Here is a 288,358-nt window from a genome sequence, read left to right as displayed (position 1 = left end):
CCATCATATCCCCCCAATCCCTGAATCCCTGGCTCAGCCCCCTGCCCAGGCCTGATGCCTCGGCCAGAGGAGTTGACCCTCATCACCCTCCGATAGCCGATCACCGGATCAGCCCCTTGACCAGGTCTGAGGCCTCTGGCAGAGGTGTCAGGCCTGGGCAGGGGACCCCCAGCTCCCCGTGGTTGCAGGCTCCGCCCCTGCCCAGGCCTAACACCTCTGGCTGAGGCGTCCAGCCCAGGCAGCGGGGACCCGCAGCTGCAGCAGCCCCGCAATCGTGGGCTTCGCTTTAGGCCCAGGCAAGGGACCCCTAGCTCCCGGGACTGCCAGCTTCGACAGTGCCCAGCTCCCATCGCTGGCTCCACCCCTACTTCCTGCTATCACTGGCCAGGGCGGCAAAGGCGCCTGATTCTCCGATCATGGCTGGGGGGCAGGGCAAAGGCGGCCCCAGGGCCGCCTTTGCCCTGCCCCCCAGCTCTTAGCTCCCCCCTGGGTTTCTGATCACTGTCAGTGGCAGGGGGCTTCTTCCTGCTTTCCCTTTCGCCTCCCTGCATTGTGCCTACGTATGCAAATTAACCGCCATCTTGTTGGCAGTTAACTGCCAATCTTAGTTGGCAGTTAATTTGCATATAGCCCTGATTAGCCAATGAAAAGGGTATCGTCGTACGCCAATTACCATTTTTCTCTTTTATTAGATAGGATGTTAACATAAGAAACATTCGAACCTGTAAAGAATTTTTGTGAGTTTATTTGAGCCACACTGTTGACAATTGCCAGGAAGGAGAATCTCAACGTATTGAGATTATGCTCCTAAGAATGGCAGTTTCCAACTTTGTTTTATAAATTACCATCAAAGAAGGAGACTTAAGTGAATTACATGAAATCCAGTGGTGATAGATTAGGGAGGTAGGAGAAAGCAAAGAGGGGAAACCTCTGGGATTAGATAAAAAGTAAAATGATAGCCGATACCGGTTTGGCTCAGTGGATAGAGCGTCGGCCTGTGGACTGAAGGGTCCCAGGTTCGATTCCGGTCAAGGGCATGTACCTGGGTTGCGGGCATATCCCCAGTAGGAGATGTGCAGGAGGCAGCTGATCGATGTTTCTCTCTCATCGATGCTTCTGGCTCTCTATCTCTCTCCCTTCCTCTCTGTAAAAAATCAATAAAATATATTAAAAAAAAAAAAGTAAAATGATAGACACATGCTTCTTTTACATAGGTGGGTACAGGACAGTTAACAGTCAACAATTAACACAGTAACAGTAACAATGAGGGAATTTGTGGGCTCCACCCTGGTGCATTCGTTGTGCCCTGGGGTGTCCAGAAAAAGGGAAGTTACAGGTTACCCTGACATTCAAAATGCATGTTATCATGGATGCAAAAAGACAGTAGGCTCAGTTAAGATCGAAGTTGATCTTTGTCAGGGAAGATACCAGCCTAGTACATGACTACCCACTATAAACTGCTTTTTAATTTAAAAAGTATTAATTTCAGACCATCCTCTGTGGTTATTTTAGGTCTCTGAGTTTGTAAGGCCGCCACACAGGCCTTTCCTGAGCTAGTCAGGTTAGCATGTGGCCCTTTTTCATCCACAGACATGTTAGGCAACTTACTCAAAATGAACGACTAGCTTATTGGCCAAAATAAAGACAGCCCATGGGTTCTCTGGTTTCTGCTTCTTAATTTTACTAACTGCTACACGTGCCCTTTGAGTCCAATTAGAATTGTGTTTTACTCTGGCAATTGTCAAGAATGGCAAAGCGCAAGTTAGTTACTATTACTTTTTAGTAAGTAATACAAAAACTCTCTGCTATTGGGTTTCATGCCCTGACTTGACAGGTGATGTTGTATTTAAAACACACATACATATTTCAGCAAATCAACATCCATGCCTGTGAAAGTGAGGGCTTGTCTCCACTTGTGTTCGACATAGATTTGTTGGCATCTGGGGGAGGGAGCAATAAATTGATACGTATTTCCCATCACCCTTATTTCAGTGCGCCCTTGTAGAACCTGTGGAAGACCAGCTTCAGGCCACCGCCCGTGGCTGTGGCTGCCCACTCAGCAGTTCATGGGGTGGGAACTGCAGACAGCCTCCGGTAGCAGCCTGAATCCCCAAGCCTCAGTGGGGAACTGCTGAACAAGTAGCTTGGATGTGCCAACCTTCAGAAGGTCTGCAACCCCAAGTTCAGCTGCACTGGACTCAGGAGCTGGCATCCCATTTACCCTGAAGCCTTGGCCACTGCCTTGTCAGCAGCAACTTGATCTTCCTTTTACCTCTCATCTGTCTCTCTGCAGAAGGATTCAGGTACCAATTCCCATGGGCACTGGTGTGAGATATGCTCTGCTTTTGCAGGACTGCCCGCCCCAGGATTCCCCCACATCAGACCCACCGGTGGCCCCCTACTGTACAAGGTGGCAGTGTCCACATAGCCCAAGAGTACCTGTGCCAAAGAGCCACTGGTCCACGTAAATTGCCCCTGTGAGAGGTTGGTGGCCTGCCCTGGGATGGCAATCCCTCAGAATTGGGCTCTCAGCAAGCTGCTTGGGGCTTCCAGGCATCAATTGTTCAGCCATGGGAAAGCCTCCTGTGGCAACAGCAAACCTGGCCACAGCCCATTGACGAGTGTTCCTGGGGGATGAGGTGTGACATCATCTGGGTTTTCAGTGGCAACAAAGCCCCAAACTGCCATTGGAAGCAGAAGCATCACTTAGGTTCTCTGGAGATGTATGAGCTTTCCTTTTATAGATACACTATTGCTTCTAAAAGTCAAGCCTGGCACCACCTACGTGAGTTCTACAGCAAAACATTGGAGAGGATCTCCCTCCTTCACCCACAGGACACAAGGGCTCTCTGGACGTTGTGGAGGTTTCCTTAAGTTCATTCAGGAATAAGGGCCACACCATCTGAACCCTCCTGGGAAGCATGGAAAGGCTTCAGTTTGTTTTTACTCACTTTAATTCTCCCAGCAGGGTTGAGAGAAACCTGAGGCTCTCACTGAGGTAGAGGACCAGACAAATCAATTTGAGGGGGACCATGTGCCCTCAGCCTCAGGGATAGAAATTGTTTGGTTATATGTAGAGGCTCGAAGGACCCCACCCCCATTCATGAGATCCTTGCCTATCAGGGTGTAAGTTATCTTAAACCCAGCAGCGGGATCATTTTTGAATAGATTAAAATCCTATCTGTCCCTGGAGATTTCTGGATCAGAATGCAGGAGGGGGAGTGTTGCCCTCCTTTGATTTCCCTTCGTAGTTAAGAGTCAGATCATCAGCTTGCCTGGGAAATCAAGGATTTGGCTCGCTTCTCTCTCCTCTCCTACCATGTGCTGGGCGCAGGGGCAAGTGATGAAAGAGGAATGGGGCGGACTGCAGCTCCATCAGTCACAGATGTTGGCTCACTACTGCTCGGCCTTCTCTCTCCCTCGCCACCCTCTCCTCCTGCCAAAGTGAGCGTGTTGCATCAGGAGGGCATGAAGCTGTGCGTGACCCTTCCTTGGGCTGGACACTGTCACTGGCCAGATAAACTAACAGGCTGGGAAACCCAGCTGGGGCTGGTTGTACTTTGCCCACGTCTGTTACAGCATATGGTGCATTCACTTGGAGTGACTGACGGAGCTATTTAACTCTGCAGTTTGTTTGTCTGACGCCCCCACCCAAATACCACGCATGTGCTAATGCAAGAAGGCACTGGTGAGCAGTCTCAGCTTGGTTTCAACGCGTGGATTTCATTAGAGGAACACGTTCACGTTGGATTTGAACTCCACAGTTCCCAAGATGGCCGAGGCAAATAGAAGCATTTGGAGATGTGCCCCTGGATAGGCCCGATCATTTTATACAGAGAGAGCTTGAGGCAGAAAGATTAAGGGGCTCCCTTGTCCGCCCTCCCGCCAAGGACTTACACAGCCAGCTGGTATAAGGATTATAGCTAGAACCCGCTGCCCCCAACTTCCAGCCCAGCGCTCTTTTAAGCCCACATGTTCACATGTTCAGTTTCACTTCATCTTCACAATCTGGCCCCTCAGAACTTTTCCTAGAATTGAACTTCTGAGCTTAAAATGGTTTCATGCCCACTTTTGGGCAGGGAGAGACCAGAGGCCTCAAAGTGGTGTGATCAAGTTTGCCAATATTTACACCCTAGGATAATCTGCATAAATTTCATAAATAATGCAAATTCCTACCAAGTGAGTTAACCATGAGCTCCATGGTCTTTTGAGAAACCCATGTTATGCAATCACCCTGGCAAAGTTACCAACGCAAGGGAGTACCGGAGGTAACCACTGATTGCAGCCACTGCCATCGACCATTTTAAGTGTGACTATTTTTAAAATACTGTATGCCTCATTAAGCTGTGCTCTGAAAAGGAGAAATTTGCTTTAACGGCATTGTTTTTGAATTGCTGAGAGAAGAATCTATCAACCACAAGGTGCCCTGCTGCTGAACTCAGCCAAAAAGCTGTTAATAACTCCAGCAGATGTTTCAGCTTTTTAGGCCAATAGACTCCCTCTCTCCCCGCCCTCCCCTTTCCCGAATCCGATGCCAATATGACTGAACAGTTTCTGTGGTTGCCACCGCAGCGGCCGGCTGTGAGGGCCAGTGGTGCAAGTGCTGCTGAGGAATGATTCTCTCAACCACCAGTGGCCACAGAGCCTCAGCCCTTTCAGGTCAGAGCATTATTGCTTTTCCCGTTAGAAATTTAAATCTTCAGAGGAGGGAGGAAGGTAAGGGCACAGAATCAGGGTTTCTCTTTTGTTGTCTGCCTTCGTCAGCAGTCATTCAGTTTCGCTTGCTGTGGTTTCTCCCAACACTAAAAGTCCATTTCTTGGACTAATCAGAGTGTTGGGCTTGCTAGCTAGAGGGTCATTAATATGGTCAGTCCTCCGTGTCCTCAATAGGTCCTGTGACTAAGTGAAGCTACGTATAACAAAACAATTGCACCGTAGGCTACTTGATATAAAGAAGAGTTAAGTTCCTACAGCATTTCATCAGTATTATAACAAAGCAACATAGAATGAAACGTTATTTGAGGGGCTGCTTTACACTAGTATCCCCATTGGTGGAGGGAGAGAATGTTGGGTTAGCAGCTTTTTACAAAGGGGCCTCAGAGATGCAAGTTTTTGTGGTTGTTTGCCTGCTACCATGAGGCTCAGAAGGCCCTGACCTGAGCAGTTGTGCAATATTAGAAGAGTGTATTATAAATACAGGTACATCCCTGTGAGACAGGTAGAATATGAGGGCATACAGGGCCACCGCAAGGATTTGTCAACATCTCTGGACTGGGATAAACCTGACATCTTAGCCAGAAATAAAATCCATGTTCCAAGGTTTTCCAAATGAGATGAAATTAGAAAAAGAAAAAAGAGAAAAAGGGTGATCCTCTCTCCCTCCCCCCACACTCCCATCCCCACCTCCTACTCACTCATTTTGGAGAGAATGCTTTAAGATACCCCAGTGACAGCAGGGTGACCAAGAAAACACAGGTGCACCACGTTTATGGAATATCACATTGGCTAGGAACACATCTGAACTGCGCATTTATACAGATCATCGCACAGAGACTTGCCATTTCCAAAGGCAGAAAAAATTGAGAGGCAGAATTAAGTTCATAAATATTTTGTTTCCTTATTTTAATGCAACACAAAGGCAGAATATCCAAGACTCTGTGGGCCTCTATTGTCAGCTTCAACATTTGCCAACCATAGTAATCCAACCCCCAAATCTCTGCTTCATGCCATATTGGCCATAAAAAGTAAGCACCTTTTCACCACCATACTACTTACATCCTCTCAGCACTGTGTGTTGGAAGGAAAACTTGTGATGGAAGTCTTTTTTCTTCCCAACCAGATAAAGCATTAGATTCCATTGTGACTTGGTCCACATCCTCTCCAGTGCACATGCAGAGTACTCATTAATGCTAATGGAATTTGCACATATGTATTGAAGGGAAAATATAGCTGCCTGTGCCTGTATATTCTTTATTTTTCTCATCATACTGAGCACAGCACTATACACTTGGGAGCTCAATGGCATCTATATCTTCCCATTTTGAGACATAAGTTACTCAAATTAAAAATTATTCCATTCATTCTCAAATATGGTGTTCCCACCAGCAAATGGGGTGGGCATTTCTGCCTAGATTACTATGATTTCGAGAAGCCAATACCAGATGATGACTCTTTAGTAAAATAAACAACCAACGTTATAACAATAAAGCAGGCTAAAAAAAAAAAGTACCACAAAACTCCCTACTGAATCAGTAGAGAATATACTCTATTATTAAAAATTCCATATTAAATTAACCATAGGAGTGAAAACACAAGATGAAGAACAGGGAATTGAAAAAACAGTAATCATTGCTGAGGTTCCAGGCCTGCCAGCAGTGCATATTGATAACAGGCAATAATAAAGTATGTGGAGATGTCCGAGGCCCATGTAAATCCAGAGCATACCCTTCATTTAGGTCTTGAGCTTTGCCTGGAATCTCATCCTGCACGTGATGATTACCAAGCGATTTTGTTCTTATTTCCAGTCCGAGTAAAATAGACAATAAAGAAAAGATGCTTCTATACTATTTCTATGATGGATGTTCATGACCAAAATAACTTCACCATCTGATGTATTTCACAGTTTTAAGTTAAAACAGACCTAGTATAATATGCTTGTACATCTGGCTCAGGTGCTTCATTTGCCATATGTTTGTGAAATAATCCAAGGAGATGTTACAATTGTACGTTCCCCTGGGGACCTGAATATAATGTGCCTACAAAGAGTTACCTAATTATTCATTCCTGCCAGCAACATCCTCACCTAATAATAAGGGGATGCTTAGAATGAGACAATAGTGCTTTCAATCTTGAGGGATGTCACTGCCACTTATTGTTTCAAAAACAGAAAGTCTTTTGCATTTTTTTGAATAAGAAAAAGATCCTGTGCCTCTTAAAGCAAATAAAATACTCTGCAGGGGGTATATTTGGTATTCTTATGGGGGCAAATTCTGCAGTGTTATTGGAGACCGGCTCCCTTGAGACTCATTGGATGAAAACCCACGGAGCCAGAGCCGAGCCGCAAAGGAAATGAGTGACCCAAAAGTTGATAGTCCCTAAGAATTGGCTGCTCCAGTAATATTTCACATTTATGAAGAACTTTATAATTGCAAATCACTTTCATGTACATAGAATTCTATAACAACTTTGTGAAGCAGATAAAAAAAGGGCATACCTTTATTTAGCCTTGTCAATTGTCTTGCTGATTCTTTATAGCGCTAATTAGCCAGAAGTGTGAGCATCTTTTAAAAAATTCTTTCAATTCTTTTAGTCTTGACCAATGAGCACCACTTGCCTGCCATAAAGCACAGTCCTTACTTTGCACCATTGACAAGGTTTTTTTCCTCTTTTCCTGCTACTTGCAGACTTTTATCCCATGATTCATTCATATTCTCTCTCTCTCTCTCTCTCTCTCTCTCTCTCTCTCTCTCTCTCTCTGATCCTCTCTTAATTCAAAATGAATAATTTTACTTTCTTTCAAGGGTAAAAAAAGGAGGATAAATTAGTTTAATGGTTAAAATATAGGCAGAACATGAACATACAAATATAAATAAAGCTCTAGGCCAGGTCAAAGTCAAATGGATAAATAATGCTCTAGGTCCAGCTTTATCAACCATTAAGTCAATTTAAAAGAATGTGGGAAAGATAAAGACATCATCCAGTAAACCTCTAATAAGAGTATTAATGGTAACAAATGATATGAGGGTTGTACCTCCATAGGACTAGGCAAAAAGACCCTAAGCAGCCAGATTAGGAAAGGTTCTTTTTGCCTGGAATACGAATTTTAGAGTCTAATCTACAAAGGATGAGAGAGAGAAGGATGGGAGATTTGCCTCAGGTTACCTCGCTTGTAAATGAGTGTCAGTGCCCCGCACCTGCCTCCAAGATGCTGGTTCAAAACAACAGGCAACTGGAAATCATCCCTTAGTTCTGCTTTTCTAGTAAATCTTAACAGTTTTGACTGCTCATTATATGATATTTTCTGTACATTTGTTCCCCATGAGAGGAAGACAGAGTTATTATGAGAAAGTAATTGAATATTAGTCTCTTGTTGGGATGAGAGAAATTAAAGAGAATAGTCATAGAAAAGTGTGACAAATCACATTGGAAAATAAAACTCCACGGAGTGTTCCCTGTCCCTTCACACTGAGACCAGGTGGAGATGGCTGTACTAGTTTAAAGGGGCCTGTGTGTCCTTGGCGTTGGTATATGATGGGTCTCAAATGGATGTCTGAAAATTCCATGGGAGTTAAAGGATCTAGTGTCAGGAATACTGAAACCCATCTCCTTGAAGGAGTCTATCTCAGAAAGTATAAGCACAGACCTCACCTAATCCCTTTCCCAACATCTACTTCAGTACATTCATTGGAATAATTAGACTCTAGTGGCCAAGAGCATCAAGCACAATCACAACCATGATCTAGAGTTCTTAAAAATGAATACATGTACCCATAGTGGCTGGGAAAACACATTCATATTATAGTACAAATTGTGGTCAGGATACATCCCTGTCTATCTCAAGAGTTATATGTATAATCAAATGAACAGTCCTGATTTTAATTTTGGCAGGGCAAGCTTTGAAATTCCCTAAGGAAAATTTTTCACACTCATTGCAATTATATACTTTAAGAAATACATACATTTTCTCCATGCACTGAATGTTTATTGAGTGCCTACCAGTATACTACATGCTACAGATACAAAGTTGAGAAAATGAGGTCTTGCTCTCAAGTCATTTAAACAAGTAGAAAGTCAGAATTGTAAAGAAGCAAAGACTGTGAGATTTACTACATTGAATGATCCACAACGTTAAGTGGCAGGTTAAGAGAACACATTTCAGTCTGTCCTGGAAAACTTCCCTGAGGAATAAGAAACATGAATAGGTGTTTTCCAGGCAGACAATGATTTTAAATTTTGTATGCTGTGAGTCATGAGATGCCAATGACCAACTGTGAGCAAGGGCATGACATAATCAGTTTGTTTGTATTTGAACTCTGGGGTTACTATGAAAGGGGATATGGAAATAGGAATTGAAGTCTGGGCAAATGTCGAGGATTGTATTGCAGTAGTTAAGGGAGTTGATGGACCTAATCAACTGGAACTGTATGTAGCCCGATTAGATATAAGAGATATGCAAGGAGAAGGATATATTGGATGTGTTGTTTAGAATGTGAGAAAGGAGTCAAAGGCTCCCAGACTGTTGGCTTGGGAAACTGGACGAAGGGTCTAAACACTCACTCATATAAAGAACATAGGAGGGAGAGCAGTAGCTGGGATGGGCACAAAAGCAGAGATACTGTGTTCAGCCTGGACGTGTTGAGTTTGCAATGCTGGTGGGGTATGCAGATGAAAATACTCAGAAAACAGTTGGAGATATGGGACTAGAGCTCAGGGTATGCATCTGGATGTAAAGCATTGGTAGGAACAAGATCCCCCCAAAGTAAATCAAGTGGAAAAAGAAGATACTAACATTGGAGGGAAGGGCCAAGAAACGGAAACCAATCAAGGCACCAGAAGATGAGCAACTGAGGCAGAGATAAACCAGGAGAGAGAGAGAGAAATGTCATGGAAGGCAAAGCCAAAACTCCAAGAATAGGTGAACAGTCAGCAGGACAAGTCAGGTAACACAAATGCTGTTGATTTGGGTTATTGTAGTGGTTCTCAACCTTCTGGCCCTTTAAATACAGTTCCTCATGTTGTGACCCAACCATAAAATTATTTTCGTTGCTACTTCATAACTGTAATGTTGCTACTGTTATGAATCGTAATGTAAATATTTGATATGCAGGATGGTCTTAGGCGACCCCTGTGAAAGGGTCGTTCGACCGCCAAAGGGGTCGCAACCCACAGGTTGAGAACCGCTGGGTTAGTGGATAAAGCAGGGCAGTCTCAGTGCAGTGAGACGGGTAGAGCCAGGGTGTGTGGACTAAAAAGCGAACAAGTGCTGTGGAGTCACAGAGGGTAAAATCTAGGTTGCACTTTGTAAAAGAAGAGCTCCAATGAAAAAAGCATGAGAATGTTTAAAAAAATATATTCATTAAATATGTGTTTTTTGTTGTTCATTTGTTTTTTAAATAAAAGGGATAAACTTATTTTATACTGAGGGGAATAACCAATAGAGCATTAAAGGTAAAAAAGGACATTATTCATAAAGTAAATTTCCTAAGGAGTCATGGTGGAATAATGTCCATTGTATCAGTGGCTGGAGTTGCCTTTGATAGGAAAATTGTCTTGCTAAAATGAGAATAAGGAAAGAATGGGTGAGGATGCAGGCAGGGGCTCATGAGATCATGGGTGGGAAAATGAAGGAATCCATTCTTGATTACGCTAATCCTTAACTTAGAAACAAGGTCACCCCCAAAAGAGAAGATTGACAGCTTTGAAGAGTGGTAAGGGCTTGGAATAGCAGTGAAGGGAAAGGGAGAAGCTCTTGTAATAGGACTTCTGAGTAGCCGTGAAGGCACAACTGAAATTAGTTTCACTCCAGATTTATAATCTCCATTCTATATGGTTGTGATTTTTCTTTTCCTCCAGCAGAGCAGTGCTCAAGGAATGTTTACTGCTAAGGAGGCCCTATGGAGGATTGCTTGAAGGACATGAAGTCCATCCATCTCTCCAGGTGGTTTAGATTCTATCTCAAAATCAAGGCAAACCATATCACCTCTGCTTTTGTGCCTATTCCCAGTTACTGCTCTCCCTCCTATGTTCTTTGTTCTTGAACCATATTGTTTGGGCTTCTTTTACTTTCACTCGCTTTGATTGAATTGCATGTTTGCATTGGGCCTCATCTTGTGTGGAGGGACCCAGTGGAAACAGCCATGGGCCTGTCAGCATTGTTAGCATCGCGGGGGATGTTAAGAAAGGCACTAGCCTCTGAACCATTCATGTTCCACTTAGGAGCCATTTCTCTTAGACCCAAATGCCAGGAAACAATTGGTTGTTCATGAGTAATGACAATGTGTTTATGTGTTCACCTGGAATAAAGCCAAAGATGGCCAGGCGGCGTGTCATCTTGAAATTAGAATGCTGAGGTTCAAATCCAGCAGCCGTCACCTATTATATGATCGACCTTAAGACTCTTAACTTCTCTGCGCCTCAGTGTTTTCATCTATAAAATAATGAAAATAACTGTACTTACTTCATAAGGCTGCAGTGATAATTAAGTGAGACACATAATGTAAAACTGTTTAGCACTGTGTCTGACAAATCACGAGTTCTCAATAAATATTAGCCATTATTGTTATTATGATTATCTTACAGCTGCTCTCTTTGGTTTTGTTTGTGTGTTTTGCCGTCATCCTCAGTGTAGCAAACATTTGTATGTAATTTGCTTCTGGTTTTCACTTGTTATTGTTTGCTTTTACTCTTTCCCCAAACTTCACTTCTTCGTTATCTGGTAGTTATCTGGTATTTACCTGGCATCATTTTGGAATGAGGCAGCATATATGGAAGGAAGTCTTCTACCAATCAGTGACTATGAAAACTATCCTGTCTATTTTTGTCCCTGTTTTAGAAAAAGTTTCAAAGATGATAAAAAGGACTTGGAACTTTCTTCTCCCACATTTGTATCCAGAAATGCCAAGTTTCCTTGAAGTCTATTTCACCTGATACTTATGTTTCTTAGAACCATTCTTGATCAGCCCCTACTTTGCCCTAACTCAGCCTTTGTTCCAGTATTTCTCACTGTAAATAGACAACATATTACTTCAGTTGCGGAAAGAGCTGGATGATTGTAGCTTGTGGTAGGATGAGGACTGAATTTGGGAGTCAAAGGGCCTGGGTTTGGATGCCAGCTCTGCCACTTACTAGTTCCTTGATGTTGGGACTCTGACCTAGGTTCTTTCATCTGCTAAGTAGGGTTAACAATATGGACCTCAGAGTGTGGTTTTGAGACAAAAATAAGGTGCTCAGCAAAAATTGGTCAAATCTGCATCTAGTACAAAAGATGGTATTCAAATAGCCATTGAAACTTGTACTTGAAAAAATTGGGCCAAATATATCCGTCTTTTTAAATATATTTGAAAACAACCTAAATGTATTTTTTTATTGAACTTATTTATTTGAAGTAACATTTACTAGCCATTTAGGAATATTTAGTCAAAAGAATAGTCTTTCTTTATGACTATTCAAGAAATTTTCATCTTGATATCAGAATATTGATCTGGCCTGTAATGTCATCAGAGAAACATGAAAATTATCCCAGGTCATAAGCTTTACTTTCAACTAAAGAAACAATCTGTGAACCCTGAGGTACAAATAAGTCTGCTTTATCTCCTGGCTTTGTTTTTGTTTTATTTTTCTTATTGCGTTTGTTGCTGCCTAGACCAGTAAGTATGTGCAGATGAAAGGCAGCTTTTGTTTTGTTTTAACTCATGGTATGTGAGTGTGGGGTGGTTTATCTCAGGTGTTAATAACAAAAGGATAGCAAATGGGTTTAGGCCAGTTCTTCAAGGAAACAAGAGGACTTGTTTCCCTGCCCCCTCCTCCTCTTTCAGGCCCAAAGTTGAAACCAGAGGACCTGTGTTGGTGGGCCACTCCCACCACCACAGAACATCCCCGAGCAATGCATGTCGGCCAGCACAAAGAGAGCCCAAGTACAATGGTGGGTCTTCAAAGGGGCTCATTTGTTATATTGCTCAGTGCCCCACAGAGTTGCTCCAAGCTCATAACCACCACTGATTTCAAAGAGGGCTCTGAACTGGCATACGCTCCACAAGGCACGGCACAGGATGAGAAACAGGCTGAGTAGCTTGAAGCTACGTTCAGACATTTTTTTAATGTTCATAAGTGTCTTTGGCACCATCACGTTCACATAGAAACCCACCTACCTCCCACGGCAAAGTGTGAAATGAAGCAGTCGGCAAGCCTAGGTAGGGGATGGTCTAGAAATTGGGCTAAATCTTAAAACTGCATGAAGACTGAAAATAGGCTTCAGCACTTACTAAACCACTTCTAAGGGCAGGTCACCTCACCATGACACTGCTCTGTGAGATACTGTCTGTGCCACCACCTTTAAAGGGAATGACAGTAAAATGCGGTCATCTCAGTGGCTTCCAAATGAGCCTGGGGTTAAATGAAGGGACTCTAGCTCCAAGGCATCTCAAGGTAGATGGTCTGCAGGGAAGGAGAGAGCACTGTCTTAGCTGGTGCTTGACTGAGACTCAACTGGCACATTCCTGGGAAATCTCAAGATAGGGACTGCTGTTTCCTACCACACTTCTCTACCTCTGGAGATGCTGTAGGTCCCTCTGTGGTCCAGGAGGTTTGTGGAAAACAGATTAGAATCTATCAAAGACTTTCTCCCTGACCACCTGTAAAAAGATTAGCCATCTTCCCCAAGTCAGTTCCTATGGCTCCCTTGTCACCAAAACAAGGAGAAAGGGATCCCTTAGGGACTCAGAAATCACTTTAAATACCAGAAAGCTTTTGGTTAGATAATTCTCTAGGGTGCCCCCTGGACAACTTTGAGCACCTTGCTTTAGGAAGAATGAAAAAAAAAAGTGTCCTGTTCAAATTCACTGTTGAATAAACATTCGTGAAATCTTGGGCAAAGCATTATATTGGGCATCATCTTTAGTAGGAAACAGAAAGTTATTTATTTGGGAAAAAGGGAATTAAATAATGAGACATTAGATGTGCTTTCCAGAAATACAGAGGTACCCTCTGCAAGTTTGAAACTACACAGTTTATTGTTTAATGTTCTTTGAGAAAATACTGCTAAGAATTTATCTGCTATAAGTTCTCACTATTAATTTATTCCTTCAACCAGTGCTTGCTGAGCACCTGCTGTGTGCAGATGCAGTGGACAAAGCAGGCAAAAGTCCCTGCCCTCTGGGAGTTTTTGTCCAAATGGCGAAGACATAAGATAACAAGCAGTAAGAAAGCTTTTGAATGTCTGAGATGATGATAAGTGCTATGGAGAAAATGAGCAGGGATGAGGGCCAGGATTGACAGGGTGGGATGGGTGTGCAATTTGAGGTGGAGTGGTGGTGTGCAGTGTCCTTTGAGTAAACAATTTGGGGAGGAGCTTTACCTCTAGACACTTGCTTTTTTATTGTTGCTGTTGTTGTTAGTGTGAATATTACTAGAAAGTTACTCAGAATTACCTAGAAGTCTTTCTGAAACTTAAATGATAAAGCCAGCTTGCCAAAGCTGCCCTGCTCTCGGGTCCAGTTTGGCTGTGTTGTGGCATGACTGAGGTAAGTAAGCTCCATGGAAACGGCATTGCATTTGGTATTGTGTTCTGTACACAATGAGTGCTCAATAAATGCTGTTCACTTCTACATAAGATCCATGGTCTTCCATCAGATCTTTTTTTTTTTCCTCAAAAAGAACTTGTCCATGGTTTTGTCTTTCTTCCAGGGGCCTATGAGTAGATATAGACATATGAGGCATCACAAGTAGTTTCTGGAAATTTATCAAGCTACATCTCCTGATGGTAGCATCCCTAAATTTCCCAATCATCATTGTAAACACCTTTGACTAATCTGGCTCCACCTACTGTGAAGCTTGTAATCCTTAAGCACTCGATGCAAAACGCCAATGGGCTGCCTCCCTTCCATCCACTACATCTCCTTTCTCTAAGAGACGGCCACCTCTTACCCCTAAAACTCAATGTATTTCTATACTTTCTCTCTTCCTTCTTTTTTAAATCTCTCCTTTTCTTCCTTATCAGTGTTGTGCCAGGCATTTTGCATTCCCATAGGCCCTATCTTAACTACACTAAAAAATGAATTCCTCATATAGGCACTGTTAGATGCCCTGAAAAGAACAGTGTAGGATGGGAAGACATGAAAATCAGTAGTAGTATTTATTAGAGAAAATCTCTCAGTAGAATATATGAATGCTGCTGCTGCTAATGGCATGACCTTCTACCCGTCCAAGAGTTTACAAGTCCTTTTACCTATATAGTATCTCATACAATCCTATACATTTTTACTTCTCAAAGTGTGGTCTATGATTAGCAGCACTGGCATCTCCTGGAAGTGGCTAGGAATGCTCAGGCTCCTCTCCTCCTGAGCCAGGCTCTGCATTTTAACAAGACCAGGTGCTTTGTACACACATTGGAATTGGAGAAGCTCTACTCTAAATAGTCCTGTGAGTAAATCAGAAATCCCCTAGCCCCGTGGTCGGCAAACCGCGGCTCGCGAGCCACATGCGGCTCTTTGGCCCCTTGAGGGTGGCTCTTCCACAAAATACCACGTGCGGGTGCGCACATACAGCGCGAGTGAAACTTTGTGGCCCATGCGCAGAAGTGGGTATTTTGTGGAAGAGCCACACTCAAGGGGCCAAAGAGCTCCATGTGGCTCGCGAGCAGCGGTTTGCCGACCACTGCCCTGGCCTATTTCACATATTAAAAAATCAAACAAAACTGAGGTTCACAGACGTTTACTTAGTTAATAGGTAACAAGACTTAGAGTCAAAAATCAATATTCTTTCCACTACACCGCCCCCCCTCTTTGGATGCTCTTGGAAGAAACTGTTGCATGCTTCTTTTGGGGTCTAACATTACCAAGCCCAGTATTTTAGTGGAGATCTGAACAGTAATTACAGCCTCATATTGTCCCCTGGTGGTAGGCAGGCAAATGCTAATCTCCAGCTTAATTATATATTCCTTATGTAGGATGATCTTGCTGCTGCTTGTCTAAAAAGTCCAAGGTTAATTACATGAAAGAAGTTTCATACTTAGAAATTTCTCTAATTCCTCCAATTCCTTATCAAGGAAGGAGATGTTTCTGGCTAACAGCTTTTGAAGTTTCAATTGCACATGTTCTTTCCTAAGCAGGCTCTGACGTGTTTCATCTGGTCCTCTTGAAGGGAAAGCGAAAGGCAGCTAACACATGGCAAGTACCTCTTTGTGCACCAAGCTCAGTGCTCTGCACGCGTCATCTCGTGATTCTCAGAGAGACCTAAGGATTGGTTGTTACCCTATCTTACAGATGTGGAAGCTGAAATTCAAAGGTGACACACATGGCAATGTTGGAAATCAAGTCAGATTCTGTCCCACCCCGCTGGTTTCTTCACAGAAGTAAGTCTTGCTTGCATTAGCATGAAAGGTGACAAAAGGTAAGGACAGGACTACCATTACCTTCTGTCTTCTGCCACCACTGATGATGCAGCAGGTACTACCCATCATATTTTCCAAAAGAAAAAAGTGGTTATCAAACTTTTCCTGGTTTGAAGGGCGAAATGAAGTAACTGGAGTAAAATCAAAACAGAGAGGAGACAGCTGGAGGGCTATAAGCTAAATATGCAGAACCTCCCAAAGGGACCAAAATAAATCTGCCCAGGAGTATTACTGGGCAATAGACTCTGAAACACTCACATCAACACCATTCAGATTGGCTAAAATCCAGTCACATGATCTAAGCAAGACTCTCAAAAATGTGTTGAATTACAGAGAAGCAGAGGAATCTCACCGTATTCTTTAAAAATGGAGAAGGATGAATAGATTTCTCAAGCTGGTCGAGCTGAGAAAGTCATCTCCTGGGCTCTCTACTATGCAAGTTCTCAAAACTGCAGCTTTCTCAGCTCACACACATGGACTGGAATGTCCTCCAAAGTTACTCTTGGGAAATGCAGGGGCAGGCCCTGTGGAAGTCTCTCTTAAAGAATTAAATAGAATATTATAACTCCTCAGATTTTAATATATGCTACAACTGTTGTGCTGGCTTGGCGTTTAAGGATGCAAACTTTCCCATCTCTGCTAGGAACATGACACTATAAAAGGGACTACTGTAATTAGGAATGAAACTGTGCAGTCCTCATTAACCAGAAAAGCACTTTCTAAACCCAGGGAGGCTCTACTGTTATTCTAAGAAATGCCAGGAAAATGGTGTCGCAAGAGCCCAATAAAGATTTTGGGTCAACTTGTGCTCACTGGGAGGGACTGGGGTTGATGTGAAATGACTTCAAAAGGCCAAGAACAACAAATACTTCCAGCAGGAGAGATCTAAGCAGGGAAAAGGCTCCAGAACCCTACTCAGCTCAATGTTGTTTCGAGTTTCATTATTATTTAAGTCTTGATTACCCAGATTCATTCGGCCTTGATGCCTGGTGAGAGAGCCTGCCCTTATTAGCCACGGACATTATGGTCGCTGGTTGGGGCTCTTGCTCTCCTGGTCTCCTGTGACCAGATGAATGCTTTCTGAATGGAGGCTGGGAGTGATAAGTCCCTGGTGGCTCAAAATAGCTGAGCATGTTTATTAAAAAACAGGCACAAGCTCGTCTCAAAGATGATTGCAGGCTTTACTCTGGTTCTTTAATCTCCACATCCATTTCTGTCCGGCCAGAAGCATCTACACTGGGGCCTCACTGTGGCACCAGTCACAGCAAGAGGGGAGTGCACTGTGAGCCTGTGCTTTTTTCTACCTGGCTGAGGCGGCTTGGTCCCTCAAATCACAGACAGAACATGTTACAAGGGGCTCAATCATGAGGAGGAAGACAAGAGCCTTCTGAAGGAATTATGTTTATTTATGTTTCTGCATAGATACTTGTGATGCATCTGTTTCCTGGAAAAGCCCCATCATTAGATAGATTGCAAAGAGCAGAATATCTAGCTCTTGTTCTCTCTTTTAGCTAAAGTTCTTACCACCCATGTTCCAAAACCCAATTAAGTTATGGCTCATTTAGAACAAAAGGACAATGGACCAGATCTGGGCTCCACTCTCTGCTTGGTCACTAACCAGTTCCGTGGTCTAGGCAAATTAGCTCTCCACTGGGACTCCATTGCTTTGTCTTGTAATCATCACAGCTGTATTTATTAAACACTTTCTGTGAGGTAGGGGTTATGCCAGGTACTTTAACCAGGTACCTCATTGAAACCTCACAAAATTCCCCAGGTAGGTTCTGTTATACCTCCATTTTACAGATGAGGAAACTGAGGTACAGAAAAGGCTAACACAAAGGGCCACCAGCACCATTTGGGTGTGAAAGAGCCAGGATTTGACCAAGTTCTCTGAGCCTGTGCTCTAAACCCCAAGGCTACATGTTTCCCCAGTGGCCCCACTCCCCCAGCCCAAGGCTTTCTTGCTCCTGAAATTCCTAGTTGTACTTGGAGATGATTTAACTTAACTCACGGAGAATATCCATGCTGCCATGTGTCCTTCAATTTTTTAATTTTTTCATGTTTTTTATTTTTCAATATTATTTCCTTGACCAAGTAAGATGTCTGAATGAATCTGTGAAAAGACCACTTCCTCTAGGATTATGATTTCTGCCCTTTTCACATTCCTTCCTTTATAAATGGAGATAATAGTGCCTGGCTTATAGCATTGTTGTGAGGCACCAAGCAAAATGGCTGTAAGGTGAAAAGCACGGTATGAACAGAATTTATTTACTATTATTTTAAAATATCAGCTCTTTCAGGGAAGATTTTTATATGATGTATTCTTTATAGCATATAACACCGTGCCCTCAATGTTGTGGGATGCTAAAGTAGATGTGTTGATCTTTACTTTGATGGCCATTTTCAACTTTAAAAAATAATTATTTTTATATTGAGGTATAAGTAACATTATGTTAGTTTCAAGTGTATCACATAATGATTCAATATGTGTATACACTTCAAAATGTTCCTCACAGTAAGTCTAGTTACCATGCATACAATACATAGTTACAAATGTGTTTTTCTTGTGATGAGAAGTTTTAAAATCTATTCTCTTAGCAACTTTCAAATATACAATTCAGCATTATTAACTATAGTCACATGCTGTACATCACATCCCCACTGCATTTATTTTCTAACTGGAAGTTTGTATCTTTTGATCCCTTTTACACATTTTACCCCTCCCCCACACTCCCTTAACTGTGGCAACCACCAGTTTGTTCTCTGTATCTATGAGCATGGCTTGTTTGTTTTAAATTCCACATTTAAGTGAAATTGTAGGGTATTTGTTTTTATCTGACTTATTTCACTTAGAATAATTTCCTCAAGGAGATCCATCCATGTTGTCCCAAGTAGCAAAATTCCTTTATTTTTTTCTTTTGGTAATCCTCACCCAACGCTCTATCCACTAAGCCAAACCGGCTGGGCCCTTTTATATATAAATAGTATATATAAAAGTATTCTATTATATATAAATACATATATATATATATATATATATATATATATATATATATATATATATCTGAATAGTATTCTATTACACACACACACACACACACACACACACACTGATATATACTGCATCTTCTTTATTCATCTGTTGATTGGCACTTAAGTTGTTTTCATATCTTTTTATTGTAAATAATCATGTAATGAACATGGAAGTACATATATATTTTTGAATTATTGTTTTTGGTTGTCTTCGGATAAATACCCAGAAGTGGAATTGCTGGATCATATAGTAGCTGTATTTTTAACATTTTGAGGAACTTCAATAATTGTTTTCCACAGTGACTGCACCAATTTATATTCCCACCAGCAATGAATGAAGGTTCCCTTTTCTCCACATCTTTGCAGTACTTGTTATTTCTTGTCTTTTTTGATGACAGCCATCCTAACAGGTGTGAGGTGATATCTCATTGTGGTTTGTATTTCCCTGATCAGTGATACTGAGCATCTTTTATGTGTCTGTTGGCTATCTGTATGTCTTCTTTTGAAAAATGTCTATTCAGGTTCTCTGCTCATTTTTCAATCAATTTTTATTTTAACTTTTTGCTCTTGAGTTGAATGAGTTCTCTATATACTTTAGATATTAGCCCTTTATCAGATATATAATTTCAAATGTTTTCTCCTGTTTAATAGTTTGCCTTTGAGTTTTGTTTATTATTTCCTTTGCTGTACAGAAGCTTTTCCATTTGATGTAGTTCTACTCGTTTATTTTTTGTTTTGTTGCCTTTGTTTTTGGAGTCAGAGCCAAAATTCATTGCCAAGACCTACAACAAGGAGCTTACTGCCTCCTTTCTTTTCTAGAAAGTGTATGGTTTCAGGTCTTACATTCAAGTCTTAAACCATTTCAGTTAACTTTTGTGGGCTGTGTAAGATAGTAGTCTAGTTTCATACTTTCACATGTGACTAGCCAGTTTTCCCAGAACCATTTATTGAAGAGTCTGTCTTTACCCCATTATATATTTTTACCTTCTTTGTCATAGATTAATTGACCATATAAAGTATGGGTTTATTTCTGTGCTCTCTGTTCCGTTACATTGATCTATGTGTCTGTTTTTATGCCAATATCATACTATTTTGATCACTATAGATTTGTAGTATAGTATTAGGTCAGGGAGTATGATGCCTTCAACTTTTTTTTTCAAGATTGCTTTGTCAATTTAGGGTCATTTGTGATTCCATACAAATTTTAGGATTGTTCTATTTTTATGAAAAATGGCTTTGAATATTGTAAAGATTGCATTGAATCTGTAGATTGCTTTGGGTAGTGTAAGCATTTTAACATTATTAATTCTTCTAATTCATAAGCATAAAATATCTTTCCATTTATATCTTCATCAATTTTTTCATCGATGTCTTATAGTTTTCAATATATAGGGCTTTCATCTTTTTGGTTAAATTTATTTTTAGGTCTTTTATTCTCTTTGATGCAGTTGTAAATGGGATTGTTATCTTAATTTCTCTTTATGATAGTTCATTGTTGGTATGTAAAAATGCACCAGGTTTTTGTATATTGATTCTGTATCCTCGAGTTTTACTGAATTTGTTTATTTCTAACAGTTCCTGGTGAAGTCTTTAGAGTTTTCTATATATAACATCATTTTATCAGAAAATATGGACAATTTTACTTGTTTTTTTTCCAATCTGGATGCTTTCTATTTTTCTTTTCTTGCCACATTGCTCTGGTTATACCTTCCAATGCTGTGTTGAATAACAGTGGTGGGTATAGGCATCCTTGTCTTGTTCCTGAGCTTAGAGAAAACACTTTCACATTTTAACTGTTGAATCTGATGTTAGCTATGAGTTTTAAAAAGAATTCTTAAGTGCATTTTTATTTACCTTTGCACTGCAAATTGATATAGCAGAAAGAATATTTTAATGATGATGATAAATCAAAGAGAACTAACATTTTGGGGAACCTAAATTTGTCTTATGTGTTATGAATTTCTACCCGGTCGCTATGAGAAAGATGTAAGAAAACTGAGATACAGAGACATTAGGTCACTTCCATAAGACACATAGATTTTTCACTGAGACCTAGGATTGAAGCAGAGGTTTAACTGTCTCCAAAGACCAGGATTTTCATCATGTTGTACTGAAGATAAATTTTCTCTAGGACTTTTGGGCTTAAAAGTCTGTATGCATATTGTCTGTGCACCATTTGTTATAGTAAAATATCTAACTTAATTGTCAACATTTTCATAATCAATATTATGGTGATAGACCATATAACATAAAGCAAAGAATCTTAAAAGTACACATTGGAAAAGACCCTTAAATCAGCAAGTTCAACAACCAACCCATTGCTTTTCCAGCTTCTGCTTGGACACTCCTACAATGTGGAACTCACTGTCTCCAGTGGCAAACAATTTCATCTTTGAACACTTAGAAACTATTATTACTAGATCTCCCTCAGGCATCTCAAACTGAAGATGCTCAAAACTTAATTCATAAAGTAGTTTCATAATTTTGTTTATAGTTAATTGGAGATCTGGGCTTACCAGAGGAGAGTGAATACTAAGAAAAGAAACATTATCCCATCAATAATTAACTACAGATTATATTTTAAGCATTCATTCACTTTTTCATTACTAAGGCCAAGGAAAAAGGCCAGTAAAAATTGTTACCCTATCTCCTAGGGATTTCCCAAGATCATCTTGTCAGAGTTTAGTGGAACACTGTGTTAAAGGACAATTATATTAGCAGTCAAGGATCCCAGCAAGAAGCTGGTGGTACATTCAAATGGAACTTGAACTTCTGGTTAAGATTGTAACTTAGGTAAATGTAGTACTTGAACCCGTTTACAACTACATAAAAATTACAACTAACTTCAGAATAATGATCATTTAGAACCACCTGAAATCTAGCTGAATGGAAGTCCTACAACTAGGGATTTAAAGAAGCCTTATGGAGACTGGCAGGAGGGGTGGGGAGACATGGAATGGGCTGGTCCCACACTCATGTATGGTGAATCAAAATTGTGAGGGATATCTCAGCTGCAAAGGTCCCTCCTGAAGAGCAAGGGGGTTCCAGCTCCACCCAGCCCAGGATTACAGAACCAGGAAGATAAATCCTTTATAACTTCTGGCTATAAAAACCAGTGGGGATTGTGGCTGAGTGACACAGAGGCTGTGGGAGTCCCAGGCAGCTCCTCTTAAAGGGCCCGTGCTTGGGCTTACTCAGGCTCACTCCCTCTGAGCTCCAGTGCACTGGAGCAGCAGCTTGAAAGGAACCAGGAGCATACAGGGAGCAACTGAATTGTCTGGCATTAGAGTGAGAGCTGAGGGTGGGTGTCAGCTGTCAGCTTTCTGACAGACAAAAGTGCTGGTAGAGGCTATTGTTTCTTTTCTGAGACACCCCCACCACAGAACCAGCAGGCAGGCACCATATCTAAGTCTCCATTAACCTGGTTCACATTGTTTGCCCCACCCTGGTGATTCCCTGAGATCTTGCCCTACCCAAGCCATTTCCAGTGGCTTTTCTATAAAAATACCCCGAATAGCTGCAGCGATCATGAGAAAGAACAAAGTAGGTGGGATCTCAATACCAGATATCAAGCTGTATTACAAAGCCACTGTTCTCAAAACTGCCTGGTACTGGCACAAGAACAGACATATAGATCAATGGAATAGAATAGAGAGCCCAGAAATCGACCCAACCAATATGCTCAACTTCCATTTTCTCAAAATAGGAACCATTTTCTCAAAATAAGAACCATTCAAGTGGGCACTTACATGGATTGTAGCCTCAATGTTTGGCTGTTTCCTGCGTTCCTCCAACAGCGAAAGGAGGCTCTTCATCAGTTGAAGATTTCCTCCGTTGAAGCTGACTTTAGGCAGAGCATTCGGGAGAGAAATAACAAATGAATAGCAACAGGAGGAAAGGAACAATGGGGAAAATGACTAAGAAGGAAATAAAATTTGCAAAAGTAAAATTAAAAACCATCCTATGCGTGGGAGAAGCAAATGAGGGATTCAGAAGTTGTAATCGAGAGAGTAACAAGACAGCTGAGCAAAAAATAAGACATCCTAGAGAAAAATGCTGGGGTTTGGGAGTCGCAGCTGATGAACAGAGCTGTTGGCTGGTCATCTTTTGGTTTATAGTTTGAAGCCCATCTGTTTTGTATATGTAGCAAATATTTATTGCCCGAGTGTTAGTTCTAATGAAATACCCAGCAGATTTTATAAATGAAAGTCATGGAAATACCCACAGAAGTCAAAAAGCAGAAAGTCATACTGTTCAGAGTCATGTATTTTGGGGTTTTTTAAAATATAAATTCTTATTTATTTTTGTGTGAGGAAGAACACCAGGGAATAACATTATTTTGATGGAATACAATTCACATTCCTCCCCATTAACAGGCAGTAAGTTATTGCATCCAAATAAACTTTCATATCCACTTACTTAAGTACTTAGCCTTTCTTAAGATGAGTTTTCAGGGAAAATTTTTCAGTTGGGTTTATACTTACTTTTTATAACCTCTTTTCTTTACTGGTATATGGCTTTTAATCAGTCTTCTGATTCTTAGAATGCTCCTAAAAAAGGTGAATTAAGGAAAAGGAAAGGAAATTTTTTAAAAAGTTGATGAGGCTGCTTGGCGATAGTGAACATAAAACATGTCTTTAGGCAGAGGTTGCAATGAATTAAAATCAAGGCAACTGCTTTTTTTCAATAGTACTTGCTATTGCTATCCTCCATTTTAGAAGACAAACTAAAATGGTATAAAAAAATAGCTAATATTGATCAAACTAAGTATATGATATTCCAGGGCCAGTTCTAAGTGTTTTGCATGTGTTAACTTATTTAATCTTCACAACAACCCTACAAGTAAGGTACCCTGTCAGAATCCATTATCAAATTGGCTTGCATTTTGTGAGCCTGTTGGTAGCTTGAAATCAGCCATTGTGGGAGTATTTACACCATAGATACTGACATATGATACAAATCAGGGCTTTGAAAAGGAGAGCCAGTTGTTAAATATTTTCTAGAATATCACTGCTACTGTCCTTCTTTCACAGGTTCGGGAAACTGGAACACAGAAAAGTTAGGTAAATTTTTCATGATCACATAGCCAGTAGTTGGTAGGGTTAAAACTGTATGCTAGGCAGCACCACTTGAGAGCCCAAGCTTTTAACCATCATACCATACTCTTTATGATATGACTGAAGTACATTGACTTGACTTACAAAGCCTAAGGTTCTCATTTAGACTGTTCTATTACCCACTGTTTGAGTTATGAGTCTCAAGACATTTTATAATAGAGACTAGAGGCTCAGTGCATGAAAATCCGTGCACTGGGAGAGTGGGGTCCCTCAGCCTGGCCTGAGCCCTCTCACAGTCCAGGAGTCCTCAGGGGATGGCCTACTGTCCTAAGCTGCAGTCCGGCCTCCCTCAGCAGGAGGTGACCGGACGGGTGATCAGGGGACAGGGCTGCCCCCATCATTCTGCCGCTGCCACCACTGGGCCAATCAGGGGACAGCGCCGCTGACATCACCCCGCCACAGCCGCCGCAGGGGCTCCTCTGCGGAAGGCGACCAGACAGGTGATCAGGGGATGGTGCCAGCTCCCCCCCATCGCACCTCCACTGCCGCTGGTCACTGCCCCCACCCTCCCATCGCCATTCCCTCCCTCTGCCCACTGGCATGTGTCTTGGCTGGCCTGGTGCTGCCTGCTCGCCAGCCCCGCCAACTGGTCGTTCTGCCATTCAGTCGATTTGCATATTCCGCTTTTATTATATAGGATGTTTCACATTTTTAAAAAAATATATTTTATTGATTTTTTACAGAGAGGAAGGGAGAGGGATAGAGAGTTAGAAACATTGATGAGAGAGAAACATTGATCAGCTGCCTCCTGCACACTCCCTACTGGGGATGTGCCCGCAACCAAGGTACATGCCCTTGACTGGAATCGAACCCTTCAGACCGCAGGCTGATGCTCTATCCACTGAGCCAAACCAGTTAGGGTGGATGTTTCACATTTATCTTGCTATATCATAAAACAGATTAGGTGAAAATACAAAATAATCCTTGATCATTTCCTTCCTTACTTCCTTTTTTCCAAACTTTGATTATGTCTTTGCTATTGGAATAGACTGTATGTAAATCTCTTAGGACTTTTGGCAGCATTTAAGGAGGACTAGAGTGAATTTCCTCCCTAGTGCTCCCATATTACTTTCCTCATTATTGCAGAAAGCAGAACAGCTGTGCTGACAGTGGGCATCGTAATCATCTTTAATAAATATTTATTGAGCATGTTCTTTGTGCTGAGCCACGAGGACACAGAGAGGTACAAGATATGGGCTTAGAACTTGGCCAACAAGTGGTTCAGGCAACAAGTAGAAAATGTTCAACAGAGAAAAGAGCGTAACCATGATGAGTGGGGCAGCTAGGGGAGCTTCTCTGGGGAAGGAAATAGCTCCTGAGCCAAAACGTCAAAGGGACAACAGTGCGGTGATTGTGATGATGGGTGGATGTGGTAGAGGGCACAGGGATAAAAGATGATGGAATAAAATTAAACTGAATTTTAAAAATAGAAATTGTTGAATGGGAAAAAATGAAAAAGAAAAAGGTTCAAAGGGAAAGTGAGCATTATAGGTAGACAGAATGGCTTGAAGGAAGGTGCTGGGGCTAGTATCACTTTGTGTATGGAATCACAAGTCATACAGCTTGGCTGAAGAAGAGGCATGGGGCTGGAAAGGATAGGCTACTGTTTGAGTGGGGTATTTGACCTTAACTAAGGTGCCTGGACTTCATTTTTTGAACAATAACGAACCACACAAGGTTCTTCAGCACATGAAAGATGCGTAAAGCCATGCTGTGAATAAGATTAAAGTTAGCCAGGTATGTAGAACGAACTGGAAGAGAGAGTTACTAGAAACAGAGATAATAGTAAAACAATAATCTATTATGAAAGCTTTTGCAACATGGAAAATCATTATGGAATAATTAGAATTGAAAACAAGATACAATTAGAATTGCAAGCTGTTATTACAATGGCACAAAACATATGCAATGGGAAAGACTAAGAAGAACTACAACTAAATCATTAGTTTTGGGTTAGGCTGGTAGAGTTATGGATAGTTGTGTGGTTTTTTTTATTCCCGTCTCCCCATTCCCTTTGGCAACCATCAGCTCTATAATTATGGGTCCGTTTCTGTTCTGTCTTGCTTATTCATTTGCTTTGGTGCGTGTTTTTTAGAGTCCACATATGAGTGAAATCATATGGCGTTTGTCTTTCTCTGTCTGACTTATTTCACTCAGCATAACACCCTCTAGGTCTATCCATTATGTCACAAATGGCAAGATGTCATTCTTTTTTATTGCTGAGTAATACTCCATTACAATGGAATATATGATTTTTTTAAAATATATTTTATTGATTTTTTACAGAGAGGAAGGGAAAGAGATAGAGAGTTAGAAACATCGATGAGAGACAAACATCGATCAGCCGCCTCCTGCACATCTCCTACTGGGGATGTGCCCGCAACCCAGGTACATGCCCTTGACCGGAATCGAACCTAGGACCTTTCAGTCCGCAGGCCGATGCTCTATCCACTGAGCCAAACCGGTTTCGGCTGATTTTTCACTAATTTTATATACAATAACATATTATGCTTTAGGCATAGTAAGACAAAAGGAAAACCATTCAAATGTGGATGGCTTTGGGGCAGCTGGAGTTACAAGATTAAATTTTGGGAAAGTAGTGAAGATTTAACACCCTGTTTTGTAAGCCATGAAAGAGACTGAGAATTCTGATAGAAAATTCAAAGTAAGAAGGGCTGAGCAAGAAGACTTGAGCCTTGAGGATCTGCCCAAGAAGGTGCAGAAGAGGAGGAGGAAGTGAAGGCCATAGAAGGGATTGAGCATCATTTGCCTGAGAAGAAGGAGGAGACAAGGAGAGCAGTGCAAGTTAAAACTTTATAAAGTAGTTGACTTCTGAGAGTTAGATCAAAAAAATGAAGACTGAGAAAAGCCAATGTTTGCAATTTCTTGGACTGATTGAGCTGAAAACAATAACAATAGCTTCATTTTGTTGAGTATTTCCTCTGTATTGGCACCATGATACATGTATTATATCTTTGTCTTTTATAATTCTCATAGCAGTGCCTCGTGTTAGGTGCCATTATTATATTATCCCATTTTATAAATGAGGAAACTGAGACAGAGCATTTAAGACGGAAGAAATCAGAAATTATTTGGCACAAATTGCCCCATTTTATCAGTGAAGTTTAAAGGATTCATAAGATAAGGCCACATGACTTGTCCAAGGCAGAACCCATCTGAAGAAGAGGAGCTCACATTGGAGGGAGGTTATACACTTAAATTTTCCTTTGATGATGGCCAACCCACCTCCAGTGTTACTGAGCCCTGCAGGGTATTTCCTCATATTTACTTTCTATGTTTCCCAATACTATATAAATCGTCTAAATGTACAAATTTTTATGGTAATGCCACTCAGTTTTACTTGAATGCTCCAAGAGCTTTCCTATTTCATTATTAGCAGCATTTGTATAAGATATCATATATTTGACAATGCTGTTTAAGTCTGCTATGCATCTATCACTACAGGGGGAATTTTTTCCTGGATCGGGGCAGGGTGGATGTTATTCAGGAGAAATTGAAAGTTGTGATCATTTAGTAGAACACTGATTAAAAGTGTAATTATATATATATATATTAGTGACCCGGTGCGTGGATTCATGCACATTGAAAGGAAATTAATTAGAAGGTGGCTGGCGGGGCAGGACTGGGTGAGATGGGCTGGACATGCCCTGGAGCCAACCTCCCGTGGTCCCTCCCCGGCCAGTCGCACCTGGGGTGGTGCCATGGCTCGAAGGGCGTCTTCAGAGTGAGCAGGGTCCCTCTGGCAGGTGGGGTCCCTCGGCCTGGCCTATGGGGATCAGGCCAAAACCAGCTCTCCGACATCCCCTGAGGGGTCCCGGAGTGTGAGAGGGCACTCTGCAAAGTTGCTGTCATACAGGGTGTGGAACGCAAATGCAAGTGTGCAGTAAACCAGATTCTGGGCCCACAGTGCCTCAGCAACAATGTAACCCACAGCCAAAGGTGGAATCGCACGGCCCTACAAGGAATTGGGCTCCCTCCTCTCTGGTTTTGGGGTGCGTCACCCAAGAACCACTGCTGTCAAGTCACTGCAGCTTGGCAGCTCCTGCATTGAGTGTCTGCCCCCTGGTGGTCAGTGCACGTCATAGCTACCAGTCGGATGGTTGGACACTTAGCATATTAGCCTTTTATATATATAGATTGTTCAATGCTACAAAAAAAGGTGTTTAGGTTATAAATGGCCTAACTGATCTTTGCTTTCAATGTTTATGTTAATAAAATATTAGAAGGAGATAGTATCTAAACACTTTTACCCAGTTTTCAAAAATACCTTGAATACATTAATTAACATAGTACTATATCCTTGTAAATGGCTAGTGACCAACAAATCCATCATTAGTCTACTAAAACCTTGGGCCCTGGAAGTATTACTAGCAAAATTTCATAGTCTAAACAACCACCAAGGTGGGAAATTTTTATAGATTTGCTGTCAGCATAATATGGGACCTGATATGCAAAAATATGATCATGAACTAAAATTTTCTTATTACTAATTTGAATTAGGGCAGTATGTCTATTTTACTAGATTTCTAAAAGTCTAAAACTATTGCATATGCAATTTTATATGTATTTATATATTATTAATATATTATTATATCCATTATTAAAAAGATGGTCCAAGTATGGAACCCAATGGAAATTTTTATTTTACTAAAATTTATATAATCTATAAACTCCTGAAAGTGCATCTCCTATTGGCCCAAAGAGTGTTTTTCAACTCATGGTGAATTATGAGTCATGAGGCGGGGAGTACAACATAAAAAGAGAAATAGAACAGAAGGCATTGCTCTTAGTAAGAGTAAGTACTGTTTTAGGAAACTTTGTTTTAGTTACTGTGTTTGTTGTCCCTCAGATCCTCTCCTCCCTCTTCTGCTCAACCCTAAGTGGGAATGACCTTTGTGGGCTGTAATTCCCAGGCTCTTGTGTCAGCTGCAGTCAGCCCCTGGGAGGCACTGGCCAGAGGCAAGACCACTGAAGGACAGGAGGGAGGGAGAAGACAGGGTATTTCCCCCTTCTCTTTCTGCTTCTAGCTTCATCTCTAACAACAGCTGTATCTCCACCTTGGCTCTAACGCTGAGGACCATCATGGTTTCAGATTCATTAGGAGAGCCTGGCCTCTGGGCTCTGCTAATCCCTGCCTCATCCCTTGGTTCCTCCAGTTTAGGGGTAATAGTGACTTCTTACTGTTGTTACTCCCAGCTCCATATTCTCAGCTCTTCTATCACCTATATAACCAATTCCCTAAATTAAATTCCTTCTGTTTTCCTGGTTGGACCCTGACTGATACAGTTCACTGTGTACCTAAGTGTGTGTATATTGGGTCATAATAAAGAATACATTTCGTTCTGAGAGTATTTGTTTGAATAGTTTGAAAGCCAAAGTCTATGAAAATAAATTTGATAGCATGTAATGAATCGTGCTGGTCCCATTTCTTGGGCATTGATGGCTATTACTGAGCTAAAGAACATGAGCTTGGAGACTTTTTATTTTTTGTTAAGGGAAACAGAGTTGTGTAGTAGAGTAGAGGGTGTGCTGACTGGGAGTGAGGAGACCAGGATTCTAACCTTGGTGGGTGGCCACAGGCAGTCATTCAACCATGTGTTCAAGCCAATTACATTTAGTTATGTGCATGGAGACAGAGGTTATGAGATTGGTGTGCATTTTTAAAGCAGTGACTTATAAAAGTTATAGTGTTACCATTCCAAGGAAGATATATAGTCCGTGACAGCTCAAACCAGTATTATTAGCATTTGAAGCCTGTTTAAAAGAATAGTCACTAATCTAGATTATTATATTTTGCTTTCACTATTTTTTTAAAACATATATTTATTGATTTCAGAGAGGAAGGGAGAGGGAGAGAGAGATAGAAACATCAATGGTGAGGGAAAATCATTGATCAGCTGCCTCCTGCACAACCCACACTGAGAATTGAGTCCACAACCGGGGCATAGGCCCTGTCCGGGAATCAAACTGTGACCTCTTGGTTCATAGGTTGATGCTCAACCACTGAGCCATTGTGGCCCAACTTGTTTTCACTATTTAATTATGTTCTTCACTTGATAAATAGTCATTTATTATGTTAGCATTAGAAATAATAGCTCACCATTCTGGTCTTAAGTTCTTAGGAAAACAGTAAACATTGATATAGGCCATAGGACCTGCAGAATATCAAGTAATGGTGGTTGCAGTCATTAAAGTCAGTAAATAAAATCACACCATAAAACTGAGGTGTCTTATAAAGACAAATGCCCCTGATAGGTGGGCATATTTTTAAAGTAGTTCAACAAAATATAGCTAACGTGTGAAATGTCAAGCTCTTTAAGATTCAGACATTACCCCCAACTCTAAGTCCTAAGTATTAAACAAACAAAAAATGTTATATGTTATGATCTTCTTTTCCCTTGTCAGCAAATCCCTAAATGCCCCTCCCTCCATATTTAAAGAAAGTCTGTTACCAAAAGGCACCAAATAGTCTTCATAAAAGTAAAATTCCAACAGAATCACAATGTCTCTGTTAAGATAAACAATTTAATATGCACAATTCCAGGCTTTTCCTTTATGCCCAGCACTCAATGAAGTCAGTGACTGTTCAGCTGAGTTTATCTGAAAGGGAGAGAAAAGCTTCCTGCCCAGCACTAAACCTTGCCCCATGCAGAATGCAGACGTTTGCAATCCTTTCCCAAATTTCTTGTTCTTGTTGTACCTATCCATCACTTTCTGTGATGAAAGCTAAACCGAAGCCATATTGTTGTGGAATGTATTGTATCTCTACCTGTGGAGACACTGACTATCCTTCCTCCACCAAAAGCAGATGATTTCTCTCAATTTCCTTAAAGGGTCATCTAATGTAATTGTAGTGATTGTTTCTGGTTTTACATGTTTCTGACTTATTGTCTACTCTTTTCTTGAATTTGCATAAAACTATAAGCATGTGAAAATGACTGAAATAAGACAATAGCAGATTGCACTTTTTTGTACTCAACCTGAAGTAAGAATCTGGTGAGAGATGACATGCAAGTAGAACTAGAAATGGTCTCCCACAAATAAAAGACTGAAATGGTAACTGAAAAGATAAGTCCAGTAACAGCTGAAGGTGGTCTAAAGTAAAAGGCTGCAAGAAAACCCGATAAAACAGCGTGAGAGAGAGATACAGTGTATTCTGCTGCTATGGCATTTGATGGTGGGCCTTGGAAATGACATGGTGTCACATGGGGACAGAAGCATATCATCATTCAGAGAAACAGTACAACGGCCTGCCAAACAAAAGTTAAAATATGTGAGCAATTTCTGACGAAAAAAGTTTAGACACTAAATTCAAGTTCTTATTCCTAAAGTACCACTGCCCCAAAATGTGTCAAAGCCTCAAAGACATGTTAATGACAACATTTATAAAATTCTTTCTTGTCTAGACAACATACATATAATAGATTACTATTGATAAAATCCTTCAGAAGGAAATTATCCTCAGAAAGGCTATCTCCAGAGACAAATGCAGCCTTCCTTTGGACAGTTAGAATGCACTTAAACTATCTAGACATTTATTGAGTCCTGTGGGGTTTTGTTTTGTTTTTTAACGGTATACATGTTTGGACATATAAAATGTACAGCTTGTTTTATAAAGGTCACAAAAAGATTAATTTCTTATCAGAAAAATACCTTGCATCATTAATGCTCTAACACCTCTATATCAGTAATTCTTACCCTGTTGGAAAAAGATCCCTTGAAAATCTGATGAGATGTATGGACTGCCTGTGCAGCAAGTGCAAATTAACATGATCACAGAATTTCTAACAGTGTTAAGGGATTCTCAAATGCTCCAAAGATCACTTATATTCCACCCTCACCTGCCCCATAATGGGTGGAAAACCCATTGTATTGATGACAAGTTATTGGGCAATTTTTAAATGAGCAACAGAGATCACTCTGAGTCTGGAGTTTTAAATTAAAAATGCTGTTTTCACCATTTAGTCACCTCCAAGTTGCTTGATGACATTCCCTTTTCAGTTTAAAGGGGGAAAAATAGACCATGATTTATCAGTATTAATAGTAATATAAAACATACACAATTCCTAGCCAGTGTGGCTCCGTTGGTTGAGTGTAGTCCTGTGCAGTGAAAGGTCGCTGGTTCAGGGCACATGCCCAGGTTGCAGGTTTGCTCTCTGGTTGGGGTGTGGGCAGGAGGCAATGGATCAATGTTTTCACTCATGCATTGATGTTTCTCTCTCTGTCTCCCTCTCCCTTCCTCTCTCTCTAAAATCAATAAAAATGTATTTTTTTTAAAAACCACACAACGTAGCCCTAGTCAGTTTGGCTCAGTGGATAGAGCATTGGCCTGAGGACTGAAAGGTTCCGGATTCGATTCTGGTCAAAGGCACATGCCTGGGTTGCTGGCTCAATCCCCAGTGGAGGGTTTGTAGGAGGCAGCCGATCAATGATTCTCTCTCGTCATTGATGTTTCTATCTCTCTATTCCTCTCTGAAATCAATTAAAAAATAAAAACCACACAACATAGAAGTTAAAAAAGAATGAGATAAAATGATAGAAAAATCATTCATTTTCTAGGCATTTTATTTTTTAAATTTTGTTGGACTTATTGGGGTGACTTCTATACTAATAAAAGGGTAATATGCTAATTAGACTGGACATCTTCCGGATGTCCTTCCGGACAAAGCCATGGTGGCAGGGGCTGAGGCAGAGGCAGTTAGGGGCAATCAAGTCAGCAGGGGAGCAGTTAGGGGGTGATCAGGCCAGCGGGGGAGCAGTTAGGGGCATCAGACTGGCATGCAGAGTGGTTAGGGGTGATCAGGCAGGCAGGCAAGTGAGTGGTTAGGAGCCAGCGGTCCCGGATTGCGAGGGGGATGTCCGACTGCCGGTTTAGGCCCGATCCTGCCCTCAGACATCATCAGAGGGGTCCCGGATTGGAGAGGGTGCAGGCTGGGCTGAGGGACTCTCCCCACTTCTCCCCCCACCCCACCCCCCATTCAAGAATTTCATGCACTGGGCCTCTAGTTAGTTAATAAAATGATAAAACTTTTTTTTTTAAGTTTTGCCCTGGTAGGTTTGGCTCAGTGATTAGAGCATTGGCACGTAGACTGAAAGGTTGAGGGTTTGATTCCTGGTCAAGGACACATACTTCAGTTGCAGGCTCGATCCCCAGCACCAGTCAGGGCACATGCAGGAGGCAACTAATTGATATAACTCTCTCACATTGATCTCTCTCTGTCTCTCCCCCTCCCTTCTACTATCTCTTAAAAAAATTAAAGGAAAAATATTCTTAGGTGAGGATTAACAAAAAATAATAATATATGTTTTAAGTGTACAATTCTACAATATATCACCTGTATATTGTGTGTCTACCACCCAAAGGCAAGTCTTCTATCATCATTTATCCCCCCTTTACTCTCTTCTACCTCCCCCAATCCCCTTTCCCTCTTGTAATCACCATACTATTGTCAGTGTCTATGAGGGTTGTTTTTTTTTTGCCTTAATCCCTTATCTATTTCACCAAGCTCCCAAACCCCACACCTCTGAGAGCTATCAGTTTGTTTTCTCTATAAGTCTGTTTCTATTTCTTTTTTTATTTTGTTCATTAGATTCCATATCTAAGTTAAATCTTATGGTATTTGTCTTACTCTGACTGGCTGATTTCACTTAGCATAATACTCTCCAGGTTCAGCAAGGCTGTCGCAAAGGGTAAGATTTCACCCTTTTTTATGGCTGAGTAGTATTCCATTCTATAAACGTAAAACAACTTTTTTTATCTACTCATCTACTGATGAGGACTGGGGTTGCTTCCAAATCTTGGCTATTGTAATTAATGTTGCAATGAACATAGGGGTGCATATGTTCTTTCAAATTAGTATTTCAGGTTTCTTCAGTTTATTCCTATAGTGAAATCGCTGGGTGATAAGGCAGTTCCATTTTTAATTTTTTGAGGAAACTATATTGTTTTCCACAGTGGCTGCACCAATATACATTCCCATCAACAGTGTATGAAGGTTCCCTTTTCTCCACATCCTTGCCAACACTTGTTGTTTGTTGATTTATTGATGATAGCCATTCTGACAGGTGTGAGATGGTATCTCATTGTTATTTTAATTTGCATTATTCTGATTAGTGACATTGAGCATCTTTCATATGTCTATTGGCCATCTGTATGTTCTCTTTGGAGGAGTATTTATTTAGCCCATTTTTAAATTGGATTGGTTGGGTTTTCTTGGTGTTGAGTTGCAGAAGTTCTTTTTTTAAAAAAATATATATTTTTATTGATTTCAGAAAGGAAGGGAGAGGGACAGAGAGATAGAAACATCAATGATAAGAGAGAATCATTGATTAGCTGCCTCCTGCATGCCCCCCACTGGGAATCAAGCCTGCAACCCAGGCATGTGCCCTGACGGAATCAAACCTTAACCCCCTGGTTCATAAGTAATGCTCAACCACAGAGCCATGCTGGCTGGGTGAGTTATGTAAGTTCTTTATAAAATTTGGAAATTAACTCCTTATCATAGGTATCATTGGCAAATATGTTCTCCCATTCAGTGGGTTGTCTTTTCATTTTGTTGATAGTTTCCTTTGTTCTGCAAAACTTTTTAGTTTGAAATAGCCCTATTTGTTTATTTTTTCTGTATTCCCCTTACCCAGGGAGGTGGGTATATCAGAAAAAAAAATGTATTACTACAGGAAATGTTCGGGATTTTATTGTCTATGTTTTCCTCTAGGGTTTTATGGTTTAGAGTCTTACATTTAAGTCTTTAATCCATATTAAGTTTATTCTTGTGTATGATATAAGAAGAGGGTTTGGTTTCTTTCTTTCTTTTTTTTTTTTTTTTGACATATCCGTCTAATTTACCCAACACCATTTATTGAACAGACTCTTAACCCAGTCTGTTCTTGCCTCTTTTGTCAAATATTAAATCATCATAGGGGCATGGGTTTATTTCTGGGCCCTCTATTCTGTTCCATTGATATATGTCTGTTTTTATGCCAGTACCATGCTTTGATTACAATGGCGTTGTAGTATAGTTTGATAGCAGGTAGTGTGATTCCTCCAACTTGTTGTTTTTTGGTTTTTGTTCTCAAGATTACTGTGGTTATTTGTGGTTCTTTGTGGTTCCATAGAAATTTTTGGAATATCCTTGATCTTTCTTGGATCACTCACTCTAGGAGAATCTAGCTGCTAGTTTGTGTATGAGAACGCTCAAACAGCCTCATAGTGAGATCCATGAGTCAATGAACTGAATTCTTTAAATAACCTTAAAAGATTGTTAACCCTAGTCGTGCCTTCCATTGACTATATCTCTGGTTGACATCTTGAGTACAATTTCTTTAAATACTATGAGTCAGAACCACCCAGATAAACTTTTTCTAAATTTTTGACCTCTAGAAATTATATTTGTTCTTATTCTGTAAAATATGCCATTGGTATCTTGTCAGGAATAGCATTGAATCTATAGATTGCTATGGGTAGTATGAACATTTTAACGATGTTAATTATTCTTATCCATGAACATGGTATAAGCCTCCACTTATTTGTATCTTCTTCAGTTTCTTTCTCCAGTGTCTTATGATTTTCTGAGTACAGGTCTTTTACAACCTTGGTTAAATTTATTCCTAAGTACTTTACTACTTTTTCTATGCAGTTGTGAATGGCATAATCTTTGTAGTTTTCCTTCCTGATAGTTTGTTATTGGAATATAAAATATGCAACTGATTTCTGGATATTTTGGATCCTGCTAGTTTACTAAATTCAGTTATCAGTACTTGTAGGTTTTTAATAGAATTTTAGAATTCTTTGCATAGGGTATCAAGTCTTTTTCACATATGCATGTCTGCCTGTTAAAAACACAGGTATTGGGTCTAACAGGTGGGATCCTGGACTCAGTTGATCCACATGTCTCACGTGAGAGAACCCTTGAGACCTTTATCTGTGGGCACATACAGACCACTACACACACTTTAGCAGCTGCTCAGCTTCCCTTGTCCATGTGGACCAGGATTGGTGGATCCCATCCCTCTCCATGTACATTAGTATTGATTCCAATTCTGGGCAGTTCTATCAGTGCTCTCATGGGTAGTCTCAAAAATACATCCATGAACAATTGTGCAAGAATTTCTATGGGACACACACCAAGGAGGTCACCAGTTCCATTACTGGTCAGGGTAAATCCCTGGGTTGTGGGCTTGATCACCAGCAGGGGCATGCAGGATACTGCCTATTGATGTCGGTATTTCTCTTTCATCGCTGTTTCTATGTCTCTAACCCTCTCCCTTTCTCTCTCTCTCAAAATCAATAAAAACTTTTAAAAAGAATTTCTGTGGGGTAACCCCTAGGGGGAGCACTGCCAGGTGCAGGTGAGCCCCTGTGGAGCTTTGGCAGGTGCTGCTCACTGTTCTCCCAAAGGGTGGCCTTTCCACCTCCTCCCCCGGGGACCTGCTGGGGCCTCTGCTTCCCCACTTTGTCCCCAGGCTGGTCACCACCAGCCCAGAAGCCTGCCAGTCTGATGGTCACAGTGCTCTCCCCTCAGTGCCCGCAGTGGGTGTGTCCCCATCGGGGAGGTGGGGCATCTCTGACAGGTAGAGGTGTGTGCCCTGTGCCTTTGGAAGTGCATGTGTTCGGCCTTTGTCCCTTTTGAAAACACCCACTTTTGAGAGTTTGCTGCACCACAGGGAGGTCCAATCTTCTCTGGCCTTGGGTTGTGAGGAATGATTTCCAGGTTGTGGTTTCTCTTTCCAAATTTCTGCATTTTCCCTGTTGTTTGTGGGGCACAGGAAGAACCAGCCTTTGCCTGCCTGGCTTCTGGCCCTGGGGTCACACTGAGCACAGAGCCTCTAACCTGAGATTATGCGCCCACTTACTAAAAGGGCTTCTTCTTCTTTTTTTCCATCTGATCTCTAATCCATGTGGGATTTCCCTTTCAAATAACAAAAATGCTATTCAGATAAACACAAACAAAAATAAGTGAGCAGACACAAAAAGGCACCTATTGTAAGAGTCCATGTGTAGGGAACGTCAGAACAGGTAACAGAGCAGAGACAGAAAGCAGACCAGGGGTCTCCAGGGGCAGGAGGAGTGGGGAGTGAGAACTGTTGGTGCAGGGTTTCTTTTGGGGGATGGAACATCCTCCAACTAGACGGTGGTGATGCTTGCCCAGCATCGTGACTGTACTTCAGGCTCAGGAATGGCACCATTTAAATACAAACAATAATTTTATTTATTTATGAAATTGAATCACCCCAGGGAGAAACAATGCATAAAAGAAGAAAGAAGAATAGAGAGAGAAAAAAAGACCCCAAAATTCCCCAAATAATAAAAACTAAAAGATAAACAATTGAATAACCCCATGAAGAAAAATAAAACATAAAAAGGAAGCAAAATAGAAGGAAAAGATCAATGAGAGGGGGTAGCACAAGTTTTTCTGAGGGGACACGGCGAGCAGTCTCAGCCAGCGGCTCTGGGGCTGGCCCTGCTAGGTTTTCAGGAGGCAGCTCCTCCCCTGAGGCAGGACCCAGGGAGGGCCCCTCATCCAGGGGTGATTGGGCCTCAGTCATGTCTGCAGGTGCCTCCCAGGCCGGCCCTGGCTCCACAGCTGCCACCAGAGAGGCTGCTGGAGGTGGCAGGACCTCTGGAGGTGCCCACGCCTCCAGCTCTTCATCCGACTCCTCATTGGACTCCTCATCCGACTCCTCATCCGACTCCTCATCCGACTCCTCATCCGACTCCTCTGTGTAGACTTCAGGAGCCGCCTCTGCCTCCGGTGCCGGTGCTGGGGTTGTGAGAGGAGAAAACATCACCCACATGCCTGCTTTTCTATGTGCCCTTCCTCCCCCCAAGGACATAACAGAAGCCACAGCCCAGGACCCACCACAAGAGGTGCATCCCAGCTGCAGTCCAGAGGGTGGGTGGTCTGGGGCCAGGCTTTGCCCCTGGCCAGCCTCTGGGGGTGCTCCCTGTGTGCCTGGCACTGAGCCCTCCCCATAAGCTCAGATGCACCACCTCCCCAGCCCACTCCCACCTCCCCCTCCTTCTTACCCTCCTGGGGCTCTGCCCCCTGGGGCTGCAGGTCCTCTGGCCCAGTGTGATTCACATGGGCCTGGTGCTCCAGGTAGGCATCACACATTGGGAACCTCTTGCGGAACCTGGGCGACTGCAGGAATGAGTTGCAAAGTGCGATCCGCCTTTGCTGATTGAGCAGCTTCCAGGACGGAGGTCTGCAGAACCTGATGGCCTTCTGAGGAGGACTCCATCTCCGGGCACTAAAGGGCCCTGGTTCCCCAGAACCACAGCTGGCCGTATGCACTGCGGGCCTGCTCTGGCCTTTAGTATGGCCCAGGTGCCCCTCAGTGGTGAAGGCAGGGCCGGGGTCTTCATCGACCAGCTGCTGTTCCTCTATGACCCGAGTTGAGCTCTGCAATGACAGTGACAGGCAACCGGTCCAGAGGCCTCAAGCCCTGCTGGGGCCCTAGTCGCTGCTGCTTCTGCCCACTGGACCTTCTGCTCCCAGATCAGGCCCAGCCCTGTGTCTGCACAGACCTCCACCCAGGGGAATAGAGTCACCTCCAGGGCTCAGGATAGACCTGGGGCAGAGGGCGCCACCACACTCCACACCCACCCAGCCAGCCTTGACCCGGGGTGTGAACATGACTGGTCCACCAGGCTTCTGACCCCTCCTCAGCCTGTTCCTGCTCAAGGCAGGCTTTTTCTATGTGAACCCCCCTTACACACACACACACACACACACACACACACACACACACGGAGGGGACATCGGGCTGCTCAGGTGGGGTCAGAGTGGTGGCCCGGCCCGCACACAGTCACCCTGGGCTCCCTGTGTTACCTCTGGCTCCAACCGTGTCGAGGGCGACAGGGGTCTGCGCAGAGTCCTGAACCAGCGGCGGCTGCTGAGGAACCTACTCTCATCGTTGCCTCTCTTGTGGCCTCGGCCTGGGGACACGGGGAGACAACAGGAAAACATGGTGTCCTCTCCGGTGTCTCTGTCCGAGTGAGCCGGGAAGGGGCAGTTATAGAATGGGGCTGCGTGGTTACCAGGTTCTGTTGGGCTCCATCGTCAGGAAGTGAGGTCACGGCTCATGTCTGAGGAGATGCTCGGGGTGGGGGACCCAGGGGTGACCTCACTTCCTGACGACGGAGCCCAACAGAACCTGGTAACCAGGCAGCCCCATTCTATAACTGCCCCTTCCCGGCTCACTCGGACAGAGACACCGGAGAGGACACCATGTTTTCCTGTTGTCTCCCCGTGTCCCCAGGCCGAGGCCACAAGAGAGGCAACGATGAGAGTAGGTTCCTCAGCAGCCGCCGCTGGTTCAGGACTCTGCGCAGACCCCTGTCGCCCTCGACACGGTTGGAGCCAGAGGTAACACAGGGAGCCCAGGGTGACTGTGTGCGGGCCGGGCCACCACTCTGACCCCACCTGAGCAGCCCGATGTCCCCTCCGTGTGTGTGTGTGTGTGTGTGTGTGTGTGTGTGTGTGTGTGTGTGTAAGGGGGGTTCACATAGAAAGGGCCTGCCCTGAGCAGGAACAGGCTGAGGAGGGGTCAGAAGCCTGGTGGACCAGTCATGTTCACACCCCGGGTCAAGGCTGGCTGGGTGGGTGTGGAGTGTGGGTGGTGCCCTCTGCCCGAGGTCTATCCCGAGCCCTGGAGGTGACTCTATTCCCCTGGGTGGAGGTCTGTGCAGACACAGGGCTGGGCCTGATCCGGGAGCAGAAGGTCCAGTGGGCAGAAGCAGCAGCGACTAGGGCCCCAGCAGGGCTTGAGGCCTCTGGACCGGTTGCCTGTCACTGTCATTGCAGAGCTCAACTCGGGTCATAGAGGAACAGCAGCTGGTCGATGAAGACCCCGGCCCTGCCTTCACCATTGAGGGGCACCTGGGCCATACTAAAGGCCAGAGCAGGCCCGCAGTGCATACGGCCAGCTGTGGTTCTGGAGAACCAGGGCCCTTTAGTGCCCGGAGATGGAGTCCTCCTCAGAAGGCCATCAGGTTCTGCAGACCTCCGTCCTGGAAGCTGCTCAATCAGCAAAGGCGGATCGCACTTTGCAACTCATTCCTGCAGTCGCCCAGGTTCCGCAAGAGGTTCCCAATGTGTGATGCCTACCTGGAGCACCAGGCCCATGTGAATCACACTGGGCCAGAGGACCTGCAGCCCCAGGGGGCAGAGCCCCAGGAGGGTGAGAAGGAGGGGGAGGTGGGAGTGGGCTGGGGAGGTGGTGCATCTGAGCTTATGGGGAGGGCTCAGTGCCAGGCACACAGGGAGCACCCCCAGAGGCTGGCCAGGGGCAAAGCCTGGCCCCAGACCACCCACCCTCTGGACTGCAGCTGGGATGCACCTCTTGTGGTGGGTCCTGGGCTGTGGCTTCTGTTATGTCCTTGGGGGGAGGAAGGGCACATAGAAAAGCAGGCATGTGGGTGATGTTTTCTCCTCTCACAACCCCAGCACCGGCACCGGAGGCAGAGGCGGCTCCTGAAGTCTACACAGAGGAGTCGGATGAGGAGTCGGATGAGGAGTCGGATGAGGAGTCGGATGAGGAGTCCAATGAGGAGTCGGATGAAGAGCTGGAGGCGTGGGCACCTCCAGAGGTCCTGCCACCTCCAGCAGCCTCTCTGGTGGCAGCTGTGGAGCCAGGGCCGGCCTGGGAGGCACCTGCAGACATGACTGAGGCCCAATCACCCCTGGATGAGGGGCCCTCCCTGGGTCCTGCCTCAGGGGAGGAGCTGCCTCCTGAAAACCTAGCAGGGCCAGCCCCAGAGCCCCTGGCTGAGACTGCTCGCCGTGTCCCCTCAGAAAAACTTGTGCTACCCCCTCTCATTGACCTTTTCCTTCTATTTTGCTTCCTTTTTATGTTTTATTTTTCTTCATGGGGTTATTCAATTGTTTATCTTTTAGTTTTTATTATTTGGGGAATTTTGGGGTCTTTTTTTCTCTCTCTATTCTTCTTTCTTCTTTTATGCATTGTTTCTCCCTGGGGTGATTCAATTTCATAAATAAATAAAATTATTGTTTGTATTTAAATGGTGCCATTCCTAAGCCTGAAGTACAGTCACGATGCTGGGCAAGCATCACCACCGTCTAGTTGGAGGATGTTCCATCCCCCAAAAGAAACCCTGCACCAACAGTTCTCACTCCCCACTCCTCCTGCCCCTGGAGACCCCTGGTCTGCTTTCTGTCTCTGCTCTGTTACCTGTTCTGACGTTCCCTACACATGGACTCTTACAATAGGTGCCTTTTTGTGTCTGCTCACTTATTTTTGTTTGTGTTTATCTGAATAGCATTTTTGTTATTTGAAAGGGAAATCCCACATGGATTAGAGATCAGATGGAAAAAAAGAAGAAGAAGCCCTTTTAGTAAGTGGGCGCATAATCTCAGGTTAGAGGCTCTGTGCTCAGTGTGACCCCAGGGCCAGAAGCCAGGCAGGCAAAGGCTGGTTCTTCCTGTGCCCCACAAACAACAGGGAAAATGCAGAAATTTGGAAAGAGAAACCACAACCTGGAAATCATTCCTCACAACCCAAGGCCAGAGAAGATTGGACCTCCCTGTGGTGCAGCAAACTCTCAAAAGTGGGTGTTTTCAAAAGGGACAAAGGCCAAACACATGCACTTCCAAAGGCACAGTGCACACACCTCTACCTGTCAGAGATGCCCCACCTCCCCGATGGGGACACACCCACTGCGGGCACTGAGGGGAGAGCACTGTGACCATCAGACTGGCAGGCTTCTGGGCTGGTGACGACCAGCCTGGGGACAAAGGGAGGCAGCAGAGGCCCCAGCAGGTCCCCTGGGGAGGAGGGGGAAAGGCCACCCTCTGGGAGAACAGTGAGCAGCACCTGCCAAAGCTCCACAGGGGCTCACCTGCGCCGGCAGTGCCCCACCCCCCCCAGGGGTTACCCCACACAAATTCTCGCACAATTGTTTAGAGGCGTATTTTTGAGACTGTCCGACAGAGCACTGATGAAATAGCCTGGAATTTGAGAGACCACTAATATCTGTGGAGAGGGCATGGGATCCACCAATCCTGGTGCACCTGGAGGGGGAAAGCTGAGCAGGTGCTCAAGTGGGTGCAGGGGTCTCTATGTGCCCAGAGATAAAGACCCCAGGGGTCCTCTCATGTGAGACATGTGGACCCACTGTCTGCATCCAGGACCCTACCGGTTGGACCACACACATGTTATTTCAACCGGCAGACACTCATCTGTGACAGACAAACAGAATGAGAAACGCAGAACCTGAGAGATACCCACCAAGCCACTCCTGATGGTCACCTGTGGGGTGGGACTTGCAAATCTCTCATCTTCTCTTTGAGGCAATGTTCAATTTTTTTAATAATGCATGTTTGACATAGTTCTAAAAATATTAAAGTCATATGTTCAGTGTTATCCATTGATTACTCATTTAAATACATTATTTAGTTTTATTTTTAAAGGATTTCTGACAAAAACAAAAGGTTTTTTATAGCACAACTTGAGGCCCGTTACACAAAATTTGTGCACTGAGGGACGGGGGAAGAGGGGGATCCCTTAGCCTGGACTGCACCTTCTCACAGTCCGGAACCCCTCAGGGGATGTCCACCTGCCAGCAGGCAGACATCCTTCTCGAAGTCCAGGACCCCTCGCTCCTTATAGCCTGCCTGCTCACTGCTCCTTATCGCTCAGCTCTTGCCACCGCCGCTGCGCTCGCCAGCTATGAGTCCGGCTTCTGGCTGAGCGTTGCTCCCCCTGTGGGAGCACTGACCACCAGGGGGCAGCTCCTGCATTGAGCATCTGCCACCTGGTGGTCAGTGCACATCATAGCGACTGGTTGTTCTCGTCATTCTGCCATAACCATAGTGTAGGCTTTTATTATATAGATAATGAATTCTGAAGTGATTCAGAATCAAGTAAAGAACAAAGTTCTTCCAGGGAGGAGAACCCTAATGGGGGTGCTCACATTTCCAGTTCTTCCCCTAAGTGTGCACAGTGTCCAAATGTGCACATGTGTGTACCTGTGTTCCCATGCTCATGCATACATGTGTGAGTGCCTGTGTGTGTTCACATGTGCGTGTGTGTGTACTTATAGGTGTTGGTCTGGGAGGATTCTGATCATGTGCCCTTCGGGAACCTCATTTCCCTAGGGGTGGACACTGCCAGTCAGTCCTCTTCCTCCTGGCATTTTCTGTGTCCCCACATCAGAATTTCCAAAGACCCTGCTGCGGACCATGAGCCGTTTCTGATTTTTCACTCCCATCATTTGCTGAAGGGAACACCTGCATCCATAAATCTTTATTTATTTACAGCAGGTCTCTAGAAGTGGAGATTCACGATTTTAAGGTGTTGGAGGAAATTCCCCACTACCTAGGTCAACTTACCACTTTTAAAAATGTTTTTATTGGTTTTGAGAGAGAGAGAGAGAAAGAGAGAGAAACATTGATGTGAGAGTGAAGCATCAACCGATTGATCTCCTGCATTCCCCCTACCAGAGTTTTAGCCTGTAACCTGGGCATGCGCCCTGACCATGCAACCATCGAACCAGCAACTGTTCAGTGCATGGGACAATGCCCAACCAACTGAGCCACCTTGTCCACTTTGAACCTTGTTTGGGAAAGCATGGATGCTGAGACCTAGTGCTGAGACCTTAGGGAGGGAGAAAAGAGGGGGAGGGGCTGGGAGTGGAGAAGAGGGCACCTGAGAGTGACATGCCCAGTGGGAAGGTCCCATCCATCCTGCCTCTGCCCCACCCTAAGTCCCAACCCTCCTCTCCCCTACCTAGCCCCTAGCCCACACCAGCCCCATCCTGATCCGTAACTCAACTGAGCTGAGCAGTTGTCTAGGACACTGGAGGGTGGGACCTGCACATTCTGGCCTGCTCCCTCTCCCTCCATGAGTGGAGCCCCTTCTTCTCTGCCAGGAAAGCAGGTCTAGGGAGGCTCAGCCAGTCACAGAGACCACCGTGAACGTGCTCTATCCAGGGGGAGTTCTCAGTTGCCATAGCAGGACCCACTTCAGCTTGTGTGAGCAGAAGAAACCTACAAGGAACCTCACAAAAGGTGCCAGTGGTCAGAGCATCAGGCTTGGGGCTTTGGGGCAGGTCACAGCACCCAAACCACAGAGGTCCTCCAGCGGTGACCTCTGCCCCAGTCCTGTGCCAGCCCAGCCCACACACCCAGCACATCCAGCTTCTGTGAGCTGGGCTCTGCTCAGTGGCAATCAGGGAGAGAGCCGTCATCTCATTCAAAGTCAGGTCAGAGTCTCCTTGGTCTGAGGCTGCCCGGTGAGGCCACAGTCTGCAACATTTCTTCGCTCCCCAGAAATGGGACGACCTTCCCATCCGAAACAGAGGAAGTAGGCTCAAGCTGGGGACTCACCAGGCTGCTCCTGGAAGTAGAGAGAGAAGCCCCTGATTGTAGGGGGAACAGGAGAGAGCAGAGAGGAGGACATTTTTGTGAATGTAAGTCTTCTAACCAGTTTTAACATAAGCCACAGTCTAGGAGAAAGTGTTTTCAAAATACAGATCTGAAAAAGAACTGGTACCCAAATATATATTTACAAAACAAACCTCTTAATCCTCAACAATAAGGAAACAAATAACCCAATTTAGAAATGGGTGTAAGGTCTGAACAGGCACCTCACCACAGAAGATACACAGATGGAGGGGATGCAAGATGGCAGGGGAGTAGGTGGAGGGTACACTCACTTCCTCCCAGGACCAAACACAAAGGACAACTAAATTATAGAACAATCTACCCAAATAACCAATTGAGGGCTCGCTGAAAAGTCTTACAACTCAGTATTACAGACGAAGTCATATCCAGAGTGATAGGAAGCATGGAGACATATAAAGAGTGGGCCACGTGTGGCATTACAGAATCCGTAGGAATATCTCAGGTGCAACAGTTCCCCCTGAAGAGCAAGGAGTCTCAACCACACTGGGATCCCTCGCCTGGAGCACCAGACCCAGAAAGAGGTTCCCACAGAACATCCACTGAAATTCAGTGGGAATTTCATCCGCCAAGTAAGAGATGGAGATTGGGGGTGGGTCTGGTAGAAAATCAGGTGCCCACTTAAAGGGCCAGTGCACAAATCTCATTTGCTGGTGCTCTTCCAGGGCTCTGGCAGAGACATGAAAGCTCAGAGCAGACTAGAGTGATGCAGGGAGAGGGGCTGGAGGGACAGCTGCTAAAGTCCCTGCGCTGAATCCATCTCCTGCACCACCCACAGACACCATCTTTCCTGGGGCAAGAATTCCCCTCCATATGGCATCAGCCTGGGGGAATGCACCAGCCCTATCCTACCAACTCCCTGTGGCCCTGCCAAACCTGTACCCTCTGGAAGACTAGGCTGGCTGTGGCCAGCCTGGGCCTCTAGTGGAGACTTTCTTGGAAGGCTCTAGAGGAGACCTGGGCAGACTCGGTGGGTAGCAGACACAGACAGAGAGAAACTGAGTTTTGTGGCTGTCTCTGGAGTGAGGGCCATTCTTCCCTTGCACATCTGGCACCTTTATTTCTGTGCAGAGCCCTCCCTCCACATGGCCAAATCTTAATCTGTCCTAGTCTGATGAACTCCGCTGGCCTCACTCTGACGACTCTGAGACCCCGTCCCAATAAAAAGATTCACAGGTGCAGAAGGTTGCGGCTGGCTGTGGTGTACCCTGAGCCTGTTGTTGAGGGCCTCAGACCAAGCACTGCTGCCCAGTGTGACTCTGGGAACACCACTGGTGAATACTACTGGCCCCTGCCATGTGACTCACTGAGAACCCATCCACACAACTCACACACTGCCAGAGGCTCTTCCATGACTGAGCCTCACAGGCAGGTGGCAGTGAGGCTGATCTCCTGGTGCCTTGAGCCTTTTTCTGACCTGACCCTGGGCTCGGTACAGATGGAAGCTGGCCCTGATATGTAGTCTGGCCCCTTCCTTGTGCACCCAGGCCTAGCAGAGGCAGCCACAAACTGTGGATCCCTTTTTACCTTCAAACAGGTAGCCCAGGGCCAGACACAGGCAGAATCTGACATTGACCTGCACCGGAGTCCCAAAAGGCCCCAGAACCAGCACACCTGGTGGTGGGCTTCAGGCGACAACAGAGCATGACTCAATTAGTTTCACAAGTGGCACATCCACAGGGACATCTTGGCAGGCACCAGATCCTGCTGAGGCAAATTCTGCTTTTGTGGTGAGCCCCGACACGGCAAGTCATACGTTATATTTGGAGTCAGTCCTCATATCAGCCAGCCCAAGGGTCAATTCCACCATGGTGGGGCCAACAGCAATCAAGACTCAACTGCAACAGAAGGGCTAACATAACCCATACGGAGGAAATTCCCGAAACATCTAGCTCAGGTGATCAAGGAGACTGCACCACAAAGCCCCACAGGAAACTACTACATAAGCCCACCCTACCAAGACTGGGGACATAGCAAATCTACCTAACACACAAAAACAAATACAGAGAGGCAGCCAAAATGAAAAGACAAAGAAAAATGCCCTAAATGAAAGAACAGGATAAAGCCTCAGAAAAAAAGAACTAAATGAAGTAGAAGCATGAAATCTACCAAATAGAGTTTTAAAAAATGATTGTGAGGATGCTCAAGGAAGACTGGATAAACTCATTGAGAACTTAGACAAGGAGGCAGTAAGCATAAAAAAGGACAGAAGAACCACCAACAAAAATAACCAGTCTGAAATGAAGAATACACTAGAAGAAATCACAGCAGGCTTGATGAAGCAATTTAAAGGACAAGTTAACAAAGAACACTCAAGCAGAACAACACAAGAAAGAATTTAAAACAATGAGGGAAGTCTAAGAGACCTCTGCTATAACATCAATCATAATATTCTAGGGATACCAGAGGGAGAAGAAAGAGCAAGGGATCAAGAATCTATTTGAAGAAATAATGGGGGAAACTTTCCTATCCTGATGAAGGAAAAAGACACACAAGTCCAGGAAGCACAGAGAGTCCTAATCAAGTTGAAAGCAAAAAGGCCCACACTAAGACACAGTTTAATTAGAATCGCAAAGTTAAAGACAAAAAGAGAAACATAAGAGCAGCAAGAGAAAGACACCTAGTTACCTACACAGGAGCTCCCATAATACTGTCAGCTGATTTCTCAACAGAAACATTTCAGGCCAGAAGGGATCAGAATGAAATATTCAAAGTGATGAAAAGCAAGAACTGACAACCAAGACTACTCTACCCAGCACGGCTATCGTTTAAAATGGAAAGTGAGCCTGGCTGGCATGGCTCAGTGATTGAGCATCAGCCTATGAACCAGGAGATCATGGGTTCAATTCCCAGTCAGGGCACATGCCCGGGTTGTGGGTTCAGTCCCCAGTAGGGGGTGTGCAGGAGGCAGCCAATCAATGATTCTGTTTCATCATTGATGTTTCTATCTCTCCCTCTCCCTTCCCTTCCTCTCTGAAATCAATAAAAATATATTTAAAAATAAAATAAAGAAAAAATAGTTCATTACCAGCCAACCAGTATTACAAGTAATAGAAAAGTGATTTCTTTAAAAAGAAGAAAGAAATAAAAAAACACAGAGGAACATAGTTTTAAAGAATAAAATTGCAATACATATGTAACTATTAATAATTACTTTAAATGTAAAGGATTAAACACTCCAATTAAAAGACCCTATGGTAGCTGAATGGATAAGAAAATAAGACCCATATAAATGCTGTCTAAAAGAGACCCACCTCAGAACAAAATACAAAGACTGAAAGTAAAGGAATGAAAAAAAAATTTCATGGAAATGGAAAAAAAGCTGGGATAGCAATACTTGTAACAGGCAAAAAGACTTTAAAACAAAGGCTATAGTAAGAGATGAAAAAGAATATTTAAAAATTTTTATTTATTGATTTTAGAGAGAAAGGAAGGGGGGGAGAGAGAGAGAAACATCGATTTGTTGTTCCACTTATTTATGCATTCATTGGTTGATTTTTCTATGTTCCCTTCCTGGGATTGAACCCACAACCTTCACATATTGGGATGACGCTCTAACCAACTGAGCTACCCCGTCATGGCCTTTCACTAAATTAAATGTCAGCTGATTCACTTTTTCAAAGTTTAGCATCCATTACTGCAGATAAAAAAAACCTCATTCCTTATGGCCTTACCTGCTCCTGTTTGAAGCTGGACAACATTTCAGTCAGCATCAACAGTTTGCCTGGTGGGACTAGAAGCTGCCTAACTCTGTGTATGGTCATTTTCTTTATGAAGGTGTTATAACTACATATCAGTTTTCAACCCCCAAATCTACATTATATAGAACGTCAACCATCGCAGGCTTACATAACCAGTGAATGTGGCCATACAAACATGAAAAGGTGACTTCTATCCCTTGGTAGCTAAACTAGATAGAGAAAAAGCAAGTTCAGAGAACACATTATGACTCATCAAAGTCCTAAAGGCAAAGCTTCATGTGAGTATAACATCCTGTGCAGCCTCCCAGAGTCCTTTTAGCCTCCAACTATATTTGCTTTCATGTGATTTTCTGCAAAACAACAGAACCCCATCATTTTTCTCCTTAACATCAATTCTTAAATTTTGCTTTACCTCAGATGGGAAGCTCATGCTATATGTTCTACAATCTTCTTTTTGTACCGAGTGAATGGTGCTGCCTTTTCATTTCTCCTGAGCGTAAGTCTTATTTTATAAAATTCATACTTGCTGCATTGCAAGCTACAAACAAGAAAATTCTTCAGAGGAAAGACCTGAAGGGAAAAGGTGGTGCTTTCTTAGACCATTGTGAAGGGAGTACGGGATGGAATATCTATACTTAATCTCTGCTCCCAATGACAGGTTTTATTTTTCAGTTACCACAGTTGTGCATACAATACATGGATACCCATCTCTCCAGGTATTGCATCAACATTTTATATGAGCTGACGAATATATATATATGTAACAAAGAATATATATGTAGCCATTTCCCTCCGACAAAATGCCAGAAAAAATGGCTGATCTCTTCCTCTGGTATCTTACTAAGATTGTTCTCCTTTTGAAATTAGGCATGGCAAGTGGAGGTAGAGTCTTAAAGGGATAAAGGACCCTTATTCTCAAGGAAATATGGTAAAGTCATCAATTTCTGAAAAATGGCATGTGAGGTTGGCATGTCAGGGAAACAAATTAGTCCCTCCCCAAATTAGTCCTTCCCCCAAATTAAAACCTAATATTACCTAATGTAATAAATATTGCCACTAGGTTAAAGCCCTTTTATAGACAACGAGGCTATCTGGCTATATTACTGGTTGCAATTTATTGGGCAGTTAGAAGTTATACTTTAACTACATTGCTAATTTTGTTTAAGATTCCTGGCTGTATTTTTTTTTTCCAGTTAGCAGTTAGCAGTTACACTGGCATATCCTCAGGCAGAGAAAGTTCTTACAAAAGATTCTTCAGGGCACACTACATTCTATTTCTCTTAGATGTGTTATCTTTTATTGTCTTGAGATTCACGTTGGGATAGAGAGAAAATTATGAAGATAAAATTGACAAGCAAATAGCAAGGCCTTAGAAAAGGACAGGGTGGGCGATCGTGGACACCCCTGAAAATGGTCCCTTGCAGACTCTACTTGGGCCAGCAGTGGACCAGCAAGGTAAACAGTTCTTGCCACTTTATGACCACATGCAGCATTCGGTGTTCTTTCCATTGCCTGGCGTCTTCAAGGGATGCAGCGCGTAGTTTTAAGCATCCTAGAACTGCATTTCAGACCAGATTGCTCAAATAGAGTCAATTTGCAACAGTGAAGTGGCCTTAAAATAGGATTTTACTCGAGGGAGAAAAATCCTCAACCAAGTAGTCACAGTGCACTTTGAATGACTAATTTAAGCCATTACATTACAAAATAAAGAATAAATCATACTTTCATAACACTGTTGTATAGGAGCAGTTTTAATTTTAAGAGTCAAGCACCTACATCAATCTGAGTCTAAAATAATAGGCCCGTGATTTAAAACCTAACATTCTTTCACATTTCATAAAACTAAAAATAAAATTGTCTCAGCAAACACTGACCCATTCCTCCCGCCAAAGTACTGTATTGCTGGTAAAACTGGAACAAGAGGTCTCAAAACCGCAAAGTGCCAGCAGTTTACTGTTTGTAGCTGTAATTGGCCTTAAACGTGGGGTGGGAGAGAAGATTCTGTGGTCTGTAGAGAAAAAGAGATCTATTCCCTCCTTAAATCAAAAGCAGATTCCATGCTTCAACTCCCCCCTAACCCGCCCGCCCCGCCCCCAAAGGGGTTGTTCCTCCAAATTTGTGTATCTGTTTTACCGAAGATGACAGACAGGTGAGGGAACGTCCCAGTGCCGTGTCTGGTCCACAAAGTGACAGAAGGGTTGGGGCGGGTTTATTTATTTTTAAGGCGTTCGGCCCCTCAGCTGTTTTTCCCCCATTGGCATTTGGAAGCTTGAAGTCCTTTAGAAAAGAGGCAGGTTTGGCAGGAATGTTCTTTGTGCCTGCCTCCCTCTCTGCAGAAGAGAAAGGGGGCAGATTTATAATTACAGCCTGGGGGCGGGGGTGGGAAGGGGGGGACGGACGTTGGCGGGAGAGAGAGCGATAAAAAGTTTCAGCCCGCAAGACAATGCCTGGTTTTTTTGTGTGCGTTTTTTCATGGTCAACACTGTACCACAGCCAGCTTTGGTGCCACTCGGAGCCCTTCCCCTGTCCCCTCCCTTTCCCTCTGCAGGCTGGCTCTGGCAGGCGGAGGCACAGTTAAATTCCAGCACCTTCTCCGCAGAACCCCAAACTACTACACGCTATTACTACGGCCGCCTCCCACCGCTCCCCCAGCCCCCCGGGGTGCCCGGCAGCGCCCTTGGACGAGGACTGCGCAGAGGGAGGGCGGCCGCCCAACTCCATCGAGGCTTGGGCTTTCCGCGTCCTGCGCAGTTTCTCTGCTCCAGGCACAAACGCGGCGGAGAGCCGGCGCCTCGCAGACACTCGGATCCACGCATACAGTAGAGCTGTCTCCGTCCACATTCTTGCACACCGCCCCCTCCTCCCCCCGAGCTCCCGGAGTCGCTGAGCGGGGTCGAGTGACAGGAGCTTCCCGCCAACCCGCGCCGGGGCGGGCAGGGAGGAGCGGCGCGCGGGGCCAACTGCGGCGCGTCTTCCGGCGCCCAAGGAGGTGGCGAGGGGCGGAGCCCGAGTTTAGGAAGAGGAGGGGATGGCTGTCATCAATGAAGTCATATTCATAATCTAGTCCTCTCTTCCTCCGTTTCTGTACTCTGGGTGACTCAGAGAGGGAAGCGCTTCAGCCAGCACACTCCTCGCGAGCAAGGTAAATATAACTTACAACTCCCTTCTCCTCTCTCCCCTCCCCGCGGCCTCCCGGCTGCAGCCGCCTCACAACCCCTCGGGCACCGCGCCGCCCGCGCCGGGGATTATTCATTATTATCCTAATTATTATTTATTGTGCATGCGACGAGATCAAAACAAACAGGCGGGCCAACCGCCACAACAACAACAAAAAAAGCCCGCCTCCTCCCCCCGGGCCTCAGGTGGAATGCTCTAACGACAGAACCCGGGCGACGGTGGAAGAAACGGGAAAGTTTCAACCGAACCTCGCTGTTCTAATAATAACAGTAATAATTACTACTTCAAGGAGGGGGAATCCCAACAAACCACAGCCTTGACCCTGGCTAGGCAGGCAGCGATGCGCTGCCAACTCAAGGTTGCAATGCACCCACTTGGCAAGGTGGCAACACCCCTTCCCCGTTCCCTTAAAAGCCTGGCGGGTAAGCGGGAGGGGGCTGGAAGACTGGGGAGGAGAATGGAAATGCGGCCGCTCAGTCCTCCCCGGAAGAGTTGGAAGTGCAGCGGGAGAGGAAGGCAAGGAGCCTGGACTGGCGGCGAGGCGCCAACGATCGCGGCTGCCGCTCGCTTCCCGGAGGCGAGTTTAAAAGGCTGCAGAGAGCCGAGCGAGCGGCCGGAGAAGCCTGGGCCGGCGCGCCGAGGCGGCGGCTGCCACCGCCGCGGGGCCGGTGCGTGCCGGGTCGGAGGTGTCACCTCCACTTTGCGCGTTCCCTCGGGCGCGCGGGGGTGGGAATGCTGACCGGTAGTCAGGCCTTTAGGGAGAAGGGCTGCCACGGCGCTGTGCCCGAGGCTCTGCGGGCGTTCCTGCTCCTGATACCTGGCGACGGCTCGGGCGTTGAAGTTCGGGGTGTCTGGCCCGGGTCGCACAGCTGGGAGGGAGGGAGGAGGCACCGAAGGAGGTCAGAGGTGCCCGCGGGGCTCACTTACCCTGCCCTCTCCCTCCCCGGGTTTGTCTTCTTTTGCTTTGAGTCTTCCTGCAGCTTGAGCCGCTGGAATCGCGGGCGTAGGTCGCCCGCAACTGTCCGGGTGCTAGGGGCGCTCTGGGGCCTGGGAGAGAGACTGTGGCTTCGGGCGGGGAGGCCATGATCCGGATAATCCTCTTCTGCCTTACTGTCACAAACAGGACCCGCGCACACCCGGGCGGCGGTGGTGGCGTTCGCTGGAGAAGGGGAAGGGCTTCAGCGGGGAGAAGGAGGTGGGGTGGAGGGAGTGGGGGGGGCGTGAGGACCGGAGGCGGGGAGACCCAGTGGGAGCTTAATCCCAACGATAACACGCACCCATCTTTCTGGGTCTCTGCTTTCGAGTTGCTCTATTCCCATCCCAACCCGGTTAACCCCTTCTGCTTTCCCCCTCCGTCTTCCCTCCTCCCACTTGCGTTGGAAAACACGGCCATGCCTCCTGCAAAGGTGTCGCGATGCACTTCCCCAAATAACCGGTCCGGCGCGCCAGCCCCTCGCCGCCCTCCGGCTGCGGGACGCACTCCGAGTCCAGTGCTTCGGGTGCCCCGCACCGGGCCTTGCAGTCTGGGCTCAGTTGCACCGCGCGGGCCGGACGCAGTAGTGCGGGCTCCGGGAGACACCCGCGCCCTGATGTGGGCACTCGGGCCGGTTTCCGGTACACGCGGGGAAATCGCCTCCTGCCAGTGCTGCGCGCTCGCCCCCGCCGCCCGGGCTGCATTATTATTTTTATCCGGGTTGCAGTTTGCGGCTGATTTTGGTGAGCGCTGGGCTGGCCGGACTGCTGCGGGGTGGGGGTGGAGGGAAGTTGGACGCGGATCAGGCAGGAAAAAAAGTTTGTCAGGGCAGCTAAGTAGGGTGGGGTGGGGGGTGGAGGCGGGTGGCGAGCTCCGGTGGCTCGCGTCTCCGAACCCTCGGAGCCGACGCGAGTGTGTTCGCGCGTGAATGTGAGTGTGTTGTGCGCGCCGGGGCCAGTGCGTCGGGAGCAGCGGCGCGGGCAGATGCCCCTGCTGGCGCCCTCCCCCAGAGCCCGGGGAGGACAGGCCAGGTTGGTGGCGGGGGCAGGTCGGGGTGGCGTGTGCGTGTGGCTGTGAGGGTGAGTGTGCGCGCGCGAGCGGCAGAGAATCAGGAAGTCACAGCAGCGAAGCGCACACAGACATGTTTGATCGCCGTGACATGACGCGCGCGAGCGAGGAAGCGGCGGCCGGGGCTGGGCCGCGGGCTACGGCGCGGGCCTAGGGCTCCGGCGGACACCGGCTCCCGGCCGCCGACCGCGCCGCCACCGCAGGCTCGGCGAGCCCCGCTCCTCTTTTTGTTCCGCGGACCCCAGGTAAGCAGCCTGCGTCGCCGCCACCCGCCGGGTGCGGATCTTTCCAGTACTTTCCCTGCCCGCTCCCTCTGGTCTCCCCGCTCGCTTTTCCTGCAAAGTCAGGCAGGCGGGGGAAATGGGCTCCTTGCCCTTCGATCGATTGCGTGGAAACTTTCCAGCGGGAGGCATCCTGAGGGGGAGGAGAAGGCCTTCCTGGTTGTTGTCGCTTGTCAGTTCTTTCTCCTGCGGGTCCCGAGCGTGGAGTCGCTGCTCCCTGTGTGTTGCACATTCAAACTTCGGGCCTAAACGTGCCTCCAACTCTGGCAGGATTTACTCCAGCAATAAAATAAATATTCAGAGTTGTCCACTTGATCTTGCCAGGCGTTTGGCTTTTTAAAAAGAAGGAGACAGGCTCGGGGGTCGAGGGAAGTGGGAGTGTTGTGCAGAAGCCATCCCTTCTTTAGTGCCTGCACCGGTGGTTATGTAATTTTAGTAGCACATGGGTGCAGAACCCATTTGGGCTTCTCCCCTCCTTTGTTTATATAACTTTTGGGAGAGTTTTGCAAGGTTGTCGCCTGTTTTCCTCCCTGCCTGACCTGAAGGAGGTTGGTGCTTTTGAAAAATCAAAGCGACCCTGGTTCGTGTCATCGTTGTCATTATGTGCAGGCTGTCTTCCCAAGTATGTGTAATGGTAGAGCATAAGGAAGACATTAAGGATACACGTTTGTCTACTGTATCGAGTGGTTACTTTTCACGTCTGTGCGTTACCAATAGCAGGGTTAAATTTTAAACTTCCATTTCAAAGGACTTACTTATTTACATCTGGTTATGCCATGCTTGTAGGAACAGAATGCTTGTATGAGCAGAAAGATTGTTGCTTGCATGTGGAGAAAATTCCTGCCCAACCAGTACAACTCAGAAACCACTGAGAGTTGTACTAAAATAAAAACCATGCCCAGTGTTGAATGTGTGTGTATTTCCTTTCAGAGGCACATTCAGATGTTTTGGGTAATACTTTCCACCATTTATTTGGGGGACCACTACCCAAGGCTTGTTTGCCCACACTAGACTTGGTAGGCTGCCAGCCCACTGCTAGCAAGTGGTAAAGTGTTAAGAGGTGTGTCAGGTTTGAAGGCAAGGTGGTGCATTGTTATGCAAATTGAGACACACTTTTAGGAATTTAATTGCCCTTTTATTCTAGGTTTTTTCTCCCCCCCCCCTTTTTTTTTTTAAAGCTTGCTGACAACTCAAACCTTAGCTGCTGGAAAGAAGGGATTTGGAGATACTTATTAGGTGCAAATGATATTTATTGTCATGGACTAAAGAAAAAACACACCGCTAGACTGAGGTCCAGCTCTCTTGTTGGAAGGTATTAAAGAGAGACTCTGTATTGGTCAAGAATATTGTAGAATAAATTAGGAGTTTGGGGTATCAGGACCCTTGAAGAACTGGCAGAGGCGAGGGAGTGCTTCCTTCAATGCAGCCTTTCTCTTATGTGTTACATCAGTTACATCCCAGCTTCTGGGCTGGCTGCACTGTGGTGTTTCACAGAAAATATTCACTGCAAGAGTGTGTTCAAAGCAGCCTTAGATCTTTTCTTTTGTTCAATTTTAAAGTGGTTTTTGAGCATTTCTGGTCAGGTTTCTTGAAAAGTGCTTTGACCAACACAGGAGGCTTGGAATTTGACACACACACACACACACACAAAGTACCTCTGCTTGTATTATATTGTTAATACTTGAATTCTGTTTAAAATATTTCTGACAGTATAACTAGAAGGTGAGACTTTGGCAAATAATTATTTAAAACTTCTTTCCTTTAATTAAGTTTAAAGTAAGTCATTTTACTGACCAGTCTGAAAGCATATCCCATTCTTTTCTAGGAGATAATTGGGATGCCTCTTATATTACTGTAATATTTTGACATTTCATTTTTAAAGGCTTATTATGTATTCAAGCAAGAACATAAAAGAGAAAACTTTGATACATTATAAAAGTGGTGCATGCCCTTTTTCCCCTTTAGAAGCCTTCCTTTGTAAACAGGGCATTTATTTGTCAAACTCTCTTAGGTCAGCAGCTTTTTGATACTCCAGAGAAATAATAAATCGCTATTTATGACATCTTGACATGCTGCCATGAGAACAACTGAATTACCACAAACATAAGGCTAAGGGGTGTTTGCCAGTACTAGCTTATTGAAGGTGTGTTGGTAGGACCTGATTTAACCACCAGAAATTTTGATTCTCACTGTTTCTGGTCAAGATCATTTTCATCAGTTGCTTACCATGAGTGGACTTTGAAAGCTCTCAATAAGTGAGTCACATTTCTCCAGTACTTCTGGTGAAGAAATGAGAAAATTTCTGAAATGTAAAAGCCATATTTGGAACCTACTTCTGAATTTTTTCTTGTCACTTTTTTTTTATGTAAAAGAATTATCTTCTAATTTACTCCAATTCCTTAAGTGTGTTCTGTAGATTGTTTTTGACCAATTGCAGATGTTGAATTTCTGTCATCTTTGCAAGAGTTTGTATTATGGAAACTTAATCTCTAGCCAGTTAGTAAAGTCACAGATCATTTCATAAGTAATTGGGAATAGAAAATACAGAAATATGGTGGTAAGTTATTTGGTAGAGTCTTTTAAAAAGGTCTGTGTTTTCTACCAAAGAAATTTGACTATATTTATAGGAAACATAGGAGTCTAAAACTTAGTTCTGCAGAGCCATTGTGTAAGATAACATATTTATTTTCCTAAAATATCTATTCCAAGTTAAATGGGATCTTGCAGTATGGGTTTGGAAAACTTTACAACTTTATTACTATTTCTTATGACTTTATTTTTTCTCTAAATAATATAGCACTTTTCCTTGTAGATATTAAGTATTCAGGATATATTAAAAGAGAACCTTTAAGTAAGACCAGTCTTAAAGATACAGTCAAAGGTACTTGAATAATTATAACTTAGCAAAACATAAAAGAGCTGACAAAATTCAGGAGCTAAATAGTTGGGTCTTTTGAATGTTGCATATAAACAATATTTAATTTTAATTATGAGTTCATTACTCATTAATTCACTCATTTGGGATGATGTTTTAGATATGGAAGACAGGGTTTTTAAAATGTTGGCAGAAGTAGTCCCCTTCCAAACTTCTGGCTTTATAGTACATTACTTTATAACTGAAGCCTACCATGAATTATGATGTCTTATTATAGATATGAGACTTTCAGAACATTTAGACAGTTATAATCAGGCTATATGCCTCTGTGATTTAAAATCTTTTAAACAGTATCCTATTGTAGTTTTAGGTATGTAAGCATCTCAAGCCTTAGTCTTTAACAGTATATCACCTATCTCTATTCAAGCACTAATGTTTCAGAAACTTTTCAGAAACTGAACTAATTTAAATTTGGGCTGGCCTCTTTTGTAAGTTGATGAATGAAATCCACAGAAGTTGAAATAAATTTAAAAATTAAAAACCATTAAATATAATTATAGCCCACCCCTCTCCTTTTTAAAAATAAATGGTTTTATTTACTGATGAGAGAGGAAGGGAAGGAGAGAGAGAGAGGGAGAGACAGATAGACAGACAGACAGACATTGATTAGTTGTTTCACTTACTTACGATTCATTGGTTGCTTCTTGTATGTGCCCTGACCGGGGATGGAACCCACATCCTTGGCGTATCAGGACAATGATCTAACCAACTGAGCTACCTGACTAGGGCTCCTTTTTTGTTTGCTTGTTTTGTTTTTGTTTTGTTTTTTTTTAAGCAGAATTCAGAATTCTCTAATCAAAAAGAGTCAGGATATGTTGGTTTATATAAGTCATCAAACTTGGAAATGGAATGCTCATGAGGATAGCAGCCCTCTCCCATCTCCCCACTGTGCTTTTGAACCAGGCACTTGAATATTTGCAACATTTTTGTAGCTTGCGGTTGTGCTGTATTCCTATATGTCCTAAAATGTTATTAAGCAAAATTCATAATTCTGTAAAAAATAAATGACCTATAGTTGAGAATTGATGTGTTTTAAAGAATGTACCGGAACATGTAAACACGAATAACAAATAGTAAACTGCAAGGGCCATGTGATACAGGGAGAGATCAGGGTGAGTTCTCTTGGGCCCATGGGATAGATCAGGTCTTCTCGATGGGGTAGGGTTGCTGCTGGAGTCGGGCAGAGGTGGGGGTGATGGACTGTGATCACCTGAGATCAGAAGACAGTCTTGATAGCACAGAGGCTGAGCCTAAAGAATCTGTGAAAAGACCAGTGTACCATTTTTGACCTGGTTGCCCAGGACAAGAGGGTCCAAGGTGAGGAGAGTTTTCAAAGGATGAAGTTGGAGATGGTAGGAAGACCTGACTTCCAGGCTCATGTATGACTATTTTACCCAATGCCTCTTGGAGGCTTGTCTCTCAGAAGTTTTGAGCAAGGCTATTCATGAACAAGAAATATTTTAGATGAATCTGACAGGATGTCGATTCAAGGCCAGGATGGGAATTGAGGCCTTTAGAAGGATCCTTGGGATAATGTGCATTTTTACCTGATAGCTCAGGAGGTGTCATCATGTGTAATATTTCATTTGATTCATATCAAATGTGAGGCTGTAGCTGCTATTATTATGCTCATTTGCAGATGAGGTCAAATGAACTACATGGTGATTTTCTTAATGGCATACAAATGTCATAAGTGACCATTATTCATTTTAGTTGCAAAGAACTTGAAGGGTTCCTTCTTGAAATTTTGTCCCTACTACAAAAGTTGTGGCATATCAAAGCTCGTCTGTCGCATAACAGAATGTGATATTGGAGTTGTGGTGCTACAGTGTGCCATGTCAACCAGAAGAGTTTTAAAGTATGTATTTCAGACTCTTGTATGTGTTTAATGTATAAATATTATCTCAGCAGACAGAGAAGGAAGTGGCTATCACTGATGCTTATCAGCATCCCAAATGAGCTTGCCTTGCCAGGGGCCTAACGGGATGTAGGAAGGACCGTCACATGGACACACACACACACACACACACACACACACACACACGGCACAGTACACTGCAGGTGTTGTGCTTTCAGACTAGCTGTCATTGGCTTGTTTGTCAGATGAGTTTTAGACATGACAGTTACCCATGGTGACCTTTATAACCACCCATGGAAGTTGATTCCTAGCTTAGAGGGATGCTCTGCTGAGCTGCTCTTTTGTTGAGGGGTTTTCTAGTACTTCGGGATTTCTCGCGAACACTCTTTTTAAAGGATTTTTCCTTTGTGGAAGCTTTGGCTGTCCTCACGAGGAGGTCATCGAATTGCCTCACAGGTAGCCGGTGTCTCCAGGGTGCGGGTGTGAAGAGCCAGGTTCCGTGAGGCTGTGCCTGGGAAGCCTGGGGCACTCGGTGGCCGCGGCAGAGTGTGCCGTCCTCCGCCTTGCACGGAGCTGCCCCAGAGCCTTTGCCAGGTCTCACTCTGAAGGATGGCCCCAAGGCAGTTTGTCCTTGACGCCACGATGACGAGTTCACAGAAGCCCAACAAACTTCCAACCCAACCACTTCTTTGAAACGTATTCCACTTTGCATGGGACACTGATAGGAATAAGCACAAGGATAAATGTTTTCCGTGCCTTGCTAGAGTTTTGGTCCAGCAGTGTGTAATATCAACTTGAAGCCCAGTATGGTTTTTATCCGTGGCACAAACCACCACATGTTCCCTGTTTAAAGTTGCACGACTGAGTCCAAGAAGCACAGGGCTTTGGTAATACTTACCACCTCCAGTGGTCAGCAAACTATGGCTCGCGAGCCACATGCGGTTCTTTGGCCCCTTGAGTGTGGGCACGAAGTTTCAATCGCACTGTACGTGTGCGCCCGCACGTGGTATTTTGTGAAAGAGCCACACTCAAGGGGCCAAAGAGCCACATGTGGCTCGCGAGCCACCGTTTGCCGACCACGGACCTAGCCCAACAACCTGGGCCTCTAAAAGAGAAACTTCTGGTAGTTTTTCTTTATCTTCATCGCTGCTCTCCTGACCCAGCTCCGCTCCCCCATTAAGCTTAGCGGTGCAGTGTCCCAGTTCTAGAGCCGTGGCTACTTCTTGTGAGGAATTATCAGTTCATTTCTAGAGAAAGCTACACAGAAGCAAGTGGCCCTTCAGGTCCGGAGAGACACTCTGAGTCAGCAAACAGACATGAAAAGAACTCTTTTCTTTTAACTTATCTTTACTATCTCCTGAGCCTTACTGTCCTACAGAGCAGCCAGGAAACTTTTCAAAGACTGAGTTATTCTTAGGGAGGTGAACTGGGCCTAGTTTTCAGTCCTAGTGTTCCACCTTTAGCCTGCACCCCAGTCTTTCTGTAGACCCCCGCAGCGATACATGTCTGCTGGAGATCTAAGATTTCCCGTCTTTATTATGACCTTCAGTGGAGAGAGTTCTGTAGGATGTGTTGCCTAGTCATGATGGTGGCATTTCCTCAAGCTCTTTCTGCGACTAGGAAACAGAGGGTCTAGGAAACGTTTGTATGTTTACTTTTTATGTCAAGGCCTAGCTGACGTGCCACCTTCTCCGTGCAGCCTTCCCTAACGCCCTTTCCAAGCTGCAAGTCACCTTTCCTGCCCGGGGCTGTGTCGGACACTTGAGCTATGCCCCTTCTTGTCTTGCAGGAGGTTCCATTTCTTTTCCTCCCCCTCCCCCCCCCCCCCCCTGCTATTTGTGGATTTGTGCTCTTTCCCTATCAGGCTGGCAGACCCTGGGAGTAAGTAAGCCCTCTGGTGGTTTTTGTACATGGCCTTGTGCCCAGTGGAGAGTCAGTACAGTTGGGAATAGAGGAGTCAATTTGGGCCCCCAGGATGTTTGATTCAATATCACCGACCTCTTTAGTTCATGACATTGTCTCCACCTCCTATTCTCTCTAGGGCTCCTCTTTACTTCTCTGCCCTGTCATAAATTAATATGTTATCACAGCCATGCTCAACTGGTGTGGCTCAGTGATTGAGCGTCCACCTATGAACCAGGAGGTCACGGTTGGATTCCCGGTCAGGACACATGTCTCGGTTGCAGGCTCGATCCCCAGTAGGGGGCGTGCAGGAGGCAGCCGATCAGTGATTCTCTCATCATTGATGATGCAAAATCTCTCTCCTGTTTTTCCATCTTTGTTTCTCCGTCCTGTGCTTTCCACTCCTATCATTGCTGCATGCTCTCCACACCAGGAGGGGTGGCCTGGCCTGATGGGTGTAGTGGCTCAGCATTGGCTGGGAGACGAGAGGTAAGAGGTTCTGCTTACAGATGTGACTTTGGTCAAACTAGGTGGTCCCTTCCTGCCTTCATCATTTCAGTAGGGATGTGACAAAAATGCCTCCTCGATTTAAGTCACTAAAGTTATTATGAAGCATAAATGGGTGTGTTTAACTATTACTACAAGAGTGGAGGTCTTTGGTATTTCTGTGGATTGCAGTAAGACAGTAAGGTATGTGCTTTCTCATGGTCGGACTGGTGACCCTTAAGATCCCATGAAGTTGAGCTCTTTTAATATGCAGATGGGTGCGCTGTGGCTTTCAGCGAGGGGAGAGGAAGGAGACTGGGCTGAGGAAGATGTCTGGTGGTTGGAGCTGTGGGAAGCTCCAAACCTTTATTTTTAAAAACACACACTCACCAGTTGTAAAGGCAGGAACATCAGGAGGAGAAAAGACATGGTGTACTGCTGGAAAATTCTTGGCCAAGAATGCAGCGGCCTGGCTCTCAGGGAGTGCTGGTCTGAGGCAGCCTACGGGGAGGTTGGAGGACTAGCATTGCCTGTATGGGGAGGTCACTGTGCCTTGCCTCGCCTCCATGCACCCCTCCCCCCCCCCCACACACACACATTTCTTCATTATATTAGCCACATAATTGTGGAACTGGTTGTTCTTTTCTGTGACAATGTAAAACGCCCTCCCCCAACACAAAATAAAAATAAGTTTTGGGTGTTATCTCGTGGACAGATCAACCACTACCCTATCAAGGTTATCTGAGCGCTCTCCTCTCCCTCGCAGCCCCGTCTGCGGCATTTCATTCGCCCTTTGAAGAAGAAAGGAAGGGAGGGGGGTTGGATTCCTAGGGATACCTGCAGGGTTGAAGAGGGAGAAGCCCAGTTGGCCAATACTGGGCTTTAAACCTTAATCATAGTAACTTAGTAACAGCAGGCACGGCTGCCAAAGACTGGTACCTGTTGTCGTTTATTACCACCCCCCCCCCTTGCTTTACACTGTGGGGAGGTTTCATCAGGCACCTGAGCTGTGCTGTCAAGTTGCCACCAGAAATGAAGAGGCCAGGACTGTGCCGCCTCTCTGAGAGGTGCTCCTCTTCAGCACACCTTTGGTGTCCGCAAGACGCTTGACTTGGGACAGCCCAGATCTGGCCACAGAGCCTCCTCACGTGCAGGGAGGTTGCTAGATGCTCCCCGTTGTCGGATAGACAGACAGAGGGAGCCTTGAGATACTCCTATCCCAAGCCCAGAGGAGGCCTCGAGACCCTGAGGGAAAGGCACTTGGCTCAGGGCCCTAGAATTAGCCATGACTCTGAGAGGAAAGACTCAGATCTCTGGACTCCCAGCCAGAAGCCAGAGAGTAAGTACCACATTCAAGGTGTGTGACAGTCCAGATTCCTGCCAATCATGAGCCCTGTGGCACAGGGGGCGTTCTACTAGACTGTGCTATTTCTCTGAGCTACTTTCTCGTTTGTGAGTCATGCTACGTAATGGGCACATTCATTACGTGTATGCATCTGGAGGTTCTCTTAGGAAAAAGTTAACTGCATGGTATTAATATTCCACTTATATGTCCATACTTTTCCCTTTTCCTTCTCAAGTGTTTTTCACTTTAAGTTTTTAGTAGTTTCCTTTAACAAAAAATAAAAATGAGGAGCATAGTTATGGGGCTGTGTATAGGTAATCACAGCATTCTATGAGATTCCCAGATGAAGGCGATCATATTTGTAGAAAGGAGTATTATAGGTAATGTATATTAAAACATGAAAAGTAGGACTACCAGGCAAAGTACTTGTATTATCATTGTTCAGGTTTGTGATATATTATTGTCGTAGCTATTGAAGCCTATTTCAAGGTAAATTATAACTGGAAGTAAGCAATTTCCTCTTATTCACAAAAAAAATAAAGGGGTGTGTTAGTTTGCTGACATACATAAAAGAACATAACTTGTAGTGCCCCTGAATTGACGTCGGCTTCCTAAATTTAAAATGTTGACTGAACGTGTGTGTGTGTGTGTGTGTGTGTGTGTGTGTGTATGTGTGTGAAGGGGTGGGCTGCCAAAAAAATGTTACTTCCGTCTGCTTTGTTAATGACAAAGAATAAATAATAACATTTGGCTCTCTAGAGAATTCAAGGCTGTAATTCACCCACGGGGCTTCCCTGTTGTTTTAGAAACTGCTTGAACTACATTTTTGGTCCCATCTTCTATCAGCAAAAGAGTTTGAGTGATCCCTGCTTATATTCACTCCAAAGCAGCCTATCATCGCTTTCCGTTTTAGGCCTAACTCATCAGAATGCTCAAAATTCTTTTTTAAAATTTTTTTACTAAAGTATAGTTGGCATATACAATTATATTAGTTTCTGGTGTGCAACATGATGATTTGGTATTTATATGCCTTGCAATGTGATCACCACAATAAGTCTATTAACAGTCATTATGCAATGCTATTATGATACTAGAGGCCCAGTGCACGAAATTCATGCACTAGGAGTGTCCCTCAGCCCAGCCTGTGCCCTCTTGCAATCCGGAAGCCCTCGGGGAATGTCTGACTGCTGACATTCCAGCAGTCGGATGGACATCCTTAGGGCGGTCGTGGAGGCAGGAGAGGCTCCTGCCACTGCTGCTGCGCTCGCCAGCCCGGAGCCTGGCTTCTGGTTGAGTGGCGCTCCCCTTGTGGGAGCACACTCACCACCCGGGTGCAGCTCCTGTGTTGAGCATCTGCCCCTGGCGGTCAGTGCGCGTCATAGCGACCGGTGGTTCTGCTGTTCAGTCAATTTGCATATTAGCCTTTTTTTATATATTCCCTGTGTTGTACACTATATCCCTGTGGCTTTTTTATCTAATAACTGGAAGTTTGTACTCTTATTCCCCTTCACATTTTTCACTTATTCCCCACCCCTTCCACTCTGGCAACCATCAGTTTGTTCTATCTGTGAGTCTGTTGCTCTTTTGTTTTGTTTATGTGTTTTTGTTTTGTTTTTTTTAGATTCTACGTAGAAGTGAAATCATATGGTACAGTAGGTCCTCGGGTTACATTGGAGATCCGTTCCTATAGCACAACGTGACGCGGTTTTCGCCATAAGTCTGAACCCACCCACATAAGCACCTACGTCACTCACATGGAGCACATCCACAGCAGTAATGAAGTGAAACAGTAAAAAAAATTTAAAAGAAAGAACAATTCCTGACCTTTACTTGTGGTAAATAAATAATAAAAAACATAAAGTACATATGTACATACGTTGAAGTTATGGAACTTTTTTTTTTAATAAATAAATGGGAAATGGCGACGTAACCGCGGAACGACGTACATGGAGTCCGACGTAACCCGAGGACTGCTGTATTTGTCTATGTCTGACTTCTGCCCTGAGTTCTTGCCTACGCTTTTAAGGTTTCTTTTTTTCAATTACAGATTACATTCAATATTATTTTCTGTTAGTTTCAGGTGCATAGTATAATGATTGGGCAGTCATACTTTACAAACTGAGCCCTGTGAACACACCTCAGACACTGATTGCTCTATAATTTTTATACATAAAATAATTGACTCTGTTAATCGTTTGCCCTTGAAATTGTCGTTTCAGTTCATTCAGATTTTTTTTGAGCACTTACTACATGCTGGTCAGAGGTGCTGGGGATACAGGAATGAAAAAGAGCCAAACCTGTCTTCATGGCCTTCACAGTCTAGAGATTCTGCGAGAGGTGATAGTAGGTAGCTAAGAATGGAACTAATGTGGGGTGTTTTTTTAAACCTCTATTTTCACTGTGGAGAGGGTCTTGTTATAGGTGACTGGGCCCTTGTGGTCTAATTCTATCCCTGCCACTGAGCAGTGGGTAAATAAATCTCTTATGGTGTCTCATTCTCTATTTTGTGAGGGTAACAGCAGAAAGTTTTTGTGTGTACAGGTGTGTGCCCCCAGATAACATACTGTGTAATAATTACTATCACTAGTGGCATTCAGCTATCTTTCTGGGATCATTGATCTCCATCAGGATTTGGAAAAACACTTATTTACTTGTTTTTGGCTCATGTCCAAGATGTAGTTGTACCCACCCCATGAGGGAGCTCCTCGGTGGGGATGCCAAAAAGTTTCAGAGCGTGGGCGATGAAATATGACTTTGCTGAAATAGACCCAGAATTGACTTACCTCATCTGTGGTGGGCCCCGATCCAGGCGTCATGGATGACTTCTCTTGGAATATTGGACCACAGAGAGGCCTAGGACGGATTCTCGACTGTCCAAGTTGTCTTCCATTGGCTGGCAGGAGGACCATGTCTTAAACTGATCCTTCTGATCACCTCTGGTTTTGTGGCGGTGGTGGGGAAGATAATGCTAAAAAGAGTGGTCACAGGAGAAGAAAACATTAATTTGAAAAAATATAGGCACCTTTATGTTCCTTGCAGTATTATTTACAATAGCTAAAACATGGAAATAGCCTAAGTGCCCATTGGTAGATGAATGGATAAAGGAAATGGAAATTACTCAGCCTTTAAAAGGAAGGAACTCTTGAGGGCAGTATTATGCTAAGTGAAACAAGTCAGACGGAGAAGACAAATACCGTATGATTTCACTTATATGTGGAATCTTAAAAAAAAGCAATGAACAAACAAAATCATAGAAAGAACAGATGGGAAAGGTGTTGAGAGGAGTGCGAAATGGGTAAAGGGGGTCAATTGTATGGTGATGGATGGTAACTAGATTTACAACGGTGAATACCATGCAGTGTATCCAAACATCTATAATGTTGAACACCTGAAATATATATAATCTGAATACCAGTTTTATAATAATAATAATAATAATAATAATGATAGATGGCTGCTTAATAATAATAGATGGCTGCTTATTGTGCCAGGCAAAGAACTGTGTTTTTACATGTATTGTTGCATTTCACTCTCAGCTAATAATTATATCACATGGACCCATATTTGTCTGACTCCCATAACCTCTGCTGTTCCTATGATTGGGGATTCTCTTTCATTCTCAATTTATGGAATTGTACTTTTTCGCTATCTGGGATTTTAACTACCTAGGATTTTCTATGAAGTTTTGAATGTCCACTTACTTATGAAAATGGATGTTGGTTGGATATGTTTTAAGGGGTTTATGTTTTAATGGCTTTGGGAGGTTAATGACTTGCTAGGTGCCCCAGCCAGTAAGTAATGGAGAGCATCTGTTGGCTTCAGTAATAAATTTCAAACTTGTTCAGAATTCTGCTTATGTGCTAAATTTGAGTTTCTCCAGTGAGTACTTTTTGTATCTTAGATGATTTATATCTTTCTGGGGAATCATTTAGAGTATTTTTTTCTTTTAAACAAGTGGTCTTCATAAAGACTAGGGCAGATGGATATATATCACATTCAAACATCTGGAGCAGGCAGGGCAGTTCTGTTTGATGTTTGTTATAAAAATGGCACCGTCAAATACTAACAACTGTTTTATTCTGATCTTAGCATCATGTTGAAAACATTCCTTTTTTTCCCCTTCTTTTCAACTCAGTATCATTGTACTGACTGGCAGAGACAGGAGAAGTAGATGTCCACACCCACTGACCCTGGTGCGATGCCCCACCCAGGGCCTTCGCCAGGGCCCGGACCCTCTCCTGGACCGATTCTCGGACCTAGTCCGGGACCTGGACCATCTCCAGGTTCCGTCCACAGTATGATGGGGCCAAGTCCTGGACCTCCAAGTGTCTCACACCCTATGCCGACGATGGCGTCTGCCGACTTCCCGCAGGAAGGCATGCATCAGATGCACAAGGTAAGAGGTGGTTCTCCTGTTCAGGCTCATCTTCGGCGTCGTGGACGGCTAATGTCCCTGATAACCACTGCCCCTCTGTTTCTGCTACTTTTACCAGAGAAGCTAGGTCTTTGTCTTACCCTGAATATTATTAAAAACATACCTTCTGAGGCTTGTTTATTGTGACAGATGTTGCATTAGTTAGGAAGATTAGATCGTGGCTTTTTAAAAAGAGAAGATAGACTATGCAGTTCTGATAGTTAAATTCTCTGATGTATGGGTTGCAGCTATTTTGGCTTGGTGAATAAGTGTATAAATGAATAAGTCTGACTATATGTGTTCAGTAACTTACATCATCCACAAATGAACATACTGAGAATTATTGTTTCTTTAAAATGTTGGTGTTTATTTTAAAAATTAGATCTCAAAGAGTAAAAGGAACATGAGTCCCTTCCTAAAGATTTTAGGTAGTTTCTAGGGAGGCCCTCGCAGGCACTTGGCTGTCTCTCTCAGTGGCTTCATTCTGGGAGAGGGGCCTGATTTAGCAGAGCTCGGGGCCAGCCGCCTGTTTCTGGACTGTTATAATGATCCTCTGTTTGTGAGACTTGGATTGTTGCTGTGGGGATGGTCATACTGGGACAGTTTTGGCATTAGGCCTTCACAGGACATGCAAAGAAGAGAGAACAGCCGTTGGAGCAAGTAAACAAGAGCCTCTGAGACAATTTGCCTTGAAAGTCAGCAAAAGTCAAGGAAACTCTGTGAGGCCACTGCCTATTACCTGAAGGTCGTGCCTGATGAGACAGTAGAGGTTTTACGTCCCCTGTGGATGACATTACGGGGATAGGGTGGTGGGATGCCTCTTAATGCTAAATAGACAAAACATGGGAGATACTGGTTTAAAACGGAAAGATTTCTGCAAAAAAGAGCAAGTCTTTCTTCTAATTGTGTGGGACCGTAGGTCAAGTTTAAGCTAAGGCATTGGAGACCAAAAGAAAAGACCCACTTCTTTACAAATTTTGTAATTTGATGATTTTCAAATCAGAAAAGTAACATAGTGCTTATTTTGAAAAATGAAACCATACTGAGATAAAGGAAATGGTTAATCCTGGCTCTACCCCAGTTGACAGCTTTTCACACCTTACTTTTCTCCATGCTCAGTAAAAATCATACACAGGTGTGATTTTTTAAAATAATTTTTCTTTCACCATAATAGAATCATATTCCTACTTAATTACTCTGCAACTGTCTTCTTTGCATTTAAAAATATATTGTGAATATCCCTATAATGTTCCCAAGTTCTCTCTCCTTTTATTTTTAGAAAAAGAAAAACAAACACATTTTTAGCTTGTCAGGTAGCTGATGAAATGAAACTTTTTTTATATCATATTTTTAGCAGACATATTGAACATATAGACAGACTGAAGTCATTAAATTGTCTTCTGCTCATATTAAATTAATTTGGGAGTTGTATTATAGGTCTGATCTGTCACTTGTAAAACCTTAGTCCAGATGGGTTAAATAATTTCAGAATGGGTTAAGGATGTCTCACCTCCAAAATGAAAGATAAAATGTGAAGGACATATTTAGCTAATCTCTATGATTATTTAAGCATTTAAAAGTTAGCTGGCCCTAGCCGGTTTGGCTCAGTGGATAGAGCATAGGCCTGCAAACTGAAAGGTCCCAGGTTCGATTCCAGTCAAGGGCACATGCCAGGGTTGTAGGCTCGATCCCCAGTGGGGGACTTGCAGGAGGCAGCTGTTCCATGAGTCTCTCTCATCATGGATGTTTCTCTCTCTCTCTCCCTCTTCCTACCTCTCTGCAATCAATAAAAATATATTTTAAAAAACGTTAGCTGTATAAATAAGTGTTGGGTCAGTGTTACATTTTTGCACTGGGTTGTTTTTATTAATAATTATCTCTTCCGACCCCTTCTGTTCACATGTCCTCATATTCTCTACCCTCATCTCAACTCTGTTTTGTTTGGTTTTGCTCTCATTCTGCAAGGTGTGCATTTTTTTTGGCCAATCTGGTTCTCCTGAACCCCCAGCCCCTCAGATAATTCCCTGGGTGAGGACGGGTTTAGTGCCTAAGTTCACACCTGCTGACCAGATGCCTTCGCTTTCTTACTCTTTTTATGGACAGCTGTCTTCCTTGTCTTTCTCCCCCTTCTCCCTCTGAGCGTCAGCTTTTTGCTTTGCAGCATTACTGGAAATAAATAAACAAGTGGCCTAAATGCATCTGCTGTGTTGCTTTGATTTCCTCCCTATTATTACTATTTAACACACTCAGAGACACTCTTTATACCAAACCCTTCCCATTTTTCTTCTGAACATCCTCTTTATGGTACATTTTTCCTCTTTTCAAGTGCATGCTTTTGACTCTGCAGAAATTAACTTTCCTTTCTCCAAAACTGCAAGCATTCATGCTTTCTTGCTTGAAGTTATTTGGTTTCTATAAACTCCTGGAAATATTCCTTTCAGGCTGTTTTTGAAAATTGCTGTTGCAGTTTGCAGAGGAATCGACTTTGCCTTTCCCAAACACATGCTCCGGTGCCCAATTCTGGATTGGATTAACGTCCGCTCAATAGCTATTTATTGTGTGTCTGTTATGTACTAGGCCTCAAGTCCTGTTCCCAGACCCTGTGTTCTTAATTTTCCCCCAAACTGTGCCTTTAACCTTTTTCAGTCTTGCCCCCCTCTGTGGCACAGCTTCATCTGTTTCACTGCCCTTCCCTTTCAGTGGTCACCCCATTCTCTGCTCTACCCGGTCTGTTCTCTTTTCCCAACTGCCATGGAACTTTCTGGTTTCAACTTTTCAACTTTCCGTAGTCCCTTCCGCTCTGATGACAAAAAATTACCCAACAAATCGATCATCACAGACATTTAAAATAGTCTTCCTTCAGACTTGAGACTAACTTCAACACAGGGCAGGTTTCAGGACTTACTTAAGAAGGTATGGAAGAACAGCTTTTATTTGTATGCCTTGTGAGCAGAATTTTATTTTTACTTCCAGGTTTTGACATTATAGGAAAAATTCAACTGTTTATACTCTTAACTTTGGACTTAACAGGTAGTTTTGATGATCCTATTGATGTAGTCTTTTTAATTTTTTTTTGTCCCCACCTCTAAAATATATGTAATATATTATAATAATACAGTGGGGCCTTGACTTACGAGTTTAATTCATTCCATGATGGAGCTTGTAACTCAAATTACTCGTATGTCAAATCCATTTTCACCATTACCATGACACGTGATGCTGGGCTGATGTTGTGGCGTTCACTGTGACGTTCGCTGTGCCAGCTAGCGGTGGGGTATCTGAAGCTGGTTCGTAACCCGAATTTTAGCTCGCAACTCAAAGCAAAAAATCGGCCGAGAGACGGCTCGTATCTCGAAAAACTCGTTAGTCGGGACACTCGTAAGTCAAGGCCCCACTGTATGTGTAATGTAGGTGTAAAAATATATGACTGTTGTATGGGTGATAGGTGACTGTGCCACTGTTTTGAGGACTTTAGAGAGGGGACTTACAACTCCAGATAGAGCTGCTCTATATGAAGGCGGTATCTAACAGCGGTGCTTCGCCTGTTTCAGCCCATGGATGGCATGCACGACAAGGGCATTGTAGAAGACATCCACTGCGGGTCCATGAAGGGCACCGGCATGCGACCACCTCACCCCGGGATGGGCCCGCCCCAGAGTCCGATGGATCAACACAGCCAAGGTCTGTAACGCTACATGCCTGATTTTGGCTTCAGACCGTAGTCGTTTGTCTTTCATATTGGTTATTTTAACTGTGACTTCCAAAGAACATGTCAGAGGAAGAGTGAATCCAGCAGGTTTCTTTTCTCTATAGAAATCACCCTCAGTCCCTACCAACACAATTTGATTATTCATGTGGTCACTTTTACTCACAAAATCCTAGTAATTTTACCAGCTTCCACTAGCTAGCAGAGGGCCCTGTGTACTTCATTCGGAATCTTTATCATGATCTAGTGAGGTGAATTATATCACCCCGGTTTTATAGATGGGATAAAAGAGAATTTACTTTGTTTTCCCAATTTCCACCACCTGTAAGTGACAGGGCTGGGGGGAGGATCCTGGCCTGCCCCCCAACAACATGTGAAGGCACAATGCGCCACCTGAGCCCCTCACACTGCACGTTCATACGTACATTGTCGGAAAGGTGCCCTTTTGGCAGTGGAATTACCTGTCATTGCTGGTGGGTAGTTGTGTTAGTCTCCTAGGCCACAAACTGGGTGGCTTCAAACAATGGAAAATCATTCTTTCGCAGGAGACTAGAAGTCTGAAATCAAGGTACCAGCAGGGCCGTGCACTCTGAGGACTGTAGGAAGAATTTGTTGCCTCTCCTAGCTTCTGTAGATTGTCAACATCCTTGGAATTCTTTGGCTTGCTGATCTATCCCTCCTATCTCTGTCTTGGTCTCCACATGACATTTTTCCTGTGTGTCTGTGTCTGTTTCCAGATTTCCCTCCTCTCATAAAGATACCGGTCATCAGATTAGGACCTACTCTAATTCACTATGACCTCATCCTTTTAAAAAATATATATATTTTTATTGATTTCAGAGAGGAAGGGAGAGGGAGAAAGAGATAGAAGCATCAATGATGAGAGAGAATCCTCAATCAGCTGCCTCCCACAGAGCCCCTTACTGGGTATTAGAGCCCACAACCCAGGCATGTGCCCTAACTGGGAATCGAACTCTTACCTCCTGACTCATAGATCAATGCTCAACCACTGAGCCATGCTGGCTGGGCAACCTCATCTTAATTACATCTGCAAGGATCCTATTCCAAAATAAGGTTACATTCACAGGAACTAGGGGTTAGGGTTTCAAACTTATTTTTGTAGAGGGCACGATTCAACCCACAATAATGGCCAAATCAATATATGGAATATTTCTCTTCTTCTTGGTGCCTTTTTCCCTCACTGTTGGAGGCATGTAAAGATACCTCAAAGTCTTTTGAATACAGTGTAACTTGTTTTCAGAATCATGGTATGGTCATTAAACATGCAAGGGGCATGGGTTATTCTAGCACTAATTAACCCCAGTATGTTGATATTCTAATTCAAAGTTTATGGTTTATGCATTCTTTTGTATACTCCTATGTAATTTAATATATACTAGTATGAGCTTTTTTCTCCATCCATGATTAGGCCTCCAACCACCTGAGAGAAGGTTTTCGAGTGTAAAGATTTAGAAAAATGTAGTTAGTTTTATCCTATCTCATAAAGAGGGAATATGCTAATTGACCCTCATACCATCGCAAAGATGGCAGCACCCACAGCCAATAAGGAGGGAATATGCTAATTGACTGTCTCACCCTCAAAAGATGGTGGCGCCCACAGCCAATAAGGAGGGAATATGCTAATTGACTGCCCCGCCCTCAAAGATGGAAAGTCATGGTGACATAGGAGTGTGTCTTCATTAATATGCAAACAGGGTTGTGAATATCCCAGACTCTGATCTTAATTTTGATGACAGGTAGGTATAGTTGTTGCAGATGACTCACAAAATCTTGACCATGTCAGAAAAGCATCCTGAAAATGTCTTGGGACGTTTTACAGTCCAGGAAGAAAAAAATTGACCCATTTAGTGTTAAGAATGAATTAAAATTCTAAGGAGCTAGGTGTGTTCACAGAGCTAATGTAGCTCTAATTTTTAATACTTGGGAAGTGCAGATGAGCTGTATTCAGTGATTGGCAAAACCATGTGCTTGCTCTATCTGTTCTGGCTTTGTAGTGCCTCTAACTGTGGGCCATGGGAAAACTCCAAAATGCATGAATTTTAATGGAGTATTTTTACTTTTATGTATCTTCAAATTTCTCTCATTGCTTGGCTCCTTTCATCAACTTAAGAATGATGATTTTTTCTGGACTCTCCAACACTTGGCACTAATGTGTATGTAGCACATAACTGGATACATACTTAGTAAATTTTGTTCAGTTAGGTAGAGAAGTGAACTTATGCACTCAGAAATCAACAATTTTAAATAAATCTTCATTTTTATATTATTTCAGTAAATTATAATTACTTTGAAATGCAGGGGCCTGCATTAAGTGGAGTCAAAATTAGCATGTAATATTTTTCTCTAAAGTAGTAAAAGTGCGTTGTAGGCTGGGGAATGAATTATTTAACCATGTATTTTTGACAAAGTAGTATTGGTATAATGCAGTCTTATTTAGTATAATGATTTTAAAAGACTTTAGACTCTATAATAACATGTATCTTTAAAAACCCTAGTGTAGAGAGCCATTTATAAACACACAGGTACAGAGAGATGGGGTATTGATCAGAAACCTGCCAGCTTTAACTACCTAGCAACCTATTAAGTTATTTTAAGTGATTGGTTGAGAAGCAAAATCATTTCTTTCAATAAATACTGAATTGTGTACCTTATGGTACCAATGATAACATTGTTTACTTTTAGTTCTTGGGTAAAAAAAAAAGTCTTCAAAGGCAAGTATATAATATTTCGTGTTTGCATGTGTGAGTGTGAGTGTGTGTGTGTGTGTGTGTGTGTAGAGAGAAAATTCATATAAAATTGGCACTTGTAAGTTCAAGATTATTAAAAGGAGAAAGATGATTGTGTCGCTCTGAGGCAAGGTGAAACTAGGGAGATAATGGCCTTTGAGGACAAGGAAAAGAAAACTGCCACATTTTGACTGCTTTTGAATGAGCATATCAAACTAGATTTCAAAAAGAGCAGATTCTGTATCAACATTGTCATCCTCAGACAAATACTCACACTTGGGCAATTTCCTCACTCTGTTTCTTAAACTAAAGATAATTGCCAAAATACTTTGTTTCATTGTTTAGATTCTGTTTTACCTAAAGTTTATTGAATGCTAGTCATTTAGAACAAAAAATTCTCTTTATCTGAATCACTGTCACATCCTATATAATAAAAGCCTAATATGCTAAGTGTCCAGTCATCTGGTCCTTAGTTCAACCAATCAAAGCATAACATGCTAATGATATGCTAAGGCTGCTCAACCGTTCGCTATGATGTGCACTGACCACTAGGGGGCAGACAGTTGACCAGCCGACCAGTCACTATGACATGCATTGACCACCAGGGGGCAGATGCTCCGACTGGTAGGTTAGCTTGCTGCTGGTGTCCGGCCAATCGGGACTGAGCAAGCAAGACGGGCTGGACATGCCCTGGAGCCCTCCCGCAGTCTCTCCCAGGCTGGCCAACCTCCTGTGTCCCTCCCTGGCCCTGATCATGCATTGGTGGGGTCCCTTGGCCTGGCCTGTGCCCTCTCGCAATCCGGGACCCCTCAGGGATGTTGGAGAACCGGTTTTGTCCCTATCCCGCAGGGACCCCACCAGGCCGAGGGACCCCACTGGTGCACGAATTTGTGCACCAGGCCTCTAGTCTTTAATATCATTCTGTGATAGAATGATTCTATTGACATCCCCTATAAATTCTAGGAAGCGATTTTCCCACCTTCAGTTTCTTCTTATTAAATTTGAGGTAAAATTTTGTTTATTGATTAATTATGGAAAGTGATTTTTATTCTACTTTCAGTTTCTTTTTTAACCAGTTTAAAGTAAAATTAATTATTGTGCATAATGTAACTGTCTCACATTCATAACTTTGCTCACAGTTCACAGTTTACACAAGATGTGATAAACAATTTTATATAGTTAAGACTGGATTGTTCATTATGTTTTGGTTCATTATGTTAGGCATCCTCTGATTTATCATAAGTAAGCTGTAATTGATAACCTTAGGAAATAGGAGAGACCAGAGGCAGGAGACATATGACCCATTTTAACACCTTCTACTATGAGTGTCATTAGCTTTGGTAGGAAGTTTTTCTCCCTGTGATAGGTGCAGGATTGGCCAAAAGGTGCCTGGAAGGTGCTTTTATAATGAACAAAAGCTTTGCACCAGCATTACAATTAGAGAGCTAAGCCTCATTAAAAAAGGAAGAATGTTGTTAATGATGAAGATAGGTGTATGTTATTGGAATTAAATTTCTGTTGGCTTTGCAGGCTGCTTTCAGGGGCATTTTCTTGGCTAATTTATATGACCGGCTAGAGCCCTGATGGCTGTGTGGTTTTGTGCTCCCCATGGAGGAGGGATTTGGGGACGAGGGTAGTTCTTCATTTCTCTTCAGGACAGGATTTCTCTGAAAGTTCTACTGGTCACCAATTGATCCAACAAACCCTACTCTCGTCTTAGGGGATCAAGCTAAATGTGTTTCCCTTTCCCACTGTCAATCTGAGGTGAAAGTAACTGTGTCTTTTCCTCTCTGTAGTCTGGTGAAGGGCGATGTGCGTCCCCAGCCTGTGGCAGCCACAGTCTCAGGTCGCGATGGTCCCACATAGGTGCACAAAGCTGTTTCAGCTCAAACTCAGCAAAGGTTCAAACACACAGCACTTGTCCAATAAACCCTAGGTGCTGACCTTTATTATAATTATGACACAAGTCCATTTATTAAAGAGCAGAGACCTTCCATCTGATCTTTTGTATTGTGTCTGAGGACACCTTTGACTTCATTAATTAGCACTTGGTTTGAAGTCAGGGCAACCTCTCAGATTGCAGCCGGCTGCTTTGTGCTCTCCTTCATCTTGGGTCTCCCTCCAGCAACAGTCATAGGTTTTGCTAGGAATTCGGTGGCTGAGCTCTACCGTTCAACTCCTGAAACAAGTTCCTTGCAATTTTTGTTCATTTTGCCTTTTCTTCCTCAAGAAAAGTATTCTTAAACTTCCCATTTAGATCTTTTACAACCCAAACTGTTTACTCTCATTTTTATGTATTGTGGTCTTTAGAAGATTTTGAAACTTTTAAGTCTTTAAAAAACAAAGTTAATAATATTTTTATCCAACAGTTAATATTAGACCCTAGAAAGAACCCAGTGACATGAGCACTGACAGGGGATCCTTAGAGTGTAAACACCCAGCTCCGTACTCTCCCCGGGGTCACGTGGAGGCAGGTTACTCACTTTATATACCAGAGCCTGCATGAGATTAATCTTCAGGCACCGGCCGCAGCAGCTGGCTCAACAGCACAGCCCTTACTGGCTGCCTTCCCTTCCTTAGCTCACCTTTCCATCCCCTGCCAGTGCCCTTGCTCCTTCCAGGGGCATCACCTGCACTCCATCCTTCCGTCAGGCTGTTTCCAGGGAGAACTCAACGAAGACAACATGTACGGTGCCGTGTACACTCCTACAGCAGTGCCAACCCTCGATGATTGCAAACTATTCCTCATGTGCATACTAAGCCACGAAATGTTTGCCTCCGTAAGAGACGCTTCATTTCACATGGTGATATAGCAGACACCTGCGGGTTTTGTTTCGAGGTTGGAGCTCCTTTTAATGTGTGAGACTTACCCCCAGGTGCCTTCCTGTAGGTGGACAGCAGCCACTAGCAGTTTACCTTGGAGGACACATGGTGGCTATTGGTCACTTGAAACGTGGCTGGTCTGAATCGAGATGGTGAACAAAAGGATGCAGATGTCTCTTTACCAATTGTTACATTTTGAAATGATAATATCTTGGGTACATTGACTTAAATGAAATGTATTATTAACATTAGTTTTATCTGCTTCTTTTACTTTTTAATGTAACTACTAGAAAAATTTAAATTATATATGTGATATATATAAATTTTGTTATATAATAATGTGATGATTACATTATGTACATTTTAAATTTCTATCAGACAGTGCTGTTGTAGAAAATTACCAAAATATTCAGGAATGCCTCTCTTCCAGGGTCATCAGGGGCAGCTTGTGATTTCCTTTTGTGTTTTCTTCTAGGTTATATGTCACCACACCCATCTCCCCTGGGAGCTGCAGAGCATATCTCCAGCCCTATGTCGTCAGGAGGCGGCCCTACCCCACCCCAGATGCCACCGAACCAGCCAGGGCCCCTCATCCCTGGCGATCCGCAGGCGATGAACCAGCCCAACAGAGGTCCCTCGCCTTTCAGTCCTGTCCAGCTGCATCAGCTGCGGGCTCAGATTTTAGCTTACAAAATGCTGGCCCGGGGCCAGCACCTCCCCGAAACGCTGCAGCTCGCAGTCCAGGGGAAAAGGACGTTGCCTGGCATGCAGCAGCAGCAGCAGCCACCGCCGCCGCAGCAGCCGCCGCCCCAGCCGCAGCAGCCGCAGCAGCAGGCCCTTGTTAACTTCAACAGACCATCTGGTAGGTTAATATGCAACCACATGAATCATGTGATGGTCCAACTCGGAGGAGAAAGACTGCTGATGGCGCAGAAGCACTGGGTTGGTAGAAGCCCAGGGCTGTCTCAGCCTTTCGCTGTACCTGGCCGGCCGGTTCCCTTGCCTTGCTTTACTTAGTTGGCCCAGATTCCTGGTCTTTTCTGCTGTTTGAGCTTCTCAACCGTTGGGGACTCTGGTGCAAGCTGTAGACCTGGGCAAAAGGCACTGTCTCCTGTGATTTTGCATTCTCTTTCAAGAGGTGCAAGGTTTGCGGGAGCCCGTCCACCAGCCCCAGGGAAAGAAGTCTGCACCCAGTGTGTTCCATCGTATGCCCTTTGATTGATCTCTCCCTCTCCCTTTTCGTTGTGGAAAGCATTTGGGGAGGTTTCCAAGAAACATACCTGCAGTGAAATAATTGTCAAATAGAAAGTCAGAAACAAAGGGAAATGCAAGTCCAGGTCAAGCATGTAGGGGGCCACAGGAGTTCTCATGGTTGTGCATCTGAGCATCCAAGATGACGGGTGTCCAGGCCGGAAAGGAGACAGGGTCAGGCACCTAATTCTCACCATTCGAAGGAAGTTGCTCACCAGTTCACAGAGGACGCAGGCCCATTTGTAGCTTGAGAGTAAAAAGTGGATTTCCTACGTGGAATTTATTATTATTATTATTTTAATACTCACCGGAGGATATATTTTTTATTGATTTTAGAGAGGGAAATAGAGAGAGAGACATTGATATGAGAAACTTTGATCAGTTGCCTCCCATATGTGCCTAGACCAAGAATTGAACCTGAAACCTTGGTATATGCCATGACTGGGAATCGAACCCACAACCTTTTGGTATACGAACAATGCTCCAATCAACTGGGCCACCTGAACCAGGGCTGGAATTGTTGTTTTAAATTATGTTGTTATTGTAAGTGGTACTGCATGACGGAGGTATCGATAACATTTGTTCATCATAAATGGAATAACAGAATCCACATGGCCTAGTGTTCTTACGTATCCTGGGATCAAAGTCGAGGCTATGACATATGTCACGTGTTGAGATGAGATAGTCCTTGTATGGCCTTCTGGTGGTCTGACTTCATGCCACTGGTAGAATTCAGAGCTACAGGGGGCTATAGGGTGCCCTTCCATGAATGTTGTTTTCTCTGGGAAGGTTAAAGGATGAAGTTCCTTTGGATCTTGAACATAACAAATACTTCCTGTCCTAATAAACAGGATCCTGTGTGTTTTCTGGATCATTTCCAGAAGAGAGGGCTTCATTTTTTTAACCCAGCTCGATGCCTACATCTTTCCTCACCAGGCCCCTGTCATCTGGGGGAATTCGCTTTATTTATTTTTAAAAATATATTTTATTGATTTTTTACAGAGAGGAAGGGAGAGGGATAGAGAGTTAGAAACATCGATGAGAGAGAAACATCAATCAGCTGCTTCCTACACACCCCCTACTGGGGATGTGCCCACAACCAAGTTACATGCCCTTGACCAGAATCGAACCTGGGACCCTTCAGTCCACAGGCCAACGCTCTATCCTCTGAGCCAAACCGGCCAGGGCAGGAATTCGCTTTATTACTCACTGCTCATGTCTTTTGGATTTCCAGGAGTCAGGCTTCCCTAGAAATGGAAATATTTGGGCAGATAGTGTTTTATGCCAGAGTGGATGCAGGAGGAAAGCAGATACCTCCTCAAATAGAGCAGACCCATTCCTGCCCCGGGAAGGGCGTCGCCTCTAACAGCATTGCTGAACTTTTCCCCCAAATCTCAGGTTTCACAGGGAGATGATAACCTTCCCTGACAAAGACATTTTTTCAATTGGCATCTAGGAAAAGTCAAAATAAGGTGACAAGTTTTTTTTTTAAGCTAATATCACCTTTTATTAGTTGTTACTGTTTATCTTCCTCTCCCTCTTTTTAAAAAATATTTTGTTGATTTCAGAGAGGAAGGGAGAGGGAGAGAAATAGAAATATCGATGAGAGAGACATATCCATCGGCTCTCTCCTGCATGCCCCCACTGGGGATTGAGCCTGCAACCTGGGCATTGAACCCGGGGCCTCTTGGTCCATTGGGCCACACCCGCCTGCCCCCCCCCTAAAATAAAGTAAACTGCTTATAAATACCTCTACAAATATTTCAGAAAAAGTAAGTTTAAGTATGTCCACTTATCTGCAGGTAGCTGTGATTTCATTTTCCTTTTGTCCCACTTTCTGGAGCTATTCATGTCTGAAGAGAATCTTTTTGGCTGGGGTGGTCTGCCTCAAACCTGCTCCAAGGTTATAAATCACCAAAATGGACATCATCATAGCTACCACCAGAGAATTACAGTTTGACTGGAGGAATTGCTCACCGAGCAAATAACTCTTCAGTCCTGTTATGGGCTCCCCTCAAATCTAACCCATCATTTTCTTTTCATTCTGATTCGTTTTTCCTTTTAGATACTAAAGCAAAATTAAAAATGGGAACTGAAAAGATTTGGGTTGGTGGTGGAGGGGTGCAGGCAGGACTTTATGGTAGAAAGTCAAAGTTTTATTGCTCAGTTTTTTCAGTCCCCTTCCACTTTTTAGTCATCTAAAGTTTCTTGGTATGTTCAACGTAAGTATGCTTTATTACATTTCTTTTTTCTTTTAATATATTTTTATTGATTTTAGAGAGGAAGGGAGAGAAAAGAGAGAGAGAAACATCAATGATGAGAGAGAATCATTGATTGGCTGCCTCCTGCACGCCCCCTGCTGGGGATGGAGTCCGCAACCAGGGCATGTGACCTGAGGGGAATTGAACTGTGACTTCTTGGTTCATAGGTCAACCCTCAAACACTCAGCCATGCCGGACAGGCCTTTTTTTTTTTAACCGGTGGAAACCGTTTCAATCCTTCTTTAATGCACAGAATTATTTGCCTAAATACCTTTGTGAGCCAGAAGGCAAATTCGGAACTCCGAATGCATAGACATTCTGTACTTGTGAGACTGAGGTGTTTGAATGAGTTTGTTTCCCTGTTTCTTAACCTCAGGCATGGGTGCCTCCAGTAAAGACCCCCCTTCCCCTTAGCTGCACTGGGATGCCCCTCAGGAGAGTCAGAGCATCCCTCTCTACCTTGACTTCTAAGGTGAGGACCGAAGGGAAAGCAGATGCATTTTGTGCCTCTGACAATTAAGCCTAAACTGTTTACGTTGTAGAGGAGTCAGAGATAAGCTAAAGAATGTAATTTGTCTTCCACTTGCAGATACCAGGGAGAGGTCTTATCAGTTAGCAGACCACCAGTGTCTGCCGTGGAGATGATTTCCAGCCTGGCAGCTCCACTCTCAGCCGCCTGAGGGACGGGCAGAAAACCTAGGGACAGGTGGTGCCATTCTGGGCATGTCTGCTTGTGGCCAGCTGCCTCTGCAAATACAAGTTTTTCTAGAATCGGTTGGAGGGAATGGAAAACAGATCCATGCAGTAAATAAACGTGTGTGTTTAGTTAGGAAGGGAGTTTGCCTGTAAGTGAGTCTGATTGCAGGTTCCGGAAGCGCAGGGCAAGCCGGCTTCTCAGCGTATTTGTGCTGAGTTGTATTAAACTCTAGGAACATTCTGAAGTTCGCTGTAGAGAAAGGGGCATTTCCAAGTTGCCAGCTAAGACCATACCCAATTTCCCCAAGTCCTTTCTTTTCCATGCAGTCTGTGCAGAGCTGCGTAGTTAAATGAGACTTCTCTATCTCTGTGTCCTTGGTGGCAGCAAAAATGACAAAAGCTGAGGATGGAGCAGCGCTGCATTGTCTCATTGAATCCTCACTGCCACCCTCTGAGGTTGGCACTGTTATTACCGCCATTCTGCAGATGGGAAACTGAGGCACAGGGGTTAGGGCAGTTGCTCAGGCTCACGCAGCCAGCTGGCAGTAGAGCTGAGGGGACACTTACCGTTCTTTTGGTCCAGGGCGCTTTGCGTGTCCCTGTTTAATTCACAGTAATTTGTAGTACTTTTTCAGTTGGAGATTTGGCTTTGTACACCCATGTTTGGGTCTCTGTCTCTGCTTCTCAATTTTAAAGTCCAATCAACCAGATAAGAATGCCTTTATATTTATCGGCCAAAGGCCAGTCCTGCATGTATCAGCTTTAGTTGGGAGTCAGAAGCTAAAAGTGACTAGATTCGGGACCAGGGATATCACACATGCTCTGGGTGCCTTTGGAGGGGGGGCGGGAAGGTTGGAGGGAAGAGGAATGTGGTTTTTAAAAATAGTGACTTGAATATATACATCAAGGAGTCATCATAGGCTTTTGCATAGGTATTTGCAGACTATGATGCTAAAGAAAAAATGCCCAGAATAATTGAAACTTGTAACAGTATTACACTTTTATGGCTTTTTGTTGATGAATTATTTAAACTTTGGAAAGAGGAAAAAAAAATTCGAGAACTGGATTTAAGGTAATTATTATGATATTATCTTCTCAGTAAGACCCACATGTTCTTTTTATTAAAGGTGGTGGGGGTTTTCATTATTTAGTATGCTACACCAAGCCTTCAGATATATTCAATTCTGCCAGTTTCCTGAGCTTATTAAGGAGATTCGTAGAATTACAGAAGATTAAAGTAAGTGTTAGAAATCTCCAGCTCCTCTCTTCTGGCTGGATCACCTAAAGCACCCCAAGTGAAAAATCTACCCTGTTGTTAAAGACCTCTAAGGAAAACGGTATCCTGAAATGTCTTTCTGTAACTCATGCCAATGCTTCACAACCCTGAGGTTTAATGCTTAGAAGTTGGTTTCTTATATATGGATGAAAGAAACTCTAAGTACAGTATAAAATATTATGAAAAGGTATGCACTATGCAAAAGACCTCTCATTCAGAAAACAAAACACACACACACACACACACACACACACACACACACACACACCAGAAAGTACTTAGTTGAAAAGGATCTCTTTATTATGATAGTACACCTAAAATGCCTACAATAAAAATAAATATTTTTCCCTCAAGAATTCTTCATCAACACCAGAACCAGGGCTACCAATTACCTCAAGAAGTCTTATCAAGCTCTGTATCTTTGGAAAGTTTTACCTAACTTTAGAAGAAGGGGGAAAAAGAAACAGTAGGAACACCGCAAACACATGCACACACACACACACACATACACATACTGCAGTTTCCTAAGCAGTTTGTTCTAATTCTTCACATTCCTCCTGTCAGAGTGTTTGCTTATGGCTACCTGTGCATTGTCATGTAAGCCCATTTCTAAAAGGTATGTGCTGGAAATTGAATAAAAGTGTTTAATTTTTCATAATGTATGTCTTTGTATGGTTAATTATTAAGTCATTCTGAAGTGCATAGACTATTATTTTTGTCACCATTGATTGAATCATCTTAATTTTTCTTGGAAAAGATAAAGACAGTTCTTGAAAGAATGCCCGAGAGGTTTTAACTTCTGCTTACTGAGATTTTCTTTTCTCTAATTTACTAAGTCATCTGGTGGCACCTCTAATCATATTTATAATCTTGAAGTAAGTCAAAATCCACTTAGGAGGAGAGATGGAATCTTCCTATGTTAGGCCCACACTTACCATCCCAGCCTCTTCAGTACAATGTGGACAGTTGCTTTAAATTGGCGTATTAAGTACAGTTCAGTAAGCTTGACAGATGCATATCCCTTTGTTCTGATAACATGCAAAGAATGCTCTCTTTAATCTTCATATTTGCTAGTTTTTATTACGTGGAACGAGCAGATTGTTTTTCCTCTGCACTGAATGTTTTTAGAAATATCTCTAATATGTAGTAAGAAATTGCAGGTCTGAAGTGCACTGATTTAATCTGAACTATACTTGAGAGGTCATGAAGGGGAAATGCCTGCCCTCTTGAGTTCACACCAGAGGACCGCAGGCTCCTGGCTGCGTGTGTGAGGCCTGGCTCTAACAGCAGGCCCGTCCAGCGGGGACTGAGTGTGATTTTAGGACCACACCCACACTGCCTCTGACTTAGGTTATGTTATCAACTTACTTTGTAATAACCTAACTGACTTAGGTTATTCCCTTACTTTTCTGAACTCTGAATGCACCTATAGTTCTTGTTAAAAATCCACTTTGGATGTAGACCTACACCAAAGCCTGGCAGCCCATCCTTTAGTCAGTTTACCATGTAGGAGTCGCCTGGGGGCCATTCCCACGAATGCCCCTTAGTGATGCCTTTCCCTTCGCCCCAGGTTCTTATTTCTCTGGCCCGCCTTTCCTCTCCACACCTCATTTTTTATTTTTCTTCCCTCCTTTTTTCTTATCCTTCGATAGTTACTGGTCACCATCCCTGGGCCCCAGCGGGACAGCGGGCAGGCCTGGTATGGCCGCAGGTCAATGACCCGCCCAAGCTGCTCATGTCGCTCTTGTCCCACAGGCCCCGGGCCGGATTTGAGCGGCCCGAGCACCCCGCAGAAGCTGCCAGTGCCCGCGCCCAGCGGCCGGCCCTCGCCCGCGCCCCCCGCAGCAGCGCAGCCGCCCACGGCCGCAGTGCCCGGGCCCTCGGTACCGCAGCCCGCGCCCGGGCAGCCCTCGCCCATGCTGCAGATGCAGCAGAAGCAGAGCCGGATCAGCCCCATTCAGAAGCCGCAAGGCCTGGACCCCGTGGAGATTCTGCAGGAGCGGGAATATAGGTAATGCACCCCATCCCGGGGGTTCTTGCAAGTCTCACCGAGCCTGGGGGTGGGTGCAGTCTCCCGGGGCTTTCGTTGCTCCTCTCTGTGGTTGAGGGAAAGGCCCAAGGATGATTGCAGAGGCCAAAACTCGTGCTATGGGAATGATTTCAGCAAAGTGGGGTGGGGAGGTGGTTGTGGTGGGGGCTCTCTGATGGCTCTGGGTTGGCAGCTCTGTGATTTTCACTCATTTAATCAGGACACCTTTATCCATCCCTGTGATGGGTCAGGCACTGTGTTAGGCGCTGGAGATGTGACCATAAGTGGTTGTCTCACACAGATTATGGGGTGCCTGATCTAGTTTGCCAGCTTATCCTTGATTGGTGACTGCAAGTTGGTCAGATGTTGAGTGTTTTGTGTTGGCCTGACCTTCATGATACTAAAGTACACTTTGGTAGGTATACTATATTTTTTGTTTAAATTCATGCATTATTTAGGTGTATGCCTTTTTAGTATATGTGCCGCTGAAGCGAGCACTTGGTCTATGCCTTGGTCCAACGTTAGGAGTAAGCCCGATGTAAGTGTCTTCATATGGGGTCCTTTAAACTCTTCCTCCAGAAACATAATTCTCACCTGATTTGGCACATTTACCTAAATCAGGAGTTGGCAAACCTTCTCGGGAAAGGTCCAGGTAGTAAATATTTTACGCTTTGCAGGGCCATATGATCTCTTTGACAACTACTCATCTCTGCCTTTGAGTGAGAAAGCAGCCCATATGATAATGGGCTGACTGTGTTCCAAAAACACTTTATTTACAAAAAGAGGCTATGGGCAGGATTGGCCCACAGGCCATTGTTAGCCGACCCCTCATGTACATGGTGAATGTTAACCAAAAGGGAGACCAATAAGTACTGAGTCAAATGAAAGCAAAGCTCAGATCATGGTTCCTGGAGTGAGACAGAAATCATGTCCGTCACTTTCTAGCTGTGTTGCCTTGGTCTAGTTCCATCTCTTTTCTGCCACTTAATTTCCTCATTTGTTAAAAGAGGATCTTCGAGTATTTCTTGTGGGAGGAGATAAAATGACACAAAGACGTTTAATACATAATAGCTATTAGTATTATTTCCCCAAAATGATTTAATTGAACAGAAAATTAGAGTTTAAAAATTACAGAGAATGTTAGTAACAATGTAATAGACTCCCTTTTCAAACATTACCTTAAACTTTATTGAAAAACGCATGACTTATTCATTACTAGATTAAAATACTAAGCTATCAGCTTTGAGAGTTATCCTGAAAGAAACCACAGTAACTTGCCGTTAAATGTGTGCAGTTTTGTTTTTTTGTTGTTGTTTTTTATGAAGACTGTAACTGTAGTCTCATTACTATTGCTAATCCTCAATTAAGAGCTTTTATGTTGCTGTTTCCAGCATTTCATGTATCCCTGGGGAGCTAGATGCTCATCATCTGTAGCTATTTCAGTGTTCATAGGCTGGTTTTGTTGGGTGAATAATTGCTGTGTATTATAAAGTCAAATATTAGCAAATGTTTCTTGGACAGAAAAACTATATTTATATACAATCTTTTATGTTGCTATAAAAAATCAAAAGCAATTTTTAAAAGACAGTAAATGGGATAGAGAGTATCATTTACTCTAAAATTCTGACTTCCTAAGAGTGAACATTTTTTTCCCTACCCTGAAGGCACAAACCTACCAGTACCTTTGTTAAGTCATGTGAATTACCTTCATAACATCAGAGATACTCTCTGTATCTAGAATTGCATCTGTATTTTTTTTTCTTTACTCAACCTGTGTTGTGTTGTGTTGTGTGTGTGTGTGTGTTACTGGCTTCTAATTTTTCTTTCATTTTCACCAGGATTTTAATTACAGACCTTTCTTGTACTGAGCTCATTTTTGCACCTTTTTTGGAAGTGATCTTAATAGGTATCCAGCGTTAAGAGTTCTATTTAGCCTATTTCAATATTAGAGAAGCTTTTGTCCTTCACTCCTATAGTTATAAAAAAATAATGTATCTGTCAGTATCTCTTAAACTGTATGCCTTGGAGAGTGTGGTGGAATGGCTGTTTTTCATAGTATTATGACTTGACAAATGTCTCCTTGTTTGTAAGGCTGCATGGCTTTTGAAATGATTGATCTGGCAGGCCTGGGTCCAAACAGCGGGAGGGGCCTTTGGACTGCGTTTCCCCATGGCCATCCTGAGGGGCACAGGTTTGCACCTGCCGCATCGCAGGGGCATGTTCTAGCTTCTTTATAGAACAACAGCTGGTTTCTGCCGATACGAAGATAAATTGTTCACTGCCAAGATTAGTAAAATTTTTCTCTTAAAAAGGGTAGATTAAGACCCTTGGGCCCTTGTAAAGACAGCTTGGAGGCTTTCCACTTGCCCCTCTTGGAGAGAATGGCCTGCTTAGCCTGTAGCATTGGGAACTGGAAGAGCCCAGTGTACCTGTACCTTCTGATCAAGGATTTGAGCAAGGTCTTAAAAAAATCCATTGGAGCCCTAGGCGGTTTCTCAGTGGTTAGAGCATCGGTTCTCAGACTGAGGGGTCCTGGGTTCGATTCCAGTCAAGGGCACATACCTCGGTTGCAGGATCTCGGTTGTAGGACCTCGGTTGCAGGCTCGATCCCTGACCCTGGTCAGGGCCGTGGGAGGCAACCAATCAGTATGTCTCTCTCACATCAATGTTTCTCTCTCTCTCTCTCTCTCTCTCCCTCCCTCCCTTCCACTCTCTCTAAAAATCAGTGGGGGAAAAAATCCTCGGGTGAGGATTAACAAACAAAAAATCTCTTTTACAATTTTATAAACTTTAGTTTGAGCAGAGTCATCTGTCAAAAATTCTTTAACAGATGTTCATTCCTTTGACCGTTATGATATCACTTATCTTGTCTATGAAAATTGAAAGGAAATTGTCAGAATCTTAAATTTTTTTTTAACGTTAAGTCCCTTGGCTGCTTTTCCTTGTTCATCATGCGAGGATTTTGACAAATTGGCCGTCTTTATTTAGTAATAGCATAAATAAGTGTATGCATATGAATAGTTTGCCTCAGATCTGTACAAAGCCTCCAGTTAAAACAGTTTGCCCATTTGAATTGGAGCCTTTCTCTTTGAAAGGAACGTTATTGCTTTTCTCCGTAGTAAGTGTCAGAGAGATGTCCCAGTGCTTTTCGTCTGGGTGTCTTGTCTTTTTGGCACACTTCCTTTGCCCCACCAATATACCTAACTTCAGTTCCTCCGCTGAGAGTTAGATGTTTGGGCAAAAGGGCTCCAGGCATTGTCACATTAGCATGTAAACTAATTCCACAAATGTTTGCATGGGAGATGGATTTCAGATTCGAAGGAAGAGCATTTCTGTGTTCTGTCAGCCCTCTGCTTATCAAGGCAGAATTTTGCTTCTGGAAGCAAATATAGCCAGTGTTTTTTGGGGGTGCTTTTTTTTCTTTTTGTCCTCCCTGGTATCCATTACAACCCTGAAAATTCCTTCTCAAAAATTAACCAAGGGCCACTTTATCAGCAGAGTTACAAAAAGTCGGTCTCCCTCCCTCGCTCTCTTTTTAAAAGTGTCACTCAGCTCCTTGCAGGAACAAAATGTACCAGTGTCATTTTCTGTTCAAATAACTCTCCTGCAGGAATCATAAACTTCTCCTCTGGACCTGAACAAAATATCTGTTGCCTTTAATGGAACTCTTTTTCTTGCCAGAACAGTCACCCTTCCTGATTTACTGTTCAATCTGTATGAAAAACTTGAGTGACCTAATTCTGCTTCAATTTTCTGAGCTCGTGAGGACACTAAATGAGCCCCCTGCAGTCAGGCAGTATTACAGCTGTTGTTGTTTCGACAAGTTGAGAATCCTGAATCTCTTTATTGGGCAACCTGCTGAATCCCATTGATAGGAAGATGAAATTGTCTGGAGAGAAGCATTATTTAAAATGAAGATTTCCATTAACAACCACCACCACCAAAAGACAACATTTTCTGTGTTATAGAAACCCCTCCTGTACCTTGGCCCCCACCCCCACCCCCCACCCCCCACGTGCTGAATTGAATGCATATAATGTCACCCTCCCCTTCCCCTATACTTCGCACGTTTGTACTTTGTACTTCTTGCCTCCCTTTCATAAAAAAGAGATTCTTCTGTGCTGGGGAATCTGAGATTCACTGACAAGTGACTAGGTCCTTTGGAAAGAAGCAGTCATTTCAGGAAGAAGTGTCATTCTCCCCCGCCGCCGCCGCCCAGCCCCCGCCCCCCCCCCCCCACCACCACCCCAGCTCCTCACCCACTGCAGTGCCCCAGTCCCCCAAGGCCGTATCCACCCCCAGTCCCCACCTCCCTTCTTCCCCCCTCCACTCCCCAGCTCCCACCCGCCCAGATCAGTGTGATTTAATCTCTACACTGTCCGTCCAGCTGTCCTAAGATTATTTATTTCGTTCTTCAGAAGATTAAGGGAAACACAGCTATTCCTTTAATTTAGCACCTGACCCACTTTGTCAAAGAGAGTAAACCAGACAACAAGGAATGGTTTGGGTTCTGGGCTTTTCAAATGCAAAAGGTCTGAAATGACTCTAGAGTCTAGAGTCTAGAACCAAGGAAGGAGAATACCCCATCGTTGGTCCTCATCTCACCCCTTTATATTTAATTTTCCTTTTACTATGGCCTTATTACAAAAGGGAAATTGTTTCAGTTTAGTTACTTCCTTTAAATTATATATTTGAAAAAATCCACAAAAGGTTTTTCTCTTAATATCTTAATTGTTAAGATGCATCATCTGTTGCAGTATTTGGAGATTTGGGGCTATGTGGCTATTTAGGAAATTGATCTGGATACAATAAAGTAGGAATCTGTTATATTATTTTCAGTTAAATCAATGAAAAACAATGCATTTCCTTTATTATCATTAAAATTTTGAAAAAGAGGACATTTTACTTCTCTACCAAGGCAAATAACAAAGTTGTTTTTTTAAACAATCATTTTGATATTTGGACCATATGAAATCCCAAGATATTTTGCACATCTAAGTCACAGATTTTACGTCTTCATATATATATATATATATATATATATATATATATATATATATATACACACATATATACACACACACACACACACACATCATCGTAAAGGTTGATGAAACCATAATACTAATTTTTAACAGAATCTTAAATAATCAACGTTTATAGTTGAGATCCAGGAAAGTTCTCAGCTAGAAAGTCTATTTTAATTACCCTGTGGTGGTTCAGTGTCAGGCAAAGGAGTTTCCATCTAGAGACCTCCTTTATTAGCTCTGAAGTCAACGTGTTTCTTTACATCGCCAGGCTTCTGTTTTCCCATCAGTAACAGCACCATTATACCTTGTGTGTGTGTGTGTATGTGTGTGTGTGTGTGTGTGTGTGTGTGTGTGTGTGTGTGTGTGTGTGAGAGAGAGAGAGAGAGAGAGAGAGAGAGAGAGAGAGAATGAATTAAATTGTGCATCAAATGTGCTTAACGTAGTGCAGTTCATGTTAACTTAGTTTAGCTTACTGCCTTTTTTATTACTATTCTTTCTTTTGAAGTCTCTTCCAAGACAGTTTTGCCCCAAATTTTGGGGAAGACAGTTCTCAAAATAGATTTAAATGGCATATAATTATTTGCAAAAAAAAGAATCCAGGTGAACTCTAGAACCAGGCGTTTCTGTGAGTAACAGTCCTGGTATCCCAAATGAATGAAGAAAGGGGGATGTCTCCTATTTTCCCTCATGAGGAAATTACCTGCAGTTATATTTTTGATAGTGTCTAAAGTGAGAATCCCCAGCAGTCCTTTTCTAGAAACTCCCAGCTTTTAAATACTGTTTACTTTGCTGGTTGCTGCTGCCCCAAACCTGATTTTTACAAACGCCTAAGTTGCCTTTTCTTTCCCCCAGCAAGCATTGCTCAGAGAGGAAGTGGCTGTGGCTGGCAGGGCTCTCTCTGAATGTTTTGGGTTGGCCGATTTCTGTGGCCTCAGCATCTACAAGGGCTCTTGTTCACTCAGCTTTAAAGGCCGTCGTCATCAGCATCTTGGCAAGCCGGGCAGATGGCCCCGTTGCCGTAGGACAGAACCAGAAGTTGGAAAGGAGGCTTTCTGCCCGCCTGCCAGCGGCTGCCTGGGCTTTTTGGAGCAAGTCAGAGTTTCCTGCCTCTCATTTTCTCTCTCTGTTCAGAGCGAGCAGTGGCACTTGATGTTCCTCCTACATGTGTCATGAGCCTTTTTTCCTGGGTGTTAGAGAAAGGTTATGTCCAAGACCAGAGCGTTAAGCAACATATAGCACCTGTCTGCATTAATGCAAGGGTGGCTTTTCTCTGTTTAACATCAGAAAATCTGGTTGGGTGTCAGAAATCAGCCATGAGTATCTGGGATAGGTTTTGCCATGAACTTGAACCTAGTGTTACTGTTTGTCATTTAAGACTGAACTGTAATGTATATTTCCATCTCTCCCGCCCCTGTTTTACTATCTCCCTTAGGCTCCAGGCTCGCATAGCTCACAGGATACAAGAACTGGAAAACCTGCCTGGCTCTTTGCCACCGGATTTACGAACCAAAGCAACCGTGGAACTGAAAGCACTTCGGTTACTCAATTTCCAACGTCAGGTATTACCTTTTCCCCAGCAAATCTGAGGCGGAGGAAATGAATGTAATTGTTGGAGATTGGCGTGTTTCCTTAAGTCTCTTCAATATTGTTATAAAGATGGAAACTTAGTAACATCGTGTATCTCTCAGACCAGCAGCAGAGAGTTAAAAGCACTGAAGACGAACTGCTTATTATTCTGTTTTTCTTGCCTGTGTATCAGATACATTTTTTCCCACCTGCAGGATGGTTTACAAAGTCAGAGTTATGGCAGTTTGTTACCGTGGACGAAACCTTGAGAACAAATGAGATAGCTCGTGTTTGCCTTTATGACTCCCAAGAAAAACAATCACGTGGTAGATGAGAGCTTCTTTGTAAGCACAAATGTATAATCCTAGCACGGCCGGGAACATATTTAACAAAGACATTAGCCACTCTGCTAAATTAATAGTCCAGCATTTATAGAAATACATAAACCTGTGTCTTGTAACTTGATTATTCACCACAACACAAGTTTGGTGCATTTGATCCTGTCAGACCTATGCACTGAGTAACCAATGAGTTATTATCTGTTGTTCCTGCTATGGTTCATAGTAGTCACTGATTAATAAACACTGGCATAATGATCTGCTTTAGAATTGCTAAATCAGTAGGACACCAGTGGAATGACGTAGAGCTGATTTTCACTTGGTGAGTTTTGTCTTAAGGACCCTGTCTGCAGGTCTCCTGGTCTGCAGGCTGCCTCATTTAGCCAGACGGGAAAAGGGGCACTTTGCCATCAGTCAGATGCGTTTGCTTGGTTAAGGTCCTAGGGCAGTGATGGCGAACCTATGACACGCGTGTTAGAGGTGACACGCAAACTCATTTTTTTGGTCGATTTTTCTTTGTTAAATGGCATTTAAATATATAAAATAAATATCAAAAATATAAGTCTTTGTTTTACTATGGTTGCAAATATCAAAAAATTTCTATGGCACCAGAGTTAAGTTAGGGTTTTTCAAAATGCTGACACGCCGAGCTCAAAAGGTTCACCATCACTGTCCTAGGGCATACAAAATGAGTTACTAATGAATGAAAGTGAATTGCATGACTTGGTCTATTGGAGGATGTGATTAAAATCACAAGGCCACCTCACTTGCTATTGTCATATGACCTTGGGAGTACATTTGCCTTATCTATAATAATAAAAGGGTAATATGCTAATAGACTGGACATCTTCCAGACATCATTCCAGACATCCTTCCTGACAAAGCTGGGGCTGGAGGGAAGCCAGCCCCGGTCCCTGGTGCCTACGGGTGGCCCCGAGGGAAGCCAGTCAGGGTCCCGGATGCCAGAGGGAAGCCAGTGCCGGCAGCTGGGGGAAGGAAGGCCTATTCTTGCATGAAAATTCGTGCATTGGGCCTCTAGCTGGTTATAATATCACTAAGGGGCATCAGTGTGGCTGGGTGCTGCTTGGTCATAGGTTTGTGAGAGCAGATTAGAACTTAAAAAAAAAATTAGAAATTAAAAAAAAAGCAAAGAAAGAAAACATCTCTGAGTTCCATTTTCTTCCTTCTTATAGGTGACTTCATAAAATGCATTGATAAAGTGTTTGATAAGATTTTGTTTAAAAAATATTACCGAAGTATATTTTTAGGAATAACATTATATTCAAATTAGCTTCACTATGCTAGACTCTTATTAGTCTCTGATTTTTGCTTGATTTTATTGAAAAATTCTATTATCTAAGAAGTTTCCCAATGAAATGAGCTGTAATTCATGCTGATTTCAGATTCAATTGAATTATTATTTTGATGTATACTTTCAATTTTCCACCCTCTATCACATAACATACAAAATGGGTAAGTTATTATACTTATGATCACCTAAAAAAAGTTCATGATATAGTTTAAACTTTGAATATCTTTCAAAGAATATCATTGTTAGAATTGGGGAGAAGCCCAAACTTGTATCTCTTGTCTTTTACATGAGACTATGAATTAACACTGTTTGAGTATTTGCTGCCATTGTCCATGAACAGGAAGTAATCCTTCTGTTCATTTTGCAGAGCATCATTAAAGTTAATCTTTTTAAAAACGAGGAGCCCGTTAGTATGGCATTTAAGACAAAGTAAAAAAAAAAAAATCTTATTAACTAATTAGTATCATTGGAATAATTAAATAGGATGAATAACTTTATTTAAAATATCTACTTTATTTTTTTTAATGTAATGCTACAATTGCTTTTTTTCTTGATTTGTAAAGAAAAGCTATACCATCTTAAAAAGCCATGCCACATAAATTTGGCATGATTTAGTCCCTTTATTTACTAAAAAGGCCAACTGTGAGTGAGAAACCTGTAGAATCCCCCTTCTGCCCCACTCAGGGGAAACGAGAGAAGGAGAGGGTCAGGGGTCTGGCCACTGCTCGGGGAGCCTCTCTAACTGCTTTCCTCCCGCAGCTGAGGCAGGAGGTGGTGGCCTGCATGCGGCGGGACACGACCCTGGAGACGGCTCTCAACTCCAAAGCGTACAAGCGGAGCAAGCGCCAGACCCTGCGGGAAGCCCGCATGACGGAGAAGCTGGAGAAGCAGCAGAAGATCGAGCAGGAGAGGAAGCGCCGGCAGAAGCACCAGGTACCACGGCCTGGCTTTGCCTGTCCTCGTGTTTACAGACACGTCCAACTCCTTAACTGGCTGGAGCAGAAGGGCTGGAAATGTGTGCGGTGGGCGGAGGGGGCATCACAGAGCAGAAGAGTCCCTTGGAACTTTTTTTTTTTTTTTTTTTTTTAATTTTTTAGAGTCCCTTGGAACTTACATAGTCTCCATTGTGTAGTCGCGGACACTTAGGCCAGATGACTTGGGCTTTCTTTGTTCCAATCAGGTGTCACCTTCCTATTCCCCTGGAAAGCTGCGGTCTGGGTGGGATTCCCACAGCAAAATCCTGGGGAACTTGGAAAGAAGAAAGCAAAGAGTTATTTTTAATAACACAGACAAATATGGTGTCCAGGGCTCTGTGACGGGCCTAGTTGGAGGTTTTATGGGGCCAGATATTTAGGAACATTCCTTTCTAGGGGGTTGGAAATATTTTGATGTAGGATTTGATTTCCTAAGCCTATCTATAATTTATTTGTCTTTTTGTGCTCAGTTTAGTGCCTATCCTAGTTTCGTTTTTAAAAAAATGTCAGAATTAGTGTACATAAGGGTACACAACCCCTCCCCCATTATTTAAAAAATATGTACCAATTACTTATGGAGTTTTAGCTTCCTATAAAATCTTGAGTCACAATTCTAAGATAGTTAAATTTTTTTATTCCTTTTTTTAGAGAGAGAGAGAAACATTGTTTTGTTCCACTTATTTATGCATTCGTTGGTTGCTTCTTGCATGTACCCTGACCGGGGATCAAACCTGCAACCTTTGGAGTATCAGGCCTAGCTGCTCGGCTGGGACTCTTAAGAGATTCAGAGCAGAGGAAACATTACTTTTATAACATAATTCTCACTGGATATGCCCATGTCCCTCAGGTTTATTTGAGAACGAGTGGCTTTTAATTTTATCATTTTCATTTTTCAGGTTCCTCTCCTTTTTCTTTTTATCCTCTCCATTTTTTATCTTTCCATTTTCATGCGGTCACACCCTCAAAGCTTCAGAGACCACTCTTCCGCAGGCTGGCACGAAAATAAACCTTGAGAGGTCATCTCTCCCACCAGCCCGGTAGCCGGCGCTCAGCTATGGAGACACACACTAGGGCACCTATCCCAGAATAGTCCCAGGTTTCTGGTCTTTGTTGTTGTGAAATGCACGTGAAATGCACACTGAGTGTTTTTCCTGGACTAGGCTGAAACCTCCAGGGCCTTGGGAAATGGATTTTCAGTATTCTTTTCTACTCCCCTTGGGATCCTTCAGGAATACCTGAACAGCATTTTGCAACATGCGAAAGATTTCAAGGAGTACCATCGTTCTGTGGCCGGGAAGATCCAGAAGCTTTCCAAAGCGGTGGCAACGTGGCACGCCAACACCGAGAGGGAGCAGAAGAAAGAGACGGAGCGGATCGAGAAGGAGAGGATGCGCAGACTGATGGTGAGGAGCCCGGGAAATGCCCCGCTCGCATCCTGCACTGGGAGTGTTAAATATGCCCTAGTAGAAGGAGAAAGGAGAAGCTGCTTACCACATGTATGACCATGTCCCCTTAACTTCATGCGGATGGAGCTCAAACAGCCTCTTTCCTGGACAATGCACGTCACACATCTTGGGTTACAGCTGGTCCGTATAGTTTTCCCATGTCCTAAGATGGCATTGCTGCTCAGATTTAGCTTCTCACATAAAGGAAGGTACTGTATCTCTTGGGAGTTTTGATAACCAGATCTGGAAGGCTGGAAATGGCAGCTCTTTTTAAAATACTGCCTCTTTGAGACTAATGGCACACGTTGTTTTGAATGAATAGCTCATTACGTTGTGTCTTGGAACCTGATGTCTTTTTTTTATGGCAGAAATTTTTCTCTTAACAATGCAAAAAGTGATTGTTACATTAATTTTGAAGTGTTGCTTTTTGTTTATAGCAGCGGGAGGGTATTGTCAGAGGTTAGTCAGGGGTTATTATTTTTGCCCTGTTATTTTTCAGTGAATGTATATCACAGAAGAGATTGATTGATTTCATTGGTCGGCATTTTTTTTTTTTTTTTTTTGTAATTGGACCTCATAGAACACTGTGGGTTTTACACAAGTGTGTGTGATCTGGAGTGCTAGGAGACCTGCAGGTTCTGTCTGGGACATAGCTCCCGAGTCCTGCATGAAGAGAAAGTCATGAGCCTCACCCCATAATGATGTCCTGGGGGAATTCCAAGTGACAGTGTCTTTCTTCCTTGCTGAGATTAAGGTTTGCATTTTGTTTTCATTGATTTTTGGGGTCCCAGAGAGTAAACACCATATTTTAAAATAGGTCCTACTAAATCTTACCATCTTCTCCCGCCTTCCTCTCCTTTTGGGGGAAGAAGAAGACTGCCCAAGAAATGTCTAATTAGCTCGGGAGACTGATTCAGAGGAGTCTGAGCAGTCGGCAGTCAGATTTGTCTGATTCAACCGAAGTGAAGCTGTATTAGCACTTCAGTAACAGATTGGTTTGACACTAATGATTAGGCATTTGCAAATCATTAATTTTTGCAATTAAATGATGGAATATACAGATAACAGAGAAACTGAAGTTTTCTATCACTCTTTCTTCAAGTGAGATCAACCATAACGAAAAGCAATTAGAGTTCTAATAGCATTTGAGGTTCGTGCTCATCCACGGGGCCGACAGCAGCTAGACTGAGGGGTGAGCCTGCTGTCACACGGGCACAGGCTGGAGCGCCAGCCCTGAGGAAGGCGCTGGGCCCTTCTGTAACGCAGCCGCCTCCTGAGGCGTTTGCGGCCTCTTCTCTCTATCCTACGTGACAAGAGGGAAATATTTTTGAGGTGTCCTTTTATTGGGACATAAACAAAAGATTTCTCCTGAAATGGCACAGAGTATATCAGAGCTTTTACCCCATTTAACCTCATAATGTGGCTGAATGGGAGGTGGAGGTGGGAATTACTGCATCTGTGTTATTGTTGGGTTGTATCAGACGTCAGGTAGTAGCTGACTTGTCCCCAGTCACATAGGCCCAAAGGACAGTGCCAGTTATGACAAAAATCCCCCAAATTTGACCTCTCCTATCAACCGCAATGTGTGTAATGCTTTTACGTATAAGAAGTTATTTGTTCAGTGCCCATTTGATTATTTTCCCTTTAGAAATACTTATTCTCTCCACTTTTGATCGTATTTGAAAATTTCCTACATACAAAGTTAAGAATAAACTTCAGATGGTGAATTGTCTGATTTTAACATTTTTGTGCTGTTAAAGAAACACAGAAGAACAAAGAGCCGACGCAGCGTGCTCCATCACACCACATAAATACTGCGGCCATGTGTCCTGACTTTGCCGCGAACCCCGGTGTCCCAGGATGTAGGCATCGCTCTCCCCTGTGTGTGCCCGGTTCCCTGTGTGTGGGAACCCCTGCAGCCTGGAGCACTCTGCTGCACTCACCACTGGAGTTCAGACTGTCAGGGGGAGGGGAAAAAGCATCTGCAAACTGTCATTAGGCTCTGATCTGGCTTCCTTCCTTAACAGGCTGAAGATGAAGAGGGCTACAGAAAACTGATTGATCAAAAGAAAGACAGGCGTTTAGCTTACCTTTTACAGCAGACCGATGAGTATGTGGCCAACCTCACCAACCTGGTTTGGGAGCACAAGCAAGCCCAGGCGGCCAAGGAGAAGAAGAAGAGGAGGAGGAGGAAGAAGGTGAGTACCTAGTGGAGGGACCAGTTTCAGGCGTGTATTGCTCTTTAATATATACACTTACCACACTAAGAAGAGGTTTAGATTACTGGGTTGCAGAAATTGCTCCTATAAATGGGTATGGTGTGAAAGAGTTGATCAGGCATACTAGACATTGGAGATGAGGGTGTAATGGGTAAGAGGTATTAAACTGTAACAGTGTGGTTCATATGCCCATTGTTTCACACAGTATTTAAAAACTAAATACACATGGTCAGTAAGAAGAGAGAAAACACAGGCACAATGAACACAGGCACATTTTCTTAAATGTGATGTCGTGTGGCAGTGTGCTCAGCTAAGAAACTAAAGTGAAAAGTTAGGAGAAATTGCAGTGTACAGATTGAAAGAAACCATAAAAAGACATAAGAGATAGCTTTGGGATACTTTTGGAACAAATTTCAGCCTGTTTATTTGGACAGCCAGCAATGCCAGAATTGTTCATTTAGATCAGCAGCCCTGTGTCCCACTCAGGGAAGTGTGCAGGTCAGGGTTTCAGGTGATGTTGGAAAACAAGACTCTTAGGTAAAATATGTCCTAACGGTCATGAGAAGTGAAAGGTAAGATATATAATTTCTGCTCTACAGATACTACATCCCAACTCAAGGGCAACCTGCTAGTGTAGGCCTGTGAATATAGCTCTTCTCTGAGGCTTAAATAGTCTGCAAACAGCTCTTGGTTGATGTTTTGTTTCCATGGTAAATTCTAATTGGCCCGGATACAAACAGGATGTCTTCCTCAGAATTGGGAAGATTGAGGAGGGGTAGCATTTAATTATTTATTCTCTGCACTGAATAATTGAGCAAAATATTTTTCCAAAAATAATTAATTTCATGGCTCCTGAATTCTCATACCTGTTTCATAATGAAGGAGGGGCATGCATGATTGAGAAGGTGTCTGCTTGCTCCTGATCCCTGTAGTAGAAGAGAGCTTCTCTTCTGGTGAGGATGCACGAGGGGTGTCTCAGGGCTTGGGTTTAGATGTTTCCGTGGTGAGGAATACCTCATTTTCTTGTCAAGGTAGCATTATAGACTTTGCAAAATTGCAGCTCCAAATATTTAACTTAAAAAGACACTTTCAGAGTTAGTGAAGAGCACACAGGCAAACAGATACAATTCTGTAACACTAGGACCCCAGTGCACAAAATCGTGCACCTTGAAAGGAACTGTGGGCTGCGGTGGGCACAGGGGTGAGTCTCAGCCCATCCTCCGTGCCCCTGCCCGGCCCCTCCTTCTGTGGTCCCCGGTTCCCTGTCTGCCGGCAGCCCCACTCCCTCTGCTGCCGCTCCCATGAACTGACAGCGCCAGCCCCGCTCGCACCCGCTGACGGGCGCGGAGCAATTAGGGCTGGCGCCAGCAGCAGGTGCCAGTGGGCCAGCGCTGTCAGCAGGTGCGAGCGGCGGCTGCTGCCCCAGTTGCCCCTCAGGAGCAGGGGGAGGTGAAGAAGCCTTCAGGGGTGATCGGGGCTGGCAGCAGGTGCAAGCGGGGCCAGTGCCAGCAGTGGGTGTGAACGATGGCTCCAGCGCCGGAAGCAGGTGCGAGAAGCGGCTGTCAGCCCGATCGCCCCTCAGGAGCAGGGGGAGGTGGAGAAGCCCTGAGGGGCGATTGGGACCAGCCGCCACTGGCACCCGCTGATGGTGCTGGGTGATCAGGCGGCAGCAGGTTGTGAGCAGGGCCGGTGCTGGTAGCAGGTGCGAGTCCCAGGTGCGACTGCTGGACAAAGAATTTTCAGTAACTACCAGATGCTCACCTGCCTTGGTCTGGTGCCCCTGCTCACCTGCTCCACCATCCCACCAGGGCCAACGCCCTCCATGTTCCACATTCTGCTGCCTGCTGCCGATGCCCGCCATGTTCCGCACACACTTGCCCCCTGCTGGTCAGTGCACGTCATAGCAACCAGTTGTTCGGTTGTTCCACCGTTTGATCTATTTGCATATTAGCCTTTATTAGCCTCTTATTGTATAGGATTCCATAAGTGGACCCCATGAAATGGCAGCTGTAGTTTTTCTGAATTTAGTCATGGATTTTGCAGAGATTATCACAGAAAGGTCACTGTTAGCGTTTTTAATATTAATGTTTGTATTCTACATTTCTTTGTGATTAAAAGCTAATGGCCCAATTCTGGCTTAAAATTAATAGATTCCTGCCATAGTGGTAGATCATTATATCATCGTAGAAAGATACATAGTTGAGTGATAATGATTATGGCTTTATTTTTGTGTTAATCTGTACAGAGCATGAACCTGTCATATTTTTCATTTCACAACTCTGATGATCTCTAGGTTGGCTCTCTACCTCCAAACTCTTGCCTTCCAGTTTGCTAGTAGCACTTATTCTATTTCCTGCATTTGCTCAATGACTGTTACCTGAACACTTACCATGGTGGAGATGCAGTGTGTTGGATGCTGGGAGAAGGAGAATGTAATGGTGAAGATAGCACTCTTGCCCTCTCAATTTAATCAGAGAGAGAGAAAGAGACAGACAGACAGACATTAATCAAATATGCATCTAAATATATAATTATAATCTGAGGTGAATGAGGTGAAGGAATAATGCCAGTCAACAATTTCCTGATTTCCTGGCAAATGAGTAATAATAGCCAAGCACTGCAGCCTGCCTTGTGCTATCTCGGGCACCTCCCATTGATGATCTCACATGGTTGAAGATGCAGACTTACCCTTGATGAACAGCCCTTACCTCTTCCCTGCTGTGCTATCAGGATGCCTTGCATTTGGGCCCTCTCTGCTCTCAGCAGGACTAAGGATCACCTTCCTGGGCCATCTTGCTGGCAGAAATGGGATAAAGCTGTGTCTTTCACGGGGCTTTGAGACTGAGTTCAGAGTAAGTTACCCAATTCCAGATGCACCTACCTCTCCTAGTGCAGAGAAAGCGCGTGCTTTCAGAAGCTGGTAGTTGGACACTTGGTATGATCTGTGGTTCTTTCCTCCACTAGAGTGAAGGATTGAGAGTTACTTGCTGCAGTTTCTCTGGCTGGAAGGAAACTTCATTTGGAAGCTTAAAAATTCTGTGCTGTCCCTTTTGGCATTTTCCCATAGGACTGACATGCTGAACCTTACTGCATTTTTTTAATTAGGAAAGGCATCAATAAATCTTTGCTTTGAGAAAACCCTTTCTGACCCAGTGAACTAATAGCATCGAGCTGGTAGCAGCATTTGTAAGAACTTCAAAAGCTGTGCTATTAAAGTTGAGTATGATTGACCTTGTAATGTAATTGGAAAAGGGTTACTTTTTGCTTTGTGTTAAACTCAGTGTATAATTTTTTAAAATAGCCCCCATGTAACAGAAAAAACCTTTGTTTTTCCCCATTAGGAGTATATTGTGTTTACTTGTTGTTAGTGAATAATAGAGTGGGGTTCCTTTAACATGTCATGACCTTGTTTAATTTCCTCTTCTCACTGTTAGAGCCATTTCTATGAAGTACGTATTTATAAATTATTCTGAAACTTCTCCTTCTCAACCTGGTCTTCCATTAATACCCTTGAAATGGAAGAAAAAGAAGTAAACTGTATATATCTGCTTAAGAGTTAGAGGAGGAATAATTGTTAAAGCATTGAAATACCTCTGCAGGGGGGCAGGATGAAGGCACTGTTACGTGCACTTAGCGGGACCTTGAGGCTTCTGACCTTTGCCATGCCCGTTCTCTAACATCTACTGAGTGACTGACAACAGGATAAAAGGGGGAGGGGCTAGATGAAGCCACAGGGGTTTATACAAACATAGGATTGAACAGGCTAACTTAGAAAATTGGACCGCTCTCCAAATCATGTTAGCACACAATCTTTTAAATCCATAACTGCATAAGAAAACATATCAGACCAATTTGTTCTTATTCCTTACTGGGTATTTCATTAAAAGATCTGTTATGTAGTACTTCAGTCTCTCGATCTATCAGAAGGTGATTGATTGGTTAGGATTGAATGGGAAAGTTTCTCTAAAGAATTTTCTGTGTTTCCTGGCACATTGTAAGTACCCAGTAAATCTTAGCTATTTTATCAAGCCATTTTGTGGTGTAAATGTAGGATCATGGTTACTGAAATGTAGTTGTAGGGTTTTGAAAAGAAAATCTTTTCCCCCTTTACTGTATATTCTCTGTGATGTTGAGTAAATAGCCACCATTTTTTTTTCTGGTCGAGGATCAAATATTGCCTTTTAGGGTAATGACAGATTCTTACACTAGTGAGGCCTACAGTGAGAAAGGGGATTTATTAATTTGGGTGGATCCTGCTTATCCTTCCCCAGCTCCTGCAAAGAGAATTGTAATTATGTGGCCTCTGATTTAGAGTAGTTTTTGGTGACAATAAGGCATTTCTTGCAAGGTTTTAGGATGTATTTTTCCTTAAGCTGTGGTTAGGAGCCCATGCCACCTGTGACCTGAACCTCCTGCTTAAAAGTCTAGGCATTCTTTAGAGTTCAGCTTCCCGAGCTGTGGACTTCAGGCTAGAAATAAATATTTAATTCTGTCTTTCAAATCTTTCAATGGGTCCTGCAAGCGTGGCTCAGTGGTTGAGTGTCAACCTGTGAACCAGGAGGTTGCAATTCGATTTCCGGTCAGGGCACATGCCCGGGTTGCGGGCTTGATTCCGGGTGAGCGTGCAGGAGGCAGCCGATCAATGATTCTCTCTCATCATTGATGTTTCTATCTCTCTCCCATTCCCTTCCTCTCTGAAATCAATAAAAATATTTTTAAAAAATCTTTCAATGGGGTGTATACTAGCAGAACTATGTCTTTGTTACTTATTTGTGACATTTCTTGAAGCCCACAACACTAACAGGAACACCTCAGAGAATCCATGGGGGACAGAACTCTGGGCCAGATCTTTCTCGTTGTGCGTGGTGTTTCCCTTTCTTTCTGAAACTTCTTTTTCTCTCTCTTTCTTTCATCAACCACAATCATAAGTAAAATCAGGACCGGTATGTTTTGGAGGGGGAGCCTTTCCAGCTATATATTTTATACTATCAATTTCAGAGAGGAAGGGAGAGGGAAAGCGAGAGATAGAAACATCAATGGCGAGAAAGAATCATTGATCACCTGCCTCTTGCATGGCCCCCACTGGGGGTCGAGCCTGAAACCCTGGCAGGTGCTCTGACCAGTAATTGAACTGGGACCTCTTGGTTCATAGGTAGATGCTCAACCACTGAGCTATACCGGCCAGGCTCCAGCATAATATATTGATCAATATAGTGATAAGAGATGCATTTTTTTCTTTTTTAGATATCCCAAAACCAGAAAAGCCTCTTGGTGTAATGTTTGGTAGGAAGAGCATCAAATCCAAAATAGTAATGTTGTTGCGACATTTGTTTTAAATTCAGGTTACTCTGCGGTTCTTCTCAATTCTTTTATGTCTTACATTTTCCCCCCAAAGATGACATAGTTTATTGCAGCTTTTCTCTACAAGGACATTTTCGCAGGTATTTGAGAGGATCTTAGGTAATTCTGGGCACTTGAGTGCAGTGACTGCGTAAAGATAGGTGGACACAATGCCATGGTGATTAGATTTGATTAGTTCAGTGTCGGAGTGGGTGAAAGCAGAAGTTTGGATCCAAGTCCTGCTTAACTGGATCAACCAGTTATTTCAGTCAAAATGTTAGAATTGGTTTTCTCTGCAAGGTACAACCAAAGCAATGTGCAGTTGCCTGCTAATTTGATATTCTTAGGTATTTTATTATTGCCTGATCTCCTATCTGAATGCTCAGTGGTCCACTTAAGTGACAATAAAAATAACCCCGTGAATTTCTGAAAGCTTAGGTTTCCATTGAAACAGAACGAGTCTTTAAGAGGCCAGCACATTTGAATGTTGTTTCAGCATAATATAACAACACCTTCTGGGGCTAAAAGAAATTCACTTTATGATATAGATTGTAAATTACTTGGTGTAAAACTGTTTGTTTACAAAACGAGGCTGTTTGTGGCCTGTGTTGTGGTAATCAAAATAAAGTGCCCCATTGCAGTCTATTTTCTTAAGTTCAACTTAAACAGGATTTTCATGTTTAAAGGAGGGATTTCTTTCCCTCCTTGGCCCCATCACTGATTGTTTTATGTAGCTTCTGCAAAGAAGATGGGTAGCCTTGCACACAGCTTTGTTCCTGAACATTTCTAGATGGAAGGAATGAATTGACATTGGCCTTTGGAATTAGGAGCCCGAATTGTCTTTTAGTTAAGAGTAATTGGTTTTATATCCCCTCCCAGGACTAGGTTAATTACATTCCTTTCTACCTCTATGAGCATAATTAGTTCCAAATTTTTTGCCGGTAGGAAGAAGGTAGTGCAAAGTTCCTTTAGTCCTAATTAATGGATGAACTCCAATGTTTTGTTTTTCATCAGTGGAAGTACGCTCAGGTCAGTGATACTGATAGAATGTGTTTGCGGTCACGTGATCCAGATTACTCTATGTGAAAACCCCTCAGGCACTAGCAGCCATTTCACCAGGTGCTTAGTCTGTTTGGAGTTCATCTTGAACCCAAAAAAGGGAAGTGGTTTTTGTTTTGTTTTGTTTTTCTTGAGGGGTGGAGGGAATAAAATACCAGTTTGATATGAGAACATGGATTTATGAAAGCACACCAACCAGAAACCTTCAAACTGAAAGAATGCAAAGCATGATGGGAGAACTTGGCATCTCTTGCCATAGAGTAGACTGCCACCTGGCTTCCACGCATATAACAACATAGCGGAATTGGTGTAAATACTGTACAGGGCATGCAAGAGAAGTCTCACAGAGCGCCAGTGCAATGAGGAATTGTGAATGTGTTCTTAACCTTTTCACTTGCAAATATTTTGGGACCTAATTACAATAATAATAATAGTTCACTGACCATATGCATTGTTCTTGTTGCTTGCATTCATTCATTCATTCACCAAATATTTACTTAGTGCCCTTTAAATGCAGGTACTCTGGTAGGTGTGGGCATACATAAGTGGACAGAACAGACAGAAATCCATATGAAAACAGCCCTCTGACTACTGCTGTTTCTTTTACATTGTAGAGGTTAATGCTCACAGTGTATATTATATGTGACATTGAATTGTATGTATTGAAAGAGTGATCCAGTCCTGCAGCAGCCCTATGTGGTAACAGGGACTGTTACTCCCCATAATTTTTTTTTAAAGGGGGGGATGGGGACCAAGACACGCACGATTTGCTCAAGGTCATACAGTGAAGGTCTCTTGCACTTAGTGACACAGCTGGGATTCAAATGCAGGTAATCTAATTCCAGAACCAAGTTTCTTACATGTAATATTACATTGTGCTTCTCAAATGTGATACCTAGTGGAATTATTTTTTAAGTCAGTTTAGAGGATTTTAAGTAATGGAAGGGCCTGATTATGAAGCAGTTTTGAGATAACACGCTTAGTGGTCTCCAGCATATTCATAGAAAAGTATCCTTCAGAGTAGCTTTGATTTTATTATTGATGGTCCTTCAAGCTTTTTAAGGTGCTATTCATTGAAATGGTGATCCAGTTCCACTAGCTAGCTATTGGAAATTGGCTTATTCATTGTCTCATTTGATTTCCTTTGTTGGCCAAATTGGTAGCTCATTTCTGATTTGTATGGAAAGAATGGTGGGATTAATTGACTTTCTCCCACTAATTAAAACAGTTGCCTGAAGATTGTGCCTGAGAACTCCAGAAGTGAAAGCTCCAGGGGTTGGTGGTAGAGATGGTTTCTTTTCTGAGTCTTTTCTGCTATTGTTCTCTCTATACTTGCAGCCTAGACACAGGGCCTGGTGCTTTTCGACACTGATCATTTCTTTTGAGCTTGTAAACATTTTCACTTTGGGGTGGCTTGAATAGATACTTAAATTCTTGGGAAATCATAACCAGAGGGAGCGTTTTGTTTTCTGTCTTTGGTGCCTTGTGCTTTAGCATACACACCTACACCCAAGAAAGTTATAAGAGAACTTCAGAATTTTCAAACATTTATGGAAACTGCATTTCTTCAGTATGGCCAAAAGGCTGAATTTTAGACATTAAACATTTTCTATAAAAGCTGTTTTGTCAAGAGACAATTGAGTTATTTACAGGGAAAGCAAATATGTATTATATAATCAATGCCTTAAGTAAACAAAGTGGAGTTAATATTGATTCTGTATCATTATATATTTTTTTAATTAACTAAAAGGTCCGGGGGAGGAAAGCTTATTTTCTTAAATGTCTTGATAAAGCAAATAACTGAAGTTTTTTTTTTCTCCTCATTATACTGCCCTGAAGTAGTAATATAGCTTTCCAGCAATAACTTTAAGTCTTCTGTAAAGGTGATGTGAAAGATTTCACTTGTTAAAGAAGTCGTTACAAATGGAAGACAGTTTAGACTAGTTTGTGTATATTACAGATAAGACTCTCTTGGGTATGTACAAAATGTGGCATAATCCTAGCTTTCCATGTAGGCTGCCTCTGCGGCTCTCAGAGGTTAATGGACTAAGAGATTGGAATATGTAAGAAATGGCAGATGACAGAATTTTTCATGAGATCACAGTATCTGCTTCGAATTTCCCCATATGCCCACTGTGTAAATACTTTCTATTATGAAAGCCCATTAGGTAGAATGAAAAACATTTGGAGAGCTCACAGAATATTATATCATTTTGTATTTTTATGACTCAAGAGTATTTCAGAGTTTATTCTCAGTGGACATTTTCAGAAAACTCGCTAAAGGAATAGGAAAGTTTTGCTGACTGCATCAGGATGTGTCTTCCCAGCGCCAGACCTGAGAACACTGCGGCCTCTGCCCTCTCTCCCTTTCTCGCTCTCGCTCTCACTCTCACTCTCTCAGGACTGCCAATGCCTTAAGCTCTTTGGATCCTAGAAGACACAACCCACAAATCTCTAGTGTGCTGGCCTTGAATCACACCTGGCTTTCAAGAACGCTCTGCAAGTTGCTAATAAAATACACACTTTGTCTTAGACGGTGAAAACAAGTAAAAATAAAAGGGGATCAATGGGAAAATACACACACACACACACACACACACACATACACACCACAAAGGGGACATCTATAACACTTTCAGCAATAAAGATAGATAAAAAATAAATAAAAAATAAAAGGCATGAATATTAAGTTTCGTTCGGTGAGGGTGGGTAGAAATGCAGCGCTGTTACGTACCCCAGAGTTACCGCGAAGCCCTTCCCGTCCCCATCCTCTTGGCTGCCCCATGACATGTGACACATTGTCGTTTCACAGAAGGCCGAAGAGAATGCAGAGGGAGGAGAGTCTGCCCTGGGACCAGATGGAGAGGTAAGGGATTTTGCGTCCATTTCTACTGTGTTCTGCTCAGTGAGTCCCTGCCATGCCTTACCATACATGTCATTGTCTGTGTATACTAATTTTATTGTCACTCAGCCATTCATCTTTAAGTGAAGAAGAGTAGTCCGTTAGCATAGTATAAAAGGGTTACACAGAAAAGTAATCTACTTCCTTCTCAGACTACCCATCAACTGATGTTAAGTTTCTTATGTACCATTTGAGAATTTTCTGTGCTCATATAAGCATATGTTTTGGAATACATAGAATGTGTAAAGTCTTAAGTGATTCTATAATTACATTTGCCCAGTAAACGATACAGGAGCATAAACTGTGACCCAGCTTCCTTAGTTTATTACTAATTTGAAATTATAATACTCCATAAGCCAACCAATTAACATATTTGGTTAACTTATTCTTTAAAAAGTATTATTTTTATTTATTTCAGAGAGGGATAGAGAGATAGAAACATCAATGATGAAAGAGAATCATTGATTGGCTGCCTCCTGCAGGCCCCCCACTGGGGATCAAGCCTGCAACCTGGGCATGTGCCCTGACCGGGAATCGAACCGTGACCTCCTGGTTCATAGGTCCATGCTCAACCACTGAGCCACGCCGGTTGGGCTTGTTAACTTATTTTTTTGACATCTTCTGTAGGCTTACAATGTAGCTTCTATTTGTCAATTCATCAGCATATTCCTAATTTTTTTTCTAGTATTTCCAATAGTCTCCTGAATCATGAGAATACAGTTATTCATTTATTGGATTTTTTTTTTCCCCTCTGAAAACTCCAAGTTCCCTGCCAGTGATTCACACGAGGAGGCATACTCCCGGAGCAGGATGCGGAGGGAGCGTGCTTCAAGCCTCCGCCTCCTCCTCTCGAAGATTCGGATAAACCTGCTCGGAGGTTTGGGTGGGTGGAGGGTTGCCTCTTCCTGTTCTAGAATCACTGCACGTGAGATGTATTGTGAATGTGAACAGCCTGGGTGCAGAAGAAAGGTTGGAACCACCAGTCTATGCAGAAACCCTTTGAACAGTAAATGTTGCTTAACCGCTGTAATCCATCCCTAGGAAAGAAGGGTCGGGATAAATATCTGATGTGTGAGAAATGCTCCGGGGGCTGTTAAGGGGGAAGAATACTATATATGAGAGCACTTGGAAACACTCTAATTTGTAAAAGCCCAGCCTGACCTAAGCTAGCCTCACATCAGTCTGTGACTAACAAGCACCGGGGAGAGATGTAACATGTTACTGTGAGAGCACTTTATCTCTTATCACCTCTTGGGAAAATTACCTACTGATCTAGGGCCTGTGCCATACACCTTTTTTTTTCTTCTTTAAATCTCAGCACATGCGTGCTCTGTGTGCTGCAGTGGGTGAAGTGGACCTGTCACTCGGGTTGTTTTGAAATAAGTTTCCTATTCCACTGATGTGCCACTCATTCAGTGCTTCGGCCACAGTCGTCACTCCAGCTGCGGGGACCCCGAGTGTTCTCTGAGGCATGACATCTGAAGCAATCGGAAGTTGTGTTATAAGAGTTCAAGATCATGGAGTACGGTTCTTCCATGGGAGATGATAGTAAATGGTAGATTTTCTTCTCTGTCGTGTGAGCATGCAGGTGACCTTTTACATTAATGAGGAAGAAGTGTCATCTTGGCATATAAAGTAATGGTGTTCACCACCATGCGGCCTTAGCACACGTACAGGAAGAAAAACAATGATAGTCTAGGGTGAGCCTTTTCTCTTTTCAAAGGTTATTTTTGTGGATAATTGCTGATCTATTGTGTCTTATTCTGACAGCACCTTGAGGGAAAAAAGGGGAGGTTCGTTTCCCATTAGATTTAGACAGTAACCTAGAGTACACTATTTTTTCCTGTCATTTTTATTTAACTCCAAATAAGAATAATGTAGAAGAAAATGTTTGGAATTAATGAATAGTCTAAACATTGGATTTTGTAACTTTTACGGAGATAGATAACTTGAAAGACTCGCAGGCCAAGCGTTTCCAAACAGACATCTTGCCTGGGGCCTGTCCCGGAAGCATAATCCCCTCCAACTCGTAGCAGTCACTTGGGGAGGATTACTCCGCCCTTAGGCCTCATGAAACAGTGTATTCTCTGAAGTAGGTTCAACGCAGCCTCTGCAATAACATTGATTCGCTTAATTTTTGGAGCAAGCCATTTTTCATGGAGAGTCTGATAATGAACTTCCGCTCAGTCTATTCTGCAGATTTCAGATGCGCGGAGCTTTGGCTTTATCACACGCCCAGCTACCAATGGTTGGTCTGGTTACCTGGTGGTTTGGTTTTGGGTCAAGGACACTGGTTCTGCTAAGCCATACCAGCCAGTAATGAGATGATACAAGTTTCATGCTTTTTTCTTTTCCCATTCTCTCTGAAACCATAAGTTTGCCCTAGTCGTTTTCTGAGGGGGTGTGCTATTATTTGGGGGCTGAGGTTCTTCGTTGCAAATGACAAAAATCAGCTCTGCCTGATGGCAGTAGCAAGGGAATGTATTAACAGGATGTTGGGTAATTCGTCAGACCTCGAGGAAGCCTGGAGAGCCGGCCTTGAAGGTACACCTGGTATTATACACACAATGGTCAGTGAGGACGTGGCTGACGCGGGAGCAGGCAGGAGCTTGGCTCAGCCAGGACCACCTTCCTGGTTCTGCCGCCGCTGGGGTCTGCCCTCCTGCCAGTGTGCCTGTTGGGCCTTGAACTTCTAGCTCCCAATTCAGAGCCACGGTGAGTGCATCCATTTGGGGGAGCTGAGGTCTTGTACTGGTGACATTTCCGATCACAAAAAGGGTTTCAGATGCCGGCAGCCAGAAGGCCGAGAGATGCCGCCCGCACAGAACTGGGAGAACACCAAGGGGCGATGTGTGTTGTTATTTTCTCTCCTTTCCAGCCGATAGATGAGAGCAGTCAGATGAGTGACCTTCCTGTCAAAGTAACTCACACAGAAACCGGCAAGGTCCTGTTTGGACCGGAAGCACCCAAAGCAAGTCAGCTGGACGCCTGGTTGGAAATGAATCCTGGGTGAGCGTTACAGCAGAATTGTTGGTGTTCTTTGGCTTGGTCAGTGTTTGTGCTCCTTGTAAATTAAACCTTGGACCTAAAGCAGTGATGGCGAACCTTTTGAGCTCGGCGTGTCAGCATTTTGAAAAACCCTAACTTAACTCTGGTGCCGTGTCACATATAGAAATTTTTTGATATTTGCAACCATAGTAAAACAAAGACTTATATTTTTGATATTTATTTTATATATTAAATGCCATTTAACAAAGAAAAATCAACAAAAAAAATGAGTTCACGTGTCACCTCTGACACGCGTGTCATAGGTTCGCCATCACTGACCTAAAGCAACACGACCTTTGCTGAAGTGGTTGAAGTTGGTACCTGCGCTTGTCACTCGCACACTGAACATGCTAGTTGAGTCATGCGTGCATACATTATCTTATAATTCACAGAACTAAGCCCTGTCTCCTTCCCACCCCTTTCCCTGTAGTTACGAAGTCGCCCCCAGGTCCGACAGCGAAGAGAGTGATTCTGATTATGAGGAGGAGGTACGTATGTGCATCTGAGTTTACTGGTTTGAAAGTCTATGAGGGAAGCACCTGTGTCCTTCTGTACTCTGCTTTCAGCGTTGGCCTTTGGGTAATGACTGAGGCTGAGGGCTTGCCAAAGCTTTGGTGGGGCACGTCTCGCCGTGCCGTGACCTGTTGAGGGCTCCTGACCAATGGGGAGACTTGGTGAATTCTAAATTCATTCGGAACCAGGAGAGAGAAGCCGTCATTAAATCAGAAGGGGCAGACTGTCTTTTGGGGAGAACTGAAGATGGATCACTTTGGGAAAGTCACTCCCATGCCTCCAAGTGGCTCACTCAGGGTTCGCTGCCTAAAAATTTCTGAAATTCTTTGTTCCTTACCATCTATTTGAAATGGAAAGTCCGGGAACTTAGGCTAAAAGGGCACCTCGGGCTTGGTTTAATGACTGTATTGATCCTCTTGATTTCCCTTTAAATGTGATTTTTGTTTGAAATCCTTGGATATACTTGTTACCAAAAAGAGAAGCACATTTTTCAGTCTCTTGGAAGGAATACTCAATATATCTGGAACCTGAAATAGTAATCTTGTATGCTTTTCATAGAATTATAAAATAATAAAGGAATTTTCAGATCGATTATGAAATGCTTAATAATTACAAATAGATTTTAAAAATATTTCCATCTCCTTCATCTCTGTTGTTAGTGTGTGGTCACTGAATGTGATTTTTGCCCGTGTCGAGGAATCCTGGTTCAGAGTGGCCACGGCACAGATGCCACAGACGGGGCAAAGCCGCCTTCCCGAATAGCTCACTGGGGTTTTAAGACAATCGTTATTTCCTTCTATTGTGTGGACCTAGGTTTTCTAAATTAATCTACTGTGGACACTTTGCAAAGAGGAAAAATAAAAGTTATATTTTTACAGAAGCACGCTATTAAAAAGCAAGTATTTTTAGAGCCATGCTATTTTTTTTTCTTGTAGACTATTCTTTCTCTGGTATATTTGAAGCGTATAAAATCAGTTTTAAAAATGTTTCTTGTTGACTTGGATACATGGGCCCATAAATAATCTGTTGGAAGAGCCTTCTCATTCAGAGAGCCAGGGAGGGACAGAGACGAGATAAAGTGGACTCTTTAGCCCACGCATGCCAGCCAAGACTGACAGATGCAGGCAGCCCCGATAGCCAGGAATAGAGTGAATTCGCCATCTGGGGTCTGCCACCCACTCATGGCAAATCCTGTCCCCTCGCAGCACTTCGCTTCTCGCCTGGAAAATGAGGAGCGGTGCTGATTCCTCAGTTTACCCCCTTCTCTCAATGATCCGTCATCATAGGTCTGATTTTCAGAACTAATATTGTGTCACTTTGTATTTTTTCACTCAAGAATTATGGAAAAGCATCGTTCTCTTTAAAACCACTTTTAAAGGAAATTCTATTGGATTATCTGGAAAGAGTTAGTCTTCCACACCAGTGGTTAGTGGTGGGCACAGTGAATATTTAGTGAAGTTTTCAGTCAGCATAGCGGAACGTAGTGCACAATGACAGGGTGGAGAGATGATGAGTCCTGTGGCGAGTTATGGACAGTTTTCATCAAAACATTCAGAAATGCAAGGTGTGAAGTACCACAAAGCCACGTGACTACAGGCCCCAGCCCGGCTGCAAATGCCCAGAGCCATCAACAGCCACTGCCTGTCTGAGAAGACATTCTTACGAGTAGGACAAGGCGAACATGTCGAGAGCCCGGCCGCGGAGAGACGGATGTAGAGTGGCTACGTTGGTGAGAGGCATGTGGTTACAGGACTCTTAGATAACCAAGCGGTGATGTCCCTCTCTCTGGCATGACTGTTACAGTTTTGTCCTTAGGAGCAAAGGTGCTAGGGGCTCCTCTGAGGCTCGCCTTCATTCTCCCATTGAGTGATCTAAACAGCAGTGGAATGGTGTGTATTGCCCGGTATAGGGAGCTGTTAGATCTACTTCCTCCTTCATTTTATTTACTTCATTTGTGAAGTTGAACACTCTTTAGTCTCTTTTTGGAAAATGCCAACCATAGAGATTCACTTGACAGAATGGAACCTGTGTTTCTTCCCAGGATGAGGAAGAAGAGTCCAGTCGGCAGGAAAACGAAGAGAAAATAATTCTGGATCCAAACAGTGAAGAAGTTTCCGAGAAGGACGCGAAGCAGATCATTGAGTGAGTTATCTCTCAAGAGTCTCCTTCCTTGCACAGCATTTCATGACCTAAATTAGGCTTTAGGAGTTTTCTTTTGGAAAATTTGGAGGCAAGAGGCTGACGTCGTGCCCACACTCCACTTGAATCACTGTCAGAAGTCACCACTGGGCCCCAGGGCTCCGGGCTGCTCCTCTCCCCCTCTGACCCCTTCTCCCTCCTGAATCCCCGCCCCCAGCTCCGGCTCACGCCCGGCTCCGCACCTGTCACCTGCACTCTGCCCCCGACTGACCTGATCACACTGGCTGCGTCACCGCCCTTCCTTCCTCCCTCAGTGGCCTCAGCTCTCACCCCGAACCCAAGTGAGAGACAGCATTCCCTCTGTCCTTGTTGCCAGCCAGCCAGCCACCAGGTCCCGCCAGGAAACACCCCTCTCCTCCTTCCCCCTCTGCGGGCCCAGCTCCGTGCCGCACCCTGGCCGTCCCCCACGCCCGTGGTCTACACAGCTCTTTGTGTGTGTGGCTCTAATATTAAAAGGAAATTCTAATGAAACAGTCGGCAAAATAGAACATTATAAAGTGGTGACATTTAAAAGGAAAAAAAATGAACATTTTAATCTTTCCTCCTTTTATTGCAGGGCTGTAGGCCCCACTTTATTTATTTATTTTTCTCTTTTTTTCAGTTTATTGTTTTCTTTATTGATTAAGGCATTACATATGTGTCCTTATCCCCCCATAGTCTCCCCCCTCCCACTCCCCGACTCATGCCCTCACCCCGCTGGTGTCCGTGTCCATTGGTTAGGCTTATATGCATGCATACAAGTCCTTTGGTTGATCTCTCCCCCTACCCCCGCCCTCCACTACCTTCCCTCTGAGGTTTGATGGTCTGATCAGTGCTTCTCTGAGGAACCTGTTTTATCAGTCTGCCCCCCTCACTGCCTGTAGAATAAAATATGAGCTCCCCAACCTGGCATAGAACATGGAAGGTGACCTTCCTCTTTCCTCTCTCTTATGTTGACTTCGGCCTTCTCTCACCTGCCCTTCAAGCCCGGACTGTGTTCTGGGCATAGGATTTATCCTTACTTCCCAAGAGCCTAAGGCAGCGGTTCTCAACCTGTGGGTCGCGACCCCTTTGGGGGTTGAACGACCCTTTCACAGGGGTCACCTAAATACATCCTGCATATCAGATATTTACATTACGATTCACAACAGTAGCAACATTACAGCTATGAAGTAGCAACGAAAATAATTTTATGGTTGGGGGTCACCACAACATGAGGAGCTGTATTGAAGGGTCGCGGCGTTCGGAAGGCTGAGAACCGCTGGCCTAAGGCCTTCTCTCACCTCCAAGCTGCGGACTGTGCCCTGGGCGTAGGATTTATCCTTACGTCCCAAGAGCCTACGACAGCTTTACAGGCAAAGTGTTCATCTGCAGGTGTGGCTCACGTTCCTATTGGTCATTGGAGGTCGCACCGGCCTGCATTCGGATCCTGACTCCACTGATCTTATGTGACAGGCAAATTCACTCCCCTCTCGGAGCCTGGAGCTCTCCACATGCATAAAACGGGGATGAAACTAATGAGTCTGCCTCGCTCTGGTTTGTGAGAATCACAGATAATGTATTTTAATTGCCAGGCGATTAAATAGTAGGTGATAAATAAACCACACTCACTGCAGCTATTTTAGGCTTTCCATTCATCTTTCTGAATGGATCGAAATAAAAACACATGCACCCAGATGTGTGTGCGTGATCCTCCACTTTCTCCGCCCCAGGACAGCCAAGCAAGACGTGGATGACGAGTACAGCATGCAGTGCAGTGCCAGGGGCTCCCAGTCCTACTACACTGTGGCCCACGCCATCTCCGAGCGGGTGGAGAAGCAGTCTGCCCTCCTCATCAACGGGACCCTGAAGCACTACCAGGTAACCGCTGGGTCTGTGTCTCCTTGGCGGGCCACCAGCTTCTACCTCGTTTGCTCTGGAGTGTGTCTCATGCACGTGTCGATTGCTTAAGAGGGTTGATGAGGAGAAGGCATTCTAGGTCCCCCTGCTTACGGGACTGACATTCTCTCCATTCTGCCTGTCACCCTGCTCTGAGAGCACTTCCATGTTACCATCTCTTCCCCGGGCATCTCTGCTTTCTCTTCTGGGGTTTTGGGATGAATTGTGTTTTAAGAAATCCTGGCTGGCCACCTGGAACCGTTTCATCATGGATGGCGACAGGATGGAAAGCCCAGCCACATTTGACGAGTGTCGGGAACATGTACCTAACTGGGGAGCAAACGAAGTGTTTCTTCGGAACTTGCACTGGTGGCCGTAGTCCAGCCACCCAGCAGTCGCTGTCTACTCCATTTACACTTTTATCTTTTTAAGTCTCAATACAGTGGTGAGCATCCGTGCTTTGGTGGAAACTAGGCTGTAAATATAACACATTTCATGTGACCTGTGTGGAATGAGGCCAGCTGCTGTTTTCTCTCTCCTCCCACTTTATAGTGTTTCCCAAAGTGTGTTCCTTGGGATTCGTCCCATGAGATGTACCTCAGCAAGAAAAAGAAAAGTAGGTCCCGTGGTCAAATAAGTATGGGAGATACCACCAGCTGTAACGAGGATTACCATATAATTTACTGTTTCAAACTTGGGTACTAATGAGAGTGACAATAGGGGTCCTTATTATTGATAATAGGCATAACCCAGGACCGTCCTGAGCCATCCAGCCACCTGGGCACCCTGACAGGACCCCTCCTGATAATCCATGCTGTATGTCAGCACATCCATGACTCTACAAATATCAATGTATAATCCATAACGGCACATCAGTATTATGCAATAAAATAACTAACTTTCTAGTTCTCCGATTTCTTTGACTCCCCAGCCTTATTTTCATATAGCACCTATTAGAAACCACGTGCTTTAGGCCAACTGTTCTCAAACCTTTTGGACTCAGGTCCTCTACACACTTAAAACGCGGCCCCGCATCTGCTGCCGTGGCCGGGCTAAAGCTACGGCGACTGCCACAGTGCTGCCTTGGTCCCTGCTCCAGGCCCGCAGTTCTCACCCACTGTTGCTTTTGTATCGCAACATAAAAGGTGAACAATGCCCTGAAGTTACTGTGAAATCACTGGGCCTGTGGCTCTCCTGGGAAGGTTGGGGGCACCAGGAGCCCCGGGAACATACTTTGACAAGCACTGCTCCGTCTGTAGTGAGGTCACATTTTCTCCAAAGACCGCGCTACTTTCATGAGGTTCCACGTGCATATCACCGTACTTGGTCTGCCCGACGTAGATACTAATTCATAGTATGTTCTGATAAACTGGTACATGTCTGTGTCTGGGAGATGTGTTCTTTGGATTATTCACGAGTAACTCAATGGCCCATGGATTTCTGCTGCCATCCGGTACCTTTCTCAGCACTCGTCCATCACTGTCCTTTCACACCCACTCCCCCGCTTCCGTATGCCAATGGTGTGCCCTTCTCCTGCACTGGGCGGCTGGAGGTCCCGGATGCCTTGCCCTGCCCCCTGGGTTCTTGTCTCTGGGAGTCACTTCTGCCTGATGATCCTTTCCCTTTCTCTCAGACCAGTTCATGTTGTAGCTCCGAGCCTTCCAGAACCACCTTGTCCCCAAGTGAGCTTTCTCTCTTCTTGCTCCTGGACACGTTTTTGCATCATGAATGGTTATGTAACCCTCACATCATGGAGGCCTTCCCGCTGCCTCCTGGGAAGCTGTGGTTCAGTCCCCAGCCCCTCCAGTTTCACAGTCCAACAAAGCACAGTTCATTCCCCACAATTTTAGCGAATTTCTAGTCCCTTCTGCTGCCAGTTTCTGCTTCTGCTTTATCTGGGATTAACACAGATGCAAAATTCAGCCCCTTTGCCAATTTTCATTTAAAAAAAGAATCCACCACCTCCCAGTGTCCAAATGTTCCTGGCCTTCCGTTGGCTTCCTAAGAGTCTGGAGGCCTTGGCGTCATGTTGCAGCCACGCAGGTCCTCCGAACCACCAGCTGTGCTTCCCAGTCCTTTGCTCACGTCCCCTATCTTTTGCCCACCTGCCCAAAGGCTCTTTCCATTTCCCTTCTATTTCTTGGCGTTGCTGTCCTTCGAAACCCCTTGGGGTGGCCTGGAGTCTTGCGTGGCACAGAGACCCCAGGTGGCCTCTGAAAGTGGTCAGGCCAGTGCAGTGCTCTCCCTGGGAAACAGCCTGGCCCATACAGTCGTGTATGTGTGGCCTTGGCACTCCAGCCGTTTCTTGGTGCGTGTGTTTAGGCGAGTGGCTTATTGTCTCCTCTTTGAAGCTTCTGAAGGGAGGCATACATCTAACACCCCTCGGGGTCCATCTGCCATAGCTCCTTGCATGGCTCCTTGCACAGAATAATCATTTAATACATTTTAAAATAAATTACTTCTTTCTCACATAAAACATTAAAATTAACATTTTCCTAAGCATGACTGCATGAGCAAGCTAAATTGCCTTTAGCTAATATATATACAGATATCGATATATATAGATACTGATACCTATCTATCTTTGATCCTACCTTTTAAATCCAGCCCGGCCAGTGTGGCTCAGTGGTTGAGTATCAACCTATGAGCCTGGAGGTCACAGTTCTATTCCTGGTCAGGGTACATGCCCTGCCTGGGTTGCAGGCTCAATCCCCAGTGTGGGGCCTGCAGGAGGCAGCCAATCCATGATCTTTCGGATCATTGATGTTTCTCTCTCCTTCTCCCTCTCCCTTACTCTCTGAAATCAATAAAAATTGTATTTAAAAAAATAAACATCCAGCATTGGTAGTATGAGAGGGAAAGGGAATTGGTATTGGGAGAGGCAGGTTTAACAATTTTGTGTTTTCACTGACCTTTCTTGTATTTGACGGACTGCAAAGCTGCATCTCGGTGCAGAGCTTTTGTGCTTTACAAATATGTGGAACCTGTTGGTAGGCAGTCAGCTTCCGTAGGCTGCCCTTGGGGAGTGCCCACATAGCGAAGTTTCCATCTGCTGCCCCGAGATGTGACCCCCGCCCCCCGCCGGAAACGCCCTCCTGCAGCCCAGCAGCCGCCCCTGGCTCCCCGGTCACCTGGCTTCCTCACCAAGGGCAGCCCACCCTGGACGGAGGGCTCCTTAGCCAAGAAAGCTCTTTCTAACGATCTGTGACCTTTGAGCCAAACCTGCCCTCTGGTTTGTCTGTCTTTAATCCTCACATTGGCTTTTTGTTCCTGGAGTGGTTGGAGTGGATTTTGCTTTGGGTTTTCTTCATTTACAATAATTCTAGAATGTCCTACACTGTGAAATGCTAAGTAGGGATGAGCAGCAAAGCTGCTTAAAACCCTGCCCGTCTGCTCCAGCCCATCGTTTCTAAATCTGATTAGCACTCGGCACCTGCCAAGCAGCGGGGACGATTCCGGGCTCGTGTTTTAAATTCCTTTTGTGCTGGTGCTTCCCTCACTTTCCTGCTGTGGGAGATCCAGCATATAGCACCGTGGAGTTAAGAAGTCACAGCCTCACTTGAGTTGTATTAGTATTAATTACCTGTGCAGATCTTGGGTAATTGAAGCAATTACTCTTCATTTCAGCTCCAGGGCCTGGAATGGATGGTCTCCCTGTATAATAACAATTTGAACGGAATCTTAGCTGACGAAATGGGGCTGGGAAAGACCATACAGACCATTGCACTCATCACTTACCTGATGGAGCACAAAAGACTCAATGGCCCCTATCTCATCATCGTGCCCCTTTCGTGAGTACCGGCCTTTGTTCTGCATTATCAGTCTGTGTGCTGCAGCCATTGGAAGCAGAAGTATAGCCTGTGCTGGGGGCCCAGGAGCATGTCGTCTGGACTTAGGTTTTTTATTTCCCACCCCCGACCCCACTCCCAGCCTCCTCGCTGTACAGTGCGCCTTATTCCTTCAGCGGCTCACCAAGGGGGGGAGAGGTTTCCTTTTTTTTTTTTAAATTTAAAAATTTCTTTGATTTTTTTTTCTGGTTCCATTTCCAAAAGGTTACATATATTCAAAAGACTGTGTATTCTGTTCTTTCTTTATTGTATCCTTCAAAGCAGAATCTAAATCAAATTTGTAACTGGGAATGTTACCTTATCCTGCCCGCAGTATGTGTAGTTCATTTTCAGTGACTTTGCCTCTTGGCCAGGACAGGTCTTTGCTGTGCACCGTTTCACTCCCAGGCCTCGCGCCCCCGTGGCTCTTTGCAGGTCTTAGTGGACACTCCTGAAAGGAGGACCTGATCACACTCCCTACCCCCCACCCCCAGCTCCCAGGGGAGTGTCTCTGGCTGTGGGTGTCTGGCTGCATTTTTCATCCCTGAGATCTTAGGTCTCCGAGCGAATACAAACCTGGACCTTGAGGAAAAAAATAAAGATTCTGCTTTTTTTTTTTTTTATAAATATATTTTATTGAGTTTTTACAGAGAGGAAGGGAGAGAGATAGAGAGTTAGAAACATCGATGAGAGAGAAACACCGATCAGCTGCCTCCTGCACATCTCCTACTGGGGATGTGCCCGCAACCCAGGTACATGCCCTTGACCGGAATCAAACCTGGGACCTTTCAGTCCGCAGGCCGACGCTCTATCCACTGAGCCAAACTGGTTTCGGCAAGAATCTGCTTTTAGTATTTTCTCCCATATTTGTTTAAAGGAGGACTATTGCAGACCTCTTTAATCTGGATGATCTGAATCCATAGTATTTAGACATTCTTTGCATTTTACCTACATTTTGAATATGTGTTTTGCTTTTTATCTATATTTTACACGTTCTGACTTGTATATTATGGTCACGCTTTCAGGGATTAAAAACAGGGGCGGGGACCATTCACTGTTTCTTCCCCGCTTCCTCTTGACAGATGTATTTAATATGTTCACATGCTTTTGTCATTTCTTTTTTCCTGACTCAACTTTTCTCTGAACGTGTGTGGCTGTTTCTAAAGACTCACCGAATCGCTTCGGCAGTTGCTATTTTTTAATACCATATTAAAATTTAGGGTGTTTTTTTTCTTTCTCTTTTTCTTTTTTTTTTTGCCCTCTATAATTATGCATTCTTTATTTTTGTTTCTTATGAGATTTATTTTTATGTGCCCACAACATACCTGTCATGCTTTGTGGCAGCTCATTTCTAACTTATCTCTTATTTTCACACCTTTAAAAAAATATGTCGTCAAGATATTCAAGGTGAAGCCTGAAAATAAATAATAACATCTATTTAACCACCGACTTTTATACAAATGTCTATTTTTCTTTCTTCTATTTATTTTTTGTTCTACAGGACTCTGTCTAACTGGACATATGAATTTGACAAATGGGCTCCTTCTGTGGTGAAAATTTCTTACAAGGTTTGGAATGCCGTGTTTATATATAAATGTGCAAAAGCAAAAAATAGACCCCATTTTCTTTACTCCATATGCACATCTGTGCACTGTATTTGGTTGTAAAGTTTTGTCATGTACATCATGTACTAAACAGTGAGAGTTAATCATCCCAAGAAGATGACTGTAATAAACCATAATTACTTTCAGATAGTGAAATGCAGAAGAAAATTGTTAATTATCATATTGCAAGGTTTCTGATGAGAGTAATACAAATGACAAATACCGCGCATTCCCCGTGCTGCCGACGGGCTCACTGTGCCTGCAGAAAGTTCAGCAATTACCTGGGTGCTCGGGCCGCCTGCTGCAGGCTCCCGTAGAAAAGGGGCCTTTCATTAGAGCAGCGGGTTCTCCACTACCTGGCGGACACCGCAATTTCCTTTTCTCTCTTTCCCCGCCGTTTTCAGTGGGAAAGCCTCTCTCTAAGAGACTGAAAAGTGTCCAGACCTGGGCGATTTCGCCGAGCACTTTCTTGGTGGATAATGTGTCTGTATATAATAATGCATATATGTGCAATCGTTAGTCACGGGCCCGGGCTCCATTAAGCTCTGAATAGTGAGAAATAGCACACATGTGCTTCCACTGGGTAACAGATACGTGTTTTTTCTCCCTTTCTATTCAGGGCACCCCTGCCATGCGTCGCTCCCTTGTCCCCCAGCTACGGAGTGGCAAATTCAACGTCCTCTTGACAACTTACGAGTACATTATAAAAGACAAGCACATTCTTGCAAAGGTATGTTTAAAAAAATTCTTCTATCGCTAAATGATGGACCATTGCACGGGAGTGTAAAGTATTTCCCAGGTTATACTCACTAGGATAATTTGATTGTTAAATGGCATTTCTCTCTTTCTTTTTTTAGAGTCAGATATATTTTGGTTATGGGTTTTAATTGTATGCATACTATTTGTGTGTGTGCGCACACGCACATGCACCATCTGTCCTGGAGCTCTTACTTATCCGCTCATAGCTAGTCAGTTTACATCTCTTTAAAAGTTCGCCTGGGCTCCTTCTGCAACTCCTCTCTCTCCAGCAGCTCGTGTGGAAGGAATCGTTGTTTCTGCTGCCCTGGGTTATTGTCAGTAGCGTAGCTTCAGTCCTCTTGGGCCTTTGTCTCTCCGAAGACGAGTAGCACCTCTCCACATGGTCTTGTCCCTGTGAACATTTCTCCGAGCTGTGGCTTTCCTGCTATCCCTGTTTTAGGTTTTTTTCCTAAAAAAAATACGGGCTATTATTGTTTGAATTACTCTGGGCTGTTTCTGTGACCATTTGGAGCTGGGAAAGAGTGGTTTTCTACCTGCAACCTACATGCCTCCTAATTTGTATGTCCTAAGTTGTCCTTTAGTCATAAAATATCATTTTTTCCCATTAATATCATCTTGCCTCCTAATATGTTCATGCAGAATGATGAAGTAGTTTCTTTCATGGAGCAAATATGAAGACTTAATTTTTTTTCTTTCAGTCATTTCTTTTGCCCTGTGGTGTTTTGAATGCACTATCATCTGAAACCAAGTTATAGCCCAAATTGGACAGAATCCCCATTTCTGGGGTGTGTTCTGTCTCTGCACTAACCCTTGGCCCTGGGAACTGAGCGTTCCCTTGATGGCATCACAGGAAGTAGCATACAGGAAGTGTGTTCCCGGGGGTGGTCTAATCTTTGCGAGGGCACTGGCAGCAGTGCGTGTTCCGACTCCTCGTCTTCGGAGACGCATTTGGTGGTGTCAGAAATGATGTGTTTTCAGTATTACGATGGGAATGTGTTTATACATTTGCGATCCTTGAAAACAAATTCAGACCGTGTTTTCTGCATAGGCATTTCAAAATTCATTGGAGGCGCCCGTTAACGAGATGTATCGCTTTTATTTGTTACTGGAGAAATGGAGCTACAGAACGGGGCAGCAATTTTTTTCCGAGTGGAAGACCTAATTAGGAGTAGCCCAATAGCAAAACCTACGGCCTCTGCTTCCTTGTTTACTATTTCATAAGCCAAATTGGGCAGGAAAGCAGATGTAGAATATTTACTTAAATACATGTTATCTGCTGGCCTCTTCTCACGCTATTGGTAAGTTTGGGACGACTGCAGTACAACTTTGATTATTCTTAAACACTTTTCTTAGAGGTGGTAGAGGCAGAAAAATACACAAAATCTCTGGCTGTTTCCTTTTACCTGAACATCCCAGCCTGACTGATGCTTTTATATGCTTTCCCCTGATTTCCCTGGTGCTTCTGCCGAGGAAGGCGAGGCTTGTGGGGAGTGCAGTGCTGTCTCCCTCCTCTCTCCAGGAGCGTAGCGGCAGGATCCAGGGACATCTGAGCACCAGATGCTTTCCTTGGCCCTCGCCCCTGCTCTGTAGGGAATGGATAGGCTTCGTGGAACATTCCTCATTGTTCTCACTTTAAGAAATGGAGACGAGTGACCTTGAAGAGAGCTCAAGTGTAAAATACAAGAGAGGAAAGGGGCTTTCGTAGACGTAGGGAGGAGCATTGCATCAGACGGTCATCCTTTACTTCTGAAGGGATAGAAGGGATAGTCGTGTGGGGGGAGTGTGTTATGTTTAATTCTGAAGGCTTGGTGTACAGAGAGGGATGACATTTAGCATTGTCCTCGCCGCCAGTGAGAATATCGTAAAGCAGGGACTAGACCTGGTGGATAGGCGCTTGACAGGTAAGGATTACTAGTATGTGTGAGAGTCCAGGTTGCCAGATCTTCCTTTTTTCTTTTTTTAAAGGAAAAGCTAGATGTCTAGATTTTAATGTAAGATATACCAACTTTTAAATGTTAGCAGCTAATTGAAATTAAAATAAAGAACACTGATCCAAGCCCTAAAGGTAGTATAGTCACCCACATAATAGGAAAGAAGGCAGAAGCCAGAGGCTGTCAGCTACAGGTAATGCTGGAAGGATCCGTCATTAACTGCTGCCTCAGGTGGAGAGCTGTATTCTGTACCTGCTGGGTGCGGAGGGGGCATGACCATTAGGCCTGGGACAGCGTCAGGGTACAGCATTAGCAGGGGTACAGGATGGGGAGACTCAGGGGCTACCCCGGCTTAACCATTGCATTCTAGGCCAGGCTTCCTTCCTGATTAAAGAGTGGCTTGGAATTCCATGGCCTCGAAGGAACCTAGTTGCTTTAGCTTCCCGTTGTTACATGACGTATTATCCGACCTGTCAGGTATGGGATAGAGACTGTTGAGGTTCTTTTATCCTAAGGAGAACCCCACCATATGTTTCACCAGATATGGGTTCTTTGGTTTTCCACTTCACCTCTTTTTTGTTGTTATTAATCTTCACCCAAAGATATTTTTTCCATTGATTTTTTTAAAACATATTTTATTGATTTTTTACAGAGAGGAAGGGAGAGAGATAGAGAGTTAGAAACATTGATGAGAGAGAAACATCGATCAGCTGCCTCCTGCACATCTCCTACTGGGGATATGCCTGCAACCCAGGTACATGCCCTTGACCAGAATCAAACCTGGGACCTTTCAGTCCGCAGGCCGACGCTCTATCCACTGAGCCAAACCGGTTTTGGCTGATTTTTTTTTTTTTTTAAGAGAGAGTGGAAGGGAGTGGGAGAGACAGAGAGAGAAACATTGATGTGAGACACATCGATTGGTTACCCACCGCATGTGCCGGGCCGGGGACTGAGCCTGTAACCAGGTACGTACGTGCCCTTCACTGGAATTGAACCCAGGACCCTGCAGTCCCTGAGCTGATGCTCTATCCACTGAGCCAAACCGGCTGGGGCTCCATTTCACCTCTTGCCTCCTGGAAATCGTCATCTTTTCCCTTGCTCACCACATGTCGGCCCATCTGACGTTACAGATCCGGTGGAAGTACATGATCGTGGACGAGGGCCACCGGATGAAGAACCACCACTGCAAGCTGACTCAGGTCCTGAACACGCACTACGTGGCCCCCAGGAGGATCCTGCTGACCGGGACCCCCCTGCAGAACAAGCTCCCGGAGCTCTGGGCGCTCCTCAACTTCCTCCTCCCCACCATTTTCAAGAGCTGCAGCACCTTCGAACAGTGGTTCAATGCTCCGTTTGCCATGACTGGAGAAAGGGTACTGGTCTAGCTTGTTTTTTTTCACTACTTGACAATGAAATGGAAGGATCTAGAGCTGAGAACATTAGAGCGACAGGAAACCCACAGGGTGGTTTACAGTGTCGCCCACGTTCCGAAGCTAACCCGAGGGGCACGTGTTCTCATTCCCGGGTGTGTCCCCTCTGAAGAAAGCGGATCTAGTGAGGTGTGGGTGTCCTGACTCCAGCCAGGCCGCCAGAGGACACTCCTGACGGTGGGATGCTGACCTGCTGTGGGCCAGGGGGGCCCGTGGAGGGATAGTTACTGCCTCAGTTTAACCAGGTCAATTCACCAGCTGAACATAAACCTGAAGACATGTACGTCCTTGTTATAAATGTGGGCTTCCCTTTAAACTGTTTCCTCATCAAGAGTGTGTGTGTAAAACTGAAGTTGGACACTAATTTTCTGTACACGTTTTTCTAGAGTTTAGAGTGAGCCTCAGTTTTGTGTCTACATAAATAATCCTCAAGTCTGGAGCAGCCATTTCTAAATTTCTTACCTCCATTTCTCCCACTATCTATCTTCTCTTGGAGCTCCTTGATGAAAGGAGGGCCCGAGCCATTGTAAGAAAAGAAATGGGCACATGACCTTTTGGTTAGTGATTTCTTAACTATAGGAATGGGCACATGTCCTTTGGTTTGTGATTTCTTAACTATAGGAATGCAAAGCCCGAAAGAATGCTCTAGGGCAGTGATGGTGAACCTATGACACGCGAACTCATTTTTTTGGTTGATTTTTCTTTGTTAAATGCCATTTAAATATATAAAATAAATATCAAAAATATAAATCTTTGTTTTACTATGGTTGCAAATATCAAAAAATTTCTATATGTGTCACGGCACCAGAGTTAAGTTAGGGTTTTTCAAAATGCTGACACGCCGAGCTCAAAAGGTTCGCCATCACTGCTCTAGGGAAACTTAGGTTGGAACTCTTTAGCCCTTTAGTTGTGTGGTACATTTTCTTTTTGTCAATAAGTGATTGACTCGCCCATTTGTATAAAGTAGAGTCAATCAACTCTGCCCCCTAGAAGTGATAGAGGAGGGTGAAAGAGAAAGCAGAGGGTTTTATAAGTGTGACTGTAACTCCAACAAGATCAGGGCAGAAGAAAGGAAGAGCAAGGTAGCATGGCTCAGAAACCAGCCAACATAAGCTGGATCTACTCTTTTTTCATCTTCGTCTACAAGCCTATTCCCTTGGCATGTTCCTGCCTCTGGGACACAGTTAAGAGCCTAACCTAATGCCTCCACTTTATTTATTTATTTTTTTTAATATATTTTTTTATTGATTTTTTACAGAGAGGAAGGGAGAGAGATAGTTAGAAACATCGGTGAGAGAGAAACATCGATCAGCTGCCTCCTGCACATCTCCTACTGGGGATGTGCCCGCAACCCAGGTACATGCCCTTGACTGGAATCGAACCTGGGACCTTTCAATCCGCAGGCCGACGCTCTATCCACTGAGCCAAACCGGTTTTGGCAACCACTTTAAGTAAGAACACATTACCTGTTGTTGTCACTCTACTCGTGTTCTTTCATTTTTCTTTAATAACCTTTTTTAAAAATTGATTTGAGAGAGAGAGAAGGGGGGAAGAGAGAAACAGTTGTTCTACTTATTAAGCACTCACTGGTTGATCCTTGTATGTGCCCTGACTGGAAATCAAGTCCACAACCTTGGTATATTGGGACAACGTTCTAACCAACTGACCTACCCAGTCAGGGCTACTCGTGTTTTATGTCAGTCTTCCTCACCCCACCCCCAGTGTGGGTTGTTTTTTAATCTTCACCCAAGGATATGTTTTCATTGATTTTAGAGAGAGAGTAAGGGGGAAAGAAAGAGAGAAACATCAATGTGAGAGAGAAACATTGATAGGTTGCCTCCCCTATGCACCCCAACCTGGGACTGAACCCATAACCTGGTATGAGCCCACCTAGGATGATGCTCCAACTGGCCAGGGCTTCAGTCAGTCCTTATTGCCAGTTATGTCCCATAAAATTCTGAGCCCTTTTGCACAAACCCATCCGTAAGACAAACACCCATTTAGAGGCTATTTTATTTCCAACTGGTAGGCAGGTGGGAAGAGGATTCTGAGGTGTATGTGACCAGGTATAAACCTGGCCTTAACACATATAAACATTCAAACATATATTGAAATGAATAATAAATGTAACATAAAGTGTTATTACATGAAACATCCTTTAAAGAAAATCGAAGTCATCTACAGTTCTCTTCTTGTAGGTGGACTTGAATGAAGAAGAAACTATATTGATCATCCGGCGTCTACATAAGGTTTTGCGACCATTTTTACTGAGGAGACTGAAGAAGGAAGTGGAATCTCAGCTTCCAGAAAAGGTATGTTGCAAAATGCACAAGTTATGGTTTCTTCCCCTGCCGATATGGTTGACATACCTGCACCTGGAATCTGTGTTTCTAAAACAGCAAGTTTGTCTTTTGGAAATCTCTTGAAGTGCTAATTTATTCCGTAGAAGCTAGGGGGTTTAGTGTAGAGAAAGAAGGCAAATTTCGGCATTTTCAGCACAGTGTCCAAAAGCTTTGGGCAGATTTTATAAAATTACCAAATTCATTGAGCTTTACCAAAGTCATTACACTTTAACGTACAGCCACTTAGCATACATTAATTAACTTAACATTGCATTTTACTTTAGATTTTTTTTTAAAGTTAACTAACCTCATTTGAGTTTATTCTTACAGATGCCATAAAAGTGTTCTGTTTGTAAACCAAATAAGGATTTGAGTTTGAAACTTTAATCATTATCAGAGGGCCTAGTAAACATTGGCCAAGTTTCCTGGAAATTTATTTAATACTAGAGGCCCGGTGCACGAGTTTGTGCACACGGGGGCGGGGGGAGGGGGGGAGGGGGGGAGTGTCCCTCAGCCCGGCCTGCACCCTCTCACAATCCAAGACCCCCCTGGGGATGTCCAACTGCTGGTTTAGGCCTAATCACTGCGGGGATCGGGCCTAAACTGGTAGTCAGACACCCCCCAAGGGATGTAGGGATGTAGCAGTGCGCCAAGCAGTAGGCAGCCAGGGAGGAGCCAGAACAGTGATGGCGAACCTTTTGAGCTCGTTGTGTCAGCATTTTGAAAAACCCTAACTTAACTCTGGTGCCGTGTCACATATAGAAATTTTTTGATATTTGCAACCATAGTAAAACAAAGACTTATATTTTTGATATTTATTTTATATATTTAAATGCCATTTAACAAAGAAAAAATCAACCAAAAAAATGAGTTTGCGTGTCACCTCTGACACGCGTGTCATAGGTTCGCCATCATTGAGCCAGAACCAGGGCCAGGTGCCACAGTGCTCGCACTCATCCCGGCCCGCTGAGCCTGCTGCCGTCGTTCGCCATGGAGTCAGGAGAGGCTCCTGCCGCCGCAGCTGCACTTGCCAGCCCTGGGCCCGGCTTCTGGCTGAGCGGCGCTCCCTCTGTGGGAGTGCACTGACCACCGGGGGCAGCTCCTGCTTTGAGCATCTGCCCCCTCGTGGTCAACGTGCATCGTAGCAACTGGTCTTTCTGGTCATTCCGGTCATTCTGTCTTGAGGGTCGCTTCAGCTTTTATATATATGGATTTGATGCTTGTGATGTCACCATTCTAACAGGTGAAAAATAGAATTTCTACAAATTACAGAACCTTCATCTAATTATTCTTGGGCACAGTTTCTGTCCCACACCACAAACATGAAGTTCCTGAGAACATTTTGAGCAAGTATTTTTCAGATTACTTTGTGGACACTGAGTTTTCAGTGCTTTAGAATATCCTTTGACTTGGCTCTGCACTTTTAGGTTGGATTTAGGTATTAGTTTAATATGTTTCTGATCATAGTTTGGAACCACACACATTTGAGTTCTAAATTTTATTCTCTTAAAGAAAGATTATTTGGCATTGTATACTATTATTTCTAGCATGAGATATTTTGATCTGAGCTTTCTCTTTAGGTGAGCCAAGTTTGAAATGTGTTATTTTGCATCATTGTGTTTTTCTGTGTAATGACTCTATTTTTTGGACAGATTGTTTCATCCTGTTCATTTTTAAGTGGGAGCTGGAAAATAGCATATGAAGTTGATTGGTTTGCTGAGAGAGAATTTTGTTCTCTATTCTTTAACAATTGAGAAAAATTAGAATTAAAGATGGTTTTTATACCAGGCTTACTCCAGGAGTAGCCCAAATATTTAAGTGTTTTATTGTGCTAGTAAAAGCATTATGGGCACTAAATGCTATATCGATATTTACTTAACTTCTGTGGTCTCAGCATCTTTGGGTAACCCCTTTTCTGTTTAATATGGAGCTTAGCTACTGAATATATAAACTGGGGAATGGATACAGTGGCCATGTGGCTGCCTGGAGCTACCTCCCAGCACATTGTTACTGAGATCCTGCAAGTCACAGTGGTGGAATGTTAAGGATTTTAATTTGCCCCATGCTTCCTTTTGTTTCTTTAGAAGAGCTGTAAAATAAAAGGTGACTAACTAAAGTCCTTTATTTATTCCATAAAACTTCTTAATCTTTTTGACTTATTTACTTACAAGACTGGCTAAATAGACATAGATTTTTTAAAAATGCATTACAAGTTAAAACTATGCCCCGTCTTAAGAAAATCCTGTATAATAAAAGCCTATGTGGTCATGACGCCCTCACGCCCGTAATGAGTGATCACCAGGAGGCTATGTGCGCAGCCGGCGCGCACAGGTGGGTGGGGGCTCCGTGCGCGGTGAGGCACACATAGGTGGGCGGGGGCTTGATGCTGCGTGCACAGCGCGAGGGTGGGTTCCGCGGCTCCGCCCTACCTCTTTGGGGCAATCCATTGAGGAGCCCTGGATGGGTGGATGGGCCTTCCTCTTTGGGGCGATCGATTGCGGAGCTCCCGCACTGTAAGAGGGCACAGGCCAGGCTGGGGAACCACCCCCCACCCCCGAGTGCACGAATTTCGTGCACTGGGCCTCTAGTCTATTATATAAAAATCCAAACTTTTGCAGCCTAAGGATTGTGGGGTGGTCATTTATTTCACAAAGGAATTCTTTACTATTTATTTTACTGTTCTTTCCACAAGAGTGCTTCTTGAGTCTGAATAGACTTTTTAAAAAATTAATATTAGATTTTCGACAGTATGTCTCCTATATAAAGTACACATGTGCTCTTTAATAGCTGGAGCAGACCTCTGAGGTATGTTAAATACCTTGTATGTGATAGATTGTCTATGGATAAGCTCCCTTTTCCTGGAGGTAACTTGGCAATGTGGAAAGCATGGGTTCTGCCATCAGAGTGGACAAGGGTCCCCACCACATTCTCCAACTCTTACTGTGTGAACTCGGGCAAGTCAAGTTTACCCAGTGGGTCTCAAGATTCTCATCAGTGAACTATAAAATAAATGGTACCTGCTTCATAGAACTGTTGAGAGGACTAAGATGGATGTACTACTACTACCGTGCCTGGCATGTGGGCAGCACTCAACTAGGGACAGCTACTCATGTTGCTGCTTCTACTATTAATGGAGACCTCTAGGCCTCACTGTTCTCTCATTCTTGCACTTCCTGTGGCCCTCCCACATCGCTGTCCCCATAGTCCTTTCAAGGCAAGTTGGGGGGACTAATCACTGTGTGCAGTTATGTGGCCTTATTGATGTCTTGTGGCCAGTGGTTATTCTCTGTTTTTTCTGTCTCATGAGGACTTTTTTATCAGGGAAAAATTGGTCATTTAAGTATTATCCTTGGGGATAAGTTTTCTTCTACCTTCTCCTGCCTGTAGCCACAAACAACATGTATGTCCTTCTCAGCCTGTGTAAAGAATCAGGAAGGAATTATGGCTATGGCAGGATAAGGCTAACTATAAATACTTCCACAGCAATAATTCTCAAATGTTTTCGTGAAAAGGAATCAATTAAGGAAGTGTTTTTTAATTTACGTATAATAAAATTTACTCTTTTGGGCACATAGTTCTAGAAGTTTTGAAAACTGCATAGTTATGTTTCCCACACCTACCATCACAATACAGAGCAATTCTATTTCCCACAAATTCCTTAGTGCTGCCACATTTTAGCCAGAGCCTCTCTCCACCCTTCTGTTGCAAGTATCCATAGTTGGGTCATTTTTATTGTTGAGTAGTATTCTATTATGTGGATGCACCATACTTGATGAGGGATAAATCTGCTATAAACATTTTGTACAGGTATTTGTGTGAACATAGCTTTTCATTTCACTTGAGCAGATAATTAGGAGTGGGGTTGCTCGGCCATATGGTTAATGTACACGTAACTTTGTAAATTTCCACACACTGCTCCAAACTGTCTGAGTCATTTTGTAGTCCCACCAACAATGTGTGAGCATTCCATCTCCTTCACTTTCTCATTAGTACTCATTGGGAAGTGTCAGTTTTTTAAATGTTTTTAGCGATTTCAATAAATGTATAACTTTAATTTGCCTTTCTCTACCATCCAATGAAGGTAGGCATCTTTTCTCATGGGCTTAATCAGCCCCTGTATGTCTTCTTTGATGAAATGGTGCTCAAATCTTTTGCTTGTTTTTTGTTTTTATTGGATTGCTTCTTTCCTTATTGTTGAGTTTTGTGATAGAAGAACTTAAAAATACAAAATGTCATCCTTTTACGGTAATTCTGTTTTGTGTAGCTAGAATAGAGTGACCTCGGGAATACATTTCCTCAGATGAAACTAAAGCAGGCATCGGAGGGCCACAGTAAGATAAATGCAGTTCTCCTTCATACAAAATTTAGTTTTAATGAATATTTAATAAAAATTAGTTTAAATCAATGGCTACTGAATAATTTTATGAGTCTAATGAAATACCTCATGAGCAAGGAAATAGACCGTCCAATAACGGTAGGCATCTTTTCACTGGTTTAAGCAGCCCCTCCCCCCAAACCACCCCCAACGGCTAGTGTAAAACCCATCCCTCACACCCGGGGAACAATGGGGATTCCTAGGCTGGGTGTTTAGGGGAGGTCTTCGGGGTGGATCTATAGAATATTCATCAGCTTTATGCTGATATACCAAAATGAGATTTATTCTCTTAATTTGACTGTCCTAGGGTGTGGTTAGAAAATGGCATTTAATTGGATTTCTATTATCTGTCTCCCTAAATATGGTGATTTAAGCTATTTACCCTCTGATTGGGAAAAAGTGCAAATCATTTACTCTTTTATTTTTAATTTATCTTTATTGTTGAAAATATTACAGATGTCCCCTCTGTTTCCCCATTGACCCTGCCCCAGGCCTCACCACACTATTGTCTGTGTCTATGGGTTATGTATATAAATTCTTGGGTTAATCTCTTTTTACCCACCCACCCATCCCCACCGTAAGTGTCCTTGGTTTAGGGAAGATAGGATTTACCAGGTGGACACAAACTGCTGTTTAACTGTCTCAGTTTCCCTATTCCACTTGCCTGGAATTTTCCTAGCTTCTTACTATTCTATAACAACTATAGGAAAATATAGTTGCAAAGCTTTTGACGATGATTGTGACCATATTTATCAAACCAGTTTCTGGTATCCTCGAAGGACACGAAGGAAGAAGGTCAGAAGGTCAGAGTCCTCAGGATGGGCTCCCCTCTCTGTTGACGTGACCCCTGTGGGATGTCCGAGTCCCCGTCTGCATGGTATCATCATGCCTCCTGTCCCCAAGCCCCTCACCTGCAGCACCTGGCAGTAGCTCACTGGTGGGGAGGGGGTTGAGGGTTCTGTACCTGTGAGCCCTAATGCCCTTAAACACAAGCCTCGGCGTCTCTGCCAGCAGTGAGGCCCCGGTGAAGGTGAATGTCAGGGCGGAACTCACAAGCCGGAGCCTCTGCTTGGTCACCTTTAACATAGAGTTTAATAGAGTGGACTGTTCCCAGTCCTAACTGCACCATTACTTAGCTGTATCATTTTGACTGTATCATTTTGACTCAGTCTGTTCAACTTTCAATGCTCTGGTTCCTTACCTATAAAATGTGGACGCTGGCCCAGCTGGCATGGCTCAGTGGTTGAGTGTCCATCTGTGAACCAGTTCGATTCCCAGCTAGGGCATATGCCCAGATTGCAGGCTCGGTCCCCAGTGTGGGGCATGCAGGAGGCGGCCAGTCAGTGATTCTCTCTCATCATTGATGTTCTATCTCCCTCTCCCTTCCTCTCTGAAATCAATAAAAATATTTTTTTAAAAATAAGATAAAATGTGGACACCGAATATAAGTCTCTTAAAGCTCTTTTGTGGAGAAATGAAAGAAGGCAGATAAATGCACGTGTGCATGGGGCCTGGTCCCTAAGAGCTCAATAATATTAACCCTGATGTCATTTTTATCTTTATACTCCTCTGAAGTTGTTTAACATTTTTCTTCACCATGATCAGATTTCATTGAGAGTTAATAGCTCCTGAAGAAGTGGAAGTACTTTAAAAATATGACATGATCAGGCTTGTAACACACAAAACCTATATTGCCTGCATCCTTATTTCTTAAACTTGGAGATGTTTTTGTCTCAGCCTGGCCAAGGTCATTAAAAACTAAAACAAGTTGATGGTAGGTTACTTGCCTTTCTTAACTTTTCTGCTAAGAGCCAGCCTTTCTCTAGTTTGATTTGGTGCATCAAAATGATTGGCAAAGGCTATTAATAGTGGTTCCATCAAGCCTGACAGGTTTCTTCTAAAGCAACAATTGAATGAATATTCAACTTCTCTTCATCTGTGACCTCCTCGCTCTGGCCCTCAGAGCTGGGAATAACCTGATCGTTTTTAATCAGTTTATTAAACATTAGGCAGCTTGCTGGTTTACTTTTAATCACATTCTGCAGATTTCTACACATTAATCTGTTGTTTATTATGAAAACCGCACGTTTGTATTCTGGGGATTTTTTTAATAAGGTGAAACAATAATAGGAGGGCGTCCGGCGGATTTCATGCAGTAGGAGCGTGCTAGAAGGGCTGCAGGTGTGTGCAGAGCTCCCTTTCGCTGCTGCAGATGGGCTTTTTGCAGCATTTCAGGTGGAAGCACAGGGGGTCTTGCTTTCTTTAGGTGGTCGTTGAACCCAGCTATGGATCAGGCCTTCTCCACCTGCTGTCCTCACTGGGGAGTGTCCTCTCATCTCTCCAAAGCAAGTATATGAAAGTCAACCTAGGACTGTTACAAGTCTCATTTTAGGACTAGTATTGGGAGTAGCCACATATCACCATACGAAAAAATGTTTCACAAAGGAAATCATAGGATATTGGCCAGTCACTGTTTTTCCTAAACCTGTTCTGTTCCTGTGAAGGGGGAGATAGTTGGGAGGCAGAAGAAATACTGAAAATATACTCTATATTCAGTATCTTTGAATTTGAACAGTTTACAAGCCATTCTCTCAAATATGGAGCAAGTCATTAAAATTCCTAAAAGCATAGCCCTAGCCACAATTACATATGACCTCTGGAAGGTCCCTCCACCATACCATGCCTTTAGCAACGATGGCCATGGTCTCTTCCAACCCCCCCCCCCACCCCTTCCCAGGAATCCAAGTGGGGAAGCAGATACCTTTAGGCTCCTGGAATGCCACCAGCAGCTGTGTCTCAGCTATCTCTCTCTTTTTTTAATTAAAAATATTTTGTTATTGATTACAGAGAGGAAGGGAGAGGGGGAGAGAGAGAAACATCAATGATGAGAGAGAATCATTGATCAGCTGCCTCCTGCACACCCCACATTGGGGATGGAGCCTGCAACCCAAGTATATTCCCTGACCGGGAATCGAACTGTGACCTCCTGGCTCATAGGTTCGATGCTCAACCACTGAACCATGCTGGCCAGGCTCAACAGTCTCTTTAGAGCAGCACCTTCTCTCTCCTGCTCTCAACCACTTGCTGCTCTTTCCCCCCAGGTTGAATATGTGATCAAGTGTGACATGTCAGCTCTGCAGAAGATCCTGTATCGCCACATGCAAGCCAAAGGGATCCTCCTCACAGATGGTTCTGAGAAAGATAAGAAGGTGCGTGGGGGAAGGGGACGCGACGCAGGGTGCACATGTCTCCTGTGACCGGAACGTCAGATACCCGCGGGAGGCAACCTGCTCACGCAGATTTGTTAACGCTTGTTACTGAGTCTCTTTTGTAGCTGTTGTAGCTGCCAAAGGACATCTCTTACCCTCTTCAGGGTAAACTACACTGGGGCAGGAAGAAAGGCGTAGGTCCTGTCTCTGAAATAGCTAGCTGTGCTCACGTCAGTTCGGCAGAAGACATATTCCGCCTAAAAGTGGGTGGCATTTTAGAAGTTTCATTTCTTGGTCCTCTGTCTTCCCAGAATCCTAGGGAATAGACAGTCATGTCACAAACCCATCGACTTGACATAACTCCTTCCTGGAGGATGTTAGTCACAAGAAAGGTGCGATATCGAACCCAGAAACCGCCCTATTTTAGCAGGAGCTTTGGACCACATGAGGTGTGGGTTACGGAGACTGACAGCCCTTTGCCTCTTGTAGAAAAGCTCACTTTTTAACAATTAGAATCGTCCGAGCCTTTAATAACTTGTTCTATTTTGACTCTCTCCACGTGTTCTTAGGGGAAAGGGGGTGCTAAGACACTCATGAACACTATCATGCAGCTGCGAAAAATCTGCAATCACCCCTATATGTTTCAGCACATTGAGGTAAGTCGGTGTTCTCTGTTTTTTTAAGTTTTTAAAAAATATATATATTTATTGATTTCAGAGAGGAAGGGAGAGGGAGAGAGAGACAGAAACATCAATGATGAGAGAGAATCATTGATTGGCTGCCTCCTGCATGCCCCACACTGGAGCTCGAACCCATAACCCAGGCATGTGCCCTGACCAGAATCGAACCGTGACTGCCTGGTTCATAGGTCGACGTCGACGCTCAGTCACTGAGCCAGGCCGGCCAGGCTGTGTTCTCTGTTTTGATCTTGACCCTGCTTGTGCTCTTCCTACTAATACTGCTTAAAAAATTTTTTAATAGAAAAATACAGCACGGTTAAAACGTGTATGGACGTTGAAATGACAGTTCTGCCCGTCAGATAGCTTAACGGGAAGAATTAACAAATGTGAATTTTCTGGTCATGGATGCTTTTGGCACCAAGCACTTGAGCATCTGGAATTTTATAGCCATGAGTCTAAAGTGGTGAGAAAATGTTGTAAGCTATGGCTCATTATGTGGGCTTGGGTAAGTACTGTGAATTGCCTTGTTACGTGAGGCGCTCTGAAATGGAGGATAATGATCGATACATCCCGTTTCCTCGGGAGGATGCTGTGAAAAACATTAAAATAATGTATTTATACCTGTGGAAGAGAAAGATGTTCTTGAAATATTTTCCCTGTGAAAGACGCTGACCTTGGTTGGTTACTTAGATTTGTATTCTTCCTCTCTGGCCTCCATCAAGACAATGTAAATTCAGGCTGTAAACCGCTGCCCTGGTCCTTATGAAGCTATTTCAGGGGTGAGGACATTTTCTGCCCTATTCACTCCATGTGAATAAGTTTCCTAAATTGACAGAGTTTCACCCAGTGGGAACAATGGACTCGAGCAGGCAGGAAGGAGCCACATTGTAGTCTCCAGCCTTCAGTGTTGCTGCTGATGCCGGTGGCCCGGGGGCAGTACCTCGCCAGCGTTGTGCCTGCTCCCCCCCCCCCCGCCCCACAAGTGGGCAGGGGCCTGGGGCAAGTCCCTGCAGGCTCGGGGTCCGCACCAGATTATTAAAACATACACACACGGGAGGATCTGAGGAAAAGAGTGAACAGTCACAGTATAAGAATGAGGTTGAGTATGCATGACTTTGGCAATTCGTTTTTTCTCCCTCATTTTTGGTAGCTGTGCTTGTCAGAGTATTTATTGCACGCCTTCTCCCTGTACTGGAGCCCTGTCCCAGCTCTGGTGGGGAATTAGAAAGACTCCTGATACTGCTGTTTGCCTTCGAGTCTAAAGGGCAGAGTTATCTATACACTAAAAAGCCCTAGATCTAGGGAAAATGACAGCAACAACACTAAAAATAAAAAAAAATCCACCACCTGTCAGTGTGGCTCTGTGACTGAGTGTCGAACCATGAACCAGGAGATGGCGAATCAATTCCTGGTCAGGGCACATGCACACGTTGCAGGCTAGATCCCCAGAAGGGGGCGTGCAGGAGGCAGCCGATCAATGATTCTCTCTCTTCATTGATTCTCTCTCTCTCCCTCTCCCTTCCTCTCTCTGAAATCAATAAAAACATATTTTTTTAAAAATCCACCAACAAGCCCTAACCAGTTTGGCTCAGTGGATAGAGCGTCAGCCTGCAGACTGAAGGGTCCCAGGTTTGATTCTGGTCAAGGGCATGTACCTTGGTTGCGGGCATATCCCCAGTAGGAGATGTGCAGGAGGCAGCTGAGCGATGTTTCTCTCTCATCGATGTTTCTAACTCTCTATCCCTCTCCCTTCCTCTCTGTAAAAAATCAATAATAATATATTTTTTAAAAAATCCACCAACAAGCACAACTATTTAAACTATTAGACATATAGTGAAAGGAGAATTCAGTGTGCAATGAGTCCATACCCCAGGCCACTTCGTAACGCAGATTGCACCTACGGGGGAGAAACTCTGCATTTAGGAACTTTATTCACATGAACCGATCTGGTGTAAGTCACTCAGCCTCTCCAAGCTCTAGTGTACTTGACTTGTCACAATGGTCATGGATTCTAGGGCTGACAAGAGGATGAACTTTAAAACAAGTCATATAGGAAGCATCTTGTAAACTGGCAACATGTTAAACAGATGTGAGGTATCAATGACTCAGTCGGTGGGGGCTTGTTGGCTGGGCTGGGAAGAACCAAGAACGTGTCTATGACTGGGTCCTATCAGGTTAACCTGTCACCCACCATCTCACTTCTCCTAAATACAATTTAAGATGTTTACTCTGCTACATAGAGGGTTTGAGGACTCAGGTTGTGAGAATTAAGTGTCAGCCTTACCTCATTTTGGTTATCATACAAAACTAACCTTTGTAACATGCTTGGCCTGTCAGGAAGGGAGATGACACGGTCTCTCCTCCAGCTTCCTCCAGCTTTCGTCTGCGCACCTAGGGAGGGTGGAGGGAGAGGGCCATGGTAACAGGAGCGAAGGTTAAGTAGCATGCCTTCTATTCCACGTGTATTTGCATTTCGAATGGCAGTCAGTAGGAAAACAAACTTTGATTTGCAGGTATTTTTAATATTTATTTTACTGACTTTAGAGAGAGGGTAGAGGATAGGGATAGGGAGATAGAAACATCAATGAGAAAGAAGCATGGATCGGCTGCCTTATGCACACACCTCCCTGGAGATCGAGCCCGCAACCCTGGACGTGTGCCCTGACTGGGAACTGAACCGGTGAACTTTGGTTCATGGGTCGAGGCTCAACCTCTGAGTCACACCGACCAGGCTGATTTGCAGTTTGTCAACATAAAAAACGTTCAGGAGCATATTCCTAGAAACGGGAGCCGCAGTTCCTGGCTAACGTTTACTAGTTACGGGTCAGAGACGGTGTGTGCCTTCTGCCCTGGTCTTTGCTTTGTTTGCCTCACAGCCTTTGTTCGTACTGTCACAGCAGAAGCCCAGCCTCGCCACGGGGCTCCCTGCTCCCCTGGGGCTTCAAACCAGAGAAATGAAAACAGGTTGTGAGAGGGTTTTTTTGTTGTTGTTTGCTTGTTTTTTTTAAAAAAAATATATCTTATTGATTTTTTACAGAGAGGAAGGGAGAGGAATAGAGTTAGAAACATCAATGAGAGAGAAACATTGATCAGCTGCCTCCTGCACACTCCCCACTGGGGATGTGCCTGCAACCAAGGTACATGCCCTTGACCGGAATCGAACCTGGGACCCTTCAGTCTGCAGGCTGACGCTCTAGCCACTGAGCCAAACCGGTCAGGGCGAGGGTTTTTTTTTTAATGATGCTAATTCCTAATCATATCACCATCTACTGACACATATCTCTTTGGTTCTTACAGCCCTGCTTAGAGAGAGGGTTAGAACCTAAACATCTAGTAAGGAATGGCTCTGGCTGCCTTTGGAGAGAGAAGGGGTGCGTCTTGACATCAGATTGGGGCTTTTGGCTGTTGTCCAGCAGGTCTGCGTCCTGGGGGCTGGGCCTTCCATAAATGATGAGCATATTTGAGGGGAGAGCCCAGAGGGAAAGATCTGGTCCCTCTGGAAGGAAGGGAAGCAGAAAAAGGAGACAGCTGGTGGCTAATGGGAAGGTGGGACATCCTCTCCTTCCCCCAGATGGTCTCCCTTTCCTTCAGTGGGAGTGGAAATCACATGGAGGGCAGCCAGGTACTTCTCCCACAGCCGGGGAGGAGGGGGCTGTGTGATGAAGTCCAGTGTTTTAAAGTGAGAGCTGGACCCCTGAGGGAGCGCTGTACATGGAGGGCCTTATCTGTAATAGAGAAAAGCATAGTGTGCAGTGGATGTTAGGACCTCACTAAACTAAGATTTAACATGGAGTGTATGATCACCATTGCTTTTACTGCTAAGTATTTTCACAGTGTATTTATATGTGCACATTTTAGACCTGATTTGCTTATATTAAGCTCTTCCTCTAGTCTCGACTCTGTGTTCCTTGGGGGTAGATATTTCAGTTGTTTCTGGATCCCCAGAACCGTCCCAGCTCAGCCCGGGGCCAGGAGATGTTTAATCGCTCTTGGATGAATGAACTAACCCTGTCATCTCAGCAGGAGAGACTTGCAGAAACTCACAGGAGCGACATTCCTGGCAGAACAAAAGTCTGATTTCAAAGACATTGAGTTTCAGGTTCATCTTATCTTATTATATTGTTTAATTGTACTCTAGAAACAGATAGGATGACCTCACTAAAAGAGTAATCATTAAGTTAATAATTACATACCTGATGGGTTTTCTTTATTCATTTTCTTTTTCTCTCTCTTTTAAAGGAATCCTTTGCTGAACACCTGGGCTACTCAAATGGGGTCATCAATGGGTAAATCTTTAACTTTTTTTTCTTCTAAAAAATAGTTTGTTGGTCCTACCTCAACTTTTCTCTCTCTGGTGTTATTCGTCATCCAAATACACACAGCCAGCCCCCTTAGCCTTATCCCCTCAGGAGAGCCTACAGAAGTTGTGAACCAAAATGTATCAGCATCTCTTGTACTTTCATGGCATAAATTACCACATGCCTTGAGTAAGTGGCTATTCAAAGGACATAGATCTCATTTAATAGTATCCTAGTTCTAAAAATGTTGTCGAAGCTTCAAAGGGTTGTTATTTATAACCAATAGTGCAGCTTAGGCTTCAAGAGGATTTATCATATTAAATTTCAAGTGGATATTTAGTATTAACTCGTAGGAGTAGAAATGTCTCATCTACTATAAATATGTATGACTTTACAGTAATTTGTTAGAAATAAGGTCTGTATAGGAAACATTTTTCATAAGCAGTGGACATTGAAGAGAAGCATGCCTTGCAGCAACAAGAAGGAACATGCTTAACAGGAAGTCTCTGTTTTGCTTGCTTGGCACCAGGGAAAAGGTATTATTAGGACACAGGACTTATTCTCGGGTCCCAAGGGGAGACCGTGTCACCAGGGATTGGAACCCATCCAGAAGCAGTGCCACCAGGCTCTGCTGCCTCCCCACTGCCCCCCTTTCTCGGTTCTGTGGTCGCTGCTGGTGCCATCAGGTTGGCCAGGGTTGCATATTAAGATCATGGTCACAGGGAGTGTTTGGAGGTCAGTTCTCAGAGCAGGAGAGGGACACTAGGACGACCTACAGTTGAAAATGTGTCTCTTAGACACAACACATAGGTATTGTGTCGTAAAATCAGCTACCAAATGGTAGATTTCACTGTCCTAGACTGCAAGTGCCCTGGAGAGTTTTCCAACAATACCAGTCCTACAATAAAGTTTTAATAACAACACATCCTTGTTGATAAAAGGGAAAAGTGGGTAATTGTGGAGGAAAACGGCTCTACTTTAGCTTATTGACACTCTTCTCCATCTGATGGCAGTACATATTACCATTTAAAATATATATATATATATATATATATATATATATATATTTTATTTTTTTTATTTCAGAGAGGAAGAGCGAGGGAGAGATAGCAACATCAATGATGAGAGAGTGAATCATTGATAGGCTGCCTCCTGCACGCCCCCTACTGGGGATAGAGCATGTGCCCTGGGCATGTGCCCTGATAGGGACTCAACCATGACCTCCTAGTTCATAGGTTGATGCTCAACTGCAAAGCCACACTGATGAGGCACATTACCATATGTATTTTTTACTTGAGTTTTCTGCCTAAGCCAGGACTCTTGCCTCCTTCACAATGCATTCCAGCACAGTGTACATGGTGATCTTATAAAAAGATATATCACCAAAATACATGATAAAGGAAGAGGATTTGAATTTGGGTGGTGGACACACATTGCAATATACAGATCATATATCATAGAAATGTATACTTGAAACCTATGTAATCCTATTCACCAATGCCATCCCAATACATTTAAGTTTAAAAAATAAAAAATAGGGGGGGGGGCAATGGGGGAAAAAGAACATATATGTAGTACCTTAATAAGGAAAGAAAAAATAACAATAATATATATATATATATAATCAGATCTTGTCACTCCCCTGTTTAAAGCCCATCAATGGCTTTCCATTGCCCTTAAAACTGACAGGTGCAGTGTGGTGAATGGAGCGCTGCAGGTACTGCCTGTCCACCCTCTGCCTCTCTGCTCTCCTCTCCCAGTGTTCTCTGATCACTTACGTTTAAGTCCCACACACCCCTTTTTTTTTCTTTTTCAGTTCCTCAGTCTCACCAGGCTCTTTTTTACTCCTCGGGGCTTTGTACATATTCTCCCCACTTCCTGGTATCTTGTCCTCTCCTCTCCCAAACTTTCATCCTCCATGGGCTGCCTTTCGCTCATTTTTTTAGGTTTTAGCTGAACGGTTACTTTTTCAGGGAGGTCACAACCCCTGACATTGGAAACCTGTTAGCTGGCATTTTTCCCCCCGGAGGGCCAGATCTCAAATATTTTCACCTTGGCAGGCCAAAAGGTCTCTGTCACACCTACTCAGCTTTGCCCATGTAGCATGAAAGGAGCCATAGACAAATCAGTGAGCATGGCTGTGTCCCAATAAAATTTTACTTTACAAAAACAGCCATCACACCAGGGCTGAAGTGTGACCAACTCTCCCTCATCTAAAGAAGGTAGTAATGTGTTGCTGTAAGTTCTCTCATAGTAACTTGGTGCCTTTTTAGTACTTACACAATCTGTGATGACCCATTTTGAAGGCAGGGATTCTGTTTTGCTTATCACTACACACATGCCTAGCATTGTGCTTGGCACAGAGTAGATGCTCAATAAGTATTTGAATGACTCTTAAGTGCCCTAAATTAACAATTTTATATGCTTAATAAGTAAGGATTTAGAAAATAAAACATATACATGTATGTGTGTGTAGCATATGTAATGCACTCTTTATGAGTTTTGTATATATTTTTATTTTTCCATTATATACTCACTGCTTTGGAGTGGATATTCACTCATTCATTCCACAGTTACTTATTGTTTATGATGCACAGGGAATAATATGAAAAGCGGAGTTATACTGGATCCTGCAAGAAGACAGCAGTAATACTGTCTTCTTGTTTTGCATTTTTGGGTTCAGGGCTGAGCTGTATCGGGCCTCAGGAAAGTTTGAGCTACTTGATCGTATTCTGCCAAAATTGAGAGCAACTAACCACCGCGTGCTGCTTTTCTGCCAGATGACGTCTCTCATGACCATCATGGAGGATTACTTTGCTTTTCGGAACTTCCTTTACCTGCGCCTTGATGGTGAGTACGTGAGGAGCTAGACTGGGAAGCCCTGCTCCTGAGAGTACAGGGATGACGGGCACTTAGATCCAATCTCCTCGGAAAAGGAGGGGTGAGATTGTTGAAGAATTAACTAACAGGGTGGGTGCCGCTTTTCTAGATACCAATTTTCATACCCTCAAAGCTCAAAATAAGCTGAAATCCCTTGCACAGCTGTTTATCCCCCCACACAAGCCAATACAAGTGAGCTAGAGTCATTTACTGGTATAAGTTCCACCATTAAACTAAACTGAAATAAAATTTAAAAACCCTCCTTGCTCTTAGGATTATCTATTTCCTTTGCACCATATGGAATATTTTTATAAGCTGTTAGCTGTTAGCTTTTTCTGTTAGGGCATGTTTTATGGGGATAAAGGCTATGTCTCCTTTGTTCAGTAATACTGAAATAGTTCAGTCAAAATTATATTTCATTATCATTAAAGCTCCTCTCTTTTTCTAAGCAGAATATATCTATATGTTACATTAAGAGATAGGTTTCCATTGTTTCCTGGATTTTGCAAACTATCCCATATAATAAAGAGCTAATATGGTAATTAGACTGGACGGGCGGAACGACCTTCTGGAACGAGCAGTGGGCAGGGAAGTGTGGGGCCCACGAATTTCATGCATCGGGCCACTAGTGTAAAATATTTCCGTGATACTAGGAGAGAACTTTAAAGACCATGTCCTAAAAAATTAGTAAGAAAGTATGAATGAAAGAAAGTATGAATTTAGGGATATATGATTTCTATATCAGCCCCAGTACTTCAGAGATGAAACATACTATACTTTTCATACTATAGCAGGGGCTAAGACTTTCAAAGAGTGGTAAGTGGGAATAACTAATTTACAGCCAGGATGGTGTAAATCCCCGGAGAATACATTATTACTGATACCAATTTTCATCTAGTGCAATAAACTAGTTATTGTTAAATGTTAACTTTGTTTATGTTTCATTGAAAGGTTTTATTTTTATCCTCCCTTTGCCATGAATTAGACATAGCTGGATATATACCAAACCTCAGACTTGCCATACTTGAGTTTTAATTTAATTTATTTTAAATATATTTTTACTTATTACAGAGATGAAGGGAGGGGAAGAGAGAGATAGAAACATCAGTGATGAGAGAGAATCATTGAGCGGCTGCCTCCTGAACGTCCCATACTGAGGATCGAGCCCGCAACCGAGGCATGTGCCCTGACCAGGAATCGAACCATAACCTCATAATCAAACCTGGTTCATAGGTCAGTGCTTAACCACTGAGCCATGCTAGCTGAGCCATACTTGAGGGGTTTTTTTGTTGTTGTTTTTTTAAAATATATTTTATTGATTTTTTTATAGAGAGGAAGGGAGAGAGATAGTTACTGGGGATGTGCTCGCAACCAAGGTACATGCCCTTGACCAGAATCGAACCTGGTACTCTTCAGTCCACAGGCCAATGCTCTAGTCACTGAGCCAAACTGGTCAGGGCCATACTTGAGTTTTAAATGAATTCTCTTTATGATCTCCCTCTTAGGGTATTTTTAAAAAATGAATTATACCTCTGATAGACATGATTTTTAAAAATCTTTTTACCTCTCTCCTCCAATGTCACTAACAACAGATGAATGGTTAAGTAAATGTTAACTTTGAATTCAGGACACAGGTACATCCTCCACAGTCTGTCTCTTTTGGCAGCACTCCTGCATTGTCTTGTCCTCTGCCCGGATCCCTCCCTCCCGCTCTGGGAGAGGTCAGCTCTCCTTCACCACTCTCATCTGAAAGCAAACCTTCCTCCATTGTGCTCAGGGGAGGGGCAGCCCAGCCCTCTGTCCCCCCTCTCTGCCCCCCACAGGTGTCCTAGATGACTTGTTTACCAGTCTGTGGCTTTTTGTTTTGAATCTCAGCTCCCTGAGGATAGCAACCCTGGAATGTTGAAGTCTGTGAAATTGACCAGAAATGATTTCCTTGAAACAAATCCCTCTCCTGTTTTCTCCCCAGTCTCAGAGAGTATCTTTATAGTCTGTTGGTTGCTGTCCTTATTGTTACTACTGACAACAGTCCTAAGAGCTAGTGTATGGAATGCCTCCTCCATGTGGGATGGCAGGCCGCACCTCTCTGCACTGTTAATGTAATTTCCTCGGCCAGCCAGCTACAGTTGTCCCGTTTACAGAGGTATTACCATGATCCCAATTTAACGGATGAGAAAGCAGAGGTTTTAGAGAGATGAGTTAATGGTGAAACCAGGTTCTGACTTAGGTCTCTCTGCCTCCAAATTAGCTGCTTTAACAGATCCAGTGAGATATAGCCATTTCTGAAAATGTAGGCTGCTGCCCTCTCAACAGCATTTGAAGGATGATTTTGAACTGAATCAAAAAAGTTTGATTGATTGATTGATTGATTGATTGAAAATAACCAGTCACCAGAGATACAAGATGAATGAGCCACTCACGGTTCCTGCTGCCAAACCCCTTACCATTAGGTTGGAGGAGATAAGTCAGCAAGTCCCATCCAGCATTAGAGATGGGTGGAGAAGACCAGACAGATTTCCACCCACAGGAAACAGCAGCCATGTGTTTTGGGGGTGGAGAGCCTGGTGGGCAGACAGTCAATATACATGGGAATAAATTAGTGCCTGTGCTTCCACTGCACCACTTCCACCTACCACCCTCTTCACCCAGTTGTTCCAAAGACTTCAGATTTTCAGCCAGATTTGATGTCTGTGATTTTTGACCTCAGGAAAGAAAAGAAAAAAAAAAACACTTGATGACAGCTAAGCAGATTTTTCTGCAAAGATTGTGGTTGCATGAATAGATTTTAGCTACTATTCCATTATAGTCTGTTTTCACTGGAAATGATTTTTGAGTGAAAGCAAGTGGTGAAGTTACATCCTAGAAGGCCGAATTTTCCCAAAGCACTTGACACTCAGTTAAAATTAGTAATCATGAAAGCCTGGCAGTATGTTCCTCCTGGCAAATTCTGCAGTTCTCAACACAATTGCCCTTGCTATTAATTGTATTCTTGGTAATGTGCTACATCAAAGTCCAGAAGAACCTGGGCCGGATGCACATTAAATCCTGTGCCACCTACAAGGAGCATTTATTTGCCTGTGGATAAATCCTGACAAGGTAGTTTGAATCTCCCTGAGCAATATCCCAAAGATTGCTGATGATCAGCAAAGATCTTGACTTGGGGAACCTTTGACTAATGGATATGGTAATGCAGCAAGTTCTGAACATTGTAATAAAAAATGCCATAGCTTTGCATGAAAAATGATTTAATCGTATTTTCCCTTGGCTTTATAACTTGTCAAGTTCCCAGCTATTTTATATAGTTTAAATATATATCAGATATGTGGTCGGTCTGTTTGCTTGAGGTATTTGTCATGGGGCCTGAAAACTCCTTTTATCAAATAATTTTTATAGTCCTTTTGTTTTTCAGTGCTTTGTTTTTGCATTTAGGGTTATTTCATCCCAAGTAAGCATATCCACTAATTAATCTTTTTTTTTTTAATCCTCACCAGAGGATATGTTTTTATTGATTTTAGAAAGAGGAAGGGAGAAAGAGAGAGAAAAAAACATTGACGTGAGAGAGAAACATCGATTGGTTGCCTCCTGTACACAGTCTCTGACCAGGGATCGAACCCCCAGCTTTTTGGTGTACAGAGCCATGCTCCAACCAACTTAGGCAGGGCTCTACCAATTAATCCTAATGCATGTGACCATTAACTGGTTATTTTTTAGTGGATCAAAACTGAACTTCTCCCCTGAGTACAGAGATGCACAGTTTTTGTACTCTGCTATCAGAAAACAGTTCTCTCTGGGAACTCCTTTCCGAATTTTAGAAGCATCTTTTCAGTTTCTGTGGCTGATTATTTACGTAAAAGCAGAGGATAAGTATGTGAACCATTACTTCATGTGAGTAATTTTCCAAAAATGATTGTCGCTGGAAAGATGATGGTGGCGAAAAGGTTTCATGGTAGAACAGATCTTCCATGAGCGCCGTGAACAAGTCGTTGTGAAAATAAAAGAAAAACGAGCCCCACGTGTTTGAAACCTCATTCAACAAAGCACATTTCGTGATTCTCCCCCAAATTCTAAGTTCTTCACAGTTCTTTGTTGCAGAATTTGACCAGGTCACTAAACTCGAAATCTAATTTAGAAAGTAAAATGAGCTCTAAAGAATGTGGCTTCAGTAAGTGAGAGTCCCCCCCCCCCCCCGCCCCCACCTCCAAGCCACATCTGCTGTATGCAAGGAATCGGCTCTTTCTCCCTCCTCAGGAGGGTACTTACTACTTTTATTAATATGAAAAACAGATCCCCCCGTGTTTGGGAACTTGACCCCCATAGTAACTTGATTCCATTAACCGTAGTCACTGAGCTGTTTTAATCCTCTGAAATAAATTGCTAGTATAGTTTCATCCTTAAGAAAAGAACACCATGCAGAAATAATGTTTGTATAGCAGGCAGTTAGGGACTATCAGGTAACCTGCATATATATTTCCCAACAGCCTCAGGCCTTTTTTTCAAAACTCCGCAGCTCCACTTCTCTGCTGAAATATGTTCAGGTAGAATATGTAGATTTCTTTCCCTTCCACAGTGCAGTTCAGGTAAATACATCACAAACCCAAGGCATGTGATTGAGTGGCTGTTTCGGGACACCAGTATGGTGCCTTCCCATCCGAAAAGCGAGCGCCTTAGCCTGCGGTTGGGATGCTCCGCTTACTCACTATTTTGGAATCTCCTCAGACACCACGGGGCGAGCCATCGCCAGGTGTGTCACGTGCAGCTCTGTTGGGCTGAGTTTGGCGTCCTTTGAACTGTCAACATGAGAAACAGACTGAGAGATTCCTTCTTCCCCCCACCCCCCTTTTAGTTATTGTGGCTTCAAGCCTTGCTACAAGGATAAAAATATTCCCTCCACATTTTATGTGTTTACCAGCCAGATCGTGCTCAGTAGCAGTCCACATGGTGACAGTGTAGTAGCAATTGATTTTCCTTTTGTTTCCATTCTCTTGGCGTAAACAAGACCTCACACTAATGCCTATCGGCAAAGTTGCTTTAAGCCATCATAATAATCGTTTTTTGCTCTGTGTGTGTGTTTTAAAATATATTTGGTGGTGTTAAGCACAGAAACATATCCAGAAAATGTTTTCGTTGAGTTTTAGGTTAGCATAAGAATATTGTACAACCTGTTAAGTTGCAGAGGTGCCCAGTCCAAAATGTTTAAATTCTTTCAGCATTTTGGAACTATGGGGGATAGACAAAGTGTTCCTTCTTAATGTGAGAGAAGTCTCTTTCGATCGCTCTGTTATTTTTCTTTTCTTTCTTTCTTGCAAAATTTTCAAAGTTCCTTTCAAACATACAGAAACCTCGGGGGGTTACCTCACCAATGCCGAGAGGAGCCTGAGTCTGTTTCTCAAGGAAGCAGGCCTTTTTGTCTCGCTCTGTGCCATGTTCAGACAGGAGTTAATTGGCAAATTTCTTTTTCTTATCCCCTCAGGCACCACCAAGTCTGAAGATCGTGCTGCTTTGCTGAAGAAATTCAACGAACCTGGGTCCCAGTATTTCATTTTCTTGCTGAGCACAAGAGCGGGAGGCCTGGGCTTAAACCTCCAGGCCGCCGACACCGTGGTCATCTTTGACAGCGACTGGAATCCTCATCAGGTCTGCGTGTCCCTGACTTAGCTGCCCAGCCTCCTCCCCCCCGGAGAGGAGCTAAAAGACCAGCTGTTTCATCACTCACATTGGTGGGGCAGAGCAAAGTTCTACACAGTGGGCCATGTTTGCAGAGGGAAAACAGCCCCGCACGTTATTACGGCTGTTTTCTCATCTCCCTTGGAGCGTATGGAGATGTCTTATTCATACCTTTGATAGAGCTCACATTTGGGGTAGAAATACTTAGCTTCTGCTTCGTTTTTAACCTCATTTCCTGGGATGGCCACTGAGCGAACTACTTGGTTGGTGAAGGATAAATCAAAAGTGTTCCACAGTAAAAACAACACAGGAGCAACTCACATGGCTTGGCCCTTACTCCGTGCCAGCCTCGTCATACGCATTGCTCCATTCAGCCTTCACACAGCCATGTGAGATTGTGACTGTTGCTATTCGCCTCCTCACAGTCAAGAAAAACGAGTTTCAGGAAGTGTAGGTCAAGCATTGCATATATGACAGACAAGTTTATAGTCTGTGTTTTGCTTAAAATCATCATCAAAAAATATTCTGTGGAGCATCAACTATGAAGTTCTTCTAGCCGGTAGGTTTAGAGTTACCCTTTGGTGATTAATAAATCCTCGAATGGGTCCCTTGTGGCCCTGGGTTAGTAAATTATGCTGGGAGTTGTGCACCTGCCTGTAAGATAATTGGGTGGATGCTGTTCGTCAGGCTTGATTCATTTTGGAACCAATGTTAACTCAAAATAGTAGAAAGGGACACTGTGGCTCTCACATATGAGTATGAATTCTACATCAGCTTCACCCGGGCTCCTCTCTGCACCTTGGTTGCCTCAATGGTAAATACGCAGAAAAATACTGCTTTACTGGGTCACTGTGGCAATTGGGCGGAAAAGGCTTGTGGCGGAAGTTTTGGGCAGGAAGGTGGGGTTCATGGGTGCATTAGAATTAAGAGGGAGATTTTACAAAAGCATAAATGCCTGCTTCCCGTTCCCTGCTTCCCCAATTTTGAAGGTGCTTCCCACCCATACAGACTCCATGGACTTTTCTGTACTTTCAGATGCTCCCAGGAGAGTCTGGCATAGGTTTTCTCACACAGCTGACAAGCACTGATTTACAGAACAAACCAGTGGTTCCAAACCTCGGGGTGGCCACCAACCCTGACCATTGCCTGCGCCCACCTGTCACTCTCTTTAGGTGACTACAGTGGAATTGCTATTAAATCTTTCTGACCTTGAGGAGGGTTCTAAATCTTCAGCAAGTATTTTGATGTCGTTTTACATCCCACACTGCATTCCAGAGCATCGGTAGAATTCGTGTTTGTGTGAGAGCTCTGCAGTTCTCCTGTGGACCATTGTGAATTCAGCGTCTATTCCACAAACGCTTTCTGAGTGGCTGCTGTGGCCCAGGTGCTGAGCTAGCTGGGTGTCTAGGGGAAGGAATTTGTGATTTCTCTCTTCCCGGGTGCTCGGTGTGGTTGGATGCTTAGATTCCCCTCCTTGCTGCCGCCTGAATCTCTATTGAGAAACAGTAACTTGTCTGTAGGTGAATGGAGAGTTCACTAGATTTTATCTTCTGAGGTAAACATTACTATGGCATCTCAATTGGCACAGTGCTAATTCTAAGACCCAAAGGAAATCACTTTCTGGAAATGCTAATTTACCATGAAAAAGGATCCTGGGACATATATGCCTCCTCTCTCTCTCTCTCTCTCTCTCTTTCTCTCTCTCTCTTCCTCTCTTTCTCTCCCTCTCCCTCTCCATCCCTCCCTCTTTTTTTCTCTCTCACACACACACACACACACACACACACACACACACACACACACACACTTTTATGACCAGCACCTAAAGGTGGAACTCCAGAATCAAAGTAAATTACATGAACACCAAACAGTTGACTTTTAAATGTATATGAATTAAAGCACAGGGCCCCAAATTTTGGGAGGTCTAATTTACCAGAAGTTTATCACATTGGGCCACATATTTCTGGAAGTATTTCTATCTGCCATGGGTGGATTCATTTCTACCTGGTTTGGTCAGGTTGGCTGACCGGATTTTTCTTATCTATCATTTATGGTCACTAGTTTGGGCAAACCGTTATTTTTTTACTTTATTTTTGGAAATCAGCGATGTTAGAGTGATATAGATGAGTGCTAATTTCTTTTATTTAAAGGGTAAGAACGAATTAAACAACAACTCTACCAGAAACTGAGGCACTTACGTAGCATAACTTATTTCATGCAGTCCTCAGACTATTTTACACGTAAGGAAACCCGTCAGTATTAACTAGCCCAGGACCACAACCAGGTTCACACCCATGTCTGCCTGGGTTTGGGTTTGCATCCTGGCTTTTGGCTCTTCCTGCCCTGTACCCTGCATACATGTTGCATAGTCCCCACAATGAAAGTTATAGAGCTTTTCTTTTTTCACCTTGTTGGCTTCTGCATGCATTGAAAGAAATTGCTGGGACTATTCTTTATGGGGGTGAATCAAAATCAAGGCATACTGATGAAAAAGGGGCTTTATTTGATCGAGGTGGACAGATTAAAGATAAAAGCCTTAGAGTTGCTAATTGGAGGCCCTAGAAGCAAAGCTAGAACAGGGATGTGGAGTTGGCGATAAAAGCCCCCAGGGTTACCAAGACTTTTCATCTCCAAACTGTTGATTGGAAACATGGGTTGGCACTTTTATTTTTAATCCATGGGACAGAAGCTGTTATTACGAAATGGTCAGTCACAAAGTCACCTTGGAGGCCTTCTTCTCGGGCTGTTTTTGGCTTCAGATATAATCACACCCACATCACTGTGATGAAGTATCAGACCACCACCACCTCAGAAATATCGAATCACCCATTCAATAATTACAACACCTATTTCCTTGTCACAATGTCCTCCCCGCCCCTGGCGTTCTGGCTCAGGGACTCACAGGCTTACGTTGCATGAACTTCTTCCGCCTAGAAATACTAATTTTTGCCACTTTCCAAACGGATAGATGGCCTTAAAACGACAAAGGAACACCACTCTACCAGAAACTGTGAGGCACTTAGCACTGCCACCATCACAAGAAAAACAAAGCTAATTGCAATAAGCACCCGATAATGTAAGACCTTTTTACGCTGTCTGAAGACGCCCCACACCCTCTGCTTCCTCCCCTGCCACTTTCTCCTGCCAGCTGCATCCACTGTTTTGTGGTTTACCCACTTCTTCCAGGACAGGGGTCCAAACTGACCCACGGGCTGAGTCTGGCCCGCCACCTGTATGTGTACGACCCGCAAACGAAGGATGGTTTTCACATTTGAAAATATAAAGTAAAATTGAAAAAAAGCAGCCAGCCTTTTGGTGAGGCCAGTTGCCCAGTGTTTGCTCGGGGCCCAGGCAGCCTGGGCGGGTTCCCCCTGGGCTCCTGGTGGAAGTGGTTTCTGACCCTGTTCTGCTAGACGGTCACGAGGTTGATGACATAAAACCTGCCATCTTGGCTCCTGCTTAGCGGCTCTGGTGACGACGTGTTAGAGAGACGATTGAACTAAAGGCTTGAAAATGAAGTTGAGGGATGTTTTTCCCTCCTCTGGATTTTAATTATCTACCTCACTTTCTCCTCTTTGGAAAATAATGGAATTTGGATGAGTCCCAGCTGCGTTCATGGTTCAGCTGTCCAATATTTATAGTAACTTAAATATTCTGAGGAAAAACTCTTGCCTAATTAGTCATTTGACTGTACAGGTCCCAGCAGCAAAGACAGGGCTCCTGGGCAGACCCTGGCCTGCTGCCTCCTGTGCCGCACGGGTCACAGGAAGCTCGTCTGGTCGAGACGGGTCTGATGGGGACACCATGAAACAACTAATTCGCATTTCCCCAGAGGCCATCCCCTGGACCAGAATGAATGAAACTGATAAACCAAGTTTTTATTGTGCAGCCTTAAAACTAGGCAACTCTGCTTCATAGTTTTATGAAGGATTTTATTTAAAGATTTTATTTAAAGATTTCATTAAAACCTTTTTCTTTTCTTTTTAAAAAATATTGATTTTATATTTAAATATTTATCAATATCTATATTGATTTTAGAGAGGAAGGGAGAGGAGGAGGAGGAGGAGAAGGAAGAAGAGAGAGAGAGGAGAGAGAGAGAGAGAGAGAGAGAGAAAGAAACAAAGAGAGAGAATCATTGATTGGCTGCCACACTGGGAATCTAGCCGCAACCCGGCATGTGCCCTGACCACCGGGAATTGAACCGTGACCTCCTGGTTCATAGGTTGATGTTGAACCAATGAGCCATGCCGGCTGGGCAAAACCTTTTTCTTATTAGAAGACTAATAGATGTTTAAAGCAGAAAAAAACACAGGAAAATAAAATGAAGAACATTTAATAACACCTATAATTTTATTACCCAGAGATATAAACATTAATTGGCTTGTTGGTGTTTGCCCTTCCTGCCTTTTCTTGGTATAATATGCACATATAAGGTCATCGTACACACACTCACATTTAACTTGTTTTCATATATATGTTATGTCGTTAAATCTACTACAATATAGTGGTTTTTTTAAAAATATATTTTATTGATTTTTTTACAGAGAGGAAGGGAGAGAGAGAGTTAGAAACATCGATCAGCTGCCTCCTGCACATCTCCTACTGGGAATGTGCCCGCAACCCAGGTACAAGCCCTTGACCGGAATCGAACCTGGGACCTTTCAGTCCACAGACCGACGCTCTATCCACTGAGCCAAACCGGTTTCAGCTACAATATATTTTATGATACTATGTTGGTACATGCATATAGTCGAAAACTATAATTTATTTAATCTGTTATCATTGAATGTTTCCTTAATTCTGATTTTTAAAAAAAGAACATTATTAGTAATAGATAATGCTGAGAAGTCCATCCTTATTTGTACAACTTTGTTCCCCATCCATGATTGTTTTCTTAGGACAGGTTTCCAGAAGTGAACTTTCTGGGTCAGAGGCCATACCCAATTTTTGCACTTCGGATACATAGTGCCAACTATCTATCCCCAAAAAGTTTATCAAAAAGTAGTACCAGTTTACTAGTCTACTAGGAATCCTTTTCACTCCCCAAACTAAATTTTGAGTCTTTGACAGAATTAGATCCCAGGAATTTGCTACATGAGCAATCACTGTATATATAATGTATGTATGTATGTATGTATGTATGTATGTTTATGTATGTATAACTCAGTGATTTTTAAAAAATATATATTTTTATTGATATCAGAGAGGAAGGGAGAGGGAGAGAGAGATAGAAACATACATGATGAAAGACAGTCGTTGATCAGCTGCCTTCTGCACGCCCCCTACTGGGGATCCAGTCAGGCATGTGCCCTGATCGGGATTTGAACCGTGACCTCCATCCAGTTCATAGGTCGATGCTCAATCACTCAGCCACACCAGCTGGACTCAGTGATGTTTTAACACCTTACAGGTGATTCCTGCAACTTAAAGTTAGTTGTAGGTAACATCAGATTTACTGTTGTTTTGGTTTATTTTTTTTTTTTAATTAAATCTTTATTGTTCAGATTATTACATTTGTTCCTCTTTTTTTCCCCCCCATAACTCCCCTCCTCCCAGTTCCCGCCCCACCCTCCGCCCTCACTCCCCACCCACTGTCCTCATCCATAGGTGCACGATTTTTGTCCAGTCTCTTCCCACATCTCCCACACCCCTTTCCCCCCCAAGAATAGTCAGTCCATTCCCTTTCTATGTCCCTGATTCTATTATAATCAACAGTTCATTCTGTTCATCAGATTATTTATTCACTTGATTCTTAGATTCACTTGTTGATAGATGCATATTTGTTGTTCATAATTTGTATCTTTACCTTTTTCTTCCTCTTCCTCTTCTTAAAGGATACCTTTCAGCATTTCATATAATCCTGGTTTGGTGGTGATGAACTCCTTTAGCTTTTCCTTATCTGTGAAGCTCTTTATCTGACCTTCAATTCTGAATGATAGCTTTGCTGGATAAAGTAATCTTGGTTGTAGGTTCTTGGTATTCATCACTTTGAATATTTCTTGCCACTCCCTTCTGGCCTGCAAAGTTTCTGTTGAGAAATCAGCTGACAGTCGTATGGGTATTCCCTTGTAGGTAACTCGGTTTCTTTCTCTTGCTGCTTTTAAGATTCTCTCTTTATCTTTTGCTCTTGGCATTTTAATTATGATGTGTCTTGGTGTGGTCCTCTTTGGATTCCTTTTGTTTGGGGTTCTCCGCGCTTCTTGGACCTGTAAGTCCATTTCTTTCACCAGGTGGGGGAAGTTTTCTGTCATTATTTCTTCAAATAGGTTTTCAATATCTTGCTCTCTCTCATCTTCTGGCACCCCTATAATTCTGATGTTGGTACGCTTGAAGCTGTCCCAGAGGCTCCTTACACTATCCTCGCATTTTTGGATTCTTTTTTCATTTTGCTTTTCCGGTTGGATGTTTTTTGCTTCCTCGCATTTCAAATCATTGACTTGATTCTTGCGCTCCTCTGGTCTGCTGTCGGGCGTCTGTATAATATTCGTTATTTCAGTCCGTGTATGCTTAATTTCTAGTTGGTTCCCCAATATAAGATCGAGGGTCTTATTAGTTTTCGTGTAGAGCTCATTAAGTTTATCGGCAGCTTCTAAACAGTTCTTGAGAGACCTTAAAAGTGTGGTTCTGAACTCTATATCTTCCTTTGACAATTTTGTCCTGTTTCTTTGTCTCCGCATTTTGTTATGCTTCCTTGGTGCACCCCCTAGTGGTCTTTGTTCGCAGTCTTATAGTTAAATCTTGATTGTTGTAGCTAATTCCAGGGAGGGTTTGACCTCCAGGCCAAGTGGCTATGAGAATCAGCTGTATCAGCAGTGAGAGAACTTCTGTCCTCTAGGGAGGTGCTAATCTAGCCTTTGCCTGAGGCTATCCGGCAAATGCCTCTGTGCAGGGCTTGGGCGGGGCGGGTCGCACAGGATCAACAGGGTGGGCCGGAGAGAGCAGTTATGGCGGCTCTCAGTCCTGTCCCCAGGGGCTCTGCCTCTCTGAGTCCCAGCACCCGCTGCAAAGCTCGGAGAGAAAGCTGCACTCGCTCTGACCGAAGCCAGACAGTCCCGCTTCTCCCGTTTGAGTCTGGGTCCCTAAAGACTCTCCCGGATCTGGTGCTCAGAGTCTGCGACTCCCTACCGATTGAAAACAACAACCGCACCCTCCGCCGCCAGCCCGCTCCGCGTACTCCGCACCTCAGAATTTGACTTCAGCACTGCGCCTCCTCTGAGTGTCCGTGTGCGTTTCTCTTTCCTCCTAGTTGTAGGACTTCCACTCAGCCAGCGTTCCTGTGGTTCTGGGTGATGTCCCTTCCGTTTTTTGGTTTCACTTTTGAAGTAGTTGTTCAAAGCAGCAAACTCCGGCGTTAACCTATGCCGCCATCTTGGTTAATCCTTGGTTTATTTTTTAGTTAGGGATTAATTTTGATGGTGAACCTGGGGACAGATAAAAACAGCCTGAGACCTGGATTTCAAAGCCTGAGGAGTATTTCAGTTGGCTTGGCTAATTTCAACCCAGGTTCCCTCAACTAGGAATAAGGGCCTTGAATTGTTCCAAAGAAGATAGCTTGTATATTTTAAAAATGAAAGCAAAATCTTCCATTAGTGAAGGTGGAGTCAAGTGAGCCTCTCATAGTTCCCTCCAGGTAGGCGAGTGGTTTTCTCGGCTCATCCAGGCACCTGGCCCTCACGGCGCCCTGTTCTCACCCGCAGGACCTGCAAGCCCAGGACCGAGCCCACCGCATCGGCCAGCAGAACGAGGTGCGGGTGCTGAGACTCTGCACCGTGAACAGCGTGGAGGAAAAGATCCTGGCTGCTGCCAAGTACAAGCTCAACGTGGATCAGAAGGTGATCCAGGCGGGCATGTTCGACCAGAAGTCTTCAAGCCACGAGCGCAGGGCGTTCCTGCAGGCCATCTTGGAGCATGAGGAGGAGAATGAGGTATTAGAGCCACCTTCATGAAATCAAACAATGGCTTTGGTGTCCGACGATTAGGACTAGCCTCTGTGTTCTTGAAAGAACTTCCTGGGCCGGCGTTAATGAAAAGGAATAAATTAGCTGCTGTCTTCCATCCCCAGCACAGAAAGCCTATGCGAGTTTTCCGAGTGTTTTAAAAGCAGTTGCCACAGGCACCTCACGGCTTGGCCGCCCCGCGATGCTTCCCCGGTTTCTCCCGGGAGGTGCAGCCAGCATGCCTAATAGGCTGCTTGCTGCAGGGCAGGTGAGGAGACTGCAGAGGCCACTGTCAGGGACAGACCCCGCTGATGAGACAAGAGGGCGCGGGGAGGGGCCCTCCTTGCCTTTCCCTGCGCCATCCTGCAGAGCCCTCGGTCTCTGGTCTCTTGTCTCTTGACGGGAGATCACAGCACTCCCGTCGTTTGTAGGACAAGCCCTCCCAGCCTTTGGGAAAGTAGGACCTGACCTGGTTTAGGGAGAATGCAGGTCGCCTGGAGCTTGGCAGGGAGATGTTGATCTCTCCCAGCCCTGAGGGGGGCGCAGGGTGGAGCCTGGAGTGGCCATCCATGCCTCTCGCTTCTCTGCGAGCAGCCTGCAGGGGCTCCACACGCCTGCCAGGGGATCAGCGTGCCGGACACGTTACCATTTTCTGGGTGGCCTGTGTTTGATGTGAAGGCGTTCGGGGACACAAAGAGACGGCAGACAAAGGCACTGGTCCTGAGTGTCTGAGGCAGCGTGGGCTGCCATCTCTGCCGCTGACAGGCTATGCATTACTAGGGCACAAGGAGCCCAGGAAGAGTTATTGCCCACTTCCCTTTGGGTTTGTTCTCCGGGAGGGTCCGGCCACTGCGGGCAGGCTTCTTGCCAGTTTACAAGGGGAACTTTTCACCTGGGCGCAGGGACGTGCAAGCCCCCCACCTACAGGCAGTGGAAGGCCAGCGTGGTTCTGGGAAAGGGGTGAGCAGAGCAGGACATCCCTTCTCCAGAAGTTACATGCACCGACTCTTTGTACTGAGTCCCAGCCCACCCCCAGCTCATCTGTGTCTTTGTCAGATGAAGTGGAATATTTGGACACATTGACTGTAATCAATCTAAAGATAAACTAGAATAGACGATTTTTCAAAACATCCTTTTTTTACTCGATTGAATTGCATTCATTTCTAACGCAGTGCATAAAATGTTATCTTGGGAGCCCACAGTCATCTCATTTAAGCTGTTGGCACACTCGCACTCTTTCTAGATGAAAATGCCTCTTTTTAAGAAATGGGATGTTCAAAATTCTGGGTTGTCCTCTTTCTTCCCTCTGCTGCTACTCCCCATTCGGTTTTTAATAAGCTCACTCAGCATGTGATAAAAATAATTTTGTATGGTTACCTTCCATAGGATATGCCCAACTTTTAAAATCATTGTTTTAAAAGTGTAGCAGTCATAGCATAGCATTTCTAAAAGCTCGGGAACTTCCAGTTTCTGAGGAATTTGCAGAGATCATGTTCCTTTGTTTAACATAATATAACATGAAAATGTTAGCTCTTAAATAATTGCCTTTTCTAATTCATTTCTATTGTTTTAATTAAGTATAGTTTTATAGGGGTTTTGTTATTCAGTTGTCCTATTCACAAATCTCACGTTAGCATAATAATGCCCACTGAGATACACTGACTAAACATACCTTAAAAGGCTAGATGTTTGCATGTATGTGGTTTTTATGGTCTTGCTTTGTGCCTAGTCTCAAAAGTTTCACATACTCATGTTTTTGTAAGGCTTTGAAAATGAGCATTTATATTTGGGATAAGGTTAATAGGGTTAAAAGAATTAACGTTAGGCACTTTTTCTTGTGGCTTTCCTTATTTAAATCCCTGTGATGTAAATGTCTCACCCATTTTCAAATGAGGTCATTGAGGTGGGGAGACCTTAAGTAATTTGTTTTAAAAGTAAGGGAATCAAGATTCACGCCCAAGAGAACCGGTATTTCTTATCGTCCTCCCTAAATAGGTTTTGCTCTGGGAAGAGGGTTTGAGTAACTTGGAAAATACTGATGGCAAGTACTGCACCCACTGACCCTTCTCTTTCCTTTCTGGCCTGAGAAACGGGACCCCTGTGGCCTGGAGGACAGATTCCCCTCACCCGTTTGTACCTCACTGCAGTCATCGCCCTCTCTCCCTAAGCCTGTGAAATCATTCTGTTTCTCAACCCCAGGAAGAAGATGAAGTACCCGACGATGAGACCCTGAACCAAATGATCGCTCGACGAGAAGAAGAATTTGATCTTTTCATGGTAATACTATAGAAAACCCTGGAAACAGCTGCCGCATCCCTCTGCCCCCTTTTCTACGGACACCAGGTGTCTGGGGCCTGCGTGCCCTGGCGGAGTTGCATTTCTGAAGCCTGTGCCTCTCCTTCAGTTCACAGGCTGCTCGCTGGCTGGGATTAGCCTGTCGGCCATATTTTGTTTGGCCCACGCAGTGTTTTTTATAATTTTGAACTTGTTGCCAACATAAAAAAAGAATCCTGATTTCTGGCTTCTCTTTAAAAAAAAAAAAAAAAGAGAGAGTGGGCAATACCAGGCCCACATCTCCATAGAGACAGACAGTTGACTGGAAGCTGAGCACAGACCCTCACCCCCAGGTCATTTCTAATGGGGGTGGGGCGGGGGGGGCAGCATCCTCCCGGAAACCTGCCCTCCTCCCAGGGCAGGGTTTACAGCTCTCCCCTAGCTGTCTCCTTACAGGATCAAAACAAACATGCTCCCTGTGGGTGGGGGTGGGAGGACAGCAACTAAAACAAGGTTGTGCCTCTTATTGTTGAGAGCAAATGGGAACCCCCCCAGGTGCGCATCAAGGTGTAGCCTGCATGTAAAGACCAAAATTGGTTGGATTTTACTGGTACAAAGTAGATGTAGAGAACCTTGACATTTGAGGATTTAACAGCCGTGGCTTCAGCCTTGATGTTTCATCTAATTTTGCTGACACCTGAATTTGATTTATGAGTGTGGCCTGCTACAAGATCAGTATGTGTGGGAGAAGTCCCTTGGCCATGAGAAGGGAGGCTCTCCAGAGAAATCTTTTATTACCTTCTAAGGCTTTTGCTATAGCGAGTTTATTTACCTCTGTTTATCCTCAATCTCAAAACATCAGGTAGTTACTGGATAAATATTTATTGAATGAGTGGCGGCATTTGCAACATGGCGGGCCTTGTGAAGAAGTCAGTGTGGATCGGGATATACAAAGTTGCGAGGCTCCCTCCAGCACCTTCCAAATTTATAACAGTTAGCCTGATTGTGGAGTGAGTGAATCCATCTAAACTCTAATTCTGGCTTTTGAATGGAGCAGAGCCCCCAAATCAGAAGTCCCTTGGGTCTCAGACAGGTAATTTGCATAAGCGAAGCAAGTGGACTGGGGCCAGTGGACGGTGTGCACCGGAGCTGCCTAGTCTGAGGGCACAGAGCTGCAAACCCCATGAAGCTAGAAATTACGTTTTTAAGAGGCGCTGGAAATCTGGGCTTTTGTATGTAATCTCTGGATTTCAAAATGTTTGCAGCTAAATTCATTTTTTATTATTATTAACACTGCAGGCCAAACAAAACACGACTGTGGGCCAAATATGACCCACAGGGTTTGCATTCTCCGCCTTGTTAGCTAGACAGTCTGAGCAGGGGCTCCAGCTGTGCGGAGGCTCAGGTTATTTTTGAGACCTGGTGTTTTCTGTCTAGGGAACAATGATTATGTCCACACATAATGATTCAAGATGAAAGACATTCCGTTCTTTCTCGGGAAACTTTTAGGTAGCCATGGGAATAACTCCTAACCTGGGATGTGCACATTCCCCCCTTCTAAATGAGCCACCCTACCCAGGTTGGGCCATTTTGGAGAGAACTGACGCAAAAAAAGAGACGTTAACAGCATGGTCAACATGCTCATAAAACCTAAATGTCTTAACTAGTATTGTTGGTCACCACCCTTATAGATTGTATCTATTTAGGTAAAGTAGCGACACACACAGGAAATAGACATCTTTTCTCCCCTGGAGGGGCTTATTGAAATGTAGATTACTGGGAATCCTGAGGTGGGAAGCCCTTTACTTCCCTGGCTGATCACTGATGGGTAGTGATTCAGCCCTGCTCTAGCCTCACATGCTCCGGAGACCCTGAAAGGTAGGCTGCCTGCCATTGTACGAATCAGATTAGGCCCCAAAATAAGAGGCAAAGAGTACTTCTTTTTTCTTAGTTTTGGGCTGGGTATTTGTAGAAATTGACAGCTTGGGGGGGACGGGGGACTGGAATATCTAGCCAAGGCACAGATTTCTTTTCGTTTGGGACTATTTTATCTCACAAAAACAGGCTTGGAACTGGTGAAGGTGGTTAAGGAACACTTTTTGTAGGTATTTTGATTTTGTGAATGTTCTGCCTGTTTCTTAAAAGGTTGATTTCTCATTTTTGGATTATATTTTTGAGTTCGTTTGTTTTTTGTTGTTGAATTTATTGGGATTACATTGGTTAATAACATTATATAAGTCTCAGGTGTACTTTATGATACAATATCTGTATATTCCATTGAGTGTTTTTCAGTCTTATAATCAGCTAGCTGCCTTTCTAACTCACTATTCATTAACACCTCCACCAGGGGGCAGGAAATCATATTTGAATCCTTGCCAGCTACTCTGATTAAAAAGTGTAGTGAGAAACAATGGAATGTGAGCTGGATTTGGATTTCAGTATTTAAACTCTTTATTCGTTATTATAAAAGAGTTAGTTCTCTGTAAAATGAACCCAAACTTTTTAAAACCATAGGCACTGTAGTTAAATAACACATTAAGCAGATAGTCTCTTTAAAATAAAAGAACATTTCTCTTGAACATTTTTCTTCTTCTAAAAATGCGAAGTGAGAAAAAGTTATCTCTCATACTGATTACCTGTGAATTTTACCTAAAAAGATACTTTGACAGGTCAAGGTACATATCTGAAACATTTTGCTAATATATAAATACTAAGCTTTTAGTGGCTATGTTCCCTACAAAGGCAAGAAGTACTTTTAAAAATATTTGTTAGCATAAGGTTTATTATCAGGCTTTAAGACAAACATATGCATGTAATAATAAATAAGACTTACTTGAATATCAACTTCAGATTGTGTACTGGAATTCTGCAAGTAGAAATCTCTGGGAAAGAGATGCAGTCAATAGAACTTCAAGCTGATTAAAAATTGTATCAACCCTTCCTAAAAGGAAAAAAAATGCAAGTGTAATTTGTTTTCTTTTATATCAGCAAAGATTTATTTTATCAATTGTGTGGCACGTCATTTTACAGGTCTTGGTATAGGTAACGGTAGTAGCCTAACCAAAAATTGAAGCGACAATATTTTGCCATCTCATTGCATAGCACATTACCAAAAAATGTTTTTCTTCTCAGCTGTCTAATAACTATTAAAAAGATTACCTCAAGAGGCCCCTTGATCGAGAGATTGCAATGTTAACAAGGCATCCTCTCTGTGCTGATAGCAGAGGCTTGGTGGGTCCCATTGCTGATAGTAGAGCATTAGAAGGCAGGGTTGGGGTTGCAAACAGCCTCTCCAGCTAACGATAGCCCATGACAACGGGATGACCACATTGACCTCCCAGTGGGCCTCTGCCATGCTCCCAAGCCCACCCATTTGGGAATATAATGATTTCCAAATATGTTTAAGCATTGTTTAAGGGTTGAACTTTAATTTTTAAATAGATTCTAGAGTTCAGATTTCAGTTTGAATAGAAATTTCACCTATATTCTGTTACCAGTTTTAGCTCTTATGGAAAAATTGTATTGAACCAAAGGAAAAAAGAGGGAAAAGGTAAATTCATTTAATGGTTAATGGTCTATTCAGTTGTGGAAATGACACATCAGCTAGTGATATATACATATAACTAATGTATGTTGCAATTCACTGGAGGTTTTGTTTGCTTTTCTTTAGCTATCGAATTGTTAATTATAAGTTAAAACCATATTTGTGGCACTTTATAAGTGCACGGGGCATGGGAAAATAGGCATTTTTGAAGGTTATAAAATAATACAAAAGAGAGCCATTTTTTTAATAACTTGGCCAGTGGAGATGAGATTACATCCAAGGTCTCTCTCTCTCTCTCGTGGTATAATATTTTCATAAGAGCTAAATTTTCTAAAAGCTGAAGAATTGAGGGGCATTCCTCTCACAGGGCCCATGGCCTACTGAACATTTAACACATTCATGGCCGACCGACTGATCAAACCATTTATGTGCCCCCATGTCCGAGTCCAGCCGAGGGTGGTGGCCACTCTGTTAGTGACACTTGAGTTGCTGATTTTATTTCCTGATTGTTGAATGAAAAGCATGAGCCCTATCGAATAAAAAAAGGATTTTCTTTTAACATGCTTAAAGGATACTTTTATGGCCAGGGCAGCAATGAATTGTATCACCAGGGCTCCTATTTGTTAAATACATCCCCAGTTTGAATCTTACTTACGGGGAAGCTTTGCACACATATAGACTAAGAAAAGGAACTTTTAAAGATTGTTTGTTAAATGCATACATACATCTCAGCAATGGGTACAAAGGAAGGGAAGAGACTAGCGCATCCACGAGAGAGAGTGCCCTTGGGACACGCTGAGAGGGACCCCGCGGCCTTAGGAGGCGAGGTGCGAGGTCGATGCGCGGTGGGTCTGTGCGGTACCGAGCCCCTCCCGCACTGATGAAACTTATGTTCCTGTCCTCAGCGCATGGACATGGACCGGCGGAGGGAGGACGCCCGGAACCCAAAGCGCAAGCCGCGCCTCATGGAGGAAGATGAGCTGCCCTCCTGGATTATTAAAGACGACGCCGAGGTGGAGAGGCTGACGTGTGAAGAAGAGGAGGAGAAGATATTCGGCAGGGGGTCTCGCCAGCGCCGGGACGTGGACTACAGCGATGCCCTCACCGAGAAGCAGTGGCTGCGGGTAGGTGTGGCTCTCTTCACTGTCCTCCACGGTGGCTGGCGGCGCTTCTTGTTGGCTCGGAGCAGTCAGGGGCCTAACGCTGGCCTTCTTGGAGGGGCGCGAGTCGCCAGGAAGAGGGGAGATGGCTGCTGACCATGGATAAAGTCATTCTGCTGTCGCCGTGGAATCGTTCTTCGTTCCTTGAAATATAGTGAAGAGTTTTTTTGTGTGTGTTTTTTGCTAGAGCAGAGCTGGCCATTGGATTATTAGAGCTCTGAGACCCACTAAAGTTTTACGACCAATTGCCTGGTCATGCCTCACTCTCTCCGAGTCAGAATCAAAATGTGGGAAAGGGGCCTCCGGGATCTTTTTCATCGGCCCCCTCCTCTCATGGTCTTGAATCGGAGCTTTACTTCTCCGAGGCCTGCAGGGGCGGTTCAGGGGCAGGCCTCTTCCGTACTTCATTCGAGCCAGAAGGTGCCTTTGTATTGTCTTGGTGTTACGGACAAAGCAGTTGAGGCCCAGAGAGGTTAAGTGATCGTGCGGGATCGCACAGCTGGCCAGAAACAACCGGATCAGTGAGTGCTGTTGCGTCTGCGCACTCACTCCAAGTTTGATCTGCTCTGTCCATCGCAAACACAGACTGGGGCCTGGGACTTGGCCACTTAGGCTTAGAAGGGTTGTTCTTTAGTTTAGGGTGATTTCTTATTCCGACTGAGGAATGACGTCTCGGAAGGTTCGTTGGGGAGCACGAAAATATAAGAAAGTGCGTTCGAGCCAGGTGTGTGTGTGCCAAGTCCCGTGTGAATCTTCCTTGGGAAGGTCGGGCCCTCCTTGCCCTTGGTGGGAGCAGACAGTACCTAGACAGACACAGTCTGGGGCACGCATTCCAGGCAGGGCCAGTAAGTGCTCCCTGGAAATAGTAACGCAGTTGGGTAAAAACCAAACAAAATAGAGGTGGTTGTTGTGAGTTGTTCATTTTATCAAAAGGGAATGCAGTTTCCAAGGTTTGTAGAACAGAGATTTTAGGACCCGGGTCATAAGGAGGTAGGTGGGTTGAAAAAGGCCACTGGAAGGATTTTGAGATTGGATGTCAACAGCAGGCAGGTCTTGGCACCACTTGAGATGTGATTTACTTGGGATGTTGTATGATGAGAGAGACGTGATCTAAATTTCAAAAAGATTGAAGTCTGTGGTATTCAGAAAAGAGAGACTAAGAAAGCATTGTTTGTGTTTATGATTGAACAATGGCTATGAAATGTAACTTTCGTGTGATTATTTTATGGTCGTATCCAAACATTCAGGTGGCCTCAGAATATGGCTTTATGGGTTTCTTTTGTTTCTCTATTGTGAGGTTATCAGCTGTATAACTAAGACTTGTTCTATAATGTGAAGAGATTTGTGTTTAATAATCATTTCTGAGTTCAGGAAAATCGATTCCCTTTCTTTTTTATTTAAGCAATGAATTAAGTACCTGGAGTATTATTACAGGAGATATTAATCTAGGCCGACATTTTAAAGTCAGTCTTTATATATGTATTACAGAGAAAATAACCTTGTTTATTGGGTACGAATGTAGCTGAACTTTTTATTTTTTAAGTAATCACTGGGAAATAAATGCTCTTAAGAAAAATAACTATGAATCTCAGATAATGTATAGGTTTAGAATATCTCATCTTTTTCATTCAGTTTCTATCACAAATGATTAGCACAGTGTTTAGCCCCTAGTAGAGACTCAATGAATGTTTGTGAAATGAAATTAAAACCTTGTAAGAGGAAAGTGGAAAGTTATAATTTACCAGTGATGTTAGGTTGTCTTTCTCTTTCTGGTGCACCTAGTGGACTTCCTCTTATCGGTAACGTATGCATCTAAAAATGGAAAACTAGTTTGTTTTACGAAACTACACTGTGAAATTGATGTTCATAATTTTCAGCCTAAGGTGTATTGTGAGATACCAAGTCACCCAAGAAGGCCAAAACTGTTCTTAGTACAGCTCTCTTGTAATCATTTCTTTTGGAATCCAGGCTTTCTCGAACCGGATGTCCATTTTTGGTATGAGCTGGGAACTTGCTGTTAACCAGGGACCGATGCAGAATGCCCTGTGGCCCTCCGCATTCGGAACAGATGCTCACTGTCGTTTGTTTTCTTCTTCACCAGTAGCAATCTTGCGTAGTACCAGCCTGTTAAGCTTCTCTGATCATAAAGTGATATTCAGGGGGTTCTCACGGGCCTGCGTGTGAAGAGAGATTCTCGATTGGCTTAAGATTGAGCACGTTGAGCGAAACCCAGCCAACACAGCCTTGAAAGGGAATTTGGCAAGGACCATCATGTAAAAAATGCTGTAGCAGGGCTACAATAATTCCTCTTCTTCCTGGCAGTGTTACACAAAGCCTGCTTGGCAGAGGCATCAAACATACATAGACTCCCCGAGTTGGAAGGCAGCTGAATGGAGCAGCTACCCATCCTGTGCTTAAATCACATCGTCTGCGGAGCCCAAGCCAAGAGGCTGGCCGTCCCTACAGGAAACACTCCCCTTCTTGTCTGCGGAGCCCCTCCAGACCTTCCCTTTGAATGGAATCCTCTTTCCCTGTAGCGGCTCCTCACTGTCCTGGATTCTAGTCCCTGGAGTGAACAGAACGTTATTTTTTCTCTTTTTAGCATCACATCCCGCTGGACAAAATATTTGAAGACGCATGTCCAGTCTGGAATGAACTTTCTACCCTCCTCTTTCTTCTGAACTTAGCTCATCCTTCAAGGCCCAGCTCGCTTGCCAGCACTTCTGTGATGCTTCCACAAGTATCACACTTGCCACTGTGTTCTCATAAGTCTTTGCTTGTCCTTCTGTCACAGCTCAAACCCGGTTTCCTGGTTTTCTTGTTCGTGGCCGACGTGCCTGGTTTCCTGACTAGTGGATGAGCTGCATCTTGTTAGAACTTAGGTCTCCGTGTGCAAAGAGTAAGCGCCCATTGATTGCCCAGTTGAAATCGCACTGGTTGATTGATGTATAAGAGTGTTGCCTAGGGTAATGTTCACGGCTGCAACAGATGAACCTAAACATGCCCTATGTGTGGGCCTATTCAAAAAAATAAGTGGAATTTTTATTTCTCACATGGAAGTAAGTCCACAGTAGGCATTCCTGGTTGGTGGGGACAGCTGTCCTCCATGTGGCCAATCAGGGATCCTGCTGACAGAGCCTCTGCCAGCTTAGACATCCCGTCCCAGTGAGCTGGAGGCGGGAAGACAGCGTGGAGTGGCGGGCGTGGGGTTCTAATGGGCTGGGTCTGAAGGTTCCATGTCACTTCTGCGCACATTCCATTGGCTAGAACTCAGTCCTACGGCCACCCTAGCTGTAAGGGAGACTGGGAACTGGCCTGGCTGTGTTATAGGATGAAGTGGAGGGTCCTCTTCCCCACTGTGATGCTGGGGTTGAAACATTCAACCCTGTAAAGAATTATTGAGTTTATTTAAGCCAAACTGTCGATAGTTTCAGGGAAGCAGAATCTTGACATCCTATATAACAAAAGAGGTAATATGCAAACTGATCGTCATGCACTCATACAAGATGGTCGCGCGCCCCCCCCCCCCCCGTTGCCCCCGTGTGGTCACAAGATGGCTGCCACAAGATGGCTGGCAGGGGAGGACAGTTTGCAGGGACCAGGCCTGCAGGGGAGGGCAGTTTGGGGCGACCAGGCCAGTAGGGGAGGACAGTAGGGGGCGATCGGGCAGGCAGGGGAGCTGTTAGGGGGTGATCAGGCTGGCAGGCAGGCGAGCAGTTGGGAGCCAGCAGTCCCAGATTGCGAGAGGGATGTCCAACTGCCAGTTTAGGCTCGATCCCAAAGGGGTCCCAGATTGGAGAGGGTGCAGGCTGGGCTGAGAGACACCCCCCCCCCCCGTGCACGAATTTCGTGCACTGGGCCTCTAGTATTGAGATAATGCTCATGAGAATGGCAGTTTTTCCGTTTGTTTTATAAATTACAATCACAGGATGAGATGTAAGTGGGTTACATGAAATCCGTTTTGTGATGGATTAGGGAGGCGGAGGAAAGCAAGGGGAGGGGGAGGTCCTCTGGGATTGGATAAAAAGTAAAATGATAGACACTTGCTTCCTATACATAGGTGGTACAAGATAGTTAACAGTCAACAATGAACACAATAACAATGGAGAAATTTGTGGTCTCCACCTGGGTGCATTGATTGTGCCCTAAGGGAAGCAAGTGGCACAACCAGAAAAGGGAAGGTTACAGGTTACCCTGACATTCCAAATGCCTGTTGTCAGAGATGCAAAAAGGCAGTAGGCTCAGTTAAGATCAAAGTTGATCTTTGTCAGGGAAGATACTAGCCTAAGATGTGACTACCCACTGTAAACTGCTTTTTTAATTTAAAACGTTTTAATTTTAGACCATCCTTTGTGGTTACTTTAGGCCTGTACATTTGCAAGGCTGCCACGCAGGCCTCCTCTGAGCTAGTCAGGTTAGCATGTGGCCCCTTTTCGTCCACAGGGTGGAGTCCTTACAATATCTCAAGAAAAATTCCAAAGTTCCATTTCTCTTAGTCCAGTCACAGAAGAAGTTCAGCTGGGGTTTCAGTAAAACTAGAAGCAAGGCCAGTGTCCAGAGTTTCCTTTCCATATTGGAGCCTGTCCGTTCAGCATCAGGCTAGCTGCAGTCCATGAGTCCATTGTGTCTGGGGTCCACATGGCCCAGTGGGCCCTGTGGGAGTCCCAAGAGCTGCAAGAGCACAAGAGTAAGAACTCCTTTGTTCAGAGGATTAAATATCCCAATGTCACACCCTTGCAGTGGCCACGCCCATTCTGGCCAATGACCTTGGTTCTCAAGTGTGACTGACAGCAAACAAACACCTTCCCTGTGTCACCCCAACTTTACCAGGCATGCTCCTATCTCCCCTTTTTTGGGCCCCTGGGAGTGTAAAGTTGTAGCCACCTGGTGAAGCTGACTAAGTGACAGGCCTATAATGTCTGGCTTGTCTTTGCTTCTTTCCTATTATCAGTATCTAGTTCATGACAACAGAATCAGCTGTGAGTCCAGCAAAATAAGATTTTGGTGACTAGGTAGCCTCAGAACACTTAGGTTAAAGTTAAGTGATATGACATGGCCACTTCCTTTTAAAATGTTATTATGGTTTCATCACAAACAGGTTTTATTTTATAACCATAGTATGCTAAAAATTCCCACAGTATCCTTTAGACAATCTGTTTAGTTGGAAGATTTTAACTTTTTTTTTTTCCTGTATTTGTAATGTTGATTTAAACGAAAAGGATCACAATTTCCAACACAGCTCAGTTAAAAAGAACAGAGAGAGAGAGAAAGAGAGGGAGAGAAAGGCTTGTAGGTTGTTTTAAACTTCCTGTTTCCATTGAGGAAACTTCAATTTCTTTTTAGCCAGTCTCAAATGAACTTTATCTTTTGGGGGTAGTCAGTTCAACATTCATGTATGCTATGGGCTGTCTCTCTCTTCCCCTGGGGGCTCCTGTCCCAGAATCCTTCCCAAGATGGCATCATCTGGGTAAAGATGGAAGCTGGCCCCTGGACCCACCTTGAGTTGCCTGTTTAGCATAACAGAGGCACAGCTATCCCTCAGGAAATTCCAAGGGTTTAAGAAACTCCTTTGCCAGGAACCCAGGACAAAGGCCAGGCAGATTCTTTTATACAACAGGTAGCAACATCCTCAGGCCTGACCTCCTGCCTCTCTTCACCCCTTTCTCTGCAGGGAGGCTCACTACCCTGCCTCCCGTCCTGCAGCTTCTCCCCACAGGGTGGCTTCTCCTGCAGTTCTGAGGATCCCTGTCCACCAGGCTTAGCTCTTGGTTGGGAAGAGCCTTTGGAATTGAGGAAGCTCCTCTCAGTCAGCAAAGCCTGATGCAGAGGCTGCTGATGCTGGCTGCTCACACATCTGGTTCTGGAAGTCACTGGTGTCGTTTATTTGTCTTCACGTACCAACTTTATCCTACCCCCCCCCCCCCCAAAGGGGCACCCCTGTGCGGGGAATAGGCTCTTTAGAAATTGTGAAAGAGAATATTAATGTGGTTATTAAAATACTATATGCAGTACCATTTTATAGCTTTCCCATGGTGTACCCAGGTGATGACTGCTAAATCAAGTATGTATATGTATGTTGTATTTGTGCACACACGATAATTTCTTGGAAAAAATATCTTTGTTTCTGTATGTGTGAGAGCGGATGCTTCGACCTAAATTGGCAGGTGCCTGATGAGCCCTGTGGGCTAGTTCTTTTCAGTTTAACTTTAACCATGTGCACAATGACTGTGATGTTTCTGGTATTGTCATCATTATCGAAACGGGGGCTCCGTAAAATGGGGGTGCCTGCGAAGCCAGAAAATGGGCTGAGGGCGTAACCTGGAATGCCTAGCTTTTCTGTTCTTCCTGTTCTTTGGTCCTTCTGCCAACTTCAGAATCCTTCCCTTCCTCAAAACATTTAGTGACATCCCGGAATTTCTGTAATTGCTGAGTGAGTGATTTGTGCCCTCCAGCACTTGGAGATAATTGGAATGCAATCTGAATTATGTGCTCTGTATAATATTTAATTGCCAGCCTGCTGGAGGGAGCGAGCTTCCTGCGAGGGGATGCTTTTGTTTCACAGTGGATCTGATGTCTGGAAACGGCCATGTGGGAAGCCCTTCTTTGTTGCTGGTGTCTGTGTGGTCTTATGCGTGAGCGCGAGGATGCTTCTTTCTGTGTAAGCTCCTGGCGAGGAAGGAGGGCACCTCTGGGTTGTTGCAATGTCCTGTCCAGTTGGGCCCCAAGCCATGTCATGGTGGTTAACACTCCCTTCCCCGGATCTTTAAAGCTGGCTATACATAAGGCTAGTTTTAGAAGCCAGAGGGTTTCGATAGGGACCTCAGGGAAAGGCAGTGCAGAACACCACCCTCTTTTCCCTCTACCAGTCTGTTGCCAGGACAAGCGTCCCATGATTTAGGTGTCTGAATGGGGTCCTCATAGTCATGTTGACTGACCACTAAAAGGATTTTTGAGGTTCCCCTTTCCCAAAGCTCAAAGTGGAGAAAACAGTCAGAGACGCTTAAACCACTTAATAGCAGGGGGATAATAAGTGGCACTTCTCATTGGGATTTAGTGTGCGCCTCTAAAAGCTACGTAGCACCAGCATGCAAGTACAGAAGATGCCTTCGTTGGCATTGCATCACAACCAGCCCCTGCTCAGCTCCAACGGAAAAGGCTGAGGAGTGAGTGCATGGGAGTTGGTCACAAAGAACTAGAAATAGTATGAAGGTAGTTACAACATTGGGATTGTAAACAGAGTATTTGAGACATAACAAAATATTTTCTTAATATATAGAGAGAGGGTTTTTCTCTCTCTAGGAATGTTTGAAACAGGACACTGTCCCACCTCTGTCTGGGCTGGGTTAAATCTGATTCTGCTTGAAATCAGACACCAGTGTTGCTGAGAGCATCAGTGATTCTGTGAGATGGAATAAAATAGAATCAATATATAAAATAAACACAATAAAATAAAATATTTATTTGTCCGAAAATATTTTATTTTATACTGGCAAGATTGTTTTGAATTCTTTATCTAAAGCATAATGTGCATAATACCAAGTAGCTTGATGCTTCTTTTGTTTTGTTACTTTAAATGATCTTTCCTTGCTTTTTATATAAGATTTTTTTTTTAATTTTTAATTTTTTGGTTTTGTGTAAGTGGCATTTTTAGTTTTAAAATTGGGTCATCCATCAGATTTACTGGGGCACCATTTCTTGCAAGCTGCATTTCCGTTTTTATACACAAGGGAGAGCTAAGGTCCTAGTAAATAGATTTGGGTTTTGCAAAATTCCAGGTTCCTCAGTACTTCCGAAGGCCTTACTGAACTAATTAACGGCAGTAAGAATCGTGAATTGTTTGGGGAAATATTTGACAGCAGCAAATGAATTTTTATAACTTTCTCCGATTTTCATTTTATTCTTAAATCTATTGGCTAGATTGCTTTCACAGTGATTGTATCATAATACACTCCCTCTTGTCAAAATTCAGTTGGGTAAATTCAATAGAAATAATCCCCAGAGGGCCAACTAAAATATGTATTAAAGGTTGAGAAGTGAGAAAGACTTGTTTCAATTTATTTTTTTAGAACTGTGATGCCTGGAATTTCTGGTCTCAAGTACTGTTCTTTGAAATCTAACTCAGTCGTTAAAAATAATGAAGTTGGAACTGGCTTACAGATACTAAACCAGCCCAAATAAGTGCACATTATCTTTACAAGGAGAAACTACTGCAGAGAAATAGATGGTTTTAAGAATATGTTGGCTTTTTTGAATCAAGATTTTGGTTTTGCCCCATACTTTTTTTTTTTTAATCAATAAAGCTACACGAAGAAATCAGTCTTTAAATATGTGTTTATTTTTAAAAATTTGCCCTAGCCGGTTTGGCTCAGTGGATAGAGCGTCGGCCTGCGGACTCAAGGGTCCCAGGTTCGATTCCGGTCAAGGGCATGTACCTTGGTTGCGGGCACATCCCCAGTGGGGAGTGTGCTGGAGGCAGCTGATCGATGTTTCTCTCTCATCGATGTTTCTATCTCTCTATCCCTCTCCCTTCCTCTCTGTAGAAAATCAATAAAACATATTTTTAAAAATTTATCTTTATTGTTGAAAGTATTACAGATGTCCCCCTTTTTCCCTATTGACCCCTTCTACCTCCCCACCCCCATCCCAGGCTTTCACCACACTGTTGTCTGTGTCCATGGTTATGCATATATGCATATAAGCTCTTTACTAAATTTGTATTTATTTTTGACAAATAAGAAGTATGTATATTTAAGGTGTACAATGTGATATGTTTTGACATAGGTCTTCATTGTGAAATGCCCTCACTCATGGGGTGCAGGTGGGAGAGAGTATAATTAAGGACGTTGGAGACAGACAAGGATGACTTTGCTGTCCCTGTGCCCCTCCCTGTCTGGGTGGGTGTCGGCACTGCGCCTGTGATGGCTGTCTAGCTGGGGAGTTTAGGAGACTGGCTAATAACATGAGCCTTGGAATCTGATCAACTTGGAATGTGACCCCAAGTGCCTAGCTTGCTCGTAGACTGTTCTTCACAGAGTTTTCTGGAGTTTAAATGTGTGTAACATGGAACCTGGCATGTAAGAAGGATTCCTCCAAAAATTAGCTATTAAGGAAAACATTACTATTAAGGGTTAGCTATGACATATTAAATTACTTCAGAGAAAAATCTAATAGGACAGGAAAAGAAGAACAGCATTTCTGCTTTGTGTCTTGAATGCGAGGTTTGGAGTGACAGGACAGAGGTAAAAGGTGGATGAAGAGGCCCCTGTCCTGGCTCACGAGTGGAACCGAGGAGGATGAAACGATGAAACGTTCACTCACTGGACATGCTGTGGGACGCGCCCACAGGCTTTGTCACCTCAAGCCCACTGAGCTGCGCTGCTCACTCAGCTCTCGACTCTCTCCACTCTGGTTTCCATGCCTGCAGACATGACCACTGGGGCCAGCAGCCAGGCACCTGGACTGCAGGTCCTGGCCCAGCCGCCAGCTAAGTGTGTGATCTCGGACAGGTCTCTGACCCTCCTGCGTTGAGATACATGATCTTTGATTGGCAGGGTCCCTTCCACCTGTCTAAAGGCCCTCCCAAATCCCATGAAGCGGCTTTTGCCTTTACTTTTCAGCATGGTTTTAATAATGGTCATCCCCTGCTTTCTTACCCGTGGGGTCCATTCACGGAGACTGTTTAAAAGCAATGCCCATGTATTGAACATCAGTGGGTTGAGCCCCACACAGTGCTTGGACTGGGGGAGACGGTGTTAATTGCCAAGTTTTTATTCCTCTCCATCGTGGCTGGCCCACCTTATTAGTGCAATTAAGAGCCACATTTGAGAGATGCTATTAGAGATGCTAATAATGCACACTTAGCCAACCTGAAGAGCTTGTCAAGAGCAGGTCTCCAAGTGTACACAGATGGGAATTAATAGAGATTAAAATAGATGGTGAGAAGCTCTAACTTGGAGGGCTTTTAAACTGTTCAGGAAATCCGCAGTTTAAACATAATGTTTCCTACTTCATGCTAGAGCTTCGGTGTCATGCCCCTGGGGGCGTTAGTTACGATTTCCCCTCCTTTACACCCAGACTCTGGAGGGTGGAAAGGCAGCTGCCTCTCTTGTGCAGTCGGGCCTCCAGACCCGGAGGTAGTGGCATTCGTCTCCTGGCTGCTGGGAGACCCAGGCCTCTGTAACGGCCACACCTGTGTCCGGGCGTTTTCCTACCCACCCTCCTTGCCCCCCCCCCCCCAAGTGAGGGGAAATACAGCAGCATAACCTTTGACAAAAGAAAGATTCAAGATTTAGGTGCCAAAACAACCAGCTGGAGCATGGGGCATTTGCAGGTTCTTGGTGTTTTGGCAGAGAGCTGTACCTCTTTGTTCACAACGGTCAGGTGGCAACCCAGAGTGGTCAGACTGTGCTTTCCAAAGCAAATACCAAATCTTCTCACCCTCTACCCACTACCGCCACTCCCCACGTAAAACCCTACTGTGGCCTCTATGCAAGTGAAATTCAATCCAAAGATTTGAACATGGCCTGTGCGGCCGTGGCCATCTGGCCTCTGCCTGGCCCTGGAATCTCATCTTCAGCCCTTGCTCCCTGGGTGGCTGCCACACTTGACTCTGTCTCTGATCCCTTGCACTTCCAGGAAGGCTCCTTTCCAGGTCATCCCATGACTGTCTGCTTGTCCTAATGGTTTCTCTCCAGAGAGATCCCTGCTGACCACCCTCGATGAACGAGCCAGGCCCTGCCAGTAACTGTCCCATAATTTTTGCCAGTCCTCTTCATTGTCTCCTTCCACTAATATGACGCTCCAAGAAAGCCAGGGCTCTCACCGGTCTAGTCTACTGCCATGTGTCAACGCCTGGAGTAGCACCTCAGGCATAGTAAGCACTCAGTAAATATCTGAATAATTGGTTGCAGAATTAGTAGGATCCTATGGCGTTTTTTGACCAATATGGTCAAGGTGGATATTGTTGGCATTCTTTCCCATTGGAAGATTCCGTGACCTGTGTCTTCATGTAAGAATTTCTTAAAAGAATCCTAGAGGCATGCTGTTTTGACATAAGTGCTCTTGAGCTTTTCAGTTGAAGGCTTTGTTTTAATTTCAGAAGATTGTTTGAAAATGCATAAAAAGTACAACTATTGCTTGACTCGGAAATTCTCCTAGGTTTGTAAACAGCTGTCTTCCAGATCAAACCCTCCTCTCTTTCAGCAAAAAACAAAAACAAACAAGCAAACAAACAAAAACCAACAGATTAACACATCTACTCTAACTTGAAATTAAAAGATTAAAAAAGTAGTAAGTTAATTGGGTTATCATTTCTAGTTTTGTACAAGAAAGTCCTTTAAATATAATGTCATATTTTTCCAGATGGCTTCCTTTCTTATTTTCTAAAGGATGTCCAGTTGTTAGAATCATGAAAAATCGCAAATGGCACCATGAAACTTTGCTGTAGGGAAAGCTCGGTTCTTGTTGTGCCATTGCTATTGAAATGTAATGTTTACGTTCACTGTGCTTGTACTCCCCTTGTAGAAAGCATATTCTAATGCTTGGTGCTGGGTTTTTTTGTTTTGGCTTTTTTTTTTTTAATATCTTCCCCTTGGGCCTTGTAGAATATTTTCTAAAGACTATTTAAAATGATATCCTCAAAACTTCACCTTCATCAAGGTTTCAGTGGTTCTGTTCTCCTCCATGTTGTGGAACGAACGGTGCTCAGGCATCAGGGTGTCAGGGCTCTGGTTCCAGACCTGTTGTTGTTCTGCTATGTGATGCCTGGGATAAGTCACATCACCTCCCCGAGCCAGTTTCCTTGTTCATACACTGGAATTGTGAAGTGAGGGCCGGAGCTAAAGGAGAGAGTGTGGCCCCTTCTCTCCTGCCCTATCCTTCTTTGATTTTGTCTTCGGTGGCTCTAGAAAGAACTATGTGGTTTTGCTGTAGTCTGGCTGCAACTCTGAAACTGAGGGACATGGGTGAAAGATTTTTCTTCTGGCTTCCTCTTGGAAATGCAGGGTTGACAAGGGGCTTTTTAGCATGTTGGAGGACCCAGTACATGACCCAGTGTGCAGAATTTTCAGGACTAACTGGTTGTAGCATTTGGAGAGTTGAGATGCGTCCTGTGTGCCCACAGGACATGATGGACAGCACTCCAGTGGGGTGGAGCCCATGACGGGAGCGCCCCCTGCCCCCTGCCACAGGGGACTCCTTTCCCTGCACAGGTAACTGGGGGCTTCAGCAATCTGCACAGACCAAGACCGAGAATTTTCACGTACTTTGTCATCAAGAAGAAACTACCCACCCCCTCCCTGTTTTATCCCTTGTACACGACCTGGCAGAGTAGCTGCTAAATGGATCCATCTTGTTCTTTGAAACATGTTAAGTCTCCCTCAAATTATCAACACTGACTCTGTTTGCATTCACTTTAACTCAAAAAATCAATACACTAATTGCATGAGATATTACTGGAAGGTGTGGGGGAGGATGTTGTGAAGTCCAACAGACCACACTGTTGAGGGGTGATATTTACCACAGTCTCATCTTTACCCAAATATGGTGATTGTTTTATTAGTTGTATCTTTCTGCATTTTTATTATCAGTACCAGAAACCCCAGAAGCATCAGGATTTTTTTTTTAGCAAAGTTTAAAATAAAGTGTATGTGGAGGTATTGTCCCTGTCATAAAAGCACAACAAGAAATACAGAACCAGAATGAGGGGGAGAAAATAGAATCACCTGTAATCTCTGTGACCTTCATGCATCCAGGTTGGAGAAGGAGCCAAGTAAAATCACCACCGACAGGGCTATTTCGGTGCCATTACATCCAGAATTATTTTTAACTTGCAATGAGGCTCAGCTCTTTTGTAGCAGTTTCACTAAATCCCAACTCAAGAGGCCCATCAAGCCCCAGCCTGTTAGTATTTTCATGCCCTTCATTCGATCTTAGGAACACCCTGTTTTACTGGGCGTCCAAGGACTGTTTTTAGGGGTCATTAAGGGACATGCGGGGGCATGCCTTCCCACCCCGGATTAGCTAACGATTTTCGCTTCTTTCGGTAAACGGGCCTTTTATAACTCCACTTCCTGTTTCACAGGTTGTTTCCCCGGTTTTAAAGGTGCCTTTCCACCGCTCTTGTGTTATGTAGTTGGTGCTTTTTTACTGCCGTAAGTTGGCTCACATCACACTGTTCCCTTCCCCAGGACTGAATTCGTGTTTGTTTGTTTTTAATTGAGATAGAATTGACTTATAACATTGTTAGTTTTAGGAGCCAGGACTGAATTCCTAATCCAGATTTATTCCCATAGAATGTTCAAGACTTTTGAGACACATCACACCCTTTCTCTCTGTTCCTTTATGCCCCTTCCTCCCCGCCACACCGTGCAGGGCTGGGTGCTGTGAACACCGGTCATGTTTTAATCCCCTTAGAGACTTGGAATATGTATTTCTTCCACTTTGCAGATGAGGAACTAGTCCTCCGACGGACGGAGCATGGTTTTGGATTTAGTGTTAGCTCATGGCAGGTATGTTTGGAAATACTTGTTTAATGAATTTTATATTTTGAAAATGCACATGGATGCCAGTCTGTGGGACAGTGGGGGAATTGGTGAAAGACAAATGACATCCTAGTTTACAGTCCTCTTTTCTAAAAAATATTTTTTTATTGATTTCAGAGAGGAAGGGAGAGGAAGAAAGAGACAGAAACATCAATGATGAGAGGGAATTATTGATTGGCTGCCTCCTACACGTTGGATTGAACCCGCAACTCAGGCATGTGCCCCTGACTGGAATCGAACCCGGGACCCTTTGGTCCGCAGGCCGATGCTCTATCCACTGAGCCAAAAGGGCCAGGGCTAGTTTACAGCCCCTTTGCCCACTAAGCGGACCTCCTCCTGGCTTGTGAATTCCAGCGGCTTCTTGAAAAGCTGCAGGAGCTCAGACTTCAGGTCAGAGCAGCAATAGGTATATCCCTTGATGGACTGGGAGGACTCACTGCTGCAGGTCTTCCAAACAGCCTCGCAGATGCGATAGGAGAGCCGTCGTGGAATTCCTTTGCTGAACAGCAGGACTCTGGGGGGTGCAGGCCAGTGTCTCCCCCTTGTTTGCCTTGCATCCCGGAGGGCCCTGGAGGCCAGTGCCCGTCCCTGTCCTGCTTACCTTGTTCAATGAATTGCAGACAAGACACTGTTTTGCCTTGGAGCAAAGTAGAGGGTGTTGATTTTCGTTGCTCCTCCACGTTAGATGGTCCTTTTTGCCGGCTGGTTGAATATCTTATTCAAGCCACTCAGCTCTCAAAGCTAGAGCAAGTGAGCAGATTGTCCAGGCATACATACCGAGAAGGTGCTGTGGGTTCGGTCCCAACCACTGTACTAAAGCGAGTACTGCAATAAAGCAAGCCATCATCTTTTGCTGGTGGAGGGTCTTACGTAAAAAAAAACAAAACAGCACACCACCTGTGGAGCTCAATAAAGCGAGGAGCAATAAGATGAGGTGTGCCTGTATGGCGACCAGTTAGAATAAAGGCAATTTAAGAAGGTGGGCTGCACGGGGCAAACGGAAAACGGGAATCTTCATTTTGCCTCTCACGTATCTGACTTGCATTATTTCACTGCATAATTGTGTAGCCCTCCCTTGAACAGAAATCCAGGCCTCAGAATGTGCTTCCTTGGTAAGTCCTGCCATTTGGAGGAAGAGCGGAGTCAACAATAAGGCTTTGCTTTATTTCAACAAGATTTTTGGGTCCCACCGGTGAGTAAGGCATCCATCTAATGCCTTTGAGGCTATTTTGATTAGAATGCCATTTTTTTTTTAATTCAAAAGATTTCAGAGTGATAGGAGATTCAGGCATATTTTAAGACAAAACAAAACTGATAGAAAGCAGAATTAAATAAACACTGAATAAAAGTACCTGTAATATTGTGGGGAAAAGGGATTCAGTATGATATTGTGAAAGGTGGCATTTTAACCATTTCTTTCTTTCTTTTTTTGTTTTTAATTCTCACCCGAGGATGTTTCTCATTGATTTTAGAGAGATTGGGGGGAGGGGGAGAGAAACATCGATCAGTTTCTCCTGTACATTCCCCAGCCGGAATCAAACCTGCAACCTAGGTATGTGCCCTGACTGGGAATTGAACCCAAAACCTTTTGGTGTATGGGACAACGCTCCAACCAACTAAGCCATTTCTTAAAAGATGAGCATTATTTGAATAGGAAAGGGGGATCAGGAGGAGCAGAATTCCTGGCCCAGGGAACCACATAGAGGCATGGAAATACGTGACTCCTGTGTGTTGATAGAGACAGGACTGGAGGAAAAAAACTGGTGGGACCACACCCGGGAGGCTGTGCGTGACCAAAGAAAATGGGTTTTGTTCTGTCCAGAAAGCATGTAGAGCCAGGATGTTTTTTTAAATGGGACAAGAATGTGTCCCTCTTTTTAAGTAGAGAGGATACAAGCCCCTATAATAATAAAAGTGTAATATGCTAATTAGACCATAGGACCTTCCGGACGAAGTCGGGGCTCGAAATCGGGGCTGCGAGGGAAGCCAGGGTCCCGGGTGCTGGGCTGGAGGGAAGCCAGTGCTGGCAGCCGGGGGAAGGAAGGTCTACTCTTGGATGAATTTTGTGCATCAGGCCTCTAGTTTGTATTATAAAAAGGGATGCGTTAAAGGGCCCTAGAAGAGGAGGGGCATTATATTTGACAGTCTGAAAGAAGAGACCTTTCTGAGACAAGGAGAAAGAAGGGAAAAGATTGTTTATGGTGTTTATAAATAAACATTGTTTACGACCTTTATGTATGTAAACCACATGGTGACTGGCAACAGGACTGCTGGAATATAATAAGGGAAAAGGATGATGTTAAAGGTTTCTAGCCTGGATAATTGGGATGCTGGGGGTGAGGTGGGAAATGGTGCTGTCCTTAGGTAAGACCCAGCAGAGAAATATTTGTTTGGTTGGAAGAAAGGTGATGACTTTGATTTGGGACAGTTGGTAGGATGTTGGGAATCCCGATTGGTAATCCAAAGAGAAGTCGGAGTAGGGAGAGAACTTTTGAAGCTGTCTGCATGGAGATCAGACTGAAGCCGGGGGCAACTGGGTTTTACATCCAGAATGGAGCTTGGACTCCTGGTAGGTACCTGCTCTCAATAGCTGGGGGCTCTCAGCACCAGAAAGTCCACAAGGCCCCCATCTTTAGGAGTGAGGCGCTAGCAGCCTTCACAAAGTGTCTCCTATCCCTGAGGGCAGTGATTTTCAATCCGTGTGCCGCAAGAATTTTTAAAACCTGCAACACCTGACTCTTTGGTCAGGGTCACTGACCTTTTTCCCCTTAGATTGTCAGTAAAACAACGACAACAGCCCTAGCTGGTCTGGCTCAGTGAATAGAGTGTCGGCCTGTGGACTAAAAGGTACTGGGTTCAATTCTGGTCAAGGGCATGTACCTGGGTTGCAGACTTGATCCCCGGCCCTGGTCGGTGCATGCAGGAGGCAACCAATTGATGTGTCTTTTCCCCTCCCTTCCACTCTCTCTTATAATCAATGGGGAAATATCCTCAGGTGAGGATTAACCTTAAAAAAAAATACAACAGCCAATACAACACTAGCTATCCAGTGTGAATGAATTTGAAATTATATCTATTTTTCGTCAGCTCGGCAAAAAATACAGTTTCGGGTGCGCCCCAGAATTGTAGCACTTAGTTTGTGTGCCATGGGATGGAAGGGGTTGGAAATCGCTGCTGTACGGAAGTGGTTCTGGAACTCTCCCGCAGGAAGTCCTCCGGGGTCATTACCAGGCCCCTCACCTGTGGCTGGTCAGGACATCACCCTTAGGAGTGAGGTCTGCTGTGGACTCAGAAGAGGCAATTGGCCACATGTGTTTGACTGCATATTTACAACCTATAAGATTGAAAAAAGGGCCAAAGGAAAACTTGGGGAAACCCAACATGGTCGCATTCCAGGAAGGAGACACTTAAGGAACAGTGGAGGAGACAGGACATAAAATAGGTTTTAGAGAAGGTGACCAGATATGAGAAATCAGACGCTTTGGGCACGTTTAGAAGAATAGTCCTGTCCTGGGTGCTGAGGAATTTTCCGTGTGGTCAGGAAGTAGACCCACCAGCTGACGTCACTAGAGGTTCCCAGCAAAGGGAAGGGCAGAGTTGGGACGATCACTCGAGGGGGAGGTAGGGAAGACAGAGTTTGGTGCTAGAGTTTCTAATTTTGTGATTGAAGATTAACAGAAACACCTACAACAAGTGCACTTGAATTTATTGCCTATATATTATTATAAACCTATAACATTATAGGTATACACCTAAGAACAGTTTTCCCAGGGAACCCTGTCAAAAGTTGAATTTGTATTCAACTGTATTTATACTATCCCCAGTATTGTGCTAGGTGCTGGGAGGGAATTGAGTAAACTAAGCCACAGTGTCAGTAAGGAAAAAAAAGAAAAGAAAAAAACTAAATGAGCTGTTACAGCTGAGAAGGATTCTGCGTGGGGCAGCGGGCGTTGATCAGCGATGCGTGGTACCGCATGCGCAGGCACGAGGGAGTGGGAAAGACGCTCCAGGTGAGCCGTGGGAGAGAAATCCCGAAGCGGGTATAAGTATGGCCGCTGTGGTTGAGCGACAGATCCGCGCCTGCTCCTCCAGGATGTTCGCATGTCGGGAAGGGCGGCGAGTCAGGTAGGGTAAGATCAGATGGCAGAGATGTCTGGAGTCCCGGCAGGGGGGCTGGGGATTGATAGACTTGAGGATAACTTAGGAAACTGCAGACAGAAGTGCTTAAGACCTGACCATTGGGATGTAGCTCATAACTAGAGAGAAAAAATTCAGAATGGAGCGGTGTAGTCTTATTGCAAGGGAGAACGGACTGCATGACAAAAAAAGAACAAGCAAGGGAGGAAAGAGGCCTGCCTTTGTGCCCCCTGCCCCATTCCAAAAAGCACAGTAGAAGCCTTCTCAACTAAGCTAATGAGAACCAGCTGAAGGTTGCTCAAGGAAAATACCGGTGAAGGTGAGAAAATGGTATTACATAGAGGTGAAAACTTTCAAGAAAACCACAGTGCTTCTCTGTTTGCCACATTTGTTTGTTTTTTTGTTAATCCTCACCTGATATTTTTCCCATGGATTTTTAGGTGGAAGGGAGAGGGAGAGACACATTGATTGGTTGCCTCCTGCACGTACCCTGACCAGAGTCAGGAATCCGCAGCCAAGGTATGTGCCCTTGACCAGAATCGAACCTGGGACCCTTTAGTCCATGGGCTGGTGCTCTATCCACTGAGCAAACCGGCTAAGGCGCCACATTTTTTTTTAATTCTTTATTATTTAAAGCAGTGGTTCTCAACCTTCCTAATGCTTCGACCCTTTAATATAGTTCCTCATGTTGTGGTGACCCCCAACCATAAAATTATTTTCGTTGCTACTTCATAAATGTAATTTTGTTACTGTTATGAATCGTAATGTAAATATCTGCAGGATGTATTTTCAGGGATCCCGACCCATAGGTTGAGAACCACTGATTTAAAGTATTACATGTGTCTCCTTCCTCCCTCCCCCCCCCCCCACATTGACCTCTCCTCGGCCGCTCCCACTCCCCTACTGTCTGTGTCCATTGGGTGTCCATTGGTTAGGCTTATATGCATACATACAAGTCCTTTGGTTGATCTCTTACCGCCGCTCCCTCCCTTGCCTTCCCTCTGAGGTTGGATGGTCTGTTGGATGCTTCTATGTCTCTGGACCTATTTTTGTTCATCAGTTTATGTTGTTCATTTTATTCCACAAATGAGTGAGATCATGTGATATTTATCTTTCTCTGAATGGCTTATTTTGCTTAGCATAATGCTCTCCAGCTCCATCCATGCTGTTGCAAATGTTAGGAGTTCCTTCCTTTTTTACAGCAGCGTAATGCTCTCCAGATCTAATGGTAAGAGTTCTTTCTTTTTTACAGCAGCGTAGTATTCCATTGTGTAGATGTGCCACCGCTTTTTAATCCACTCACCTGTTGATGGGCACTTAGGCTGTTCCAAATCTTAGCTATTATAAATTGTGCTGCTATGAACATAGGGGTGCATATATCCTTTATGATGGGTGTTTCTGGTTTCTTGAGATATATTCCTAGAAGTGGGATCACTGGGTCAAATGGGAGTTCCATTTTTAGTTTTTTGAGGAAACGCCATACTGTTCTCCACAGTGGCTGCAGCAGCCTGCATTCCCACCAGCACTGCACGAGGGTTCCTTTTTCTCCGCATCCTGGTAGGGCACCACATTCTTGACATAAGGCTGATGTTGCCTCTTGGCATATGCTGACTAGAATACTCGGGTCTTTCTTGTATAAGTGACACCCATTATGTATCCTTTAGGATTTCCAGTTTTAGCGTTTTTTAAAGTGAAAACCTTTTTTTTTTTAATGTCAGCTTTACTGAGGTATCTATATATATAAAAAGCAAACATGCAAATTGTCCCCGCGGGAGTTCTACCAGGAGACCAGGAGTTAGATCACTCACTATGACGTGCACTGACCACCAGGGGGCAGCGCAGAACAAAGGAAGGCTCCGCTGGGCAGCCGGAAGGCCCCAATTGGCCCTGATCACCGGCCAGGCCTGGGGACCCTACCCATGCACAGATTTTGTGCACCTGGCCTCTAGGAAGTGATAAAATTGTACGACACCTGAAGAGTACATTGTGGAGGTTGGATATTGGGTATACACTGTGAAAGGATTCCCCCCATTTAGTTAACACATCCATCACCGAGTGAGAAAGAATCCTGATACTAACAAGCACACTGAGTGCAGGCTCTTCCCAGATTATGAGAGATTATAACATTGCCTTTGGCAAATTGAGTGTTGTGTTTTTAAGCAACTCGCTTTTAATGGAGTCTTTCATCATCCTTGCTGCTTATAGAAGTAAGAACCCTATTTCTTTTCACAGTTGCATTTCATCTGTGTAATACTTAATTGAACAATGTAGTTCCAATAACAAGTGTAACCAGCACTGAAATATGTGTGTGTGTGGGGAACACAACTGACTGTTGGTATGTGAGTCATGCGGAGAGAGCAGAGGGTCCATGCTGTGGGCAGAGTCTTCCGTGGGGACCAATTGAAGGAGCCTTTGAACTTCTTCCTTCAGATTTAGTGACTGTCAGCTGTGCACCCTCAAAACTGTCCTCTACACGACCTGTTTCAGCTGAGAACGATTCTGAGGGGGTGCATGTTAGGGGATGTTTCCTGTATAGAAATACCACTGCCACTGAGAGCCAGCTCCTGTGTTTGTCTCTCCTGTGCAAATCGCTGGCCGTGTTTCTGTTGACCCGCCTCCTGGCGTGCCCTCCTCTGCCACCCCACTCTGCCCGTGTTGATCTCAGCCAGGGATTCCCAGCAAAACTGCTAGTCCTGGCTTAGAATACGGAGAAGCTACGGGAGCCATGCAAGGCCAGTATAGTGCTAAGTGTGTTTCGTAGCACTATAACCTGGTCATACCTGCCACTGTTCTAGTTTCTTTGTGCTTTAAAATTAGAGACTTCGATTTAAAGTTTATTGTGTAGCAGATTGTGTTTGCAATATATGCATCACTCTTAGCTCACCAGGGCTCAAAGTTTTGTTTTGGATTTTCAGCTTTATTGGCGTGGTATTATTCACAGCAGGATAATCACACTAGACAAAGAGTTATATATACTTAGAAGCATCATACAGATAGAAATGGAGGAAATCCAGATTGGACGTTATTGTGCATTTCCGAGTTGGCTTCGCAACTTCACCTGGAGCCTGACACTCTCTACTGACTCTAATAATATATGTGTTTACCTGTATATGTGTGTGTGCATCTGCGTGTATTTCTGTATAGCTGAACCAAATACAGGTGTGTCTGTGTACATGGAATGAAGCCCCCCCTCTTTCTCCTTCTCACAGGATACTCTGCATATCTCCAGTTGTCCTCTGTTTATTCCTGGCTTTTAGTCATAACATCTCTGGTCTAGGTGCTGCCTCATTACCTTCGTTCAGTTTCAACTCCCACACCCACTGGAGTATTCTTTCACAACTTTTGCAGTTAGGATTCCTAAGAGAAGTGAACTAACCCAGCCAGTCACGCTCACTTCTGTTTATGCAGAGACCTTCACGCCAGGCTCTGCACAAGCCTGGGGCCAGGCCACCCTGGGAACAGGGACCATTCCCAGCCCCACCAGGTGTGCCCAGCACAGGGAGGAGTTGCCTGATAGGGAGACTTGGCTGCCCAGGCAGCAGGTACTGTGGGTAGGGCAGTGTCCCTTGAATTATAGGGTAGCGCGAAAGATAAGGGCTGCCATCACTTATGCAGAGGGATGTTTTATATACATTCAGGCAGGCCACCCTTTGCACCATTCCAATATGTGCAGGTTTCCATTACTGTGGGAACAGCTAAAACACATGAGTACCCCAATCACAAATTTCAGTGACGCTATGTATTAGTTTTCTAGGGCTGCCATAACAAAATACCACAGACTTGGGATTAACCATCACATCTGTTTTCTCCTATTTCTGGAGATGGAAGTCCGAGATGAAGGTGTGGGGTGGTTGACCTGAGGCCTCTCTCCTTGGCTTGTAGATGGCTGCTTTCTCCCTGTGCCTGCACAGGCCTTCACTCTGCGTCTGTGTCCTCATCTCCCCTTCTAAGGACACCGGTCATCCTGGAGTAGGGCCCACCCTGATCACCTCGTTTCAGCTTAATTCTGTAAAAGTCCTATCTCCAAATGGTCCACTTCTAAGGTACTGGGGGTTAGAACCTCAACATAGGGGGAGACAGTTCAACCCTGACATCCTCACTGAGAGACCATTGCGTAAGATATAAACTTGGCTGCTGGCTCTTCAGTCCACAAATCACTGTGTCAGCCACAGACACACATTATGATCGGTGGTCAGTCACAGCACTCCTGTCAAAGTGTGTTGGTGACTCGGTCCGTGCACAAACCATGAAGCATGTAGTGGTGACGTCCCCTTGTCTCCCAGTGATAAGCCCACAGCCTTCTACAGAACTAGGTGATCAAGAGAGGGAATGGTCACTAACGGTGAAGGTGCATCGAAGAAACTAAGAGTAACAGCAAAGGAAGCAAAGTTGGATGTGATTAGAAAATTTGAAAAGGGCAACGTCAGAGTGAAAATAGGACAAGTCCTGCACTTAACATCAGTACAAACCATGTTTTAAAAGTCTGTTGAATATAAGAAGCAAGCTCAAGTCGCTTCCATGTATTTTAGTTTAAATTGCACTAGAAACGTAAAGCCACTTTAGGTCGAATTGGAGCACTTACTTTGGATTGAAGACCATAATAAAAAAATAATAATAATCCCAATCAATTTGCCATTTAATGTTCAGGCCACAGCGCTTAGTTGCCACATTGAAAGACGCTGGTGATCACAAGAACCTTGACTGCCGGTAAAGGCCGGTTTCCTCAGCTCAGGAGTGGATGGGACTTGGTCCCTGGGGGGCAGGCTGGTGGTGCTCCCGGGCAGAGGCCGCTGCTGAGAAATGAGCGCCACGGTGCCAAGGGTTAGCCAAGGCAGGTGGCCGTGATGACCATCGTGTTTACTGCTGAGACATCTGACAACCCTAGAAAGAGCTTAGTGAGGAAAGCTGTAGGATGGCAACGCGGCCACCAGGAGAGACGCAGTAATGCGGCCAGAGGCACTCAGTGCGGGCAGACTTACTGACACACATGGGAAATGGTTGTGAAGAAAACGAAGGTCATCCAGAGAAAGCGACACCAGCAAAAGAGCTTAAAATTAAAGGAACTCTGAGATATTTCACTGCATTGAAATGGCAAAGCATACAGTGTTGGAAGCTGGTGCCTGGCAATTTGTCAAGACGATGTTAGAGACGATGTTTGCTACGTATCATGTTATTTAATAAGAAAAAGCCAAGTGCTTTCCAAACACTCTTGATAAGCTTTTACCAAAAAAACACACCAAACATTTTAATGCTCAGTGTTTCTGATGTTTTAAGATACTAAATGAATACTCATTTTACCATGTTTTTCATTTTCCTGTACACGTATAACAGTAAGTTTCCTGTACACGTATAACAGTAAGAGTTTTTAATGTTTTGATATAAATTTGTAAAGTTCATGGAACAATCATAATTTTCCCCTTGATTATTAAAATGGTTTCAATGTATAGGGTCATTTTTATGGTCCCATATGTCCATGCAAAGCAAAGACTTCACACGTGTGTGTCTCTTTGCTGGATTTCCTTCTGAGATGTACCATATTATCTTTCTACTTGCATTGTTCCCCTAACCCTGGCAGGCATAATTTCGCCTTTTCCTGATGGTTCAGTCATCATATGTGCTTCAAAGTAGATTAACATACTTGTTCAGGGTGTGGTTTACTCAAACTTTTGGAGTTCAAACTCCAGCTGGCTTTGCAACTTACTTGTATGATTTGGGGTAAGCGGCTTCGTCTCTCTGTGCCTCAGTTTTCATGTCTGTAAAGTGAGGAGAATAATAGTCCCTACCTCATAGGATTGTTAGGGGTTTTAAATGAGCAAATGTATGGAAAGCACTGTGTGCCTGGGAACATAGTAATGTGGGTGAGTTGCTGCTGGTGGTGAGGGTGGGAGTGGTAAAAGTATTCACGATGTCCTGTATCTTAAGATTTATTGACATTGAGGCTTTTTCTTTCCTCGTTAGGTGGACTCAGACTTAGGATACTCTTTATTTCTGGGGTTGTTTTACTTATGTATTCTCCTCCTTGTCATTTGGCTACTAATGGCCTGTTTTTCATCTGCCTCGGGCAGAACAATCGCCCTGCTCTCAACCACCCGCTCATTTAAATTTGATGCTTTCAACTACAGGGGGTGTATAGATCAGGGAACCTCTCTAGTAGTGTGTCAGCCTGGACACAGGCCCAGTTCCTCATGGACGGCCTATCACAGGGAAGCTCAGAAGAGAACCACTTTTTTTTTTTTTTTTTGCTCAGGGACCTCCAGTTCACCATTTGGTATTATCTACAAATGAGGTTATACTCATGGTCATTCTATTGTCTATTTTGATAACATTAGATTATTCTTTGCAAGTATTGAGAGTGCACCACAGTCTGTTCCCTTCTTTTGGCTTTGGTGTTTGTGTGTGTGTATACATATATATTATATATATGTATTATATATATTATATATATATATATTAAAAATATATTTTTATTGATTTCAGAGAGGGAGAGGAGAGAAACGTCAATGTTGAGAGAGACTCATTAATTGGCTGCCTCCTGCAAGCCCCACACTGGGGACCAAGCCTACAACCCGGGCATATGCCCTGACCGGGACTCGAACTATGACCTCCTGGGTCATAGGTTAACCCTCACCCACTGAGCCATGCTGGCATGTCTTCATGTCCTGAGAATCCTGAAGTCCCGAGGTGGCCCAGGCCTCTCTGAGAAGCCCTGCTCAAGAAGCAAGCGGGTAGAGTTCTGTCTGTGTTGAGCTGACAGGAGCTGGATAAATGGTCTCAGGATAGGAAGACAGGACTGTATTTCTTTGAAGTCCCCATTGTTTCCTAAGCCTCTTTGAGGCCTTCAGGTTCTTTAATGAGACCATCCACGGGAGCAGGAGGATAGTGGTGGCCTCATGTGAGAACAAAGGTGTCACTAGATTGTGATGTGACTGGGTCTACAGGTCGGATGTTTGGGGCAGCCACTCTCTGCCACATCCGGAAGGCATTCTCTGAATACAGCATTGGCTGAATGCTGCCCCAAAGATACCCTCGGGTTTCTTAGTGATCTTGTGGCTGAAATGATTTCTATCCTCCCTACGCCTTTTTCCTCCTCCCAGCCCCAGTCGGCTTTACCTGGCATGTGCCGATTTGCCTCTTCTCATTTGGATGAGCCTGTGGCCCCTTCCCCGTTTCCCCCTTGGGTGTCCATATGTAGCTTCCTTATGTCATCGGGGGAACAGAGAGGCTTGATCCGTTTTTGTGAAAGTTGAACAAGAAACTGAGAATCTCACTGTACCCAGGCATCCTGTTAAACTGAGACCCCATCCGCTTCCCCTGCATGGGCAGCATTGGACAGTTCAGGTCAGTCCCCACTCAGGGAGAGCTGGGAGTGCAGTTGACATCTGAGTTGCCTGGCAAATGAGCGAGGGAATGAAAGTCTATTGAATTAAAATGTCATCAGTTTTAATTGTACTGCTGAGAAAAAGAAAAAAATAATACACTAAAAAAATCTTTAGCCTTCAGCTTGACTTGTCTCTTTTCTTAAATATTTTTTATTCACATTGTAAACAAAATTATAAAAATAAAGTTTATGAGCCCTGGCCGGTGTGGTTCAGTTGTTTGGAATGTTGTCCCATGCACCAAAAGGGGGCGGGTTCGACTCCCAGGTCAGGGAACATACTCAGGTTGCAGGTTTGATCCCTAGTTGGGGCACACACAGGAGGCAACCTATTGATGTTTCTCTCTCACGTCGATGTGTGTGTCTCCCTTCCTGTCTCTAAGATCAATTTAAAAAAATTTTAAAAACATCAATTAAAAATGTTTATGGAGAGTTATGTTCTATATACAAGTATTTTCTTACATTGTGGCTATCTCCTTATTAACATTTGAATGAATAGGGATTTTTAAAAAGGTTTCTAGTCATTGGCCAGGACAAGAATGAACATGCTACCTGTTGAAATACTGTAAGGTTTGAATTTGGGAGGAAAGCTAGCAAGATGTCACTAGGATTGTGTGCCATGTGTTGAGGTGGTAGGAACAAGCATGAACCCGCAGTTGTTGGTTTTTTCCCCCCTAATAATATTTAGAGAATTTGATTTCTTTCCAGGGACTTTTTTTTTTATTGTTGTGGTAAAATGCACATAACATAAAACTTATGTGTACATTTAAGCACATTGTTATACAAACATCACCACTGCCCACTCCAGAACTTTTTCATCATTCCAAACTGAAATTCTGTCCTCAATAATCAATAACTGCACCCTCCACTCCATTTAACCCTTGGTAACCACTCTTCTCCTTTCTCATATTAGTGCAATCAGACAACATTTGCCTGTATGTGTCTGGTTTATTTCACCTTAGGGAATTTGATTTCATGCCTCCTTTTCAAATCGGTTGCTTTGGGGGATGGTAATAATCAAAACTTACTTGTCCGAAGCCGTGAGTTTGAAATTCTGTATCCGAAGGACTGCAGTCTTTATGAAACCAAGTGCTTAAAATGATGCCATTTTGAGCAAGAATTCCATGTTCAATTTTTTTTTGCTGTTTTTAAATATTCCTATTATAAGAAAGTTTCTCATAACATGAAATGTTAAATTTTCTTTAAAATTCCACTTTGTTTTTGTTAATCCTCATCTGAGGATATTTTTTCCCATTGATTTTGTAGAGATGGGAGGGAAGGAGAGAGAGAAAGAAACATGGACGTGAGAGACATCAATTGGTTGCCTCCACACGCACTCCGAGCTGGCTGAGGGATAGAACCTGCAACCCAGGTATGTGCCCTTGACTGGAATCGAACCCGAGTCCCTTCGGTGTGTGGGCTGACGCTCTAACCACTGACCACACCGACCAGGGCAAAATCCCACTTTCTGTTGTTGTTGCTGCAGTTGTGGTGGTTTGGAGGCTCATTACCTGTACTTACTGGCATCTGGGGTCTCATGGGGGCTAGAGGGAAGTCTAAACTCCCCAAATAATGGGATCAAGTTTAGTGACGTGTGTGTGGTCCCCAGGAAGTGCTGGTACTGACATGACCCAATTCTTTCATGCTTAGCCCTGCACGCTAACCCCACCTCCACCCCCAGTAGCATCCAGCTCTTCTGGAATCCTAGAGTTTCTCAGTGGAGAGGACCCCCCCCCCCCCCAATCCTCGTAGACAGAGAAAGAGAACGTGTCGGTGGGCGGAAACGTGATGTTCACCATCAGACTGAAGCATTACCACACTCCCTTCCCCTTTTCCTAGCCGAGACATTTCCCAGGCAGGCATTGTCTAGCCGCCTGCCGAGTTGCCCCTTCCCGTTTTCCCCGAGATGGTCTGTTCCGCCGAGAGGGCCGTGCCACGCTGCGTGGGCTGGGGAGCCGCCGAGGGGGAAGGCAGCCGCGGGGAAACAATGCGCCGCACCGGCTCCTGGCTTTTGTTTGCTCCTCCCCGGTACCTACTCGTGGTCCGCATCGGGCTGCGGCGAAGTCGGGTGTCCTAGCGCCGCGGTACCCCGCGGGCCGAGAGGAGCGGGGATCATGCCGGCCCTCTGCACCGTCCGCCTCTCCCTGAAAGACGTGCTGTGTGTCCGGGGCCCGGCCCGGCCCGACCCACCCCACGTGCGGCCGCCCCCGGCTCTGCCATGTGCTCTCGGGCTGCAGAGCGGCTCCTCCAGCGCAGCTGCTCCGGCACCTCCTCTCCTGCGTTGTATCAGCCTGCACGCCGCTTCCTTACGAGCTAGCTGAAGAAGGAGCCCGTCCGCATCGTGCTCTTGCCCGGCCTGTGTCAGGAAAATGTATTCTTAAAAAAAAAAATTATTTTTTTTTTTCTTAAAGAAAGAAAGAGAAATAAGGGAGGGGAAAAAAGGTTGCCATCCAGTGGAGGAAGGAGTAATTCCCAGCTCCATTCAGGAAAAACGCTGGCTGAAATAGCTTCACTGTTTTAAGTTGGCTGGGCTTTTTTTTTTTTTTTTTAATCACCAGAAGGGTTTTTTTAGTGACATCCGGAGCCAGGAGAGGAGGGTGCAGTGCGCCTTTAAGGAAAGAAGCGCCTCACCAAACTTCGCTGTAGTTGTAGCTCGCCGTGTGCGTAGGGCAGGAAAGTGTTAATTTCTTATTTGTACACTTTTTTTCCCCCGACTTCCTTCCTATTCACTTCATTAAATCTAGAGGCAGTTCGGCATGGGAGCCGTCTGTATGTTGAATTAGGGCTCGCACTCTTGCGCAACACGTCACCAGTCGGAAACTGGGGGTTTGCTTCTGTGATTTATTTCATTATTGTGCTGGTAAAAGGTTTGGAAGGGAAATCTTTTGGGGGTAGTACTTTAGCATTGTGTAGCAAGTTTTCTTTTTGTGCCCCCCCCCCCCCTTAGCACTGAGTTGAGTCAGTGTAGCCAGTGGAATAAGTAATTTTTTAAAATTAAAGAGCAGTTTTAAATGTCCAAGGATAATTTTACTTACATGCAGGAGTAATCTTACTCCACTCCTTTAAGTGCTAAAAGCACCGGGAAATATTTAGAGAATTGATTTCCATTAGAACAAGACCCTTGGAAATCCCTCTACAACAAGCACTGCATATGGATGTGTTTGGGGTCTTGGGGGAGGAGGGAAGGATGTTTGTAGCTATCTGCATTCCTGCATAAAAGCCTTACTTTAAGGGGAATAATGGTCAGTACTTTGTGTGTTTCCATGTGATTCCAAAACCTAAATTTAATAAGAATCTGCATGTATTAGCAATTGTAATAAAAATTACTAGTTCTTTTTGTAGTTTAAATTGTTTTTTGCTTTTTAGCTACTTAGATTTAGAGATTTAACAGTCCAACTATCACTAGCTTATGCTTTGTTCCCCCCCACCCTTTTTTTTTGCAAAGTTAAGGGGGGGTGAGAGTAGAAATACTCTTTCACAACTTCCCCCTCTTCATTTATCCCACTGAAAAGAAAAACAATGAAAAATTTTACAGCATGAAACTGAAAGTGAAGTGTCACAGTTGTTCAGGGTTTTCTTTAAAGAACAGAATAACATTTTATTAAAATATTTATACTTGAGAACATGTACATTGCTTTTACTGACATGCATTTAATGAAAAAGAAATTCCTTTATTAAAAAAAAATCATCTTAGACTGCTCCAAAACCATGCCGCTTGTTTTATGGAAAACACTAAAATGAGGTTTCAAATACCAAAAAGCATACCTTGTTTTAATTTTTGAAAGTAGATTTGAATATTAATTTGTTTCCTTATCAGCTTAATTGTTAAAATGCAAGTAAGAATCAGAAACCGCCCGAGCTAAAAAATCTTTAATTCTGCTGCCTGAAATAATAAGAGGAGAAAAAAATATGATAAGTAGTTGTCAATATTAAAACAGGCTGAAGGAGGAAGGCTTCGGGCCTTGTAGTAGGGAGAATGAAACAGCAGATTTGAGTATCCACAATCCTTTCAGTATTAAATTTTCAGTAAAATAAAATTACTTGTATATGAAAACATAGCCTTTCCCAGCTCTCTTTTTTTTCCTGATCAGCTGATGAAGAGACTAGCAGCTCGCTGCTTTGCTGGCTTGTTAATTTTATCCCCACTAACTGTGATTTCCGATAGCCGGCCTGCTGATAGTGGTAAGGTAAATATCCTTTTTCGTTGCCGTCTTGAAGATTCAGTAGAACTACATCCCAGGCATGTGTAGGTGTGTAACACATCAAAAGCCAGTGTTCTCTGTATTTCTGTGTGCAACTGGGTGCTTGAGAGCAATACCATTAACTGTTGACAGCCTTGCATGCTGTATTTATTATTAGCATGTTCAGCCACCAAGATTTGCGGGACAATTTCCTTTTCTTAATCTTTGCTTAGCTGCAGTGTGTTTAGCTGTATAGTGGGTGTCCTGCTTTTAGGCAAATGAATATTAATGAAATGATGTGGAGCTTTTTTTCTTTTTCCTCATAATTCATCAGATCTCGCCTTCTTCATCGTGGTTATCTGAACATTGTAGGATCGTGATAGAAATTGTCTTTTGATTATTAAGGCCTAGGCTCAGACTGTCTGTGTGCATGTTGCTTCTATGGGTTTGCACATTGGGAGATGCATAGAAAACATATTGTAAATGCCACAGGCATTTTTTAACATGCCAGGTTGCTGTGTGTTCTGCACCAGGTTTTCTTCACAAAAACCTTTCTTCTTCAGGAGGCATTGTACACAAGTGAAAGAAATTATGTCTGAGCTGTAATCACTCTTTATATTGATTGTTATACTCACATGATCATAAATATTAGCCATGTTTGGTGCTGTGGAGAAATGAAGGTAATTGCCTTATGATTAGAGCTCTTTCAGCTTCTCCAAAGGATTGATTAGCATTTGCATACTGGAGGCAATATTGAGAGGCAGGAGGAACAAATAACAACATCAGTTATTTTGTGTGAGAAGGCCATCTTAAAATATAATTTAAAGGTTTTAAAAAATATTTTTCTTTCTGTGGTTAAATACTCTTTTATCTGTTGTGGTTTGGGCTTTTGTTTTTTCTTTTGCATCTCCCCTTCTCTCCCCCGCCACCCCCCCGCCCCCTCTGTTTTTCTTAAGTTTTGAGATTTACCAGGGGGAGAAAAGTTTAAACTTCTGGGTCTGTCACATGGATCTTTTAGCCATTTGTGAACAGGTTTCTTTTATGCCTGGTTGTTTTTATAGCTATTTTATTATCTCTCTGCATTAGTGCTGCTGGCTCTGGTTTAAAGCAAGCGTTGGCAGGTAATTGGAAAAAAAGTGTTTGTTGTTTGTGAGTGTGTGTGTGCTTCATCGGATGATTTAAGTGCCTTTACAAAGGAATGTGGCTTTGTACTTCTCCGTTTCCTTGTTCACGAATGGCTACGTGAGAACAAAAATCTGGATGCAATTTTGATTTATGTTGTGAATCATGCATACATTGATGTAAAAATCTTAAAAAAGAAATGGTCAATGCTTATATGATTGTAAGGATGTATTCTTAAGGAATATTTTTTTCTTCACTCATGCCCATTTTTTTTTTTAATTATATCTTTTCCTCCCTTACAGTAATGAGACAGTTAAGGTCTTTTTCTTCTATTGAGACACAATTTCAATTGGATTCAGTTATCTTAAACACCTAAATGTACAGATCTTCTCGTATTTGTCATAGTCTTCTTTACTATTAGTGTTTCAGGCCTTCAACATATTTTGCTCATGAAACAGATTTGGGTTAAAGATGCATTTCATTCGATATGCTGGTCTTCCCTTTTTCTTCCTACTCCACTGATTGCTGTTAACTTTTATTTTTTGGTTAGTTTGTTTCATTTTATTCTAATTAATTCAAATTCTGTGTATGTGTATATATATATTGGTTATCCTCTTGTCTTGAATTTTTCTCCTTCGTTCCCTTGTAACAGGCCATTGAAGACGGCAATTTGGAAGAAATGGAAGAGGAAGTACGGCTTAAGAAACGAAAAAGACGAAGAAATGTGGATAAAGATCCCGCAAAAGAAGATGTGGAAAAAGCTAAGAAGAGACGAGGTCGCCCTCCCGCAGAGAAATTGTCACCAAACCCCCCCAAACTGACAAAGCAGATGAATGCCATCATCGATACTGTGATCAACTACAAAGACAGGTGAGTGCCTCTCCCCTTCCCCTTGGTCATCTTCACCGAGACCCCACCCCCTCGAGGCCACGTCAGAGCAGGCATTACCAAGGTGTGCACTGAGGCTGGCGCGTGCTTTCTACTTATTGTTTTGTGGCTTTCACTCAAAGGTGTGTTCAAAATGGCCACCACTGCTGTCTCGTATGATGTTTGATGGCTGTTTGGAAGCAGGAGTTTAGATTACAAAACTAAGGAAATCTGAACCGGGGAAGGATTCTTAGGGCTCTCTGAAATACCATCAGGGATGTGGAAGGATTGAAACAATAGAGTGAAATTATACTTCTGGTTTGAGTTGTTAGAGAAAGAACAGTCCTAGCATATTTAAGGTAAATATTTTATGTTAAGACTCTGTTTACAACCAAACAGGTGCGTCATCGAAGTTACTGGTCCTTCTTTCCTCCCAACACCCTTGACCGTCTTGTCCAAGCACTTGCTTGAGCCATCTTCTTCCCCCCCCTCTCCCCCTAATACTATATAGACAGCGTGGAAAAAACTCTGCCTCTTTTGCATGGAACTTTTGAATGTGAATTTTGAGAAATCTGTCCTGGACACTAGCCCCAGACCATTTTAAACAATGAACAATTATTTGAAAACCAAAGCAAAGGTGTTTTAGGGTGTCAGCCCGCTACAGTAGATAATCTAGTTAGACTACATTCTGGTTAGTTGATTTGGTTTCCACTTGCTAAGCATGTGAATGGGACAATTACATGTCATTTTGATGGAAAAAATTGATAGGAAACAAAACAAACATTTCTCTAAATTGCATATGGTATTAATCATTTTTAGTTACATATATATATATATATATATATTTTATTATTATTTTTTTTTTTTACATTAACTAGTGTTGCTCTGTATTCCTGAAAGTTTTAAAACGATTAATTAAGTTGTAATTTTAGTTTTTCATTGTGATTTTAGTGAATGTGTTATACTAGGGAGAGAATGTCATTATAAAGATTAAATAGTCACAAAAGCAAGAAACTTTCAACCATGGGGTTTTATTGTTAAGTTTTTATTATATGATTTATTAGGAGTTTTCAGAAATGGTGACGAGTGAGTGAGTGGGAGGGGGTGTGTGTGAAGGGTGAGAATAACTCGCCCCTCTTTACTGACCAGGTCTTGTTGGTCCCCCGCTTCTGATTTTTACTACCCTCCCCCTTTTTTCACAGAATTCTGAGGTGGCCTCAAGGGGGACAGCCCCATTATATTGGGTCTGGGTGAGCCTACTACTTGACACGGGGATGACAGCAATTCAGGGAGGAAAATTTGGCCAGAAGTCCATTCTTTTACTACAGTGAACAGCAAACTTCCTTGTAAACCAAGAGTCAGTAACTCTGTCAAGTTTCTATTTACCCCCAAACCCGATGGGTAGGTTTGCCGGAGGCAGGAACAGTTTCCATCCAGGAAGCCAGCTTGAACTATGGCATCTCATTTTATCAGCCCCTGGCTTAAAGAAAAAAAAAAAAAATAGGGAGTATCCCTTTGCATATACTTCTAACTCTTCTTGCCCTTTGTCTCAGGAGAGCAAAATGCCTGTGTCTCTGACGAGGTGCGCCTGGTCTCTGACAGACATCTGGGTCATTACCTGCTGTGCTTGAGGTTAGGGCTGCTGTGGCGCTGAGAACAGCCAAGAAAGTCCTGAGAGGCTCGGTGCCAGGCCTGGTATTCCAGGGATGGCTGCCTCCTGCTTCATGGCAGGAAAGGGGTCACCAGCCAGTGGACCACAGATGGTTTTCTTTCATATTTCACGTAGTTTTTTAAAAAATCAAAAAGCAAACATTAAATTAGCGCGCTTTTTAAAAATAAAACTTGAGAGGTGGTGGTGGTTGTTTCACCCTCCCTTTTTGAAAAACCTAAATATCTAGCAGCAATCTACCCAACTTTCCCATCGGCGGCAGCTGCTCAGGGTGAAGACGGCTGCCGCCTCTGCGGGCTGCCACGCTCTGGTTTGTCGCAGCCCCCTCGCATCACGCACTTTCACTCCTCCAGTAGGAGTGTCCGTTACCATTTAGCATCGTGCTTTTCACACCTGGCCCCTCCACCCCTTTATATCACCTGCTGGCTCCACAGCCTTTGGAGTTTGTGACTTAAGGATATCCATGGCCGTGGGCTGACCACTTTCCTAGAAGCTGCCCAGAAGACAGAGAGGTATAAGGTTAGGTCACCTAAAAGTTAGCGAGGCATAGTGCAGTCGTTGGACCACGGGCTCCTGTCTTGTTTCATATCTAAACAGATGAAGTGAGGGCCAGTCGGATTTAAAACCTAAATGTAAAAGGTAAAAAAGATAAATTAAGAAAACGGTTTGCAAATCTGACTACATCAAAATTTAGAACTTCTAGAGATTTTTAAAAAACAGTCTACAAGATATGTTATATGATATTTTCACCATATACAAAAGGATAACATTTACAACAAATTAAGAACACTTTGTGGCTTAATAAGAAAGATAAAAACATTCTGATTTAACTGCCTGTGTTTGAATTCTAACTCTAGCATTTCGGGGGGGGGGGGGGTGTGTGAGCAATTTACTTAACCTCCCTGAGCCTCACTTTTCTTATCCACAAAATGGAATAATTACTCACCTGCCTCTAGAGGCGTTACGAGGATTTGATGAGTGAATACAACCCAAGGTTTTTGGACAGTTTAATAAGTAATAATTAGCCTTTCAGACTATGTATAAGGAATCACAGGGGTGGGTGAATGGGGTGCGGCGCACGATAAAGTCAGTGTCCTTGCTGACAGGCTTCCCATCTTTTTATTTCCCCAAAACACACTTTCTGCGGGACTGGTTATTGAGCAAGTCTTTAGCTGTATGGTAGTGGAAGGAAGGGTATTTAAATCTTCAGCATGCAGACATTGAGTACTTCCCCCCCACACACACACATCCTCTGGTTTTATTTATTTATTTTACCTTCCCTTTGAAAAGGAACCCCTCTAAGATCCATTCTGTTAGCTCCCACATTTTAGGTACATTCTGGTGAATATGCACGAAATTTCCCACCACTGCATGTCTCATGTACATTTCATGTTAGTAACCCTCTAGAAAAAGCGCTTGTCTATTTATATTTTTTTATTTCTCTTACCAAACTTGGTGCTCAAGTAGGAGGCACTCAAATTAGGAGGGCTGCAATTAGATATGTTGTCATATTTTTGGTTGGATTTAGAAAATGCTGCTGGGAAACGTACCTCTCCATGTGCTCAGATTTTTGCACCCTTAAAGTCAGCTACTAATATAGTAACTGAACCTGCTTGGGAAGGAAATGCCACCTGTGCTAACCTGCCTCCCGTCACCCCAGTCCACGTTAGAGCTCTATCAGGTGCAGAATAGCAGGGTAGTAAGTCAGACCTGCCATCTATATTTAATTGATATATAAGAACTAATTCTCTCTCGTGAGACAGTTCCCCCCACCCCACCCCCAACCTTCTTCCATGATTCTGGGGCAGATGTATCTTCTTTTAAATAAAGGACTAGGATGATGTACACATCTATTGACTGCCTTTGTTTTGAGCACCAGGTCTCATTTTAAAATATCACCCCAAAGAGCCAATGTTGTGTGGTTCGTCTTTGTAAAGGCTTCCTACAGTGATTGCTGTCAGAGGCAGCTCTGGCCTGCAGCTCCCCGTTCCCATTCTATTTCCCCAAACGGAAAACTCTCTGTCGAGTAGTATCAGAAGGCTTTGCTCTGACTTGTTAAGCGTGCTTTGTTTTCTGTTTATGTAGGAGACTTCTAAAACCATATTCTCAGTTGATGTGATATTTATCCTAAGACTATTTCTTTGAAAATGAATTCAACCTGATTTGCATCTGTACCCTATAAACATTGTCCCCGGGATGAGATGTCGAATACGATGCTGAAGAATAGGGGCGGGTAGAGCTACTCCAAGTCTAGAGATGTGGCTTATGGTGTTAACCTGAATAAAGAGAGATTCCTAGAGCGATTCTTAATGTTGGGAGGGGTTTTATCTCTACCTGGTCCAACTTCCCACAACCCATCTGTGTCCCTGAACCTCTGGCTGACTGTTGTCCACCTCAGCGTGGACATGCCCAGCGTTAGCTCCAGTGTTAGGAGACAGGCCACCTCTGAACACAACAGCCATTTCCTTCAGTAAGATGGATTCAGTCCCCTGACTTCCAGCTGTTTGTTCTACTTAGGCCTTCGGAGAGTCTGAGAAATGTCCTTTAAAACATCTGTAAACACATTCACCCCAGGACATCCTTCTTCAGGCTGACACACCTCACCCTGCTCTCCGGGGGTATCCTAGACTTGCACACCCCGGTCCCCGCCTTCGGCACATCCCGCTTTCTTAGTGTTGCCTTTGAAACGCGGCACCCGGAACTTCACGTATGTTCTGCGGGCTCACTGCAGGCCGGTTAGCTTTCTTACTCTGAACACCAGGATTCTGTCAGCATAACTCAAGAGTGTGTTAACTTCCTCCAGCAACTTTGACACAGAGCTACTCACGGTGAACATGTGACTTGTTGGAAAACCCCTCCCCCGAACATGCAGACAGCTCTTTTCTCACTGGAATGCTGTATTTCTTTTTTCTTTTCTTTTTCTTTCTTCCTTCCTTTTTTTTTTTTAACCTGCATCTACTGATATTATTCTTATCCTTGTGCAGTTGCAATTCATTGATTTTTTTGTTTTCTCATTTTACTCTACTGATAGAACTCTGAATTTTTGTGCCTTTTAAAAAAATCAAGTTTACTTCCTTGTCTTCCTAAGTTTTATTGGTCATCTGAAGATTTGCTAGGGCAGTGGTCGGCAAACTGTGGCCCCTTGAGTGTGGCTCTTCCACAAAATACCACGTGTGGGAGCGCACTTACAGTGCGATTGAAACTTTGTGGCCACACTCAAGGGGCCAAAGAGCCGCATGTGGCTCGCGAGCCGCAGTTTGCCGATCACTGCTATAGACCATTGCTGAAAAATTGCTAACAGGCAAAGGACAGGTCTCTATATCATGCCCCTGAAAATCACTGCAGGTTGACACGAATTTATTAACCAGCAATCCTTAGAGTTGATTAGCCACCTGTGAACTCACATGACCATGCTATCATGTCACCCACACTTATCTCTCCTTTCTCAAGGTTATCTAGAAGGGCTAAAACCAAGACATACACATGTATGGCCTCTCCAGTCTACCCACCAAGAATCCCCGCTGAAAGAAGGAAATGAGGTTAGCTTGCCATGGCTTTTTCTAAGAGACTCCCTACTGCTCCTTAATGGTATTATTTATCTTCTCTAAATAGCCTGGTGGCATCTGAATAATTTCTCCTAAGTTTTTAGCAAGGGTACACTTCAAGCAGAGCAGTCTCCAGTTCCTTTTCTCCTTTTGAAATGGGGACATTTGCTTATCTCGATTCTTCTGATTCCATTTCTCTTTTCTGGTCTCTTAACCATTATTAGCAGGAGAAACCTACACACACTGTCTCAGGATGTAATTAGTTTGCAACTGGACACTTGAACACATCTGAAGTGTCTTGATACGCTTTCTATCCACTCTCCTTATCAGTGGCTTTTGTTCAGCCTTTATTATGCCTTGCTTTCAAATCCGAGCATCTTCTCCTTCTCAAAGAACCTGGAATCTGCAGATGAGGTCATTGTCACCTCCTCCCTCCATCAATTGTTTGAAGACTTGTAGCAGGAGTATTTGGTGAGGCCTGAGCCTGTGGTTGCGAAGGGTTTGGACTTGAGGTCCAGCGGCTCTGAGGAAGCGCACAGGGAAGCAGTGGGAGAGGCGGGCACTATCTGCCCGGCCTGTCTGATTGGACGCAGCCCTGGTACATGGTAGAGTGGCAGGGGTGACAGCCACAGGGCTTCTCTCTCCCTAGGGCTCCTCAGGCTCTGCTCTCTTTCCTGAACATGGACTGTCTTCTTGCCCCTCGTTTTAGTAAGCCCTGATTCTATCTAAGAAGGTGGCAAGCCTTAGCTTGTTGTGAGTCCTGCCTGGCTCTTTTCACATTGTAGAAAATCATCCATTCATTTATTGCATTCCCCACCTCATTTCCAGCCCTGCCCTGCTCAACAGGGCCAGAGGTGCTTGCTGGCCTCCGTGGCTCACCATGTGCTGGGATGGCCCTCCCAGCCCATGTTACTGAACAGGCAGTGGACCGGGGAATTCAGGGAAAGGGGGGTCATGTGAGTCCATTATATGAGGCTACAATGACATCTCATGTTTATGGTCACTTTTAGGGGGAAAGTGATACATATGTACTCATTTAATTCCTGTATATGCTGAAAAGGCATTGGTTAGCATCTCTCTCATTTTGAGTAAAGCTGACTGCTATTTTGAAGGCTCACAGGTAGTCCACTCATTCTCCAGAAGGGATGGACTCTTATTAAAAAGCATTGCATTGTTCCAAGATTTCTCTCCAAAGTGCTTTACCTGGAGTGCATTTAGGTCCTTGCTGTGTGAAAGGCTTTCCCGCGTTGACCTTCATCCCGAGGCTTCATAAGATAGACTGTTCGTACCAGTTCATGTTGTCTTTTTAAAATACACTTGAAGAAAATACATTCTTAAAGCCAAATCCATACCATTAGGTAATATTCTTTTTTGTCACTTTGGATTTTTTGTTTGTTTGTACTTTTTTTGCCCGAGCCAGACTGCTGACCTGCTGGGTAGGTCTGTCCCCAGGTGCTCCTTACCAGCCCCATGTAAAATTACTCTGCCGGGATTTCCTTTGTTCAGAGCCTCACATACCCAGTGAGCTGTCACTTCTGATACTCTCAAACCGCAGAACCATGCCCATCTCTCCTCAAACGATCTGCATTGTGGTCTGTAGAATGTCTCAGACAGTATTTGTCATTTGCAGGTTTCTCTGCCTTCACCCTTACACTTTCGGAGGCGGCACAGTCTGTTATGGCTTCTGTATCCCCTTGGTTAACACCGTCATCAATTCAATATCCCCAAAGTGCAATGATGAAAGCATTTCCCATTCCGTAACTTACTCCTAACATGCACCCAGATACCAAGTTTCCTCCACACACACGCGTCTCCCCAGCGCACCCCTCCTCTGCCTCCTGGCACACTGTCTTCCTCAGACCGCTCCCATCACTAGCCTGGCCTGGTCTGGTCTGGGACAGCATGTCCTGCCTGTGTTCCCCGTCTCCAGTCTGCCCGTCATTCTGCCTTCCTCCTGGATACTTAACTGAGCATGTCACACTGTCACTTAAGAACTTTCAACAGCTTCCCATTGAACATTTCAATAGCCTGCCTGATGGTCAAACCTCTACCCTGGGAAAGACTGTCTGCCACCCCTTCTATTTCAGACATTCCAGCTGCTTCTCCGTAGCCTGCACTGCCCCTGCGTTTCTCTGGGCTTTGCCGGCTCGGCAAGGCCTCCGCTCCGCTAGGGCCGCGCTGGCAGCGGCTCTAAGGAGGGATCTCTAAGTGGCCATGTGTGGGCCGTGTGGGCCAAAGGGCGCCCAGGGTAAGATCTCGCTGGGGTGGGGGGTTTTCTCAAGACTTGTCACACCTGTCAGCCACTTCTCTGCCCCCACACAAAGGGACACCAGCACAGCAGTTTCCAAATCCTCAACAGAAGAGGCTCCCTGGAACCCCCAGAAAGGACTAAAGACCCAGGTGCTGCTTTCTGGTCCTTCCCAGCTGAGGGTCATTGGCTCCGTGAGCTGTTGGAATGGAATGGAGTTCTGGGAAGTAGAACCCACTCCCTAGATGAGGTTCAGAATCCGGGGTTCGCCGTTGTTTGGGGCTCCCTCTCTGTGCTGGTGCCGTAACCAACTGCGGCCTCTGTTCAGTGTTTGGGACAGCTTTCCGAGGTAAGTATTATCCCGTTTTGTCAATGAGGAGCTAGACTGGGCTAAGCTAAAGCTGCTTTCCTCAGGTCTCCCTCCGCTTCCGGAACAGTGGATGGAGTGTGCGTCCTAAAGGCCACACAGAACATGTGTGGAGGGAAATGGGACCAGAGTAGAAGGCATTTCTGCGTTTGAGAGAAGCTGGAAAAGTCCCAAAGAAGTTAGAAAATCCTCTTTCCCCCCATTTCTGGAGAAGTATATATTTTTTCAGAATGATGTTCCATATATAACCCCGTGTGGTCTTCCCGACCCTCCCGTGAGGTGGGCAAGGCAGGTAGGTGAGGCGACTGAGCCATGGAGAGCGAAATGAATGACCCAGCCCAGGGGGCAGGAGCCGGCCGGCCGGGGACCCCGGTCTTCTGACACTAGTGTTCTTTCTGCTCTACCGCAGGTGTAACGTGGAGAAGGTGCCCAGTAATTCTCAGTTGGAAATAGAAGGAAACAGGTCAGGATCTGTCTTGTATTCCCGTGTCTCTAAATACAGGTATCCCTTGCTACGCCAAACCCACCGATTCCTAAGGAGTCGGAAACAAGCCTCTCCAGGCCTCCCCATGGCCCCTCCTCGGAGTGCGGGGCGGCGGCGGCAGATACCCCGGAACCCCCGCTGTGGCTTCTGGGGCGTGTGCAGTGTTTCCATTTGGGGTGTCCATTCTCTGAATGCACTTCTTACCAAGGCGCCCCCAGCACCTCAGCCATGGTGTCTGTTGCTTCCCCCTCCCTCTGCGCGCAGCTTCTGTCTCACCCTGCGGGCCTCTGCACTCTGTGCTGTGCTGCTTCAGAAGCTCGGTGGAGAGCAGCGTGGCGCTTGGATCTCCTGTGGTGGGTGCGCTGTGTCTGGCGTTCTGGAGTGAAATGCTGCTGGGTCGGGTTCAGGGTGTGACTTCTGACTTACCTGTCGCCTGTGGCCCTGAGTGCCCTGAGCCAGCCTGTAACCTGTGAGTGCCTTTGCTTCTGTCGGGTGGAAAGCAGAAATGCTTTTCTCCTAGAGATCTTGTGAGAACGTCGTGATGCCAGCTGAGAGGGAGAGAGGGGTTGGCTTGATTTACCAGGGTTGGGAGTTGTTACGAAGATATTGAAAGTAACATTTCTTTTCCCCTTGCAGTCAGCCTGTACCTTTAAAAAAATATCCATAGGATACTTCACCTCTCTATTCCACATTTGTCTAATGTCCTTTATGGCCTGGCCCTCTCCCACCGGGTTAGGATCCCACTGAGGGCGAGGAGGGAAAAGAACGGAGACATCCTGTGTTTCAGGATGAATACCGATCACCAGCTGTGGCTTTGTCCTGTACAGAAGGAGGTTAAACGTGGGGGTGACTTGTACCTACCACAGCCTGTGTGGAGGTGAAACTATTGGGCAAGATTGCCCTTTCATTTTCTCCCTGTTGGTGTTCAGTAAATATTTATCAATCTTGGAAGCCAGACACACCATCCATAGTGTGTACTGAGAGACATCAAGAATTGTGCTCTGTTTTTGCCTCTATAACAGAGAACTCGGTTTGGAGTTGAATTTTGGGATTGAAACAATAAATGCTTGACTTTATTATGTGGGCAGTTTAAATAATGAACCAACATGGGTAAACACCTCTACCCTACAACAGAGAAAGGAGGCTTTCAGGTCTGAATGGTACTATACACGCAGCCCAGGGAACAAGGACAGACAGCTCTTTTTCCCTCTTCCATCAGCTTGGGCATGTGACCATGGGAAGTGGATTAATAACCACTTTAAAGGGTATTGCAAGCCTCCAGTGTCATGCCTGGGCTTTCTGAGGAGACGCCGTGACCGCAGGTAGTTGGGATGTAGATAAATGCATCTTTACAGGAGATGTGTAAGCTGTACTTTCCAGAGCCATAGCAAGGGGCTGGTGTTTGCTTCCTCAGGGCTCTGGGTCTCTTTCGTCCTTGACTCTCACATATGTTTCCTTTCCCCATTAGCCTGAGTTTACAAATTCGGAGGTTGTATTCTGATGAACACATTTTAAAAATTACTTTTTAATTCCTTTCTTTGTATGTTCAAAGGTACTGAGCATTTTCTGTCTCAATCCCTGTGCAAGTATTAAGGATGGGAGAGAAATGAAAGAGCTCTATAAAGTAATAATGGATGCAGATTATGAGTAATGTATCTGTAAATGCATATGTATATGTATATGTGTGGGGTGGGAGGGGAGGAATGGGGCAGGGATAGGGGAAGCTTCGAGTGGGAATTCCCCCAGGAGACCATGGCAGGGAGGAGGAGGCAACGGTACTCAGGCCCATGTGTGCAGGCAGCTGTGGAAGATGGAAAAGCCAGGACCCTTTTAGGGCCACACAGACCTCAGTAGGACTGGGCCATTAGGCACAAGGGAAGAGGGACATAGCATGGGACGTGGTAGTAGGTAAGTTGACGAGAATAAATCCTTAGAGGTGTGATTGACAGGATTTAGGGGCAGACTAGATGTGAGAGGAGGAAGATAACTTGGATCTCGGTCCTAAGTGGTAAGTGAATGTGGTTTCATTTACAGAAATGCAGGTGAAATGAAAATGTGGCACATGCATGCCTGTGTGCATGCGTGCACGCCTGTGTGTGTGTGTGCATGCCTGTGTGTGTGCGTGCATGCCTGCGTGTGTGTGTGTGTAGCTACCCAGCCCCACATACTCCATCCCAGGAAATCTAAATTCTCTCCATAGCTATTAACAGCCCTTGACGTTGTGATTATGTTGTTAGTATTGACTGTCCCTTCAGGACCAGCCAAGAAGCTCTTTTAGACAAAATTTATTTTGAGCAGTGTTGGCACCAGACAGTCCATATTTCTTTAAATGTGGTAGAGGGGCTGTGACTTTGGAGCTCAGGCCCAGGCACTTTGCACTTAGCACCCTAATTAGATTATAAAGAAATGGCCATGAAACAGTAATGTGACCAAGTGGATACACCTTTCCTGTAGCTTCTTGGAGAATTCCCAGTGCAGTTAGAGGCTCTGAATGTAAAGTAAGCTGTTGAGCTTTGTTTAATCCAGTGTTTCCCAAACTCATTTGACCAATGGAACCCCCACCTCCCACCCCCCACACACATACCCTTTCAAGGAACACTGTTAGCAATTCATTAAGCTTATGTTCCACGGATGACACTGGGAAATGTTGGCTATATGCTCCGTAGCTGCATTTAGTCCAGAGAGAATCTGCTCAGGGAAACCTGGATTCTAGCACTTTATTTTGCCTTCGTTATAAATGATGATACTTTCAGGTGTTTACTGGAACAGACTTCTTTGACCCCTGGTGACTTGACATTTATTTATGTTGCTCAGCCAATTATACCCACATCCAGCAGGTGGGCAGGCCACAAATAAACTTGGTTTGTTTGCTTTCCGAGGGGCAAGAGGCCTCCCCAAGGCTTCCAGCATTAGCCTGGCCCAGAAGCGCAGGGTCTCTGCCTCTCCAGGCTGCAAGGCCATCCCAGTAAATGTGGTGTCATTTACATGAATGGCCTCTCCCCGAGGGAGGGGAAGGAGTCCCAGCTGGAAATAACAGAACTCATTTTCTTACTGTCGTATAAACTGTCTTCACCACAACAACTCCTTAAGTGTTTTCATCAAAAATGGATTGCACTGGAAGATGACAGTTATTGGGGCATCTACAGGGGTGGGCAAAAGTAGGTCTACAGCTCTTTGTACGGAAAACAATACAATAAATAGTCATACGAGAATGAATTCTGTTTCGTGTGCTCACAACTGTAAACCTACGTTTGCCCGCCCTGTGTGTGCTTGTATATTCATGGGGGCGAGAGGGGAGTCTGCCTCATTCCTTTAGAATCCCACCTCATGGGTGTTCCTGAAGAATTTACTAAAAGGGCCATTACAGGAAAAAGCAGTGCTCCACAGCCTGATGTGACCCCCCCACCCCCTTAACAAAGGGACGCTTGGGGTTTACCGCTCACGTGTAGAAGCATTTGATTTTGTTTGCCTGCAAAAGCTTGATGCTTTCGGGTTGGGTCACAATTCAGCCAAAGTCTTGGAAGCATCTTTTTACCTTTATGAAGTAGAGGCCCAGGGTAAGATCAGAGGACCGGACAGGCCGTGGAAGGCAAGGTGGGTCCTCACCTTTTGGAAGCAGGGCGTCCTCTGAGTGGCATCCAGATCTACAGGTTGAGGTGACGAAAGTTGGCAGAGTAGCTGACCAAGGACGCAGCAGGCCTTCAGCTGCCACTTTAGACAGATGGACAGTTAGAAAGCTTTCCTGCTGTTAGGAAATGTTAAGTGAGAAAAAGTGAAGCATCTAGATGTCCTGAGTTGCTATTTCTGAAAAGTCAAGTGATAGATGATCTAACTTCTCAAGTGTCTCATCAGAATGGTTAACTGGACAAGCAAACAGGTGATACTCTATGAACCCAGTGTCCTGCTGAGCACTTCTGATTTGCAGTTATAAGTTCAATGAGAGGATTCTGAATAGAAACTATGTAGTAGATTCTGACCGTTGCGATATATTAAAAATTTCGTAGAATTATCCTGTTTTATTTTTTTGGCGTTGTATGGTAGAGTGAAAGGCGCCAATTGGTGAAATGGGATATTCATGCTGATATAAATAAGGACGGGGCACATGTCCCTTAGACTGCATTTCTCTGGGAAAAATCAGACCAGACTTTTGACTTACAGCAGATTTTCAAAGAAGGTCACCCAATAAAAAGTGTTTGAGACCTACCTTATTTATGGATGATTCCAAATTACAGTAGGTTGTAAGCCTTTATATTTTTTCAATAAGACTACATTATTTATGTTTGTTTATGCTCTGGCATATAGTTAATGCCTTTTTAAAAACCTCGTTGAAGTCCTGCATTTAAAATGTAATATCCTATGTGGGTGTGTTTTTTGGGGGTTTTTTTGGTGAATGTTCTCATAGCAAGTATATATTATTTTTTAAGGCACATAATTTTAAAATAATTATGGACTATACATATACAATTATATGCACACATGTATATAATTACATGTGCGTATGCACATATATAGATATACACAAAACACGTGTGCATATACACATGTAAAATATCTATCCATAACATTATATGCAGCTACATTTTTAGCTGAGAGTGGATCACCAAAAGTAAAACCGTGCTTCCAAGTGTGACTGTATTTAAGGCTCTGGATACAGCCTCGGTGCTTTTCTTGAGCTGGCCGCACCCCTGTGGTCTCCTCACATCAGGCTTTACCCTGCACTCACCTGATGCAACCTGATTTTTGTTGACAACTCAGGCACATCATATACCTACAGTCCTTAACATAATGCTTGGTCATTTTTACACCCACCAAGTCCACTACCAGAAGCAAGCCTGCCCCATCCATTCTGTCTTGCTGCCTATCTCGTATATGCTTCACGAGTCCTGGAGGTCAGATTTCCAAGCTTGTCTGGAATTATCATCCATCAGCACCCAATAAGATTCAGAGGAGAGATCGCAGCATTGAGTACGGAGTGCGGGTGCAGGTGATACCTAGTTTGGGGCTGGCTAGGATGTCTGGGGTCTTTCTGGCTAAGTGGGGTGCTGCTCTGATCAGAGTACATGTGTAAGTGACGTGTATGAAATAAATCTCCCAGGAGTCTGACCCTGAAAAGCAGCAGCTTGCTTTCACCTACTGGCCTCCAATGTTGACCCAGTTTTATAGTTGTTCCCACATGATTTCCTGGGTTGGATTCCTTTAGGACTGTAATAACTTTTCTGTAAAAGCCTTCCAACTCCAAGTGGTCTTCTAAACCATGACATCATTTTCTTAGGCAAGGTAGCCACGTTTTTACATTCATTAAATAAAACCTATCTCAACTTTAGTTAAAATCTCTTCTTCACAAGTAGCTATTGGAAGTGCTTATCAATAGATTAGTTTGGGCAGATAAAAGAAAAACCATAAAGCAGCAAAACAAAAAGAAAGATTCACCCAGTATCATATATCCTTGGTTTGGGCTTGTTGGAAAGCCATAATATTTTAAAGGAGTCGGTTTCCCACCTGGCATTTCAGTCTTCTGCACTCTTCCAACTATACCTAAACTATAATCAGAAGTAAAGCCAATGCAGGTGTAATGTTTATAAGGTGTGCAGTCATCATTTTAGAATCACAGTAGTATAGATATGAAACTATTGCCGTTGGGTTTGTGGAGGTAATGGGAGGTAATGGGAGAACCTCATTGGTTCCCAGATGAGGCATAGCAGAGTAGATCTCAAGAGTGTGTGTGTGTGTGTGTGTGTGTGTGTGTGTGTAAGCGTGTAAGCTATACATGCAGGGTTTCAAACCACCATTGAGACAGTGGCATGTAGGGCTTTAGCATCTCACAGCATGGCATCATGACCCTGTGTCCCTATGCCCACTGGCTCTGTGGAGAGAAGCTGTGCTTGCCCACCAGCACCAGGAAATTCTGGTAAGTGCAGTGGGTTCCTTTAAATTTTTATTTCAGGTTACGCTGTGCCCCCTCCCCCCACCTTATGTCTTATCAAGGTCACGTTTCTTATTTTGTGATAGATCACTGTATAAAGTAGATCTGAAGTTACAGGCCATCAGTGGAATCCTTTTTTGTAGGAGGGGAGTGGGTATCACTTTGGTGATGGGAAGCAATTTATACTTAGGCCTCAAATCGTGTACAATGACATAATGGAAAATGCCTTGGGGGTAGGGTAAGCATTTCAACAGAAACAGAGCACCTTCTGCAAACCACTATACAATTAGTCCATTGTTCTGTACTTAAAAAAAAAATACATAACTTTCCAGCACTGGGGAAAAAAGCACTTGAAAAGGTATATTGAAAAAGCCTTTGCTCAGCTTAAGTTGATAAAGAAATGCCAAGAATTCAAAACTATCAGGCAGCTGCACTTCCACTTTTTTCTTATTTTTCCCCCCATTTACTTGAGGGAAAAATACGTTAACAGCAGCGATTCCTTAACGAGTGGTCACAGCGACTCGGTGCGTCCTGTAGGTTATATGCCCCAGGACCGCCTGGCATTTCCTCCTGCGCTGCCCGTCAGATCCTCGGCCTCTGATAGGGGAGGGGCAGGGTCTGACTGCAAGGAAGTGGGAGGAGGAGGGGGGACACACATGGAGGAATTAAGTTTTGAGCAGTGAGGCGCCAAGAGTTAGTTGATACTGGGGAGAATTTTTCATTTTTATAGAGAAAGGCTTCTCAATCCTGGATGGATAATGAGGTATTGAGGGGTGGGCGGGGGGAGGATAGAGACCCTTCCAGCACAGAGTGAGAGATGGGTCAGCTCTGGAGACCTGGAATTAGTCATAAAGTGGGGGGTTGGGGGTGGCCATGGTACTTGGGGGTACTCAGGAGAGAGGCTATATCCTGACCAGGCGAGTTAGGTCAACAGTGCGAGCCAGGTTCACAGAGGAGGAACTGAGAAAGCCAGACGGAGCCATAGGAAGACTCCCTTCGACAGCCCGGTCCCCCTCTTGCCTGTGTCCTCTGCTCTCAGGAAGGGGGCAAGGAAGTGGGCTAGGAATGTCTTGAAACAGAATAAATTTGTCTCATTTTACACTGTTGGCCCCAAGTGTCAGAACGTTCAGCCCCCTCTCTTATGAGCACATGTAATTCTGGACTTGTCTCCTTATAGGGTCCAGAGTTTCTGTAACCTGACTGAGGACAGGGAATCAGACCAAGCTCACTGAGCCATTTTGGCCCTGTTAGAGCTTTCTCGCACCGCGGTGCCAGACACTTGGTGGCACAGCTGAAGTGAAGAGTGTGCCCATCACAGGTGTACAAAGCAGAGATGTGCTCATAGTGTGTCAACAGAAAGATGACACCATCTGTTGGCAATGTACACAATGACACTGATGATGTCATTGAGGGTCAGGTGTTAAATTCAAGATTGCAAAGAGGTCTGACTTTTTTACTGTTGCTAGGTTACAGAGAATGCTAATAATAAAGAAGTCGCTGATAGAAATAGAAAAATTTATAGTATCTATAAATCGCCTTTCAAATAATTCCTTTTCAAATAGGTAAAATGTTTCTATATATAAAATCTCAGAATGGTAGAAAAAGAATAGACCAGAAATTGTGGCTGTATGTTGAAGGCAGTAGTAAATAAAATGGGTTTTGTCACATACTATGTGGTGTAACTTGTGGAGGTGCAAATGTATTTCTCAACCCTGGAAGGTGGGGAGGGGGTGCGTAGGAGTGGCTATGAGTCTGTGTGTGAGAGAATACCTTGATTCTTACCACAAGAATCTAAAAATCCAATTCCCCATTCCACTACAGTCTTCTTAAACCTCTTTGTTTGCGCCTGATTTTAGTATTCATGAAGCCCATATATGCATTAAAAAATAAAACAGTGACCTAGTAAAACAGAAACTCGCCCATCCCTTTGACAGAAGATTTCGGTTAATTTATGCAGGCCCCTTTGCACTTCAGCATTTTCCCCCACTGGTTGCTAGGCAACCGTATGAGTTACTGCGCATGCCTTTTTTATGATAACTGTCATTATGATTATTTTTTAATTATACAACTGGGACTATGGATTAAAACAGCACATTGTCACTCATTCTTTGCTGCTGCTTTTAGCATTCTGGCACATTGCTAAAATCGCCTCTGAAATTGACATGGCAGTGATTTACAGTTATTTTTTGATATTTCTGGCTTCACAAAGGAAAGAGATGGCATCGCAAGAGAAGCAAGGCTATTGTGAAAAATGGCTATACCATATCCAGCTGTTACTGATCTAGATGGGCCACGTCAGATATTAGGCTTGTGAATCTAAATTACGTATATTTTGTTCTTTTAACCATGTCTGTTTCTAATATTAAATGACGTAGAAAGCTTATATATCACTTTATAGCCTTTTTCTCAAAATTACAAAATGCTCAGCATTTGTTGCTAATCTGCTTTCAAATAAAGCTACCATGCATTTGGGGGAGGGCCCAGCACTCGTTCCAGCAGCATCGGCACCCGCACTTGCTAGTATGGCCGTTCTTTTCTGCCCAGATTGCTCCATACACACAAAGGCGCAGTTGGCGAGATGCAGGGGTTCCTCTGGCCAATAACAATAAGGTGTGTGAAGTACTCTAGAAGGAACAGGACCAAAAAGGTAGACGTCCCCAGGTACATCCGAAAGCATTTCATTTGCCGTTCCAGAGTCTCTTCCAACCTATTTTCTAAATAGAAAGTGAATTTGAAGACAAAGGAATATGGAAATAAAGTCGGTTGTGTGGTTTTTTTTTTTGGGGGGGGTTTTTTTTACCAACTCAATTATTATTCACTTAAAAAACGAACGTTGGTTGAAAGGGGCATTTTAAATTTTCCTATCGAAAGGAAAAGGATTGCTCTGGAAGAAATCCACAGCGACTTCTCGTGTCAGGTGTGTGGCAGGAGGGGGGACCTAACGGCACTTCAGTGTGACTTTGAAGTTCGCAGAAGAGGCCCTCGTCTCGGGGCGAGTTGGGGGTTTCCTCGGCATGAGGAGGCCCACACCTGTGTGCATGGATGCCAGCGTGCTTGCCTGACGCTGTCTGAAATGAAATGAAACGGAACCTTTCCTCAGGAGTGCATGCTCTGTTACGTGTCTGTTTGTTTCCCCCACCCTACAGTTCAGGGCGACAGCTCAGTGAAGTCTTCATTCAGTTACCTTCAAGGAAAGAATTACCAGAATACTATGAATTAATTAGGAAGCCGGTGGATTTCAAAAAAATCAAGGTAGATATTTTTTATTTTTATTTTTACAAACTTTTTTTTTTAATGAAATAAATTCATTGAAACGATGATAGAACGTGGGCGGTGGCATCTTGTCTGATTGCCACCGACACCCATCAGGGCCTGTCACCAGAGCGGCTGGGATGTCCTTGTGCCTTTACACGTCTGTTATTTAAACATCTTGCCGAGAGCTCTGTTTTATTATATTGCATTTGGTTTAAGAAGTTGCAGACTCTGCAGACCCATTGCTCTTTCTGTTTCCCACCCCTGTGCTCCCCCTGCCCCCTCGTAAGAAGGCACTTGCATGGGAGGCCGGGCTCTCTGGACGGCACCCCTGGATTGTGCGGTCCGCACCCCAGGCAGGGCTAAATGCTGAGAAGACGAAGGGAAAACTGGGTTTCGTGAGGCAGGTAATAACTGTTGTCTTTTTCTCTCCCTCCTCTTTTCCTCTATTTCATCCTAAATTCCCATCAGGAAAGGATTCGTAATCATAAGTACCGGAGCCTGGGCGACCTGGAGAAAGATGTGATGCTCCTCTGCCACAACGCTCAGACCTTCAACCTGGAGGGGTCCCAGGTCTGTCTGTAACGCCTAAACACACTGTCACCGTAAACTTCCTGTGTTCCTTTAAGTAAAACATTTCATTTTCTACATTTGCACCGTTGCTACTGCCCTGGCAGAAGGAAAATGAAAAGGCAGAAGCCTGGATTCCATGCTACCTGCATAAGTACATTGAGGCTTTGGCGTTTTCAGACCCGTGCCAGCTCTTCCGAACCATACATAGCTACACCGGCTCCTGCTCACACTTCCCTCGAAGGCTTCGCTTCTCATTAGAGGAGGAATTCCAGTCAGTCACTCCGTGTAATGCCTGCAGCCGGAGGTCCAGCCTGGGCCTCTGTAGATTGTGTATTTGATTCCTTTTTTCTGATTGTAACCTTGCACGGGGAGTTGAAACTTATGGATTAAAACCCCAAAAAATGTGTGTGTGTATGTGTGCATGCGTGCGCACACACATACACACATTGCCTTAATTGCTTACCAGAATTTCCTTTTCTTCAAGCCAATTGCAATTCTCTCTATTTCCCCATATCCACAGTGAGGAAGCTTAACCATATAGAAGTGACAGTGAATTCATGAAAGATAACTAGGGGGAGGACACTTTCACTTTAATTCCACTTCACTCCCGCTCACCTTTTGTGGGAGCCCCCGTTTTCCTAGGTGTTTTTCTGGCCTAATGCTCCTCATACCCATGAAGAAAGACCAAGAAGAGAGGCCAGTGCGCTGTCAGCCACCACTGACTTCCTTAGGCCACTTTCCCCATCTGGCTTCTTGACCATCATGTCAATTCCAATCACTAACGTGGAGAACACGGGAATCCTCAGACTGTGCCTTGAACAGACTGTACGCGTCTAGGTTAGTAGCAGTAAACAGGAGTACTGTTTTGACCAAAACAGGTCTTGAAAGCAAACCTTGTGTGTTCAAGACACTCCAAAGAAAGCTGAGCTGAAAACCAGGACACAGAGAGTAAATACACGAGTCCACAAGGAAGTCTTGTTGTGAGTGACCATTTACATGTACAGTCTCTGGGTAGGTTTTGGGGTCCTTTATAATATGTGGCAACATTGTGCCAAGTCCCCTGTCCCTTTCCAGCCCCACAGCCTCCCTGGCTGCCCACACTCACTGTCCCGCCCCTGCAGTGGCCCTTGACTGGCTTCCCTCCCAGCTCACACTGGGTATGAGTTTATCTTTCTCTGACCACCCTCTTCTCCTGTCCATCTACTGCCCACCGAGCTCTGTGGTTCCCTGTGCACTGTTGAATTCTCGAATAAATTTAACCTCCATATGCTGTTTTCTGAAGTTGTGCCCTACCCTAACTCTTTAGCCTCGTTTCCTATGAAGCGAGGAACTAACTAAATAATTTATGGTCTAGTCAGACTAGTCCCTTAAACACCTGCTTGCCCGGATGTGATGCAGTTGCAGGAAATCCTGCAGGGAGCCTGTGTACCCCCCACCATCACAAGGTATGACATGCTGTGTAACACAGTCCAGTCTCTGACCCGAAAGTTCAACCCCCGGTGCATCGTTTTTTTTGCCTCGCCTTTCTCGCTTGCTGTTTCTCACCCCCAGTGGAATCCTCCTCACCTTTAAGATCTGGCTCATCTGGGATGTCTCTAGCTAGCTCTGCCATGGCCCCATCGCAGTGCTGACCCCCAGGCCTGTGTCCTACTGGACTGTATTATTGGGGCTCACCACGAGTGGCCAGGTGTGCGGCGCATCTTTACAAGTAAAGGAATACGGCCCTCGAGAGCAGTGGTCATTTTTCCTTTTTTATTTTGGGCTTAACTTAATCATCTTAACCATTTTTAAGTGTATAGGTCAGTAGTCTTCAGTATATTCTCATTGACATGCAACAGATCTTCCTCACTCTTATCTTGTAAAACGGAAACTCTGTCCCCATAAAACAATGACTCCCCACCTGCCCCTCCCCCTGGAAACCGCTGTTCTATTTCTATGACTTTGACTATTTTAGATACCTCATAGGTGGAATCATTTAGTATTTGTCCATTTGTAATTGGCTTATTACTTAGTGTAATGTCCTAGGGTTCATCTGTGTTGTAGCATGTGGCAGGATTGTCTTTCTTTTTAGAGCTGAATAGTACCCCATTATGTGTAGGTACCTCATTTTATCTACTCTTAGTGGACACTTGGTTTATTTGTACCGCTTGGCTCGCTCTTGTGAATAACGGTGCTGCAGGGAACATGGGTGTACGCATCTCTCTCCATGTCCTTGCTTTCAGTTCTTACCGCTGTATACCGTTAAGTGGGATTGCTAGATATATGGTACTTCTATTTTAAAATATTTTTGGGGGGAAAAAGGGGAACATTTCAGAACTTCATATCTAAGCAACGACAGGGCTATGCTCAGGTATGCGGGTACACCAACAATAAAGTATTGATTGGCATAGTATTGGCTGGTACTGATAAGCTCAGTAATAAGGAATAGCTTCCATTTTGTTAGGGGAACTGCATTTTAAAGAAGGTTGCTTTGCCACACTATTTGATAGACCAATTCAAATAAGAAAAGTTTTTTAAACTACTTTTATTGTCAAAGATGAGAGGATTTGTTACAGAAGTCCACCCTTCTCTCCCAGGTGCGCGCCTGTACACACACACACACACACACACACACACACAGAAATATACAGACACATACACACTACAATTATTTCAACTGCATGTAGACTTTTTTCTATAAGATTGTGGGCTTTTCCCTATTTGATTATCCTGTCGGCATAAAAGCTGGCATTGATGTTTCTAGTAAAATCCATGTAAAGCGAAGCTGGTGTGCTTCACGAGGAAGAAGCGCCCGCCGCAATTGTGAGTCTTCGGCCCTCGGCTTGTCATTGCTAACAGATGCCACTCTGACTTTAGATCTACGAAGACTCCATCGTCTTACAGTCAGTGTTTAAGAGCGCTCGGCAGAAAATTGCCAAAGAGGAGGAGAGCGAGGACGAAAGCAATGAAGAGGAGGAGGAGGAAGATGAAGAGGAGTCGGAGTCGGAAGGTAAGCTCGGGCGTCAGGTTCTTCTGCTTCTGTGCCCTTGGCCACCTGCATCAGTGTTTGCCCAGACGCAAAAAAATCAGATGTTAGAGCCAGACCGATCTGCATTCCAGCTTTGTCCTGCCATGTCCTTGCCAGCGACTTAACCCAGCTCAAGCTCAGTTTTCTCCTCTGGAAAATGAGGTAATGCGTGCCCCCAAGCTCAGCACATGGCAAATGCTCACTGGAGGTTGCCTGTGCCAGCCAGTGTAATAGACATTTTCTGTCAACATTGTGGTCAGTACCTCCTACCTGTTCCGTAGCACAGGGTTTTGGTAGCTGGGCTCCACCCCAGAGTCCCAGATCAGTCGCCTGCACTGGGGCCTAAGGGTCAGTGTTCCAAACGAGTTCCCAGGGGCACTGGTGCTGCTTGGCCCAGGACCACACTGAGAACCACCGCTTGAGAAAATAATGGTTGGAATGTGGTCCATTTTATCCAGCATGGATCAGGTACTGATCGTGTGTTTATTTAAAAAATTGACTTTTTGTTTATCATGGACTCTTGGCCTTAATTTTGTGTTTTGACAGTGTTGCGTTAGATTATTTTCTTGATGACTCAGTTTCGTTGCCCTCTTAAATTCTGCACCCAAGGAAGTACTATATTTGCTCTCGGCCATACAGAGTCCCACCCTGGTGATAACCCTCATCTTCCAAAGTTAAATCTGCCTTCAAAAGTCTAAAGTTTCTTCTTACCTGATTATGTTTCCACCCCATACCTCCTCTCAAAGTAATAAATCCCAGTAGTTTATGATCTGCTATGTCAAACAGTACAGATACGCTTTAAAATTTTTTATTAGATTTGTTCCTAATTACATACTTAGTACAGACAACTTGGAAAGTATTTTTTAAGAAAGGAAAATTTGTATAATTTTATTACCCAGTATACATTTAACGTTTTGAGAAGTTTCCTTCCAGTTTTTTCTACACATAAGTATTTTGTTCATAAAGTAGAGCACACTGTTTTATAGCGTCGCTTTTCTATTTATTGGGGGCATTTTCCCACAGCAATCTGTGGTGGTTTTGTGGGGGTTTTTTACAGCAATTTATATTACCATTCGTTAATGAATGTACCAAAATATATGACTCCCTAAATAATGCTGTCCTAAACATTCTTACCCATAAATCGTTGCAGACATCTGATGCTTACATGTTACTACTCAGCTGGGGTTCACTTCCTTGACGGCAGTGCCCCAGTCTGTTTCCCCATACCCCAGTATCATTCTCCCGAGTGCTGCTGCCTTTTATTTATTTAACCATTTTCCATTTTATATGGTTCTCACCCAGCGCTTATATCCCTGCATTTGATGAATAAGCCTACATTATCTTAGCTAGGTATTTCCTTCTGTAGAGCCAGATTTCTCTTGTTTTTAAAGAGCTGCCCGCCCAGCCCATCTATCAGTTTAACTTCTTCAGTCTCTCTCGCGGCTTGGTGTGTTAACTAGCTATTGCTGCTATTACAAGTTGCCACAAACTTTGTGGCTCAATAAAACAACTGATGATCTAGACCTGTAAGTTCGGTGTCGGCAGCCTGCATGCCTTCCTGGGGGCCCTCGGTGAGACTCCATCTGCCGGTGCTTCTCTTCTTAAATTCTCGGTTCTCTGTTGAGGGGTAATTGACTTAGGACATCGTATTAGTTTCAGGTATACAACGTAATGGTTCGATATTCTTATGTATTGTGAAATGATCACCATACATCCAGTTAACTTCCATCATGATACATAGTTCGAAAATTGATTTTTCTTGTGATGAGAACTTTTAAGATTTACTCTTAGCAACTTTCAAATATGCGGGACAGTATTATTAGCTGTACTCCTCCTGCTGTACCTTCACCCCATAACTTATTTTATAGCTGGTAATTTGTACCTCGTGACCCTTATGACCTATTTCGCCACTTTGCAACCTCCAAATCTGTTGTTCTCTGTATCTCTGCGCTTGTTATATATTCCACGTAAAGTGAGATCACATGGTATTTGCCTTCCTCTCACTTACTTCACTTAGCATAATACCCTCAAGGTCCATCCATGTTGCCCCAAATGACAAGATTCATTCTTTTTATGGCTGAGTAAGTATTCTGTTTTATATGTGTGTGTATATATAAGTATATATACACACACATATTTTTAATTTCTATATCTTGGCTATTATAATGTTGCAATGAACATGGGAGTGCATATATCTTTGAGTTAGTGTTTTGTTGCTTTCTTCTGATTAGTACCCAAAAGTGGAATTGCTGGATCATATGCACCCCTATTTTTAATTTTGAGAGGCTTCTCCGTGCTGTTTTCCACAGTGGCTGCACCAGTTTACACTCCCACCAGTACCAGTAGTGCGCAAGGTTTCCTGATGGTAGCCATTCTAACAGGTGTGAGATAATACCTCACAGTGGTTTTGATTTGTATTTCCATGATCATTAGTGATGGTGATGTCAGATAGTTGGTTTTTTTGTTACTGAGTTGTATGAGTTCTTTATATCGCCTTATCAGATACATGAGTGACAAATATAGTGTCACATATACTAGGTTAACGTTTCATTTTGTTGAGGCTTTCTTTGCTGTGTAAGAAGTTTTTTTAGCTTGGTGGAATCCCACTTGTTTATTTTTGCATTCACAGCCTTTCCTTTTAATGTCAAATCTTAAGGTCATGTCAAAGAACTTACTGCCTGTGTTTTCTTCTAGGAGTTTTATGATTAATCTAGTTTCATTCCTATGCATACGGCTGTCCAATTTCCCCAACACCATTTATTTAAAGAATTGTCCTTTCCCCATTGTATATTCTTTCCTCCTTTGTCATAACTTAATTGACTATATATGGGAGGTTTATTTCTGGACTCTCTATTCTGTTCCATTAATTTCTGTATCACTGTTTTGATTACTGTAACTTTGTCATATAGTTTGAAATTAGGGAACGTAGTGCCTCCAACTTTGTCCTTCTTAAGATTGCTTTTTGGCTAGTCATGGTCTTTTGTGTTTCCATAAATATTTTAGGATTATTTGTTTTATTTCTGTAAAAATGCCACTGGAGTTTCGGTAGGGATTGCACTGAATCTGTAGATTGCTTTGGGTAGTACGGACATTTTAACATTGTTAATCCTTTCCATTTAAAGGGCATGAACGATGCCGCCCTTTATTAGTGCCTTCTTCGCTGTGGTGTTATTTTCAGTGTATAGGTCCTTCTCCTCCTCGGTTAAATTTACTCCTCCATGTTTTATTCTTCTTGAGACCCACCAAACATGATATTCTAGCAAAACTGGCTTGAATGAGAGACCCACATTCTCAGTGACTTCATCATCAGGTCCTCGAAGCGGTGTTCTGTGGAAACTTGCCCCAGAACAAGGCCGTGGAACAGATTTTCTTTATACTTTGGGATACACACCCGTGTTTATGTTACAGCAAGTTGAACACCTCTAGGTGTTATGGCTCTATCCTCCTGTGAGAGTGGAAATGAGTGCTGCCTCCCTGCAGGTTAATTTAGCAGATGATTGTTAGCGGCTTACCATACAAACATGTGCACCAGACCGCCCCGAATTCTGCCAGGATATGCCAGCAAAGGCTTTATGGCACTTCATTTCTAGAGGCAAAAAGCTGGGAACTTTAGCACCCATCCCTAGGGGACTGGTTAAAAAATCAGAGGGTACACATAAGGTGGAAATTTTTCAGGTTGATGCATAGAAATGTCCCACATCTGTGAGAAAGCATGGTGTGGACATGGGCATACAACATCCCCTTTGGGATAAGGGTAGAAAGGGCGTGTGTGTACACACACGGATGGATATATGTGTAGATATGGAGGTGTAATTCTTTTTCTGGAGATAATCACTAGAACGAGGACAGTAGGTAGAGAGACTAGAGATGGGGAAAGGAAGCTTTCATATTCATCTGTTTGAGTGTTTTTTTTTACTTTTCATTTTGAACCTTTCTATACTATTAAAAATAAAATTCAAATAATTGAATTTTTAATGTCCGAGGTCTATTAAATAAATGTCTACACCACCCCTCCACAAAGTAGGAAGGGTCCTCAGGAGACAGGGAGAGGACCCGCTGGCCTCGGTCCCTCCTGTGGATGTGTAAGGTACTGTGTGTGTACTCCACCGTCCCCCTGAGGCATGCTTGCAGTGGAAGGGGTGCTAACGAGACAGGATGACAGACACCAGGTATCAACCACGAGTGATCTGGACACTCCTGCATCTTTGGTTTGTCATCTCCCTGTGACTCCTCATTGCTGTCTGTTTTGTTTTCACTGTAGCAAAGTCTGTTAAGGTGAAAATCAAGCTCAATAAAAAAGAGGAGAAAGGTCGGGACAAGGGAAAAGGCAAGAAAAGGCCAAATCGAGGGAAAGCCAAACCTGTGGTGAGCGACTTCGACAGCGACGAAGAGCAGGATGAGAATGTGAGTGGAGCTGGGACCGCAGCCCTCTCTCTCCGCTTTGGTTTCCCTCTCACGCTTCCTTGTCCTTTCCAGCTTCCTCTCTTTATTACCTAGAAATGAAAACGTCAAGATTTGGTGAGATTTCATTTCTGATGGATGTGCACTGAGCTGCCTGCTTATGTAACAAGGAATTTGGGTCTTTGTTTATTGCTTTTTTAATGGTCTTCAAAAATGAAAAACACTAAATCAAGTCCCCCCCCCCCCTTTCTTATCTTCCCACTGCTTACTTACAGATAGAGTTTTCTCCAGGGCCAGTTAATGTTTTATCTCCTCACCCCCAGCGTTGTGCCTAGCCAGTAGCAATGTATAGATGGAAGAACAAGAAAAAAGTCAGGGTGTCAGAGTGCTGGGTTTGAGTTGATTTTTAAAACCCTACAAAAAACAACAGATGAATTTTTAAGTACCTAGAAGTGTTATTGTTAATAATTTAAAAATTCAGGCAGCATTTGTGGAGCCTGAAAATAAGTACCTTCCTCTGTGGTACGGTATTTAACCAGTTAATGACCGCACGTCCAGAACAGAAACCATCCCCACACGCCACATTTCGAATTTAATTAAAAAAATCAATTTGCAATGAATATTAAAAAATAAATATGTTACTCACAATTTGGGTGTTCTTGACTATTCTCACCTGAAAATTCTCTCAAAAAAAAAATGATTTTAAAGTTGGTCAGGGCTTAGGGAAAACATTTTTTTATTAGAGACGTTCGTGGCGTGTGGGGAAGGTCCGCCACTTGCGTTGTACAGACGCTTACGGCGTACAATGGGGTAACGCTTCTGTTAGCATCGTGAGATAGCTGTCACTCTCCACACACGACATAAATCAGTGCTTGGGTTGTGTGTTTTGCTCCAGGTGATGTAAGTAGATAGCAGAGGCTGAACTCAGTGCAAATAGCCCACTCCATCCAACGCAGTCCCTCGCCTCCATGGGCGACCAGGGGGCCGAACTTCTCCCGGCTCGCCTTCTGAAGCGGCCTCCATCTCACGCACTGGGCAGAGGCCCTCGGGTTCCCTCCCCTGACTGCTTTCTTTCTGGAACGTTCATTCTCCGTTACATTTAAAGTACTGTGCTTCCTTAGATTTACCAGGGAGTAGACAGCAAAGGCGTGGTACTCTTTCCTCCCGCGAGTTTTCTAAAACATAGCGCTAAACATAACCTTTCCGGACAAAGCGAGAGAGTGGAAGACTGGCACAGAGGGTGGGTGGCATGTTAGTTTTTCAGCTTCGAGGCTGCCGAGTCCTCTGTGGTGCCTTCCCATCCTCTCGTAGAACGCGGGGCGTTAGCTTTCCGACATGTCATTTGCTTTCTCCATTGCCTTTGGATGGGTTATGTCGTCTTGTCCTTGTATGTAACTTCATTCCATTTTACCGTCTTTTGACTTTAGGAACAGTCAGAAGCAAGCGGGACTGATGACGAGTGATGGATACGGACCTTGTTCCAACTGAATTCCTTCCTCCCCTCTCTCACTTCTACCCAGTGAGTTCATTTGTGGTATGGGCACTGGGCTGTTTCTATATCATCATCATCACCTATACACTAGCTTTAGGATAGTGCCAGACAAACATATGCTATCATGGTGTAAAAAAACACACACACACAAATATTTGTAACATATTGTGACCAAACGGGCCTCAAAGATTCAAAGATTAAAACAAACAAAATAAAGCTTTTGATGGAAAATATGTGGGTGGACAGTATATTTCTATGGGTGGGTGTAATTTGGTAATGGTTTGATTGGGCCTGGTTTTATCACCTGCTCCGATGAGAAGATTTTTGTCTTTTTGTAGCACTGATAACCAGGATAAGCCATTCAAAGTCACTGGTTATTTTATTTTTCATCAGGCAATTTTCAAGATTTTTATTTGTTTGGTATTGTGGTTTTTTTTTTACACTGTGGTACATATAAGCAACTTTAATAGGTGATTAATGTACAGTAGTTAGACTTCACCTGCATAGATGTTTTTCCATTTTATGCTATATGACCTGAAAATAAAACTGCTTTTTGAATTGTATAAGATTTATGTCTATTGTAAACATTGCTTTTTTTTTTTTTGCTCTTGATTTAAAAACAGGTTCTGTTGAAAATGCTATTGAATATTGCAATCTATATAGTGCATTGGATGGCTTTTTTTTGTCACCCTAATCTCCTATGTTACCAATGTGTATCGTCTCCTTTCTCCCTAAAGTGTACTTAATCTTTGCTTTCTTTGCACAATGTCTTTGGTTGCAAGTCATAAGCCTGAGGCAAATAAAATTCCAGTAATTTCCAAGAATGTGGTGGTGGTGCTTTCCTAATAAAGAGACAGTTTAGCTCAACAAATGTTGCTTCTTGTTTTTGAGTTCCAGAGCATTGAAACCCTGGTGCCTGAGTGACGGGCTCCTGCAACAGAACATTTGGGGGGGAGAAGAGACAGAGAGAGCCCTTCTGCTGCAATGAACCTGGTGTGTCACGGGATAGGAGTATAGGACTTGGGTGACTGTAAACTTGCCCAGTGGCAGAGGTGCTGCCATGGACTAAGCACCCCCTCCCCAATCTTTCTCAGGGGTTTAAATTGTTTATCAGCCGGAAAACCTTCCTTTATTTTACTCCAAGTCAATAGCAATTAAAGTCATTTAAAAAAAATTTTCTAGGAACACGTCTTTTGGTCATCCATAATAATAAAAGTGTAATATGCTAAATAGACTGAATGAAGCCAGGAAAGCCGGCAGCCAGGAGAAGGAAGGCCTACTCTTGCACGAATTCCGTGCATCAGGGCCTCTAATAATAAAATAAATATATGTGGGCAGCAAGAAAGGTACAAAGAAATCTTCCTACCCAGAGAAAAGCACTTGAGATTTCCAGTGTCTGGTGCGCATGGGAGGAGTTTGGAGGTCATCTCTCCCGTTCACACAAGAAAAAAGCTGAACAAACTGAAAATCAACAGCTCCTCTTAGATCAAAGCACTGAGGTCATAGGGCAAACCAGCTGCCCCCAAAACTGAAGACAGAGGCAGATGCAGAGAATCACAACCTACACCAGTGATGGCGAACCTTTTGAGCTCAGCGTGTCAGCATTTGGAAAAACCCTAACTTAACTCTGGTGCCGTGTCACATACAGAAATTTTTTGGTATCTGCAACCATAGTAAAACAAAGATTTATATTTTTGATATTTATTTTATATATTTAAATGCCATTTAACAAAAAATCAACCAAAAAAATGAGCTCGCGAGTCACCTCTGACCTATCACTGACCTACACTAAGTGGACGACCAGGAAAACCTAATCCAATCATGAACTGCTGGAGACTCGGAGTGGACAAATTTGAGAGAAAACCTCCAGGGGGCGCCAGCCTTAGGAGGGAAAAAAATCTCATAGTTTCAGCAGGAGGGGAGAAGTAGCTATTTAAAAATGTGCCCAGTATCTTTTGTCCTCAACAGAAATTTTTCCCAGAGCCTAACTGATCTGGAACAAGGGAAATAAACACCCAACTCCAGTATCCTCTAACCTTACCATCTCATAAGAGGAAAAAACAACAGCTGAGTACTTGTAAAGGTCACAGGCTCACAAAAGACAGACCTAGTCATAGGCTATAGAGCAGCGGTTCTCAACCTGTGGGTCGCGACCCCTTTGGCGGTTGAACGACCCTTTCACAGGGGTCGCCTAAGACCATCCTGCATATCAGATATTTACATTACGATTCATAACAGTAGCAACATTACAGTTATGAAGTAGCAACGAAAATAACTTTATGGTTGGGTCACAACATGAGGAACTGTATTTAAAGGGCCAGAAGGTTGAGAACCACTGCCATAGAGCATCTCTCCCCCCACCCAGCTTCTCCCTTCCCCTCACCACATCAGCAGGGCTTCTGTACAGCAACAAGGTAATACAGCTGAAAAACATGCATCCCGGGTCTCATTTGTTAATTCTCTGGGAAAACAAAGACCAAGGACACCAGAGGAAACTTGAGCTTTAGTAAACAGAACACAGCCAAACATAAAACCTCGCACTAACGTATCTCAGTCCTTTTTACCTAGTACATTATGTCCCACTTGCAACAAAAAATTACAAGGCAAACTAAAAGACAATGCATTTTGAAGAGACAGAGCAAGCACAGCTATGCAGACATCAGAATTATCAGACAGAATTCGAAACAACTGATTAATATGCTAGGGACTCTGGTTAAAAAATAAAAAGGACACATGCAAGAACAGGTGGGTAATAAATGCAGAGAGATGGAAACTCAAGAGTCAAAGGAAATGACAGGAATCAAAAACGCCCCAACAGAAACTTCCCAGACTGAAATCTAAAGAGAGGAAAAAGGCTGCCGGGCACTGTGGGACAACAGCAAAAAGCGTAACTTGCGAGAGAATAATACTGGAAGGAGAAGAAAAGGCACAGAAGAAATATTTGAACACCAAGCCAGATAAATACAAAAATATTCATATAAGCATATTATATCCAAACACACAGAAAAGTACTGAAAAAGTCCAGAGGAAAAATATCAGAGTAAGGATAACCTCCGACGTCTCAGAAACCAGCAAGCAAGGATAGTGGACAATTTAAAGTGTTAAGGAAAAAAAACACAAACCCACCTATTGAGTTCTACACTCTGAAATATGTTCTCAGACAAAAATTGAGGGATTAGATCCGCAAGAAATGTTAGAAGTTCTTTAGAGAAAAAGGAAAATTATATATATGTTCTAAAACATGGATCTACATGAAGAAAGGAAGAATATTAAATGAAGGAAAAAATAAAAACTTTTATTACTCTTAATTGATTCCATGATTAGAGCTTATGGATAGTTAAAATGAATGACAACTAGTATAAAGGATGGGAGGGGAAGGGGGAATCCTGTGTTATAAGGTGCCTGTACTACCTGTGGTGGTGGTACAGTGTTACATGATTCCTTTAATTGTAAACCTACATTGCTAACTCAAGGATAGCCACTAAAAAAGATACAGTTTTAAAAAGTAAATAATTGAGCCCTAGCTGGTTTGGCCCAGTGGACAGAGTCATCCTGTGGACTGAAGGGTCCCTAGTTTGATTCCAGTCAAAAGCACATGCCTGGGCTGTGGGCTCAATTCCCATGAGGCAGTTGATCAATGGTTCTCGTCATTGATGTTTCTTCCTCTCAATAAAAATATATAGCCCTAACCGGTTGGCTCAGTGTATAGAGCGTCGGCCTGCGGACTGAAGGGTCCCGGGTTCGATTCCGGTCAAGGGCATGTACCTTGGTTGCGGGCACATCCCCAGTAGGGGGTGTGCAGGAGGCAGCTGATCGGTGTCTCTCTCTCATCGATGTTTCTAACTCTATTCTTCTCCCTACCTGTAAAAAATCAGTAAAATATATATAATATATATTTTTTCTCTAAAAAGTATAATTGAAATTCTAAGAGGAGAGGAAAAATGGAATCATACAAAATACTTAAAGCCTGAGGAGGCAGAAAAAAAAGAAAAGAAGAATGAAAGACAAAAAAAAGAACAAGGACACACACAAAAATAGAAAACAGTAACAATTGTGATAGCTACCAATCCAACTATATCAATAATCACTTTAAGCATCAATAGTTTAAATACACCAATGAAAAGACATATCAGAGTGGACCAAAAAACAAAACCCAGCTCCATGTGGTCTACAAGAAAGGTACGTAGTTGCACGTGGAAAGGGCTTCGTGAGCAAGCGAAGCGCCCTTACCTGCCCCTGCCATTCAGCTGTGTGAAATGGTGAGCCGCTCTGGATGTTCCAAGAAGGCAGAGTTGGAACCGCAGGGCCCTACGGCCTGCTGCTTTGCCAGCCCCTTTGAGCTGGCGGGAATGTCAAAACACGGTTCTTCTCCGCCTCTGGGCCTCTAAGGAATGTTCTCAGCCTGGTAGCTCCTGGGGAAGCTGGCCCGTCAAGGTGACACTAGCTTAAAATGGCCTCTGCATTAAGGTTATGAGTTAGTTGTCGGCTAAGGTTTAACAGAAACACCATGGTTTTTCCGTGTTTGAATAGGTTGGTATGTTGAATGCTTGGAGTGAAATCTCCCACAGAGGGACAGCTGATGGAATAATTCACATGTAAATAATTCCAGGGGATTCATATTCACGCCAGCATTTCTCAAGGCTGGTTGATGTGGAGAAACGATAGAACTCCATTTCTGAGCTTTCGTTAACACAAGCTCAGGCCCTGTATAGAAAGACTCCCTTCAGAAAAGGACCGGTCTAAAACACAGGAGGCACGACAGTTCCTCCGTCCTCTAACAGCGTTGGGAAGGGATGGTGCGGTGTTTGCAGGCACAATGTAGGTAAGGTGTCTGGCTCCGAGCTTCCCATTGTTTGAATCAGGCCACATGACCTTACAGAATTTCTTCGAAGCCCCTACGATCATTTCTTGAGAACCCACATCTTTAATAAACAACCTAACTAGGGAGAGTTTCCCAAGAGTTGAATAGGAGTTTCCGTTTCTTTCAAAGTCTAGTCCCAGTTTTCAGCTCGGAACTCTCCCCACAGTGACCTTCCTTTATGAAATGCACCGAGGGCATCCCGTGCCAGGTCTACGCTGGGCGCTGGGGAAAATACCAAGGAGAGAAAGCTCCAGTACCTGCTCGAGTCTCCCTGACAACCAGGAACCCTCACTGCCCTCTCTGCCACCCCCCACCGCTCCTGTGGCCAACGACCTCACCCACTTTAACACCCCTGCAGTGGCATCTCGTCACCCACAGGGTGCCAGACTCTGCCTGCTTTATAAGGCTGAGCAAGTACCAACCACAGCATCTCTTCTTGGTTCCCAGGATGGGTGGGAATCACACTTAGATTCGGTTCTACACTGTCTAGTCCCAAACCAGAAAGCAAGCAGTGCAGAGCATGTACACCAGATCAGGAGGCCAGTGTGAATCAGCACGCCAGAGAAAGATACCAGCACATGAACACATCACTCTTGGCCTCCTTCGGTGGCTCCCAGAGGTCTGTCCAAAGTTCTGTGGTCGCCTCAGCCCACACACAGTGCAGAGCCGCCGAGCAGGGCAGCTCCAGTCCCCGTGGTCCCAAAAGATGTGATGATAACTACATATACACCATGCAAGTAAAAGCAAATACTAACATGCCATATTTTATCAATTCTAAAACTTTCGTATCTTTACATCTTGGAAAACACATTCATGTATTTGAATTTATGAAGCCATAATTTTGATTGGCAACAATTTTCCTGTCTTAATGATGAATAACAATAATGCATTCACAATTGATGGTGTCTTACAGCCAAGAAAATATTATGCATTTTTCCCTTAACACAGTGTGTATGTAAGCAAAGTTATGTGCGCACTCTGCATCTTATCTTTTCACTTAATTTATCTCCAAGAGCATTCATATGAGTGCATAAGGGGCTGCCTCATTCCTTCTAACCACTGCATATATTCCATGATGTTGTTATCATAACTTATCTAAACAGTTCCACACGGATGGGATATTCTGGTTGTTTCCAGTCCGTGTTTATTTATCCTTGCCAAAAATGACGCATGCTAGGAGAAGGGCGAGAGCCAAGTGCTCTCACCCTTGAAAGTTTTGTGGACGACGTGAAATTAGATTTAAGACCGAAGGAAGGGGGAAACAGACAGATCAAACTACTCTTTGAATTTTGACCCGGGTAGGCCATGAGAAAGCCACTCACGATCTTCCATTGAGAGTGTGTGCTTAGAATGTGCAGATTTTAAACAATTCACAAGAAATGTTCTTTTACTTGCCCAAAGCCTATTCGGTGATCATGGAAGATGAATGCCCATCTCGCTGCTGAAAGGGCATTGGAAGTAGTCATCGCTCACTCTCCCCCTCAGGCTGACCTATCGCCAGGGAAATCCACTGTAAGAGGAGCTCTTCAAGGACTATTTGGTGATGTTGATGATTCAGATAAGACTGAGAAACTTGCAGTGGGTTCTTGGAGAGGAGTAAAGACGTGAAAGCTGAAGAATGCAGACCAGAGGAAAAGAAAGCAACAAGATGAGGAGAGTGAGATCCAGTGGCCCCAGGCTTAAGAAACTTGATCCCTTCTGTTCTCCTGCTCTCAGTCTTGGGAATACCAGGATTTTTAAACAGGACCGCAACACCAGTATTTCAGTTCAGAGTGGAGGCTGGCTGATTCCTTAGCTCCTTGCCCACACCAGTCTTCTTTGAATAGTGATAATAATTGCAATATTGTTTATGATTTGCACTGTTCTAAACTCTTTATAGATAGACTAGTTGCAGTGTCTACCCCTGGTGGTCAGTGTGCGTCATAGTGACTGGTCGAATGGTCGAACGAACAGTCGGACACTTAGCATATTAGGCTTTTATTATATAGATAGATAGATAGATGATAGATAGATATAAAGGTAAGGATACAGAACGAGGCTTGTTTAAATGTCTGCAACAACCTCATGAGGCAGGCACTATTATTTCGCAGATAATTTCCTCTATTGTGAGAAAGCAGAGGCTTAAAGTGATGAACTGACCAGGTTCACTTAGCTAGTTAAGTAGTGGAACTGGGATCCAATCTCCAGCTCTGGAGTCCTGTCCTTAACTCATACTCCAACTGGAAGTCCAACCTGCCTCTCAGTGTCTCTGTTCTGTACTAGACTGTGCGTTCCTTTGGGACAAAGATGATGTTATTTATCTTTGGTGAGCACGCCTCCCCCACCCAGTGAATAATATGCACTGAATAAATATATTAAACAGAACTGAAGGGGACCAAGTCTTGCCACCCCCAGATGTGCCCTTCAAGATAGGATTTTAATCTGGTTGTTAAGAAACAAACGACTCAGAAAGAACCTGTGACCCTCTCCTTTCCTGCCTGAAGAGATTGAGAGGAAAAACCTGCATATTCACAATTTTCACCTTCGCCTCATTCGAATAAAGTATGGTAGACAGGAAGGACCCACTGCAAAAACCTCAAAGACCTGCTGGCTTCTCCCTCTGTCCGTTGTTTATGGGTTGCCTCGCAGGAATTTGTTGGAGGCTGCCTGTGAGCGGCCTATTTCCCTTCGAAATCCCAGACCTCCCCACTACCTTCTCTGTCCAGACTCGCACATCATTTCAACTGCCCAATGGCTTTTTGGGCCACATTCTATGGACCCCTGAATGTACACTCAAGTACATTAACATCTCCTATTAATCTTTCTCAGTTACATTTGGTTACTAGCCCAGCTAGAGGAGCTTAGAAGGGGGAGGAAAATTGCATCGTGTTCAGCCCGCACAGAACACACACACTGTCAATGCCAGTGCAGCATCGTCCCCCCTGGATAACTCTCTGCTTTCTGGAAGTTTGGCCTCCCTCCGCAGCAGGAGCCGCACTCCAGAAGGATTCATCACACTTCTCATCAGCTTAGCTCACGTCCAGGTTTCCTGCTGGCCTTAGGGCTAAAGTATGCATCCTTACAGGGCTGTTCGGTGAGGCTCCTCTCTGCTTGACTGCTTTGGCCTCACTAACCCACACGCCCAGCCTCACACACCTCACAGACTCCACTCTGGACTAGCACCGAGCAATGGAAACAGGACACCTGTCTATTTTTAAGTTTTCTAGTAGCCACATTTTAAAATGTGACAAGAAATAGGTGAAGTTACTTTTAATGATTTATTTTATTTAACCCAATATATTCCAAAATGTTATTTTAACATGTAATTAACATAAAAATTGAGATTCTTTGATTTTTTTCTTTGTTTTTCTTAATCCTAATCTGAGGATATTTTTCCATTGATTTTTAGAGAGAGTAGAAGGGAGAGGGAGAGAGAGAGAAACATCAATGTGTGAGAACTACATGGATTTAGTTGCCTCCTGCACATGCCCTGACCAAGGCTGGGAACTTGCAACTGAGTTACGTGCCCTTGACCAGAATCAAGCCTGGGACCCTTCAGCCTGTGGCTCTATCCACTGAGCCAAACCGGCTAGGGCTGTTTTTTTCTTTCTTACACAAAGTCTTGGGGAAACACTAACTTCCATACATGTGGAGCACAGTTCAGAGTGGACCAGCCACGTCTCAAGTGCTCACTGGCCACATATGGCCACCAGAGTGGACACTGCGGCTGTAAACCCATGGTTTCCACACTTTCGCTGCATTACATCACCTGGGGGGCACCGAGAGGCAGGTGGATCCTTCTGTCTGCCGCACTCATTCAGTCCCAGAGTTGTTATATTTTTTTAAAATCCTCACCCAAGGATATGTTTTTACTGCTTTTGTAGAAGAGGAATGGAAAGAGAGAAACATCGATGAGGGAACATTGACTGGTTGCCTTCCGTACATGCCCTGTGCTCTGACAGGGGAACGAACTGGCAACCTAGGTGTGTGCTCTGACCAGGAATTGAACCTGCAACCTTTTTGGTGCACAGACAGCACTCCAACCAACTGGACCGCCCAGCCTGGGCATCACCCCCAGAGTTTGGGTTCATTAAGTCTGGGATGGGCCCCAGAATTTGCATTTCTGAAAAATTCGACGGTGATACTGACACTGGTCTCCGGACCACACTTTGAAAACCATTCTTCTAGATCAGAGATTATAAACTGGTAACGATAGGTTGGATCCAGCTGGCAGAACCACGTAGTGTTTTTAAATAATTTATGGTATTACCAACATTTAAAAATAGGTGGATTTCCCATAAAACTATGGACTCCAAGCTTCTGTTAAAAAATGTATAAATATGATTATCTAGGGCTATATTTCTGCCTGGCAATAAGCAGCAGGAGCCAAATTCAAGTGCCCTCTCTTGGAAGGTCATCAAGGCCCACTTCACTCTTACAATCCCAAGGCCCTGGCTGTAATTGAGTTGGCATCCCCAAACCTAGACCTTTTAGATTCCCCAGAACCTAAACACACCGCCCTCTCTCTTGCCTCTGTGGCCTGATACATGGGGTTCTCTCTGTCGGGAACATTGTGACCAGCACCACCACACCAACCTGGCTTACTCCCATTGACCCTCAGGCCTCAGCTGAGATGCCACTCTCTCTAGAAAGCCTGCTCTCCTCTCTCTGTGACTGAGTACAGGTGCCTCCTCTGTGTGCTTTCCTAGAAGCCTGTGCGTCCCCCATCAACACTGCCATACATTGCTGTAAATTCCCACTAGCTTGCCTGTCTTTCCCATCATTCTGTGAATTTCCTGAGGGAAGGGACCACCTTCTTTCTTATTCAACACTGTATCCTAGTGTCTAGCCCAGGAACAGACTGGCACCTAGCTGATGTTCAATAAATATTCATTGAATGAATGAATGAAGACATAAAGCAGCTAGGAGAGATCTTTAATATTATCCAACTCTGACTTTCCCCTAGAGGCTGGAATGGGATCTTAGCTTTATTCTGAATTCCAGAGGAAAACAAGAACAAAAAGGCAAATGGTACATTTTAATTAAATTTCTTTCAAAACTACAAAAAGAATTATTTAAAAAGAATCCACTAGCTTGAGCTTCATTTCACCCTGCTCAATTTACTGAAAGCCAGAAATGATGAAATAAGCACAATACTCGGTATTATCAAGTTACAGACTCCTGTTCTATTTACCGCATATCCTGCGTATCATCTGTACTCTACATTGTTTTCCTGGCTTAAGACAAACAGAAAATTCTTTCTTCCAATTAAGAGAGTCAGTATTTTTTTAGAGATTCTTGGAACTTGACACTAAAAGTTTACAAGAGAGGAGACAGAGAGAGATTCTATATTCATGCCGGCCAATGCACTGGGCACTTAGGAAATGACAAAAATATAAAAGGTAGAAATTATGTTCTGAAGGACCTCATCATCGGTAGAAAGGATAAGTCCTGGACACAAGTAAATGTAACATGAGATTAGAAGAGGCCAGTGTCATGTGACAAGTAAAGAATGGCATTTGAGCCCTAGCTGGTTTGGCTCAGCGGATGGAGTGTTGGCCTGCAGACTGAAGGGTCCTGGGTTTGATTCTGGTCAAGGGCACATGCCCGTGTTGTAGGCTCCATCCCCAGTGTGGGGTGTGCAGGAGGCAACCAATCAGTGATTCTCTCTCATCATGAATGTTTCTGTCTCTCCCTCTCCCTTCCTCTCTGAAATCAGTAAAAAATATTTTTTTAAAGAAAAGAATGGCGTGTGAGAATTCGGGGGGTTGGGGGTGGGGGTCAGGGAAGAAGTTCTTCCAGCCCCGAGTGACGTCTGGGACCTGGTGTGACAACGGCAGCGTCTGACCCCATCTCTCAATAAGATTCAGAAGATCTATGTCCTTCAACAAATCATATTTCTTCTCATGTACATTCTGAAATATATTTTCAATCTTTTTAAAAATGCGTAATATAGGAAAACGTAGCTTAGTTTAATCGAAAAAGGTTTGAAGTCCCTGGGAAGCAGAATTTTAGACCTGGCTTTGCCCAAAGCTAGTATCTGACCTTCAGAAGTTTCTTAATATTTCTGGACCTGAGTGTTTCATCTGTAAGCTGAGCTGGTAACAAATGATCTCTAAAGTCCTTTCTGACACCAGCACTTGAGGAGTGTCTATATTCTCAATTTTTATGCTGATTAGACTTTTGTGTTTAAATGCAATTAGTTTTGCCATGTGCTTCACAATAAATTCAGGCTTTGCAATACTTCATTATGCGCAGAGGCAGCCATGCCATTGCTTAGGAGACAAATGAAGTGTCAGCTTCATGTGAAGAAAATGATTAGAGATTATGTGTCTGGAGGGGAAGAGAAATTCTTACATTCAGAAGTGAAATAATAACTTCAGAAGGTCTTAAGAAGACTATGGAAATGGTCTTTGGCGTCAGATAATTAAAAAAGGAAGACTGCGGGACTCGGTTCACAGATGCAGTGGAAAGAGGGGATGCGTCCCATTAAATAAACAGCATTTCTTTAGTCCTGATCAGAGAAGAGGGGAGAGGAAGGAAGAACAGGCTGATATATTTCTTAAATCCTTAGAAATGGCATTCAATCAATTTTAAGAAACGCCTTTGCTAAGGAGTGTGACCATAATTTGCATACTTCCTTGTTTACTTGACACCTGTTTGTCACTAGTGCAGATACTTGCTTTGAAGCAATGCTCAGACAAATGAAATTAAATAGCCCAGGAGGAAGAAGGTGGTGAAATCCACTGGAAAGCCCCGATGGAACCGGGGCCAGTCATCTTTCACTCAACCTGGCTCGACACCAAATGGTGTTCAGTGACACTGATGGACAAAGATGGAGTCACTCCCGGACACATCAAAGTTCCTATCCAAGAAGCAAGACTGTGAACGTAAGAAATTTCAAACTGATTTGTTATTCTTAAGTTAGTTGCTTCGCTGAAATTTGAGAACACAGGAAAGATCCCCAAACAGTGAGATGCCTCCAGTAGCACTGATGTTTCTCTGTCTTCCCATTGGAGCTACAGTAAAAAATAGTCTTCTCTCTGATCCATGGAAGGAAAACAAGTCAAAGGCAAGAGGATATACACAGCTTAGGGGACACCCCAGGTCTTGGCTCCCTGCTCATCCAAGTTCAGGCACTGGTTTAGCTGCCTCACCATGGGTTTGGCAGTTAACGCAGCCGTAGCCAGGAGGGTAGAGCCCTGGCAGCAAACATGGAGGGGATTTGGAGACACAGAACCAGGACACTGACAGGCTTGAGTTCTTTGTGGCTGATCTCGGGCGAGTTTGCCCACAAAGAAAGAGAAGGTGGAAAACAGGAGGAGACAGAGGACCAGAGGAGTCACCCAAGGTCATAGAACTAGTGAGCGGCGGAAGCAGGTTGAAGCCCAGCGTCCTGCTTCCTGCTTCGCTCACTGGGTAAAGATGGGCAAGGACCTTATTTTACTTGGAAGGAAGAGCGGAACAGCGAGATCTGGAGCCACGTGGGTCTGGGTTGAATCCCAGTGAAGTGTGTGAGGAAGGGAACGAATGCAGGTAGAGGGCCGGGCATGCACATGCCCCCCAGTGAGTGTTAGTTTTGTTTTCTCATCCCCAATCCGTCTGTCCAATGGCAAACCTTACTGATAAGTGGTTTCCATTTTCACTACAAGGTTCAAGAATAATCTTTCTTAACAAAATGCAAGCATGTGGAAAAGACAACCTCTGTTGTGATGTATTATTTTTAAAGCTTTTCATCCACTTTTTACTAAATAATGATAATACTTGCTAACTTTGTTGTGGCTGTAGTATATACTAAACACAGGTCCACTAGAAATAATCCTCAAAATGAGTATACAAGCAGAGGCTGTTATGATTTCTCTTTCACATGTGAGGACAGCGGGCCTGGAGGGTTAAACACCTTGTCCAAGGTCACTCAATAAGTGGCAGAGCCAGGATTCAAGCGGACAGTGTGGTGCCAGAGCCCTGCCCTGTTTTTAATCCCTCTGCTAGGCTGCCTTCTAACTATTCTCTACTAAGCGACTATAATGTAGATCTAAGACGGTATTAATCAGAGTAGAATCAACAGAAACACAAACACATCTAAGCTCATTTATTATCAACTTTAGAGACAAAAATCTATCCCAGGGAAAGAGTATTTTGGAGTGATTACAAATCCTTAACAATACAATCAATTAATTGGCCTACAGCTATCGATATCTCTTCTTTCCCCCAGATGTTTGTGTTTCCACAATTGAGCCTCAAGAGAAACCACAATTCAGTGAATCACATATTATCCTGTGTATTTTCAATCAGAAAAAGTTATTTAGCTCCTAATATGAACAGATTATTGCATAAGACATGTCAACACAAGTAGGGAATGAAAAAATTGGAACATATGGCTGTGCTAACCTGTGGAAATTCTTATACCGAGAAACCTGTAGAAATTATTATAGCCAACATGATAAATGAAGTAAAATATCACTAACTCACTATTATTTTTGGTTCAGTTCAGAACAGCAGACATTTACCAGTGAAGAAATTGAAGGAGAAGGATTTTTAAGAAAACAACCTTCAAGCAGCTGCAAGCACTCTAGAGGCATCATTTCATCTTAATGATAGATATTCTGGTTATTAATAGTCAATATTAATGTTGCACTTGCTGCCCAGCTGGCATGGCTCAGCAGTTGAGTGTCGACCTATGAACCAGGAGGTCACAGTTTGATTCCCAGTCAGGTCATATGCCTGGGTTGTGGGCTAGATCCTCAATGTGGGACTTGCAGGAGGCAGCCAATCAATGATTCTCTCTCATCATTGATGTTTCTCTCTCTCTCTCTCTCTCTCTCCCCCTCTCCCTTCCTCTCTGAAATCAATAAAAATGTATTTTAAAAAATATTGCAGTTGCTGTAATTGGGGTGCCTTGCCAGCCCATTCCTCCTCATTTGGAGCCTCCCTTTTACCCAAAACCCCCAGTGGAGGGGAGAGCCTGAGCGGTCATCCCTCCAGTTGAATCTTCACATAGGCTTAGTAGCCAATCAGATTTTCCTTTTTGTGGGAATTTGAAGTCAAGACACAGAGACCACATTTAGGTGTTGTTGGAGTTGAATCAATGGCAGAACTAAAAAAAATGATAAAGCAGAGAATTTAAAGTTGGAGGAAATAGCAGACGCCCACAGAGGTTCAGGGACAAGATCAAGCTGACTCTGGAAAGGCCCAAGAATTCTTAACTTCATAGTTTCAGTTCCTACATGACCGGGTTGAGGAAATAAAGACCTCAGACTCATAATTTTTAAAATAACACTTGGTTAATTATATGCATTGCCTTGCCCAAAGAAAGCAAGAAACAGATCTTTTGTGGTCAGCAGGGACAAGTCCCTAGTCTCAGGCAGAGGAGAGACCATATGTAACTGCTTGAATGGGCAAGGCAGGCCTTGAGAACATGTGTTAGCACATTTTTTTTAAAATATATTTTATTGATTTTTTACAGAGAGGAATAGAGAGTCAGAAACATCGATGAGAGAGAAACATCAATCAGCTGCCTCCTGCACACTCCCTACTGGGGATGTGCCCGCAACCAAGGTACATGCCCTTGACCAGAATCAAACCTGGGACCCTTGAGTCTGCAGGTCGATGCTCTATCCACTGAGCCAAACTGGTCAGGGCTGTTAGCACATTTTTAAAAGACTATTAGAAAAGACTGCAATGTTTGCCATTAAAATACTATAGGCCAGTCATTTTGTAAGCATTTTAGTTTCTTTCTCCACAGACATGGAGGGCAGGCTTTGTATGGATGGGTTGATTTCTTTATTGACCTGGCTGTCCTTGGTTACTAGCCCTGTGTGTTCAATAATGTCGTCTCTTACTGATTTCACTGCTTTCACTGCAGTCTTAGGTTGGGCTCTCCCAGAAGTAGACCAAGACAAAGATTTGAGTGCAAGCAGTTTGGGAGGTGACCCCCCAGAAGCAGCAGGGGAGTGGGAAATTGAACCAAAGAAGGGAAGAAAGCCAAGGCAATGTGTGTTGAGATGGTTGAAGCTGTGGGTCACTGGGGTGCAATCCCACTGGGGACTCTAGGAGACTACGTAGAAATGCCTGAATAGTCCCACCGGGAGGATGAGCAGCTGAGGTACTTCTCCACTGACTCCTCCTCGCCATTGCTTGAGGCTCCTCTGCAGAGATGGTTAATTTCCCGAAATTCTATCCCAGTGGTCCGCAAACTCATTAGTCAACAGAGCCAAATATCAACAGTACAACGATTGAAATTTCTTTTGAGAGCCAAATTTTTTAAACTTAAACTATATAGGTAGGTACATTGTTATCAACTTAATTAGGGTACGCCTAAGGCTTAGGAAGAGCCACACTCAAGGGGCCAAAGAGCCGCATGTGGTTCGCGAGCCGCAGTTTGCTGACCACGGCATCCTGTCCCTGCAGCCAGAGATAGCGCTTAGGTGGACTTTCAGTAAAGACTGATGACATGTGAGGATGGTGAGTGCTGGGGAAGGTGAGAGGGGCACCAAGAGCACCGCAGCCCTGTCTCTTAAGCTTGAGTCCCTCTTTTTTGCAACCAAGCGGTCTCTTAATAGAACAAGTTCCACTAGAACAGCCTTTGGTAGCAAATTTACAGTTTAAGGAAACAAATCTTCACTTCCATTCATTCTAACTGATCTCTCCTCTCTCAAGCCCCCATTGTCTGAATTCAAGTCATTTTATTGAATTACTAAAGTTGATTCTACATTATAAAAATTTCAATAAAGTTACAGGAAGGGAACTGAAATTAGACCTAAATCTAATGGGCCTGACAGTTTCCCTCACTCACAAAGTCTCCTCTTATTAATTACTTATAGGCAAGTGGCAGTACTGTGTCATGAATTAGAGAGCTGCTCAGCCATCCATCTTCCACACTAAGAATTAACGACATCGCAAAACCAGACAGAAATGACTAGACACATGATACAAAATCTTTTAATGTTCACTATAAAAAAATAGTGAGCGGGGTCAAAGTCAATGAGAAAAAGTTTGTTTTCCTGTATTGAAAAATGGAACTGACGCAAAAGGCCAAGGCTCAAACATAGATAATTTATGGTCCTACCTCCGCATTTCTCCTGGTCTTAGAATGCGAGTCCTCACTTAACACTGCTGTGTATTATTTTAGAAGGATGTTAACCCAACCATTGTACCCAGGGATAGATTTTATAAGCTATAAAATGATGACAAAATTCTAGACCATCCAGGGGGAAGGCTGGGAATTACCAGGGTGTGGCCCAATGTTTGGAACTGAAGGACCAATGATGCGTTTGCTGACCGACTGGATGAATAAATAACATTTAGCTTTCCGATCTAGGGGATTTCAGTTGTAGCAAAAATAAACAATGCTACTAATACCGCTTCTATAACATCTTTTAAAACCAATTATGGTTATGTGAAACGATTTTAATTCACTTCTTTCTAATCCTCACAAATCTGATCATTGAAAAGGACCTCACAGGACAGTGGGGTAGAGTGGGTAGAGCGCTAGGTAGAAATCTAGGGGCTGGAACAAACTCTGTCTCTAGTCAAAGGGGAAATCTTAGACGTGTCGCTCCCTCTCTCTGTGGTACTAACTGAACTCTATTGATCCTTCCAGTGTTACGCTGAGCTGTATGTCATCAGCTCAAGCCTTTACGTCATTCTGGATTGGAAGTCAGGCCCATATATTATAGTGATGCTCGAGATATAGAAGGCCCGAGTGCCGAAAAGTTTATCATTGGCTACTCAGCTACTGAGAGGAAGGGTGCCTCTGGTTCTTGCTTCGATCTGGGACAGACAGCCCACTCTATTCTGTGCTCTGGGGGATTGAGAAACGAGCCGGTATCCCAGCTGGGGAAAAGGACACTGCACATGGCGGAGCATCTGAGCGCTGCTCGCCTTCAGGCAGAGGTGCAATTCCCGTCCACGCTATGTGAACGGCTGCCCCTCCACTTGCAGCAGTGGTCCCGAGAGGTCACGGGCTTAGGCGATAGGCAACCAGGACAGATAAATGGCCTTTAGATGCATTATCAGAAAGTTCCAGAAACACTTTGGATAAAAAATCTGGGGTGGGAGGTCTGGAATTCTCGAGGTCAAATGGGATAAAGCCTCAGACTCATGCCATTTGGGCATTTCAGGGGAGGAAAGGTGACCTCCCAGGGCTGCAGAAGTTTGGGACATCCAGCTTATACCTGTCCGCTCCTCTCATCCATTGCCCTTGCTGCACAGGCCGGCACCCCACTCCGGCTCCTTCCCCCAGACCAGCTCCGCAGGACACCGAGCTCTCTGAGTGGGATCCTGGAAGAATTCTCACCCAGCTCCTCTTTCTCATTCTGAGAATCCCATGAGCCACAGGCTGCTTGGTTTCTAAGTTGTTGTAAAAGTGGGAGCTATGTGTGCCCAACTGAAAAGAAATACAATTCAGGGGTATGGTCTCATTTTGCAGCTTGGTATTCCAATTGAATATGCTTAGTCTTTGCGGAAATCCCTATTATTATTATTTTTTTTAAATATATTTTTATTAATTTCAGAGAGAGGGAGGGAGAGGGAGAGAGAGATAGATACATCAATGATGAGAGAGAAACATCGATTGGCTGCCTCCTGCACACACCCCCACGGGGGATCAAGCCTGCAACCTGGGCATGTGCCCTGACTGGGAATCGAACCGGCAACCTCCTGGTGCATAGACAACGCTCAACCAACTGAGCCACACTAGCCGGGCTGAAAACCCCTATTTTTAACATTCCAGAGTGAAAGCAATGTCAGATTTCCCAAAGGAGTTTTTTGGAATGAAGTGATGAGCTGATAAATACATTGAAGGGCTACCTTTCCAGCTCCAAGCATCATATGGGAGGGATTGCAGCAAAGGAGGCCAGGACCACCTGCTAGTTTCGGCAACGGTGGCCCACACGGATTGCATGCCCGCTCTATGCCAGCACTGTCATGTCACTAGGAATGATCCTTGAGAGCTGTCTCCCTTACCTCTCATTTATGCTCCATCAGTAAGTCCTAATATTACTATCAATTACCTCTTGAGTCACTTTACTTGAATTTGCTTCACCTCCTTATCCACCGACACCTTGGTTTACTACAGGTATACCTGACGTATTGTGGGTTCAGTTCCAGATCACAATAAAGCAAGCATCACAAGGAAAGGGGGGGTGTGGGCAATTGGATGGGGGAGTTCATATCTTTTTGCAGGTGGAGGGTCTTGCCTTCAATTTGTGGAAAACACGATTGTGAAGCGCAATCAAGTGCAATAAAACGAGGTATGCCTGTACACATTAGCCTCTTAGCAGCTCTCTCCCATCTGCACTTGCCCCTCTTACCCATCCTCCAGAGAGGAGCCAGAGAGATCATTTTGAAATACAAGCCTGATCATGGCTCCTCCTAAAAGCACTTCAGTGGCTAACCACAGTTCTTAAGACCAACAGCAGAATTCTTACCACAGATAACAGGATTCTGCGTGATCTGGCCCCGCCGTCTCTCCAGTCTCGTCTCCCTCCTGTTTTCCACATTTCTGTCAGCCCACAGGGCTTCGATTTCACATGGCATTTGCATACACCGCTCCCTCTGTTTGGAATGGCTTCCTCCCTCTCCTGCAGAACCTCCTGCTCACCTTGAGACCTCCCCTCAAAACACAGCCTCAGAAAGCTGCCCTCCCCGACGGGATGAGGCCGTCCTGCCGACTCACAAGGCATGCCCACCTTCTTGTAGTGTTTCACGTAGTGACACTTTACAATTTTATATTCATATCAAAATAATACATGAATATAGTTGGACAAACTGAACACAAGCAGAAAGCCCTCCTGGAAAATTCAGCTTCGTGCTTTCTCATACCCATGTGTGTTCGAGGTCAAGAGATCATTTCCAGTGTCCCAGAGGCCCCCCTTTCCAGTCCCTGCACCTGCCCCCAAGGGAAAGGACCACTATTTTGAATTCTAACATGAGTAAATTTTTCTTTTTAAAAATTCCTACCATTTCCATAAAGCGTGAGGCCCTAGACCCCTCCCCACAATGGTCTTGGCATGCATCCTCTTACCCCCCCCCCCTTTTTGGCTACATGTACATACACATAAATGATGTGTATGTGGAAATGTGTAGTTTTGTTTTATTGTCGTATCGTCATTTTACATTTCTTTGTGTGGCGATTTCATTTCCTGTCTCTGCCACTAAACTGTACCCTCTATAGGGAATACGCCAGCGGGAGCACCTGCTCCTCATTTTCTCCGCAGCCCCTCGTGAAGGTGGGGAGTAAATGAGTGATTTCCAGGTGCTGGGGCCACGGGACTGAACAAGACCAGCAGGTTCACTGCCCCACTCGCTTCTCTTTTAGAGAGTGTAAATGATCAGAAATTTGTCTGACGCCTTAGAAGTGATGTTCTAAAGCCACCGGCTCCAGGCTCCATCCTTCCTCCTAAGATGGCCCACACCTCAGAGAGCTCAATCCAGGGCCAAGAAAGGGGCCTCTGCTTGGCTTCCCCAGGCTTCCTCCCGCCCGCCGCTGGCTCAGCCCCACTCCAGCCCTCTGCGTGGATGCCCCGCTGGGGTCTTCCTTCCTCTCTTATCCTAAAGCCACAGAAAGCCACAGAAAGGGCTTCCTGCTTGGGAACCAGGAGACATAGGTTCAGGTCTGAACCCTTTGACTTTCTGGCTGACCCTGGGCAATTCATCCACCAGCCTGGGCCTACCTTTCCGTACCTGCCAAAGGCGGGGGTTGGACTGATAACAATTCTAGGGTTCCTTTTCGCTCTAATAGTCTATGATAGTTAAGATGGGAGGTATCTATGCCCAAGAGCAGACAGCTCATCTCTGCACAGATGATCCCACGACCCAGGGGTTTAATTCCCACAAGGGAGGCTGAAAATTTCTGAAACGCTGTTGGGTTACTTTCTTTCTTTTTTTAAAAAGTCTTTATTGTGGGTTTCTTCACTGCACTTGTCAGTCTCACCCCAGCCATCCACTGCAAATAGTAATAGCAGAAGGTGGGCAAACAATTCTTCAGGCGGCTTGACATGGATGATCAATAATATCCTTGTGAAAATGCCAGCAAGTTTGGGCATTTTCTTTTAAAAACCGCTTTCTTTACCAAACGGTCTTTTGAAACACCATGACTTGATTTTCAGGGACGGGCTGATTACAAAGCCCGAGGTTTCTTGCCAAGGCAGCGTGTTTTTGACGCCCACTTGATGATTAAAGACCAAGGAAAAAGCAAAACAATGAGCCTCACATCCTTCTCTGATTGTATCAGGCTGGATGGAGATCCCGGGAAGCAAGCCTGCTGTCTGCCGACAGCCTGGCCACGCAGCTTATATTGGGGTCAACAGACCAGAGGGATCCCAGGTTTATACTCAGGCTGCGTGGCACCAGGCACCGTGAAGGTCTCCCTCCCCGCCTTCTCTGAGCCATCCCGTGTGTCTGGAGCTGCTCCTGTTCAGGATGAGGACTGACTCCCTGGGACGCTCCTCGCTTCCTGAGGCCTCCATGGACCCTCCAGGCTTTGGGAACTGAGAACATGGGTCTTTGTGAGTCCTGTGGGCCATATAGAAACCCACCTCTAGTCACTGACTAATTTAATTTTAACAGAAGCATTTGAATGAGATATTGTTGGCCCCATGTTACAGATAAGGAAACTAGAGTCACCCAATCTCATAAGACAAGGGCAGAATGGAATTGGGTTTTAACTCGTGTCTTAGGACACCGAACCTCACAATGGTAGTGACAACAAGGAGAGCCCCTGATTATGAGAAAAGTCCAGGGCACATGGTGAAGCCTGTCATTTAGGCTGGTTAGTAGAGTAACTGCCACTTCAGTCTTGGCTCTGGGCCCCTTATCCATCACTGAGCGAGAGCGGGGCTGAGTAGGCACCTCTTGGGGGCGCCAAATCACCAGGCTCTTGTGGGCTTTGCCCAAGGCAAGAAACGCCTGGCAAAAGCAGCTCCGGGGATCCCTTTCGGAACAAAGGAATTGGTGAAGTTGGAAGACCTGGCTTTGAGTGAAGGTGAGCATGAGGCAGCAGCACACCTGGAAGTAGTTTAGAGGCATGGCAGTATTTTATTCCAGAATCTAGTGCTGGAATAGACTCTGAGCGTGGGGTACACCCATAAAATCAGCGTGTAAGTGCATCAACCACGAACCAGGCTCATGGGGAGAAGCCCTGGAAGAACACCATCGGTGTCCCGCATCCCCAATGTGGTTCTGTCGCCCACGGACATGCTCAGGCATCCTTTGTCCTCAAATACGCACTCAGATTGTTCCCCCAACACTGCGACCACCTTGAGCGGCCTTTCTCTTTGCCACCAAACCTCTGGGAAAGAATAATCACAGCCTCCAGTTTCCCCTCCCCCTCCTCTTACTCCTGAAGTACGGCTCACGCTATTAGAACAGGATTTAATCTTATTATCCTTTTTATTCTCAGCAACTGGCACATATTGGATGGCCTGGAGGGCCCCTCCTTTTAGGGGACTCCCTGAGTTCTCTAGATGTGTCCCTTCTGCCCACACAGGAAGAGATGCCCTGCTCTGCAATCTCCTCTAACACTGATGCCTTTGGTTGCCAAGGGAAGGCCAAGGTAAAAGCTCTAGGTACAGGGGATGCTTAGAAAGCAGATTCTGTTTCATATGAAGCCAGCAAACTCTCCACCCCAGGCTCCTACATGAATGAATTTGATTGAACCTGACGTCAGCAGTTGATCCAAGATCAAGGTATGTGCAAGCTAGGCAATGGCGTATGAAGTAGCCTGGACCTAACCGTTCTGCCCATACAGGAACCAGGCAGCCAGGTTAAACATTTTCTCTTTCATGAATTTAAATGGAAAAATATGGAAGAACCAGATGAGAACAGAAGCCGAAAGGTCATGAGAGACCGTGGGGATCAGGAACAAGCTAGTGTTTTAAAGAAGCCAACGCTTTAAGGAATGAGAAACATTAATAAGTGGAAGCTCTAATGGAGATAGAGGAAGATAAAAAAGCATAATGGAAGCAAGAGAAGAATGGAGAGATCACAGTAAGAAAATAAGAGGTAGCCGAGTTACATTTTTATTAGAATGCTACTGTGAAGATCCATAGCTCCTACGTCACTGAGACCTTAGGGCAGCGGTTTTCAACTTGTGGGTCGCGACCCCTTTGGCGGTCGAACGACCCTTTCACAGGGGTCGCCTAAGACCATCCTGCATATCAGATATTTACATTACGATTTCTAACAGTAGCAACATTACAGTTATGAAGTAGCAATGGAAATACTTTTATGGTTGGGTCACAACATGAGGAACTGTATTTAAAGGGCCAGAAGGTTGAGAACCACTGCCTTAGGGTAAATTGATGTGGGTCTAGAATAGATTGTTGCCAGTCACAGCTTTAGGGGACTGCCAGAGAATGGTCTCTCTTCTTGGTTACCAGAGAGATTTGAGTTCCCTTTTTGGCCAATCCCTTCAATGGAAAACCCTTTCAACTGGAACTTTCTGGGGAGACTCTGTTACTTGCAAGCACACAAACCAAACCCATGTAGGCTAGGTAGATGTAGATGAAGATTTAGTTTTTCTACAGCCCTCTGAAGGGAAAATTAATATCCCAGGGAGCTCAGGATGTTGTAACTCATCCTTCCCACCTCTCCCCAGGACACAGGGCCAATTGAATTCCCTGTTTTACAGAAACCTGGGAAAGTAACTTTCCGGCGCTCAAAAGACCCTATGACAGCAGGTCTCGTGACTCCTCAGCCCAGTGTTCTCCTCACTAAAGCCTGCAAACCTTATTGACCTCAGTGATATTTGCCATTCCCCTGCTCAGTTCTCCTCTATCCCATCATTTATCTGGAAAAGGTCACAGTTTCAGAGATAGCTCAAGGAGTCCTAATACTACAGGTATTAGGGACGTGCCAGCAAGAACAACCGGAAAGTCTATGAGGGACTGAGGTTATAACCAGTGTTATTTTGAGCCACTAGGATATACTGAAGATGATGATACCTGCAGGTACTAAAACAATCTGCCCAAGAAAAATTAAGCGTTTAGTGACATGTCCCGCCGTTTATGAACATTAACCCCAACAAAGCAGAGCTGAGGGACCCTGCTGCCTACTAGACCATCTCCACCCATCTTGTTTAGACGGCCAGACTTGAACACCACATGTGCTCTGCATTCTCACACCCTCTGCAGTTCATGTCGAAGGTGCTCGGCTTTGTGAATCAAATCCAGAGCAAGAGTCAATCAATTGGTTATTAAGTGATTGCTTCTTCCAGAAAATTCTATTTTCTCTCCCAAGACTTAGCGAGGCAAAGGCAGTATGAGTATGACCTTCATAAGAGAGAGGCTTGACATTCCGAACAAAGGAAAAACTTGCTGATTAAATGAAGTTCAAAAATCTAATTATGAGTAGAAAAGGCCTTTAGCTAAATGATTTAGATCCAGGGCTACCGCACAGCCACTTTCTTTGTCAGGTACAGATTCATTGTCAGCTTCTGCTGGGCTTGTCTGGAGGGTGAGATGACCTCCAGACAACTTAGAAAGAGCAAAATCCCTCAATATCAGAACAAATCCAAAGTAGGTTTTCCTCTCACAGGAGTTTCTTCCCTTCCCATATCCCTGAAACAATGCTTCATATCTGGAGACACCACGGGGTAGCTTCTGGGAGAGGGAACGAGGATTTCTATTAGCCTCTAGCCCAGGGGTGGGCAACGCCTGGCACGCATGCCAAACATGCCACACCAGTAACTTTTGCTGACATGCAAAACCCTCTCTTATAATCTTCCATTTACAATTTTTTTCTTAATATCGAGTTTTTTTATTTTTCAGATAAATTCAGTGTAGGTGCATCTTAGATAAATAAATAATTTTACATAACAAGTTATCTTAAAGACCCTAGACATGGCTGACTTTGAAATGCAGTTGATTGAATTTCAGATTAGCTCAATTTGGAAGCAGAAATTTATTGACCTTAGAGTTGACTTGGAAAACATTGAAAAAAAGCAATTAGAGACAGGAGTACCAGAGAGAAGTGTCGAAAACAAACTATTGAGGACTTGGAATGCCATTCCAGAAAATTTTTTCTGTGTAAAAAACTTTGCAACAGCGTTACTCTCCATGTTTTCATCCACGTACGCTTGTGAATCTTTGTTCTCAGTGATGAATTTTGTTAAGTCTCCTAATAGGAGTAGCCTGACAGATGAAAGTAGCTCGTGCATATCTCTGAAGGTCACGAAATATAAACCTGATGTAAAATCTCTGTCATCAGTGATGCAGCAGCAAAAGTCCCACTGATAATATCAAACGGAATCATAAAGTTTTCTGTCGGACTATCAGTGTACATGTATACATTAAAAAATAAATGTATTTTTCATCATCATATACTGTGTTTTTGTCACTCGAATGAATCTTATTATTTCTTCAAGGTTCTTCACATATGTACACGTTAAGAGATATCAAGTAGGTGTAACATGTTCTCAAAAAATTAGGGTTGGCATGCAGAAGAATTTTGAGTCAGAGATTTTGCTGGTTTTGGTATGCACTCACAAAAAGGTTGCCCACCCCTGCTCTAGCCTCTAAAATCTACTCTGAATAAGCATACAACCCAAGTAAATACAGCATGCTGGCCATGGAAATAGAGTTTCAAGTTTTCTAATTTCATCTTCCAACCAGGCTGCCAATTCTGAAACCCTCTTACATAGATGTTTGCGGGCGGGGGCTGGGGGGGGCGGTGCTTTGGAGGCAGTAAAAAAATAATAATAAACCTATATTCTATCATTTAAAATAGAACCAGAAGAAATGTTGGAGACCACTTATTTAAGCCCTATTTTTCTGGTGAGGATTTTAACCCAGAATGTATTTAGTTTACTAACCTGGAGAGGTCTGCCAGTTTTGTTTACCTGTGCTGGCACCTTGGAGATAGTACGGTGCAGTGGTTACATGGACGATCTCTGTGTGAGATTGCCAGGGTTCAAACCTCCTCTCTCCTGCTTACTACTTAGGTAACTCTTGTAAGAGGATGGAAAAAGAAATGAGTTCATGTGTGACAAGTGCTTAAGCAGCGTCAGGTGTATAAGGAGTGCTTATAGGATACTAGCCTACCTGACAGGTCCCTCACAAAGATCCTTCTAGGATTGTGAGATGATACCTGCCAGGGACTGAGCACAGTACCTGGCACGTGGTGGTCAATAAAGGTGTCCTCGCAGTTTTACAAGAAAAGTGAGAGAATGGCTTTCTTGAGTCCAGACCTTTTACTGACCAGGGAAGAAATTGATTTTTATTTCAAAGTAAGGACATTTGGGTATTTGGAAGTGCTTTTGTATTTTATATAATATTGGACATAGATGATCAGCAGAAAAGCCTAGAACTATTGCTTCTTTTCTAGAGTGCGCTTAAGAAAATTCCACAGCAATATCAGTCAACTGTTCTTCCACTTAACAGGGGAGTCCAGGCCAGAACTATCACCTTGGCCACGTTGGTTAAAAATTAGAGCTATTATAACTACATCCGCATTAGGAAAGATTGAAAGATTCCCATCAGAGTCCATGTTTTGGCTTTTAGCACTGCATTGTCATCATGTTTAGTAAACTCCACATAATTCTCAAACCAAAATGAGGAGTCACACCATCAACAAGTCTGCCATCACAAAACACTTAGTTAATAGTGTCCCCTGGATGACCTAGGGCAGGAGTGGGCAACCTTTTTGTGAGTGCGTGCCAAAACCAGCAAAATCTCTGACTCAAAATTCTTCTGCGTGCCAACCCTAATTTTTTGAGAACATGTTACACCTACTTGATATCTCTTAACGTGTACATATGTGAAGAACCTTGAAGAAATAATAAGATTCATTCGAGTGACAAAAATACAGTATATGATGATGAAAAATACATTTATTTTTTAATGTATACATGTACACTGATAGTCCAACAGAAAACTTCATGACTCCGTTTGATATTATCAGTGGGACTTTTGCTGCTGCATCACTGATGACAGAGATTTTACATCAGGTTTATATTTCGTGACCTTCAGAGATATGCACGAGCTACTTTCATCCGTCAGGCTACTCCTATTAGGAGACTTAACAAAATTCATCACTGAGAACAAAGATTCACAAGCGTATGTGGATGAAACCAAAACACTGGTCGGATCTAGGAAGGCAGGGAAAGTTAAGGCAGAGGCATAGAAATTGCTCTTCCCCTCTCTCGTCAATCCATGTCTATGGTCTTTAAGATAACTTGTTCTGTAAAATTATTTATTTATCTAAGATGCACCTACACTGAATTTATCTGAAAAATAAAAAAGTCGATATTAAGAAAAAAATTGTAAATGGAAGATTATAAGAGAGGGTTCTGCGTGCCAGCAAAAGTTACTGGTGTGCCATGTTTGGCACGCGTGCCAGGGGTTGCCCACCTCTGACCTAGGGTCTAGCTGACAGTGTCAGGCTGGGAAAGTGCTCTGGTGTTAAGCTCACCCCCAGAGGCTCTATACCCTGGCGCACAGCAGTGCCTGGAGATGCCCTCGAGTCTTTGTGAGCCCACACCAGGGATGTCAGGGTACGCGCTGCATCAGGGCTGGCTGTGCAGTTTCCACACATTCCAGTGTGCTCAGATTTGAGGATCAAGGTTAGATTTTGGCAACAATTTAGGTAATCACTGTTGGACCAGAGGAGATGAACATTCCAAAACGGAGGCGCTATCGCTCCAGACTCTGCTTAGGTGTGAATGCCCTGGCTCTCGGTGGGGGGAGCGGGTGAGGAGTAGTTCTGAGAAGGGGAAGGGAGTGAGTGGGAGAGGGTAACCCTCTGCACGAGGGTAAGGAGGCAGGGACAGTGCCTCCCACAGGCTGAGGCAGCAGCTACCCTATAGTGATACCTGCTGTAAGTACCTGCAACACCACCAGGACATTTTTATCTCCTGAAAAAATTACTAGGGTGTTCTAGGTCAATAGCCAACCTTAAGTGCAGTAAGGATTCTACCAGCTTTATCTAAGTTGTAAAAATATGACAGTGATGATTAAATCAGAAGTGGCTGCCCTTTGTAGAATAGCATCTAATGCCACGGGGATCTCTGAATTATGAAATTTGTGGAGGATACGAGGGCCCGTTAACTCTAATTTGAAGAGTCGTTGAGCTCAGTGAAACGGCCCTGTCTGCGCACCTTCCCAAGGTTGTGTGTGATTTGCTGAACTTTCTCAAAAACATAAAGTACATGAAACCAAAAAACAACTGTGGCAACATCAACACAAGCTTCTGCTTCCCTGTGCCATGGGCCTGGCCATCTCCCCCATTAAGGAGAGCCGGGCTTCCAGGTGGCCTTGAGAATAGAACACAGGCTGCTTGTGTGGAAGAGCTCACCATTAAAAAATTAACAGCGGTTTGACTGCCAGCAGCAAGGCCGTGACTCCCCGCCTCTCCCCGCTTCTCCGGGCTCCAGCTCCAGCCAGCTGGCCTGGGCCATGGCTCCATTAGCGTGGCGTTTGAAAAACTCCACCACAGATGGACTTGAGATTGGGGGTCCTGCCACTTAAGTTTCTGCAATGCACTGATTGCCTTTTTGAGCGGAGGACACAAATATGTTGCAAAGAATGGAAAGTGTCTTGAAGGCAGCAGGCATGTCTCTTAGGAGTCCTTGCCCAAGGGAGCCTCCCACAGCCAGCTCCATTCCCCCCCAGGGCTGAGTTACTCCCATGGCTCTTAATTAAGCCCCTCCTTCAGCGGCCCCACCTTCCCTGCTTCTGCCTTTCTTCTCTCAGGTCCCAGATGCCCTGTAGAGACCAAGTGCTGAGCTGGGGCTGCTGGGAACTGGATGGGGAGGCAGATTGTCCCAAGCAGCTGGGAAATCCTCAGTTCTCTTGAGCTCAGTGTGTTCTGACAGCAGGTTCGGCCTAGTGAACTCTCTTTAATCTCTGTGTGTCGCTCAGTAGGAGTCCTATGGCCACTGCCACAGGGCGTCTGAGAGAAGAAAGGGGGAAGGTCAGGAGAGCAAAGAAACACCTGGATGTTAGAACTCACAGCGTCAGCTCAGCTCTTCTGGGTTATGGCGGGATTTGCTCGAGACCACCCAGAGGGACCTTGGGAACTGGGCATTTCAGCTGAGGGCTGAAGAGAACACGGTTCTTAAAGAATGACAGTGGCGTTAATAAGACACGTGGTCTGCTGAGCCCTCCGCCTCACTAACTTCACCACCCCTCACTGAGCATTTCTTTCCACAGCAGCATGTGAGGCAGAGATCTAGGGCCTCTGGGGCCCTCTAAGGAGCCCAGAGGTGCCTGCCCACAGTGGGCTTAGATTCTAATAAAGAACCCAGCAATGGCCAACATGGTGTCACTGGACAGATGGGGAGTCCAGCTGTGACCAAGCTGAGATGATGAGACTGCTCTGTGGTTATATACAGGGTGGGCCAAAGGTAGGCTTAGAGTTGTATGTGCAATACAGTTTATTCTTGTATTATTATTTTTTTAATTACTACATTATTTTCCATACAAACAACTGTAAACCTACTTTTGCCTCACCCTATAGCCAATGTATGGAAGCAACCTAACGTTTATCCATTGATGAGAGGATAAAAGAGCTGTAGTGCATATGTTCGGCAAGCAGTAGCTGCTAGGGCAGGAGGAAGGGAAGGGGAAGAAACAGGGAATGTATCTCACCCACTGAACAAAGAAGTCAGTCATTTTGGGATGTACCAGGATAAAATCCCCATATGTTCTCATGAATTCTGGGAAAAACTACCAAATGTACAAGGGGGACCTTGAAATCTAGTCTGTTGCCCAAAATATCTGTCAAGGGAACTTTGAATACTATGGGGGGGTGGACAGTATAAACTTAAACCCCCACCAGATGGGGTGCTCAGACTAGCTGAGTTTCCCACTTGTCCTTTATGCCATGTACAGTGGGGCCTTGACTTACGAGTTTAATTCGTTCTGAGACCGACCTCGTTAAGGAGCTCGTTAAGGAGCTCATTAACTCAAATTACTCTATCAACTCAACGCAAAAAATCCGCTGAGAGACAGCTGGTATCTCAAAAAACTCGTTAGTCGGGACACTCGTAAGTCAAGGCCCCAGTGTATTCTTAATACATTTGCTTGCTTTGCTTCCTTAATACATTCATTGCTTTGCCTCAACACTGCTTTCTGTCACTCATCTGAATTCTTAAGAGCAGGGGTCCTCAAACTACGGCCCTCGGGCCACATGCAAATACAAATATTGTATTTGTTCCTGTTTTGTTTTTTCACTTCAAAATAAGATATGTGCAGTGTGCACAGGAATTTGTTCATAGTTTTTTTTTTTAAACTATAGTCCGGCCCTCCAACAGTCTGAGGGACAGTGAACTGGCCCCTGTTTAAAAAGTTTGAGGACCCCTGCTTAAGAGCATGATGAGAGCCAAGGAAGGGAGAGCCCCCTCTGACTCGGGCAGCTCTTTGGTAACACATATACTACAGGGTGTTCCCCCAAAATGTATACGCACTTTGAATAATTATTAATTCCAATAGGTTAAATCTGAAAAGAAATAAACATCAATTGAGCTATCAAAAAATTTATGTGTATACATTTTAGGGGGATACCCTATACATAATGAAATGTTACTCGGCCATAAAAAAAGAATGAAATCTTGTCATTTGCAAGAGCATGGATGGATCTAGAGGGTATTATGCTAAGTGAAATAAATCAGACCAAAAAGAAGATAAAAATCATATGTTTTCCACATATATGTGGAATCTGCAAAACAAAATAAATTAACATACAAAACAGAAACAAACTAATAGATACAGAGAACAAACTCCTGGTTTTTAAGTGGGAGGAGGGGGCTGGGTAAAAAAGGGGGAAAGATTAAGAAGTACAAATTGGCTGTTGTAAAAGCAGTCACGAGGATGTACAGTACAGTATAGGGAATATAGTCAATGATATTGTAATCACTATGTATGGGGCCAGATGGGTACCAGATTTATCAGGGTGATCACTTCATAAGTTATACAAATGTCTGATCACTATGTTGTACACCTGAAACTAATATTGAATATCAATTGGAATTGAAAAGTAAAAAAAAAATTAAAAATAAATTGCAATGGACCTAAATAGATACTTTTTGAAAGAAGACATAAGGAAGGCCAAGAGACATATGAAAACAAGCTCAAAGTCACTAATCATCTGAGAGATGCAAATCAAATCGACAATTCGGTGTGACTATTTCACACCTGTCAGAATGGCTATCATCAACAAATCAACAAACAAGTACTGGCGAGAATAGGGAGACAAAGGAACCCTGGTGCACTGCTGGTGGGAATGCAGACTGGTGCAGCCACTGTGGAGAGCAGTATGGTGTTTCCTCAAAAAACTAAAAATGGAACTCCCATTTGACCCATTAATCCCACTTCTAGGAATATATCCCAAGAAACTAGAAACACCAATCAGAAAGGATATATGCACCCCTATGTTCATAGCAGCACAATTCACCATAGCTAAGATTTGGAAACAGCCTAAGTGCCCATCAGCAAATGAGTGGATTAAAAAACTGTGGTACATCTACACAATGGAATACTACGCTGCAGTAAAAAAGAAGAAATTCTTACCATTTGCAACATCATGGATGGACCTGGAGAGCATTATGCTAAGTGAAATAAGCTAGTCAGAGAAAGATAAATATCACATGATCTCATTCATTTATGGAATATAATGAACAACATAAACTGATGAACAAAAACAGATCCAGAGACAGAGAAGAATCAATCAGACTGTCAAACCTCAGAGGAAAGGTAGGGGAGGGTGGGGGTAAAGGGGAGAGATCAACCGAAGGACTTGTATGCATGCATATAAGCATACGCGATGGACACCGACAACAGGGGGGTGAGGGCATGAGTGGGGGGCTGGAGGGGCAAAGGGGTGATAAGGACACATATGTAATACCTTGATCAATAAAGAAAAATAAATAAACTGCTATCCCTCTATTATGTAAAATACTCAGTGTGCCTGAATACTTCTTTTTTTTAATCCTCACCCGAGAGTATGTCCATTAATTTGAGAGAGAGAGAGAAACATTGATGTGTGAGAGAAACTTCAATGGGTTGCATCTTGTATGCACCTGACGGGATCAAACCGGCAACCTAGGTATGTGCCCTGACGGGCAATCAAACCTGCCACCTTTCGGTGGATAGGATGACACTCCAACCACTGAGACACACCACTAGGGCCTGAATATTTCTTACCAATTCCCATCTGATGGCTTCCTATATTCTCTATTTTGGGGGACAAGAATCCACACGTAGTGAACACCAGCAGTAAGACTTGAGGGCAGGAGGGTGTCAGTGTGAGCTCCTTGAGGGCAGAGTCAGTATCTTATTTACCTTTGGGCTGCAGAGGTTAAGGTCAGCGATTAGAACATTGGTGACTAATAACTATTTGCTGAAAGACATGGGTCATCCCTACCTTTCACTTGTGTTGCACCTTCCTCCTTTTACAAAACAGCTTCATGTGTTTATTCTTATGGAAGCCTGTGTGGGACAGCAAATGTTTTTCAATTCTTTGCAGGCACAGATGTGTTCAATAACATGCCCAAGGTGACAGGGCAAGTGCGTGTCGAGTTGACACTTGAGCCAGCTGCCAAGGTGGGGGAGGCGGTCACTGCAAAAAATGGAGGAGAAAAAGGAGATGTACCAGGTCTTACATTTGTATCCATTAACTTATTTATAAGGTTTTAAATTTGTGTTTACTTGAAGCATCTTAAGAAATTCTAAGGTGTGTTTTTTTCTAGTTGTAAAGGGGAAAATACATAATGATAAAGACCACTGTAGGTTACGGATGAATAAATGCCCTCCTCTGGGTTAAAACTCACTCTAAGACTTTTATTATGCTGGTGAATAACAGTAAAGTGATCAGACATCACCCCCAGGCACAAAACATTAGAGAAAATATATCAATTTTCTTTATGGAAAATAGAAACAAATGCTGCGTCATCAGAGATTATTTGCCACAGCGCAGTTTCTTTTGCTAGGAAAGTGAACATTCCCCCCTGATCAGGACGTACAGCTCACAGCACGGGATTAGCACACCTGACAGTGCCTGGCTCAATTCACATGACCCTTTAATTATTTCTGAAAACTATGAAATTCACAGCCAAGTCCATCAGTGGCCACAATGCACAATTCTGCACCTCCACTGTCAGGCTAATGGTGCCATTTTGCTCTTACAGAGTAAATTACTATCATGCCTGAATTGCAAATAGTACCAAGTCATATTTTTGTCACTATAAACAATTCTCTAAAAGCTAATTCCTTGTCTCTAGATCATACATTCTCAACCAAATTGAAATCACTGTCAACGCGGTAAATGGGTGCTTGGGGTACAAGGGGTGACAAAAATCTTACCCCTTTTTAGTAGATAAAGCACAGGTATAGCTACAAACACATATACAATATCTCTTCAGTATTAACACTTCCTGGGAGGGAAGACAACGAGGGAAAATATGTATCTCAAAAGGCTCCCTTTGGAGGAGGGCATCACGGGAAATAGCTGAGAAACACTGTTCTGTTAGACGCTCTAACCTGCCTACAAACCAGGATACTCTTGGGAGTTTAAAAATACTGATGCCTGAGCCACTCCCAAAGTTTCTATAACTGGTCTGGAATGGGGCCTGGGCTTGGTACAGGCAAAAGCTCCCCAGACGAGTCTAAAGGGCAGCCAAGATTCAGAACCACTGCTCTGGATTGCAGGCGACATTCGTCCTGCCACCTTCCACCCCACGCTATGGCGGCCATGACTAAACCATCCCGGCATTCTCCACACAGCTCAGATGTGACTTTGGAATTTTGTCCAAACATTACTGCAGCCAGCAGGAGCTGGTATGTGCAATGAAACCTATTTGCCATCCCTGGGCTCGAACAGAATCCAAAACCTAACGTGCCTAACGTTTTAGCACGCAGCAGTGTCTTACTGTCATTATGTCTCATTGTCATTATGATCATTACCTTGTGAGCAAGAAGAAGGAGGGTAAACAATAAAACTTAGTGGGGAGTGGAGGGAAGGAAGTTTGTTGTATATCTAACTAGAGTTGTGCGAACGTATGTTTGGTTGTATCTATGCGGGCTGGCTGACATTCCATTTTCTTTATAAGATACAGGGGTCACACTGTCTCTCTTGGAGGTAAACAGACATGTCCGCCAGGCTGAGGAATAATCCCAGCAGGTCTTATTCGATCGCAGGCCTCTGTGGGAGGTGGTTCAGTTTAATGCTGGCATCTGTGGGTAACATGCAGAGCGTCCAGGCAGCAGGGAGTGCATGGTCATCACCAAGAGCAGGTTTTAGTGAAGTTAGAGCTTCAAGTGGAAAATCAAATGAAACAATTTCAAGAATAAGAGTTTCTGATTAGCTCCTCAAATTTAAAAAAGGTTGTCTATTGAGGTATGAATATAGATTAATCAACAAATGCATTCTGTAAGAAAATTTGGACACCAGAAAAATGACAGTTTTCCTTGAATTTGATGGTTGAATAGGAACATGAAACTTGATATATTTTGATCACTTAAGGGAATTTGAACTAATCTTACACACACGTATATGCATGTGTGTGCATGTGTATGCGAAATAGTTTTTGGAAACAAAATGGCCAATGTTTGAAAGGTGTTTGCCTCATCAGTCTCCAGGGAATTATAATGTAAATAAAGCCACCACATGGGCAAAGGGTGAAGATATGAATGGCAGAGAGGATGCAGGACAATAGCATCTCCCATCTCCTGCTGGCAGGAATTCAAAATGGGTTCAACGACTTCGAAAACATATTGTAGCATTTTCTAGTAAAGGTGAAGATATCCTACCCTGTGCCCCAGCAATTCCATTCCCAGGGATTTCCACTAAGGAAATTTGCTCACAGGTTATTAGGAGGCATTAACAAGGATGCTCAGAATAGCACTTGTAACAGCCCCAGTGGAGAGAATGCACATGTTCATCAGGGATCGCATGGATAAGCAAGCATGGTATGTTCACCAATGTACGGCCATCCAGCAATAAAACTGATAAACTATTTGTACGCCTAATAACACGGATGGATGGCTCTCACCAACATAATAGTGAGCAAAGACAAAAAGATGCCTTTCACATAAATTTCAAAAACAGACAAAATGAAACAGCAGGGTAGGGATGCCTAGAGCGGTTATAGGAGTATAAAGCAAAGCAAGGAAGAGATGATCAAGAATATCAGCAGAGTGCTTAGGGAAGGGCAAGGTGACTATCACCATTAGGAGGGAAGCCAGTGGGAACCACGAGGGCTTCCAGGTTTAAGGCAATATTCAATCCACTGCCTGACTCAGTGATGATCACATATATGGAACATATATGGATGCTCACTGTGCTTTATTTGTATTACATTTTTATATACTTTTCTAGATGCATGTTATATTTCACAATAAAAGATGATTGCTTTAAAACTTGTTTTCCATTTGACTTGCGTATCAATGTATATAAGTTGTGCAACTAAAAAAAGGTGTTTTTTTTTAAATGTTATTTTTTTTAATTGATTTCAGAGAAGAAGGGAGAGAGAGAGATAGACACATCAATGATGAGAGAGAATCATTGATTGGCTGCCTCCTGCATGCCCCCTACTGGGGATCAAGCTCACAACCCAGGCATGTGCCCTGATGGGGAATTGAACCATGACCTCCAGTTTCATAGGTCCATGCTCAACCCCCAAGCCAGCTCATCCCCTGAGCCACCTTGGCCAGCCGGGCTAAAGAAAGGTTTTGAAGGGGAAGTGGAGCAGACCCAGAACAGCATGGGCCACAGGACAGCTCCCGGTACAATAGCCTGACGGCCCCTTTGGAAAGGGTGTGCTTATCAGGTACCTAGATCAATTTCCTATATCCTGGGTTTCCACCGAAAATCCCAGTTCCTGGAAGAGAGAATAGGCTTGGTCATGTGCCCAATGGTCACGTGACCTGTCCCACCAAGGCCACCGGAAGTCAGGAAGACACAGGAAAGAGACTGTGCAGATGAACACCTCCTGTGGCCACCATAACCTGGGCACTGTCAAAGCCAACAATTAGAAAACACCTGGGTTCTAAGTGTGCAGGTAAGACTCGCAGACAAAGACAAGAGACATTCGTTTCTTTAACAGCAATCAAATGGTTCCTGAAGAATTTGTCCCACAAGAGGAAAGCAGTTAATTGGCTTCATTCTATTGACCCTGGACCCGGGAATTGGCGAGCCTAACTGACGTGACCATGGTGAGCGGTGCATCAGATAAGATTCTTCCCACTGACAATGCCCTAACGCAGCCCAGCCCATCTCTCTGAGAAATCTGTGTAAACAAAATGGCCACCGGTCACCCCTCCTCTCCAGAAAACCCCACCATAGCCATCCTTTACGGTTTCCTCTCTAGTGAGCTCCACGTCGTCAGAGTAACCAGAAAGAGGCAATGCCCAGAATCAGTGCTCCTCTTTGCTGGGGACTTGAGGAACTCTGTGTCATCGACAGGCCTTCGACTCGTTCACAGAGTGGTGGGGGAGGCTTGTGAATTGGGGGACGGCTGGCGAGGGGAGGGAGGCAGACAATATTACCCCACCAGCAGGAATCCTGACCACCTGCGACTCATTCTGTATCAAGCAACCAAGATGCATTTAAAACAAAAACAACAACACACACCTATGTATTAACATGTCCTTTCCACAGCCCTGCGTAAACAGGTGAAAGGCTCGTGACCAAATGGTGAGAAGTTACATAGGTGAACTGTCCACTGATGAAGCGTGCCGGAAGCCGGTCCATCCTTGCTGCTTGACACAGTCGCTGCAGGGAAGAAACATCTGCACAGCATATGTTTCAAGGGACCTGGCGTATATGGCATACTGTTCTTAATATGTTTGCTCCCCTTCTTGGCGCTATGTGTTTTAACCAAGGTCACCTCTCCGAGAAAGGTTGTTTCCCCAGGTGGGGATTTTTCCCTGAAGTTAGGGAGGGAATAAAACCCCTTAACTAAGTGCCAGGCGGGTAGTTAATCACTTTAACTACGAACAATCACGCTTAAGCTACATAATCTTTACTCCCTGGAATGGAGATAAGAAACGCCCTAACCTTTGGAATAGAAATCGATAGGATTAAAATCAACTGGTATAAATACAGATGCAACAAGACAATAAAACACAGAACCTGGCTGGAGACCCTGGATAGAACCAGGCGGGAGAACCTTGCTATGCTGATCAACTGAACGCTGTCTCCGTGTCATTCCTTCTTCGCCGACTATGTCCACACTTTTGGGAACCCCTGGAGCTGTTGGGGTTGGACCCCAACAGAAGCAGAATGAGGGGCCACAGAGACCAGTGTGGAGACTGCATCGTAGTACAGTTTAAACGGAGCATGAATATCTTTATTCATGAGCCTGGATTCCTGAGAGTGGTGCCTATATGTATTCCTATTTCTTAAGCACTCGCATTAATTACAAAACACTCAAATACCTATTTGGCCTGCAGTTAGTACCTGGTCTTCTGCAGCCTAGAGTACTTTATAATCATTAGCTCATTAGCATTAATCAAAAAGCATCTTAGCGCATCATGCTGCAGAGTTACCACTGAGTCCATTCTGAAACCCAACGATCTGCCTTGCTTGGAGCAAGCCTCCCTTATGGATGGCTTCTGTGCACACAGCTGACATCGGCCCTCCCCCACCTGACCTCATCATTTCTGATCCATACGTCTGGCTGGCTTTGGTCCTCCTGCCAGGTAAGAACCACTGTGGGAATGGCGTTTTGTCCCTGCTTGGCTTGATTTTGTGTTTAAGGACCAAAGCCTAGCGGCCCCCCGCCCCCCAGTGAGTGTCTAAAGCTTTTTGGAGCCCCCCATCGGGTGACCTCCGCCTGCCGGGGCCATTTTTCTTGAGAGCTTCTCTTGGGGCCCTGACAGGACTGTCCATTCGGAGCAGGAGAGCTTGGCAGACAAGCCCCGGGATTGTTGTGGGAGACCTCAGGTCGCTCTGGGGCGGAGCGGGCCTTTCAGGAACCCGGGAGGCTGGGACTTGAATTCCGATGAGAGGGGAACACTCGGAGAAAGCAGGCCTTGATGTATGCCCCAGTGGACAAAAGCTGCTAGTGTCAGCTTGATTTGCAAGATCAACATTCATGAGTTCGACTGCTTAGAAAGGGGGATTATCTGCAAACTGGGGCCTGAATAGAAGCCATAAATAAGTGATTTCACACTAGCAAGCAGGAAGAATATTTCCCCTCCTAAATTATTCCCAACAGCATGTTCGGCCCCTCCCAGGTTCCCACCGGAGCCCTTGCCCTCGGGGATGGTGCACTCAAAGGCTGGACCTCTGGGAGCCCGGGGCTGGCGAGGGGTTCCTGTACAGCAGTGGTTCTCAACCTGTGGGTCCCGACCCCTTTGGGGGTCGAACGACCCTTTCACAGGGGTCGCCTAAGACCATCGGAAAACACATATATAACTACATATTTTTTTGGTGATTAATCACTATGCTTTAATTATGTTCCATTTGTAACAATGAAAATACATCCTGCATATCAGATAGTTACATTACGATTCATAACAGTAGCAACATTACAGTTATGAAGTAGCAACGAAAATCATTTTATGGTTGGGGGTCACCACAACATGAGGAGCTGTATGAAAGGGCCGCGGCCTTAGGAAGGTTGAGAACCGCTGCTAAGGGATCCGGTGCAGAGCTGAGCAGCGCGTGCTCGGCCTCTAAGATCTACTCCGGGTTTTCCTTGGTGCTGCCCCGCGGCCTATTCCGGGCCCTGCTGGCGTCAGGCAGGGTTTTCCCTCTCGCCCAGGCTGCGCGGCGGCTCGGCTGGGGTTCCCCGCAGAACGCACCGCAGATGCACATTTGAAACGCCCTCCAATGTGCACCCACGTCAAAGGCGTTGGGAGGGTGTTTCATCAGCTGCCTGAGGAGGGGCACGCTCCCAGCCGCTCTCATTTGTAGCCGGTTCGCTCTGAAATGTAAATGTGCCCCCTGATGCAAAAAGGAGGGGTGGGGGGTGTTGTTCTTCCCCCCTCTCTTGGGCGGATTTCTGTTCGCCTCCCCTCGTCCATCCTTTGTGTAGCCTGGCTGTTAACCCTTTGAGGAACCCGTGCTGGAGCTGTCTTTTCTCCCTCGTGGTTGTCACTCCCTTTGTAGTCTGACTGGCTTCTTCCAGCCGCCAGCACCCCTCCCAGTTCCTGGAGGCGGTGCTGCAGCAGGACAGATGGACAGCCACAGATGAGGTGTCACGGGAGCCTGGAGGTGTGGGGAGTGGGGCGAAGGCACAAGCTGGGTAGGCTCCCTGAGGACTGAACACCCCAAATCCTTGCGGTCCTTGGGGGTGGGGTGGGGGGTGGGGGCTCTGGAACCTCCCCTTAAACCGCTGAGCCAGGAGGCAGCCTTCCCCAGGGGCTGTGGGGGCCGCTGGGGAATAGAAGTAAGTGGTGTAAGAGCCTCCTCTTACTAGAATGGTGCTCTGGCATTTAAAGCTGATGAATCACCCGCAGGCTCTGTGAGGGCGGGCCTGGAAATGACTCCAACCCTTTTGCCTTGGGAACCCACTGTTTAAGGAAAGAGTCATCCTTTTCACAGGGGTGTGTGTGTGTGTGTGTGTGTGTGTGTGTGAGAGAGAGAGAGAGAGAGAGAGAGAGAGAGAGAGAGAGAGAGAGAGAGAGAGAGAGAGAGAGAGAGAGAGAGAAGCTGAGAGGGGAGGAGAAGGGAAGGACTTACGCTTTGCTCCCAGAGGACTCATTCTGAGGGCAGAACCAGCAGCAACAGGGGAACGGTAGGCAAGGTGTCTGTACTGGATTGAGGGGAGGCCTGTAAGGGTCAGGCAAGGCCCAGACCAGGGGGGACAATAAGGCACAGCAAAGAGTGTGAAGCCAGGGGCCTGCTGGCCTGGCTGGGCTGGGGGCAGAGTGCACCTGAAAACGGTCTCACCGTGAGCCTGGCTCACTGTGGACCCAGGACTCACCGATCAGCATGGCTCTCTGTGAAGACACCGGTGTTTGCTGAATGAATGTGAGACTTCATAGACGCCTGCTAAGTCTCCACAGCTCAAGGAAATTGTTCCTTCTTGACAGCAATTCAGCCTGGACAGCAGGGAGACCCCAAGATTCACAGGCATCCCTGTCCTGGGGGAAGGGCCCCCTGAAGCTCTCTGGGAAATTCCCAACCCCGGGTCCCTGAGGAGATTACTGCCGAGCTTATGGCAGCACCACTCAGGCACCGTGAGTGCCCGGCGCCCTGTTGGACGAAGCTTTCTCCCCCAAACTTTAGGCTCCTGTAAATGTGCACATTCCCACGCACAGGATTACTCCTGCAGCATTATCATCATTGCAAACTATTGGAAACCACCGAAATGTCCAAACAGAGATTGGTTGCATAAATTATGGTTGGACACACATAATGAATGGAGTATTATGCAGCTGTAACAGAAGAATACGGCAGATTACATACAATGATATCAAGTGTTTTCCAGAGTATATTGTTAAGAAAGCAAAGTGTAGCCCTGGACTTGAAGATCTAAATCCATAAAACTTCTAAAAGAAAACATAGGGGGCATGTTCCTTGACACTAGTCTTGGTGATGATTTCTTAAATGTGACACCAAAAGCAAAGGCAACAAAAGCAAAAACAAACAAGTAGGACTACATCAAACTAAAAAGCTTCTTTCTGTACAGCAAATAAAACCATCAACAAAATGAAAAGGCTACTGATGGAATGGGAGAAAATACTTGCAAATCATATCTGATAAGGGATAAATATGCAAATTATATAAGGAACTCATACAACTCAACAGGAAAAAATTCAGTTAAAGAGGTGCTCAACATCACTAATCATCAGGAAATGCAAATGAAAACCACAATGCTATATTCTCACACCTGTTAGAATGACTATCAAAAAATTATAAGAAATAAGTGTTGGCGAGGGTGTTGTGGAAATTCTATACTGGTACCGCCACTTGGGAAAACAGTATGGAAGCTCTTTAAAAAATAAAACTGGAAGTAACATGATCCAGCAATTCCACTTTGGGGCATTTATCTGAAGGGAACAAAATCACTATCTTGACAAGATATCTGTAATCCCATATTTATTAGAGCGTTATTTACAATAGCCAACACCTAGAAGTAACCCAAGTGCTCAGTGATGGATGAATAAAGAAATTGTGGTGCATACATACAGTGGAATATTATTCAGCCATAAAAAGGATATCCTGCCATTTGTGATAAATGGATGGGCTTTGAGGGCACTAGACTAAGTGAAAAAAGTTATGCAGAAAAAAAATACTGTATGATCTCACTTATATTTGGAATATATATATTTAAAAAAAAAACAACAACTAAACTCATAGATACTTAAAACAGATTGGCAACCCAGAGGCGGAGGGTAGGAAGTGGGCAAAATGGGTGAAGGTGGTCAAAAGATACAAATTTTAAGTTATAAAATAAGTAAAATAAATAAATTGCATGTATAAAAAATACATGCAATGATGTACAGCATAATGACTATAGCTAACTACTGTATATTTGAAAATTGCTAAGAGAGTAGATCTCATTACAAGAAGAAAAATTGTAACTATGTGTAACTATGTTTGTTAACTAATCTTACTGTGGCAATCATTTCTCAATAAACACATACATCAAATCATTATATTATAAACCTAAAATAGATACAATGTTGTATGTTAGTTATATCTCAATAAAACAAAAATATTTTATAATAAAAGGGAAAGTCCTCTTCTATTCCCAACTAGCTATGTGATCTTGGATAAGTGACCTTACCTTTCCAATTCTCTTCCTCGTCTATAAATGTGGTAAATAAAAATAATATCCTCACAAAGGACTTCTGGTCACAATGGCAAAGTAGGTAAACTGTGAAGTCACCTCCTCCCATGATCACATCAGAATGACAAATTATTAAACAACCACCGTTGAGAACCACCTGAAGACCAGGTGAACAAAATTCCTATAACTAAAGATATTAAAAACTAACAGAATGAGAAATTAAGAAAACAAGCCAATTACATCAAAAAGAATAAATACCTAGGAATAAATTTAACCCAGGAGGTAAAGACGTACACTCAGAAAATGATAAGACATTAAAGAAAGAATTTGAAGAAGACACAAATAAATAGAAGACTATATTATGCTCATGGACAGGAAGAACAAACATCGTTAAAATGCCATACAATCTACAGATTCAATGTGATCCCTATCAAAACACCAATGGGATTTTTCACAGAACTAGAACCTATAATCCTAAAATTATATGGAACCACAAAAGACTTCGAATAACCAAAGCAATCTTGAGGAAAAAGAACAAAGTTGGAGGAATCACACTCCCTGATCTATCAAAGTATACTGCAAGGCTAGAGTATTTAAAACAGTATGGTACTGGCATAAAAAAGACACATAAATAAATGGAACAGTATAGAAAGCCAAGAAATAAACTCATGCCTATATGGTCAATTAATCTATGACAAAGGAGGCAAGAATATTCAATGGGGTAATGACAATCTCTTCAATAATAGTGTTGGGAAAACTGGACAGATACATGCCAAAAATTAAATAGGACTACTTTCTTATTCCACATATGAAAATAAACTGAAAATGGCTTAGAGACCTGAAACCATAAAACTAGAGACAACATAGGCAATGAACTCTGACATCAGTCTTACAATATTCGTTTTTTTGAAGAAGCACATAGGGCAGAGTCTAGGAAAAGACCCAAACACAGATCTTTTAGTTATCCTTTTTTGCCACAGAGGAAGGAAAGTGCGATTTCCCTGGCATTGGTGTGTGACAATACTCAGTGAGTACAGCCAACCAGGGGAGCTCACCCACGCCTTGGTGTCCAGAGTCTTTACTGGGGGCACCCAGGCACAGCCGACTGCCCACCCAGCTGATCTCAGTGGCCAGCCCCTCACGAATTCCGCTTGACACTGTAGGACCCAAAGTCCCCACCCTAAGTCACATTGTTGGTGTGGCTCAAAGCCCTAACTCTAAATCAAATTGTTACTATTCGGCTGACCCAAGACCCTCAAGCAAACAGAAACACCCTCCTCAGGTATACACCCCAAGGGCTGAGATCACCTTCCATAAACTGGGCGCAAAAACCAGACCTCTCTGTGGGCAAGGCTAAATTCTTTACTACACAAAAGGGAAGAATTTAGATAAACCGATGATCAGAACAACAGTAAATCACCCAATAATGGATGATTGATAAGCCTATGACTATATAGTTTCAGAAAAAGTAGAAATGTGTCCATTTTCCTGATAATTTTTATTAAAATATCTGCTTTTGAGAAATGGAGTTGGGTACTCAGAGTAAGCATGGGTGGGAAGTGAGATTATTTGACATGAATAATCCAGATTATTCACATTTTCTAAACGTTTCTTCAATTCTCTTAATCGTGTCCATAAGATTTCATCAGGGTGAATACTCCACTGACTGATTACTGTCTGTAATTGAATGTGATTTTCTTGATTTTGCAGATAAATCAAGCACTAACCAGAAATGAATCCCGTGGCTGCTAGTGTTACTGTGTAATAAACCACTCCACACTTAATGGCTTAACCCAACAGCTGTCTTCTTTGCTCCTGACGCTGTAGGTCGGCCATTGGGGCTGGAGGGCTGGGCTCAGGTGGGAGTTCTTGGGGTCACAGTGCAGCTGCCGCCGCCTGGTGGTCGACAGGGTGGATGGTCTAAGGTGGCCTGTCTCACATCCCTGGGGTTGGCAGGCTGTCGGTCAGGTTAGGGTGCCTCCCCAGCAGACCAGCTCAGACGTGTTTACATGGAGAGAACAGCCAGCAGGATGAGAGCAAAGGCTACAGGCCTCCCGAGGTCCAGACAAGGCTGTCCCACACCTGCCTTCCCGCTGCGCCCTACTCGCCAAAGCAACCCCCCAGCCCAGATTCAAGAGGAGGAGACACTCGCCCTCTCTTGATGGGAGCAGCCGCAAAGAATTTGGGGCCATTTAAGAAATGTCACAAATCCTAATCACAATTTCTCCCCCCTCTTAGATCTAATCCAACATTCTAAATAGATGGCTAGGTCTCAGCTTCCCTAGAGAAAGAAGAGTTTTATGCTGCAAAAATAGAAAACGACATTGACTTAACCTTTCTAGGATGCCATTTAAAAGCATTTTCCAAAAGCATTTGAATGATGGTCACTGTGTAATGGTACTTTCTGAGTTAATAATTGGTAGAGGCTTTTTTTTTTTTTGGTACTTAATTAGGCAGAGTCCTTTCGTACTGGAAAAACTCACACCTTTTAGGGAGTCCATACCATGACTCCCTGGCCTGCCCACAGTGAACATGACCGCTCTCGGCCTGGCTCCTGGGCAGCCCTGAATTCGGACCACTGTGGGGGGCCGCTTCCCTCGAGAACAGGCTGGGAAAGTAATGCCTGCCTGTGGGAGAGGCTTCCCGAAACAACTTGAGCTGCTCTATAAAGGAAACTGTTTAATCGATATTGCAGCTGGGCTGTCGGACAAGTTTAGTTCCAAGGATGGAGCATTGATTTTGAGGATGAAACACATGCAGGCCCGAAGGCAGGCGGGTGTTAAGTTGGGTGGTGAGCTGCGCTGGGGGCTTTTACCAAAGCTCTGTGCGCTGCGATTTCCCTGGCGCCCTGGGACTTGCCTTTCCAGGGAAGTAAAAATGAGTCACTCAGGGAGCAGAACTAAAATTTCAAATAGTAAAAGTTGTCCTCAGTGATCTTCATCAAAGCAGACCTGAGTCTTATAATAAAATGCTTTATCCCCTCGGTGGTATTACAATTTCATCTCTCCAGGTGACACAGCCCGCTTCTGGCTCCCCTGGGGAATGAGTGTGTGACAACACTCAGTGAGTACAGCCAACCAGGGGGGCTCACCCACGCCGTGGCATCCAGAGTCTTTGGTGCTCAGTGGTCAGCGGGAAGGCTGTGTTTTCTGATTTCTGCCTATTCAGGCGCCTTTCTCCTGCTGCCCCGCCCGAAACCAGGGCTCGGGCCTGAAGCCATCTGCCCTGGCACTGAGGAATGATGAGGAGCAGAGGAATCACCCCGCAGTGAAATATCGTCAAGGCATTGACCTTGGCGCTCTGCCAGTTAGAAACCATGGCAACCACTGCTGGCCCCTGGAAAATTATTTCTCCTTCCAGCATCCCTGTCAATCAACACGGGCTTCTTCCAGCTTCCAAAGCTGCCATCCTCAGGACATGGCCCCCAACTTCTGCCGTCCTCACCTGGGGACGACTGGGTGTTGAGAGACCCAGGGAGTCGTCAGCCTTTCCTGCTCCCACCCAGAGTCCTGCGCCAGGGACAGCAGCTAGTATTTATACGGCGCTTAATACCTGCCGGGAACTTTTAGAAGCATTTTGCATATATCGTATTAGCTCATTTAATGCTTACAACAATCCCGTAAGAGAGGTACGTATTATTATCTTCATTTTACATGCGAGGAAATGGATGCACCGAGATCATGAGACGTGCATGGGATCATGCAGGTGGGCTTTGGAGCCCAGGCGGCAAGCTCTGGAATCCAGATAAAAACCCTGCAATGTCCCGCCCCTCATTAAAGACAGTAACAGCTTTCTGCTCGAGGGGAGACTGCGGCTCTTAGCCCGAGAGCTTTCCCCTTGACTCAGCCACTCCTTGCCGTCTCATTGTCTTGGCTTATTAAGATGCTTGTATCCATCTGGGTCTAACCAGAGAAACAGAAAACGCTTCAAATATTTATAAAAGAGGGGATTTACTACAGGCACTGCCTGCTCAGGTGATGGAGAGGTGGGGAGTCGAACAGGGGGGGGGCAAGGTAACAGCACCAGCACCACAGGCTGGGGAGCCCGAGGAAAGGGGTCCTGCTCCAGGAGCCAGTCCCTGCAGCCACCTAACACATGGAGCACAGCTCCTGCCACAGTCTCTGAGATCTCTCTTCTCCCCTGTTCACTGTCCACGCCACTGCCAGCTTGATCTTTGTCAACTCAGGTGAAACCCTGTCATGTCCTAACGTGTCAGTTTATAAACCTTTGGTGCTCCTCCTGCCCCCTGCCCCAGAGCGCCCCTCATATTCTAGCATCTCGGAGCTACACGACTCCTTCCAAGGACAGAATGGTTGTCTTTGCTCAGGCTTCCCACTCAGCCCTGAATGCTGTGCCAGGCAGGGTCCCAGCTAGAAGAGACTGCCCGCCCAGACGGATGCGTCAGGGCACTGCTGTCCGCGGGGACGGATGCACAGGAAGGGGGCGCAAGGGAGGAGAGCCTCGAGGGCCGATGCATCAGTCAGGGCCAGGCACAGTGGGAACATGCGTCTCCTACCCTGCGTTTAGGCAAAGGAGCCGGTCCTGTAGGGGCCACCTTGAGAGGAGCAGTTCAACCTTTGGAGACACAACTGGCCTGGAGCAACCTCTCCGGCCTGAAACCAGGCGAATAAAATACCCTGAGCACCCTCCTCGCCGCCCAAGCTCCTGCAGGGGCTACCCACTGACTGGTCACGGCTTAGAGCCACAGGACAGAAAGGCTGTGGCCATGGTTTACCCAGGTCAGCGGGTTCCGTCACCCCAGCAGAGGGCAGAGGTGAGAAGGATGGGACCGACCGGGAGGGGCAAAGAAAAAACACCCAGTGCACACGCCCTCTCCCGACATTTCTGTGGCAAATGTCTGCGTCCGTTCTCGAAGACAGAGCCCACATGTGACGTGTCCGTTCCAGTGCCTACACCTCAAAGAAAAGCTCGGTTCTCTCCTTTTCTCTGGGCTGATTAGGATTGCTAATGAGGCAAGATTATGAGTTTCCTCCTGATGTGAGGCAGGTGGCTTTGTGTTTATAGAGTTGAAATAGCTAAGCTAGAAAGGGTCTTAGGGGTCACCTAATTCAATTCCTCCATTCTATAAATTGAAAACCAAATCCCAAAAGTCAGAGAGGTTAAGTGACTAGCCCCTTGTCATAATTATGTCTATGGACTGCTTTTAACCCCCCATCATCGCACACGCCATCATGCTGAGAGAAAAACCCTCCACGCCCCTCCTCCCACAGGAAGCAGGGCACGCTGCTCGCTGCTCGGGAGGGAGATGTAAGAACCCACACACACAGGCAGGTGTGCTGAAGCAACATCGTGGCCGCGTCCATTTCCTTTTGACACTTACCTCTTGGTTCTTCGGCTTATCTGCTAATAAAGGGGCTCGCAGACCCAGCATTGCTTTCCTTTAATGCTGTGAGAGCGCAGTCATGAATAACAACAAAGAAGCACGTGCTGCCACAGCTGTTTTCTCTGAGAAGCACTGGGCTGTGCACTCTGCCATCAGCAAGCCTCTTCCGTTTCTAGATTTCCAGGAGCACCTGTCTGTGGATGGACACTAAGATCCACCAATAATAGCCTATTGTTATTTGAGCTGTGCAGTGAGATGACTAGCGACTCTGTATATCACTTATTTTACCCATATTCATTTTCTCAAGATGGTTGTTGTTTTTTTTAATCCTCACCTGAGGATATTTTTTTCCATTGATTTTTTTTAGAAAGAGTGGAGGGGAAAGAGGGCAGAGAGGAGAGGAAGAGGGAAAGGAAGAGGGGAAGAGGGGAAGAGGGGGAGGGGAGAGAGAGAGAGAGAGAGAGAGAGATGAAAGAGAGACATATCAATTGGTTACCTCCTATACATGCCCCGACAGACTGGGGTCAGGGATCAAACCTGTAACCAAGGTACCGGCCCTTGACCAGGAATCAAACCCGTGACCCTTTGGTCCGCAGGCCAATGCTCTGCCACTGAACAAAACCAGCCCGGGCTCAAGATGATTTGTTAAGATATGTTTTTATTGATTTCAGAGAAGTGAAGAAAGAGGGAGAGAGAGAGAGATAGAAGCATTGATGAGAGAGAAACATAGATGAGCTGCTTCCTGTACGCCCCTTCTGGGGATTGAGCTTGCAACCCAGGCATGTGCCTTGACTGGGAATCAAACCCTGACCTCCTGGTGTACTTACTGGATGACGCTCAACCACATAGGCTGGGCTCTCAAGATGGTTTTTATGAGAAAAGGGAGAGGAGAGAGGAGAGAGGATTTTACGGTGGAGCAGGAGGGGTGTAGAGAACTGGATATTTTACTGTCCTGGTTTTGTCAGATCTGTAATTTAGGGTATTTATTTAAGCCGTTTGGGGTATTTAAGCCATTTCCCTATCTATAAAATGGGACAGGCTGGACTAGGTAAATTTGAAACCTTCTCTCAGTATCTACATTTTATATTCTTGAGAATAGAGGAGTAGCAACAATAAGCTGATGATCTATATATACAGAATGGGGCAAGAGTAGACTTAGTTGTTCATATGAAAAAATAATGCAATAATAAATAATAACACAAGAATAAATTCTGTGTTTTGCATACTCATAGCTATAAACTTACCTCTGCCCCACCCTGTACAGAAAGGAAACAAACTTGAGACTCCTTCCCATTTCAATGGCATGAACCTACAGCTATCCTGCAATCCTTCTCTACCACTTCCAGACAAACTACATACATCCATTGACTCCGTTCTGATATTTTGTCACAGGGTTATTCTATCTTTACACTAGTGTGGTGACCTGGCCAACAATGGAGGCTTACCAGGTGACAGATGAAAGCCAGGGGTGACCTGCGAAAGACTTAAACCTGGGCTCTGTAGACTCCCACGCCTGCAAAACACTGCACAAAACAAAGCACCGCATTTTGGGCTGCCTTGCCTTACACGTCATCTTGCTCACCATGCAGTTCGTTTTTTTTCTTTATTAAGGAATTACATATGTATCCTTATCCCTCCATTACTTCCCATCCCCCCCCCAAGCTCGTGCCCTCACCCCCCTCCCCCCGCGCCCCCCCCCCCCCCCCCCGCTGCCCCTGGTGTCTGTGTCCATTGGTTATGCTCTTCTGCATGCATACAAGTCCTTTGGTTGATCTCTCTCCCTTCCCCCCACCCTCCCCTGCCTTCCCTCTGAGGTTTGACGGTCTGAGGTCTGATCGATGGATGCTTCTCTGTCCCTGGATCTGTTTTTATTTATCAGTTTATGTTGTTCATTATATCTTTCTCTGGCTGGCTTATTTCGCTTAGCATAATGCTCTGCAGGTCCATGCTGTTGCAAATGGTAGGAGTTCCTTCATTTTTACCGCAGCTGTAGTATTCTATTGTGTAGATGGACCACAATTTTCTAATCCACTGATCTGCTGATGTGCACTTAGGCTGTTTCCAAATCTTAGCTATTGTAAATTGTGCTGCTATGAGCATAGGGGTGCATATATCCTTTCTGATTGGTGTTTCTGGTTTCCTGGGATATATTCCTAGAAGTGTGATTAATGGGTCAAATAGGAGTTCCATTTTTAGTTTTTTGAGGAAACGCCATACTGTTCTCCACAGTGGCTGCACCAGTCTGCATTCCCACCAGCAGTGCACCAGCAGTTCCTTTTTCTCTGCATCCTCACCAGCACTTGTCCTTTGTTGATTTGTTCATGATAGCCATTCTGACAGGTGTGAGATGATACTGCATTGTTGTTTTGATTTGCATCTCTCAGATGATTAGTGACTTTGAGCATGTTTTCATATGTCTCTTGGCCTTCTGTATGTCCTCTTTCGAAAAGTGTCTATTTAATTCCGTTGCCCATTTTTTTGATTGGGTTATCTTTCTTTTGTTAAGTTGTATGAATTCCCTGTAAATGTTGGAGATTAAACCTTTATCAGTGATAACATTGGCAAATATGTTCTCCCATGCAGTGGGCTTTCTTGTTTTGTTGATGGTTTCTTTTGCTGTGCAGAAGCTTTTTATTTTGATGTAGTCCCATTTGTTTATTTTCTCTTTAGTTTCCATTGCCCTAGGACAGTGATGGCGAACCTATGACACGTGTGTCAGAGGTGACACACAAACTCATTTTTTTGGTTGATTTTTCTTTGTTAAATGGCATTTAAATATATAAATTTCAAAAATATGTCTTTGTTTTACTATGGTTGCAAATATCAAAAAATTTCTATAGCCGAAGCCGGTTTGGCTCAGTGGATGGAGCGTTGGCTTGCGGACTGAAAGGTCCCAGGTTCGATTCCGGTCAAGGGCATGTACCTGGGCTGCGGGCACATCCCCAGTGGGGGATGTGCAGGAGGCAGCTGATCGATGGTTCTCTCTCACCGATGTTTCTAACTCTCTATCTCTCTCCCTTCCTCTCTGTAAAAAGATCAATAAAATATATTTTTTAAAAAAATTTCTATATGTGACACGGCATCAGAGTTAAGTTAGGGTTTTTCAAAATGCTGACATGCTGAGCTCAAAAAGTTCGCCATCACTGCCCTAGGAGCTGTATCGGTGAAGAAATTGCTTCGGCATATGTCTGAGATTTTGCTGTCTGTGGATTCCTCTAAGATTTTTATGGTTTCCCGTCTTATGTTTAAGTCCTTTATCCATTTTGAGATTGTTTTTGTGTATGGTGTAAGTTGGTGGTCTAGTTTCGTTTTTTTGCATGTATCTGTCCAATTTTCCCAGCACCATTTATTGAAGAGACTTGACTCCATTGTATGTTCTTGGCTCCTTTGCCAAATATTAATTGAGCATAATGGCTTGGGTCGATTTCTGGGTTCTCTGTTCTGTTCCATTGGTCTATATGTCTGTTCTTGTGGCAGTACCAGGCAGTTTTGAGAACAGTGGCTTTGTAATATAGCTTGATATCTGGTATTGTGATCCATCCAACTTTCTTCTTCTTTCTCAGGATTGCTGTGGCTATTCAGGGTTTTTGTTTTTTTTTAATTCCAGATGAATTTTTGAAGAGTTTGTTCTAGGTCTGTGAAATATGCCATTGGTATTTTAATGGGAAGTGCACTGAATCTTTTTAAAAATATATATTTTACTGACTTTTTACAGAGAGGAGGGAGAGGGATAGAGAGTTAGAAACATCGATGAGAGAGAACCATCGATGAGAGAAAACCATCGATCAGCTGCCTCCTGCACACCCCCTACTGGGGATATGCCCGCGACCAAGGTACATGCCCTTGACCAGAATGGAACCTGGGACCCTTGAGTCCGCAGGCGGAAGCTCTAGCCACTGAGCCAAACCGGTTAGGGCTGAATCTCTTGATTGCTTTGGGTAGTATGGACATTTTAATGATGTTGATTCTACCAATCCATGAACACAGTATGTTCTTCCATCTGTTTATGTCTTCTTCTATCTCTTTTATCAATGTCCTGTAGTTTTCCGAGTACAGGTTTTTTACCTCCTTAGTTAAGTTTATTCCTAGGTATCTTAATTTTTTTGGTGCAATGGTAAATGGGATTTTTTAAAATCTCTCTTTCTGTAAATTCACTAATTCACCATGCAGTTTTTAGCAATTGAAATTAGTTGGTCTTTTCTGTGAAACACCTTCATTTCCATATCTGTTACCTTGGCAGCCTGAAGTACTTCTGCCAAGTGGAACTAGTTATCTTTCCCCGTAACTATTTGTATCCACTCATCTCCATGGAGACTTCTGGTCTTTGGGTAATCGTGGACTCTGTGAAGCCACTGAGATTTGGAAATTGTGTGTTACTACAGCATTCATTAGATACTAAGATACTAAACTGACTATTAGAGCTAGAAGCGGGCATGGAAATAGAAGACCCGCTTCTTCTCTTTGGAATAGAAACGGGGTCTCAGAACGCCATCAGTACTCAGGTTCCACCACTCTGCCTCTCCAGGGTCTCTGTTCCCAGCCTGCTGTGCTGTGTTAGGTACCCAGTGTAACGTCCTAACTATTCCCCACTCTTCCCCCACCTCTACATCATTCTTTACCCCACCATTGGGATTCTCTTTGTAAAACATTACCTGTAATGGGAAACACATAGACCCTTACACTCATCTAACAGGAGCCCAAGAACCAGGAAAGCAAATACTTTGCACAGGATGGTGGCCCGCCTGCCAGCACATGCCGCACCCTGTCCCCGCGTGTGCCCGCTGACAGTCCAGCCCTCGCAGCGGGGAAGTGACTTTTCCTGGCCGCCCGCCAGAAGGCAGTCACAGCTTCCCTGGATTCAGAAACAGGGAGGACAAGTTCCAATGAAGTCAATTAAGACAACTTATACTCGAACTCAATATATTTTAAAGTATTTTCAATTTCCTGTCTTTTCTTTGAGTTTTTGTCTACCTGAACCAATTATATTTGCATGTGGTATTTATACTTTTTGTAAAAAGGTGTTTTTAAATAGTAAATTTTAGTTTTTAATCCAATGATCAAGGGTTTTTATGCATTTGAGTAGGTCCAATCAGTATGCAGATGGGGCAGGCAACACATAGGTTGTTGTTGTTTTTTAAATATCGTATGTATGCGTGTGCACACACATATGTATGTGTATGTACACATATGTATACTTATTAAATATATAAACATATATATTGTTAGTTATTGTTCAAAATAAATGTGAAGTTTTATGTCATTCCCTCTCACCTAATTGGGGTCTAGCTTGCTGGGTGCAAAGAGTATCTTACTCCTTTATATGTAACCTAATGTCCTACCCCAGGGCTCCTCCTACACAGGACAGGATTTAGTTAGTATTTGTTTAACAGATGGCTACAGTCATTTGCTGTGGCTCTTCTCATACTGCGCGTGTGTGGCCTGTTCTGTGCCCCTGACTGGCATTCCTGGGTCATGTCAGTGCTTGTGGGTCTGCCTTTTTGTCCCCTACAGCTTCTGATGCTTTTGCTCGAAGATGGCCAAAGGCCAGCTACGCCAGTCCACTATTTTCCCTTCTCCGCTGCCCGCAGCCAAGGCCACTGTCATGTTGCTTAGAGTTCTAATTCAGTGCATCCTTGGACTATGCATTCACCCCCTTTGGCTTGGCAGTAACTGGCTGTATTTCATCAATTAAATGTAGCAGGGCTTCCCACAGCCCTTTACCCACTCTGAGCCACCCAGCTTGGAAAGAGAGGGATGAATCAGAGACGACAGCATAGTTTAAGGCAGTAACTTACTGGCACAGAACAAAGACCATGCCATACGTTAGGGAGGGCCCGCCTGCCTGGTGACTTTGCCCCTTGGGGACAGGCGGTTTCTTGTTTCTGTTGAACTAGAGGTGTTCTATTCAGTCCCTGATGACATGAAATCAATGCCTCCCAAGATTGGGGGCAGGCTCTGGGGGCTTGCCACCTCAGAGGAAAACACCGATTAAGGATTAATGTGATCTGAGAACACCCAAGTCCAAACAATGCCATTGACCCAGTGCCGATACGTGGCTGGGTTAACCCAGCAGCATTCTGGGATCCACTGAGAGCTGGGGCTCTTTGATTCCTAACCTTTGCACGGGGGTGAAAAAAAGACGTGCTGGAAAGCCTTGATGCACGCTGTGGTGGTGGTAGCAAGTTCAAGATCAAATGGCCACTTCATCTTCAAAGACTCCCAAGGCCTGGCAGCCCTGAAGGAGACTAGGGTAGGGAGTGTTATTTCAATAGTCATTTGATCAAGGGCTCAACTAACATTTTCTAAGTGTCTTGTACTAAGTGGATAGTGGGCCTGTCTTCTTTGTGTAGAACACCCCCCCCCCCCCCCCGCCCCGAAAACTGTCCTTTTTGAGAAACTCCTACCCAGTTTATGAAGACTTGTCTTTGGACTCTGAAGTGATCATCTTTGTAGAGACCATGGGTTCAAAGATTTGTCATCTACACCAAAGATGCCTGCTCACATGCAGGTGTCTTCATTTCTTCCTCCAGGTGCTCTCGAGATGATGCAAGACCCACTGAAAGTCCACGTTTTCTTCTCACTTCTGAGCAGCCTCAGGTGAACCACAGACGTCTTGGACGTGGCCTTGTAGAGGTGTTCAGGACGCCCTTTTATTCTGGAGAGGTATGTCAGGGCCTTCACCAGAAAACAATTTTAATTGACATAACGATCTTCAGATAAGTTGCCTGTCTTCTTCACAGAACTCTCCTGGTGATGTTGTAATTCTTGATATTATGCCGGGAAGAAAACGTTAGGTAGATGCTTAGAACATCTCTCTTTGGTCACCTACTAAGCTCCTTGCTCAGCTCAGGACTGACTGTGTCCATCAAAAACAAGAAACCGCAAACACTGGGATCGGGTAACCCTGACTCACGCACCCGGAGACTCTATGCAGAACTTAAAAACCGATTTGGAGGGTGCTATTTCTCCCTCTTTTTCTAATTTCATTACTTTGGGAAAGTAACTTCACTTCTTTGGCTTTTATTCCATTTTCTCATCTGAAAAATAAATGGGCTGGGCCAAAAGGTCCCTCCGCATCCTTCCAGTTCTAAACATTCTTAGCGTTTTTTTTTTCATGCATTATACATCAGCTGTCACAGTCTGCAATATTTGCAGTGTTCTTCAGGCAAATAAACATTGGGATTGTTTTCAGGACTCGCCTGTTTAAAAAGCACATTTATACATGTCATTTTATTTGGTCTCCCCCCAAAATCACATAAAGTAGGTTGGGTAGGGATGACTGTCTTTCCCACTGACAGATGGGGAAACTGAGGCTCAGAGAGGCTAGGTGATTCGACTATGACCAGCCTCCATAGTGAGGACTGAAACGAAGCCACATAACTGCAAACCCTAGCTCTTTCTTCTCTGTCTGCCCACCTCCTTGACTGTCCTGCACACTGACTCAAACTTGACCGAGAAGGGTCTGGGAAATTGAAAGGGTTGCTAAAATATCACATATCACCAAATCACTGTACGGTCTGTAAATCAAGCCCATATTTCATATTCCAGGCCTGCCCTTTTTGCTTTTGTTAGACGAGGAGGGGAAAGTGGTGAGAAAGCGGAAGCTTGCATCTTATTCCCTCCCCCTTCAGCAAGTCCTTGCAGCCTCCAGGAATCGCCCTTTGAAAACAAAATCATCTAGGAGCAGAAGCAGTTTGTCATCATAAGACCTTTGGATGAATTGCTCGGGGAATGAACCCTGACAGCTCCACAGACACACTCCCGGAGCGGGCTGCTGCCCTGTTCTCCTCCATCTACCTTGCATTCTTCCAGAACAAAGCCTCAACAGTGGGAGGAAAGAAAGGCCCGAGCCAATATAAACAACAGCGACCTAAACCCAGGCCTCAGAGGTGACTCCAGTTTCTCCTGCTTTGCCACTGAGAGAAGGATATTTAGGGGAGAGAATGGAAAAGCAGCTACACACCCAGACTCAGATTAGAGCTGGGCCCCAGGTGGGTGGGTGGTCAGGCTCTTGTAATGGATGTAAGGTTATTTTTCACGGGCTCTCATGCGGAGTGGAAAGAAGCTAAGATGTCGCCAGTCTTGAAGCGGGCTGAGAGCAAAGCAAGACCCTGAAGTCAGCAACGAAAGTGTGCTGGTCTATGAGAAAGATCTGGGTGCTGGGCAGTAAATTTACTCCTCTGGTCTTCCTTTTTCTCCCTCAGCTGTAAAAGGAGGGTTTTTGAGTAGCATCCAACCAGCACTAGTATGGCACCAACTGTATGCCCTCCACTGTGCCAGGCACGGATGATACAGAAATGGACAAGAGGAAATGAAGGCATTTGTTAATGTGTGAAACTGTTGGCATGCACTTTGATTCCATATGTGTTTTAAACCCCACCATCATTGTGTTCTGTACAGTCTATATTAGTGTAGAATTATCCACAGACTCTTCTGTTTTCATTGATTTTCATCCCAGCCTGCATTTCTGTCATTTCTTTTGAGCTGCTCTTTCCTCTCCCTGAAGAAACCTCCCTCCCCTCCCCCCTCCCCGCCCCCTTTCTCCCTTTTGTAAGTACAGCTCTGCAAGGGATGAAATTCTCATTTTTGCTTGACTGGAAAGTGTTATTTGACTTTCATTTTGGCAGGCTATTTTTCCTGGCTATAAATTCCAGAGTGGCAGGGTTTCTCTCTCTCCAAACATTAAAGATGTCATTCTTTTGTCTTTTAGCTTCTATTGCTTCTTTTGGGGAGTCTTCTAATTTTCTCTCCTATGAAAGTAATGTGTCTTTCGATCTGACAGCTTTTAAGATTTCCCTTTGTCCTTAAAGTTCGGTGGTCACATTATGGTGCGTCTGGGTGTTGTTCTCCTTGTATTGGACCCACTTGGGTTTAGTTTACAGAACTTCTGGCATCTGTGACTTGATATCGCTCAGAAGTTTCAGAAAACTATCAGGCATTGTCTCTTCAGATATTGCTCTTTCCCACTCTCTCACCTTCCTCTAGGGTGCCAACTGCAAGAATGTTAGACCTTTCTCTCTGTGTTATGCTCTTTTCTATATGCTATGTCCCTTTTTCGGTCTGTGATTTCGCTTTGATATTTTCTGCTGATTTGACTTTCAGTTAACTAACCTTTAGTTGATCAATACTCTGTTAAATCCACTTATTGATATCTTCAAATCAGTTATAGAATCATCATTTAATTATTTAAAAAAGAGATTCCAGCTCTGGCCTGTATGGCTCAGTCTGTTGAGCACTGTCCCGTGCACCAAGAGGTGGCAGGTTCGATTACTGGTCAGGGCACATGTCCGCACTGCAGGTTCGGTCCCCAGTCGGGGAGAGTGTAGAAGTCAACAATCGATGTTTATCTCTAGTACCTATGTCTATGTGTCTCTCTCTCCCTCCCTCTTCCTCTCTCTAAAATAAATTATAAATTAAAAAATAGATTCCAAGTCTTGGCAAAATTCCCCATCTTCTTACCCTTTCCTAAACACAGTCAAGCCAATGTATGATAGGTAATTCCATTATCTGATTTACCCACGAATCTACTTCTCCTTTCTATTTCCATCACTTTGTCCCTTTTTGGGGTCTCTGTAACCAATTTTGGTACCCTGCTAGACACACTGTGTGTGAACAATGATGTAATCTCCCAGAGAGAAGTTACCCTATCCTCTGCCGGCAGCTAGATGAGGGGCAGTTCACCTCAATGCAATTAGGGACCAAGTGGGCCTCCGTCTACTTGTGATTTTTCCCTGAAAACCAGGGTTCTCAGATGAGATCCTGGGGTGTTAATATTACCTCTCCTGGACTTTATTTTTATCTCCCTGGGACTAAGAGACTGTTACAAATTCTACCTTGATTTTTAGATTGTATTCACTTGGATCTTAAGCCTTTTGTCCAATCACTGAATACCCTGATAGAAAAAACCTCCAAGTATTGGGCTTACTTCTCTGCTTATCCTTCTTTCCTTCCTAGCTCTGGACTACACAAGTCCTAGATGCACTGGCAGGCTCAAACTTGAATTTCTTTTCTCCATAGTTCTAGAGATTGCCAAAAGCTCAGCCAGCTTCTCTCTAGCTCTCAGATGTCGTCACCCTTTGTGTAGCTTCTCAGGCCCTCGAAGTAGGCCCCCAAGCTGGCATACACCTGAGGAGAAATGCCCAGGGTAGAATGTTGGGGTCACATTAATGAACTCCCCTTCTTTCTGGGACCTTGACCCCTTGAGTTCTGATTTTCTCAGTTGTTCTCTGATATCTTGAAGCAGATAAATTTTTTTTTTAATACAACCTTTCTTGACTCATTGGTCTACAATAAGCTACTTTATGGTAGAAAGCAAACAAAAAGTAAAACGGTACATAGATACTTCCAACATAAATAATCAGGAGTGAGTGTGTGTGTGAGAGAGAGAAAGTGTGTGTGTGTTTGTGAATGAAATAAGTATTTCAGTACATTTTTTTTCTGGGAAAAGAAACTTTAAGCTGGATTTTAAAGAAACAGAGACAATTAACGGTCATAGAAATCATAAGTAAAGGTAGTATATATGCATATAAATAAATGTTTTCATTCATTCATTTTTTCCCAAGATGTGTTTATCACCATGGTGCTATATGCCACCTGTGGGAGAGGTGCTCCTGATGAAACAATAAATCTCTTAGAGCTTAGAGGCTATGGGAATGCAGAGATAAGCAGGAAACGACATATACAAGAGTGGGGCAAAAGTAGGTTTACAGCTGTGAGTTTATTCTGGTATTATTATTAATTATTGTACTATTTTCCAGATGAAAAACCATTAACCTACTTTCCCCCCTGTATTAAGATTAAGTACATAAAACAAGGATCTGTTTGGTTGGAGCAATGGATCTAGGTAGAGAACAATACAAAAAATGAGAAATAAAATGAGGTAAGATGTTAAAAACCAATGATAGAGGACTGTGCTTGAGGAGAGGTTTGGGTTTGCATGGCAAGCAGTAGAGTTTCACTCCATGTTGAGATGGGCAGTGTCCAAGCATCAGTGTGTGTGAGGAAGACGATCCCAGTGGGATATTCAGAAGCCTGGAAACCAAGCCAGAAACCACAGGGATGGAGACCTCTGGGTTATCGGAATACAACACAAGCACATCCAGGATCAGAACTTCCCCTAACTAAATTTATCGGAGTCCAATACTTTGGGCCATATTCTATTTTGAAATAATGCTAAAAGACGCAGAAGAAATCAGGCCATCAACTGTGACCTTCTGAGTCCTTTCCTCCTCCCTTTCCTCTTCCACTGTTTATTCCATTTCTTTCCCTTTCCCACCTGTCCTCACGCCTTCCTTTCTTCCTTGTTTCTCCTTCATGTTCATCTTTTTCTTGCTCCATTGCTTTTACCAGAAGCGCTGTCCTTGTAGTAGCGTGGAATCCTCTAAGAAAACACGTTCTGGGGAACCTCCCGTCACCCCTAGATCTTCACTAACCAGCCCAGGTGTGCGGCCTGCAGCCCTCAGGATTGTACTGCCCTTTGCATTCCATTGTGGTGTGTGGCTGCAGAACAATTACGTTTTGTGCTGCACGTTTCCCCGGGTTTCCTTATTCTGTGTCCCTAAGGAGACACAGAAAACTGGAGAATCAAAGCCACGCTGTGGTCCCCCCCAGGACTGTGACTGGAGCTGGATCCGAGCCAGCAGCTCAGCCAGCTCAGCGCAGAGGGCACGCCAGAGTCGCTGTCTGTGCATTAACCCCAGCGGCCCGCGCTCCCCAGCTCTCATCGGCTGTTCCTTCACAGTCAGAAGCACACAGTTCAGATAATTAAGCACTTGCGAGGCATTTTACATTTTCACGAATCAAAGCAGGGAATTAATTCTGAAGATGCTCATGCCCTGTACTCCAGGCGTCTCACCCACTTTGCAGGTGGGTAGCGGTGAGCTTATCCTGAAGCAGACGAGGCTGGAGCTGGCCTCTGACGTGCAGGAGCCTCTTCCAAGGGCCGGGGAGGAGCCCTGGCAATTCTGTGTTTGTAGTTTATCTTCTTTTTCTTAATAATAGTCCTCGCCAGGCTATTTTGTAAGCATGAGGTCCCGCAATAACAGAACCTATGCCCTGAAGAAACTAAAATATTCTTTTCTGGAGATTTATAAAATGAGAAGGAGCAAGACTCTTTTTCTTATTGCCAGGCTGAGACTATGGCCAGTTGCATCAGATATTGTTCTACCTCTAGCCCTCATTTCAGATGTCTAACGTTGGGTTTCGAGGCGGTTTGCTCCTCGTATATATGTTAGGGCATTTTTTATACGATCTCTCTTGAGTGTGGTGGTCATGAGACTGTACCTCACAGAATTCCACCAACAGGGAGCTTCACTGATCTAGGGGCCAGCAGCTGACTCCAAAGCTTGGTGTCATATTGTCACCAAGGCCATGCTTCCCAGGCTGCTCCCAGCTGGTAACTGGCGCAGCAGGAATACCTGAGCAGAGCTGGTCCTGGGCGACTTAGCACTTTTCTGATGCACTTGGATGCGAGAACCCCCTGATGGTATCGCTGAACCTTCTTAGACTTGACAGCAGTTGAGGATGTTTCTACCCACTAGGGGTTCCCTTTCGCCTTCACTAGGGGTCAGACTTGATTAAGGGTCTGATGGATTGCCCAGCTTTGCCTGGCTTCTACCTCACCTTCTGTCACATGGGCATTTCCCTTAATACAATCCTTCTGCATCGAATCCTGTTTTAGTATCTGCTTCAGAGAATGCAAACTAACACACTGAATTAATTGGAAAAACAGAATTGGCTATTAGAGCCATTAATTAAAGTCCCACCGAATTTTCAGGGATCTGAATAAGTTAAATTTTGAAGGGAAAAAACTCTCATTGTCATGAACCTCCCTGTCTTTAACTTTTGCCCACACTTGAAATATCCTTTTCTCCTCCTCTATCTAAATCCTGTTTATCACTTGAAGCCCAGCTCCATCACACCTCCTTCATGAACCTTCTTGGTTCTTTCTTCTGAATTCTTATGGTCCTGGTTCTATGAATTTACACATCACAGTAATCCTCAATCAACTGTGGTGATCAACCAGCGCATCTTTATTATTATTATAATTATTATTATTATTCCTCACCCGAGGTTATTTTTCCATTGATTTTAGAGAGTGGAAAAGAGGGAGAGAGAGAGAGAAACACTGATGTGTGAGAGATACATTGATCCGTTGCCTCCCTCACCTGCCTGCCTGGACCCAGGATTGAACCTGCAACCCAGGTACATGCCCTTGACCAGGAATCAAACCCGCAGCCCTTCAGTCCCCAGGCTGGTGCTCTACCACTGAGCCACACCAGCCAGAGCTCAACCAACCCATCTTTAAACCCCAGAGGTCTACCTAACCACTTCTACGTGTACTTCTCTTGCAAAGCTTGTAGACAAGTGTTCCCCAAATTATGTTTCAGGAACAGCAAGAGCTAATATATAGTTTAAGAGAGGAACATTCTATGGTCAAATAAATTTGGGGAAATACCCCCTATGTACTGTGGCTCTTTCTCAGATATGTAAATGCATACCACTACACTGAAGGCTTAGAGATAACCTATGGGAATGGCTTTGATTAATTCTATATTCCCTCTACCTATTTGACTAGGGAAACATAAAATTTCTAACAGCCAGGATTTATTTAATTTTTACAACACAAGTTGAGAATTATGGTTGAAGATATCTCTTTCAGGGACGCATTTGTATCAAGCCATCCTCTACACATGTTTAACAGGAATGGGAAGGGGGCAAATTAGTTGGTAACATTGGCAGGCAGGGGAGCCATGAGAGCCAAAGGAAGGGGACCAGGAATAGAGGAAGGCAGAGTGTGCAAGGCAGGACTTGGGAAAGCAGGTGATGTGAGCTTATTCTTCCTGGGTAATGTTTTGTTTTGAAATATGTTTTTATTGACTTTAGAGAGAGGAAGGGAAAGGGAGAGGGAAAGGAAAAGGGAGAGGGGGAGGAGGAGGGGGAGGGAGAGGGGGGAAGGGAGGGGGGAGGGAAGGAGGGAGGGACAGCGATATCCATCAGTTGCCTCCTGCACACACTCTGACTCTGGGGACTGACCCCGCAACCTGGGCATGTGCCCTGACCAGGAATCGGACCGGTAACCTTTTGGTGCACAGGACGACATTCAACCGGCTGAGCCACTCCGGCCAGGGCCTGGTTAACGCATAAAGAGGATGGTTCCTTCTGCTCCAGAAACACATAGTCATCACGTCAAAGAAACACCGGAGTTCTGAGGCACTGCTTGCTTTGCAGGCTCTCTGAGCATTCATTCTCTGCTTTCCAGCTGCATTTTAAAGCAAGATTGGAGAAAATACCTTACATTCTGAATTTGCCTCAGCTTTCAGCATCCCCCTTATTCATTCATTTATTCCAATAAAAACGTATTATCCCCCTACTATGTGCCAGGAGCTGTTCTTGGCGCTGAGGATGCAGCCGTGAACGAAACCAGTAAGGTTCTCATCTCATGGGACTTAAGTTCTAATTGAGTAAACAGATAGTCAACCAAATAAATAAACTGAAACATAACAATATCAATAGCAAGTTTTATGAAGAAAATAAAACAGGATAAAGGATCAGAGAGTAGACTAGGCAAAGTAGACGCCTAATAAATATTGATTAAATGATTGAATATGGCCTTGTGATTGCTTCAGCGACTCTGCTGCCTTCAAAGAGAATATAAGAAGAGGAAGCGCTAGCCGGGCTTGCACAGGTGTGATCATTTTCTAAAACGCAAGAACCCCTCCAAGTGGGCAATACTTTGACAACCTAAACCCTGTTCCTGCTCTTCACACGGTGAGCAAACATTCAAACGTTGCCTCTCAGCTGTCAGAGCGACATATTTAGCACAATCCCTCCCGGTTTGAGCATCCTGGAAACGGTTTGAGCATCCTGGAAACGTTGCTATCTTTCCCACCTCCGCCTTTACCCATTACCCCCTTGTAATTACTGCAATGACTTCAGATTAAGATGTTAAAGTCAGAAATGCTTGTGAAAAAAATTGGCAAGCTGTCACGTCTGAATACCCAGCTGAATTGCCGGATGAATAATAATGCAGAAATGCTTACTGCAAGAAGAATAAATAAAAGCTCATTGTTGTGCAATAAATCCTTCTCTGTAAAACACCATGGAGGAAACTGGCTCTAGGTTTATCACATTTCCCTCCCCAAGTGTTCAGGACATTTTATTTAATTCTTTTCCGCGCTTTATTCTTTTCCAGGGCTGGTGTATGGTCCTACCCGACTGTCCCTCATGACATATTAATGCTCCAGGAGTATGTGGGGAGAAATACCAGCGGCATGGCTGCTGACAGGAGTAGCCAGTGACCAGAATAAATGATTAGCTCAGAAAGTGGCAGCCGAGGGGACATGGGCACAGCGTTATTACCTGTTAGTCGGAAGAGAAGGCTTTTTATTTATTTATCTTAAAGCTAAAGACTTAGATGTAGGGTTTCCATCTTGCCCATAGCGGGGCATCTGTGCTGATGCAAAAGGAGATAGACACGGAAGGTGATCTCTTTACCACACAATCCCCCTAAGGTTCCACATGGGCCCTTAGGCTTGCAGCAGATCTTGGGCGACACTGTAAGCCAGAGGTCATTGTCACATCTGAAGGATTAGCAAGGCACGTCATATAATTAGGCAATAACTACTATTCTGCATATTCTGCTTTGTCTGCATATCTTAGTACTGATACATATATTGTGATCTCATTTGATTCCCCCAATAATCCTGGAGAGCGGGATCATTTTGCCTATTTTTAAAATGAGGCCATTTATATTCAGAGAAGTTAAGTCATTTGCCCAAGGTCACACAGCCAGCAAGGGGCAGATCTAGAATTCAAATCTAGGTCTCCCTGACTCTCTAAGTTTGGACTTTAGTCACTCTTTTAAATTTTTTAAAAATACATTTTTATTGATTTCTGAGAGAGGAAGGAAGAAAGAAGAGAGAGAGAGAAACATCAATGATGAGAAAGAATCATTGATCAGCTGCCTCCTGCACACCCCCTACTGGGGATTGAGCCTGCAACATGTGCCCTGACTGGGAATCGAACCCTGACCTCCTGGTTCATAGGTTGATACTCAACCATTGAGCCACTCTGGCCAGGCGATTCAGCTCATTTTTATCAAGCCTTTAATTAGGACCAAACCCCATGCTGCTCATCTTTCCCTAATACAATCAAGATCTGAGAATAAAGTTAGTCATTTGAAAGTGTAAAAGTGGTTAGTTCATACTCTGGCAGGATGTAAGAAGTAGGAAAATCCCTGAGCAAGTGGAATGGAGAAACTGAGACAAGAAAATTAAACAAAGCTAAACAGTTTGGGCAGCTTGTGAATCGCAAGATCTTATCTTCCCCAACCAAGGATACTGAGAGCAAATGGTTTGTACCTCTCCTCCCTAACCAGAGAATGCATAGCTTAAATCACTCTGGCCTGGGGAAATGGAGGACAAAGACCCAATTAATGTCATTTGTGCCAGCTACATCCAAGGACAGATAAAGTTTGGGGGACAAATAACAAAACCCCAAAAGCATTTGGACGATATCTCTTGGGGGGTGTTAGGCAGGAATGATAGCTGCCAAGAAAAGGAGAAAGGGTGAGAAATGGGGAGTTTATCTCACCTACTAAACAAAGAAGTCAGCCATCTTAGGTTTTGCCAAACAAGAAGACCAGATGTATGTACCAACATTCCAAGATAAGCCACAACAATATAGAAGGGGACTTTGAAACCGGGTCTGCTACCCAAGACTAGGGGAGCTTTGAAAACTATAAGGGGAAGGGTAAAAAATCCCTGAACCTCCACTGGGCACACGCTCAGATTAGCTGAGTTGCCCCCTTGTGCTTTATGCCAAGTGTATTCTTAATAAATTTGACTGCTTTGCTTCAGTGTTGCTTTCACTCGTCTGAAATCTTTCTTATGAGATTGACTGGAGCAGAAGAGGGGACAGTCTTATCCCCCACCTCAGACTTAGGGGGCTGTCTGGTAACAATACTACTTTAACAAGACCAAATTAGGAAAATAATTTTTTAAATAATTTGTTCAGTGCTGAGAACTCCACAATTTTTAAGTCCCTGGCCTCTCTGTGAAGCTGCCTACTGATGTTTGCTAATCAATCATCTTTAAAGCAAGGACGTTAACTCATTTACTAAAGGCCACCAGAGTTCTTTCTATGCATCCGGAAAAAAAACATTCAACCCAAAACCAAGATCATAATTCCACCTTAATGCAAACTCTTCTTTGCCATTGGGATTAAAATCAGTGTGTATCAAGTTTGTTAATGTCAACAACGTAGATGACAATAATGATAACGGTAGCTATGACAACAAAGATGATCATGACGCTGAAAGCTTGTCTATATTGCAACTTCTTAGGTTTTACTATCATTTCAAAAACCGCCACCATTTGTCAAAAGTTTTTTAAATTTTTCATTGATGGGAAGCAGTCTAATTTCTGATCAAATAGTGCTACTGCTGAGATGTGCATGCATTGCTCACTGTGCAAGACAGAGAAGAGAAAAAAAATATAGATAACAACCTAATAAAGAAATCACAGACAAGACTCTCTAATTGCAAAAAGAATTGGAAAGCCTTTCATTTGACCCACATCTGTTATCAAACCTATTTACCACTTTTGTCACCTCCCTTTTCCCTTCCACCTACTTCTTCTAGTATCCTATTGTTATAATAACTATCATTATTATTATTTTTTTTGGTCTCTTCTTTTTCATTCTCTTTTTCAGCAAACAAAACAGTGGAGGAAACAGCCTCCTAGATAATGAATTGCATTATTAATTTGGTTTGTTGCCAGGGATTCTGGTTCTGACTTAAGGTATTAAATGAAGTTCCAGGATTTAATCAAGGGATGAAGGCTGTCAGGAAAAGAAAATCAACTCTGCAGGTGAGTAAGCTGGAAATAATTGGCATTCAGAGCTGTGCGTTAGGGACGTTTGGTCCAAGCTCTTTCTAGAGGGGATAAAACAAAAATGATGTGTTTGGTTAGTTCAAAAGTCAGATCCTTATAATAACAGAAGTAGTAGGAAGCTTTTCTGATTTATTCTATTGAACCAATCTGGAGTCATTGCACTCAGGGATTGTTGGGAAAACATTGACGAAAAGAGGCCATAGTTATTGTCCAGGCAGCATTGTGCATCCTTCTGAGACGGCTTGTCCTGACCTGGGCCCTTCATCCTGCCCCCTCGCAACTGCAGCTTTCACCAAACAGGAGGGATCTGCTGCCAGGGGCAAATGGTGCCAGAATGAACCGCTTTGTCAGTTCCTGAACCTGAGCACCCCCAGCTAGGAGATTGGAGTGTGAGCACCTTGGCCAGCATCTCAGATGCACACTTGTGAGATTTTGCCTATAATTCAAAGCAAACAGAAGGGAAAAAAATATATTCCTACTGTGCTGTGAAAATAGAAATAAAACCCCTAAACACTGTCGATTCTAATTCCTCCACCCAGGACTTCAGATGCTGATATCGGTTGCCAGGAATAAACACCCACTGAGCACATCCCAGAAACTTAATTGTCCTCTTGTTACTCAATATTTACAGTCCTCAATGTGCAGTGGGGCTGCTGGGCTCTCTTAAAGGGCCATATCTGCAGTCCTCAGTCCTCAGGGCACCCCAAGTAACAAAAGGGTAGGGAATCCGCCCATGCTAACATGGGGAGGGACTTGTCTTTCCCTTTCCTTCTTTTCTGTGTGGCCTTAGAAAGATGTAAGCCCTCCTGGTCGTCAAGGTAAGGGCACTAGTTCCCATTCTTTGGGGTTCCGTATCTATTGGGACATCAACATGTCCTATGAAAAAAGGAGGGACCTTGAAGATGGGGTAACAAGGAGGAGGGAGATAGTCAAAGGAGGCAGTGTCTGGGGAAACTGGAGATGTCCTTAGAAAGTGGGCAGAGGGGTGGACCCTCACGGGGCCTGCTGAAGGGGAACGGTTGGAGCCTCAGAAGCTACCTGGGTGCTGAATCCTTGCTCTCTGCACTTCACTTCTGCAAGGACAAATATGCAAGTTCACCCCACTGTCCGTGCCCAGGAACTCTGTAATGAAAGACTTCATTTCACTAACATCCTGGGTCACACCTGAGATTGCACAACAGTGCTGGCCTGCCTGTGCCTGGGATTCATGATGTCCCCCACCCCCACCCCCGCCAACACATCCCCGTGGGCATTATCCACCCTCCCTATATATAGCCTATGTACAAAGCCAAGAGAAGGACAGGGGTCCTAAGTATCAGAGGTCTGCGTGTGCAAGGGGTGAGCTGGGGGGAGTGCTGTTCCCCTGATAGAAGAACAAGGACGAGGGCGAAGCAACCCCTAGATTGTCAGCCTGTGACTTGCTCTACCTGCCCCTTCTATTCAGGAGGATATAATTCTGCGTGAATTAAAACTAGTGACAACCACACAGCCTGCATGTTCCTTGACCCTTGGTCAGCTCACCACCTCGTATGGATTCATGAGTCACTTTCACCTTAAGCTTCATCCTCCTGGCAGGAGGTCAGACCCGAGGAGTCATGGGGGCGGATGTGAGAGCATGAAAACCAGAGTGAAATGTGTGCTTTGGGGGAGACTCAGTGGGTGACAGCCCCAGCTGGCTTATAGCAGCTTAGGAAGTTATAGGACTAATGCTTTTCTGCAGGTTCATTTGAAAGTGGGGAAAGAGGCAATAAAAAAAGAAATCAGCAAAGTGCTTTTGTGATAGCGAGATTTGCCCATCATTTTTAGGTTTCGGTGTATAAGATTAGTGTTCATGAGATTTTTAATTTTCCTCCTGCAGACTCTGTTTTTAAATAGCACCTGGGGTATACCTTTATCCACAGATGCAGCCTTTCCCTGAATGTAGTCTGAGACAAAAATGAATTTCCAATGCCCGATGTTAACACACCGCGTTCAGCCCTCAGCCGACAGGTGGATTGTCAATTACCCAGTCACGTGTCCTGGGCACCTTCTGTGGTGGTGGAGACACAAAACAGGGTCTGCCTCCTTCCTGCACATGAGCCTCCACAAGCATCACCAGCAAGCATCACCAGGCAACTGAGAATGTGTGGGTGAATGATAAATGCTTTGGCCCTTTTAACTACGTCAACTGGAGCAGAAATTAAGGACACATAGCAACAGCCAATCATAAGCACCTGTTATCATATTTGGGACTCTTGGGCATGCTTTTCCCTCAATCTTTAATAAAAATATATTTCAAAGAGCATGCATATAAAATTCTCAGAGTTTTAACCGAGAGCCTTGAGAAAGAGTGTAATTACCCAAAAAACAAACAAACAAACAAACAAAACACTTTCATCATAGGAACTTGAAACACAGCATGGTTTTCCTTTCTTAGTCAGATAGATCGGGAGATAGCAGGAAAGAGCTCATAACCTTGTCAATTGCTGCTTATGAGTAAGAGTCAGAATCACTCTCCGTTGATCCCAACTGCTTCCACTGGGAGAGCAGAATTCTTCCACGGAGTGTCAGGAGCCTGGGACCTAGAACTTCCTCTACCTCCCATCCCGGGAACAGCTCACTTGGTGCTCGAGGAGCCCTCTGCATCACCACCTCCGCCCCCAGGGTTCAGGGCACAAGCTCTTATAAAAAGACAGGATGCACACTGATTCGCAGGTAGTCTGAACCCACACAGGTCAATTTCATGTAAGGATTTGAGGCTTTCATTGTCAGAGTTCAATGTTAAAGTCACATTCCAATTTTCTGTTCAGGGGGAAAAACAACCCTGGGATTTTTCTAAAAAGTGAAGGAAATATTAGCTATGGCCTGGGGCCTGTCTATTAAATATGAGTAGGTTCAGCAGTTTGACATAAGGGTCTTATTTTCTCTCAGGAAAAACAAACCTGGGCAGGTAGGATGGTTCTAAGTTCATGGGGTTCTGTACCCAAGTTGATCATGTGAGCGGGCCGGTTTTCCCCACACCAACCCTCAGACACCAGCTGGCTGTCCCACAATTCAACTTGATTCTGACACTGTCTACTGGGAGTTAGCATCAGATGCACAGGACAAGGGTTCCCTCCCACAAGACTGCCCTTCCCCCACCCCATTTCAGATGCACTCAGTCCAGGTTGTCCCCTGTGCCTGCTGGCTATCAATTGGAGGTTCCAACAATCCCTTCCTAGGGTTCAACTAACTTGCTAGAAAAACATTTCACTCACTAGATCCCCGGATTATTACAAAGGATACAGATCAATAGTCAGATGAAGAGATGCAAGAGGTAAGGTATGGGAGGAGGGCATGGAGCTTCCCCACAACCCTCCCCCCCCCACACACACACCACCAGTATCTCATGTTCACCAACCCAGACGCTCTCAGAACCCCATCCTTTTGGGTTTTATGGAGACATCATTACATAGGTGTGATTGATTCAATCACTGGTCATTGACTTTTTTAAAAAAAATTGAATTTATTGGGATGACATTGGTTAATAAAATTATATCGGGTTTTAGGTTCACAGTTCTACATCATCTGTACATTGTTTTGTTGTGTGTTCACCACCTAAAGTCAAGTCTCCTTCCATCACGATCTATCCCCCTTTTACCCTCTTTTACACCCCCCCCCCAACCCCTTTCCCTTCTGGCTATTACCATCCAAGTTGTCTGTGCCCCAGCGTCTTTTATTCCCTTTGTTTGATCCCTCCACCCTTCCCACCCAGCCTCCAACCCCCTCCCATTGATTATCGATTCAACCTCCAGCCCTTCTCCCCTCCCCAGAGTTTGAGGGGTGGGAATGATAGTTCCAATCCTCTAATTACGTTTCCCTGGCAACCAGCCCCTCTTCCGTGGCCTTGGGGCTTTCCAAAAGTCACCTCATTAACATAACAAAGGAAACCTTTCTCCACTTAGGAAATTGCAAGGGTTTTGAAACACAGATGGAGAACAAATATTTTCTATAAATCACAGTATCACAAAGTGATGTCAGAAATCCAGACGCCTATCTTTATGTATCACAATCCTCAGGACTTGGCTTCTATCCTCAAGGTCATCTTTAGTTCACAAACCGGACATTGCTACGCAGCTACAGGCCAACGCTTCTCCGACCTGATCTCTAGAGGCGCAGCCTCTGTGTCACCTGGGAGCTTGTTAGAAACGCAAATCCCTGAACCCACCCAGCCCAGCTGCGTCAGAAACTTCGAGGGTGGGGTCGAGCGACTGGTGTTTTAACAAGCCCCCAGGTGATCCTGATACACCCTCAAGTTGGCGACCCACAGATCCAGGAAGCAAGGAGGACAAGGGGGGGAGGCAGAAGGGGGCCCACTTCAGGAGGTTTCCCAGAAGCCTCCACCAAATGACTTCTGGCTTTCCCCCCCTTCACCTTCTAGCCTCCCCGCCCCCTCCTTCCCACCTGCACTGAAACAGCAAGGGAGCCTGGGAAATGTAGGTTTTAGCTGACTACACTGCCACCCTCAACCACAAGAAGATTCCATTAGAAAAGGATCATAGATACCAAATAAGTGGCCTGAGGGAGAATAGTGTCAGTAAAGCAGAGGGCTGGGCACATTTTGATTATTGTTCTGAGCCAGGCACGTTGTTGGTCAAACAATTGTTTCAATGGGAAAATGATCTGTTTTCCACTTGCGATTTCGTACCACAGTAATAATATCCAACACCTGTATAGATTATCTACCACTTCGCTCCAAACACCTCCATAGAGGTTATCTACAACATTCAGTCCAGCTGAGTGGGTATACGCAGAAGACAATTAATAATAGGAATTATTTTTAAAGTTTAGCAGCATTTCCCCTATTTTGAACCCTTTTAGATTTTTCAAAAGTAGGAAAAGTGGGGAGCCAACCTGATAAGAACATCTAAAAGTTACTTTGGGGCACCTAGTCACACTTAATTAAATAATGCTAATTGCTTTTCATGTCCTTGAATAAAGTAATTGATCGACTCCTGAGAACAAAAGATAACCAAAATAGATTAAAACCAGATTCCAACTCATCAGAACACTGTCCACCTCCTCCCTCTTTCTCATCAGAATTCTACCTTCAG

The 288,358-nt window shown here is 44.1% G+C and overlaps 1 protein-coding gene across 10 annotated transcripts; it reads left to right on the top strand.

The window, feature by feature from the left end:
* The first annotated feature begins 51,395 nt into the window (after positions 1 to 51,395).
* SMARCA2 (SWI/SNF related, matrix associated, actin dependent regulator of chromatin, subfamily a, member 2) lies at positions 51,396 to 220,399 on the top strand. Of its 10 annotated transcripts, none has more exons than XM_059656800.1 (34): positions 51,396 to 51,542; positions 66,561 to 66,821; positions 70,391 to 70,520; positions 76,591 to 76,977; positions 83,355 to 83,610; positions 90,091 to 90,217; positions 92,634 to 92,807; positions 94,078 to 94,251; positions 96,321 to 96,491; positions 105,724 to 105,777; positions 108,692 to 108,822; positions 109,292 to 109,349; positions 111,416 to 111,516; positions 113,265 to 113,412; positions 117,058 to 117,221; positions 118,759 to 118,825; positions 119,481 to 119,591; positions 122,682 to 122,924; positions 125,180 to 125,293; positions 132,800 to 132,907; positions 133,477 to 133,563; positions 137,827 to 137,873; positions 140,569 to 140,735; positions 146,236 to 146,399; positions 154,127 to 154,354; positions 156,566 to 156,643; positions 161,090 to 161,308; positions 192,353 to 192,570; positions 200,806 to 200,859; positions 209,950 to 210,055; positions 210,527 to 210,628; positions 213,485 to 213,617; positions 217,897 to 218,039; positions 219,464 to 220,399. In XM_059656800.1, the coding sequence occupies exons 2-34, from the start codon at positions 66,597 to 66,599 to the stop codon at positions 219,497 to 219,499; spliced, it is 4,725 nt and encodes a 1,574-aa protein (XP_059512783.1). In that variant the 5' UTR covers positions 51,396 to 51,542; positions 66,561 to 66,596; the 3' UTR covers positions 219,500 to 220,399. The 10 variants fall into 10 exon arrangements, with proteins under 10 accessions (XP_059512783.1, XP_059512785.1, XP_059512786.1 ...); XM_059656802.1 differs by lacking the exon at positions 51,396 to 51,542 and adding an exon at positions 52,061 to 52,245; XM_059656803.1 differs by lacking the exon at positions 51,396 to 51,542 and adding an exon at positions 53,157 to 53,293.
* Positions 220,400 to 288,358: the final 67,959 nt, after the last annotated feature.

Source organism: Myotis daubentonii, chromosome 11 (assembly GCF_963259705.1).
Source record: "Myotis daubentonii chromosome 11, mMyoDau2.1, whole genome shotgun sequence".
In the NCBI taxonomy this organism is placed as follows: domain Eukaryota; kingdom Metazoa; phylum Chordata; class Mammalia; order Chiroptera; family Vespertilionidae; genus Myotis; species Myotis daubentonii.
Note: the sequence above shows the minus strand (reverse complement) of the source record. Positions and strands in the feature narration are given on the sequence as shown.

Excerpts from the sequence above, each read along its gene's own strand:
- SMARCA2 (XM_059656800.1), top strand. The coding sequence starts at position 66,597 with ATGTCCACACCCACTGACCCTGGTGCGATGCCCCACCCAGGGCCTTCG. Across the intron at positions 125,294-132,799 it reads AATCTCAGCTTCCAGAAAAG|GTTGAATATGTGATCAAGTG; the intron begins GTATGTTGCAAA and ends CTTTCCCCCCAG. Across the intron at positions 140,736-146,235 it reads CCTTTACCTGCGCCTTGATG|GCACCACCAAGTCTGAAGAT; the intron begins GTGAGTACGTGA and ends TTATCCCCTCAG.